Here is a 266,111-nt window from a genome sequence, read left to right as displayed (position 1 = left end):
AATAGAAATTTAGGTCAAATTTTTGCTTGAGGCAGAAAAGCCTTTTTATTCAATTACTTGTCTGAAATGAGAAGGTAACCCGTTTTAATGTCTGGCCAACAACCCAGCCCCACAGCTGACATTAATAGATTTCCTTTGGGAACCACAAGCAGGAGTGTTAGGACAGAGCCTGTATATGGCTCTTAAGCTAGGAAGCATAGATTAAAATCTAGAGTCTTTTATCTCCAAGCCCATCTGAACTGAAACATTTAAAAACTCAGAACACCAGAATTCTTTGGTTGAATTTAATAGGCAATGTGTCCTTGTGAACAGCTACACCAGATCAGAGCTCATTAGTTCTGTTACCCTGGGGTGCAGCGTCAGGGAAGGCTACACAGGGGAGAATTTATGTGATGGGAAACTTGAGGATGCCTAGGGACACCCAAGGTGGTCTTCCTACTAAGAAGAGCTGATCTAACGAATTGCTCTCATAGGCTTCTAGGTTGCTAACAATCAAACGGCCCTAATCAGCAGTAAAGGAGCACCTACTTAATCAACCCAAAGTCCCAAGGTAATGTAATCTAACAAGAAAGGTGAACTGCCTATGTCATTACCACTAAGTGACATAACTTTAACAAAACTGGCAGATTTTCATTTTCCCAGTGTTCTCCTTGGTGCATGAAACTGGGTGCTGGCTTAATAACCCTCAGCCATAAAATACTGTAACATGTTAGTTCATGCTGAGTGGCAACAGGTTTGTTTTTCATGATTATGTAATCTGAATTCTTTTTCCAAGAAAGGATTTGGAAATGAGCTATTACCTTGGATTGCCAGCAAGTGTTTGGTCTAAATGCACATGTGTAATAGCTGCAATAAACTCAGACCCTTTCTCTCAAACTGCCCCCTACCCCTAGACAAAACTGTAAACTATAAATCAAGTGTGACCCATGAGAAATGTCCAGTAGCTGGCTGAGGTTTACATAAAGCATTGAAATGCCTACTAAGGATTTTTAGGGAGGGTATTTGATCTCCCTCGGTCTTAAATAGCAACCTAATGAACCAGGCGATCCGGGTCCTCTGTACACTAGTTCCCATGTTAGATTGGCTTTAAAAACTAATATGGTGTTACAATAGTGTGTAAAGGGTGCATACTGGAGTTGGTTCAAAGACTTTAGGTGCTAGTTTGGTATTTATTGACTAGAATGCTACTTAGAAGAGAGTTCACATTGTTCTTACCTTCCAGGACAAAGCTGAAAACCACAGCAAATAACTGCTTGGGGGTTTGCATTCCATAGTCCTGGACTCACAGACAAGCTTCCTGTTCCCTCTTGGCTGGCAGACCCAACCTGAAGGCCAGACGGTGAATGGTTTGATTCTTATAGGAGAATCCGCTCTGGCTTTCAGCCCTTAGGGTTCTGGGTGCCAGACCAGGTGTTTTTGTTGTTGATGTTGTTGTTTTTAAGTTCCTCCTGGAGACTTGGATTTCACCTGAAGATACCAGGAGGAGGACAGACTGAGTTAGGCATTTGGGCAAAGGCCATATCTAATAAAGATCCACACACCCATGTAGATCCCAAAGAGGAGTGTTTCAGAATAACTAAGAACCAAACTTGGAAAACTGTAATCATTCTCTGGGATCTTCTTGGTAGGTTTCAGGAATTAAGAGGGAAAAAGAAAGAAGAGAAAAACAATACAAGATTCTTGGGGCAACATGATTTTTTTTTCTTCTGGGGGAAATGGCAGATTTTTTTTCAAATGGTATAATTCTGTGCTTTCCTATGCAACATGTATACACAGTCCAATGTTTACTATGAGCTGAAAGTCAAACGTCAAGATTTCCTCTACTGCCTTCACCAACAAGTGCAGTGCTAGTAAGTGGGCCCCAGGTCAGAACCTATGGAAACTTTGAGTGAGGGAGAGAGATTGTAACTCTGGCAGTGAGTGTGTGTGTGTGTGTGTGTGTGTGTGTAACAAAGAGAAAAGGAGAGAGAGATACAGAGGGAGAGAGAATTCCAGAACTTGTCCTTGTATGGAATAGTTATGAGTCTGCTTTGAATTTTTAGTGAAACATAAAGAGTATACTAGAACACTCATTATTCAAATAGCATGCCCAAATTAATTGCTTAGGGAAAACCGTTAACCTTTTCTTCTCTGCCCCATTACTGCAGCAATTTTAAAGGTCTTATGGCCAAAGGACAGGATCTTGAAGGGTTGGTGGTGGGGTGGAGGAGAGCTGAATTTTTAGCTCAGCTGAATTGGGGACTAATTTCCTTGGCAGTTCAAAAGCTCTTAATGAAGGCTTTCTGCCAGACAGAAGCAGTGCAGGCCACTAGGCAGTCATGCTCAGGCGTGTCCCCGACCCTCCTTCAGAGAAGAAGAGGCTGGTGTCCTATTCCTCTGAGGCAGCCCCACCCTTGGGTAAAACAAACAACCTTCCTCAACACCCCCCAACCGCTACCACTGTGCTCATTCCGACCTTTGTGCCCCCTTTCAAACTCTGCTTGGAATCCTCTCTCCCCACCTCTTTACCCCAATCTTTCACCTCCTTCCAGGTCCATCTCAAAACAGCCTTACCTATAAAGAACTTCGACCCAAGGGGTGCTCTTGTTCCTCTAAGCCATCATGAAGCTGCTGCAGTTTTCACTATTTCTGGTAGATTCTTTGAGCTAGCTAGTCAACGAGGGACAAAAGCCCTTCTCTTTCTTTCCTGGCTGCCCTTTTCTTTCTTTTCTTAAAAAAATAAATAACTTTATGATCTCCCTGCCTGACTTTTATCATTGTTTACTATATCCACAGAGGTGGAACATAACCGACTTTTCACTGCTGTTGCATCCAGGCATGATATTATTTCAGCTTAATCCACTGCAATCAACCCAAGTCCATATTTGGTTTTTGCAAAAGTTCTCTGACATTAGAATTTAAAAGCATTCTGAAAGAATGGAAGCTATTTCTCCAGCAAAGAGGAGAGGAACTGAAGAAAAAGTGAGTACGTGGAGGGTATATTATGCTACTTACATTCCTCTACTCTACTCTGGGAGGTATGCAGAGAAGTAACCTAGAGGGACTTTTCAGAGATATGGTCCAAAGATACTACAGAAAACCCTCTCTCTGTTTACAAAAATGTCTTAAAGACTTTTTTTTTTTTTTTGGCCATGCCGCACGGCATGCTGGACCTTTGTTCCTCATCAGGGATCGAACCCGTGACCCCTGCAGTGGAAGCACGGTGTCCTAACCATTGGACCGCCAGGGAAGTCCCTTAAAGACTTTTTAGGGACTTCCCTGGTGGCGCAGTGGTTAAGAATCCGCCTGCCAATGCAGGGGACACGGGACACAATCCCTGGTCCGGGAAGATCCCACATGCCGCGGAGCAACTAAGCCCGTGCGCCACAACTGCTGAAGCCTGTGCGCCTAGAACCGGTGCTCCACAACAAGAGAAGCCACCACAATGAGAAGCCCGCGTGCAGCAATGAAGACCCAACGCAGCCAAAAATTAAAAATAAAAATAAAATAAAAAGACTTTTTAGATGAAACAAAAAGTAGAAATATTTTTCTACTTAGGTCTCCCTAAGTTTTTAAATCTCCCTTAAAAGTAATAAAGGTGGATACAGGGAATAGAGATTCCATGAGAGAGAAATAATTCTTTCTCATGAGTCTAGACTTCCCTACCTAGGGAAACCTAAAGGAAATTGAGTGCAGTCAACCTGCAAGGGTGAGCAGAGATCATTGAAATGCACTGATAATTCAGCATCTCATTTCCACCTCATTAATTTCAACCTCTGTTCCCTTCTACTGGTACTTCTACAAGGTAGACTAAGTTGAAGATAATATCCTGTCCCCACTCCTGCCTTCCCCCTCCCCCAAGGTGCTGTCAGTTGGGTGGAAGATCATTATCAGGAGAAAAAGGCAAAGTAAGTGGCCTACATGATTCACAACCCAGCTAGCCTCCTCTTCATCACTTAATTGTGCAAAGATTACAGGTGAGTATCACTTTAATATTGATGAGATTTTTAATATGAAAATTATTTCTGGTCTTGATCTGTTTCCAATTTGTCAATACCCTAGATTTTGCCAAGTTTGGGAACCTTAGCATAATTATGGCTAAAGTCATTTGACTACAGTTAGTGAACTTCTGTGTTTTTACTCTCTCTCCCATTCTTTGGGAAGGGGGGAATTTTGCATTGTTTTCAATGGGACATGATTATTAATTATTGCCTATACTGGAAAGTGATTGAGGCGCTGCCTCTCCCTAATATTTTCCTCTGTCATTTTACAATGTGTACTCATCCTATTATTGTATAAGAATATGTATTGTATATACACTGTTATAAATCATCATAAGAAAAAAAAAACCCCTATCTTCTTGCAAGGAAAACTTCAGGATTTACAAATACTAGATAACAAATCTGGATGATAATCTGGGGAACATCAGACATTAAGTATTCTAGAATAATCAGGTTTAAGTACAAAAAAGAATGTTCAGAGTCATAGGAAACCACTGTAAAGAGAGAGGAGGAAATTCAAGCAGGTGTAAACAACAGGGGCTAGATGGAAAAAGGGTCAGAGAAGGTTGTTTCCTATGAGAGTCAGAGTGAGTCCTACTCAAAACTGTGCTGTAGACAAACTTAACTTTCCCCTTTCCTTTTCTTTACCAAGACCGGCTTAGAATTTCCAATAACAGGATAATTATTACTACCACTTGTAGAGTTTACATTTTGACAGTGTATGACACAAATTATCTCTAACCCGCAAAATTTTAGACTGGAAAAATATGGATGAAGGGAAATTCGTGGAAGAAATTCCCTAGCCCAGAAATTTTATTGCACATCAAGAGTGCCTTAGTCCAGCCTTGAACAGTAATGAGGAAAAAATTCTAGGCTCTGATCAAGGTACCTGGCGTGAGGAAATAAAATGTGTACGCCAACCACATAAAAATAAAGATTAAAAAGAGTCCAATACTTCTAGCAGGGTGTGCTGGTTAGCTTTATGTGTCAACGTGGCTAGGCTATAGTATCAAGTTTTTCAATCAAATACTAATCTAGATGTTGCTATAGAGGTATTCTGCAGATGGGGTTAACATCTACAATTAAGTTGACTTCATTTTTTATTTTTTCAGTTGACTTTAAATAAAGGAGATAATCCTACATAATGAGGCTGGGCCTCATCCAATCAGCTGAAAGGCCTTAAGAGCAAAACTGAGATTTCCCTGAGGAAGATAAGAAATTCTGCCCCATGACTGCAGTACCAGCTCCTGCTTGGGAGTTTCCAGCCTGCTGGGCTGACCTACAGATTTCAGATTTGCCACCCCCATGCCCCACCCCCCATAAAATATCTGTCTATTTACCTAGCTCCACCTATCTGTCTGTCCATCTATCTATCTCACTGGTTCTGTTTCTCTGGAGGACCTCGATACAGAGAGTCACCAGGAAAGAACTCAGGAGGTGATAGTAAACTAACCCTCAATGAATAAGGAACCAACTATATGAAAAGTAGAGTTTAATTATGTTCCTTTCAGAGGGAAGAGCATACCCAAAGGCCCCAAGTTAGGAAATAGCTTGGGATAAATAAGAGTGTGAAAAAGAAATCAGGATGTTTTAGCCACAGTGAGCAAAAGAGAGATGGCCCAAGATAAGGTTGGAGAGGTTTGCAGAGGTCAGATCATACAAGACTCTTAGTAAAATACTTGAACTTATTTTTCAAACTATCGTAGGAGGTCATTGAAGGTTTTTAACCTGGAGAAAGATGGCTGCCTGTGGAGAAGAGAATGGAGACCAACAAACACATAGAAGGTTACTATAGTGGTCCAGGTGGGTAATGGTAATAGCCTGGCCCGGTATGCTGGCAGAGGAGATGGGAAAATGTGGGCTGATTCAAGGTTATATGATGGAATGAATGAAGAAGGTAGGAGGTGAGGGCATCACAGATGCTCCTATGTTTCTGCCTCATGCAATTGGATGGATGGTGATGTTACTATATCTAATGGGGTAGACTGCTAGAGGAACAGGATTAAAGAATGTGAATTAAGAGTTTAGTTTTGACACTGGAGTTCAGAAGAAAGATTTCAGCATTAGATATAAATTTGGGAGGCGTCTCTTACAAATGGCATTTGAAATCACATGAATAAACATGATTAATCAAGGAGAGAAGGAGATGAGACAGGGTAGAGAAAGAGTGGCTAGAGAGGTCCAAAGGGGGGGGGGCGGGCGGGGAGAGTAAGAGTGTGCCCAGAGGTGTTGTGTTTCAGGAAAGAGGTAGTAGTAAACTCAGTGAAATACTGCCAAGAAGCCAAGCACAACTAGGACAGAAAAATGAACATAGGGCTTGATACCATGGCCTTGCTCTGTGAGTTCTGATGTCTGGTGTGCTTGCTTATTAACGCGTTCTCATTTACCACTCACCATTTATCATGGTGACCACTATCATGGCTAAGCCCAGGTGATTACTGGATCTCCTAGGTATTGGTTTTCATAATTGAATGTACATGGGGGCGTAATTTTTTGTTTGTTTGTTTCTGAAGGAGAAGGAAGGAAAGAAGTTGGTTTCTGGGAACCTGGGGATGAAGAAGGAAGAGAAAAGAGAGGGGTAAAGAAAGGAAGGATGTTCTGCATCCCCCAACCTGACCTTAGAGATAACATCTGCTTTTTATATAAGATGAATTGTTTTAGGAAATTCCCTGATGGTCCAATGGTTAGGACTCGGTGCTTTCACTGCTGTGCGTCTGGGGTTCGATCCTTGGTCAGGAACTAAGATCCCTCAAGCCGTGCAACGTGGCCAAAAAAAAAAAATAAAATGAAATAAAAGTTTTTTTAAAAAGATAAATTGTTTTGAAGATTCAAATATCCCAAGTTCTAGGTTACTCTCTCCCTTAATATTGTTTTTCACTTTTTCTTCATAGTATTTGAAGGTTAATTTTATGTGTTGACTTGACTGGGCTAAGGGATGCCCGGATAGCTGGTAAAACATTATTTCTGACTGTGTCTGTGAGGGTGTTTCTGGAAGAGATTAGCATTTAAATGAATAAACTGAGTAAAGAAGTTACTCCACTCTCACCAATGGGGGGCGGGGAAGGGGGGCATTTTCCAAACCACTGAGAGCATGAATAGAACAAAAAGGCAGAGGAAGGGGGGATTTGTTCCTTCTGCCTGAGCTGGGACATCCATTTTCTCTGCCCTTGGATGTCTGCACTCCTGGTTCTCAGGCCTTCAGATCTGACCTGGACTTCTGCCATTGGCTCCTCTATTACTGGGCCCTTGGACTTGGACTGAACTACACCCCCAGCTTTCTTGGTTCTCCAGCTTGCAAATGGCAGAGCATGAGACTTCTTGGCCTCCATAATCATGTGAATCAATCCTAGGATAAATCTCTCTCTCTCTCTCCATATATATAATATATATAACTTCTATTGGTTTTGCTTCTCTGGAGACCCCTGACTAATACACTCAGCCTGGCCTCAGAGATCACATCTGATCTATAGGAGACACCTTACATATAAGATAAATTGTTTTGAAGATTCAGGTATCCCAAATTCTAAGTTAGGAGAGTCATTCTCTCTCTCTCTGAATATTGTTTTCTTCCCTCTTCATTACATTTAGCACAATTTGTAATTACGAATATATTTGGTATAACAATTTATTTAACGTCTATACCTGCACTAGCTGTAACTTTCATGAGGCCAAAGCCTGTCTGGTTCTATCTACTTGTATCTAGTGTCCAGCACAAAGCCTGGCACATAGTAAGAGTTCAAGATATAGTTGTTGAGTTAATAAATGATGATAGTTTAGGTAGGAATAGAAAATTAAAGCCATAAGTTTATAGGCATAAATAAATTTGTGAACTAAAAATCAGTAGTCTTCTATTTCTCCATATACATTAATTTGCTACCTTTTTATACTGCTCTCCTCCACTAATAGACAAGTGGGGGCAGCCCCTGGAAATTTAAGAGACTATTTAGAGAAACACAGCAAACTGAGAAAATTTTACATATTAACTTACTTTTCCAGAGATTTTTTAAAAAGACAACCGTTATTTTACTTTACCTGTAGAAAATCTCAGTACTTATGGAGAATTCTGTACTGGTATTTGGGAATTAAAAACTTATTTTTTATTGACATGTCCAGAAAAACCCAGATGTACAGTAGCCATAGGAACCACAGGAAGTCCACTACTTGTGTAGTTCCTAGAACATTAGCCAAAACCACCACTTTTCAAAATAAGAAGTTTGGGGAAGAGGCATATAAGGGAACTATGAACTTATGCCACCGATGTAGCAGAATATTTATCTTAGAGAAATCAGAGAATCATACAATTTTAGAGTTAAAGGAGGTTTTAGGCCAGTTTTCCTTACTGTATAGTTTGGGAAACAAGGGCCTATAAGTGAATTGTAGAGTCACATGGCCAGTTGTTACAACTTGTAATAATCTCATGTCTGACCTCAAGTCCAAATACTACATCGTGTGTGTGTGTGTGTGTGTGTGTTTAATTTGTGTAAATATTGAATTCTGACATATAATCAATACTGGTGCACATAATATAAATGAGCCTATGGTTAGAGCCTTGGCTATTTACCTTGAATGAGAAACAATCCCCCAATATATTTATTTCATAAGTTTGGAATTTTTATATTAGGTTTTCTCCAAAGTGAGGCACTGCTGAACTACTCTGATGAGATCTCAATTTTAGTAGGAGTGAAAATGTCACTTTCTCCCCTTGCAAACTCTTGCGAAGACGTCGGTGAGCTCAGCAGGGGTCATCGAGTGAGGCCAGCGCCCTGTGCTCCAGTGGCCCAGGCATGGCCATCAATAGCTCTAGTGGAGGATCTCATACATGAATCACATCCCTGTCCTGCCAACTTTTTATAACTCACTTATTTCTGTGCATTTTTGAGGAAATTGATAGTTTTATATGACCATGTATTAATATTTACTTTCTTGGTTACAGAATTCGGTTAAGAAATGACTACTCCTCCACAAATATAGGGAGTTTTCTCAAATGTTTCTTCTAGAGTACTTGCTTTCTACACTAAAATGGGTACCAATGGCTTTGCTGGTTGCAAATCAATAAAAACGTGTATTCAGTCAGATATAAAACACACATAAAGATGTAACTCACTTTACAGAACAGCTATTATTTAGACTAAAATTTTTCGTTCCTTATTTTAACATTGTTTTCTTCCATTGTATGATTTTCAAACATTAGGAATTTTGAAGTCAGACTCCTTTTGTATCCTTCATTTACAGTTCTTACAGCTAACTGCTAGTTTAGCCAGGAAGGGTGTTTTTGTGCTCCTACTAAGGACTATTTTCCTAAATCTTCATGCTGTTTTCATGATTTGATGATGTCATAACATTTTTTGAAGTTTCATGTCAAGGATCATTTAATTTGAATGATTCCTTTTAAAATTAAAGAATACAGAAAAATGTGGTAATAATGTTCTTTCAAGGAAAGTAGCTATTGAACATTTTTCTCAAGTTCTATTCCTTAAAAAAAAAACTCCTTTCCTCTTTATCAAAAAGCTTGTATTCATTCATAATTCTGTATTAAGTATAGGAAGTTATCAAAAGATGACAACAAAGACCTGCTTTAGTCTAAATATAGAAGATTGTTTAAAAAGTTCCCCCCAAAACATGTCTTATTCAACTGTGTATTATGAACACTTAGCAAACAGTAAGGGCTTATTAAACACTTTTGAATGAATGTTAATATGAACTATGTACACAGAAAAGAGTAATTAACATTAGTCAATATTAATCTATATACCATCTATAATAAATAGATTAAATTTTACACAAATACAATATATAAGTGTTTATAAGGAGTTTGCAGAAAAATTGGGTAGAAAAGATGCTCTCCTTAATTGGAAAAAAAAGTCTCACAAAGAGATTACACTGGTTTTAGAGAACATATGGAGCTGGCTTGGCAGATGGATGGGAGTAGGTGGTACCTGGCATGCAGAAGGGCCCTACAAGTCCATCTTTCTGCTTCTTGTCAGAAAAGAGATAATAAGATCAATGCACACGCTAAGTGTTTCTCTCTCTGTTTTTAAATAAGGTCCATGTAGTTATGATACTTGGTCTCTATTTATATGCTTATGCTTGCTAACCTTTCTTTTCTCCTCTGTCCTGGACAGGTCTACCGTGATTAATTTATCAGCTATTTTAATAGAATATTTCTAGCTGAAACAGACAGTTTTAAAAACTGAATTGACAGGATTGACCAGTTATTTTGGTGTCCTACACACAGGTTACCTATAGACTCAGTTCTCCTGACTTCAAATCCAGATCATGGATCATGGGGTGTGTGCATGTGTGTGCATTTGAGAAGTTATGTATACATTTAATAAAATTTAAAAATCAAAATCAGTAGTGGAGTTCACAATCTAAAGAAGCCCTAAGCTATACTTAAGTTTACTTGTTTTAAGTGAAGATTCCTTCTTATCCAATCTAAAACAAATTTTTTCCCTAAGTTTGGAATTTTTATATTGTGTTTTCTCCAAAGGGAGGTACCTTTGAACTTATTCTGATACCTTCAAATCTCAAATTTACTGCAAATGAAAATGTAGTTTTCTCCTCTATATTGTTTGGTATATATAATTCCAGACTTTAAAATAGTCTTGTGTATGTCCCACCCAAAATGTAGGATGGCTGACAGCATTTTGTAGTAGCTAATGCCTCACTTCAGCTTTTTCTTGCACTTAACGTATATATCTATAAAATAAAGCATAAAGCCTTTGTCTGTATCAGTATAGAATTAAAGTGATTACCTCCAGGGAATGTTAATATGAAAATGGGAAGTGAAAACAGGCAACCCATCTTTTCATTATGTACTTCAATATTATTTGAAATGAGGACATATTGTTCTTAAAATATATTTTTCCTTTTAAACTTTTTATTATTATTAGGCTTTTAACTTTATTATTTCACACTTATACAAAATTAACCAATTAGTATAATGAACTCCCATGTATCCACCAGCCAGCTTCAGCTGTCATAAACTCCTTGCCATCCTTGCTTTATCTGTACTTCCATCCATTTCCTGGCTCCTGTCCTATTTGGAAGCAAAACCCAGATAAAACATTTCAACTATAAAAAATATATATATTTAAAAGAAGAGGACTCTATTTTTAACATAAAAACAATATCAGTTATCACATCTAGAGTATTTCATAGTAATTCCTTAATATCTAATCAGTGTTCAAAAGTCCTCGTAAATGGCATAGCTTTTTTGTTTTAGATTTTGTTTATTTGATTCTAGATACAGATAAGGCCACATGTTGTGAGAGTTGATATGTCTTTTAAGTCTCTTTTAATCTATAGATTACCCCTATTTTTCCCCCCCCCCGCCATTGAAATGTATTTGTTTTTAAAAAAATGTTTCCTTCTAGACTTTCCCACAGCCTGCATTTTGCCGATTGTTCATATGCTGATCTCTGAGGTCTGTTTGAACATATTACTCTGACTTGTATTTTTTTTTGTAAATTGGTAGCTGAATCTATCTAGAGGCCTGATCAGGTACAGGTTGTCTTTCTCAAAACAAAATAGTGACAGTCTGATGTCTGATTATCTCTTTTTTTGTGATGTTAGCAACCACTGAAGGTCTTGCCTAGATCCATTACTTTATCAGAGGTTGCAAAATGGTGATATTCTAATTTTATCATCCCTTTTACTTGTTATCTAGGATATTTCCATAATGTAAAATCCCTCCTCATCTACTGCTTGGTTACCAGTGGTGTAATTTCTTAGGAAAGGCAAGATGAACGATTTATTTCTATGCCTTCATTTATCATTTTTCAAAATAATGACTTGGTTCCAATGATGACTAATTAGTTTTTTTCCTTTGTACCATTATGAACTTATGGATTTCAATGCAGTTGAAAATGTATAACTAATTGCTTTTATCATCCTTATTGATGCTAAAATTGGTCCATCTGTAGCCACTGAGAGTCTCTTCAAGGTGGTTTCTAAGTCCTTTGGTTACAAACCTAGTGTTCTTTTGATACCTTTCTTGTACATTTCTTTCCTCAGACTTGGAGTTTGCCATTTCTCTAAGGAGCCCAGGTTCTGTTTAGTGGGAAAGATTTGGAATGAAATAATTTTTTAGTTGGATGGATAATTTGACCCAATCACCTTTCAGCAAACCCTGAGCATAGTATAGGGGTTAAAATCACAAGTGTTGGGGTCAAAAGATCAAGGTTTGAATCCCAGCTCCATCACTTACAGCTTGGTGATCTTGGGAAGCCTACAGGGCTTCTGGTTCAGGGCAAGATAGCAAAGCAACCCAAATTGAGTGTTCTCCCCTGGAGAGATGCCACAGGAGATGATGAACTTCGGAGCTGCGCTCAGCAATTAGCTGTGGAAAGAAATTCTTGGAGTGGATAGAAGTTGACTTGATCTCCTGGCAGGGAAACGGGCCAGAGGTGGGTAGGGCCTGGGGTCACAAGTAGGGACTCAGTTTGGGGGAAAATGTTTTAGTTCTGTCTTTTCCTCATCCTTGCGCTGCCCTAGGTAGATGTGCCCCTCCTTTGGGTACTGTAGAGGCAGGATTTCAGCACACAGTTCAGAAGCAGTGGGGTAACTACAAGGCAGAGCTTGGATGGGGTATGGCTATGAGCACATGGCAATGAGTGTATCTGGTCTGACCAGTCCCTGAGGAGGCCCTCTCCACACGTACATCTCCCGGCTCTTATCCTCCTGTGGGCACCCACTTATAATACAGTGACTGCCTCCAAGAAAAGATTATTCAGAAGTTCTTTGGAGACCAATTGAGCACAGTACCGTGCCTCTCCCACGAATGCACATAACAAACATACACACCAATTCATCTAGAGCAGCACAAGTTGTTATAGACATCTGCCCCCTCCACAGATGCATTTTGCTAATCAAGGCAGCTAATGACCGCAAAGGAACAAGGATGAGCTCAGAGGGCAAATACTGAGAACTGTGAGTTCGAGGAACAACAAACTGAACAACCTATACCAGAGAAAACAGAACTCATGGAAAACAGGAAAAGAATTTAAAACCAGAATAATAAATATGCTTGAAGAGGTGAGAGAAGATACTGGAAACATGAAGTGGGAATAAGCAGTTCTTACTAGAAAAGTAAAAGAATTAGAATGAATCCTGACAGAGAAAGACAGTAATGATGGTATCACTTACATGTGGAATCTAAAAAAAAAAAAATAAAGTCAAACTCATAGAAGCAGAAAGTAGAATCATGGTAGCCAGGGGCTCGAGGGTGGGGGAAATAGGGAGAGGTTAGTAAAAGGGTACAAACTTGCATTTAAAAGATGAATAATGTCTGAGGATCTAATGTGTAACTGGTGACTAGAGTTGATAACACTGTATTGTATAACTGAAATTTGCTAAGAGCGGTAGAATTTAAATGTTCTCACCCTGACCAAAAGTAAATATGTGAGATGATAGATGTGTTAACTTAACGGGGAAAGTCCTTTCACAATGTTTACATATATCAAGTCATCACGTTGTATACTTTTCTTACAATTTTATTTGTCAATTATACCTCAATAAAACTGAAAAAAAGTTAATTTTTCAAAAATATCCTGTAATAATTGAATAAATAATTCAATGGATTGCTTAAATAAAGAAGGTACCTAGTAAATATGAGCTGGAAGGTTAGGTTGAGTAGTTTCCCCAGGAGGCAAGGAAAGGGTAAGGATAAAGAATGGAAAATAGAAAAGAAACGTGACGAATCAGGTAACTGTCAAAGTGTGTGTATTAGGGACCCCAGAAGGAAAAAAAAGAAATGGAGGGAGATCAAAAGTTCAAAAATTTCCCAATGTCACAGCTAATAAGTGGCAAAGGCAGGAGGTCAGCCCAGGCAAACTAGCTGGAGTATAGACCCTTAACTATAATTAACTGCCTCAGATATACTATATCAGATGCAAATCTGGAGGAGGAGAACCAAGTTAGGAATAGGGCATAAAGGGAGAAATTATAAAATAAGCAAAGGAGAGGCAGTGTATAAACTGAGGAACGGAGTGTGTTCCGAATGGGGATAAGTCTGGATGTCTCCTCGTGACTGAGGTCCTTAAAAGCAAACCAACGTCAAAACCTCCCAAACACAGAAACCACCTAGAAATAACAACAAAAACAGACAAGTTATTTCATCTCTCTAATCCTCAATTTCTTCATCTATAAATGGGAGTGTAACCCTTACTTCATAGGGTTGTTGTTAAGATTAAATAAAATAGTATCTGTAGAATTCTGAGCACAGGAAAATAACTGCATATAATCACATAAAAATAATAAAATTTTTATTTATTCAAACATTCAAAAAATATTTGTTGGGGATCTTCTATGCACTAGGCAGTGGAATACAGTGGTGACCAACACAGACAAAAATCTCTACTTGCGATGGAGCTTCTGGAGGGGCGGGGAGGGGCAATAAACAAATAAACACAAATAGATAATATAATGTCAGGTAGTGAATGTGCTACCATGGAAACTAGAGCAGGGTAAAGGAATAGAGAATGGAGTGTGAAGAGGTTCTATTTTGATAGGATGGCTGGGAAAGATCTATCCAAGGAATGAAGTGAGGAAACTTCCAGGAAACATCTAGAGGAGTGGAGTTCTTGGCAGAGGAAACAGCACATGCAAAGGTCCTGAGGTGGGAGAGTAGTTGGAATGTATGTTCAAGGAATAGCAGAATGCATCCCGGGGGCAGTGGGAGACAGTGAAGAGTAGTTGGAAATTAGATCAGAAAGGTAGCCAGACAGTGGCCAGATCATTTGGGTCTTCCTCTATCACTAAAAATTCAGTTTCTCTTTCACCATTTAAAATTTTTGTCTTTGTGTATTCCATGACATCAAAGGTCTCCATCGTGGAGGGAAGCCCAGGATGCACCCTCCTACATTAGTAAGCTCTAGTGTCTAGGATTTAGGATGTCAGAAGGTACCTCTGCCTCCTAGTTGTAGCAGAAGATACCTCAAAATTGAGCTTCCTAGGCAATTTGCCTTTCTCCTGCTGGCCACCAGAAGTATCTCTTGATCTCAGTGGTCATTCCAAACCAGTTCTCTAATTGCCCTTGTCTAGGTCCATGGGAATTATTCAGAAATGTTTGAAGTCACAGTGCCAGTCACACTCTGAGTCACCCCTCATTCTAGAAGAGGCAGCCAGGAAGCAGCCAGGTCTTAGGGGAGGTTTTGATTTAGTGCTATTGGATTCACTTACATAGCCCTGCCCCTACTTGGGGGTAACCCTATCTCACCCCTGCAGGCTGGAGCGTCCATGTTCTTTAGAAAGCCATCCCAAACACGACCTGATCCTTCCCTCCCCCAAAGAAGGTTGTTCCTTGTTGCTAATCACAGCAGAAGATTCCTTTCATGGCCCATACCACTCAGAGGGGTGTTCTGGCTATAGCAGCTGATGTTAGAAACAACTGCACTCTTTTCTTGCTTTATTTTCCAGTCCTCTCTGAATCTGTAATCCATCTGGAAGTCCATCTAGTTTTTACTTCCATAAATCTGGTAGTACAGTTTGCATTATTATTTATTGACAATTTCACCTAGGTGTTTAAATTACATTAAAAAATAAGCTCAGAACCAAAGAGGCGAGGGGAAAACAAACTAATGAATTACCACTTACTGGGACTTTATATTTTTTAATTAATTAATTTATCTATTTATTTTTGGCTGCGTTAGGTCTTCGTTGCTGTGCGTGGGCTTTCTCTAGTTTCTGTGAGCGGGGGCTACTCTTCTTTGCGGTGCACGGGCTTCTCATTGCAGTGGCTTCTCTTGTTGGGGAGCACGGGCTCTAGGCGCGTGGGCTTCAGTAGTTGTGGCACACCGGCTCAGGAGTTGTGGCTCGCGGGCTCTAGAGCGCAGGCTCAGTAATTGTGGTGCACGGGCTTTGTTGCTCCGCGGCATGTGGGATCTTCCCAGACCGGGGCTCGAACCCGCGTCCCTTGCACTGGCAGGCAGATTCTTAACCACTATGCCACCAGGGAAGTCCCTGGGGCTTTATTTAAATGTGGCATTTAGGACACTAGAAGAAGAGTCAGTGGCCCATAAAGTTGGAATCCAGCTTTGTCAGGCTGGATATATTTTCAGAGGTTGAGGGCAGCTACAAATATTAGCAAACACAGACAATGCAGGAAGAAGGTCATATCTGGACTGGCCCCTTTATTCTGAACACCATCATTTTAAGAAGGTAAAGATAGATCCCCTGGCTCCAAATATTTTTCTTCTAAGATTGGTGGGAAAAGACTGAAAAATGTACATAATGAAGAGGGGGAATCTATTGATTTTTACTCAGAAATGTCCTGACTTGATTTTTTATAATAGTGTGCCTGGCCATCACTTTCTTTATCTCCTATGAACTGCCCCCCTCCCGTGCCGCAGCTCCGTGCAGCATGCAGGATTTTTGTGCCCCGACCAGGGATCCAACCTGCGCCCCCTGCAGTGGAAGCACAGAGTCTTAACCACTGGACTGCCAAGGAATTCCCCTATGAACAATGATTTTAAGATTCCACACAGAATTTCCCTATCCCAGTTATTTTTAGCAACCTGGCACCTATTCCCACTATCATGACACAAAATGGCAACAGGCAGATATTTTGGAGACGATTAGACAGGGATAATAACGGCTTTTATTGACCTGCCCTCATGAAGCTCCTTGGAGGTGTTGATGGCTCCTTGGCCAGCCATGGTAAATGCTATAGCTGTGTACTTTCCTAAGAGGTGGCCCAGGTAGGGATATAATCAGGATGAAGAACAGTTTAGCTCAGTTCATGGATTCATGAGAGATTCATAAGTAACTATTCTTAGAAGTAGGGTATTTCTGACCTTTTGAGTTTGATGTCATGAACAGAAATGACTCCACACTCCCAAAAACTGTGACCTCATGCCAGTCGAAGGTGACCTCCTGTGTGCTAGAAGGACCATGGACCCAAATTGCCACTTCTTGGACTTCATGCAGCTAAAAAGTGAGGACATTAACTCATGGGAATCTTGAGAGCTAATGAAATAAATAGTAGTGAGAATTAGAGTTCTTTGAAAGGATTTGCTCCCTGATCATATGGCAGCAGCTTCCCTTCCCCTTTTATACTAGGTGCACTCAGAAAAATATGGGAAAAGAAGGATTTAAGATAATTGAAAATACGTACCCTGGATATGTGTTTTCTTATTAGTAAAATTTAACATCAGCCAAGTAGAGCTGTCCTCTGATCAACTACTGTAATGGGGAATCTTGACTCTACACTTTTGATGGTTTTATTGCCCCTGTTTTTACCATACAAGCTTGGCCACCACCTAACCCTATTCCTGACATATAATGGTACTCAATAAACATTGTAGCAACAGGATGGTTTAGAAAGAACATGAACTTTGGAATTAGAGAGGTCCATATTTGAATCTTGGTTCTGCCACGTACTTAGGTACTTAAGTACTCGTCTAAATACTGGTACTTAACGTCTTGAGGTCTCATTTTATTTCTCTGTTTAGCAACAAAAACGCTAACCTCAATGTATTAGTCTACTAGGGCTGCCATAACAAAATACTACAGACTGTGTGACTTAAACAACAGAAATCAATTTTCTCACAGTTCTGGAGCATGGAAGTCCAAATTAAGGTGCTGTTGGGCTTGGTTTCTGGAGAGACCTCTCTCCTTGGCTTGCAGATGGCCTCCTTCTCGCTGTGTCCTCACATGGCCTTTCCTCTGTGCACATGTGGAGAGAGAGAGCTCTGGAATCTCTTCCTCTACTTATAAGGACACCAGTCCGATTGGATGAGGGTCCCACCCTTATGACCTCATTTAACCCTAATTATCTCCGTAAAGTCCTTATCACCAAAGGTAGCTATATTGGGGGGTCAGGACTTCAACATATGAATTTTGGAGGGACATAATTCAGTCCAAAACACGCAAACACTGTCACAAGGATTACTTCAGACTGTGTATATACAGGACCTAGCCTTGTTCCTAGAGCATGGCAAGTGCTCAATGAATATTGGTTCCCTTCCTTTCCGCCCTGTGTCACTCGCCTCCCTAGGGGGTCACTTTCTTCCCTACACATGAGAAGCCAAGTTTGGCCCTTTGCGTAGATGGTGTAGACAATTATAGAGAGTGAACAGAGGTTTTCGAGACTTGACTTTGGTAAAAAATGTCTCCCTTCCTTTGTTATTGTGCTTTCAGATGCCTCCCTGGCCACTCCTCCTTTCTGAGAACTGTCCTTCCCACCCAAAAGGCTGAGCCCAGCCACAAAAGCCTGTTCCTTATTCAAGACCCTAGACTCACAACTGAAGCCATATTCTTTCTCTTGGGAATTTGGATTTGAGATTCAAATTTGGATTTTCCTGCTGAAGGCAAGAAATCCAGTCTGCAGAGACAGAATGACGTTGATGATAATATTAATAGGTAACATACTGAGAGCTCAATGTGTACCAGGTACTCTTCTAAGGGTTTCCTATCTATTGACTCACTTACCACAATCTTACTACTACTTATTACTACAACCCCATGAGATAGATATGTTCATCATTCCCCTTTTTACAGGTGAGGAAATTCAGGTGTGAGAGCTTTAGTACTTTGTCCAGGGTCACATAGCTATCAAGCCTGGGTACAGGCAAAAGTGTAAGATAGTATCCCCCCAGCCAAAGGGAGGAAAGTAGAGTACGTTCAAGGTTCTCTGGTCCCGCCCTTCTTTCTTTCTTGTTATTCCATGACATGTTCCAGTATCCGGCCAATATCTTCCTTTTTTGCTTGAACAATAAGGAACTTGTACTAAGACAATTGGCCCTAAGTACCAGATCCGTTGCAGCCAACATTAGAGTATGCTTTTGAGTTTATCAATCACATGTAAATGACTATGAAGAGCCTTCCCTCCTTCCTTCCTCCCTTCCTCCCCCCTCCCTCCCTCACTCCCTCCTTCCTTCCTTCCTTCCTCTTTCTTTCTTTCTCTATCTTCTTTCTTTCTTTCTCTTTCTTTCTTCTCTCTTTCTTTTCTTTCTTTCTTCCCTCCCTCCTCCCTCCCTCCCTTCCTTCCTTCCTTCCTTCCTCCCTTCCTTACTTTTTTTAATGACTCTATTCCATTACGAAGTTTAAAGTGATTTAAATCGAAATGAAGAAGCCCTCCAGAAGAGATTCTGGAGGTAGTGAAAGTCTTCTTCACTGGATGGATGGTGGATGGTTTTCAGCAGTAAGGGGTGGGTACACTCCATTGGCAGCATGCCCCACAGAGGATATGGTGATGACTGGACGTGTGTGTGTGCATGACAGTGTGGGAAGTAAGCTGTGTGTTCCCATCAAGCCTGGGAAAGCTGGAAGACAAGGTTGGGGCCGAGGGCAGCAGGGAAAGCCAGCAAGCAGAGACCGGTGAGTATGACCAGGAAGCTTGTACATTTAAGATGTGATTCAAAGTGTGTTTGTGATGCAAGGTGAAATTAGTAGAGAATAACGAATACATTGAAATGGGCAAGATACTTAATAGTGCCTAGGTTTTATTTCTTTTAAATCTTGCTGGAAGTAGTGATAATGTGTGTGAATTATCCTTTCTAGAGTATACTTGATTAACATATATTGCTGTCGTATGGAATTTTTAATAAACAATTGGCTGCCTCTTGTACATTTTCCTTGGAAAAATTAGTGACCTGCCTAGAGTGAGTCTGCTTGGTGTACATGACTCTAACTGATACCATTGCCCACGTGGTCAACCGCAGTTGCCAGGGGAGCTGGCACAGTGTCCCAGAGGACAGATTTATCTTTCTCCTCCCAGCTCGAAAAAACAAAACCTAAAAATCTTTGGAATTCCTTCCAGAAGGAAGTAACAAGGCAATAATTCATCTGTGGCCTAGGTTGACAGCCATGGATCTGGGGTCCCTCATTTCTTTGACTCAGGTCAGAGGATAGTCCCTTTGGAAAGCAGGGAGCCTCTTCCTGAGAGATGGATAAAGGAAAGAGAAATGAAGTGGAGAGGTAATGTGGTGACCAGAAGGCTTGGTGGCCAGAGATGACAGTATATCAGGAATGGCAGGGTTGAGACATGAGGAAAGATGAGGAAATGGAGACAGTATGGGACATAAAAGGGTGCAGGTACGGCGGGCCTCCAAAAGAGGCTGGAGAACAAACCCAAACAGATATTTTGCACTTTCATCTTATCCATGCCTCCACAAAAGTCTCCTGTTATGTTACTAATATTTGAGAAGAGTGTGACTTCCTGCCTTTAGTCAACGTGGGGAAATCTGAGCTTTAGAAAGTCACTTTTTGGGAATTCCCTGGTGGTCAAATGGTTAGAAGACTGCACTTTCGCTGCCAAGGGCATGGGTTCAATCCCTGGTCTGGGAACTAGGATCCCACAAGCCGTGTGGTGAGCCCAAAAAAAAAAAAAAAAAAAAGTCACTTTTCTTCCCCAAACTGAAAGTCCTCAAAGATGCAACCAGGAGGGAAGGACTCAGTCTTCTGTGTCAGAAATGATTCTTCCAAAGCAGACTCCATGAAGTTATCTCTAAAACGAGAACTCCTAATATCACAGCCACCATGGTGCACAACTCCAGGGGATGCCATTCACACTAAAGACTATTTGAACTTACATAGTATTGTGCGCTGCGTGTGTGGATGTAAGCAACAGCTCTGCATAATCATGTAGCTCTTAAAAAAGTCACTAGATAGGGCTTCCCTGGTGGCGCAGCGGTTGAGAATCTGCCTGCCAATGCAGGGGACACGGGTTCGAGCCCTGGTCTGGGAAGATCCCACATGCCACGGAGCAACTGGGCCCATGAGCCACAATTACTGAGCCTGCGCATCTGGAGCCTGTGCTCCGCAACGGGAGAGGCCGCGATAGTGAGAGGCCCGCGCACCGCGATGAAGAGTGGCCCCCGCTTGCCGCAACTAGAGAAAGCCCTAGCACAGAAACGAAGACCCAACACAGCCATAAATAAATAAATAAATAAATAAATAAATAAAATTAAAAAAAAAAAAGTCACTAGATAACACAAAGTCCATATTCCAGTCAATTTCCAGTAAATTTTATTGACAAGACGCTCTGAATGTGCACTACCATTAAAACACTCTTAAAGTTGGTTGTTCTAAAATGTTCTTGTTTTTCTTTCTCTGCTACTTAATATTTTTTGTAGGTGTTAAGAATCTAGGCTTATTTTATGATTACTTTTGTTGTAAGTCAATGGTTCTGACTTGGAGGGGTCAGGCATAACAGAATTACTTGGGAAATGTTTTCAAACTATACTTGTCCAATATATCAACAGAAGAATGGATAAGCAAATTGTGACGTGGACACACATATACATACACACACATTATATAATTCTATTTATATGAAGTTTGAGAACCAGCAAAACTATGCTATGGTAGTAGAAGTTAGCCTAGAGAGGTGTTACTGACTGAACAGTCACATAAGGGAAATTTTCGTGGTGATGGAGATTTTCTTTTTTTTAATTAATTAATTATTTGCCTGTGTTGGGTCTTAGTTGCAGCACGCAGGATCTTTGTTGCGGCATTCAGGATCCCTCGTTGCGGTGAGCAGGCTTCTCTCCAGCCATGGCATGCGGGCTCCAGAGTGAGGGCTCAGCAGTTGTGGTGCGCAGGCTCTCTAGCTGTGGCGTGTGGGCTCTAGAGCACGTGGGCTCAGTGGTTGTGGCCCACGGGCCCAGCTGTCCCGCGGCATGCGGGATCCTAGTTCCCTGACCAGGGATCCAACCCTCGTCCCCCGCATTGGAAGGCGGATTCTCAACCACTGGACCACCAAGGAAGTCCTGGTGATGGACATTTTCTATATCCTGATTTGGGTGGTGGTCACATGGATGTATCCATATGAAAAAGTAAAGTTGCATGTACATTTTTATTGAGTGTGAATTATATCTCAATAAAATACTGCCTAAAAATATTATATATAGAAGCATATATATACCAACTGAAGTCTCTTACCCTAGACCAAGGGGATAAGATAAATAAGACATGGGGAGCAGGGGTTACAGAGAGGATGTGTATTTTGAAAAAGCTTCCAATTTCTCTTTCCTTCCATTACTGTACACTGCCAAATACCCTCTTAGGAACTGAAATTAGACTTAGGATAAAAACAAACAATCTCAGACTTCTCCAGTGGTCCAGTGGTTAAGACTCCACGCTCCCAATGCAGGGTGCACGGGTTGGATCCCTGGTTGAGATCCCGCATGCCACACGGCAAGACCAAAAAACAAACAATCTCTCTCTCTCTCTACTTATATATGTCTTTACATTTTGTAGAAGGCCCCTAGAGATTGTCAGAGTTTTCGTAAGAGAGCCTGCTGACTTCCAGTTTTCTTTGATTGGGGAACTTATTTTGTTTTGCTTTTCAATGGTTTTGAAGGTATAAAATTAATAAATTAATGTGAGGAACACATTGGAGGTGGGAGGAATCATGGCAGCCCATGAGATTTGGCCTGTATTTGTAGTTTAAATTGGGCTTAGAAACAGTTGAAAGATTTGGGGGGATATTTAATACTGACAAGTTCTTAAAATTACAGAGCTTTAAATGTGTAGTGATGTGTTTGGGGCCTATTCCATCAATCAATCTCCTGTTTACTCTGATGCATATTGAGAAGACTCACGTGTAATGCAGACAGGAAATGGGTTGCTTTTTTCTTTTATGAAAGAAGCCTGTGACTAGCTTTTACATATTTACCTAGAGAATGAAAGCCTTTTAAAATTTGAAGTGGGACTTCCTATTTAAAAAACAGTCTTACTTGTATTGCCTTTCTGTGATCTATTCCAAAGAAAGAGAAATGTGGCTGGTCAGACGCACTTTATGGGCTTTTAAATTAATAATGGGTTATTTTTTTATTTTAGGAGTAAAATTATTTAAAATAACAATGAATCCACAGGAGTAGTACTTAATCTTATCTGATGGTTTTCTATTTTTTTTGTTTTTTGTTGCCATTGAACACTCAGCAACATTCTCAACATTCAGTTTGATTCTGAAGGCAGTGTGAAGGCAGTGCTTTCCCCAAGACATCCTGGCTTTATCACTTAGCTTCTTCCATAGGCATGCCATCTGCCTGGAGGAGTACACATTCACCCCAGTTCAGACTGGGAAAGACCTCAGAGATGAACTCCTTCAACCAGGCTCTGATCTCCATGTCACACTCCACTTAAAAATTAAACTCTGGCCTAGAGGTGAAGTGGCTTGCTCAGGGTCACACGGCTAGTCGGAGGCAGAACCAAAACTGCGTCTGCATACAAGTTCTTTTTCGTCTACACCACGACTGTCTCAGCTTGCTGTGCTCAAGAGTTTGGTGTCACAGTGACTTTAAAGCAAAAATATACAAATGCCACTTCCTTTCCTGGAAGACCTCAAGAGGCCTCTCATCTCGCCTACCTTGAGAGCCTGTAGGTCTTTCCTTATCTTTAATCTTAACCCTGTTTTGGTTAAATTTTGAAGGGTTTATAAGTTTGCATTTTGGGGCCAGACAGACTAGGGTCCATTATCATAGTTCACTTGCTCTGTGACCCTTGGTGAGACAGGTAATTTCTTCACACTTCACTTTCCTCATCTCGGAAATGGGGATAATATACAAGAGCACATAAAGTGCTTTCCACACTTCCTGGTGAACAGTAAGGCACCCCGTAATTTTCTTTGGAAATCCAGCAAGCCCATATTGAAGCTATCCAGCTATTTCTTGAAAGTTGGAGAAACTGATCTTAATTCCCTTCGGCCTTTTCCTTCCATCCCTTTAAGTTCCCCGCTTCTTTATAATTTTGAAGATTAGCAAATGCTCAGAGAAGTCAGAGTTTTGTGACCACAAATTTGTACGTGATGGGTGCCAGAGGCTCTTCCCCAAGAGTCCAGGAATTTTTCTGAGTTGTGGGACACTGAAGGAATTTGAGACAACATCCTCAGTGGCAATGACTTCAAGGACCTTATTCAACCTAAGAAAGGTTGAAAGGACTGGGCTTGAGTATGACAACAGACTCCTAAGACATCATTTTGGCAATGCAAAGGACCACAGATAAATAGGCAAATCCTTTTAATCTTACAGCTACAGAGGTCAAGGCTTTCAGGAACTGGGACACTCACTGCAGGGCAGGTCCGAAAACCCGGGTTCCCCGGCCTGGCTCGGTGCCTGTTCCCTCTTACCAGCTGCGTCTCTTTAACTCCACCTCCGAAAATGCGAAGGAAGTTCCCTCCCAGTGCCTACCCAGGCTGGGTGGGGCGATTCTGTGGCACGGAAAGAACCGGGAAAACGACATAGTCTAACTCCCTGCGTGCACTAGCTGCTTTTGCGATTCAGGGAGGCGGCGGTGGGGTTGGGGGCTGTTAAGACGCCAGGTCCGGTACCCAGAGGTTCCAGGTGTCCTGGACAGAGAACTTTAAGATTGCCTACTTGGGGAAGCCACCTTCCTTTTCTCCTGGTCTGTTTTCCCTGTGCGGTGGCCGCATGGGGACATCCTGCTTGGAGGGTTCCCCCAAATAAGATGGACTGTCCTTGCTCCTGGTCGGGGTGGGCAAGTTCCCGCCGCTGCCCCGCCTCTGCAGGTTGCGGAGATCTAGGTGGGATTTTTCCGGCTCCCCGCTTCCGCCCCCGCCGGGAGCGGCGCTAGGCGGGGTCGCTGTGGTCTTTTTGCCTTCCCCACTCGCACGTCTCTTACTCCGGGGAGTTTCACCCCGTCCTCTCCGCTCGGCCCTCACCTTTGAAAACCTTCTCCAAAGCCACCACATTAAAAGTGCGCGACTTCCCCCGGGCCTGCAGAAGGAGCTCCTGCAGCCCGGCATTCCTCGGATTCCAGCGCTGTGACGTCCCCAAGGACGCGCGCCTGGGGCTCGGGAGCTGGGGCTCCCCTTTCCGCGCCACCCCCCGCGCCCCCGCGCGCGCCCGCCCAGCCGCATTCCTCCCCGCCCCCGGCGCGCGCCCAGCGTTCCCCCCCCCGCGCCGCCGAGCCCGGCCCGGGGGTGGGGGAGCCGCGGCCGCTGGCGCCTGCTCCGTCCCCTCCCACTCGCACGGCCCCTTCCTCCCTCCTCTCTCGGCCGCTCGCATTTCCTGCCGCTCTGGCTCTCCCGGCCCCTGAAAGTTCGTCCCAACTTTTTCTCCCCCGGGCGGGCGCGGCGGGCGCGGCGGGCGCAGTCCGGGGGCAGGTTGCTGCGCTCCTCCTCGCTCCGCCTCTGGTCCTCGGGGAGCGGTCGCCACTCAGTGGCCCCTGGCGGTCCTTCCCCTCCCACCTCGCCCATCCTCCCGGTCCCAGCCTCCCTCTGGCGGGACAGACCCGAGCCGGGGTGGTTCTCCTTTTCCCCTTCTCCGAGCGCCCCCGCGCCAACTCTCGCGCCGGGATCGCGGCGGAAACCTCCCTCCTCTTTCGCCTCCTCCGGCTCCTTCCCTCCGCCCCTCCACCGCCAGCCACTGGAATCAATTCCTTGGGGGAATTGGGGCTTCGCCGCTGCCGCCGCCGCGGAGGACAGCCTTTCCGCGCGGGACTCCGGGGCACCGACAGGGCCATGTAAGCAGGTAAGCGGCGTCTGGGGCGGGGAGTCGGGCCCGGGGTTGGGGGCCTCCTGGGCGCTTCGGGCGCCTTGCCGATGACTTGGGCAAACGCTGGCAACGCCGACTTGGGATCGGCGGCCCGGGACGCCTGGCAGGGCAGCGGGGGCGCGAGGTGGCCGGGCCGCAGGAGTTTTAAGTGGCGGTGGGAGCCGCCCGCTGCGGCGCACAGCTTGTCTGGGGAGTTAAGGTGGAAGGTGAGCGCTGTCTGGAGAGTTGGTGGTGAAATCCACACTCTCGCCCCCTCTTCCCCATTCCCTTCTCCTTTTTGGGAACCAGAGAGGGCCTAGTGAGGGCAGCTGGAGACACCCAGACGGTGCGGGCCGGAGGATGAAAGCCAAAGACGTTGCTGCCTCTCGGGCTGGAGAGGGACACTCTCCGCGACCCTCCTCTGCCCCCTAAGGAGACAGAATCTTGAGAGGGAGAGGAGTTTGCATGCCCTCCCACTAGGCCCCAGCCTAGCCACCAAACCCCAGGGCTTCTTGGCCCCACTTGGGTGGTCGGGCCGGCTCATCGGGAAAACCTGTGGCCGCATAATTTCAGAACAGGTCTCCACCTCAAACTCTCGAAGTTCTGAGTATTAACAAGTTCTGAGGGTGTTGTTAATACACCGTCTCCCCTCTCTCCTGGCATGACCGCTACATCTGGGGTTTGAATGCTTGTAAGGGATTTTCCACCTTTTGGAGGGAGCAGTGAGGTAACGCCGCCCCTGTCCCCCTTTCCTCTCCTCTTCCTCTAGTTGCCGTCACCCCCAGCTACAACTTAAGGAGATTGTGGGGTTTCGTCTTCAGTCTGTCCAGGGACTGCTGTTGCAGGCTCTTTGTGAAGGTGAGGAATCTCTAGACTGCTGGCTGCTGGTGGGTTACAGGATTTCCACCAATGTGTGAATTTCTTCAAATGGGTTGGTTCACCCATTCATTCAAGGAATCTAGTATTGCAGTTTCCCCTCTGGGCTAGGAACAGGGGATACAAAGATGCTAAAGATCTAACTGCAGCCTCCCGGAGGAAACCCGCAGGCTGATCTGGAAGTAGAGTGTAATGAGAGGGCCTGGGAAGCCTTGGTCCGGAGGTGAGGGGGCGAGGTGTGCGCTGAGCTGAGAGGATTGAGCCCTTGCTCACCTGGAGGGCCGATTAGGAAAGTGCATTTCGCGTAGAGGAAAGAGCTTGTGCAAACTAAGAGTCATCCAAAAGATGAGTACAAAAAGGTCATACCTAGTAGCTAGCTGGGGGCTGGAGGGGGATTTATGTCCAGGTTGGTTCAGTGTAGCTGGGGTAGCATTTTTTTTTTTTTAATATCAGAAATTAAATTGGAAGCATGTACGGGAACCAAGTAGCTTCCAGAGGAGCACACATCTCTCTTTTTGGACACGCCTTCATGCCTGATGCTGTTTCTACAACAAGCAGTGGTTGTGGGACCATCTAAATTTTCATTGGCACTAATTGGCCCAGGCCTGGTTTCATTAGAATGCTATTGATTCCCTGTTAAAGAGCCACCTGACAGCAACAGGTGATAATACTGTAGCTTACAGAGCCCTGTATTAAAGTTGCCTTATCTTTTGGTGATGGCCTTAAAAGCTTGTGCCTTAGAATGATAGGTTAATGAGTGGGAGCTGAATAGTATGGTGGTTTTTTGCCTAATCCGAATGGGTGGCCATGCTGTGCAGAGTAAGTTCAGGTATGTGTCACTGTGTTTGTTGTAGTATTCTCCACTTTTCCAAGTCATTACTGCCCCAGCACAGTTGGAAGGATGACTTTCCCTTCCTCTGAAACTTTATGAAAAACTGAATGTCTTCTAGGAGACTGTTGTAGCCTAATCATCCAGGATTCAGCAGATCCTGCCTAGAAAATGTTTTATAGTACGGGAGCCTCCTGTACATGGTTTGCCTCTCAAGGGTACCTCTTCTCGGGGCTGAAGTGGCGTTGTAGTATTATTCATAGTGACTGTGTCCTGGCTGAGGTGGCAGAAGTCCAGCTTTTGGTGACCTCAGGCCAGTACAACCGAGTGAGAAGAGCACATTGACTTCCTACAGTGTCGGGTGTTTACCTAAGCTCCCCACAAACACCATACCTTATCTCAAGAACAGCCCCTTGACAAGGGTTTTCCTGAAGGTATAGGACCTGCTTGAGAGAAATGGCTCAAGCGAAGCTTTTTCTTGCTAATCCCAGGTCACTGCCCAGCCTCCATCATCGGCTTAAACACATAGTTAATTTTAATGCTTTAGTTATTTAGGTTTGTGCGGACCATGTGGAACGGACAGCTGTAATGGAAAGAGCAGTTTGACTATTTTCACGTGGAGGAACCTAAAGAATTCAGAGGAAAATCAGAATTTCGGGGAGAATTCTTACTTGTCCTGAATGGAAGAGCCAGAAGTCGAGAACTATGAAAATTTTTTTTTGTTTCCCAGTGCCTTCCCTCCTTATTAAGGGTTTCCGTTTTTGGCTCCGGGGAAGCAAACATAAACCCTTTGATTGCATATTGTCCCCCACCTGGGTTCCATATTCTTATCCTTTGTCACCTGCGACCCTGCATTTGAACTTCTTAGTCACCAAATGCTGTGAATTTTTTGGAACTCATTCTAAGCCTCGGAACAGTACTGTGCACTTTGTTAGAGATAAGGCAGGGGAAGGAGATGAGATGAACTCTTTAGTCAATTCAGTTATTGCTGCTTGCGCTGATTGAAAAAGAACGAGGGAAAACAAACAAGTTTTGGTAGAGAAGAGGTTAAAATTAATGTCTAAAATAAGACTCTGTGGTCTCCTCTTATTGATTTAATTCTCTCTTCCCCTGTCTGAGAAATGGTCCAAGGGGTGTGTGTAGCAAATTTTGCAGCTTTTCCGGGCTATCGGTATGCTGGTGCCAGGGATCCAGGGTTGGGAGTTCAAGATATAGCTAGGTTTGTATTCCAGCTCGGCCATCGTTTAGCTGTGTGATGTTGGCCGAACTTCGCAGCCCTTCCAAGTCTCCATTTCTTCATCTCTTAGATGGGGCCAGTAGTATTTAACTTGCCAGGATATTTGTGGGGAATTCTGTGTAATGCTGTATGTCCCTCTGCTAACGGTGCCTCCCTCACAGAGTAGGTGTTGGGTCAAGGATGGCTATTTATATGTTCCAGGAGTTATATGTGGCCATGAATGTGCTCTTTGTGTGTGTCATTTTTTCCCCAGCAGCCTGAATTCACATGTGTGCCAACATACACATAAAGCTTTGTCTTTGACCCTTTTTTTTTTTTTTGGTCTATTGGCTCAAAGCACACGTGTTGGCTGGCAGCTGCTGGCCTCTCATATATGAGGAGGTTGAGCGTTGCAGGACCAGGCAGTAGGATAGTTGGGAGGGAAAGCCACGTAGACAAGGGCAGAGAAAAGGATCCTTTTCCCTGTATACTACTTACTGTAACAAGGGTCCAGTGCTAATACAAGGATCCCTGTGTTTCTAATGTTGAAATCCAGTTAATTAAATGATGTTAGAATAAATCCGCCTGCCTTTAGCAAGAGTGCAAAAGCTAGCTGATCGACACAAATGAGTGTCTTTGCAGCCTTGCTTTCCTTCTTTGAAGCCCAAGTATAAGGAGGCAACTGCAATGCCTCTCGTGTCCTGCCAGCTTCAGGTTGCTTGATCTTTAACGTTGCCTTTCATCCGAGAAGCCTAAAGTATTTGGCAAACATTAACTCATTGATCTTCGTATCAACCTCCCAGCAGGAGAGAATGTTAGAAGAAAGGAACAACTCCTAAAACATCAGTAACGCAGGTGTGTAGTAGCTGTTCTAGAAGCAGAATGGATTGTTATAGTCAAGAATTGGCTAGATCCTGCATACGGGATTGCAGACTGGTCCCAGGTCAGAGAGGACCCCTTTGAGTGGTCGAGGGAGAAAGTTTAAGAAAATGCAGATCAGGCTGGGATTTTTGCAGTGGAAGGGGAGAGGAAATCACATTGCTAGGACCAGCCATTGCCTTTGCCATGTATTGCATGCACACCGATTATGAAAATAAATAATCTCTGAATTATTTATAATTTTGAATGAAAGGATATGATGCAATGCTTGTGGATGAGGATTTAGAGTAGCTGAGGGTAAAAGGTAATAGTGACTAAGTACCTTTTTGTGGGATAAGGGTGGTTATGTGTCTAAGTTGGATTATAAATGGCATATTAACATTGTTTTAATTTCCTTTCCCCTTTTCCTGTTGGTTCCATATGCCTCAGCTTGGTTTTGTTTTACTCTCCAGTCAGGCTTTTGTTGGACTTGCTTTATGGTCCTTGCTACTGGAAAAAACATACTGTGGCCATGCTTAGATCAATCTTGTGTGTAAGATTTGATATGTGGGTGATTTAGCTTAGTTCCTTAGGGGACTCCATTAGGCCCAGCTCAAGGGTTTCATCCTGAATCTGGTCAATTAGCTTGACCCAGAGGCCTGTTGCATATCCAGAGATCCTGTAACCCTAGGCGACCATCCCATAAATGCTTGATGTTGCTCAACAGGGAGGTGTCTGGTGAGAAAATGAGAAAGGGTTCGCTGGTGGTGTGGCATCCTCTGAGAAGCAGAGCATCCTTTTCATGTTTGAGATTATAGTACTGAATGATATTCCTAAATTAGAAAGCTTTACGGTGAGGACCACTGACTTGCTCTCCTTTGCTTCGCTGTTGAAAATTAGCAAAAGTTCCTGATGCTTGTCTTCGTGCAGAGTGTGTCCTTTTCTAACATATAGTTTCCTCAAATCTTTGGAAATCTGTCTCCTGCGAGTTCTTTCTTTCACACTCCATTCCCCTCAAGTAATTGGGGCATTAGCTAAGGCTGTAGATCTCAACGTCTATTGAGCCTCAGAATCACCTGGAGGGCTCCTTAACCACAGATCGCTGCTATTCCCCACACCACCCCAGCTTCTGATTTTGTAAGGCCTGGGGTGGGGACTGAGAATTTGCATTCCTAAGGAACTCCCAGGTGGTGTTAATACTCCTGGTCCTTTGATCATCTGCATTTTGAGAATCGCTGAGCCAAGGAATCTCATTTTGGTCCATCCATCCCAGTCAGCCTTGGGATGGTAGTCACTTAAGTTTTTCACTGTATTGGTTTGAATGATTCTGTTTCTGGTTGCTTTAGAGCTCTGGAGAGGCTGGGAGTCACTTAGTGGCCACTTATCCCTAGCCAGACCCATGGCGAGCATGAATTAAATGCTTACATTTTAATGGATTTGCTTGGCTATCTTCTCCCATCCAGACCCCTCCACTTGGTTCCAAACAGTTTGGTTTATCTGGTACTTCTGTCCATCTGGTTATCCGATATACATGCCCAATTCTACCTGTCTCAGATTGAACTCATTAGTTTCTTGCCACAAAATCTGCTGCTTCTGTATGTCCTGTCTTAGTGACATCAACTGAGTTAGCTGCTGATGCCAGGCAATTGGAGTTCACTTCAACATGTCACTCTTTGTTAGCACCCCCCAACCCCGACCCTCAAACCCCAATAACAAACCCAGTCAGTCCCTAGATCCTTTGAGTCTGTGTCTCTAAAATATCCTTAATTTGTTCCTTTCCCTCCATCCCCACTGCCTCTTCGAATTGTTCAAGAGCTTCAAAGGCTGTCTTTCATATATTCTTCATCTGCTCTTTCAAAGAGTTTTTTAAAACACAAATCTTTTATGGTATTTAAATTCTTATTTTGCTTCTTATTACCTGTATGATAAAGCTTCTTTATTCTAAGTACCTTCCCATTCCCATCTGCTGTTCTTCCTCTCTCTCTCTCTCTCTCTCTCTCTCTCTCTCTCTCTCTCTCTGTTCTAGGGCCCTAAGATTTGGTGATGTGTAATCCCCTCTCCTTTGTTCCTTACATTCCGACCCTGAGCGACCTCTTCCCCTTTGCCACCTGCTTAGTCCCTGTGCCTTCAGCTAAAGCTTCTCCTTCCCTAACACGCCTTCCCATGACCAGTTAGGCATTCCTTTCTTTATAGCTCCAGAGCGCTTTGCACTTAGCTCTATTGGTAAGTTCTGTCTCACCATATTTTATATATGTTTACCTCCCTGTTTCCCCTACTGAGTTATAAGCTTCTCCTGGCAGGATTCACGTTTTATTTGGCTCAGAATCTCTACCCTGTATGGAGGTTGGCTAGAAATAGCCACGGCTTACCTTTACTGGTGCTGACTCTATCCCAGTGTTCTCAGCACTTTCGATGATTTTATTATGTCTTTCAACAGCCCTGTGAAGTAGGTACTATTATTGCTGTTCTGCAGAGAATGAAAGGGAGTTGACTTTTTTTTTTTTAAGTGTTTAAAGAATCAATGAATGAATGCATTTCTGAAATACTGACCTGAAGGTTTAGAGCCGAGTTTGGTGTGGAATTTATTATTTATTCTTTAATAGGAGGTGTGGTGCTCTGGGAAGACTATATCATGTTAATGACTGTAAGTGATTTTAAGTTAAACAGATATCAGTGCTATTTATGATACACATCTTATTTGTTCATCTGAGGAGATGAATCGCATCCCTGAGCTATTTTATCAAGTCACTGATACTCTGGTTCTTACTGTTGTTTTGTTTTACTTGTATACTTTCAAAAACTTGGTAATCTTCTTCCTCATTTTTCAAACCTAGCAAACCTTGCAGATCAAGGGGGTGTAAATATCACAAAAAGATTAATAAGTTGGAACACTTGGGGGTTAAGGCATAGAACAAAATTGTTTTCACAAGTTTAGATGTACTATTGACTAGAATATGCTTAATTTCCTTTCTATGCATTATTTTCTTTTGTACCTTATGTTAAAGAGGAAAAGGCAAATCACTCATTATGCAACCTCTGGGTTACTAGTTTTTAAAATGAAAAGGAAAGAGACCCTTCATGACACCGTGTCACAGTGGATACCAACCTATCCTTAACCAAGACGGCCTGTTCTGCATACAGAACCATGTAACAAGCAGCAATGATGTCACTGACGTTATCACCCAAATCACGAGATTGGCTCTGGTCATTATTTCAGTTCTCAAGTAAAAGGGACTAAGGCAGATATGGTCATGAAAGTGAGTTTGTTATGAATTACATGTCTACACTACATACACTTCAGATTGATCTTTAAGGTTCTCCACAAGTAATCCCCAAATGGTCCTCTGATTTCTGCAGATTTATGTCCCACTATTCCCCAGGGTTCTGCCAACCTGCAGCTGTTTCCTGAACAGGCCCAATAACTTGTCACCTATGGTTAGGCTCTTTCCTTGCGCAGGGATCGCGATGCTCAGCCATCCTAACCTGTCAAAAGCATCCTCAAGGTCCACCTTAAGTACTGCTCCTCTGGGCAGCCTTCCCGATCTCACCCCCTGGCCAGGCCCCTCTGCCGCTTTGTCTTGGCATTTACCTCTTTGTGCCTTGTGTCCTGGTTAACCTGCCTCATCCCTCTCATTAGCCTGCCAGCTGCCCAGTAGCTGCCACCCGCCTCACTCCTCTCCACGTCCCTCCTCATCCCCAGCACAGACTGTCCCAGCCTGTTGCTTCTCTTCTCCGGCTGGTCACCTGTAACTGTTCCTTCGGGTCTGCCTCCTGCTTGCCCCAGGAATGCACTCCGAGGCTGAGGTTGCCCCTTCCTCTCTCCATCGTGACAGTCCTTCGGCAAAGACAGTCATCTCGACATCTCTCTGTCACCTGTCCTGCCGCTGCCACTGCAGAGACCCATCCACCCCCTACACTGCAGAGTCTTGTTTTAAACACGTCTGATATTTTCAGTCTCGTGCTTGAAATCTTTCTTGCCACTTTATATTGTTTAGAGACACATATGTCTGTCGTAAAAGTACAGTTGACCCTTGAACAACATGTGGGTTAGGGGCGCCAACCCTCCACCCAGTTGAAAATTCTTATGTAACTTATAGCTGTGCTCCCTCCCCGCCCAGTATCCGTGGTTCCACATCCACAGATTCAACAAACCACGGGTCAAGTAGTTCTGTAGTTACTTACTATAAAAAAATATCCAAGTATAAGTGGACCCATATAGTTCACACCATGTTGTTCAAGGGTCAACTTGGTAAAGAAATGCCAGAAAGATAATAAACACCAAATACAGGGGATGGGGTGGTGGCAGAGGTGAGGAGAGATGTGGTATTGTTTTATTTCCTAAGCTGTGTGGCGGGAACATGTGTGTTTACTATATTCTCCTGTATGTTTAAACTATTTAATTTTAATACTACATGAAACTGCCCACAGTCAAATGCAGACGTCTTAGCGGAGCATTCAGGGCTCTGCATGCATAGCTCTTTTTCCCATCTAACCTAACTTCTAGCCTGGGCTGGCAACATTTCTCACGGTTGAAACATTGTGGATTTGACTCATGCTGTTACCTCTTCCCTTGAATTCCTTTTCCCATCTGGTCACATCATAATTTCCTCTGTTCCTTAATGTCTAGTACGGGTTTTACATCTTCTTAGATGTTTTGTCTGACATTCCCTTTTTATCATCTGGGAGAGTTCATTGTCCCCTGATCTGTCTTCCCTTGGTCCTCTCCCCATTCTTTACTGAGAAGCATCACATTGGATTATAGCTGTTTGTTCATCTATCTCCCCAAAGCTGTGAGCTCTTCGGGGACATGTTTTGTGATTTATTTATCTTTGGGTTCTTGGCACCTGCTGCAGAGTAGAAGTTCAATAAATGCTTGAAATTGTTGAGTCATAGATGTAAGATTAATGTTTTTAATTGAAGTCATTTTTTAAAAAGAGCGTGTCTGAAAAAACTTCAAATCAGGGCTTCCCTGGTGGCGCAGTGGTTAAGAATCTGCCTGCCAATGCAGGGGACACGGGTTCGAGCCCTGGTCTGGGAAGATCCCACATGCCGCGGAGCAACTAAGCCCATGAGCCACAACTACTGAGCCTGCGCGTCTGGAGCCTGTGCTCCGCAACAAGAGAGGCCGCAACAGTGAGAGGCCCGCGCACCGCGATGAGGAGTGGCCCCCGCTTGCCGCAACTGGAGAAAGCCCTCGCACAGAAACGAAGACCCAACACAGCCAAAAATAAATAAATAAATAAATAAATAAATATATAAATTTATAAAAAAAAAAAAAAAAACCTCTCTCTGCTCTGGCTGGGGGAGAGCAGGGCTTTACCCTGCAGAGGGGCAGTAAAGGCCCAGCCACCCCTGGCTGACCAGGGCATCCTCCTTAAAAAAAAAAAAAAAAAAAAACTTCAAATCAAATTGAAGGGGGAATATCTTGTGGGCTCAATATCGGAAATGTAGGCTGTAGATTGAACTGATTTACACATGGATGTCCTAACTCAAACCCATGATTAGTTTTAGAAATTATTTCTTCTGCTTTTCCCATTTACCTTATGGTGATGGGTGATGGTGTAATTGTTTTGGTTTGTTCTTACTTTTTAGTCCTTTCCCCCCGTGACCATGGAGTATGATGATGGTCCCTGTAGCAGTGTCCAAGGGATGTGTGAGTCTAGGTTTTGAAGTAGATCTGGGCTCTGAGGTGGTACCACTTGTTGTAAGGGTGACTTCTGCCATCAACGCTACTTGCTCTGGGATGGAGAAGGAACACATCCTTGTAGAGGAGAGGCAGCAAAGTTTATTTTTGTGGCAGACGTGTCCCACTGCAGAGCTATAATAACTGTAATGAAGGAGGATTATGCTGTATTAGGTTTTTGAAGGGTGTACTGGTCTGTTACCAGGGTCAGTGGTGACAGCTCAAGCCAGCAATTAGGTTTCATTAAAGACTCCAGCAGGCAATTAGCATTCGTTTCTGCCAATGAAATCCTGTGATCTATTAAACATATTCTTTTTCATTAGACATTTTGTAAACTGTGCTTTACATGACGAAGGTACACATTTTTTTTTTTAGACATACACAAGTCTCCAAATTATCATTTGAAAAATGGGGCTGACTTTTAGACCCCCTGTGTCTGAACCTGGGGGTTATACTGTCATTTTGGGTGGATTGTTCTGTTTTAAAATCTGTACGTTTTAAAAAGATCATATAAATTCTTTTATTCAAAGGCAAGGAATTTGTTATGGAATATTATATAATTATGTGATTTATGAGGGGGAAAAAAGTGTGACTGATGTGAAATGAATTAAAACTCCAAAATAATGAAGTGACACCTACCGGTTTTAATTATATTCTTTAGAAAATTATTGTTTTTCTTCAGAGGCATCTAAAAATAAAGGCTGGGAAGGATGATTTGTGCTGTGTTTCTGCTGAGCAGCTGTTTGGTTGTTTTCAAAATGAGGCTTATTTTCCAAGGGCTAGGTTTGGTACAAGTGTGTATTTCATGTCGCTTCATCCTCATGCACTTGTTTAGGCATTTAAGCTTGGCCTGTGAATATGAAGTGGTGTTTACACTTTACTACATTATTCAGATAAATTTCCTTCCTCCTCTCTTTCTCCCTACTACAGTCCTTTCTCCTTCCTTTTTTCTCCCTCCCTCACTCCCTTCCTTTATAATAAATTGCCTTCATCTGGAGGATTCTGATAGGTTAATTACTGTATATGTATCAAGGATGATAAAAGGGAGAAATGCACAGTGCACAGCCCATCGGGCCAGAAACTCAGTGCAAAGGTCTGTAAAGATGTCTATTTCCATGGGATAATTAGACTATCTCCCTGTTGTTTGATTCTCTCAATTCATTATTAATTTTTCTCATTTGTAGACTGCTAGAATGGTAATAATGGCTGAGCATAGCAGTTTGAAATCTGTGTACATGAGCGTGTTATTAAAGACTCCAAGAAGTCTTGCAATAAACGAAAATGTGTTGAAGCTGAATTTATTTTAGTTAGGACCTTTCAAAAAAAATTGATTTTATGAAACACATGTAATCTCAAGGCACATGAATATTATATGAAATACTTTCTAGAAAAAGCTCAGTTGAGAAGGTCCCTGGAATAGAGAAGACTTGTTTGTTGTCTTTAAGAAACTCAACATCTAAATTAGAGAGTAGAGCGGCTTGGATTATTAATACGAGTAAGCATTTAAAGTCTTCATTAACAGACCAGACTAACTTTATACTTTTTATTAATTGAATTTTTGGGGGGACAAGCACAGAACAAGAGCAAGTTTAAAATAAAATATCAGGAATTTATTCACAAAACCAACCTTCAGGGAAAGTTTTAGGAACAGTAAACATTTAGTCTAATTTTATGTATTTATAATATAGGGAAGAGTAATGTTCAGATTGGATTTGAGGCACTACATCCTTCAAAGAAAGATCCTATATCTTCAGTAATCCGTCTGATTGAGACCAGAAGCTGTGATTAATATATACACTACAGAAAAATCTTGATTCTCCAAATTCTGGTGATCAGCACCACCCTCCTCCCACCCCCTTACTTATCATACTGGCAAAAGAGAGCAATCAGGCTAAGGAGGTATAAACCATTGAGGGCTTTAGAAATGTCAGTGCAATTATTTTATTAATAGCCGCCACTGTGGCAGTTGTTTTGTGCAACTGGGCATTTAACAAAGACTCTATGACTATCACATGACCAGTTTTTCTCTTCCATGACCTCTTTATTATCTCTAGCTAATTATTAGCTCAGTACTTCCTTCATCAATTTTTCCCACTCTCATTTCTGACCTTTTACAAAGCAGAGCTTTCGGTATGGAAAACTCTTTTCCTCTACAGCCTTTCAACTCATAACAATCTTATGAAAGAGAGGTTATTTTTATCTATAGTTTATCCTTGAGAAATATGAGAGTTAAAGAGGTTATTTGCTAATGTCTCACAGCTATGAAGTAGAAGAAGTGGATTTGAACTCATTCTCTCTGGCCCCATAGTTCAGGTTCTTAACCACAACCTAAGGCCCAGAAGTCTCTGCAGGTTGGGGGCATCTGTTCTTCCTCCCTTCCTTCTTTCTTTCCTTCTTTCTTTCCTTCTTTCCTTTCATCCATTCATCAGTTTGTTTAATAAACGCATTTTGATGTTTTCGAAGGTGGGGATGTTTTTCTGCTGTCCTAATCTTTAAAAGACTAAGCAACTCATCAGGTAGCCACCAGGCACATGTGACCATTTGGCATTTGAAATATGACTAGTTTGAGTTGAGATGTGCTGTATCAAGTACACACCAGATGTTGCAGAATTAGTACAAAAAAAGAATGTCGAATATCTCATAATTTTTAAAATTGATTACATGTCAAAAGATTTCATATATATTGAATTGAATACAACCTATTATTAAAATTAATTTCATGTGTTCTGTTTTGCTCTTTAAATGTGACTACTGGAGATTTTTAAATTACCTATGTGGCTTGCATTTGTGGTCCACGTTATATTTCTTTAGGACAGGACTGTTACAGATGGTTATCTAACTACTCCTGGGAGCTCTATCCCCCGAGAGATGCCTGAGGACTGAGGGAACAGTGGAGAGAGATGGAAATTAGAAATCGTTTTTGGTGATGGTAAGAAGCAAGCTTGATGACACCTTAGATGACCAGCAGAGAGAGACTACTATTAGCTGGCATTTATTTACTGCTTACCATTTGCAAGTACTTGGTCAAGCACTTTAAGTGGATTATCTTTTTGATCCTTATAACAACTCTGTGAAGTAAGTGCTCTTGTTGGCTTATTTTATAGATGAGAAACCTAGGGCTTAAAAAGGCTGAGGCACAAGATGGTACATTAGTAAATGCTAGTTTACTGTGTAACACCTTTGGCATGCAAATACGAGTACATAAGTGATGGAGCTCAGTGTCAAATCTGGGCATGAATCCAGAACATGTACTTGTAACCACTCTGCATCACTGCCTTTCAAAGGCAAAAGAGAAAACATTACCTAGAACCAATCAGCAGTAGTTCTTTTGTTCATTCAGTGCCTAGGAAGGACGCACACTCTTCTCCCCAGCACTGTCAGAAATATCATCTTTGATTTAAGGAATATAGTACAATAATCGATGACCTCAAGTTATCAAGAAATGATGAAATTATGCTTAATACACTCTCTTTACTAATCCAAGCTTGCCTTAATTAGAAAGATATTTATCAGAAATTGATTTTAGAAACTTTAAGCGTACTTCACCTTGCTTTTAACTGAAAGACATTGATGTGTTGAATATTTCATAGCAAGTACAGATTTTGTAAATATAAGCATAAGATTTTTCTCTCTCCTCAATTAAAAAAAATTGGTAAAAGTTTATTTTATAAATCTATTTAAAAATTTTTTCATGTTTTTCTAGTCTTTGCTCATACGTAGACATATTTTTATAGTTTTATATACTCCCTCACATATATGCATGCTTTTTGTATTTCTTATTGTCTTAATAATTAATATTTTATATATCTACATATAATTGACATACTGTGAATTCCTTTATTTTTTTGTTGTTGAAAATACATACATTTATATTACTTGCTATTCCATAGAAGATGATTGTGAGAATCTTCACATTAACAGTTTTTTTAAATCGTTATTGAATTTATTTTAGGATAAATTTCTGTGAATTGAGTGCTTGTTGTAATGAACACTATGATTCTTGAGTCACACAAATGTAATGGAATTTCAAACAGGTCATAAAGATAAATTCAAAGGTAGCACAACTTTATTTTCAGATAGGTGATGTCTTTTCAGACCTTGCCGTTGCACAGTGTTTGATGACTAGGGAATGGATTGGATTCTCCCGGCAAGTAACTCTTGCTTTTGTCTGTTTTTTTTTTTTTTTTTTTTTGCACTTCCCTTCCTTGTAGTCTGACAAAAGAATTTGATGAACCCTGAATTCATACCTTCAAAAACTGAATAACCTTTTGCACTAATTCATTTTTAGCATAAGTGTGCACTAATCTTTACATCATTTAATGCAGAAAAAAGTGTGTTGGATAGAATTTCTTCTGTTATAAATATGATCTGTATAGAATTACTGAAAATATATTGGTATAAAAGTAGCATTTAAAAGGGAATTAAAGATTTATAAATACATACTTCATTTATAAAAATAATTATAGGGAATTCCCTGGTGGTCCAGTGGTTAGGATTCCGTGCTTCCACTGCAGGGGGCACGAGTTCAATCCCTGGTCAGGGAACTGAGATCCTGCAAGCCGTGTGGCGCAGCCAAAAAAAAAAAAATTATAAACTGTTACATCATTCTAAGTTAGTTAATTTCTGGTGCTTGTTGGCTTGCTTTATTTTATATAGATGTCTTTGGCAAATGCCTGTTAGTTTTATCTTCTACTTTATCACAAGCTTTTTTCAAATATATGTCTTCCTATATCAGCTATTCTATAACTTGCCATATTTTGATGACTGTTGTATTAGCTTTTGATATGGTCACAAAAAAGGTTCCAGCATCTCAGTGGCTTATGACAACAAACATTTATTCCTTGTCTATGTGACATGGGTGCTGCAGTGTGCTGCAGCTCTTGGTGGCTTGACCAGGCTTGGTGCCACTCAACACACATGTCTTCTCATTCAGGAACCCAGGCTAAAGGACAGCCCCTATCTGGGGCATGCTGTTCTCATGGCTGAGGCAGGAATATAGTGAGAAGCATGCAATCTCATTTAAAGCTGCTGCGTGGGGACTTCCCTGGCGGTCCAGACTCCGCGCTTCCACTGCAGGGGGCACGGGTTTGATCCCTGTCAGGGAACTAAGATCCTACATGCTGCACAGCGTGGCCAGAAAAAAAAAAAAAGGCTGCTGCATGGAGGTGGCAAATATGCTGTCTGCTCACATCCCGTTGGCCAAAGTATATCACATAGCCAAGCCAAGAAACCAATGAATTGGGTACCTATACTCACCTCACAGGATTCTCAGGCAAGTCACAGGGACATGGATGGGATATATTACAGGAGGGGAGGAGGGGAGCAAAGAGTTGGGATCAATAATCTCATCTTTTATACCATCATTGACTTAACTCTTCCCTTATGGTTTGGTATTTGGATTGTTTCCAACTTTAACAATTATAAATAGCATTGCAGTCAACATTGTTGAACAAATTACATTTATTTGCAGAGTATTTTCTTGGGATACGGTTTCCAAAGTAGGCCATCTGGGTAAGAGGGCATGAATTGCTTGTAGATCTTGTTACATATGGCCAGATTGCTCTCTACAAAGACTCTCAGTTTATAGTGCCATCATCAACATTTAAGTATACAATTTTCATCATTGCTTATAGATTAATTTTTGTAATTATTAAAGATGGTATTTTAAAACAAAAACTTTTAGAACAAATTGCATTGTTATTTTTTCTGTTAAATAAAACTAGGGCCACTTATAATTTCCTTTCCTGGTTTCTGAAAATCATTATAAAGAAATATGCATTTTTGTCATCTTTTTTTTCTTGGTCCCATGTTTTCTCAATACACTGTTTCTTAAACACATCTTTATCCTTACATTAAAACAGTAAAAAAAAGTAAAAAGAAAACATACACTTGATTTGAGGTTTTATAACTTTTATCCAAAGCAAATCATAGTAATTATTACTGTGGAACTAGGTAAAAGGCTGAACCTACTGAAATTGCTGAATTTTGCTGCATATTTCAAAGCCTTAGGAGAGGAGATTTGTTTATAGTTCTGTTGCCTAACATTGGACGGCTTTAATTCCACGGTGTTCAGATTCCTCTATGGCCTTACGGTTTATATAGCAGAAAATACCAATTGAAACTTAAGAACCAGTCTTTCCTACAGTTTCCCCCCCTCAAAGTGTAAACTAAAACTTTTTATTACCAACTGTATCCTCTCACTTGGCTTACTTTACAACAAGTGTCATGTTGCCTGCTGCTACACTTGTCTTTGGTTTCTGCTTAGAAATAGTAGTATCTAGACACGCCCATCAATGTCCTTGGTTATATTTCCTCATGTAAGGATCTGAGACCTCACAGCAAAGGCAATAAGACTTGCAGGGCAGGTAAGAGAAATCCTCAGGCCACTCAATCCAGAGTCCTTAGGCAGAATAAGCAGGCATGTGTGTATGTGTGTGTGTGTGTGTGTGTGTGTGTGTGTGTGTGTGTGAGGATGGGAAGTGGTGTGCTGGAATTTGGGAATGATAGGTTGGATTTTGCAACTACCATTGGAGTGCAAATGCCTCCCACCTCATTTAGTGGAGGAAAGTCAAAAATCCTCAGAACTGAGAAATCCATTTTAGAGGCAGCCTGGTAAAGCTTGTAAGAAATACTACAACTCAGTGGGAAACAAGTTGACGCGTGAACCAGACATCAGTGTGTGAACCAGAGTTTATTTGAACAGTAGTAGGTGCTGACTGCAGAATGTTAAAAGTGTGAGTATTTAGAGTATTAATATTGTGAATAGTAGGACTCACATGAGTGTTGAAGAAATAATGCATTTGAATAGAATTGCCATGAAAGTCTTTGGGTTTTTGTTCCTGAGATGGTTTCCTATTTCAGTTTAAGTTCATTTGGTGTAAGTCTTCTTGGAATTCATTGCAAATTTCTTTGGAAGATGAGGTGAGGACCCATTGCTTTATGAAGTTTTGATTTTGTAATTAAATCTTTTGGGAAAATTGGGATTCTGAGGCTCAAAGTAAGTGAGAATGAGGATGCTTTATGGTAATATAGAAGAAACCCAGTAATTACAGAACAGAAGCTTTTAAAAATCAGTGCAGTAAAATAGGATGCTTGTTTTATATTGAATGGTTACATATCTAGGTTGAATTTACAAGCAGAAAGTTACTACTGAACTTTTCTCAGAGGTTGTCATGCTCATTGTAAATGTTTTCTTAAGCTGCTAATAGTTTTTTTTAATATATAAATTTATTTATTTATTTTTGGCTGCATTGGGTCTTCGTTGCTGCATGCGGGCTTTCTCTGGTTGCGGCCAGTGGGGGCTGCTCTTCGTTGTGGTGCGCAGCCTTCTCATTGTGGTGGCTTCTCTTGTTGCGGAGCACGGGCTCTAGGCATGCGGGCTTCCGTAGTTGTGGCACGTGGGCTCAGTAGTTGTGGCTCGCGGGCTGTAGGGTGCAGGCTCAGTAGTTGCGGTGCACGGGCTTAGTTGCTCCGCAGCACGTGGGATCTTCCCGGACCAGGGCTCAAACTCGTGTCCCCTGCATTGGCAGGCAGATTCTTAACCACTGCGCCACCGGGGAAGTCCCAAGCTGCTAATAGTTTTAAAGACAAAAGAAGTGCTTATCTTTGCAGTGTGTTCCTCTTTACCAATTTCTGTATTTTGAGAGAGCTGAGGCTAAAGGTGTCAAATATATGTGAATATAGCTTTTAGGTCTGGGGTTGATAGTCCCACCTATGGGACCCTGTACAGCGTTGCCCCAAATTAGCTAGTGTTACCCTGTCCACTCCTCGGTACTTTTTCCTCTCTCTTCCATTTTCCTTCCCTCCTTGCCTGTGTGTTGGCCTAAAAGTAGAATGCACTTATATAGTGCTATGGTCTGCATGCGTCCCCCCAAGATTCATATGTTGAAATCCTAACCCCCAGAGGTGATGCTGTTAGGAGGTGTGGACTTTGGGACATGCTTAGGTCATGAGGGTGGAGCCCTCAGGAATGGGATTAGTGCCCTTATAAAAGAGACCCCTACAGAGTTCCCTAGCCTCTTCTGCCATGTAAGGATACAATGAGAAGTCTGAAACTTGGAAGAGAGCCCTCACCCGACCATGATGACACCCTAATCTCAGACTTCCAGCCACCAGAACTGTAAGCAATAAATTTCTGTTGTTTATAAACTACCCAGTCTGTGGTATTTTGTTCTACAGCCCGAATGGACTTAACCTGATGGATGATTGTCAGGCACAACATTGTAGTTATTTGCCTAAGAAGACCTGTGACTACTAGACAATTTTAACATACCTGAATGCAGCTGACTCTGTCTTTCACCAGCATTGAATGTTCAATACTTTTTAGATATAACACACATTTGGGGTTCTTATAACCCATTGTTTGTCATATAGTAATTAGTACATGTTTGTTGATATCCATGAGTTGCTTGAGGTTGTTCATAACGAGGGCAGCGGCGAAAACCATGTTGATTTCCCTCCTGTCTTTTGCTGCAGATCCCCAAGAAAAGCATAGGCAATACACTCTGTTACACTGGTGTGCTCAGTTGTCAAATACAAGTGCATTTGGGGAGTGGGGTAGCTACCTTGTGAGTGACCTGTCATCTTCTCTTTGCTGCTTTGAGGACCTTGGTCTCACAAGCCCATACTTTGCTTTTGATCAGGTATCCATGACATGGGATTAGGACCTACTGTCCTTGACTCCTGTGCTTGTGGGTATCACACCGAAGCCCATTTTTTAAAACAACCACACTTCAATTCTTAAAATGTCTCAAGAATCTTTACACCAATTATCCTACCACTCAAACATGGCCACTGTGTTTTTATATTCTTTCTAAACTTTCTGTTAACTATATAATTATACTCATGTCCTATATATAGAATAATATTCAAATAGAATAATATATTGAGAGAATACTTTTTATTTGGCTTTGTTCCCCACTTATCTTTTTTGGCATACTTTCCTCTGTTTCTGTACCATCTTAATGTCTGTATAAATTTAATGGGTGTGTATTTAATTCATTGAATTTCCATTCCACAGCAATTTCCATTTATTGATTATTTGGGTTATTTCCAGGGTTTTTGTTATTATAAATAAAATGCCATTAACATCTTTGTACATGTAGTGTCTTTCTTCTTTCCGATTATTCCTTTGGGTTGAATTCCCAGGAGAACAATTAATGCATCACAGAAAATAATGTATACATTTTTATATTCTTTGTTGGCAAAACCACTCCTCCAGGGATGGGCCAATTTACATGCTGCCAGATTTTATAATTTATAAGGCTCATGTTTAGTCATTGTTTTGTTATAAAGATTAATATTAAATACGTATTATTAGGATATTGTTGACTTGATGTTGTTGTTGACTTTTTTTTTTCTTTTCTTTTTTTTTTTTTGATGTGAAGGTCTTTTATTCCATCATTGGAAAAACTGAGGCGCTCAATAAATTTTGATTAATTGAGCTTTAGAAAGAAGTGCTTATCACTGTTAGCATTTGCAGTCCTGTAACCATTCATCTTTATGTGTATATTGACTTTTTAAGTGTTTTTACAGATTTTTCTGCGGGCAGGGTGGGGGAAGCAATGAAGAGAAAAAAAATTTAAAAACCACCAGACAGCTTTTGTCCCAAAGACTTCAGGCCCTGCTTAACTATGTTCCCCAACTACCTTTTAGATTTTTCTATTTGGTTGATTGTGGTTGGTTCGGTGTATCTCAGCATGCATTTCTGTGCTACTATGAAATCCAGTCCATTTTTAAACTACTTGACTATTCAGAATCTTGGATGTACCTGCTAGAAGGAAATATTGTTATGCTGATAGGAGTTTTTGGTTGATGAAAGGGAATGCTAAAAAAGAATTAAAAATGTAATTAATGTTTAAGGGACACCCTGAACAGGCAGCAGAAGTATCAATGCATGTAACAGGCTATGCTTGTTTTGTAGCAATAGGTAGAGTGATCTATTTCTCCTTATTTAGAATTTTTGAGTACTAAACTGATTTGCCCAGACATTAGTCCTTTTGGGTTGAGAGTGAGCAGAGTCCCTTTGACAATTTGGCTTCTCAGTATAATTTCTCAGTTGGCATTGGTCACTTCTGGTTGAACTCAAAATCAAGTTCCTTAACAGGCAAAGCAAAAGACCAGACCTGATATGTAGACAGAAGCCTCTGTTGGCACCCAGACAGAAATCTCAGATGTCCTGGAACATCTGGTCTGAGTCTTATGTCTTGACTAGGGCTTTACCCCCCCTTGAAGGCAGGGGGCTTTCCTGCTGCCCTCTTGGATAATAGACACCATTTTGCCTCTCCCGGCTTTTATCACCTGCTCTCTTTACCACTTCATTACTTTCTTTTCTTTCTGATTTTCTGTTCTGCCCTCCAGCTCCCTTCTTTCATTTATCATTTCTTCCACACATCCCAGGCTTAAAATAAAAACAGAAAACCAGACAAAACTCCCTAGATTTTCAAATGTCTTGCCAATCAAAATGCCTCTTCTTCTCTGCTGTGTCTGGGCCAGTCATTGCTGGGTTAAGATCTTGGGTATCTTTCATTGCTGTATTTTGTTCCTGGGAGCTGTGTTTGAAGAATTGCTTTTCTACTAAGGTTAGCTCTGTCTCTCAAATAATATGTATCTTTCTGGTGTCTGGGTACCTACCCTGAGTTGTCACTAAACAGATTCTAAAGGTAGTTTCCTTATAGTGCATATTTTACTGGTGATTGAATACATTAAAATGATATTTTTCCATAGATTACTATTTGACCTAGAAAACCAAATAGTGACTTCTTTGCGTGGTATTTGAGTTACTGTTAGTATGTGTATACTTTATCTACAGCTTGATTTTAATCACTTTGATTACACATATATCTAAAAAAGCTACTACCCATTAAAAAGGCAGCACCATTATGAAGTGACTCTAGCTTGTTACATGAGAGTCCCTTAGGCCATGTAAGACGAAACCACTCTGGGCAGATGTGTAATGGGCCAAGTCCATTTTGAATTTTGGCGAACTCTCCAGCCATCCCCCATCATCACCCATGTGGTCTAGTGGAAAGTGCACTCCTGTGGCATTTCAGAAACCTGAGTCTTACTTCTGCCACTAATTAGCTATTTTGGTTTTAGGCAAGGTACTTAGCCACTCATGACTCAGTTTCCTTGTCTTCATCATGAGTTAGTTGGCCTAGTAGAGTATGATTTCTCAGGTTCCTAGCTTTCACACTCCTTCGAAAATTCAATAGTTCTGGAAAAGTTTTTGTTTCAACTCTGTGGTTGAGTTGTGGTCAGAGCAAAGAAGGAAACCTCGGAGCTGTTACTCTCCTCAGAAGAAACTACTAATTGCCTGGTTTATTTTTGTCCAGGAAAAGATTCAACTAGCATATTTAAGTATTAAACTTTTTTTGCAGTGATAGTTAATTTTATTTGAATGAATCTGTGGCATTTACCTCTGATCCTTCCCGGGGGCTATCCTGTATGTTGTATATGTACTTATTATTGCGTTCGTTTAAATTAATACTAATTTTGTTTGGATGTATTTTCAGAGTTTCGCCCTGGTCTCTGAGGTCATTTTAGATAGTGTTAAGTGTTGCCCTGTCAAAGCTTGGAAATCACTGGGGTAAGAGAATGAGTGGAATTTAGCAGAAGTATCTTTGTATTGTGGAAAAGGATTCCAGATCTCAGAGATTTAGTGCTAGTTATTGTTACTGTGTAGGTCTTTAGAGTGTGCCTTGCTGTATGTTATTAATACATATGTGCCTCTTTGGCATCTCCTGAGCTGTGATTTGTAGCCTTTTGGGAATTGCAACATCATCTCCCAGGGTTTTAGGTTTCCTGATGCCCTCCAGGGCAGATTTCTTTATAGCATACACTTATTACATTGATTTGTTTTCAGAATTTCATCACTTATTTTGAAATACTTTAAGACACTCAGGGTGTTTCAAGTTCTAGGCTGGAAATCTCTTTTAGAAAGCAGTAGGTGATAGACAAGAGAGACAAGAGAAGATTGGGGGGGTGGGTCAGTGGTTTCCAAACAGAGAGCCAAAGCTGATGTGTAGGAGTTGCAGGATAGGGGTAGTCTGAAAAAATAGATTTCACAGTATATATGCAATCTTTATTACATAAAGATCCTATTCTATTTTGAGTCCTTTCATATTTTTAAAAGCATACCTTATGTTGCTTACTCTCCACTCTAATTACATTTTAATTTAACCAAAGTCTTCATTTATTTTTTTCATTCTAAACACACACACACACACACACACACACACACACACACACAGTTTATTCATACAAATTGTCATTCTTTCCCTTTTACTGCTTTGAAACATACATCCCGTTTCAGCTTCTGAGCCCACTTTATCAAGGATTGATTCAAAAGTTTGTTTGTAAATCAATTAGCCGGGAACCAGGAACTGATTATCCTATAGAAAGATGTTAATTGGTGCTTTAAGTTCTCAGCTACCTGGAGAAAAGCCCATTTCCTCTTATGTCGCACACTATAGAATGAAGCTGCTCTTTTAAATACTATTTCAGTGCAAAAAAGAGATTCTTGGGTCTTTGCTCAGTAACCAGAGCCAGGAGGCTCCTGGTCAGCCCCAGCAGGAGGAAGGGTTCCAGACTTTGTAGTGGTGGCCGGTGCTTCTGGGGCCAGCTGTCTGGGGAATGCTGCTTGACCCCTGGGGTCCCTTTCTTCTGGGCACCTTCATTGAAACTGCCCTCAGGTCCCCCAGTTGTCAAATCCATGAAGCCAGTTAAAGTAATTACTCTGGGTTCATTCTTGGTTAGGAAAGACTACCAATAAGGGATGTATTAGGGAAAATGGGAAGATAGGAGAGGAGAGGGGCAGCAGATGTGCTCCTATGAGAGACTATGTTGACCTTTGGATACAAGGTCCAAGGTCACTGCCTCTGTAAAGATGGGTCATGCCTGTCCCTGCAGATCCTGTGCTGTGAAAATGTCAGGATCACTCAAGGATTAATAGTGTATTAGTCTCCTATATGCTTAGATGCCTCATAAGTATGACTGAGTCAAGTCAGAATAATTTTCATTATTTTGGTACTTAATCAGCTCCTGATCACCACTGCAATTTAAAAAAAAAATCTTATATTGGTATTTCCCTGCTTCTTTTTTTTTTTTTCATTTTTAAAGATTACTTAATTAATTAATTAATTCTTGGCTGTGTTGGGTCTTTGTTGCTGCGTGGGCTTTTCTCTAGTTGTGGCCAGCGGGGGCTACTCTTCATTGCGGTGTGTGGGCTTCTCATCGCGGTGGATTCTCTTGTTGCGGAGCACAGGCTCTAGATGCACACAGGCTTCAGTAGTTGTGGCATGCAGGCTTCAGTAGTTGTGGCGTGCAGGCTTCAGTAGTTGTGGCGCATGGGCTGTAGAGTGCAGGCTCAGTAGTTGTGGCGCACGGGCTTAGTTGCTCCGCGGCATGTGAGATCTTCCCGGACTAGGGCTCGAACCCGTGCCCCCTGCATTGGCAGGCGGATTCTTAACCACTGCGCCACCAGGGAAGTCCTCCCTGCTTCTTAATAGGTCTAGTGGCTGCTTCTTTTTCCTCTGTCTTATCTTGCCAGCATTTTAAATGTAATTGATATCACTGACAATTATTAAGTATTAAACATGAAGTTGCATGTTAAATCATTAAAAACACCATGGCATTTATTTTCACAACTGGTTATCTTTTGTTTACAAGTAAAGTTTTTACAGCTTTCTTGCTATTTTTTTCTCTTCTGGTGCTCTTCATTTATGCTTTCTATGTCCTTTATTGAAAATAGCCTGGAGTTTGCTAACTGCACTTCTAGGCAGCCTTCTCCATTTCACACCATTTGGTTTAGACTCAAGGAATGTTAGCAATTTTTTTTTTTTTATGCTGGTTTAAGCCAAATGTAATTAGGAAAGTGAGTTTGTTTCAGAATCTGATATAAAGCATGCATTGCATATGCATTCTTGGTTTCATTCTAGTGGTCTGGATGGATGTTTGTATCCTGCTTGTTCCTTTTCTGAACATAGGAAATTATTGGTGTTTGTTGAAGTAGCTAACTGTTGGTCAGTCATTTTGCAAGTTATCCTTTTTGAAAAGAAGATGCTTGTTTAATCTAAAGCTTGTCTTAGCAATGATTGTATCACCTCCCCACCATTGGCCATCCCATATTAAATTACAGCTACTTTTGAATCTTTCAGTTGCTACAATACTGATATGAAATCTTGCATACTTGTGAAAAAAATGATCTAAGAAGTTTCTGATTTATGTTTTCATGCAAATTAAATATAAACAAAACAAAATGAAAATCTCATGAAACATGGTTTTAGGTGCCTTTGTCAAACAATTGGGGGATCAGTTATTGCCCATATTTTTCCCCACTGCTTATTTTGCCTCTTTTAATAAATTTCTTATTAAACTCTTTTTGCTCTTGTTTCTATTTATTTATACTGTCATCAGTTTAGTACTCATAATGTATTTTCCTCACTTGGCAGGGATCTGCTCTTTTAATTGGATTTGTTGTTTTTTTCCGAAAGTTCTTTTCTGAGTGGCTAAAAAGTCCTTGTTGCCACTAACTAAGGGATTATCAAATACTTTATGGAAACAACATACATGTGTATGCGTTTATACGAGAGGTCTTTTTATTTACACTATTAACATGCCATGTGTGCCACGGACCTTGCACTGATTCATGCCTTTTCAACGAAACTTTTTTTCTTAAAAATTGCATTTCGCTGCTTTTTTTTTTTAGACTGCCACTTGCAAAGATAAATTTTATTCTCTACTTAGGAAAACAAATGACTCTCTTTCCCTAAAATTCCTTCTGTGAAATGGTATGTGGACCTGGCAGCCATTGTGAGTCTGTTTTATTTTCCCCTTGTGTTACATAAAGCAAAGAAGGCATTTTAGCCCCTTTAAGGAGATACTAGCCTGGGGTAAATGACCATTTAGTCCAGGTGGGTAGAAAAGAATGCTTATGACATTCTTTTCATCGGCTCCATGTGTAACCTCCACTCAGGAGGTCAGGCAATAAAACATTTGAGTGAACTGGTGAAATGTTTTGTATTTATTTACAAGGCTCTTAATCACAAGACTGATCCCAATAAACTCAACAAGTCAAAGTGATGGAGGAAAGTATATGAGGCATGGAGAACAGTAAAAGTGGAGACTGGAAGGGGGCTTTAGATTGCATTTAGCCTGCTCTTCTGTTTCCACTATGGAATGACGGCCATCAGAATCTCTGGTGCAGTGGTCATGGGTGGATTTGATGAAGAATGTAATTATATCCATTCTGTTCCCATCTGCTGCTGAACTACTTGACATTTTGCTTTTAAGGTTCCAGACATCCTGAAGTATTTGAATTCGGTTTTGCTAAAAATTTGCAATTTTTTTTAACCTTCTCTGTCCCAAACCTGTCTTCCCTTGTTCCCAGGGTATTCTGTGTTTTCTGTGGTGCTGGAGTTGATGACTTGATTTCATTGCTTATTATAGTCTGGTTTAAAGCAAAAGCATTCGAATACCTTCTAAGTTTTGCCATTTTTATTGTTACCTTATTTTAAAATTTTTGTTTAGATGTAGCCTGTAGAGAATAAAATTAGGGAAGTGACAGTGCCTCTAGATAAGCAGTCCCCGAACATTTTCACATAGTAGGCTCTGGGGTCAATACACATTTCCTTCTTGTCTTTCGTGCATGATCTTGTTCATCTTATCATTGCGTCTTATCGTGACAGAGCCACCAAATGATGGGCAGGGCTGTAATGCATACCTGACAGCTCTGCTTTTTTTATACCTCAAAGATTTCATGGGGTAGGAGGGTTAAACCCTCTGTGAATATTAAAAATCCAGATTAATGTGAAAGAACGTTCATTTTATATGCTACTAAAAAAACGCTTTAGACAAGCACTTGTCTAATTTCTCTCACCCAGCAGAAATCTAGGCAGGATAGATTTAATGAGTAAATAAGAATAATTTAGTGTTAGCCTATTAGACAAATAAGAGTGCTTTAGTATTGGGAATAAGATTTTGTTATTATTTGGACATTTCTTTTTTCAAACTGACTTTGGAAAATATTAATGAATATTAGGCAGTTACTTCCGTTTATTATGGACCGGCAAACACTATTGAGAACTGACTGTATTGCGGGTATGGTACAGGGACTGTGAAAATGAATGAGGTTCTCCCAGTTGGGGCAGGGCTGGGGAACAGGCTCAGAATCAGATAATTGTACTAGAATGGTGAAAACTGGATACAGGAGTACAGTTCATGCTGCTCTAGGAACATGCTTCCCACTTGCTTCTGGAGGGAGGTTTTCTTTTGTTTCTTTGTTGTTGTTTTTTTTAATAATTAAAGGCAAAATAGTTTACAACAAACATTTCTGGAATATAAAACAGAACATAGGGCAGGCATTCTTAGGACATTTTCATCAGGTTACCATTTATTTTATTTTGTTGTTTGAATGTCGTTTAGCTTTTTAACTTTTCCTCTATTTTGTTTCAGTATAGTTGACTCTAACTTAAAATAGAGTGCATGTAGCACAGGGAGATCAGCTTGGTGCTTTGTGACCACCTAGAGGGGTGGGATAGGGAGGGTGGGAGGGAGCCGCAAGAGGGAGGAGATATGGGGATCTATGTATATGTATAGCTGATTCACTTTGTTATAAAGCAGAAACTAACACACCATTGTAAAGCAATTATACTCCAATAAAGATGTTAAAAAAAAATAGAATGCATAGCTGTGGTCTTTAGAGGTAGAGCAGATAACAGACAACTGTAATCCCTTCCTTATTTTCTCCCACTTGGACCCAGCTGACCCATGTGTCCAATGGGATTTTGGTTGGTTTAGATGGTTTCTCTTGAGTCCTTGGCTCAAGAAAAACCATGGGAATTCATTTTTGAAGCTTCATCCTCTCTGTGTGAATAAATTACTTGATCATTAGCTACTGTTTTTCATTCTCTGTAAAAGAAAGGAAAAAAGAACTGGAGGCAGGGAGAGAAGAGAGGGAAAGAAAAGAGACTTAAAATATACGTAAAGCTTATAATAAAGCCCTCTAAAGAAGGGACTTAGAATTCATCATGTATAATAATGGATAGCGGAGAATAGTGTTCTAGACAAACGAGCTTATATTTGGAACAGTTAATGTAATACAACATTTACTCCACTTCATGACTTTAAATGAACAAAGAAGTGAAATAAAATATTGTTGTCCTGGCAAATAATTTATCAACTTCTAAAGAAGATTGTCTTGAATCTGCCTGGGACGTCTTTTATTAGTCCTGGTAAATAAAGATTCCTGGCTTGGGTATGCTTGAGTCATATTGTCATTGGGTGGAAATCTCTCTGACATTTTTACATGGTGTGGTGCTTCTCCATTTCCCCCCTAAAACAATAATTTCATCCTTGGGAAAAGAAGTCCATCATGGCTGGATTTTCAGTTACAGCACCCAGGTCAATCTTTTTTTTTTTTTTTTTTAATTTATTAATTTATTTATTTATTTATGGCTGTGTTGGGTCTTAGTTTTTGTGCGAGGGCTTTCTCTAGTTGCGGCAAGCGGGGGCGACTCTTCATCGCGGTGCGCGGGCCTCTCTTGTTGCGGAGCACAGGCTCCAGACGCGCAGGCTCAGTAATTGTGGCTCACGGGCCTAGTTGCTCCGCGGCATGTGGGATCTTCCCAGACCAGGGCTTGAACCCGTGTCCCCTGCATTGGCAGGCAGATTCTCAACCAGTGCGCCACCAGGGAAGCCCCAGGTCAATCTTTTGACAAACATTTGCTGTTTACCTTGTGCTAGGTGAATAGCAGTGGTAGTTGGGGGGTTAAAGAAGATAACAAAGCATGATTCCTTCTTTAGAGGATTTTATTATAAACCTTACATGTTTTAAGTCTCTTTTCTTCCCTTCTCTCCCTGCCTCCAGTTTTTTTTTTTTTTCCTTCCCTTTTCCACTTCATCTCAGAAAGATGTGTTTCACCGTGCTGGTGTGTTCTTGCATCTTTTCATTTATGGCTCCTGGTTAGTGCTGTGGTAAGATTTTTGGATGTGGGTGGTTAAGTGACATTTCTTTCTTGAGCTGTTTTCACTGTGTTATCCTCAGGAAGTTTGGTGAGTTGACCTAGAAGCAGCATCTCAAGCGTCTTCAGATTCAGTGTATGGACTGACTTTGTCTTTAACTAGTTTTAATCTTGATGGTTGGTGTTCATTTGAGATATACTTGAGGAAGGGGCCTCCTTTTTCCACTTAGGTTTCTTAAATTCTGGTACAATAATGATTTCAGGAAGGGAAAAATATCATGCATTTCTTAATGCACGCATGAAGTTTGCTTTTTGGGGAAACTTCTACAGTGCACCTACCATGCTTTCACAGAAACAGAGGCAACAGGAAGAAGATATGCAGGGTTGACGATTGCTCTATAAATGGCATGAATAAAATACTGTGAAGCTTAGAGGTGGGACTGGTTGCATTTGCCTGGGTGACATGAGACAATCTTAGCAGAAGAAAGAGCTGGGTCTGGAAGGATGAGTAGGACATATTTATTGGGAAGACAAGAAAGAATGTCTCCAGGAAGAGAGAGATAACAAGAGCTGAGACAGTGGTGGAGTGTGGATGCCTTAGATGCAGGGCATATTCAGGAAGCCAAGAGTTGAGTATGTTTTGTTCCAAGGGTGGGTGGAGTGGGGTGGGGAATGGGAACTGCTTTCAAGCTGGGTTATGATGGTAACACAAGAATGTGTATATGACTTTTCTCTTTGGAAAGATAAGAATTTTCCTGGATGGGACACTTAGGACCTGCCTGTGTCACTGATTTTTTTTCTTGTTTCCAAGTTAATCCTGTGTTTTCAAACATAAACTGCCTTTCTATTTCCATTTGATTCTGTCTCCAGAGAAGATAAATATTTACAGTCCTGGTAGCAATGTGGATTGCCCCGGTAAGCTTTTAGTAGTAGGTAACTTCAAACACACTTTACCAAAGCACATTTTGTGTTTGCTTTGCTCTGGTGATAATCTGGCAAGAATGATGCCCAGCAGGAAAGTCAACATACCTTAATAAACCATCTGTTTTACAGGAATGCTGGGTTTCTGGCAAGTGTAATATCTGCCTGGCATGCATTGTATAGTGATGACTCTTTTAAACTTGTTCTGGTGGGGACAGCAGTGTATTTCATTGGTCACTGTCATCCTTGTAAAGAATAGTCTAGAGTGCTCTAAATTACTTTTCAATTTGTATACAGACCTCAGCCTCTTACACTGTAAGTGTAAAAACCAGAAACAAAGCAGAAAACATCATACAGAAATTAATTCTACCGCGTCAGTTCTGCGGTGTCACCTGGTAGAAGTAGGTGGTGGGAGAAACCGGAGAGGCAAACGATGTGTTCTTATTCTGTGACTGGTTTTGTCAGCTATGCGTGTGCCAATACAGGGGAGATTTTTCTTGAGAACCTGGGGTTGGGGTGAGCCCAACTCCTCTGGGGTGAGGTGGAGGTGTACTTCCTGCTTCTGTGGTTTGGCAGGAGGGGTTCAGGAGAATTATACCCAGACATTAGGAGTTTCTTTGAAAAGTTGGCTACTACCCTCTTTATCAGATATAGGACAAGGCCTAAGTGAGAGTATCAACCCAATTGCCGTTTGGCCAGAAAAGTTGTATTTTGCCAAAGGCTACTTTTCCAAGGGCAGTGATATAGCAAGACATTTCCTGAGAGAGGGAAGTAAAGAGGAAAAATCCCTTTTATGGAATTAAAAATTCAAAGAGTATGCTGAACACAGTTGCTAAGAACTCAAATAGTGTGTAAATTTTTCATTGTCTTTGAATCCCCGAGATAAGGCTTTTTCTGCTTATGGAGGGATGTTTCTGCGGAATTTTGAGGAGTTGGTTGTTCAGAAGGCATTGAAGAGATGCCATTCCCTGGGCATGTTGCCATTTTGATAAGGTTGAAGATGTATTGGGAAGAATTTCTTTTCTTGCTGTTAACTCCACTCGGTCATTGCTGTGGATGGTGGAGAGAGAGGGACGCTTGCTTATGGTTGACTGGAGGAGAGACACTGCCAGGAGACTGAACAAGGTGAAGAGGGTTTCTGCTTAGTATGTGACTTACAGGAATGCCTCTATTGCCTGTTCTGGCCCTCATGCTGAGCTTGGGTTGCTGTTACATGAGATCCTGAGGGCATACAGCATGTCTCTTTTAGAGTTTTTAATGTGTGGTCTTGTGCGCAGTACAGCAGTTGGTGAGCTGGGTGATGGGGGGGTGAAAGCTGGATCCGATGGTGGAGGAGTTGGCACCCTTTGGTATTTCATCGAAGTCCCAACTCTGCCCACCTGGGAACTCGTTAAAACTAGGTTCCTGCTGGGAGTTCCCTGGTGGCCTAGTGGTTAGGATTCCAAGCTTTCACTGCCATGGCCCGGGTTCAATCCCTGGTCAGGGAACTGAGATCCTGCAAGCCTCGTGGCACGGCCAAAAAGAAAAAAAAAAACAAACGACTAGGTTCCTGCAAGGGCCCCCGGACACGGTGAATCACACTCTCTAGTATGAGTGCCTTGGAATCTGCATAACAAATTCCTAAGGTGGTTTTCACTTGGGAAATAGCTGGTTCATACTTCCCTATCCACAACTGCCCTAAGCTCATTTTGCAATTTTGAAAAATCTTTCCCCACATGATCCAGCTATGGGGGAGAGGGTGCATGAGTGGCCCAGAGTGGTTCTTATGCACCAACAAAACTCATGTATGCAGCACATCCTAAAATCATGGTCACTTTGTGATATCTTTGCAGAGAGCTTGAGAGTCTATTTCAGGCACTGGGTTTATTGCCTTTTAAAATGTGGTGTTTTATCCTGTTTAAGGACACCTTCAGACTATTAATTTTGCTCCTCGGGGCTATATGTTGAATATGCTTGCTGCTCTGGAATCTGTAGCCTGGAAGTGGCCGGATGGTAAAAGACCACCTGGGTTTCCTAAGTCAACTCTCAAAATTATCCTGGATTTAAAAAAAAGAAAAGGAGAAAAAAGAAAAATTGTTGGGAGTGTGGGTGGTACAGGGAGGGGGTCTTTCACAACTGGATGGGTCCTGGGATTCCCTCCAATTGTTTTTCTTGCCCTAATAAGAATGGTAATGATGATGAGAGTAACAACAAAAAACCACACACAAAAATAAAAACAGCAGGTATTTAATGAGGACTTACTCTGTGCCAAGCACTGTGCTAAACCCTTTGCATACATTGTCTCATTTAATTTCTGTGACAACCCTGTGAAGTAAGTACCATTATTATCACTTCATTTTACAGATGAGGACATTGAGGCAGAGAGTTTAGCTCAAGTCACTTAGCTAGTAGTGGCAGATGTGGAATTCTAACTCTGTGAAGTCTGACTTGGAACCCCGGGTGCAAAATACAGTGCAGATTATAGATTCAGTGCCTCTAGGGCTCGGCTGGAAGAATAAATGAAGGAAGCATGCCTGTAGTCAGAAAGGGAGCGGTGGGGACCACAGCAAACGAGAGAGTATTCCCCTGGCAATGTGGTAGTCACCGCAGTCCCAGCTCCTTGTTGCCAGGCTGAAATTCAAGCCATTGCTATCAGATTTTTTTTTTTTTTCAAGAGCTAATGGAAATCTGCATTTTGGGGTGAGATGTCTTGGTTTTTAAATAAGGGAAACAAATTCAAATTTTAAAATAAAAGTATCTGGGTCAAACAAAACAACAGAATGTAAGCAGGATCTTTAGTCTGTTTGGTATTGATGCCGTATTCACAGCATCTAGAACAGTGCCTGGCATATAGTAGGTGCTCAGTAAGTGCCTGTTGAACAGATGAGTGAATGAGTGTTGGTGGACTGCATGACATTCTCAGGCTGCCAGTTTTTAACCTCTGTGCTACTGCTTTCCCCAACTACCTTTAGGTTTTTCTGCTGCTTCCTATTCCAGACTGGATTATTTTTTAGTTAAATATATAGATCAGATGTACTTCAAGGGTTAAAATCCCTTTAGTTTGGTGTTTGAACCAGCATTCCTTTTTTTTTTTTAGGGTTTTTGGTTTGTTTTTTAAATTCTTTTTCAAGATTTGTGGTAGAAAACAAAATTTACCATTTTAACCAGTTTCCAGTTTCCAGCTAAGTAGCGTCAAGTATACTCACATTGTTGTGCAGGAGATCTCCAGAACTATTTCATCTTGCAAAATGGAAACTCTATACTCACTAAACAACAACTTTTCCTCCCCCCAACCTCTGGTAAGCACCATTCTGTCTCTATGAATTTGACTGTTTTAGATACCTCATATAAGTGGAATCATACAGTATTTGTCTTTTTGTGACTGGCTTATTTCACTTAGCATAATGTCTTCCAGGTTCATCAGGTTGTAACCTTATCAGAATTTCCTTCCTTTTTAAGGCTGAATCATATTTCATTGTAATGTGTAGACCATCTTTTGTTTATCCATTCATCTGTCGATGAACACTTGGGTTGCTTACATCTCTTGGCTTTGTGAATAGTGCTACTGTGAACATGGGTGTGCAAATATTTCTTTGAGATCCTGCTTTCAGTTCTTTCGGTTATATACCCAGAAGTGGGATTGCTGAATCATATGGTAGTTCTATTTTTAATTTTGCGGGGAACCTCCATACTGTTTTCTTTAGCAGCTGTACCATTTTACATTCCAATCAACAGAGTACAAGAGTACCAATTTCTCCACATCCTTGCCAACACTTGTTATTTTCTGTTCTTTTGATAATGCTGTCCTAATGGGTATGAGGTGGTATCTCACTGTGGTTTTGGTTTTCATTTCTCCAGTGACTAGTGATGTTGAGCATCTTTTCATGTACTTATTGGTCATTGTTTTGTATTTTACTATTTAGTAGCTTTAAATCTGTGAGCTTGCCTGCCTTGGTGTAGCGTGGGGGAATTTTCTCAAGGTGATTGTGTGTTCTCTTCCGCACAGAGTTGCAAAAGTTTATTCAATCAACCTAACTCCAGGAGCCATTAAAGCATCAGAAGCTAATGCTAGGAACCCTGGCCCTGGCTTTAACTGCTTAGAAAACGTATCATTCATTCTCAGAGTACCTACGGTGTACTGGCCTAGGTTTAGAACTACCCAGAAAAAGTGCAAACAAATTGAGAGGGTCTCTAGCCATTTGCCCAATGTAGAGGGGTCATTTTTGACCCTGAATGCACTATTCCGTGGAATCTGATTAAGCTTTTTGAGGTGAGGTTGTAGGGGGCAAGGGAGGTGAAGAAGGAAGAGTTGAAGTGACTGTGAGCTTTTTTTTTATTTCCCCCAGAATGCCGAACCATCTCATAGTGGCAGAGCTTAGTGTATTTAGAAAGGATTGATAAACTAAAGTAGCCATATAAGAAATGTAAATGAATGATCGTTCCTCCTACTGTATTGCTAGTTGGTACTGAACGTAACAAAAGAAAGTTGGTGGAATCAATGTGGTGAGAATAATGGTAAAGTCTAAAACCCCCAAATCCCAGCGAAGAGTAAATTTAGCTCTGTGACAGCTAATTTGTAGTTTCAGGGTTAAAAGGTGTTATGTACATCTCTTGAGATGTTCATTCTAGAATTTAATATTCCAGGGTGAACCTCTCCTGACTCAGGATTAATTGAAAAAAGGTACGTATGTTGAGGTCTTGACTTCTGAGATGTTCTTTATTGACAGAGCATTGCTGTGGGATTAACCATATCTGCAGCCTCAGAAACAGGAGGCATTCCTGCCTTTTCACTGTCTGGTTTGCAGGCATGAGGGCTGGGAAGGATTGTTGGGGCTTTTGTTAGGCAGTAAGTTAATGGTTAACTCCTGCAACATGCCAGACATAGCACCTAATCTTTGATGAGACCTACTGATCAGAATGAATAATGGTTAACCATTCATTACCTTTGACTCAGACCATCTACCTTCCATAGTTTGTTCTCTTAAATATGTGGGACTGTGAAGGGTTTTTTCTTTCTTTCGCAAATAAAATTTACAAAGCACAGGAGTTTTATGAGTCATTACTTGCAAAGAAAACAGGTGCTATCTATGAATAGTTTGGTGTTTTTTTCGGGACTAGTAGAATGATTGCTTCTGAATTTTTGTTTAACTTGATCACAGCTGTGTAGCTAGAGATCCATCTAAAATGGTCCTTTCCTCGGTGTAAAACATGAGTGCTGTTGTGAGCAGATGTGTCTTTTTGTCTGCTGTGCTGCATGTGACAGTGAGACTTTCTTATTTATGGTGACCAGTCATCTGGACTGAAAAAGATAAAAAATAAAAGCAAACAAAGGGAGCAAAGAAAAGTTAGAGGTCTCTCTCCCCTCACAGGGGGCTGTTTTGGGCTGGGTGGGTTGCAAGGAGTCAGTCCCCTTATTCCTGGTGAGTTAGCGGTGGTCACCCAGCAGAATGCCTCCACCACGAAGAGGCAGTTTCAGATTTACCATGTCTTATGGCCAACTGAAGCTTTTGGTGCTCTTGCCTACTTAAGAACATTCTATAAACGTTAGAAAGAGCCTTTATCTTTAAAAAAAAAAAAAAGCTCTGCTGAAAATTAGTTTTTGCCAGTTCTGAGAAGTTGGTCCTTAATGGTGTTAATGGTTCTACACTCGTTATCAGGGCCCTGGTTTCCTTTCTTGGTAATCTTGGTCTTAATTTCCTTTCTGCAGAGTAATCTGTCTGTTGTCTGAGCCAAGGATGCGTGGCTGACACGGCCAGTGTCTGTCTGGCTTGGATTTACCCCTAGAGAGTTCATTGTAAATCTGTTCTGAACTGACAGTTCGGTCCAGGTTGGAATATATTTTGCTTATACAAACTCTTAACTTAAAAAAAGAGAGAGAGACTGGGCACTCTTTCCTTTGTAGCTAAGGTTTTCGAGAAAGTTCTGAGGGATAGCTGCATCTCTCATTCAGACGTTGGCTCCACGCATATGGCTGGCAGAGGGGCCAGTCATCTCCTAAAGGCTAGTGCATATTTCTCAGTTCTCATCTGATTTGACCTTCCTTTGGAATTTGACGTTGACCATGGCCGCCTCCTTGAAGCATTACCTTCTTGGGCCCCCCTGATGTTCTTCCTCCCCTGGGTGTTCCCTTTCACTGTCTTTTGAGGGTTTTCCTCCACTGCTCACCTGTTGAATGCAGGTGTGTTCTCGCATGTGACCTTCTGCTCTTCTGACACTGTTTTCCGAGCTCGTCTGTAGCTCAGACCCCTCTCTCTTCTGGGCAGCCACATTCCAGCTGCCCATTGGATTTTCCATGTGATTGACTGCAAATATCTTAAACTCAGAATGTCACACGCAGAATTCATTGGCTTTCTCCTCAAACCTCTTCCTTTTCCTCTATTCCCACTCTGGGGGACGGTGTCACCTCCTATCGAGTTAAACACGGACTTGAGTCAACCTGAATTCCCCATCTTCCTTTACCCACTATGTGCATAACACCAAACCCTTTTCCTTACTCTAAGGTAGGTATTTTTTTCCTAAATGGAGCCGATTCTACTGTCCTTCAGAGTTCAATCTGTACCTTACCTCATGCAGAAAGAGCCCCTAGAATTCTGGACCTAGCCCATTATCCTGGGGTGTAATAAATCTTGTCTACCTGTTGGTCCCCGCCTCAGTGGAACTCAGCCATGGCTGAGCAGAGTGGTGCCTTGGAACTATGCGATCCAGTGGAGGGCTGGGACATCAGTCTGTGGACTTCCTGTTTCTGAAAGCCTGTTTCTCTGGTGCCTGTCATTTGGTTGCTTTAAGTTGGATGTGACAGCTATGGGAAGGTGATAGAGGGCAGGAGGCAGTTTTGGTTCGGTGGGAAGAACACAGACTTCCAGAATGTTGCTCTCAGGATTAGGGAAGACTAATGCATCAGGAGCTCCCGACGAGGAGCTGGTTCTCAGTCATGATAGGTTTGGGGCAGCTCCCCACTGCCAGGGCTGGGCGAGGTGCTTGGATGCAGCAGTGAGGGAAAGGGTCCTTGTCTGGCTAAATGGTGATTGACTGAGGTCACAGTCCTCATGTATTTTCTCACTCCTCCAGTGAAGTGTGAAGGTCATCTCAGAGGTAGGGCTCAGGCAGAGGCAGTGGCAGTGCTTTACGTTCTGTAATGTAAGTTGGAAGACTTTAGTCTTAAGTTGACTCTCCCTCATTTCCAGAACTAGTGAGGAGGAATTGGGAAGTGGTGACATCACTGGTAGCATTCTAATCACCATTTCCTAGTTCTGCATTTGGGGGAAGGTACCTGAGCTTCCTGACTATTTCTCACACTTCCCAGGAACGAGAAAGCACTGTGTTCAAAATGCGTAGAGTCCCAGAAACCAGCTGTTGCCCTAGGCTTGTCCTTACTGGAAAAGCTCAGAGACTCAACTGTAAGCTAAGATAAACAAGTAAAAAGACATAAGGCAAACCTTATTGGAGTACATGACGTCAGGTATGTTTGCTCCTGAACAGATAGAAATATTTTATATGCAGATAAAATGAAATGACTCGTAATTATCGCTGATGTTAGTCTCTGCTCTTCCTGCAGCTAAATATATCATATGATTTTTGCTGATTGCCCCAACTGGTTGTTCATAGACAGACATTACAATAGTAGGAGCACAAGACCGTGTATTAAGGTGCTGCACTTTGCTTTGAGAGGAAAGAACGAGCCCCTGGGGAGTCGGTGGAAATGTAACAATCCTGAACCAAGATTTGAAGTGAAAATGCAATGCTGGATTTTATTTTTCTGCTCCTTAAACTCTGTTTTTAAAGTTTATCTTGTCTTGCAACTATACACCTTCACATTGGAGATAAGAATGGAAGAGGGGAAGCTGACGATAAATTTATGGCTGTGTTTAAATAAGGTTTAGTCCTCTGATTACTGAGCTGTGTCAAAGAAGCCATGCCCAGAATGTCTTCGAACGTCTTTTCCCATGCCAACCCAATACTCGATATAAGTTTAGGTCAGATTACCTCTTATGTATTGTTGGAGATTATTTTGAAGTTAGTTCTTATGAAGTACTTAGAATAGTGTCATAGTAAATACTAAATAGTAACACTAAATAGTGCTTGCTCTCTTATTGTTAATACTATTGTTTATTGTTAATACTATTGTTTATTTTTAGCAAAACTGTATTTATATTTTTCTTTAATGGTAGATTTTGCTAAATATAAACTAATATGATTATTTTTCACAGTTTGAATTTAAAACTCAGAATCCCTCTGTTAATTGGATTTTGTTGTTTTTGGTTGGAATTTTCTTTTGAGATACTTTACTTTTGTAGGGTTAGGCTATAATATATATTACCTATAAGATATATTAGTAGGTTTTAAATTTTTTTATTGAAGTATAGTTGATTTACAATTTTGTGTTAGTTGCTGGTATACAGCAAAGTGATTCAGTTATATATATATTCTTTTTCATATTTTTCATTATAGGTTATTATAAGATATTGATAATAGTTCCCTGTGCTATACAGTAGGACTTTGTTGTTTATCTATTTTATATGTAGTAGTTAGTAGGTTTTTTAAATTACAAATTTCAACAACTTCTCATTTAATATTTCTACTGTCTTGTTAAAAAACTTTGAGGGAAATCTGGTTACATCCTATGTAAATAATTGATATAAGAATGATAACACTTTGGGGCTTCCCTGGTTATGCAGTGGTTAAGAATCTGCCTGCCAATGCAGGGGACATGGGTTTGAGCCCTGGTCTGGGAAGATCCCACATGCCGCGGAGCAACTAAGCCCGTGTGCCACAACTACTGAGCCTGAGCTCTAGAGCCTGAGAGCCACAACTACTGAGCCCGTGTGCCTAGAACCCGTGCTCTGCAACAAGAGAAGACACCGCAATGAGAAGCCCACGCACCGCAACGAAGAGTAGCTCCTACTCTCCGCAACTAGAGAAAGCCCGCGCGCAGCAACGAAGACCCAACACAGCCAAAAATAAATAAATAAAATAGATAAATTAAAAAAAAAAAGAATGATAACACTTTCATTTATGTTTTCCACATATATATTTTCTGTGATATTATTTTTAACATTATTGTGCTATGTGTCATTATGGAACACTTTCACATAATCAAATAACCCTGCCTTTGTTTTTGATAATTTCTTGATAATTTTCTTTTATAATTTCTTCTAATTCCTTGACCTTCAGATGCTATATTTCTCCCAAAGTTTAGATGAAAATGCCTATCATTTTCCTTAGCTTTTAAATGATAAAAATATTTAATTAATATAACAAATATTTTTCAGTGCATATATTTTTTCTTATTTAATCCTTGCCACTCTCTGAGTTGTATTGTAGCAAGAAGAGGCTTATCTTGCCCCTGGGAAAACAGGCATGTAAAGCGTACATCATTTCCCTGGCTAGTAAGAAACAGGACTGGGTTAAACTCAGATCTCTGTCTCTAAAGCCCAGACTCTTAACCAACACAATAAAAACATTTCACAACAATTTCTCTTAGAATTGAGTACATGGCATGGAAAATGGCTTTAAGTTAATTTTTCTCTATTCTACACCTGGTGATCTCAATTCATTTCCTTAACAAGTGTTTGTTAAGCTCCTAATATGTTCCAGGCACAGTGTTAGGTAGAAATTCAACAGGGATAAACATGAATAGGGTGCCTTCTTAAAGAGTTTATAGCTACTTGTTCATAGAATTCTTAGTACGTTTTCATCGATTAAGTTTTCTCTGTTTAACCAGCTCTCTTGTGGTTTATGAGACTATAATATTATTATAGTCACACCATAATATAATTAAAATATGAAAAGAAAATTTAACATTTTTTCCCCGTTCTGCCAGATGAATCTCAACTGTTTGCCCCAATATTCCTCGAACTTTGGTGTTGACTTAAAACTGCACAGCCTGTCAGTTAAAATACTTTTTAATCTTTACTGTAGTTAGTTTTCTTCAACTACTCTTGTTGTTAGTGTTTGACATAGTTCCTCACAGTAATGAATAATTACCAAATACCAGGTGTCTTTTAATCTTTCCTCTAATGCTTGCACTCGCCCCTTGGAATGGCTCTGTGCTTTCCTCATATTCATAATGCAGGGACCCGAGGCACCGTGACATGCCCTACAGAGGTTGTTGTGCCAGGCCAGGGCAGGCCTTGATGGCTCCGTGTTTCTTTCAGACTTTCTTATGAAGACCTTAGATAGGCTGTAACAAATTATCCCCTCATCTGCTCCGCTTCTGTGGTAGCCAAGGTTCCTTATAGACGTGGAAATCTGGTGAGACCAGTGGTGAATTGATTGCTGAACTTTCATTTCTGTCTGCCCCTCGGTGGTCCTGACACCTTAGGACGCTGGACTTCCCAAGAGAGATTTATTCAGTAAGCAACGTATTCAGGAAGCCACTTGTCTTCGAGCCACTTGTATTAGGAACCAAAAAAGAGTTGTCATGTGCTGAGATGGAGGAGGATGGTATTGCTGCCAGGGAGGCTCTGATTCTGAGAAGCGTCAAGCAGAGCGTGCTCAGGAGAGGTGAAGCTGAGTCCTATGGAAGAACGTGGAAAGTTGGGGTGTTTGAACAAAATTTGAGTTGCCTTGGGGATGTTGAATAGGAGGCTGCAGATTTGCCTGGCAAGGGAGTGAGGGAGATCTATGGCCCCTTCTAATTGGGAAACTGGGACGTGACTACGCCTTTGGTCCCAGACTACTAAAAGATAGTTTTTCAGATATCTTTCATGATTGCCACAAATATACCAGCAGCATGGACACGTGTGAGTATGTGGTACTTAATTGGGAGAATATTCTGCGGAGAACTTTTATTCTTGGACACATCCTCACAGTTGTCTTAGAATTAAGTTATACTTTATAAGCCAAAATGCCATCAACAGGAATTGTGATTCGTTGCCTACAGTGAGAAAATGTCACACAGAGTTGCTGGCAGACACTCGCAGGTAGGACCGTTTGCCCTTTCCCTCCTCAAGGGGCTGGTACAGATGTGTCCCCAGGAGCAAGAGTTCCTGTAGGAAATGTATTGGCTTTTGAAGTTGAGTTTCCTGTAATATGAAGAGTGTTTTCTGTATCAGACATCAAACAAAGCTGAGTATTATTTTCTTTTTTGGAGTTGTCTCATAGGCATTTTTTGAAATTTTATACTTAAATTAGAAGTCATATAACAACTTTACAGAGAGTTTGACATGTTAACCATTTAAAAAATTACAATGACGTGAACTTTGGCAGACTTTCTGAGTTCACATAAATGGACAGTTTTACTATGTAAAGTGTTGGCTTTGAAGTTCTCTTTTGAGGGCAGAGATAAAATGTATTAAATTTAAAATTTCAATTATATGTATTTTTGTTTGTATGGGTGAAAGATGAACATAATGCAGAATTTTAAAGGTACCCTTGATCCCCAGCCTCAGGTTCCCCTCTTAGAGGCCAATTGTTAGTAGTTTTTAATGTAGTCTTCCAGAGATATTTTGTATGCATACAAACGTATATATCCCTCCCCCCACTGTTTCCACAAACCTAGTGCATCACTGCTGTTCTACCTCAGTGTTGTCTCTTACCCTAGAAGCCATTCATTTCAGCTTACATAGGGCCTCCTCATTAATTTTTCCATTTTATGTACACACCATTATTTCACCTGTCCTCTGTGATGGGGTTTTTAGGTTGTTTCCAGATTTTGCAATTACAAAGAATCTTTTCACACACATATGAGTCTTAGAATAAATTTCTAGAAGTAGAATTGCTGGGTCAAAGGGTTTGTGCATTTGTAATTTTAGTAGATATTGCCAAATTGCTTGCCATGAAAGTTACACCACCAGCAGTGTTACCGGGATACCTTGTAGACTGTTGGCCTTGAAGTCTTTCTTTTTGGGGTAGGAATTTGAGACATTAAGTATATACACTGTTAAATATATGTGTGCATATTTAGATATGTTTCAGTATATATTTCATTATTATGGAGTCATATATGAGTCTCTTTTGGGAAGCTAGGTGTTTAAGTGACAATTTTCAAACATTGAGAAGAGATGAATAGTGAGGTAGTTGGAGGGACTTTTGGGTTCATGTCCTCTTTTTCTCTGAATTCTTTAAGATTCGGCCCAATGTTGCCTTCTTCCATGATACCTTCTATAATTATTCTAGGTCTTAGTGACCTGGAACAGCATTTAGAGCCTGTAGTTAATTATATGCTTTTATTAAAATTAATCTGTATCATGGTGTGAGCCATGTCTAGAGAATCAGAGTTAAAATGGAAAGAGCAAGGAGGGCTTTGCCCTGGGTCTAGTTCTTGGGACAGAACTCTAAATACTGTTATATTCAATAGTTATTATATTATACTTGGGACAGGAAATAAATACTATTTTTTCAAGTTTTTTAAAGCTCCCACAAGCACTTCATTATAACATTTTAAGCATAACACGATATTTTTCTAAATGTAAAAGTAATAATGATCATTGTAGAAAATGTAAGAAATATAGAAAATTTTTTAAAGCAGAAAATAAATCACCCAGCATCCTACCACCCATGAATAATCACTACATCACCTCTTTTGTCCTTTTCTGTGTTGCATGTATGCATGGATATGTGTACGTGTGTGTGTGTGTTTTATTAAATTGGGAACAACATGCTGATAGTAGTTTGTTTGTATTTATCTATCTATTTATTTACTTATTTATGGCTGTGTTGGATCTTCGCTGCTGCACGCGGGCTTTCTCTAGTTGCTGCGAGCGGGGGCTATTCTTCGTTGCGGTGCACGGGCTTCTCATTGCAGTGGCTTCTCTTGTTGTGGAGCATGGGCTCTAGGTGCACGGGCTTCAGTAGTTGTGGCACACGGGCTCAGTAGTTGTGGCTCGCGGGCTCTAGAGCGCCTGCTCAGTAGTTGTGGCGCATGGACTTAGTTGCTCCGCGGCATGTGGGATCTTCCCAGACCAGGGCTCGAACCTGTGTCCCCTGCATTGGCAGGCAGATTCTTAACCACTGCGCCACCAGGGAAGTCCCTGATATAGTTTTATATTCTCCTTTATTCACCCTGCCAACAGCTGACAGTTTGGGGTATGTCCTCCCAGACCTTTTCTTATGCGTGTGCATAGACAACATGAAATGTAAAGAAAATTTTAAAAAACAAATTAGAAACTACATTGGGCTTTTGTCACACAGAGATGTGTGGTAATAGCTCCCTGTCCTGTGAGTATGTACACATCCTAGTTCTTTTAAATGTTTGCACCATGTTCCATACAAAATTTCAGTTGTATCAAGTTTTCCCTATTATAAATAATGCTAAGGCAAACGGCCTTTTACATAAATACATGTAGAATCTTGTAGGATAGATTCTTAGAAGTAGAATTACTGGGTTAAAGGTCATGCACACTTTTTAAGTTTTTACAGGTTTCCCTTAAAAAGGTCTTACCTGTGTCTGTTCCCATAACAAGCACCGTATCCTCATCGGCACTGGAAATGATCAATCTCTAATTTTTTTTCAACTTGAGAGTTAAAAAAAATGGCCCCTTATGTGTGTTTAATTTACATTTCCCTGATAATTAGTGAGTTTGAATGTCTTCATATGCTCTTTAGCCCTGTGTCTTTCAGTTATAAAGTGTCCATTTTTCTAGTTTCTTATAGATTAATAGGATTTCTTTGATACTGACTTTTTGTCTGTTGTATATGGTACAAGTATTTGCTCCCAAGCGGTTGTCTTCTAACCTGCTTTATGTTGTCTTTAGCCATGCAGGAGTTTTAGATTATGTAATAAAATCTGATATGGTTTCTGAGGTCAGGATCTTATTTAGGAAAGACCCATACCTTCACATTTGTAATGTATTTTCTTCTGGCAGTTTTATAACTTTTTTTAAAACATTTAGATTGAGCTAGATTGATTGAATTCTACTATTCTTTTTTCCCTGTTGTTTAACCATGAAAATTGGTATATCCTTGTGCAGAATTTTTATGATTTACCAAAGCAATTCTGTATAGTAAAAAACCAAGTTAAAACTGAATGATGGAAATTTACATGTTCCAGATAAATTTTTCTTGAGGGTCTTCCAATCTTTCTCTAGCTCCCATTTAGTTTGTCTTTTCAAGTTGTGTTTTCTGGTCACTTTAGGGGTCCCAGGACTTGGGGCTAGGTGTCAGACAGGGGGAGCGTCATAGAGGATATATGGGTGTCAGCAAGTCAGTTCTGCTTTCATCTGTAATGTTTTATTTGAAAATAAAGGTGTTGCTTAAAAAAAGAAACAGAAAACCTCTGATTTGCTAACCTGTTTGAAGTTGGGGGAGCGGGGCAGGTAATAGGAACCCGTTTTCCCCTGGCTGGGGTCTGGGTGGGTTTCCAGTACTTGGTGTTGGTCCTGCATTCGGTCTGTGTGCTCTGGAGCTAGAATTCCTTGCCTTGAGGACCTGGGCTGAGCTCCCCAGGCGGGGCTGGGCTAAGCCTCACTCTGTTTCCAGCCCTATCCTGTTACACTTATAAAGTAAAGTATGTTCCGTTGCTTGACCTTCTGCTCTAGAACATTTTGCACACTATTCCACATTTCCTCTCGAATACCTTTCTCATCTGTACACTGGGATATAGTTCAGCAGAAGCAGTAAATACTTCAGAGCATAAATATTTTTGTTAGGAACTGAAGTGCATTTCTAAATCTGTGAGCACAAAAGTGACGTGGAAAATTACTGAGTACATTCTAAGCTCAGGACCATGAATGCCAGGAGAGTTTTATTTTTATGTTTAGAAAAGAAACACGAAGTGTTGTTTGTCTGTGGGTGTGAAAAATATATTAGAATAGCATTTGCTAACTATGTCGTGAAACTTTCTTCCTGCCCTATCTTAATCTGATAACTTGTTTAAATATGTTTTCTCCTGGAGTAGATTGATGGCAAATCTACTTCAGATTGATGGCAAGTCTTTCTTATTTGGACTCCTTTGAGTTATTGCAGACTTTTTGACTGTTTAATTCTTATTTCTCACCTTAACGTTATTTAATTATTTTTCAGACATTATCAAATAAATTTTAGTTCTTAGAGTCACCTTTCAAATCTTTTTATTTCTTGAGTGCTAATTTTTTAACCACCTTTCCTCCAGTTGTAATAGCCCTCATTAGGGTTTATTTGTGGTCCAAATACTTGAACTGCTTTACGTGTATAGTCTCATTTAATCCTTCCAGTAACCCTGTGAAGTATAGTTACTGTTACTTTCATCTTACAGATGAGGAAACCGAGGTCCAGAGAAGTTAAAATGGTTTGCCCAAGATTTTACAGTTAGTTAAAATTCAAACTTAGTATTCAAATTCAGGACTTTCTGACTTCAAAGCCCAAGCTCTTGAGTCTTTAGATCTTTTTCACCTTAATGAGTAACTGGATGTGTCTCCATTCTTTTACGGGATGAGGCTAAGGAGAGAGAAAACATCTCACCACCAATGCTGGTCCCAGCTCTCAGACTGTTGCTGGTTGATCTAAAGCGAGTTAAGTAATCTTCAAGACCTGTTTAGTTTCATGAGTCGGACAAGAGGAATTCCAGGTCTTGCAGGCATCTCTTTCCCTTAAGTTTACTTGTGGTGAAGATGACACGTTGCTAATTATACTTCATTCCTTCCTTGCCTTGAATCTTGTCAAGGAACAGAATCACCTGCCCTCACTGCCTCTCTTTCATCCAATAGTGTAGTAGTGGCTCTTGGCCTTAGAAATGTCAGGAGAGGCCATTCTTCCTTTACACAAGTATTTTGTCAGCTTTCCTTCTCTCTGCCTCGCTGCTGTTCAGGTAAGAGCTTCCTCTATATAACCAGTTTCCTAGCATCTTCTCTTTCCACTCCTTCAGAAAAAAGAGCAGCTCTAACTTCTTAAAGTTAGATGATGGAACACAACGGAACATACTGTTTGTTGGTTAACTCAGCAGGTAAAGAGAAGTATATCCAGGGCTGGCTCCTATTTTGACCAGAAAACTTTAAAGCATAAGTTTATATGGCAGGAATCCCCAACCTCTGTAACCTTGGGGGTGCCAGACCATGCAGTAGGTTGCCAAGACCACTGATGTAATATAGGAAGAGAGAAGAAGAAAAGAGAGGAAAAGGAAGGCACTAAAGATGGGAGAGAGGACACTGGTGGAGTGTCCCAGCAATTTTATTTGGTTATCTTCACGCAAGTTGAGTGCCACTACTTTAGAAGTCGTTCTTACTTTCTTTGACACATGCCTATAAGACTATGTTCTGTAAAAGCTGCTCCCAATATAATCATTCTGCCGATATTTCAGATTTGAGCAGCTTTTCATCATATATATATGTGACCTTGTATGTGTTGCTCTTGTACATAAAATAGGTCTAACACATGGGCCAGCATATCAACTTTTAACATCTTCACTGATCTCACTGTGCCTCTGAGTAGATTAAAATTGTGTATAAAAGGCAAATTTCTTCCTTAATGTTCTGGTTTTTTAGACTAAGATCTACTGTAGTAAATAAGCCTTTTGTTGGAGGGGGGCGGTGTGTACAAGAACAATGAAGCATGGAAGGAAAAAGGTGCAAGTTTGCTCTGGCTACTACGTAGATGAGTACCACATCTCATCTGGTCTCTTTCCAAAACCAACTTTCCATGTTCTGAAGTTTTCATTGTAAGCCTAGGAGGGGATGCAGTGGTGCTTTATCAAGGCCGGTAAATAAAAGTTGGAATACTTCAGCAGCATTGGCCGTCTGCAGCCACTGTAGAGCTCTTACATCGCAGTTTTATCCATGAACTAATATGACATTACAGTGTCAAGAGAACATATAAAATGAGGCTTGATCTTAGAATTTTTCCAGGCCATTCCTAGTCCTACATAATTATTGTAATGAAATCTATGGAGTTTTAAAACCTATTAAAGAAAATGTAATTTGAAAAGCAAATTGTTCCTATGGCATTGAATATGGGGTTAGCCCATATTAAGCAAATTACATTTCTTAAAGTAGCATAAATATAACTATGAATTCTGACATCTTTCATGGTATTGTCACTTATATGTGCAAAATGGGAAACGCTCTGTGGTCTAATTTATAGCCAAGGATGTTTTGACCAATATGGTATGAGATGACTAAGCTTTTAAACTTGAACTAGTGATCAGCATGATACAATTACTAATAGTGCTCTGTCAAAGGTAATTGTTAGTGTAGCAACTGCTTTATTCTGAGCTAGGTCATCAGTTCCTAGGGAAATGCTTGTCTTGGGAGAAAAGGTTAAATTCAAGGTTATGTGTGAAACATTTTTTGCCCTCAAAGCTTTATTGAAAAACCTAAGTAATTTTTAAATGTTTAGCTCTGGAAGGGATCCGGCTTGCTTGTGGAAGTGATCTCTCCCACCCTGTAACCATGTTATAGGGGGAGTAACTCTGTATCTGCTCAGAGCCTTGAGATTGGAGGGAAGAGAGGAGCTAGGTACCAAGGGCGAAGTCCTTTACTACTGGAGAGTTGGTTTTTGACCTGTACTTTACTACTACTAATAGCTGACATTTACTGAGCACATACTATATGCCACTTACGGAGCTATGCTTCTAAATCTTAATCCTCAGAACAGCCTTTTGAGCTATATGCTACTCTTAGCCTTTGTTTTATACAGGAGATTGAAGCTTAGAAAAGTTAAGGTGGGGGAAAAGAAAAAAAAAGAAGAAAAGTTAAGTTGGTTAAGTTGGTAAGAAATCAAGTTAGGACTTGAACTTGGGTATCTCTGGCTCCAAAGAATGTTCTGGAATAAGCCCTTAGCTTCAGTTCTCTCTCCTCAATCATTTGTTCAACCAACCAGCACAGTTGATTTGATGCCTGCTTTGCATAAGCGCTCCACAAGGCTCTGGAGCTCCAAAATTGAGTATGAAATGACCCATGACCTTGAGCAGCTCAGGACTGAATGACACGTTCTCTGAGAGAGAGGGCCCATGCCCACGGGCTGGGGAAATCCAGAGAAGAGACATCAAACCTTAGAGAGGGGCAGTCTAGAAAGTTTCCTAGAAAGGTGACACCAAATGAGTTCTGAAAGACAAATAGAAGTCAACTGGGTGAGTACTGGAAAGTAGGACCTCTCAGAGGCAATAGCACTTAAAAACTTGGGGATTAGAAAAGGCATGCTGGGTTCCTGCCCCTTGCAGGTGGTTGGTGCATGTGGGGAAAGGGCAGCTAAGGGAGGGCGTGGTACACTGGGTAAACATCTGGGCTTGGCTCTGCCACTTTCTCACTTTGTGTCCTTGAGCAAAGTCTCTACCTCTTCAATCCTCAGTTTTCTCATCTGTAAACTGGGGATTAAATAATAGACCTATCCCGTAGGGCTCTCATGAGCATTAGATGACAGTGAGCTGAGACTGCTTAGCACAATGCTTGATACATAGTCAATGCTCAGTCCACTGAAGCTGCGATTATTAATCACTATCATTATTATCACCATCCTCTTCCTCCTCCTCAGTATTCAGGAAGGCACAGACCAGATATCTTAAAGGGCCTTCTTCATATCACCTTATTTAGTCTTTGGGAGCAGCCTTTAGCCACACCATAGACCAGGGAAAATTCAGATGTCTTTGAATGCCATAGTGGGAGGGGAGGGTGAATTTCGTAATTTGAGAAGTGGCAACAAGCTTGTTTTGATGAAGTACATTCCACCATAGCAGAGAGGTCAAGAGCCTGCTCTGATGTCAGAGCTTGCAGTGGGGAAATTTGTAAGGAGAAAAAGGCAATAATATTACTCTGTGTCAGTTTTGCAAAAATCTTCTTGAACAAAGCTCTCAAACCTCTTTCCAGAGAAAGCCCTTTGCCCTCTCTGATTCTTAATAATCCGTCCTCGCTAGATTATGAGCTTCCTGCGGGCAAGAACCAGACTGTACTCATCTTGGTATCGGCAGTGTCTGCAGGGTCGCTCAGTGGAAATGAGCTGGATAAGTGAAAGTTAATGGTATTCCTTAGTGTTCTGGTATTTGACATTTAAAGAAGGGCAGATGTCCTTGAGAAAAAAGATGAGACTTAACGCCAGTGCATTATTTGGTGATTTTTACGTGCTCAGCTATGATACTGCCCTGCTTGGATGCTTTAGTGATTTCAATCTTTTGAGTGCCTGTACAGACAGTTGTTTTAGAGATTAAGGTGTTTTAGGGTAGGTGGGCTTCTTGAGGACAGCACAGCCGTATCTGTTTTAAATAGTTTTATCTGTACTGTCTAGCATGGTGCCTGGCACATTGTAGGTCCTTGATAAATATTTGCAATAATGAATTTCTTTTAAAAATGTGGGTTAGGCCATTGTCCTAAAATATAACCTTAATTTAATAGAGACAACAAATTTGACTCTTATTTACTTCTCTTGGCTCATAAGTGGGAAGATGGCCTGTGGTCAGTACAAAATTCATGTTTGGATAGAAATGTTCTTCTGTTTCAAAGGTTGGCTTAAATGCTGAATGGTGTACACAGAGCCTTCACTTTCTCCCCCGTGTCACCAGTAGCATCCTCTCGTAAAGGTAAGGTCTTTGGGCTGAATGGGTTCAGTGCTTAGGGTGTGGACTTTTGGTCCCAGCCCTGCTTTGTATCCTTTTGCCCTCGTTACTCTGCCTGGACTATTGGAGGGATGTCATGGCAGAGTGGGAAAGCCATCCTGCAGTGCTTTACCCTTGCCCTCCCTCAGATGCAGCTGATTATGTGGCCTGAAGATCATACCCACAGCATCCTCTGCCTCTTCTTCCCAGGCACGTCAGAGAGAGGCCTTGCCCCGAAGCCGGCTTCTCTTTAAGTCACTGTTTAGCATGTTACGTCGCAACACGATGCTTTCCTACCTTTTTCCTATGTTATTTGCAAAGGGTAGGTTGATTTAAGGTTTTTCCCTGTTGCTTTCATAATTGGATTTCACAGTCCTTGATTCACCTTCCTTAATTCTAGTGTATTTTTTGAGACCTCTCAGTAAGTTTCCTGCTTGGTCCTTCCTTCAATTTCCTCTCCTTTCTCTAGTCATATGTGAACTACCCACGAATCGGTGACTTTAGGATATGCCTTGGCAAATAAGGCATAATTTACTTGAATTTGTTTATTTTATTTTATTAATTTATTTATTTTTTAAAGTTTATAGCAGAAAGTAACACAACACTGTAAGCCAACTATAGTACAATAAAAATTAATTTAAAAAACTCCCCTTTATGTTTATAGGTAAAAGATTGCAGTGAAAATGATACACTAGGTCTAAACATTTTCAAAAAAAACTTTCTAGCTTTTTCAATATTTGTACTGCAAAAATGTCTGGTTCTACTTTTGTTCTCTTAGTTTTCTTTAATTGGGTACCTTTTTTGTTTCCTATATGCTTTTATAGATATTTTCTCTTTTTTCTGGCAACTCGAATTATTTAATAAATGTGTCTACATAGATGTCATTTTCAGTATATTTTATTTTTTATTGAAGTATAGTTGATTTACAATGCTATGTTAGTTTCAGGTGAACAGCAAAGTGATTCAGTTATACATACATGTGTGTGTGTGTGTGTATATATATCTGTGTGTATATATATATATATTCTTTTTCAGATTCTTTTCCCTTATGGGTTATTACAAAATATCAAGTATAGTTCCCCGTGCTATACAGCAGGTCCTTGTTGGTTGAATTTGTTTTAATATTGGCATTAGCTTAAGAGGAGTGGGTGCAGTGCAATTTGTGTTCACTTCTGCATTTACCCATGAGAATATAAAAGCATATAGTTTTTTCTGGTATTATTAAAAACTTTAAAAAACTATCAGCTTTATTGGGGTATAACTGACATATAAAACTGTAAAACATTTAAAGTGAATATCGTGGTGATTTGATGTACATACATATTGTGAAAGGACGTCCCCCATCTAGTTAACTAACACATCCTCACCTCACATATTTATCTGGTATTTATTATTCTGTTGGTAGAGTGAAAAGATGCTTTGGAGAGTTTGACCAAAGTGCACAAATTAACATGAATAAGTAGAAGGTTGGTGCCTCTGGGTGACAGTGGGTTAGCTTTTCCAGATTTCCTGAGAAGTGCCAAAGCTAAAACTTGGCATATACCAGTTTGTCATGTAAACGTCTAAGAACTTTCCCACATTTTGGTTTATTTTTTCAGTCAGTCCTACGGTATCAAGATTAGCCTCTGATCATTAGTGGGAGGAATGTCAGGATCCAGGGAGTTTGTTTTTGTTTTTGAAACAGAGGAGGAACAATACTGGTAAATGCCAGGCATGTGTCTAGAGCAAACGCCAGGCCCACATGGAGTAAAGACCTGGCTTCTAGCCCTTCACTCCCTCTAATCTCGGTTCTTTCTTTTTCTCCTGACCCTGGGTCATCTAGCAACTTTGTTCCTCTTGTCCTAACCCTAGGAATTCAAAGAGTGCATTTCTCTAATGTGGTAACTAATTGTATTCAACACTGTCAGTAGGTCATGAGCTCTGAGTTATATATATTTCCACTGGTAGAGATTGATTTCCCTGTATTCCTCCAGACTCTAGAAGAGTCATAATAGAGGCTCATACTGTAAGATATTATGGAATATGGAAACCATATGGCCAAATGGAGACTGTGTGAATTCCACTGCTAGCTAGTGTGTTGTCTTAGGTAAGTTACTTAAACTTTGTAAGCTTCAGTTTACTTATCTGTATAAGATGGGTATGATGCCTAGTACAAGGTTGGTGATGTGAGTACTAGAAATAATATATGCACAGAGTTTAGTGTGGAGGAAATGCTCCATAAATGGTAACTATAACTTCTGGTAAAATTAGGAGTTTGGCTTTTGGCCCTGAACACTTAGTGACCAGAACTCACTGACCTTCACTCATTGGACCCATAAAGGTGCCAGCATCTGTACATGTCTGTGCTCTAGGAATCACCACTTACATATAAAGCCGGGATGTCTTTAGCCCTCATGGTCATCCGTCTTCATGGATTTAGGCTCAGTACAAAAGCCATCTGTATTTGCATTTAGATTAGCCTCTAGTATTTGAGTGGTGGACATCGGGAGTTGGAGGTCTCGGTCAGCTGTATTTCAGATTTCTCTTCGGGTCCACTTCTTCCAGCTCAGTGTTCATGGGCCCTTCTTTATTCATCTAGTCTCTTCCAGTGGGGCCCTGTTCCTGGCAGTTACCACAGACTTCCTGAAACTGAGAGGAATGCTCCTCTTCTTGCTGAAGGAATTCCAAAGGCTGACTTCAGGGCGTTCAAGGGGGACCTTTCCTTCCTAGAGAAACATCCCTCTTTTCTCAGTCTGGGAGGCTTCATGGTGCCTTTTGTGTGTGGCAACCTCCTGACTCCCGGGAGAGACAGGAGGCCAACTAATAAGTGCTCAGTAGTATAAAAAATAAAAAACACAGTAAGTGTTCAATAATGTTAGCTAGGATGCTGGTGGTGGTGGCAGTGAGAGGTAAGGACTTGAGCTCACTTATACTGAGTCTTCCTTGCCACCATCCTTCCAGAATGATTAGCAGCATGAATACTCTGGTTAGAATCAGTCCAGTGCTTTCTATTCAGTATAAATATGTAAGTAATGTTTGCAGCTAAGCCAAGTGTGGTGTTGAGATTGCATTTTCTTTTTTGAACGCATTTTTGTTTTTCCTTGAGTTGGTAAATGCTTCACCTTTTCCTTTGCTTGGTATTCTTTAAACATCTAAGTCTTCCCACACACCTCTAATGGCTTTATGAAACTCCTCTTACACAACTTTCCACATGATCCAATCTTGTCGGATAATTTCACACCCCTCTCCCTTCTTTCTTCCCTCCTGGAGACCTCCCTCTTGGAGCCCTCCGACTTCCTGTTCCAGCTAGACTGGGAGGAGTAACACTTCCTTAGAAAGACATTCAAACAATTCCCCTACTTCCAAATCTTCCTTACTCACACCTACACACTCGCAAAGCACAACAAAACACCTGCTACCTTGTGCCTCCCAGAGGTAGGCTAACAGAGGGCCAATTTAACCTGCTCTCCCAGGTTTTTTCCTTCTGGATTTGCATTTTTTGTTGCGGGGGTTTCTGAAATCCCCTACTTTCATCAAACATGGAGCTTTTAGCATTTGAGTCTTGTTCTCCTCCTCGGTTTGAAGTGATTTTTCAGTTGGGAAGTGATTTTTCAGTTAAACTCAGCAATCTCCTAGCTTCTAGCTCTAAATTTCTAGTTATTGACTGGATTAAAGTAACCAGACAGAGCAAGGAATTAAACCTACATATTCCAGACCTAGTTTATACTTTCTTTTTCGTTTGTCCTATTCTTCTTTATGTGATACAAATGAGAACAGGACTAGGTTGGTTGGTTGCTTTGTTTTTTGGTTTTTTCCTCTAGTGAGAGATCTTTTCCTTCAAGTGAAGATATGGGAAAACCCCACTTGTGTGCACTGTGTTTTTTGTTGAAAATGAGATAGGTTGTAAAGATAACTTGTCTTATTTCGCTTCTGCAACTAGAAGAAAATAAGAATTTAGAGTTAATAGGGAACTACAGAGATAATTAAAGGGCGATGAACCTAAAAAGAGAAGGGAAGAAAGGAAAGATGATTTAAGTTGGAGAATCTGAGGCAGTGCATGTCATACTAAGTATTAAATGTTTGAAGGTGTGATGTAGAGATGATGGTTCCCAGTTGCCCTTTTCAAGGTGAAAGACTTTAAGAGGAAATGGATAAAATTAGAATTAGAGATTTAAGTATATTTTACAAAGGAGAAATTTCAACACAGTGAAGATTGTTACTGGAATGTGTTACTGAAATATGGTCACCCTGGGTAATTTTTCTTTGATGTGTTTAGCCACCATCTAAAAGTTCTAACCTTGTATAGAAGTGACTAAGTGTCATCACATTTTTCCAAGTCAGTTCACTCTCTCTTCAGGGTGTCCAGGAGCAGGTAGTAGAATGGAATCTTCATTCTTCACTTCTTGCCTGTTTTAGCTGCTGTATTACCATTTACCGTTCTGACTTAACTGCTCTTGAGAACAAATGACTATGGTTCCAGGGTTTGGGTAAATGGAACAGTTTCAAAATATCGTATGTGATAGTAAGATCCATAGAGTGAGTATTCTAATTTTTATTCTTGTCTCGTGCTGAATGTGTTTGGACCTTCCATTTCTTCTGTCTTAACTATTGTGTTTATGTGAAATAAAATGAGCTTGGACAGAACGTTTAGCCAAAATCCTCTGCATACTTGAAGGTCTTCTTGAGCCACGAACCTTTGTCGTTTCCCTTTCTACCTTTTGTAGGTTATCCTGAAGCCTAGAAGTCTCCAGAAGGTTGGTGTGCATGTTCATCTACTCCTTCTTTCCGTCTTGCCCTTGCTCTGTCTGGGCTAATCTCCTCCCAGCTGTGCAGTGTATCTGCTGCTCTTGGTTTTATCCTTACCTGGCGTTTCCTACGACTCGGTAGGCAGAGAGGGTGTCTTTACTTGTTCTTTGGGATTTCCCACAATCAGTAGTCTGTGCTGAGTGAATAATAGTTTTTGAGGAAATGATATATAAATATAAGGAAGTACAGTCATTTGATGTTCAGGCCAAGTAATTTCCATAGTTACCACTTGATGGAGGGCAACATGTTCTATTTCTCAAAAGCTATCCTTAGAACTGCTGCTTCTGAAATCGTGGTATGTGACACAGCACTGTAGCTCCGGAGAGAAGGGATCCCATTTATTGCAGGTTGGATATTGGGAGGCTTTCTGTTGCCCAGACCTCCTGTCACATGGGGGCATTGGGGCTTTGATGTATCCCTTGTGGGTTGAAATTTTCCTTTCCTGAAGCTTTTCTGCCTTTTGGGGAGTCGTGCTGAAGACAACCCTGTAAGAGAAAAAAGCTTTAACCTGATCTTGGTTCTTTTGACTCCACGTTTGATTCCTTTCTGTTTACCTTATGCAGTTTTTAATGAAAGTATTTAAGAAAACACAGTATTTCAGTCATTTTACAGGTAAAGAATTGGAAGTCTTAGCAATTTGTCATGGCTTGTGCATTTTACAATCCTTTGGGAATCGATTTAGGAGTACGCAATGAGACTTCTAGAAACGTATAGCTTTTGACCTGATAACACTCCTTCTTAAGAATCTAACCTAAAGAAAGGATCAGAGGTCTAGGCAAATCTTTTTGAACAATGGCAAAAAATCAGAACCACCCTAACATTTCAGCAATGGAGAATGATTACATAAATGTTGATCCACCGCATAGAATATTATGTAACAGTTTAAACTTGTTTTTGAAAAATTTTTAGTAATATGGGAAAATAATAAGTAGGAATCAGAAAAAAGAAAAATCTCAGTGTTGTACAATCCCAACTATGTAAACAAATTTAAAATACACTTAATTAAAAGAATGGGATAAAATATACAAAAGTTTTAAATTGATTTCTGGATGGTGACATTATGTGTGACTTTTATTTTTTCCTTTTAGTTTTCTATGATTTCCAATTTTCTTATAATGAATTTATAATCAGAAAGTATTAAAGATTATTAAAAGTTTTAAAGTAGAAAAAGAATGACATTTTGAACTCTAATAATTCAAAAGAATGAAAACTCATGCAAGTTCCAAGATTTAAGTGGTTTTAATCAGTTCTAATTTTGAGAAGGAATGCTTGATCCCAAGCAATTTTTTTTTTCCTTTTGCTTTTAGTCAAGGGATGATTATATATGGTACTGAAAGCCATGTGGTTAATGAGACAGTATTCTAAATATTGATATTTATGAAGAGGACATATATAGCAAATGTGCATCTTACAGTATAATCTAATGATGAAAGACTGGGCTTTGAAAGACTGGGCTTTGGAGGGAGTCTCTGCCACCTGATAGCTTTGGGACTGGTTATGTAGTCTACAGGTTGTGTAGTCTCAGTTTTCTTATCTGTAAATAGGGATTTTGAGGATTAAATGATCTGAGGCCTGCAAAAGTCTTTAGCCCAATTTTGGCACATAGTAATCACTCAGATAATACTATAGCTGAAATGATACATGATAGCTGATATAATACTACTCCTGAAGGAGGACTTCTTCCAAATTGCCTTCATATAGAATTTAGGAGAGGCAGAGGCTAAGTGGTTTAAAATACCTTTTTCTGGTCTAATAAGATATTAATACTCCAAGGACTGTAAAGACAAAGTAGATGTTCTGCTGCCCCTTTCATCCTTCTGAGGATGGATGGAAATGTTCTACACCTTTCTCCAAGCTTATATAAGCATAAACATGTGCAAGATGACTGACTTTGCTTTGTTTTTCCCTTACGTATTAACTCTGCAACTTTTCCAACAAGCCAATAGTTACAGAATTTTTCATGGCTGTTGCTCTCAGTTCATAGGTTCAGATGTTACTAATTTTTTAATAACTGTATAGTACCCCAAATGATGTGGCAATTGCAGAATTTATTTGGACATTACTATGGGTTGTTCTTAGTCCCCACCCTCTACTACAGATGATGTTTACTGCAGCATCCTTATATGTAATCCTTAAGATTCATTGCTTTTATTTCCAATTAGTTTGCCCAAAGTGGCATTACTGAGTCAGAGTATGTGTTAATTATAGTGCAGAAGGATTTGGGGTTACAAAAGTTGTGTAAAACATTGTTGGTTCCTGCCCTCTTACAATCTAGTTGAAGAACAGATATGCATTTATTTTCCCAGGAATTTCTTTTTCTTTTCTTTTCTTTTCTTTTCTATTTTTTTTTTTGCTTATGTACAAAGATTTCAGTAAATGGTGTTTATTTCCAGGGAAATTTGAAATCCTTAACATTTTGAAACGTAAGTATAAATCAAGAGAGCAAAGGGGGGCCTCATGAATGAGGTTTACTCTGTATAGTCTTTGCTGCATTTATTAGATATGAATTTGTTAGAAAGTGTACATGTGTAAGTTTTTCAGTTTTTAAGAGCTAAACATCCCACTTGAGAACTGAAGCACTTGACATTTGCCCTCCTGGTCCTTACCAGGCTCACATCCCGCAGGGCACAGACGTCCCCCACGCAGGGAGAGAGACAAGATGGACAGCGTCTTGTCTCCTGAGGCCCAGACTTGCTCCGCGAGATGCAGGCGGCTGAGCAGATCTTCAGGTTTGAGGTCACTGATGGTAACAGGAATCGTAGGATGAGAACAAATTGTTTTTACAACAGTGAAGTTACTCTGCTAGAGGTAGACAGATGCCTTTTCTTTGTACTGTTACTGAGAGCTACTTAGTACAACATAAGTTTTACCAAGTACCCACTTAAGGTGTGTGTATGTGTCTACCTACCAGGTAGGGGACAAAGAGAAGAAAGGACAGTTAGGATGGGTTTGCCGTGCATGTGTGTACGTAGTCTTCTTACATGAAGGGACGTACGTGTCGCATGACCATCTATTTAGAAGCTTTGTTTTCTCCCATTAGTAATTAACATTTGGTTACATCAGTTGGGATTATGCAACTCTTTAACAACTGACACTAGTTCATACCTGTTTTCATTCTTTCTCCCCCCCGATTCAGCATCTTGGCTCTGGAGGAGTGATTGCATTATAACACTTTAGAACCCACTTGGTTGTATTCTTGACTCACTGGAGTGGTCACACATCTGAAACCCACTAGGCACCCTGTCACCGTTCCCAATCAGTGGGACCTGTAGTTGCTTTTCATTCATGGTCTGTCTCCTTATGATGAGTAGCCTTAACTTTAAACATTCTATAACTATTGGCTTGTTGGAAAGCAGTTTTTTTTCTCTTCTGGGACTTAGCAGGTACTTTGGGTTTCCTTGGGCTTCTGCAATATTTAGTGAAATAGCAACAATAATAAGGGCAGTGAGAGTAAACATACGTAGTGCCGACCACGTGCCAGGCGCTGGACCAGCACCCTATATAGTAATAACTCCTATAAGTCCTCCTACAACTCTGTGTGTTGCAGGGGGACTCTTATCACCCCCATGTTATGAATGCAGAAAGAGAGGCAGCTGAGCCATGGTGATAGAGCTTATAAATGGCTTGTGCGTGGAAATTACTCCACATCGGAGAGAGGCTCACTGGTGGGGCTGGGGAAATCCAGGAACAAGGCAATGCACCCAGGGAAGCCAGGCACTGGATGCGCAGACCCAGGGGGAGAGAATTGGCAGGGATGCTTTGGCCGCTGCTTATGTTTGGAGAGGAAGTGACACAGATGAGTCCTCCCATCCGAAAGCCCTGGACTTGTGAGGGAAGTCGAGGGAACTCAGGGCAGGAAGGAAGCAGAGGAAAGGGAGGTGTGGAAACTTGGCCGAGGGACGTCACTTGCAGCAGCCTCTCACGAAGAGCCCCTCTCTTCATGGGCTTTGTGCCTTCAGGGTGCAAATCCCAGAGGAGGGTGAAGCAAGTTGAAGGTGTGTTTACCTTCAGCCAGTTTCTTTTGTTTTGACAAGTGAGTCCTTTGACCCGGCTGGAAAACCTCTCCGGGCTGCTCTTGCGATTGTTTCTGAAATTGGTTTTTGAAGAGGTTGTGTGTGACCTGCTAGGATTACCCACACTGGGCGGCACAGACCACAGACCAGGACTGTAGCAGGAAAGCCGTCTAGGTAAGAGGCATTGGGGGTGGCGGTGGTGTGACCTGAACGGGACCCTGATTCTTCTGCCGTGCCCTCTGGATATGACATCCTAGGGCTGAAAATGGGTCACCCGCCTCAGGATCCATCGACACCGTAGCTGAGTCAAGTCCACTGTGGGTGAGCAGAGGCAGACTGCAGATGGCATGTCGCAGTCTTCCTTATAGAATGTGGTGGCTTGCTTTTGTCATTGTTATTTTTATATCACCAGGTCATGGTTTCCAACCCACTTTCCGGATATTATTAGAATGGTTCATTGAATAAGAACGTGGTGGCTCAGATAGGGTCATTAGTACCTAGCAAGTTCGTGGGCAAGTTCTTAACCTCTCCAGCCTCGATGCCCTAGTCTGTGAAATGGGGTATTAGGAACAGCCATCTCATAGGGCTTTTGGAGATAAAGCTCAGCAGGGTACCCCGGCATCGTATATCTCCTTTAAACATGGAGGTGCCCCTCGTTGCCTTCGTGGGGTTCTGACACATGCAGGAATCTCCTATTCTGGTTCCTGACTGTGATTAGCTCTGACATTCCAGGACACACATCACCTTGGGTGTAGACACTGACAGAAGAAAGAACTGGAATTAAGAGTTGCAGATTCAACGGGTCTCCCAAAGAAGGGTGGAGTCTCTTAGGACAAAGCATTCCTGGCATGAATAAACAGAGAAAGCTCATTTGAGGAGTAAGCCCGAGTCAGGTATTTTGGTACAGGTGATTATGCAAGTTGGACAGAGAAGAATCCCTTCTCTTAGGTCTGATTGATTGTTCTCTGTATTTTATCCAACTTGTCACTTTACCTACAAAAAGAACTTTTCCTGTCATCTTCTAAAAATGAAATGAAAAACTCCTACTGTCAATTTGATCTAGTTAAAAACAAGTTTTATTTTGGAAGGGCAAGAGGGGTTTAGGGTAGAGGGAAAAATCTGACCCCTTTTTTCTGTAAAACACCTCTGCAAAGTGGGCACTGTTATCTGTTATACCAGGTTACTTTACAAAGTACCATTTAAGAAATACTTCTTTATTAAAAAAACAAACAAAAAACCCCCAACCAAACCACAAAAAAAACCTGCCAGCTTTTTAATATGGAAAATTTCAAGCACACACAAAACTGTAGAGAGTGGTATGAGCCCTGACATACCTGGCTCCCACCCTCAGCAGCTGTCAACTCATGGCCAGTACTGCTTCATCTGTAACCAAACCCCCTCCACCACTGCGTGCACAGTTCCCCCACCTCGTTCCTTTTAAGCAAATCCTGACGACGTATTATTTTATTTTATATTCAAGATGTACTTTCAACGCCTTAAAGGTTTCAGTAACGTGAAAAATGGAAAATTTCACATTTTAAGGTCCTTCTTGTGGGAAGATCATGTCTCTCTAGAAACCTCAGAAAGCAGGGGGTGGGGAAATGATTTTTTTGAAACATTTACCTGGGGGGCTTTTTCAACTGCTTGTTTTCCCAGAGCTGCCTTCTGCAGGCCTCCTCCCCTCCCTCCATTCCCCTCCTCTCTCCCTTTTCTCCTCCCTCCCCTCCTCTCTCCCCCTCCCTTCCCTCTCCCCCAGTTAAAAATGGCAGTTCTTGGAACCAGTTCTTGAAACTGGTTTGCTTCTGAGTGTTAGAGCAGGAATAAAAGATAGGGAACCACTTCCTTAGGGAAAAAAGTGATTCCAGGTAATGGAAGCTTTACCTCTCAAGAACCATTTTTTTTCTTGTTATTCTTAACCACCATGAATGGGACTGTTTAAAAATATATTCATTTTCTGCCTTCTTAACCGGAGTCCGCTGGATGTTATTTAATCGTTCCCATTTACTACAGGGTGTTTTCAATACAGCTTTCCATTCTGTGGAGGGCTTATTTTTACAGTTTACCTGTCACCTCTCTCATTGCCACTTTTGTGCCCTGTCAAGGTGCTTTTCCTTTTCTAAAATCTGCTAAGGGCTAAGAAGCAAGGTATGTAAAGTTACAGTGAATGAACTATGAGGGTGTTTTTTGTTTCCCCAAGCAAAAGTGTATGTTGTTGGACTTAAGGGCTTTGTGATATATGAATGCTCAAAGGCTGTTTTGGCTCCATTTCCTGATTTTCAGTGATATTCTACATAGATGTTGCTGTGTAGCTACCTTTCGTGTAGGTGAGGTATCCCTGTGATGGGGTTCTATAGCAGGAATCTTTCTTCTCACCTTAAATACAGCTTAAGAAAGGCTTGAAAGGTCAACCACATGGATAGTGCGTGGGAATGTTGGAAAATGTGTTTTGGGACACATTTTTCTTCATCTTACCGCTGAACGTTTGAGAGTGAGTTAGTAGGAGAGAAATGAAGGGATTTTAAAAGGTGACCATTCCGTTTTTGTTGTTGTAGTTATTTAGCAACTAAAAGTTAGAGATTTGTGTTTTAGACCTTGCACAAAACTTTTACTTGGCTAAAAATAATTTGATATATGGGTATATATCAAATTTATAGTAGAAACTAATAGTCTGATTTTTCACCAGACAAAATGAACTTCCTGTCTGCTATTCTTTAAAGGGGGAATCAGAGAAGACATTTTCATCCCTTCTCACCCTGTCCTTTCTTAAAACTCTCCTTAGGAAAATGACATAGTGTTTTTCAAAACCAAGCTGTGCCTTATGCAGGTTTGTACACAGGATAGGCTAGTTACATCAATTTTTCCTTTCTCACACCCAGACCAGGGTTACATAGTTCTGTGAGGTGAGCTTGGGAGTTGTAATAATATGGAATACTGGAAAAATTCCAGAGGCTGTTGGTAAATAAAGAATGCAGCTGAACAGCAGTTAGCTTCTGCTAGTGATTTCAGAATGTACATTTAGGAGAAAAAAAAAAAAAGACAAGTATATGTAATATAGCATGGGAAATCAAGAGAAAGTGTGATGACCATCTTGAAGATTTGGGTTTTAATTTCTGTCTTTCATTTTTCTAAAGACTGTACAGGTAAATCAATAAAGAAGGTTAAGCTGTATTTGGTTGACGTTATGAAAGATCTCTCTACTTTTAACCCAGCTTATTTAAAGATTTATTATATCAGCCAAACAATTTTTTCTGTATTATGAGAAAGCTGTCTTTGCTTTGTGTTTTCAACTTACAGGGTTTTCGTTGATATGTTTAGGAAAAAGAAGAGTACAAGGTACTGGAAATTCACAGCTGATAGTCAAAGATGGATATATACCTATTAGAGGTTTGGGGAATCTGATGGGCTAGTCAGGAGAGGGTTTTAGAAGTGACTTTGAAGCTTTCTGTATGTTCTCTCTCACTGTTGCCTATTCCATAAAAGGCCTTTAAGTGTGGTGTTTACCCAGCAAATATCCCAACAAATTACTTTCGGCAGTCATGGGCACACTAGAATACTGTCCAATCGGTAGTTCCATTGTAGTTTTCGCACAGAACTTCCAGGGGATATGGCATCTCTCTAGTCTTCAAGACCACCCCCAGGACAAGGCACATTAAGGGCTGGAGAAGGGAAACTTGGGTGGTGGGAATGTTCTTTTCAAAATCTGTGTAAAATTTTTTCCCCAAAAAGCACCAGTGAGCTGAATAACTCCTCATCCCATTTCTCCACAGTTTTAAGCCTCTCTTAAGCGCCCCCAAGGCAGTCCTATCTGAGGCTTCAGATTCCTCAAGTTTCACTGGGGTCACCTGGAGGTCCCTGTCCTACCTTGGTTTCAAAATCTCAGCTATTTTTAAGATTCATTCTTTCTTTCATTGTAACAACAAATATTTATTTAGCTTTCTGCCATGTACAAAGCTCCACTTTAGGGTCACAGGAGACCACAGAGCTGAATCTGACAGAGAATCTGACACAGATCTTTCCCTTCAGGATTCTAATTGGGAACCAAGACACCTATGGGCGATTCTTCAGTGTGAGAGAGACTGGGATACGCTAGCAGCTGTAGAGACACAGCCTAGTGGATTATAGGACCAAAGGCTGTTTATTTATTTATTTATTTATTTTTAATTAATGTATTTATTTGGCTGCACTGGGTCTTAGTTGCGGCATGTGGGATCTTTAGTTGCGGCATGCGGGCTCTTAGTTCCCTGACCAGGGATTGAACCCAGGCCCCCTGCATTGGGAGCATGGAATCTTAGCCACTGGACCACCAGGGAAGTCCCCCAAAGGCAGTTTAGAATCGATCTTCTACCAAAAAAAAAAAAAAAAAACCCCAAAAAGCCAGTTGCTGACACCAGACACTATACACATGTTATTGACTGAAATAAGGGATTAAGGAGAAGGCTACAGTCTTCTAACCCACTGAGAATGGGCTCGTAATGGGATATTTCGTCGAATGACCAGTTCCTTTCTGCTCCAGATGTCAGTTGGGGGAATGACAAGGTAGCAGTTCTGGGAGAGTCAAGGGAGAGTCAATGGTTCCTTTTACACTTGGTCAAGTTTCCCTGTGGAATTGTCATTGCTTCATGTTAAACTTTATATTCTTTGTTTTGCCTTTTTTCTTTTTAAAAGGCTTTGTCCACAGTAGGTGGCAAGGTACTCAAGTCCTTTTCACATCTGCTCTGCTATCCTTTGAGCAAACCCAGCTCACTGTGAGGGGCATAGGAAGGGAACACGCCCACACTTACTGAGCACATCCTGGAAACATTTTCTCATTGACTCCTCACAAACTTGGGGTAGGGGTTATCTTTCTAGATGAGTAGACTGAGGCTGAGGTTCTCTTTCCAGATGAGTAAACAGGATTAGTAACTGGGCACTCGCTCCAGGCCTCTCTGGGTGAATCCAGTTCTCACACCAAGGTTTGTGAATGTTCTGTTCCCTGAGATTAAACTTTGGCTCTTAGAGAGAACCGCTCAGCTCAATTGCAGTTCTCCCTCCTCTCATCACGTGAGTGTCTTTTTACCCCTAGATATATCCACTGGCATCTCCTAAAGCCGTTCTCCTATGTGACCACAATTCCACTATTAAAAACAGAAGAAAATTAACCATCATATGTTCGTATCATCTCATTTCTACTCTCTATTTCAGATTTCCCTAATGGTCTCATGTGTTTGATAACTATTTTTTTCCAACCTGGGTTTGCTTAAGGCTCACACATTGCATTTTGCTTTTATAACTCTGGAATTTCTCTTACTCTAGACCAACCTGCCTCCAATCCCTTCTGTTCAGCTCTTGTTTCGCGACACTGACTTTTAGAGGGACCAGACCAGTTTTCTTACAACCTTTTTGTTGACACTTTACCTGGCAAGTGTCTTGCAAATTGAAGATTTTAAAAGTTCTTTAAACCGAAAATAGGTATTTTCTAGGAGATGTGTTGCCAGATTGTCAGATGTTGCACCTGATATATATCATTTTCTGTAGCTAATGTATTTTAGAAGAATCTTTATTTACAAAAATAAGGCAGCTGTAAAATGTGAGAACAATTCAGAAATACAGTTGGCCCTTCATATCCACAGGTTCTGCATCTGTGGATCCAACCAAACTTGGACTGAAAATATTTTTTAAAACAAAATTCCAGAAAGTTCCAAAAAGCAAAACTTGAATTTGCCAAGCTGGCCAACTATTTACATAGCATTTACATTGTATTAGGTATTATAAGTAACCTAGAGATGAATTAAAGTATACGAGATAGGTTCTTTGCAAACACTATGCCATTTTATATAAGAGACTTGAGCATCCTCGAATTTTGGTATCTGCTGGGATCCTGGAACCAATCCCCTGCGGATACAGAGGGATGACTATATATGAAATATAAAATAAGAGTTCCGTTTGATACCATCACCATGTAGCCCTGAGATAACAGTCATTTTGGTGAACTTATATTTTTTTCGCATTTATTTATTTATTATAAAAACTGATCATCTGTACACATTGTTGTGCGGTTTACTTTTTATCTCACTAACTGCGTTGTGGATTGTGTCCTGTTAAATATGTAGCTGAGATTGTGTTTAGTAGTGCCTGGGATAAAAGTGCACCAAGCCAGCCACATTCCTTCCTGGGTGTTCAAGGCGAGACACACCCAAATGTAAAGTGCCCAGCCCAGGATGAGAAATGTGACTTGTGCCCACAGAGCAAATATTTTTCTCTCTTTGAGGCTCTCTAGCTAATATAGGAGTTGAATCTTGGTGTCTTCTGCCCTGTGTTTTAGCAAGTTGATGGAATGTGGGAGTAGTAAAATCTTAAGGACTCTGTATTTAAATTCTGATACTCTTTTTTTTTTTTTTCTTTTCTGGGTGGGTCCCTCCATATTTTTTTCTGCAGATACCAGGAGATCATCAGGTTGGCCTACCTTGCAGGTAAACATGATACTCTGCCAACATAAGGTGATTTAGAAATGTTAATCTATTTTACCAAGCCCAAGTCTCTAGCATATGTATTTTAAGGCATCATAAAACACATACCTGTCACGCTAAGGAATGTGCCGAGGGCAGGCATCAAAGACTGGCCGAGGGAGTCTCAGGAGTGTATTTTACTGTGTTGTAGGGTTGTGTCCTGACAACCTCTGTGAGGCCTGGGGTACTGACAAGGAGTGATTTCTAAATGTTGAAGCCATTTTACTTATTAATGCAAGAATTCCTACAAGTAATTATTCCTGTTTGTCTATCCAAGTGTCAGGGGGTTCAGAGGTAATTCTGTGGATAAAGGGCATAAAGGCTGCCTGACTTAGGGAATCAAATTAACAGAACAATCATATGAGCAAGAGATAGTCCTTTGTGCTTCATGGAGAACAGAAAGTTGAACAGAGAGGCCGTGTGGACATTTCTGGCTTCTTTGGAAGATAAGTTTAACAAGCCTCCCAGTGAGAGAATTGCTGGCACAGGGCGGAATGGTAAAGCCGCTTCTACTGTTGTTATTTTGTTCTCGTGTTGTCCATGGCAATAATGTCATCGCTGCCATTTGGTGGGACGTCTGGGTGTCAGTAAATCTCGTTATTAGTAAGTTAAATTATCTGTAATTTGGTGATGGGCTTTTGCATCAAGAATTCTGTAAAGGAACAAAATGATTGTAGGGTGGTTCCCCACATCTGTCTAAATATCTGGTGAAAAAAGGATAGAGTTGTGATTTTAAGTGCATTAAAAAAATTCATGTATTAATTTTTTTTGAAAAAAGAAAGTTGCTGAGTAGTCATTAATTACTAATTTATAATTATAAATGCATATTCACTCCATTTTCTATCATCCAGTAATAAAGTAAATAAGAGGATAAAGTAAATAAGAAAATAAGTATAAATATTAAAATAAACGGAAATAATGTTAATGGAAGTAAAGAGGCAGTGTTGCAAAGAGTGAGGAATAAGATAAGATTTTAAGTTCAGGATCAGGGAGTTGATTAAATCATTGAACCCCACTTTTTTCATCTCTAGAATAGGGATCGTACAATCGACACCCAGAGGGTTGTTAATGAGGCTGAAATGAGATAATATATTTAGAAGTTAAAAAAAAAAGTTCAAATTCTACTCCTGCTTTCTTGAGCAGACAGGCTTGTACGATGAAAAAAAGCATGTGAATCGAAGTCGCATAGACACTGGTGTGAATTCTGGCTTTGCCGTGTGCATTCTTAGATGAGTTCTTTTAATCTCTCTGAACGTCAGTTACTCTAGCCATAAAGTGGATCTTATCATATCACCCTTGTAAGGTAAGGTCAAGTGCACGGGTTAGACCAAGGCGCTTGGGAGCAACAGAGCCTGCTGGCTCTTGAATCTGGACATTCATCTATCAGGGGCATGTGCTTGTGTGTGTGGAATATGTGCCGCCTGGAGCTTCCCTTCCAGCTGATGACCTTGCTGCTGCTTTTCTATTTGCAGCGACCCTCCAGAGCGCCACGCCGGGCATGGACGCCTTTTTCCGCACCTGGAGGAGCACGGGTGCTAGTGTCATCGCCCAGTCACAAAGCTGCTAAGGCCATCTCAGGGGCGTGGGCGTCAGGACAGGAGGGCAGCATCCGAGGGCCACAGAGCCATGCCTTTCGGCCTGAAGCTCCGCCGGACCCGGCGCTACAACGTCCTGAGCAAGAACTGCTTTGTCACCCGCATCCGCCTGTTGGACAGCAACGTTATCGAGTGCACGCTGTCTGTGGAGAGCACGGGGCAGGAGTGCCTGGAGGCGGTGGCCCAGAGGCTGGAGCTGCGAGAGGTAAGCGTGCAAGCGTGGCGGGTGGATGCGCCAGAGCTCAACCCCAGGGACCAGCCGCCTTCTCTTGGCACCTGCGAGGCTTTTCAACCTCAGCCTGGTTTCGAAGCATCCTGTCATTCTTAGCATGGCCTAGATCTTAACACCTTTCAGTGGATGCAGAGACCTGCTCTGATGTTGTGAGAAGCAGGGACACCCCCTAGAGTTTGCTCGGGGCACGGGCTAGGGGTGGCAGCTCCCCTTTGCTTTCAGCCCATGAGGAGGTTGTAATGAGACTCTCCTCCCCAAAGCCATTTACTCTCTTTAAAACAATCAAGTGGGTAGCTGGGGTTTTGGCATTCCGGCTGCATATCAAGGAGAAAACCACATAAGGGGTGGATGCAGCTGCTTTTTTGTTTGTTTGTTTGTTTCCGTATTTTCCTCTTCAAAGAGGGAAAAGAGGAAAAAAAAGAAAGAGCATTTAAAGTGAGCATGACCAGCGAGGCTTTTTTTGAGGGAGCTTGTAAAATGGGGGTTTTGTTCCTTTTAAGATTCCTCATGACCTTGTTTTCTTTGGGCTTTAAGCAAACCCAGGGTTCACCATTAAGACAGTCACGTTATCTCTCTTTAGAAGAGATTCTTAGAGCAATGTGCCCTTTGTAACCAGCAAGCCCTGCTTTTTTATTTTCAGTCTTACAGACATTTAGGACAAGGGACTTTTGAGAGAAACCTCCTCAAGCATTTGTGTCTTGAGAGCATAGCGCATGTGGCATATGGGCTGGTAGGTAAGGGGGTGTGGTTGAAAGGTTGCCAGTGCTGAAATGACGGCAGATCCCTGAGAGTCAAGCCTTCCCGAGGGCAAGGAGGAGCTCTGTGATTGTCCTGGGCCCTGTGACACCATTGCCCAGTTCTCAGGGTGATGCAGAAGAGGGGAGCGGTCCCTGTTGAAAGTGATCATGTTTGATCTCTTTGCTCACCTCTCAGGATCCACCCTCTGTCCATTTGTACAAAGGAGTCGGGGTCAAGGAAGGTCTTCCTCTCCACTTGGCATCTTCCACAGGCTGTCTCTTATCCTCTGGGGGACTGTTTCACCTGAGTAGGAAACTTCTGTTTCCTACTGGTCTTCGTGTTTATACTTTGGTTTCAGTGTTCAGGCCTTCCTTTGACATTTATCTTCCTGTGGAGGAGATTGTCCTGCCCAACAGGTATATGTAGCTCGGTAGCTGACACAATAAACATGTGAAATGTTCTGACCTTGCTGGTTGATAGTTGGCTCTTTTTTGCTTCTTGATAGCACATTAGGGTGCACATATTTAAACATATGCGTGTGTATCGGCATAAAGGAAAAACCTTAATGCTGTCGTCAGTTGGCCAAGAGGCTGGTCTAAATTCGCATAACAATTTTCATTGTAGATCATTTGAAAATATATGCAGTGGTTTTACTTTTGAATATTCCCAGTAACTTAAATGAGAATAACTAAGTATTCTTTGCATGCATTAGAAGCAGTATAGTATGTGGTTAAGTAGTTGTAAGTGCAGGCTTTGGAGTCTTGAACTTGAGTTCAAGTTATGGTTCTGTCACTTACGAGGTAACCTTGGAAAAGTTACTGAACTTCTCTGGAAATCAGTTTTCTCAGCAATAACATGGGAATAGTGATACTCACCTCACTTACCTTCCAGGGCTGTTGTAAACATTAGAAGAGATATAGTATGGCAAATGCATAGGGCTGTGTCTAATAATGTATAATTGTTCCAATTTGAGAGTTTTGAAAAAATTTTTTCATTAAAGAAAATACTGAACAACTGCAATGTTCCAGACACTCTTTTGGGACTTGGTGAAACTAAGATAAATAAGTTGTAATTTTTCCTTCGAGATATGCACAGACTAGTAGAGGAATCCAGCATGTGAAAACCAGCTAAGACTGAATGTGATCCACACTAAATGCAATGCAGGGGCTGGCCTGAAAGGCAGTGGCTCTCCTTAGAGCTGTGCAGTGCACAGCCTGCTGCACTGAACACCGCAGCCCTAGCTAGGGGAGAGGAAGCCTCAGTGAAATATGGACAGAGCCCTCGCATTTTGAACAGGGACTTGAAGGATGCCCAGGAGTTCAGCAGGTGGAAAAGAAGGCAGGTCATTCTGGGCATGGGGAACTGGATTTTTGAAGATCCGTGGATGTCCATGGATCAGGCACCATTCTGGGGGGCTGAGAAGGCATCTCTGTGAATGACCAGGTAAAGCCAGAGTGTAAGGTGCAAAGTGAGGGGTGTCTGGAGATGTGTATGATAATAATAATTAACTTTCAGCAGAGTATTGTTTCTCTCAGTGAGAGGGCAAAGGTCAACCCTGGATTATCCCACAACTGGGTCGTCACAAAGGACAAAGCAGTGAAGTCCAGATTCTACTGCCAAGTGTGTGTTGCAGGGTGTTTGATCTTCTCATGCTAAGATGGGGTTTGAGTTTAATGTTGGCTTTATTTTGACATGCTCTAAACAGGTGCATCCACGTTAGAACAAATCACTTTCTTTTTTGGTTTTATGCTTTCATTCTGTGACAGATCACATTGAAGGTACTGGCCTTTTGTGAAACAGTCCTATAGAAAATCCTCTTGAACTGAAGGATGAGATAGAGCAATGTAATACTTTGTTCTTCATTTGCCCAGACACACCTCAAGGAGGAATGCATGCTCCACCCAAGAGCAGAGGGGAGGGTGTGAACACAGGGTCTGCCACACTCACTTGACTTTGTATGTGGGTCATTTTTCAAATAGGGCTGATGGTGCTTTAGAGAAGAAAGAAAAAAATTCATCTAAAATACAATGAATTGTTTAGTCTTTATGAAGTTTTGGAAAGTAGAGTGTGGTGAATATTTGGCTTTGCCATTAGAAGTGTTCTGTAGTTTAGGTGTACCCTAAACTTGACCGCAGATTTATATTAGGAAAGGAAAATTAATTTTGATTTAATTTTTGATCTACATTAATTACAATTTGTGTTTTATTAGATAACTTAAAAATAGATTGTAGGGAATTTCCTGGCAGTCCAGTGCTTAGGACTCCATGCTTCCATTGCAGGACACAGGCTCCATCCCTGGTGGGGGAACTAAGATCCCATAAGCTGCACGGTGCGGCCAAAAAAAAAAAAAAATAGATTGTATTTTTTAAGGCAGTTTTAGGTTTATAGCAAAATTGAGTGGAAAGCACAAAGAGTCCCTTATACCTCCTGTCCCCTCCCCCACAGACTCCCCCATTGTCGACACCCCACACCAGAGTGGTCCATCTGTACAGTCAATGAACCCACATTAACACATCACATGCTCAAAGTCCATAGTGTAGGTTAGGGTTCACTCTTGGTGGTGTACATCTTGTGGATTTTGACAAACGTATAATGACGTGTGTCCATACGGTAAACTCTTTTTTTAATGTAATAAACTGATTTCTTAAACAAATATTATACTCAGACATTAATTGAAAAGTATACATGTTTCAGTGTTAAACACATATTCCTCTTCCAACAAAATGAAATGTCATCCTGAGTCACCTTGGGTCACCAAAGGTCTCAGTTGACTCTCTACTAGTATTTGACCATGTCCTGTATGACTTCATCCTCCTGTTACTGAATGCAGGTTCATGTGCTTGATGCACAGTGAGGCCAAACAAACCGAAACGTCCGAGTTTGGAGCAGAGAAAGGTTTATTGCAGGGCCAAGCAAAGGGAACCGGGGGCTCGTGCTCAGAGATCCCTGAACTGATACGCTAAACGTTTTCAGGGTCAAATTTGGTTTTGAATGCACAACTGTGCTGCCATTTCATATGGCATCCAGAGTGCCCAGGCCTGGCTTAGTCAGCAAACACAGTCATCCCCTGGGGAAGCAGAATATGACAGGGTCCCTGCTCCCAGAAACCCTGGAGTTGGGAGAATAGGAAAAACAAGAAACAAAACAAAGAGAACAGCCTGTGCCGAGGTACAGAAACAGGAAAGAACATGGAATTTTCAGGGAAGGGCAGAGTGCAGTTTGCACAGATCTCTGTGTGTGTGTGTGTGTGTGTGTGTGTGTGTGTGTGTGTGTGTAGGGGTCATGGAGGGGAGGATAGGAGTGTGGGTAGGTAGGTGGAGTTTGCTTTTGAAGGGTTTGATGTACCTGGCGAAGGAGTTTTAACTAGATCCAGTAGAACATTGTTGCTAAAATGTGTCACAAAAATAATTAAAACAATCACCACCTTTTAATGTACCACATGTTGTGCTGAGCGCCTTTCATAGATCAACTCATTTAATTCTCCTAACAAGTCTGCCAGGTGGCTACTCTTGCTGTCCCCATTTTATGGATGGGGAGACCACAGTGTAGTCACTGGGCTGGCTCAAATTCAGGTAGACTGACTCCACTGTTCTAATTCCCAGGGATGTGTAGTGGCAGAAAAAGGGGCCGTGGTAAGATGCTTTGGGAAACACTGTCATGAGTTCTGCAGTTAAAAAAATAAATGTGTTAAGCTCAGTGTTTCACAATTAATTTAGCCTTCTAGTAAATACTCTTCGAATCGTTTGGGGAATAAAACACTGCCTGGAGATGGAAAGCCATAAAAAGATTTCAAGGTGAAGCATGACATGATCACCTTGTGTTTTAAGAAAAGAACCAAATAGCCGAAAAACGATGGGGATTGGGTGGCAGGAGGAACAGAGATGCTAATTAGGTGGACATAACAATAACCTGGCAAGAGGAAATAATGTGAACCCCTTAAGAAAAAAAAATTTTTAATCATTTTGAATAAGTTCAGAAAAAAAATTAGGTATGAGTTTCTGGCTGGGAACTCTATTTAAAGGAAGAGACTCGGGAGATACAGGAGGCTCAGAAAATTAGAATTCTGATAATATAGTTACAATATGTTTGGATCAATGGATTTCCTCATCCCCAAATGAAATCTTAGGTGGGACTTCAATATGTAAAATGGAGCTGCTCTGTTTGCTGAGGGGATGGATAGGGTATCTGGAGCCCCATCTCCTTGTGCCCTTCCCACACATGCCCCAACATGGCTTGAAAAATCATTGCCCTAGATTAAGAGAGAAATAGCTAAAACAATGTTGCCTTATGACTAATTCTTATCTTTGAAAAATAAATACATGGAGAAACAGCAGAGTTTAGTGGCTAGGAATGAGAGTTCGGACCAAACTGTCCGAGTTTGAATCCTGGCTCTGCCACTGATATGCTGTGTGATCTTGAATAGTTACTTAACCACCTTGTGCCTCTGTTTTCTCATCTGTGGATGAAGATGGTAATAGTAGCAGCCTCCATAAGTTGTTGGGAGGATTAGATGAGTTAGTTTTTGCAAAGTTGCCACCGTATCTCAGTGCTGGGCACATAGGAAGCACTTAATATGGCGGTCTCCTCTGCAAAACACTACTCAGGTCAGACAGAGAAAGAGAAATATAGTATGTTATATGCGGACTCTAAAAAGAAATGATACAGGGACTTCCCTGGTGGTGCAGCGGTTAAGAATCTGCCTGCCAATGCAGGGGACACGGGTTTGAGCCCTGCTCCGGGAAGATCCCACATGCCGTGGAGCAACTAAGCCCGTGAGCCACAACTACTGAGGCTGCTCTCTAGAGCCCGTGAGCCACAACTACTGAACTTGCTCACCTAGAGCCCGTGCTCCGCAACAAGAGAAGCCACCACAATGAGAAGCCTGCGCACTGCAACGAAGAGTGGCCTCTGCTTGCTGCAACTAGAGAAAGCCCGCGCACAGCAACGAAGACCTCAACGCAGCCAAAAATTAAAAAAAAAAAAAAAATGATACAAATGAACTTGTTTACAAAACAGAAACAAACTCACAGACTTAGAGAACAGAACTTATGGTTATGGGGTTGGGGGGAAGGGTCGGGGGGAAGGGATAGTTAGGGAGTTTGGGATTGACATATACACACTGCTATATTTAAAATGGGTAACCAACAAGGACCTACTGTATAGCACAGCTCAATAATATGTAACAACCTAAATGGGAAAAGAATTTGAAAAAGAATAGATACATGTATATGTATACCTGAATCACTTTGCTGTACACCGGAAACCAACACAACATTGTTAATGAACTATACTCCAATATAAAATAAAAAGTTTAAAAAAAAAAAAGACACCACTCAGGCTGTCTAGACCCCCTACAGTCCTTCCAGAGTCTGGGTTCTCACCCTTTTGTAAGTCTGCTCATTCCATTTTTAGATGGCTTTGATCATTAGAAACTATGATCTTCCACTGAGCCAAAATCTTTCAGTTCCTTGAACAGTTATTAATTTCAGATTGCACTGCCCAGTAGGATAGCCATTGGCTACATGTGGCTATTGAGCGCTTGAAGTGTGGCTATCTTGAACTGAGATGTGCAGTAAGTATAACATACACAGCGGAGTTTGAAGACCTAGTATGAAAAAAAGTTAAAATATCTCATTAGTCATTTTTATAATAGTTACATGTTGGAAGCATAATATTTTGAATTTTATTTTTTAATTTATTTATTTTTGGCTGCATTGGGCCTTCGTTGCTGCACGCGGACTTTCTCTAGTTGTGGAGAGCGGGGGCTATTCTTCGTTGCAGTGCACAGGCTTCTCATTGCGGTGGCTTCTCTTGTTGCGGAGCACGGGCTCTAGGCATGCGGGCTTCAGTAGTTGCGGCACGTGGGCTCAGTAGTTGTGGCTCGGGAGCTCTAGGGTGCAGGCTCAGTAGTTGTGGCACGTGGGCTGAGTTGCTCTGCGGCATGTGGGATCTTCCCAGACCAGGGCTCGAACCCGTATCCCCTGCATTGGCAGGTGGATTCTTAACCACTGTGCCACCAGGGAAGTCCCTATACCATTTTAATTAAAATTTATTAAAGTTAATTTTACTTCTTTAAATAAAATTTATTAAAATTAATTTTACTTCTTTGTACTTTTTAAATGTAGCTACTAGAAAATTTTAAATTAAATATGTGGCTCAGGGACTTCCCTGGTGGTCCAGTGGGTAAGACTCCGTGTTCCCAATGCAGGGGGCCCAGGTTCAGTCCCTGGTGAGGGAACTAGATCCCGTGTGTATGTCACAGCTAAGAGTTTGCATGCCGCAGCTAAGAGTTTGCATGCCGCAACTAAGAGTCTGCAGGCCGCAACTAAGAAGCCTACATGCCGCAACTGAGTCCGCAGGCTGCAACTAAGAAGTCTGCATGCATGGCGCAGCGAAGATCCCACGTGCCACAACAAAGACCCGGCACAGTCAAAATAATAAATAAGTAAGTAAGTAAATAAATAAATAAAACAAAGTAGTGTCAGCATAATAATTTTAAAAAATTCAGGTCACATTTAAAAAAATATCTGGCTCACATTATATTTCTACTAAACACTGCTGTTCTAAGAAAAGCAGGGAGGCCATGTTAATAGTAATAAGGAATATAAAGAATTCCAATAAAATGTAAAAATATGCTAGAATTATTTCCTTTAGGGATAATCGTGACTCTACTTTTAATTAAAAAATAATAAATGGAGGAGGGATAAATAATTTAACACAGGTACGTGAGAATACTCTTCATGGCTATATTCTATTCAAGGTAGAGAACTGTTGTTTTATTAGGAAATCCAGCACTTTGGGGAAGAATAAATTCGATAACTCTTGGGCCTCTTCTAAGGCTAAACTAAGAGCCCTGGTTTTTAAAGGAGCCTAAAAAAAAATCCATAACCGTTTCATAGCGTTGGTGATTATCCTCTTAAGTTATTCCCCTTTTCTTTTGCAAATTTATATCTTCATCTTTACTGAAAGCTGATTTATCCAGAGCTATCAACTATGGTAGAAATGTCTCACATTTTGCTCTTTTCATAATGGCTAGAGCTTACAAAGATACAGAATCTTAACATGCATTTCCTTTCATCAAAATAAAGCTAACCTACATTAAGGACATTTCTATGGCTTGATTTTATGTTAATCTTTTGGGAATTGGAATTTTATCTGTGATAATGGGAGTACTCAAACACCTCCTTCCCTGGCCCTGTCAGATAATAGTGGAATTTGCTGTATTTTATAGCCAGCTTAAGCATATCTATATATGTTTGTATTTGCAGAGGACTAAAATAATCAACCATGATTAAGAACTGATTGAAGAGTACTCTGCTGGGGAAATTTCTGAATTTTGCATTGCTTTTTGTCTTTGTAAAGATTATGATGTGAAATCTTACTAGCTTAATGTCAATTGTGTAAGGTAAATTGGTGCCAGTGTCTGTTTTCTAGATACAGCGATTGTAGGTGAAGTAATCCCCTGGTCTTCATCTTTTTGTATATTCCCAGTGAGTCGTGCAGCCTCAGAAGACTGATTTTTCTTGGCTATGAGATTTGCCTCTTGGGTCTGTGTTACTCTGCAATTTCTTTTCCTGTACTTTTATGAAAAGATTGACTAGGAAAATGAAGATGGTGCAGTTGTTAATTATAGACGTGCCAGTTATAGAAATCCCAGACTATCCAGAGTAGAGGTTGATTGCATGCAAGTCATTTTTTGCAGTTATCCAACTGATGTATGGTGGTTTATTTTCCAAAGCATTTGGAATGTAATTGCGTGAAGTGCTGTTTTCAGAGTCTGTGTCTAGTCATCTCTTGAAGTATTTTCCATGCCTCAGTGAAAGTTTGAATGCTTGTATGTAATTCCTATATATTTTATGTGGAGGTGTCTCAACCTCTTTGTTTCTTAATTTACAACTGAAATATACTGGCTACCACAGGGACCCTATTACAACCTAATGGAAAGTATTTTAAACTTTTGCTTCTGGATGATTAACTCTTCAAAATGCTTGAGATAAGATCGTGGATTTAATCCCTAGTAATTGCCAAGACTGTGTCTGTAACCCTTATAAATAGTTGGCATTAAAGCTGTGCCATTGTCATAACACTAGAAAAACAAAACCCTCAAAAAAAATCTTTCCCTATTAATAGCTACCATGGGGGATAACACCATATTTACAAATAAATGAAGAAATGAATCAAAAACATCCCAAACTGTTTTTAAAGGCCTTATTTACTACAATCTTTTCATGATACCGAAAGAGGGCTCTTATTATGACACTGAAGGATTCACATGCCAATCTGCCACTGAAGAAACTAGCCTATTTTTGAGGGCTCACATACATTTATCCTCCCCTGTTAAAATGCAAAACTCCAAACCAAATAAACCAGGAAACTACTCATATGAAAATGACAATTTATGTGGCTCTTCTTACATTATTTTTTTAGTAATGCATTTTTGCAGTTTTAGCAATTGATTCAGAGATGTGGTTCCTCTCCCTGGGAACCGGTTCTTCTGTCTTTTCTTTTTTTTGTAAATTTATTTATTTATTTAGTTTTGGCTGAGTTGGGTCTTTGTTGCTGTGCGCGGGCTTTCTCTGGTTGCAGTGAGAGGTGGCTTCTCCTGTTGTGGAGTACGGGCTCTAAACACGCGGGCTTTTAGTAGCTGTGGCTCGCGGGCTCTAGAGCGCCGGCTCAGTAGTTGTGGCGCACGGGCTTAGTTGCTCTGCGGCATGTGGGATCTTCCCGGACCAGGGCTCAAACCCGAGTCCCCTGCCTTGGCAGGCAGATTCCTAACCACTGCACCGCCAGGGAAGCCCTGTTTTTTCTTATTGCAATGAACTCATTGCAGAATTCCTGGCACCAGAGCTGTTTTCTAAAGAAAACTAGAGAAATAAAATGGGATTTAGAGCTCACACAGAGGTATCCTGAGGATTAGATGGACCTGGCTTATGTTTGGTGCTTTGGAGATAAACCAAACAAGTGTCTCAGTCATTTTCTTGGGCAATACGGTGGAATCCTTTTGGTCATGGAGGAGGTGGTTTCTATTTGGAATCCACCACATTTCCTTCAACCATCTGGCAGTGTTTAGCAGTGAAGCTCAGCTTTCAGAATTCAGCTGGAGTTGAAATTGGCAAGTCGCTTATGAACAGGCCTGGTGTGGTCTCAGCTGGGCTTGATGGGAGTAATGGCCCCTTGGCTGATACACAGGAAGTTGATTGGTGCACATGTTAGTTTAAGTGAGTGGTTAGGTTCTGATTCCATTTCCTGTGATGCATTGTGTAGACACGGCTGAATAAATGTGTTGCCTTGTGAACTTGAACAGAACAGGGTAAGAACTTTGAGACAGGGTCTTTCTCCTCCATCGAATACTCCAGAACAGGGATGTGGCTAGGGGAAGAACGGGGTGGGGGATGGGGTGGGAATGGAGAAGGTTACTTGGGGCAGATCTTCACAAAACAGTGTGCGGATGGGGATCTTATAAATGAACTTTCCTTCCTCCTAAATAGCTCAATACAGCACTTCTAAAACTAGGTCGTTCTGGCCATAGTAGGTAGAAACTGTGTCCTCCAGATTACCTGCCTCTGCATCGGAACCCCATTCCTTGAATAGTTAAATAATTGTTTCATTGGATGAATGCATGGTGAGTCACCCAGAAATACCCTGTGTCCTCTGGAAAAGACTGTATTGCAGCAACAAAAATATCTTATGCCATGGATTAGGTTTTGGCATTGGAAGTGGTTTACCTTGTTATTTGGAATTCTGTACTGTTAATTATGGCTCAAGACTATTATCATACAATGATTTCTTTTGTACCTCATCATCTTCCTTTTCTGTGTGTGCACGTGTGCATGAATGTATCTTTGTGCATGCATGTATGTGTATGTGTACTCCATGGAATATTCTTTCTCAGGGTGGGTTTTTTTTTAAAATTAATTTATTTTTGTCTGCGTTGGGTCTTCGTTGCTGTGCGCGGGCTTTGTCTAGTTGCGGGGAGCGGGGGCTATTCTTCATTGCGGTGCATGGGTGTCTCATTGCGGTGGCTTCTCTTGTTGCGGAGCACGGGCTCTAGGTGTGCGGGCTTCAGTAGTTGTGGCACACAGGCTCAGTAGTTGTGGCATGCAGGTTCAGTAGCTGTGGCTCGCGGGCTCTAGAGCACAGGCTCAGTAGTTGTGGCTCACAGGCTTAGTTGCTCCGTGGCACGTGGGATCTTCCCAGACCAGGGCTCAAACCTGTGTCCCCTGCATTGGCAGGCGGATTCTTAACCACTGCGCCACGAGGGAAGTCCCTTTTTTTTTTTTTTTTGAAGTGGGGAGATCAGGTCTGGTTTAATGATTGGGTGGGAATGAGAAAAGGAAATTTAAAATACGGGCCTCCAAAGCATAGGAGAAGTAAAAGTTAAATCTTTTTTTTTTTTTTTCAAAATCAATTGTAGAATGTTTATGCAGTTATTGTGGACCCTTTATAGTTTGAATGTTACTAATTTTAGTGAATGTTACAATTTGAATGAAGTATGGACCATAAAATCATACCTCCAAATGTGAAGACTCCTTTTAGTGAAAGATAATAAATCATGGTTGGCTTGTTAAGCAATTGCATAGTTTGCCCTCCCTTTCTCCACCTATGCTTATAAAAGGGCTCTTTTTCAACTAAAATAATTATCACATAGCCTGTCACTGTTTACATATATTACCTCATTTATCATATGCAAACTCACTCCTAGCCATCCACAATATGGTGGAATACCCTCATATGTCGCTGTGCTCCATGAAGGAATTCAGTATAATGCAGAACTGCCTTGGACCCTTTTCAGACGGTTTATTAAGTACCCAGATTGCCTCATTTTAAGGTTAGCCTAAGCCCACATGATAGATCTCCTAGGAAAGCATCAGAGTGATGTTCCAGTGTCCCATAAACACCTATAATGAGACTCTAAAGAAAATCTTCGGGGAGGCACTGCTTTGTGATTTTCTTTTTTTCTTATACCTTTTAGATTTTTATGTCATTTATAGGCCTTACAGCTTCTGCTTTTGCTTGCTTTTTCTCCTTTATTTTTAGATAACTTCTGTTTTCTTTTTTTAACATCTTTATTGGAGTATAATTGCTTTACAGTGTATTGTTAGTTTCTGCTGTATAACAAAGTGAATCAGCTATATGTATACATATATCCCCATATCGCCTCCCTCTTGCGTCTCCCTCCCACCCTCCCTATCCCACCCCTGTAGGTGGTCACAAAGCACCGAGCTGATCTCCCTGTGCTATGTGGTTGCTTCCCACTAGCTATCTGTTTTACATTTGGTAGTGTATATATGTCCATGCCACTCTCTCACTTGGTCCCAGCTTACCTTTCCCCCTCCCCGTGTCCTCAAGACCATTCTCTACGTCTGCGTCTTTTAACTTCTGTTTTCTGATTCTGTGCTTCATAGAGATGCCAATAGCACTGATGACAAAGATTCTTGAGGCTTGCCTGCTTTCACTTACCGAGTATGATGATCATGGTGATAATAGTAGCAGCAACAGAAGTCACCATTTATGAAGTAGTTACTTAATGTGGGCCACGCACACGTGGACAGGTATTATCTCATTTACACCCCTAACAGCCTGTGGGTGACGGTTGTAATCACCATCCCCATTTTACAGATGAGAAAGCTCTGAGACCCTCGGAGGCTCCATCACTTGTATAAAGTTATCAAGACAGAGAGTGTAAAAGCTTGGAGATGAACTGACTTCAAAGCCTATTTTCTTTCTGTTCAGCCACATTTCATTTCCTCTACGTCATCAGTCCCATTGGAACAACTAATGGGCTCACTGGAGCTGGGAAATGAACAAGAGGGTCAGAATTCACTCAAGCAAGTTGGTCTAAGTTGATAGAAATATAACCTCAGCTCTGTTCATTGGTATTTTGTTGCTCAAGAAATGCATAGATTTCTGGTATGGACTTGCCCTTTGGAAAATCATGGAGGAAATGGTCCCATCTGAAAGTACACCCGTTTAAAAATATCCTTTAGAGTATTTTGGATCTGTAGCTTTATGTAGGGAAGGATGTGTCTGGTTTTATGGAAAAGTCAGAGTCAAAACTTGATTACAGATTTTGGTGGGGTGGTGATGGGGATTGATCTATAGTATTGTTGATGTGGCAGCCAGCTGGAGTGGGAAGGTCGGCACAAAAATGCCTTTGGAAATTAAACATTGTAATGAAATCATTCCTTTGAAGGCAGCTTTCCAGGTGTGCTGTAAACCATTCTAGGCTATAATTGAAATATAAAAGAATGCTTCAAAAGCAGTGATCTAGTTTTTAGCGACTGTTGTGCTCATCCTGAAATCCTAGCATGAATTAATGTAAAGACAGGATTGGATGCATAAAAGTACTGGTTTTAATCATTTAGCATGTTGTTCAAAACTAACCTGGCTGAGGCTTCAAGTCTAAGGGTGAAAATCTCACTCTCATCTCTCAAATCCCCCCATCATCTGCCAAGGACAGGCACCAGGGGCTCCTGTGGCAGCTGTGAAGAGGGGTTCCTTCCTCTCTCCCTGCTTAATGCGGGGGAGAGATTCGCTGCAGTTCATGTATAATGAAGTAGTCGAGGCCGATGTTTTTTTAAAAGTACTTCATTAAAGCTTAAACAGTGAATCAATTTTCTGTTCCAATCCGGTACTGTATGAAAATATCTACACTGCTGAAGCTTAAAGTTGGCAGAAGGTTTCATCTTTGGAGCTGAACAGTAAGTTACTTTGTAGCAGGTGAGAGAGCTGTGTTTGCCTCTGCTCCTGTGCTCCACTAGCACAGGGAAGTCAGCCTTGAGATCCTAGAATAAGGCCACACTGTCCCCACTCTGCATCACCCCCGCTTACCTAGCATAGGTGCATCAGTACCCACATGTACAAACAGCAGCAATGGGTAGGAATACTGCATCTGGAGACTCGGGTAGATTACAGTACTGGGTACCTGTGGTTTCTTTTCATGTGTCCCAAAGTTCAAAAGTAAAAGCTGGATCCTTGTGTACGGGCTGAGGCACCAAAGGGGAGGTAAGGTGCTGGAGTCTTATTTCCTGTGTGGTCTCAGGATGCCCCTTGTAAGCGTGAACTGATGCTGTTTTATCCTTTTATCTAGACGCACTACTTTGGCCTTTGGTTTCTCAGCAAGAGCCAGCAAGCACGATGGGTGGAGCTGGAGAAACCTCTGAAGAAACATCTGGACAAATTTGCTAATGAGCCTCTGCTTTTCTTTGGAGTCATGTTTTATGTGCCAAATGTGTCGTGGCTTCAGCAAGAGGCCACAAGGTAGGTACATTTTTTTCCTCCGCGTTCCATATAGGATGTGGATTAACTGTGAGGCTTCAGATGAAGTAGATGAGCTGGTTGATTTAGGGGGGTGTGTGTGTGTGTGTGTGTGGTGGGGAAGAGGGTGGCGTAGTAGTTGGGAATTGTTTACCAGTTGCTTTGCAGCTTTAGAATTTTTGTTTGAATCCATGTAGCTAACCCCAGCGGTTCCCTATACTGCTAGTGAGGTAGCAGTGATCCTGTAGCAGGTAGAATTTTGTGTCTAGCAGGATAGACTGTGGGTAAAATCAATATGCTAGGATTTCATAAAAAATTAACCACCTAAAACCGTTTGGTCCACTCCTTCCCTCAAAATGTCCCCAAACAAAATGCATCATCAGACTCTGGATTTGAGGATTGAGAAGGTAACTGAAGATGGGAATAGAGTTGAGGAAAGCGCTGAGAGGGTAAGGGTTTTGGTTTCGTAGGTTGAATGCGGGGAGGCAGGAAGCCAACAGCAGAGCGATCTGGGGATTAGCCCCGCCCTCCTGCTCATTGGCCGCTTTACCTGGGAGAGAAACCACGTGCCATCTTTGAAGTGATATTTTTCCCTCATCTGTAAAGTGAGGGATTTGAATGAGTCCCAAATGTTCTGATAGTCTGCGATTCTGTGAATGAAACAAGTGCGTTTTTGTTGGTGTTTGTTAAAATATGCAGGTAGGGGGGTGTCTCCTTATCATTCTGTTATTTCCGGTAATGAAGGGAATCGCATAAACCCTCTACTTTAAGCCTTTTACTTGGATCATGGCATTCAGAGTGCTTGGGAAGCAATGCCAGTGGCATCCCAGGTAGAAGGAACAGTATTCTACTTGATTATTGCATGTGTCATTTCTTAGATTTTAAATTTCTGAAATAAGGATGCAGTTGAAATTTTTATTTACATTTTAAGGTGATAGTGTCCATCTTCTTCTTTTTTTAACCCAAATCATTGTTAAATAGGTGGTATTTCTATAAACACAGGCCATGAGAGAGCCGACAGTCTGACCCAGGAAACCTATGTCAGTCTTTCAGGTGTCATTCATTTGAAGCACTTGACTGTGTACCATCGTGCACTGTTTTCAAGTGATTTCATTTATTTAAGTCCTTTCTGTCCAAGAAGTTATCTCCTCAAATCTCCTCAAGTCAAATCAAAGCAAGATGATTTCCTCCAGCTTTGAATCCTTGAGTACTTTACACAGTGTTAGGAACACAGCATTAGGGTAATAATAAATACTTGCTGATTCATGGCTCTTGGACCATTAAATGCAAGAGAATGAGTGCCAAGGATGAAACATGGACTATAAATCAATGCATATTGGGAAAAGTACAGCCCGTAAGAAAAAGAAAATGAAGTGGTGTTCCTCTAGACAGATTTATTCTGTAAGGTCTGTTTAGGAAGAGCAGTTGAAATGGTGAGGGACTCAGAAATTGTGCTTTATGAAGTTAAAGAAAAAAAGATTGTTTAAGCTTAGAAAAATGAAGACTCGCAAGGGTACAGTAGCTGCCTTTGGACTCTCATGGGGAGGGAATTCTGTGTCAGCTCCAGAGCACAAAATTAGGGCCGGTAATAATGAAGTTCAAGGAGTTGAAAGACTTTGGTTATCTGGCTCGACATAAGAACAGAGTTTCTAATAATAAAGCCATGTAAAAGTGGAGTAAGCAGACTTATAAAAGGGCAAGAGCCCCAGTCTCTGAAAATGCTGTAGCACAGAGTGGATAGCCCATGTAGTGTCTTGTAGAGGAGACCGCCATATTGGGAAGAATGTTGGAATCATCAGTGGTTCTCAAACAGACCAGGGCCTGCTAGATCATAATTACCCGAAGCATTTATTATAAATATGGATTCTAGGGCTGCACCAGAAGTCTGAACTGGAATGTCTCAGACTGGGGTTCACGAGGATGTGTTGTTTAAAATAAACAATATTCCTCAGGTAGTTCTGATGTTCATTCAGACTTGGGAATCAATAAGTTAGTTAACCTCTAAAGCTCTTGACAGTTTTAGATTTTCCAGATAAGTAAACTTAATGCTGCATTATTTGATTGTCAATATTTGCATTTATAAGCTGAAACAAAAAGTGTTTAAATCTCAAAAACTGAGGTATAGAGTAGGAACTTTTGAATTTCTTTCTGCTCAGTTAGGTTGGTTCATTTAAGAAGTTTGATAAGGAAGGAAAGAAGTGTTTTTCAACACAGGATTTTGAAGCAAACTCTGTTACTGTTGTTTGATCAGAAAAACTAACAGAAAATAATTCAAAACTTTGAAGGACGTTTTTTAGACTTAAAAATTGGAACTAACCTATGTAGATTTCAGGTATAACCTTCTCTTTATGGGAAAGGATGTTTAAAATTAGGAGCCGGTTTGCATGAGGAGTTTCTTTTGGTCCTCCCCCTCCCCCACCCAGCATTGCAGGAATTTTTGTTGTCCCAAGGGGCCCTAAAACTGGAATGTGCCAGGGGGGGTCAGAGCAAGGGAGGTGGAGAAATAATAGAGAAAAGTGTTGTAAATAAAGAAAGGAACATTGATAGAGGGAGAACGAAAAGAAAAAAGGAGGGAATTCCCTGGTGGTCCAGTGGTTAGGACTCAGCCCTCTCACTGCGGGGGACCCGGGTTCAATCCCTGGTTGGGGAACTAAAATTCTATAAGCCACACGGAGTGGCCGGGGAAAAAAAGAAAGAAAAAAGGAATACATATACTTGGGAAGGTTGAGGGACACCAACAGTGACCCAGGTGTGATTCACTGAGACTTACCCTGGGTTTTAGGCATATAGACTAGAGGGTAAAGGAGACTGGTTTGAACAGAATAACAGTTTTAAGTGCTCAAGATTTCTGGGTTTGATATTAGAGAGGAATAGAAGAGCTGAATTCAAGGTGAAGAGTGCTACCAGTAGTCATTAGGAGCCCTTGGGAATCTGAGCCTTCCTGGGAGGTTTTAGAAGCATCTGGTGTCTCAGCTGAATATTGAAACTGTCCTCCAGGCAGAGCAGCCAAGGAGAAGCAGTGGTGGGTGTGGGATTCCAGAGGAATGTTTGACGGAAGGCCCCAGCAGCATTCATGAGGAGCTGGTTAGTGGCTCACTCCCCAGTCGGCCCCTGTTACCTGAGTTACCAGGCATCTCAGGTGGAGGTGAGCTTTGGCTTCTCTGAGAGCACCTGGGATCCGCAGCATCTGACACAAAACAGTTAGTCTTTGTGATGCCCCGCTGAGTAAGATGTTTGCATAGATTAGAAATAGAAATCTGTCTTTCATTGTGGGCAACCCTTTGGAGGAGGCAACCATTCAACCATCTGTGCTTAAAAAATAAGCCTTTGTCTGGAGCCAACCACACTTGTTTTCACCCAACACATGTTTGCAATGGTTTGGATACTTCTATTTGAGAGTAAAACAGGTTCTATAGCATTAGTCGGGACCAGCCATTTCTTTTCTGATTAAGGACAAAGAGCTTGGAATTAATACTCTGTGTGTGTGTGCGTGTGTGCGCACGCGTGTGTGCATGCTTGTGTGTGAACCCATATAAAGACACACAGGGGTGAAAGAAAGATATATTTAAAAGATGTGTATTTCATTTCTCATCTTCAGACAGTCCTACCCTTGAAAACTTTCAGGTTAATACAGTATTTGGAAAAATACAACAAAAATTGGAGAAGGATGTTGATTGCAAACTGTTTAAGAAGGTGATTGACTTAAGATTATCAAGTCCAGGTTTTTTAAGTTAGAAAATCGAGAATCTTTGTTTTTTGACATTAATTTTGATATGCTTTGTCTCATCTCGTTTCCAGGATATGACTTTTGCAGAACAAATCTCTTCGTAAGTGAGGGAAAAAGGCCAAGATACTATGGGGAGTAGGGGGCGACATGGACAGTTCAGGACCTACGTTTAGGTGGTAACTGAATAGAAGACCAAAGATATCAAAAGGAGAATACACACAGAAGTACACATAAAAGGGGAAAAAAACCAAAACAAAACTCCTGATAGTCTTACAGAAGTGTGAAAAAGCCGGTGAAAAGGACACACTGATAGACAGATGGAGGATGAGTCATGAAACCATAGGAATTAAAGAGATTAGGAAGAGAGTTTGTTAGCCCTGTTCCAAACTGTAAGATGCATTACCTTGGGGCTTTAAAAATGTTAGTTTTCCTCCTTTGGTTAAAATGACTCAAGGGATGGGACCACCATATTTTTTTCCATTTTGCTTTGTTTCTCATCTCCCTTTTTGCCAGCTTGTCTGCTCAGCAAAGGGACTCTGGCTAGGAGTTCATCTTCCCCCATCCTGTCCTCCTCCTGACTCAAAGGAAAGATTTTTGTAATGTGTTTTAACGATGTGCATAGCAACAGGCTCATTATAAACACATGGTTTTCAGATTTTTTCTGGACACAGAAAGAAAAAAGATGGTTTGTGAGAGGTGGAGAAATTCTTAGTCAAACAGAAGGATCCTTAATAATAGCCAGGGGAAACCAGAAAGCTGTTGGCCAAGATCACTGCTTTTCGTTTAGGTCTGGGGTTTTTCCAAGTCTTCCTCCAGTGAGGAAGTCCCTCTTTAGTTTTTTCAACACTAAAGAGAACACTTTGAAGAGAAAAAGTAATTTTTGAAGAGTGAATTGGCTTCAAGGTTGAAGTTGCTGAGTGCATACATGGTTTCTAAAATTTTCAATTCTGGGACATTTTTCTGTTATCAGAACATGTTTGTCTTTGCATTATCCCTGTTGAATCGTCTGTTTGCATAGTGCTAAGGGGCTTCTAATTGTCCTAATGAGGGCAGATAACCTTTCCTACTTTTCCAGAACACATTTGTAGCCTGCTGTTGAGGTGTGGCCGTCCGCCTTCCTAGAGGTAAGCATCGTTTTGATGCAAAGCAGTGGAACCACTGCTGTGGCCAGCACAGTTGCTCTACCGGCCAAGGACAGTCTTGACACATTGTGGCATTCTGGTGGAAACTTCAGGTCTGTGGGACCTGTTCCAAGCTCCCTCCATTTAGTGGGTGCTGCCTCTGTGTTTTCTGCACTTCTCAGCCTCTGTGGGTCACTCTACTCTTGGGATCACCGTTCTCCTTACACGTCTCAACTTCTCTAAAGTACTAGACTATGAGGCTATATTCTAGTCTGCTCGGTAAAACTGCCTAGCAGTTATTTCCAGAAGGATTTTGAAAAACACTTAATCTCTGTATGGGCTTCTAGGGGGCATTCTACAATGTTAAATGTAGCTCCTGTCTGGGAAGAACTTACTGGACAACGTGTCATTCCACTAACTGCAAATAAATGTCCACATTGAAAGCTGCACTGTTTAGGTACCATAAAGAGGGTGAGTGCATTTTTGTTGTGACGGTGAGTGACAAGAGAGTTACGTTATTACATTGTTAGACTATGGTGGTGGAGGGGCAGTGGTAACCCCCCTTTTCTTCCAATTACATAGTTTGGGCCTCTGGCATATTATATTGATGGCAAAGCCAGATTAGGTGAAGCCTTACATCCCCATAAAGGTCAAACTGGTGTTTTTTTTTTTTTTTTTTTTAAACTAGGTTTCAAGAAGTGGTTCCAATGACCTTACAAAAGCTTTCTTCACCTTACCTTTCTAGTAAATACCTATGGTTTCCCTTTTAGTCTCTTGCCATCTGCCTTGAGTGCTATTGTAAACAAGTCAGTGTTCAACCAGTGTTTAAAATGTCTCTTTTAAAAGCTCTAATTATGGTAACGTTTCCATTTCCTTTTACAACACCATGTGTTTTGTTCCTCCAGTTCTGTGAATTCTTTTATTATTTTGAAATGTCATTTTAATGGCTATTTAAAGTTTACCCGTGGGCTGGGAAATAGGGACTCTCTTCAAATCAGACTTAAAATTCAGCATGAATTCCCTGTGGATAATATAATTTGCTGAGAATGGCAAATCCTCCTCCTGGCCAGCTCCAGCGGGTGAATGAGAACTTGTTCTCTCTCTGTTGATGATTGAGAACGGAGTTGTTTCTGCCAGATATTTTAGATATTTTAAGATGCTGTTTATACTGGTATTTAATCTCAAACATCATTCTGTGTGGCTAATGTCATGTATGATGAGATGAGAGAGGAAATGGCTGTCTGCAACAAGCAGAGCAATCTTGAAGGCGAGAATTGCTTTCCCAAAGGAGATGAGTTGATGAAAATGTTAGTTGCCATTTGCATTATTTTTCATTTCAACCTTTATTTTAAGTACCCGTTCCGTGTTAGACACTTTGCTAGTCAGTGGGCGTACAAAATGAACAGATCTCAACTGTATCTCCAAGCAGCTTTTATTTCATCTCCACATATTTGACTTATTGGAGATTGGAGTTTGTTTGTAAAGCTTACCCATGGAGCCTGGTAAGTGTCTTCCAGGACCAGGACCAGGACCAGCTTCATGGACCTGTGACCTGTGTAGTTCGTTGCACGGAGCCCCACACTCAGAAAAGCCCTGCACTTGGCTTAGTGCACTGCTGTTGTTCTTCTGAAATTCTTAATAATTTTTTTTTTTTTTTGGCCGCGCCTCGGGGCACGCAGTATCTTAGTTCCCTGACCAGAGATCGAACCCATGCCCCCTGCAGTGGAAGCACGGAGTCTTAACCACTGGACCGCCAGGGAAGTCCCTGAAATTCTTAATAATTTTTGAATAATGAACGCTGCATTTTCCTTTTTCACTAGACTCTGCAGATTTTGTAGCCAGTCCTGCCCAGGACAGCCTCCTACCTCCATCCCTGTTCATTCATCTCTGCTTGTTTTATTGTTGCCTTGTGACTTGCTCTTAGCTCTGGGTAGATCTGAGTCTTCTGTTATGGGTGTGGTCAAAGAGAAAAGGTAAACAAACAAAAACCATGGCGGGGGGTGGGGGTGGGGGAACACAAATAAAATTTTCACTATCTATGCAAATATGAAAATAAAATTGAGGTCCTGGTAACCATTTCTGCTCCTGGACTTGACTTACCGGAAAATCCTGCAGAGTTTGGGGAACTGTTATAAAATCAGTGGAATTTCCTTTAGGGAAGCTGATCAATTAGCTTATCTCAATCCTCAACTAGGATTTCCTCCTGTTTTGCTGTGAAGAAGATGACTCCACAAAGTTTATACTTTTCTTAATTAAATCAAAAGCACACCTTAGTGCCTACCTCATCATACTAAGTCTTCCAAATGCATGGAATTACTTTTTATCCTTCTCTTTCCCCTCAAGGGAAAAAGATCTAGTTTGCAAGAATATGTAGGGAGATAGCTATTTAGGCAACACACTGCCAGTAGAACAAGGAGGTATACACAAATAAAATGAAGTTAACATTTAAACACAATCTGGGTGTTTCTTTGATATTCTTTCCCTTTAGGGGAGAGAAAACAAATGGTAAAATAAATCAGTATTCTTTAATAATATCACGTGACATTATTATTTATTGTAGGTGTTCTATAATAAATGGAAAAATCGGAATTTCAAATGGAAATAGGTCCGTGGCATCATTCATATTTCAAAAGGAGCCTTCATGTAATGTTAGGTTTCTTTAATGCATCTGACGTTTGATTTTCACCCTTTATAAAGCAAGATATGCTTCTCTATGCTTCAACCATTAGTAAAGCAAAGTTTCCGCCAAATAGGTGAAGTATCAATAGTATACCTCAAAAAAAAAAAAACCTTTGCTTTTAAAGTGTTAAGATTCTCATTTTCAATCGTACGGTTAATGTGTATTTACTAGTATTTGATCTATTCTGAAATTCTCAAAAGCAAACAAAAATCATGTGCTTCTCTTGAGCTGTTTGGAAAATAACTTGATATCTTAAGCCGTGTAATACTTTTGTTCTTTGTGTATTCCTTGATTTTCAAAGGTACATTTATTCGTTTGTTTATTCACTCATTCATTGATTTCAAATGGTTCTTTATCAGAGTTACATTGCAGAAGACTGAGAAAGATCCCACATTTGACTCATGAAACAATAAAGATTTATAAGAGAGCAGGGTTAAAAATTTTAGAATATTCTTTTTTTTTTTCAAAAGCTGGTAGAACATGATGATCCCACACAGCAGTGTTTACCTTCAGCTGAGGGGTGGAGAGAGGGGAAAAATAAACAGAAGCGATGGGAAGAGGTGTTTCGTCATGTCAGAGCATGCCAGCTATGTTCTATGGATTTTTAAAAGACATCCACTTCCTTAGAAAGTATTCCTAGGATTTGTAGGGGTATCATTATAATGGGTGGGATTTGGAATGGTGTGTTAATTTCAATACTGGGGTTTTAAAAAAAACTTGCGGGGAGAGGCACAGGAAGTAGTAGATGTTTTAGAATCCTTTGCTCTACTTTTTCTGGGATCTCAGTGCAGGGACCTTAAGTCGGGGCAGAGTGGGTGGGGAAGGAGGAGGGAAGTGGCAGATGTGCTGTATTCCCACGTTAAAGAGGCCTACAGTGTCAGCAGCAGCAGCATCTAGCAAGCACAGAATCCTTTTTTGAACTTTATGGTATAGCTGTTTTCTGGCCCAGTACAAGCCTTCCAAACCTACCCAGCCTGAGAATATGATAATTCTATGAGGTTCCGTGGAAGAACGTAGTTTGTATTCCATCACCTGATAGAATTTAATAATAACAATCGTGAGAGTGGCTAGCATTTATGTACGAGGTGCTGCACTAAGTATCTTAAGTGATTACCTTTTTCGGTCCTCACTACAACCCTATGAAAGGGGCTCTATTATTATTCTCTGAAAAAGGATTGTGGGTTTTTTTCCCTAATAGAAGTTTTATTACTAATCGGAGATTTCGTCCATTAAAGTAGTTGAATCTTTTACTTTACTTTGCCAGAGAAATACTCTTGTCCACATGTCCCTCTACTCCCCAGCGATACCAGAGAAACGGGAGGTGGGGCCGTTAGTTCCTACTGAAGTGTCAGCAAAGAAATCCAGAGGGCTGAAGTACCCGTAAAGTCAGAGATCATACTCTGGCAGCACGAGAGCTGATTCTGGTCTACTGGTGGGTTTTGTTTTACCTGGACCATTTTTTTTTAAAAAATTAATTAATTAATTAATTAATTTTTGGCTGTGTTGGGTCTTAGTTTCTGTGCGAGGGCTTTCTCTAGTTGCGGCGAGCGGGGGCCACTCTTCATCGCGGTGCGCGGGCCTCTCACTATCGCGGCCTCTCTTGTTGCAGAGCACAGGCTTCAGACGCGCAGGCTCAGTACTTGTGGCTCACGGGCCCAGTTGCTCCGCGGCATGTGGGATCTTCCCAGACCAGGGCTCGAACCCGTGTCCCCTGCATTGGCAGGCGGATTCTCAACCACTGCACCACCAGGGAAGCCCTGGACCATTTTTTTAAGAATTGAATTTGGATGCCTTACAGATAGGTATAGGCTGTCTAGTTTGCCCAGTTCCCTGACTCCCTGTGGTGTTATAGTCAGCGACATGGACTCCATGTGACCTGCTGGCCCTGTAGGCATTTAGGTTGTGACTGCTGATACTTGTGCTTTCTATATAACTTGAAGTGCTTCTCGGTACTGGGATCAACCCATACCTCCACGTTGGCCCAGTTGGGTTTATGCCACTCAGAGTCCAGCTGTCGTAACACTTTAGCCACCTACCAGAAACTGAAGATGGTCCAGCTGGACGTGGGAGTATCATTTTCCTTACATCCTCGTCTGAAAAGTTTGTTTCTATGTCAGATCGCTCCAGGGTGCTAGATGACATGTTCTGTACTTTATGTAGTGGAGACTAAGTCTTTCAGATTTTTCCCCATTATTGTTTCAATATCTGCCTCATCTCTGATTACTCATAAAAGATTCCATCCGTCACAAAGGTACCAAATGTCCTGTAGGCCCAAAAAAAATCACCCAAATCTTAAGCAAACATAGCCTATTTGAGAAAGCAGTTTGCCATCTATCAAGACAGATTTACCAGAATCATAGTTTTACCAGAATCATAGTTTTATATCCAAATGTGAAACGCCACAGATTCCAGAGGCCAGTTATTTTATTATACAGGTGAAAGAAGTGAGAACTAGAGAGGTAAAGGGGCTTTGCCCATAGTCACACCGCTGCTTAGAGACAGAGAAGTCAGGCTCTTCAGCCAATACTGGAATGGTTTTAGGTGAACCAAGAATGCAGACATGGGAGAGCCTGGGGAGAGGATTTATTTAAACTTCCAAAAGCCTTGGCCCGTCCTCCCCTCCCTTGCCCTGCAATCGCTAAGACACCCTGTGGTACTGGAAGAGATGTGTTTTGTCCAAGGGAAGGAAGTAGTTTAAACAGCAGAAACAAAAGGTAAGGGAAAACAGGCACTTCTTTGAATGGGGTGAGCATTATGTCGAGATTGGAACTGAGATGGGTTTTATTTAACTTTTTTTTTTTGAATTTCTATTTATTATAAAATTTTCTTACAATTTAATTAATTAATTAATTTTTTATTGGAGTATAGTTGCTTTACAATATTGTGTTAGTTTATCCTGTACAGCAAAGTGAATTAATACAATTTTAAAAGGTTACTTTAGATTTACAGTTATTACAAAATACTGACTATATTCCCCGTGTTGTACAATACATCCTTGAGCCTATCTTACACCCAACAGTTTGTGCATCCCACCCCCCATCCCTATGTTGCCCCTCCTCCCCGCCACTGGTAACTACTAGTTTGTTCTCTATATCTGTGAGTCTGCTTCTTTTTTGTTATATTCACTAGTTTGTTGTAGACTTTAGATTCCACATATAAGTGACATCATACAGTATTTGCCTTTCTCTGTCTGACATTTATTTCACATTTTTATCAGTGATCTGCTGCCCTGGGCACAGAGTGAAAGTGCCAAGCTTTCAGATGACACTAAGCCCTTTAGAAGAGTGGAAAATTGAGACATTGGAAATAAACAGTAGAAAGGTGTCAGCTGGTGTCAAGTTCCCAGGTGTGACTGTGAAAGGATGATACTATTCTTTCTGGTGTAATTTGTGAGGCGGGGGAGGAGTCGTCATAGCAGGGGCACGTTGCAACGTGTTTCAGTTTACAGCAGCCCAGCTCTCAAGGTTAGCCCGTCAATCTTGTGCTGCAGCTGGCCAGAGTGAGTAGATGTGTCGCCAGCGTAAAAATGTTTCCTGCCAGCATAAAAAGGTGTTACCGTTATTCAGGGCAAAGCCCAGCAAATTTTACGTAAGTTTCACTGAAATGCAAGCCAGACGCATGATACTTTAACAGACAATCAGAGAGACGAAGCAATGTTAGAAACAAATGTTTTTGACCAGGACAACAAATGTTTTGAAGAAGGTCTTCAGAAGACCTGAACAGTGATTACTAAAGAGAGAAACCCATAGATTGAAGGAAAACTCGAAAAGGTCAGTAATTTGGATCCTTGAAATAAATGACCAATTGTGAAAAGATGGATACTGGTGGAAAAATATGAATGCAAGTTATGTATCTGCCAGACTGCATTGTGTGTATATTTTGAATGATTGATGGAATCAGCAAAGAACTCATATTCGGTTTAATCTTCAAGGAAAATAATAGCTGGGAATAAAATATAGTTCAAAAACAAAACTGCTGTAGTAGGAGCACAGATTTGTAGTCAGAAGACCTCGTTTGCAGGTATTTGTTTCTTGGTCAGGCTCTGTAAACCTCCCCAAACTCAGCCTTTGTGTTTATTGTCAATCAGCGATGATACCAGCATAGTTACTGTGCCGATTAATTCAGAAAGCACGTAGTGGGTTTCAGCACATAGTGGGTATTCAAATAATGTTTGTTTTTTAAATAACAAAGATATGGTGTAAGGTGAGGAGAAATTGCTGTGCGGATAGTTGTCAGTCACCTGGTAGAAGAATCAACCCGGGCCCATGGTAACAGGAAACATACAGGGAAGAGCATTCTGGGAAATGTAGTTCAGCCTAGCCAAGTTGTGACATTACGGTGCTACCAAGGGGCTAGGTATCTAATTGATGATTAGCAGAGCCCAAATTGCTATAAACCCTGCTTTAGTAGAAACTCTTATTGAGTACAAATTTGGTACTGACACATGAGTGCTAGAAATCAAAATTACCCTCCAAAGACAAAGGATTTGATGTCATTGAAGTTAAGTTCAAATTTGTCCCTTATTTCCTCTGGCACTTCCTAAAGTTAGAGTTGTAAAAACTAATTTAAGCAAAAACTGTATTGTTATCATCCTAAGTAGATTCCCCACCCTTGCCCCAGTCCCATACAAGGGAGCAGATCTTGCCCAGAGGGCCCAGGTTGGTCCTGCTTTCTGGGCTGAGGTTACAGGCGAGTGTGAGGAAACAGGATAAGGCAGGCCTGGCCTGCAGCTTCACAGATGGTCAGAGCAGCTGTTCAGGGTCATGAAGCCAGGTTGGCTACAGCAGGACGGGCCAGGATGACCTGATGCTAATCTTGCAGTACTTGTAACTTGAAGAGGGTGTAGTTTGAAGAAGATAAACAGATTCCAAATAAAGATTATTTAAGGGGATGATAGACTCTTGGTAAGTGATGATTATTTAAAAAAAAACAAAACCAAAGTAAGAAATTGGGCTGGTTGAATCTTTAAGTGTGGTCCTTAGCCTGCATGGCTCACAATCACCTGTGGCATCCTTTAAAAATGCATGTTCATATATATATAACTGAGTCACTTTGCTGTACAGGAGAAATTAACACAACATTGTAAATCAACTATACTTCAAAAAAATTAAAAAAAAATCAGTACCTTTAAAAAATGCATATTCTTGAACCCCACTCCTGACTGCCTGAATCAAAATCTTTTAATTAGTGCCACAGGTGAGTCTTACACTTTTTTTGGTTAAATGGGAGGAAACTCTATCCTGATGTTCTTTCTGCTGTAGCTGGTGTTTTATGTTAGTAAATAGATGTTAGAGACTCTCAGGATGGATTGGAGGAATTGGGAAGGAATTAAAGAGTCTCAATGTTTGTTTTAGGCTGAGGAACTTGGACAACAGATGGTGTGGTCTTACTTGTAGACTAACTGTGGGCATCTTCATGGGTTCCTGGCCTGAACACAATGGAGAACTCAAGGTTCTTCAGCAATTTTGGTCAGTTTTTATTTCGCATACTTCAGAGTCCAACATTTTAGTCGTTTAGTTAAACTTTGATAATGCGTAATAGATCATACATACTGTAATGTATGATAGAACCCTAAATAAGTCATTAAATGTTATTTATTGTGCAAGAATTTAGCATTATGTGCATCCTTAATAAAAGTGGTAATAACAACTGGCCTAAATTGTGTATACTACTCTAGGACCCTAAAACTCTGTATGAGACCTTTTCCAATGTTTACTCAGGCTTTGAAATTGTAATTTTAATTTTAATTTAAAAAAAGAATATTTCAAAACTGAGAATACTGTATATGGATTTCAGTAATTCTCTTGCCATTCTTTTTAAAAAAATATTTATTTATTTATTTTTGGCTGTGTCGGGACTTAGTTGTGGCATGTGGGATCTTTCACTGCAGTGCACGGTCTCCTCTCTAGTTGTGGCACGCGGGCTCTCTAGTTGTGGCGCATGGGCTTAGTTGCCCCACGGCATGTGAGATCTTAGTTCCCAGACCAGGGATCGAACCCATGTCCCCTGCATTGGAAGGCAGATTCTTAACCACTGGACCGCCAGGGAATTCCCCTCTCTTGCCATTCTAATTTGTCAATTTCTACTGAATTTAGGTAAAAGTAAGATGAAACAATAGGTGAATTGAGAAACGATAATAAAAACATCCAGCCAAATAAAATCCCAAAGTTGTAAAAACATCAAAGTTTTCATGATTAGTTTTTTTAAAAAGGATATTATTTTCTAGACTGGTTCATGGAGTCCTTGATTCCAACTACCAACCAGAAGCACAGTATATTTAAATAATAAAAAATTTAAAGGTAGAAATGCTCAGTTCTAGATAGGAGTTGTCTTAATTTTCTAAATCTTCTGTGACCTCCTCCTTACTATACATTGAGAGGCTTTGTGTTGCATACACACACACACACACACACACACACACACACACATGATTTTTGAAGTGCTCCCCTTTGTTATGAGTACTGAAAGTATTATTTTGAGAGCTAATCTGACAATCTTTCCCAAGAAAATTCCACTCTTATTTAAAAAAAAAATACGGCTTGGAAATGTTTTTATCCACAGGAAGTTGGAAAATACAGATAAAGGAAAGCTGTATTCTTTACATCTGGTTCATTTTCAAAAGGGTATCATGAATTATATAACCATTATACACTAAAGGAGGCATTTTTCCTTTCTGATTTAATGTGATTATTTGCTAATTTGTAACATTGCATAATTATAACTACAGTATGATTGAAAATCCATTTAGAGCTTTGAACATCTGCAGGAGGGGTATGTTGAATTACAGAGATTCTTATTCATTGCTCTGTGATACTTGCATTATAACTGAAAACATACATACATGCACACACACACCAGGACTAAAACATTTTACCTCTCTTTACCCTTGACCCAATATATAAATAATTGGATTAGAAAGCATTAAAATAAATGAGAGAGAATCAATCTAACTTTTGATCATCAGGAATGAAATACTGTGTGTGTGTGTGTGTATATCTATCTATCTATCTATCTATCTATCTATCTATATATTTAATTGTCTAGAGTAATGTTTGCTAATATTTTGAAGGACACTCATTTGGCCATTGTACAGATTCTCCTTTTATGGTTTTCATTTAAGAAACACAGAATTTTGTCATGATAAAGGACAGTACAAATCATCAAATGTGACTCTTCTTTAAAGAAACCAGCCTGATCAGATCCAGAGCAAAGAAGCCCAGGCAGGTGCCCGCTTCCGGAGTGCTGTCCTGTGCCGACATCCTTGTTTAGTATGTCCCAGCTGCTGCTTCTCTACTCCCACCCTTCACCCGGGTCCACGGACTGGGTGTTTGCTGTCTGCAAGAAGGTTGACCCTTCAACCTTTTTTCTTGATTCTCAACGCTTTCCCCAGTCTCGGTCCAGTTTCTGGTAACTTTCAAATATCTTTAATATCTGCTTCTCATGGATTCCTTGCCTTCTATTTTCAACCAGGCTTTTTTTTTTTCTATTTCAAAAATTAATCCCAAAATATTCATTTCACAGCTTTTTACTTCCTAATTACCATTTAAAATCTCTCTTACCTTCAGATGCCTGGTGTTCCTGCGTGTATTCTGTTTATTTACTTACTGCTTCCATTATTTTTTGTTCATTCATTCCTTCTTGAGCCCTTGAGAAATTATATACATCATTGATTTGGCTCACATGGGCCCCTTGAAGGTTACCAAGGGACATCCCACCTTAGAACCGGGGGCCTTTTCCACTCCTATTCTCTTTACTCCCGGTCAACACTAGACATGGCGAGTCCACTCCTGAAATTCCCTCCCTCCTGGGCTCCTGGTGCCATTCCCTTATCTGGTCCTCGCTTTGCCAGAACTCTGCCCTTCTAAATTTTTTTTTATCTATGATCTGCCATAGAGCTTAATCATCTTCAGACTTTAGAGGTAATTTCTGACAGATGTCTTAATTTTGTACCACTTACCCACATCTTATTCTTGATTTCCTGCTGACAGAGGACAGTCTAGAACACATTCATGAATATACTGAGTATCTACTGTGTGCACGGCACTGGAGTATATGCAAAATACAGCCTTTTTCTTAAGGAACCTACGTTCGTGGGAGCCCCTCTGCTTGCGTGTTATAGTCTTGCTTCAGGCTCCCTGGGGTGATGATGACAGTACCATTTGTTGATCACCTCTACCTGGGGCACTTTGCACACTCTTGCTCAACCAAATCTCGTAGGATCCAGAAAGGTAGACAGTGATGAACTGTTACCCTCCTGCTACCTCTCCTGACCTTAAATCCTTCCCTACATACCTCATTTTTCTGTAGGTAGCTCCGTGATTCTTTCCCTGTCATAAATTGGCAATTAGAGTCATCCAGGGCTCTCTTTCCTTATGTCATTTGTTATACCAGGCCCTGACCATTCCTCCACGCTCTGGTAGTTACTTCCACTTGGAGTCTCATTGTCACCTTCTTTCTCTACCAATAATCATTTTTAAGGTAAATTTTGTTAAAGGGTGACACATACAGGCAAATGCAGAAATCAAAGGGTACAGTTCAGTGAATCTTTGCAAAGTGAACACGCCCATGTAACCAGTCCTTAGATCAAAAATCGGAACATCGGGACTTCCCCGGTGGCGCAGTGGTTAAGAATCCACCTGCCAGTGCAGGGGACACGGGTTCAAGCCCTGGTCTGGGAAGATCTCACATGCCGCGGAGCAGCTAAGCCCCTGAGCCACAACTACTGAGCCCGCGAATCACAACTACTGAAGCCCGCGTGCCTAGAGCCCGTGCTCTGCAACAAGAGAAGCCACCGCAACGAGAAGCCCGTGCACTGCAACGAAGAGTAGCCCCTGCTTGCCGCAACTAGAGAAAGCCCGCGTGCAGCAACGAAGACCCAACGCAGCCAAAAAAAAAAAAAAAAAAAAAATCGGAACATCACCAGCCCCTCACATCCTTCCTCATGTTACCTCTCAGCCTCTATCCCCCCGGAGTAACCATTATCCTGACTTCTAAAAATATAGATTAGTTTTACTTTTTTTTAAAAACTTTTTTAAGTGGAATAATACAGTATGTTCTCTTTGGTGTCTTCTTTAATCACCATTTTGTGAGAGTCATCCATATAACAATATATGTATAGTTAGATCTCGGTCCTTTTCATTGCTGCCTAATATTCCAATATATGCATATGCTACAATTTACACATTCTACTGAGAGGACATTTGGATTGTTTCCAGTTTGGAGCTACTATGAACTGTGCTGCTGTTTACATTTCTAGTATGTGTATTATAGACATTCTAGTACATATCCTATGGACATTCTTGCATATGGCTTTGACAAGTGGACTCATTTCTGCTGAACATGCATATATTAGTTTTATCTAGCAGTTCTGTAAAATTTTTATTACTACCAGGAAAATAAAAAGCAAATTTTAAGGCTGAAAAAATCTTAGCCACTTGATCTTGCTTTCTCTTTGCTCCCTATATTGAGTTCATTATTTATAAAATAAATATATATTGTGTGCCTACTGTGCTTGAGGCCACTAGGGCACATCAGTAAACATAAAAGCAAGTACTCTGGCACTTGCTCAGTTGCAGATCATTACAATTACTGATCTTTCTTAATATTAACAATAATGACTATTAACATTTGTTAAATGTTTACTGTGTGCCAGGGCACAGTTCTAAGATCTTTATATGTATTAAGTCACTTAGTCCTTACAATAACTCTTAGAGTTAGTACTACTATTTTTCTAATTTTACAGAATAGGCAACTAAGGCACAGAGAAGTTGAGTAACTTGCCCCCAGATATGAATAAGTGACAGAGCTCTGATTCAAACCTATGCAGTGGGGCTTCAGAAGCTATGTTTACCCCTATGCTATGCCACTTTCCATTTAAATCCATTCCAGCTTACTTTGTCCCTGCTTTATGTTTTCTTACCTCTGGCCTGAGATACAGTGAAGTGGTGAGGAGCACTGGCTTTTGAGTTGGACAGACTTGGAGTTGAATTCTAGCTCTGCTACTTGCCTTCTGTATGCCCTCGGGTGAGTTGTTTATCCTTTCTATGATTTAGTTTCTTCACGAACAGATCTCATGAGGATTAATCTGGTTAGTAAATGGAAAAGTATGCTTTATAGTACCTGACACTCTTATCATAATTATTATTTGGCCTCCTAACTTGTATCTTTCCCACCCATCTTGTGGTACATACCACTTACACACCAACTCTAAGCATTTTTCTTAAGGGTGGTTGTTTTCATCATTTTCCTTTTATCAAAATAAACCTTTTTGATTTGAGGGCTTACCATTGCCTCAAAGATAAAGACAAACATACACCGGCATTTGAAGCATTGCAAGGCTGTATCTTCCTTATTGCCTTCTACTTCCTTCCGTTCACCTTTTATACTTGTTTGGCCGGTCTATTCAATGTTTCTTGACACCTGAGCTGCTCAGTTCTTTCTGTTCTTTGCCAGTACTGGAAGTATCTCCCTCTTCCTTTTTCCTTCCTGCTTTGGAAGCCTCCTCTGCCTTCCAGACTCATCTCTGGACATTCATTCAGCACATTTATTAGTCCCTAAGTGTAAGACGCTCTAAAATGTAGAGTGGCACGAGATGGCGCTCCTGTTCTCTATGGGTTTTTCAGTCTATTAGGGAAGATTAGATGGTCACATAAAAATATCTGAAGGTATCACTAGTATACGGTGATGCCAACTGGCGGTACCTTTCCTAGGTGGAATGGTAAGAGGAAACTTTGGGAATGTGTATTAGGGTTCTCTAGAGAAACAGAGCTAACAGGATCTGTAGCAATGGAGGGAGATTTCTTTTAAGGAATTGGCTCACAGGACTATGGGGGCTGGCAAATCCAAAATCATCAGAGTAGGCCTGCAGAATGGACACCTAGGGAGGAGTTGCAGTTTGTGTCCAAAGGTGGGCGGCTGGCAGAATCCCCCCCTTCCCTGGGCAAAGTCAGTCTCTTTCTTAAGGTTTTCAACAGATTGGATGAGGCCCCCCCCCCTGCATTATGGAGGATAATCTGCTTTACTCAAAGTCTGCTGACTTAAATGTTCATCTTATCAAAAAATCAGCTTCACAGAAACCTGTAGAATAGTGTTTGACCACACATCTGGATATGGTGGCCTAGTCAAGTTGACAATAAAGGTAACTGTCGCAGGAAGTGTCAGTTGAATTGGACTTTGAAGAAGATGTTGGATTTTGATAGGTGAATCAGGACCGCTGGAAGGGAAGACAAGGTGGTAGGCTGTCTTCTCCTGCACATACCTAAAGGGTAAGGTAACTCCCATAAGTAGCAGGGGCTCACTGATGGGTGAAGGTGGAGAGTCTGAAGGGAGAACATTCCTAGGAAATTATATGAGAGGAGAAGAAAATTGCAGTGTAAATTCCTCAAGGGTGTTCTAAAATGTGGTAGGAAGCAGCTACATTGTAGCAGAAAGAGCCCTGAATTTGTATTTTGGCTTCACCCCTTTACTCCTTGTAAATCGTGAAGGTGACTACCCTCTCAGAGCCAGTTTCCACATCCCTAAGATAGAGATGATGAAGTTCATTTCTCCCTTCTGCCAACAAAGACATATCCACTTGTTGAATCCTATTAAATCAATGTGGTTTCAGCCAGAAATAGAGAAGACCAGGAGTCAGCAGTTCTGCGTTGCTTTTGGTGCCCCTGTTAACTTGCTGTGTGACCTCGGGGAAACCAGTTAGTCTCTCTTGTTATTTTCTTAATCTGTTAAATACTATCTCCTATACCACAGGAGAGGTTAAAAATTTCTATCTTATAGAAATAATTGACCCAAGCTGCTTCTTTTTGAATCAGCTTTTTGATTTCTTGGAAAAAAGAATTTTTTGAAGTTCAAGATTTTCCTGTTACTATTGGGTCACAGATTCCTGGTATGAAATCTCTCTGTATATACTGGAACTAAGTTATGCTGTTTCTTCTTTAGAGTTTTAATTTGGTAGTCATTGAGGAAAAATATTATCTTTAAGTCTAGAGTACTCAGTATTTTCGTTATAAAGAGACCACTTTTACTTTTTCTTCTCATCATAAAACCCTATGTTTTGAAAAAAATTATCCACCTTTAGTACTTCCCCAAAATATTTTATTATTAAATACCACAAATTTACCCTTAGCATGGAATAACTAGTATAACAACACAATTTTTTATAGTTTATATTTGAGTTAGCTTAGACAACCATTTTGGGCAATATACCAGTCACTTAGGTTTTTCATTCACTCATTCATGTGTGTGTGTTTACATTCAGTAAGTATATCCTGAGCATCTGTTGTGTGCTAGGAATCTTCTAGTAACTGGAGAAACAGCAGTGAACAAAATAGCCAAAGTCCCTGCCTTCCCTCATGAAGGTCACATTTTTGAAATATTTATAGCTGTTTATGAATGTCACCTTCCCTTTTATAAAATTCAGGGAGTTATAAGAGCATATGGTACCTAGTTAGCTGCATGATTAAAATCAGATATCAAATTCTCTAAAAAAATTGTGAAACAATGTTGTGCAGTTCCCCCAAAATGGTTTCTTTTCACATAATAATTATTACAGGTCCCTCCACAGAGATGATAAGCATATAGAAGGTATTTATATAAATATATATGTAATAAACTATAGAAGGGTCCACTATGTTTGTTCTTCTTTAAATAAGTTTTTAGTCAAATTCTTCTTTAGATTTGACTTAAATCTATGGTTATGACTTTGATGAGGAAATGTCTGTCTATAACCCAGTCATTCCTTTATGTAAGAATTGATGGAAATTATACAGAACGTACTCACTTGAGAAGGTGGAGAAATGCTTGGGACTTAGGTCTATGTGGAATGTGTACAGGACTTAGTGGCCAGTGTAAAGAGGATAGTGGCTCTAGATGAGTTTTCATAAAGGTAAAATTTAAGTAACAGAAAATGCATAGATTAGTAACTAGTAATTACACAGTAATTACACTTGGTTTTTCTTTCTCCCTAATCTTTTCAGTGCATGTTTTTTCATCAGGTTATACTGAAGATTTTTTTTACTGTTATTATTCTTTAATTTGATGATGAGGATGTTGTTTTTAAAGTATGGCGGTTTTACAGTGGAGATCAAGTGGGAAGTGCCCATGATTTGGGCTTCGCAGGGTTTTGCAGATGCTGGATGAGAGTAGTATTTCATTTCCCATTTCCCACCACTGTCCTTTTGCCCACTCCACGTTTGCTACATGGGCCTCCTTGCTGTTGTTGATCAGGACTCAAAATTCAGATCATAGAAAACAGGTAGAAATATCTAAGAACTTCATTCTGCTTTTACAGAAATACAAAGCAGAAGATTTGGGGGTGGGGGGACAAGGGAGAGGAAGGAGAAGAAAAAGAATGATGAAAAAAAGAGTGAATCCATTACTATATCAAAGACACCCCCCTCCAAACTTAAAATAGATTAAATCAAATGTTTGAAGTATTTTGATGAACTTGTAATAGTAAAACATAATCTGGTTATAATTTTTTTTTAAACCAACAGTTAAATCCATTTCCCCCAAATCTATTTGTTAAAAAGTAGTTGTCCAAAAAGGAGAGGCCTTTATCTAAAGATTTTAGTTTAGTTCCTTAGGTCAAAAATGTTGCAGTCATCCTTGAATTCTCTCTTTCTCATACACCCGGTAGCCAACCTTCAGAATATGTCCAGCATCTGGCTACTTCCTGCCATGTCCATGGCTCTTGCTCTACCTCAGTCCACGGTCATTTCTACTGACGGGTGTCCCTACTTCCACCCTTGCCCCTTATAGTCCGAGGTCTATACAGCAGCCAGTACCATCCTATTAAACGTATGTCAGTTTACGTAGCTTCTTTGCACAGCTCCTTCCACTGATTTGCCATCTTAGAATAGTCAATATCCTGACCTTTTGCGCTAGAAGCCTTTTACGATCTGTACCACTCCCCGTCTTTCATCCGCCTTTCCCTGCCGTTTGACCTCTTGCTCACTCTTTGCTACACTGGCCGCCTTGCCGTTCTTGAACACATCACCACACGTTTTCTTGCAAGCCTTTGTATTTGCTGTTTATCCGCTTGGAAGGAGAGCATCCTCCACACTCCCCACCCCCCGCCCCCCCCAATGGCTAGCTCCTCATTTCTTTCAGATCTCGGCTCAAAGTTCATCTTATCAGAGAGACCTTTCTTGACCACCTGCACTTTGTTACTCTCTATACCTCTTACCTGATTTTATCTCAGCGAACTTATTTATTAATTAATTATTACTTGTCGTTCCCCACCAGAATGTAACCTACATGAACGAGAGCAGGGATGGGGACTTTTTAGCCACTCCTCTATCCCAAGTGCCGAGAACCACTCTTGGCATGTAGTAGGTGCTCGTTAAGTTTTATTGAATGGATGAATACATAATTGAATATATTTATTTGTACATTTCTAATATTTTACCAGTAAATTGGGTCTATGTTGGCTTTACTTTTGAATAAAAGTGTCATAAGAGGTTCAGAAATCATTGTAGTAATAGAATTTGACCGTTTTTACTATGATTACTAACCAATGGATTTTGTAGTGATTTCATGAACATATTAACAAAATATAGCAGGCCATATATTTTCTGCAGTCGTAATTTTTTAGGAGAAGCCCGCTGAGCTTTTTGTTTAAGGGGGAGTTTGTACTTTTCTGTAGGAATCCTGTCTTTTGAACATGGCCTCAGGCCCCGTGCAGCTCCTGACTCTCCAGAACTGGCACCTTCTTGGTTTTGTGTACCTAGGTTTTTGGTTCCTAAAGAAACATTTGATGTGTTTTTACTCTGGTTTCTAATGAGAAAATTTTCAATTCTTAAACAGAGTGAAAAAGAGAAATGTGTTTCTAGCAGCCTTCTGCATAAAATGGAAGAAATGAGGAATGAGGAATTTTCTTTGATGTGGGAATTACAGTCCTCTGCTTGACAGCCCCCCTTCCCTGCCCCCATACCTAAACAAAGGGCTTCTTTCCACCTGTGTATAGTTGATTGTCACTTTGGGTCATCATTTTCTTTGCTAGGAAATTAAAAGTTCCTACCTTAAAGTTTACTAAGTATTGGGGGTTGCGTAGAGACTGGGGCAGTTAGTAAACTGCAACTCTAACGGAAGGAAGGACATCTAAAATTATCGTAAAATTGCATTCAACACATGGAGTATCTAGTCCTTTGATCCTAGAGCCCCAGAAGGGGTTTGAAAGGAAGAATTGTAGAGAGACATTTTCGTGCCTGAAAATATCAAGGACAATTTTGGCAGAAAGCACAGCATAGGAAGATGCTAGATTCTTGGGCAGTGAGATGTTTGCTGGTTTGGTATTTTATCTTTGGCAGTTGTTGCCACATTTGATCTTCTTAGCTGCTTTTGAAGATTCTGCAAAAGAAAAGTAGTATTCATTTCCAGCAGTAAAAATCCAGTAAGTGGTCAGTGGATTCATGTTGTAATGTGTTTACAGTCTTCTGTACTTTTTTTCTTCCTTCCAATTTTTCCTTTGAGGTTTATGCTCCACACTTACAGAAACTACAGACTGTGCAGGTTTACTACGCAGGCGCAATGTTGTCATGAAAGAGCACTTGACTGTAAGGTCAGAAGTCTTGGCAAGTCACCTTGCCTCTGTGAGCCTCCCCTTCCTCACGGGTAAAAGGGAAATTGTAGTGACTGTCTTCAAAGGTGGCTGTGAATATGAAGTGACGTGTCGTATTACACATGAAAACACTTGAAAGACAACTCTACGAATGGAAAGCACTGTTATTGTTAAGGATTATTTGAATCTTCTGATTTCTTAACATCTAGAGAAATTGATGAAAATTTCAATCGTGGAGAATTCAAGTCTTCCATAGGTTTTGATGCACATGTGGTATGTTTTTATTATTTCTTTCAGACAACCCTAGGAACAATGTAAAGTTTCTTTCAGCTAGTCTGTAATTAACTGGCTTTTAAGTAAGGCCACATCATGTACGACTGGCATGATGTCTTGTTCTAATGTAGAGGTACAGTGAAGACCTACTTTATGCTAGATGTTGAGGTGAAGTACAAAGATGTACAAAATAAGCTCATACAGTAGCCCAGGTGGCAGAAAGAAATCCCCATAATTAAACACATTGCCTTGATTAGGCATGTTAGAGTTACCAAATGCTGTGGGAACACGGAGGATGGAATGAATTACTCCAGTTTGGTGGCTGGGAAAGGCTTTATTATGCATTACCTGGAGAATAGGTGATTTGGGGGTTTCGCTTTGCTGCTGAGTCTAGTATTCTTCTGTGCCAACTATTTGGGTGGCTGACTTCTAAAAAAGCATTCTATTTTACCCACTGGGCTTCTCTGAGTCAGTAAATGATCATAGTGTTTTACTGTGCAGTTATCATGTCCGGGATCATCTATTGGGTCTGTGAATCACTGAACGAAGACTGGTGTGTTCCTGCCCTCAGAGTGCTTATGGCTTGATAGAGATGATGAACCTGTCATCATTTGAAATAGATGAAGTCTGTGGTTTTGAAGTGCTGTGACTGGGGAGAAGTTGAACATGAATCTCATTGGCCAAATAGAAAGTGAGGTGAGGGTGCTCACAATAAGCCCACACAATGGAAATTTCGATCATCCATCAGGATTGGTATCTCCTATATTTCTGACCTCTGAGCAGAAATAGCAGCTGTTTTGCTATTTCTGATGAACAACCCATCTAGCTTATGTGGTTTTTTTTTTCTATCAGTGTTTTAAAATATACTTTTAATATGGGTCACTCTGTTAGGTCTCAGGCATTTTTAAGCTGTGAATATGAGGAAACGTGCATCAAGCGACTAAGAGAGCATGGGGTAAGTGGGCACCTGCAGAGTTTAAGCACTAAAGCCTGAAGCCTAGTGATGAAAAATACTTAAAACGTAATTGGTCAATAAGTAAAAACAGCAGCCAGAGTGTAAAATTAGATTTGGCTAGTCTTAGGGACAAAACTGGGTCCCTAACTAAGAGCTAGCACAATGGATTTCATCATGATTTCGATGACAGAGATGCTGGGAGGAAGGACGTACTTGGTGCTGATCACACAGAGTACTGAGGTGTCAGAGCCCAGGGACAGGGCTGGCGGAAGACAGCTAAAGGCAGGAAGGATTCTCAGCCCATCACTGTGAACAGAAAAAAACCCCACAGTCAATGACAGATTATTCCCTTCCAACACTTATTTTAGACTAGAGGTTCCCACAGCTGGAGGGTGTTCCCTTGGCTTGGCTTGTCATTTGCCTTGTGGCCAATATAGAATCTTCAGTTGTTTTCTGAGTCCAGTGGGTGTGTGAGAGTTGGGTAGACCAGCACATTTCATTTATAAGAACTGAAGAAGGCCTCCATTTCGTGCTGTCCTGCTCTGATAGCAGGAAACTGGCTTGAAGAAGATAGCATCCTAGTACCCAGTGGTCTCCCATTCACCTCTATCCATACTGAGTTTCCTGGTCACCAGTAATAATCAGATACCCTGTGGGTCTAGCCATGTGACTTAATATAGGCTGGGAACTTCTATTTTTATCATAGTCTCTCTGGATTTATAATTAATTAATTACTTTCATTCCATCATTCATTCATCAAACATTTATTAAGCCCTTAGTATTTTCTCCTCATTTCTGGGACATTACCTCATCGACAGAAGAACTGGCTTGGTTTGGCAGTTGCTGAGTTGTGGGAATGTAGGAGATACCTTTAATTAGGGATTATATCTCTATCTTATCTATCCTCCCCCCCTGCAACCGCTGATCTTTTTACCATCTCCATAGTTTTGCGTTTTTAAGAATGTCATATAGTTGGGATCATACAGTGTGTACCCTTTTCAGACTGGCTTCTCTCATTGAGTGATAGGCATTTAAGGTTCCTCCATGTCTTTTCATGGCTTGACAGCCACAGAGAAGATCCTCTTGCCTCCTCTTCATTGATTTTTATTTATTTTCTTCTTCAGATCAGGCATATCGCTAACAACAGTACTTCTCTTCCCTGTGCTAGCTCACCAAAATTTTAAGAATATCATGCAAACTTTTTAGCCACAAACCTGGCTCTTTACCAGGAAGGCAGACCTTGGGCAGTTGACTCACCCAGCTTCCAAGTGTAATTAAGTGTTCTTTTCCCACACTGGAGTTGTAGGTAATGTTATGAACACCTGAGTTTGGGGGCAGGCAGGTGGGTAGTTGGAGCTGATGAGCCACGACGTTTATCCCTGGTGTAAGGGGGCTACAACTCCTATTTTACAGCGGCAGTGTAGAGGAGTCGTTTGAACGTGTAGAGTGCTAATTCGAATGAGCTTTGTTCCTCCTTGATTTGTGCTGCTTTTGCCACCACGAGGGTTTGCTTCATGCTGTTGTCGGTCATAGACTGCAGTTTATCCCCAGGCGCCTTCTTTGCTGCGTGGTAGCTCAGAAAGCAATGTAAGTAATTTACAAGTAAGCAAATGGTTCACATGCTAAAGGAGTAGTTTTGTTGTTGTTAAGAGTCTTTTTTTTTTTTCTTTAGTACTTTTAGGTTTATAACAAAATTGAGGGAGAGGTACTGAGACTTCCCATATACCCTCATACCAGCACACACACAGGCTCCCACATTATCAGTATCACTCACCAGAATTTTTCCACAGGAGACCTACATTGATACATCGTATTCACCCCAAATCCATAGTTTACCTTAGGGTTCACTTCTGATGTTGTGCATTCTGTGGGTTTGGGCAAATGTATAATGACATGTATCTATCATTATATGATCAGATAGAGTATTTTCACTGCCCTAAGAATCTGTGTGCTTTGCCTATTCATCCTCCCCCGGCAACCACTGACTTTTTACTGTCTCCATCGTTTTGCCTTTTCCAGAATGTCATATAATTGGGATCGTTACCATATGTAGCCTTTTCAGATTGCCTTCTTTCACTTAGTGATACGCATTTAAGTTTCCTCCATGTGTTTTTATGGCTTGATAGCGCATTTCTTTTTAGTGTTGAAGAATATTCTAGTATCTGGATGTATCACAGTTTATTTATTCATTCACCTACTGAAGGACATCTTGGTTTCTTCCAAATTTTGGAAATTATGAATAAAGCTGCTATAAACATCTGTGTGCAGGCTTTTGTGTGGACATACGTTTTCAGCTCCTTTGGGTAGATACCAAGGAGCACTATTGCTGGATTGTATGGTAAGGGTATGTTTAGTTTTGTAAGAAACCACCAAACTGTCTTCCAAGGTGGCTGTACCATTTTGCATTCCCACCAGCAATGAATGAAGAGTGCCTGTTGCTCCACATCCTTGCCAGCATTTGGTGTTGTCAGTGTTGTGGATTTTGGCCATTCTGATAGGTAATGCAGTAGTATCTCATTGTTGTTTTAATTTACATTTCTCTGATGACTTATGATGTGGAGCATCTTTTCATGTGTTTATTTGCCATCTGTATATCTTCTTTGATGAGGTGTCTGTTAAGGTCTTTGGCCTGTTTTGTTTTGTTTTGTTTTTTTAAATAAATTTATTTATTTATTTATTTATTTATTTTTGGCTGCTTTGGATCTTCGTTGCTGCGCGCGGGCTTCTACTCTTCGTTGCGGTGTGCGGGCTTCTCGTTGCGGTGGCTTCTCTTGTTGCGCAGCATGGGCTCTAAGCACGCGGGCTTCAGTACTTGTGGCACGTGGGCTTCAGTAGTTGTGGCTCGCGAGCTTTAGAGCGCAGGCTCAGTAGTTGTGGCGCACGGGCTTAGTTGCTCTGCGGCATGTGGGATCTTCCCGGACCAGGGCTCGAACCCGTGTCCCCTGCATTGGTAGGTGGATTCTTAACCACTGCGCCACCAGGGAAATCCTGGCTTGTTTTTTTTTTTTTTTTTTTTAAATACACTAACATTTTAAATTTTATTTATTTTTTTAAATTTATTTATTTAATTTTGGCTGTGTTGGGTCTTCGTTTCTGTGCGAGGGCTTTCTCTAGTTGTGGCGAGCGGGGGCCACTCTTCATCGCGGTGCGCAGGCCTCTCACTGTCGTGGGCCTCTCTTGTTGCGGAGCACAAGCTCCAGACACGCAGGCTCAGTAGTTGTGGCTCATGGGCCTAGTTGCTCCGCGGCATGTGGGATCTTCCCAGACCAGGGCTCGAACCCGTGTCCCCTGCATTGGCAGGTGGATTCTTAACCACTGCGCCACCAGGGAAATCCTGGCTTGTTTTTTAATTGGGTTATTTGTTTTCTTATTATTGAGTTTTAAGAGTTCTTTATATGTTTTGGATCAGACCTCTATCAGATGTGTCTTTTGTAAATATTTTCTCCCAGTCTCTGGTTTGTCTTGTAATTCTCTTGATATTGTCTTTTACAGAGCAGAGGTTTTTAAATTTAATGAAGTCCAGTTTATTAATTATTTCTTTCATGAATTTGTGTCTTTGTTGTTGTATCAAAAAAGCCATTGCCATGCCCGAGGTCATTAAGATTTTCTCCTGTGTTATCTTCTAGGATTTTTATAGTTTTGCATTTTGCATTTAGGTCCGTCATTCATTTTGAGTTAATTTTTGTGAAAGGTGTAAGGTTTGTGTCTAGATTCATTCTTTTGCATGTAGATTCACAGTTGTTCCAGCACCATTTGATGAAGAAGCTATGTTTGTTCCATAGTATTGCCTTTGTTCCTTTGTCAAAGATTAGTTGACTGTATTTATGTGGGTCTGTATCTGGGCCCTTTATCCTGTCCCATTGATCTATTTGTCTATTCTTTTGCCAATACCGCACTGTCTTGATTACTGTAACTTTATTGTAAGTCTTGAAGTCGGGCAGTGTCATTCCTCCAACGTGATTCTTCTCCTTTAACATTGTGTTGACTATTCTAGGTCTTTGAAGGAATATTGTTTCCCTTTGCCAAAAAACAGATATGTGATGGGTTACATTTCTGAAACTTTCAGGTGCCTCTTTCATACCATAGAAATAACATCTAATAATCTTCCTATGAGGTGACTAGTCTCGCTTCCTCCCTCCGTCTTTGTTTCTCTGTCAGTATTTCATCTACTCAGAAACATTTATCGAGTGTCTAGTTGGCACCAGGTACTGACAGTAAATGGTAAGACCCAGTCCCCAGTCTGTGTGGAGCGGGAGAGGTGCTGACAACAGTGCAGGGTACCACCTGGGTGACGTGCTTTCAGAGCTGGGAGAGGGGTTCACTAACTGGTTGAGAGGATTTGGGAAGCTTTTACAAAAGGACATACATTTCAACAGGGCTCTGAAGGATGAGTAGATGATTGTCCAAATGGAGAAGGATGGGCAAGGGCATTCAGACAGAGGAAACAGGAAGGGGGTGGTATTGGGAAGCACAGTAAACTTATTACAACTCAAGTATATGCTGTGTGGTGAGACATGAAATTAAAAAGAAAGTAGTTTTGAGTGGATCATGAAGAGTCTGGTGTACTGTATCAGGAGTTTGAAGTTTTCCTGATTAGGGTTATTGGATATTTTGTTTTGTTGAGATAAAATTCACATAACATGGTATTCACTATTTTAACCATGTTAAAGTATACAATTCAGTTGTTTTTACTATGTATGCAAAGTTGTGCAACTGTTACCACTATCTTATTTCATAACATTAGCAGTCTTTCCCCCTCCCCTTGTCACCCAGCCTCTGGCAACCACTAATCTACTTTCTGTCTCTATGGATTTGCCTGTTCTTGGACATTTCATATGAATAGAATCATACAGTATGTGGCCTTTTGTGTCTTGAGTTACTTCACTTAGCATAATATTTTCAGAGTTCATCCGTGTTGTCGCAATGTATCAATACCTTGTTCCTTTTTATGGCTAAATAATATTCCATTGTATGGATATACCACATTTTGTTTATCCATTCATAAGTTGATGGACGTTTGGACTGTTTCCTCTGTTTTGGTTATTAGGAATGATGCTGCTCTTCGTGTACAAGTTTCCTTGTGAACACATAGTCTCAGTTCTCTTGGGTATATACCTAGGAGTGGAATTGCTGGGTCAGATGATAACTCCATATTTAACTTTTGAGGAACTGCTGAACTCTTCCAAGTCATTGGAGATTTTTAAGCCGGAGCAAAACAGACTCAGGTTCTGTTTTAACATCACACACTTGAGGACAGTGTTTTCTTTTGAGCCTGCGTATTTCTATTTCTGTTGCCTTGTCTTCCTAGTTCAAGGCGTCACAGTCCACAGCAGTGAAACCTATTTGGCTCTTTAAGATTCCATTGGTGTGATTGCTATAGAGGAATCTGTACCCAATAGCGTAGAATGGGACAGAAAGAAGTGCTGTCAGGGTATTCATGCTCTCTCTCTAGGGTGTATTGTAGAGAATGAGTTTTTCTATTTTAAAGAGAACTCCTGATTAAATTATAGGCTATTATTAGGGAGTTTATCATACATATAAACTGTACTTCAATGCCCTGTAATTTGTTGTAATGAATGCAGGAGTTCAGGAGCAGAAAGCAAGGATCAGGCTGTGGCATGCTTTTCTCTTTTGCAACACCTGGCTATTATTGGCCTTTTTTCACTCGCATTAAGGCCTGTGTGTGTTTGTGTGCATTTAAACAAGCATTATCCTTTTTAGGAAAGAATTGCAATCCTTTGACTCACTGAAACTTAAGGAGTCTCAGTAAGAAGTTAGGTGTCTCTGGCAAAATAGGATATTGATCAGTGAATGTTGAAAACCTCTGGAACTGAAGTTCTGCCAGGACAATCTTGTCTGTATGTGTTTGAGTGTGTGCGCGTGTTTGTATTTTCACGTACGCACGTGTGTTGGCTTGTGGTGTAAAAAAGGCAAAAAGAAAAACTTTTCCTTTTAAGGTTCTCTTTGTCGAGTTATGGTTTTAGCCCTTTCCTTTCTTTTCTTCCTCCCTGTTGGTTTATTTCAATTTTGCATAGCTGCGGGAACGTTGACTTTGTCAGCTGCTTGATGATGCAGAGTTTTAATTGACTGTCAACTTGAACATTCATTACATAGAAAAGATTTTAGATAGTGTATGGCTCAGGAACCAAACACATTATTATACCTGAATAATCACAAACTGAAGTGTTCTCGGGGGCTTTGAGGACAGAGGGGCCGAGGGAGGCAAGCCTTCCCGTTTGTCTGGTTCCATGCCCGCGTATGTACTGTTTATCTGGTCCTGGCAGGTGGAGAGCAGGGTGGGCCACCCTGTACCTTATCTGGATTTACAGCTGTGAACACTCTTGGAAATGGCTGGGATGTGCTGTTTCTCTCGCGTTGGTGCCTCTGTCCATCTAAGAGTTAAAATTATCCTCTTTGCCATCCTGTGTCCCAGAATTCTAGGACAGCTTGTCCCCAGCATCCCCCCACCTCCCACGTTTTGTCTTTTATGGTAGAAAGCTTGTACATTTATTTCTCATTTGCCCAATATAATGCCGACCAGAAAGCAATGCGAGCATTTTGGTACCTACTGCACTGTCCTGGGAGAACTGGGTTTCCAGTACGTTCTAGCAAGACTCTTCTGATATTGCTGATTGTAAAGGGAGTTTTCTAGTGAGGAAAAGACATTTTAAGTCTTACCCTTTTCTTAATAATAACCATGACAAAACAATCTGGTTTCTCTCTCTGGTCCTCCCACCCCAGTAGTTTTATGGAAAAGCTTCACAGACTGAGGAGTTTAAGGATGGTCCTCATGTGCTCCCCCTCTCTAAACTGTCACATCCCTGCTGACCATGCACATGGGAAGAGATAAGAGGGTTTGACTGACCTTGAACTGTAGAGGAGGGAAAGGCAGATGTAGCTGTCTGACAGCAGCAGTGACACTGCAGGTCCATAGTTAGAGCGTACAGAGTGCTTCCACTGACCTGTTTTTTTTTTTTTTTTAAACTTTGGGTTTATTTATTTATTTATTTATTTAATTTTATGGCTGTGTTGGGTCTTCGTTTCTGTGCGAGGGCTTTCTCCAGTTGCGGCAAGCGGGGGCCACTCTTCATCGCGGTGCGCGGGCCTCTCGCTATCGCGGCCTCTCTTGTTGCAGAGCACAGGCTCCAGACGCGCAGGCTCAGTAGCTGTGGCTCACGGGCCCAGCTGCTCCGCGGCATGTGGGATCTTCCCAGACCAGGGCTCGAACCCGTGTCCCCTGCATTGGCAGGCGGATTCTCAACCACTGCACCACCAGGGAAGCCCCACTGACCTGTTTTTAACTACGAAAGAGCGTTTTCTTTCTGTCTCAGATATCCTTGGGCAGTGGGGGTAAAAGAGATCGATGCATGGGTGGTATGCGCCGATCAGACAGCTTCAAGTGTTATTAATACCTTAGTAGAGTGAAGTCCGGGTAACTTCACTAACAGAGTGAAGTCTGGGTAACTTTTAATGATCCATAATATAGAAGTATCTTTACTCAAAGCAAGGCAGTAAAGACTGTGTGTGATACTGATGATGAACTGCTGTTTACTTTGTAAGAAATGTTGCATTTGGAAACATTTACGTTTAAGGGCCCAGTTTGCACCTGCTTCTGCGTACAGCCTCTCCTTCCAGGTAGGAGCCTATTAATTGGAGACCCCGATCTCTAGATTTTACTTTTATCCCTCTATGCATCTTATGAAGTTGTCAGTGAGTCGTTAGAATGCATAACTCAGTCTCCTTTCCCTTCCTTCTACCTCAGGGAGGAAAGTGAAATATCCCAGAGGCTGCTGCTGGGAGAAAAAACAGATCTGAATAATCCAAGGGCCAAAGTATGAAACATGTCATGTAATATGTTTTTACAGAAAAGCTTCTATGTCAATGCTTGTCTCATATGCTGTGGCACAGACGAGGGAGGGGAGGGCAGCTTGGTTGTTGAAGCCCTTCCTTAGAAGCATTGGGATCATGAAAATCACCCAGGAGTGGTGTTTGTATTTTCATTTCTATTTTTAGACTTCAGTGAAATTGATGACTTGCCAACAATGGCTGGGAATCCCATCCCACTCTCCTCACCTCTGAGGTTGCCATGCAGAAAAGGAGCTCCAGGCTCTGGTCTGTGTGGTCCTGCCTTCAAGGAGCAGTGTTACCTTGGGCAAGTCATTCTCCTTCCTCAACAGAGTTTTCTTCTCTAGAAACAAAAGAGCTGGGCGTGAGTTTTTGAAATCCTTCCCTTATTAAGTAGCTTAGGCTAAGTCATGCTGCAATAGTATATGACCTCCACCTCTCTGTGGCTTTCAGAGCCAAAGGCTCATTTCTTGCTACCTTACATGTGTGCTGTGTCCACTGCCTTCTTTCCCTGGGGCTCAGGCTAACCAGGAGGCAGTGCTACCTGGACACTGCAGGTCTCAGGGCAGAGGGAAGCGGAGCTGGGAACCAGGCACGGGCTTGGAATGCTTCTGCTTGGGATTGGCATGTGTCACTCCCTCCTCCATTTCACTGATCCCAAAGCTAGTCGCAGAGTTAATCCAGCTATGACCCTCTGGGAGGGGAGGCCCCATGGAGAGTGGCAGCATTCAGAACAGTGATAGTGGCCTACCATCCTCCTGTCTCCACCATCCTGTGATTTAGGCTGAGTTATGTTGAGCCCTTGGGTAGAAGCATAACCAAAATCACATCTTAAAGTTTTCAGATTTTCATGGCTATTCCCTATTTGAGGCATTTCTGCTGAACTGGACTTGGAATGAATATTTCACGTGTGAGAGGGGTGGGAGGAATATTTTAAAAGCTGCACGTACTCGGCTTCTGGGTTCTCTTGCCTTATTTGTGGTTCTGTGGCAGTACAGTCCATGCTTTCCAGAATACCGTGTGGAATTTCTCAATCTGAGAAGTATTAACAGACCTGCATGTGAAATATACTTGCATAAGTGCTTAGATAAAGTCCTCGTATATAAATTAAAATAAGAGATGAAAGATCTTAGCAGTACATCTGTAAACATTGAGGATAATGTTATGGGGAGTAATTTTGAAAGAGTCCTTTGATACCACTGGCAGAAGTACTGAATGCATGCTTTACTGATTTAACTCAGTGTGGCATTTTTTTAAACTTTCTTTTCAGAATCTTAGGGGGAGGAAAGGACATGGAGAAGTCACACATTTCTTGAGTTTGGATAGAAGTATTCCAGATAGATGAGACGTCTAGGGATGGGTTTATAATGTCTGTCAGTTTCCAGGTGTGATGTTTAATAGCACCAATTATCAGGAAGCCTTTACTGCTTCACCCAGAGAAACTTGCATTCAATCCACAAATTAATCTGTGGAGATTCAAAACAAAACAAAAACCTGAAAATAGAAATGTTACCCTTATTCAATAAGCATAATTATGTTCACCAATTCTTAGAGGGAGAGCAAAATCTTCACCTAAAACCATTCATTGGACCTCAGCAGTCAGACGGACTATTTCCAGGTCTTTGAATATAAAAAATATTTAAAAGCTTTCCTTGTGGGTTTGGGTTTTCAAAGAGGATCCCTTTGGAAAGTTGGCAAATACTTACTTTCCTGGCACAAGGATTGGTTTTTTTTCTTTTCCCCTCCACCCAAAGCTATGACAGGGTGGAGTGGAGTATACTTCCATGAAATTACATGTTTCCAAAATAGGATTCAGTGTTATATTTTACTGCTGTTAGAATTGAATCTCTAATCAAAAATAAGCAAAAACCAAACATTCTAGAAATAGAATTTCAGCTCATATTCTCTAATTTGGTCTTCATATAGGATAGAATTATTATATCTTATAAAAGTACCTTTTGAGCAGAAATGTAGCAAACAATCAATTAGCAAAGTGGTTCAGATTCCATTCCTGTTTCTGTGATCTCATGTAGTAATATCCACAATCTCAAATGGCAATCACACCATATCATTAACGCTGTTCAGATTCTCTCGTAGTCTGGATGGCTTGCAGGAAGGGGCATTGCATTCTTCAGCTCCTTGGTTTTGCTTCCCAGCACAAGCCTACATTTAACCTAAATGACCGGGAACAATCCTGGTGTTCCTTGCTAGTGGATTGGGATTCGCTGTTGCCTAGCGTGGGATGGATCTATAATAGATGGAACCTGCTTATACATTTTATAGAAGTGATAATTGTGGATGAAAGTTGGGATCAACAGGGTAAGAAAACTATAACTATTGTTTTGCTGGGTGCTGTGGATTATATTTCCCAAGGTCTCAGCTGATCATTTTTGCCTCCAAGGTGACGTGTAAAAGGCCCTAGCTATGGCAGATAATGCTAGGATAACACCTTTTAAGATGCTTTTCGCGTTGGTTCTTAAACATTGAACCCTTAAATAGTGCACTGGAGAGAGAAACGTGACAGCAGTGGCCCGAGAGATGGTGAGCATCCCTGCAGGGCAGACTGTCTTAGACTTCTCCAGGATGTCCTCGGCATCTAGCCGACTTAGACGTACAGGAAGTGCTTAATGAATATTCGTTACTATCCATGTTGTCTCCTGGGCTTGGAGAGCAGAAAATGAGTCGAAACAACTCCAGATACGGAGGAGTGAATGCATGTAGAAGAGTTTCAAACACTGTTTGAATAGGACGGACGTGTAGACAAACGTTACCATGCTTTCCCACCTTGAAATTGTGTCTTCTGGTTTGTTTGGGTTTTTGGGTTTTGTGCGTGTTGTTCTTGCTGTTGTTTTTAGAATCCCGTTGTACCTTTCTTTAATAAACACTAACATTCCTTCCTATCGTGAGATTTTGTTTTTTAGTTCTTTGGTTGTTTTTTTTTTGTTTTTATTAACAAAAAAATTAAATATCCTTTAATTTTTCTGAAGAAAGACACAGCGGGCTCCTCTGGCCATAGGATGATGGTAACACTTTTCGTCATCCCTCTTTTCTTCTTATTCCCCCAGTTTTGAAAGTATGGTCTTCAGATTCTAAGTGGCTCTTCTTCAAAGATCTATCTGCTTTCACAGTGAACTCTTGGCACTTAAAAGGTCTTTGATGACTAAGGACCCCCTTGCTTGCCTGGGTTTCTACAGGAAGGTGTTCTCCTTTTTGAGAACTGGCTAGGTTATAAACATAAAAGATCTTCCATGAATGGCTCCCAGGCAATTCCTAAAGTCTCTTGAAGGAAAAGTTTCCTCACATGAATGAGTGGACCTTTTACTGTTTCCCGGAGAACTGGCCCAGAGGCACAAGACAGGTGCCAGAGGAAAACCGAGAACCAGGCTGGGGACAGGGAAAGAGCATGGCAGCGGGTGCTGAGGAAAAACCATGAAGGAAGATGGAGGGCGCAACAGAAAACATGTGCTGTAGCTTCGCGTGAGAAGAAAGCTTCTGAAGCCTGTGTTTCCCTCTCAGTTCAGGTTTTACTGAGCTTTCTCCTAGGAGATGAACTAATAGTGTGCATCATTAGATTATGTTTTTAGGCATAAATCTGTTATTTAAGTAAGGTTATAAAAGCCCTGAGCTTTGCTTGGATTCGATAGGGTGCACACTCCTTGAAGCAAAGGCGCTAGTGTAAAGCATTTTTGTTGGAGCTCTTGGTTTGCTGAATGAAACCATGGAACCTGCGATCCTTGGCACTTGCCATGTGCAGGCTGGCTGTCTCTTTCCCCTTGAAATGGGAGACATGCAGGCACACAGCAGGCACGTGGATCATGGGAATGTATGGGACCACCCTTCCGTGATGGTAACTCACCTTGTGTGAAACATTTGAAAAATATGCCAGAGCTTGGGGACTTGATCTTAGTGAACAGGGGAAAAAAGGAAGCCAGAAGGTAACATGGCATATTTTAACTGCAGCAATTCAGGTTTCTTTAGTCTTCAATACTTTGATTCACTCTCACGCTGTTTCTTTTAATTCGTTTACAATTATTGCTTCGAAATGTTTTCATTTACTGTGATTCTCTCCTATGAAGAATGAAGAGGCGGGTCATGACTTCCCCTTTTCCCTCTATCATATATTATTGCCAGAAACTCCCTCAACAAAGAAAAAATACACACACACACACACACACACACACACACACGGTGGTGCCTTCAACTTCACAGGATTTTTCAAAGTATCCTATCTAGTGTTAGCTCCAAATCGTGCACATGCAGAAACAGCAGACCTGCCACTTCATGACCAACAAAAGATTTTTAATCACAAGTTCTTATATGAAACCTCTGTTCCTATTTGTTGGGATTTAGAATCCATGATGCCTCTAACCAGCTAAGGATATAATGACTAGGTGAGGGCAGGGCAGTGTCCACTGAGCTCAGAGCGGTGAGTGGACACAAAGGTTTTCTACAGGTACCAGGGACTTGTCTCTGAAAAGCAGTCAAGGTACTTGTTATGTACATTTATTGATTTAGTCAACTGATATTGACAAGAAGTCAAATTATTGATTCGATACTGGGCCCAGTAAAATGATTTTGAATATTTTAGGTGAAAGATAGAATGGTAGTAGGAAAAATAGGTTGTTTTTCTATTAGACATTAAGTTTGACTAAAAAAAAACTTTAGATAACTCCGAGTGTTGGTCCTTCTAATTTGAGTGTAGGTTTTCCCACCAGAGACAGACATGGTTGTCTTTACCCTGTCCCGTAAACCCAAGAGGAGAGAAGTAGAGACTATTTTGTCGAGCCTGATTCTTCTGCTGAAATAGGTGTTGGATTGATATGTTATGATGTCCATGATATCAAGGTAGAGGCAGCAATAATTAGCTCTCAGGGCTGATTGCCTCTCTGCAAGAGAGCTGGACTTTGGGTCACTCCTGTGTTCCCTTGATTGACATGCCAAAATTTTGAAGAAGTACAGAGTTATGGTTACCAGGAGCAAAAAGGTTGTTAGCATTTGCCAAGAATTAATGCCTAAAAAGCGTGACTGTTCTAGAGGTAGCTGTGTTCTAGGAGTATGGTCAAAGGAAGTGGAGTCCTGGGATGTAAAGGTTTGGGGTAAGGAGATTTCTAAGTGCTTAGGTAATTCTAAGTGCGATTTTACTGGCGAGGAAACAATAACACTGTATTAGTTTCTAGAACAGTGGTCTAGTCTGAGGTTGATGTTGTGTATGGGCGCATTCTGTCCGTCTGAACTTTGCTGCTTGGAGGACGTACTTTGGGTTGGAAGGCTCCGTATCACATTTGATTAGATTTTTTGTGAGTCACAGACGTGGAGGGTGAGCCTGGCTCTGAAAAGCTTTATCCTGTGCATTAGCAGAATTCTCAATGATTTGGCCTATTTGTCTTCTACTCTCCCAAGCCTTGGGGTTTAAGAAATGGTGTGTTTCCAGAAGTTTTTCAAGAGTGCACACACTGTTGAATATGGCTTTGGCAGCTGCGCTGTTGTGGTCGTCGAGGTGTGGAAGAGCGTTTTCGTTCTCGGTCTCTTGTTGTGAAGAGCTGGTCCTTATCAGTAGTTCATCCTGCCGGCCCACAGTGAAATGATGTGATGAGAACACTCTCGAACTCAGAGTGAACGGGACGTGGCACCTGCCACATCAAACAAAGATAAACACAGGCAGAGGTCACTTTCCATCTTTTATAGACCTGACCTTTATCGACATCACCTGTGTATCCTGCTGTGTACACAAGGTTTCACATCCAGAGGCATCGATGTCGTGGGAATGTATTCCAAGTATGTGTTTTTAAGGTTATTTGTTATTCTGTTTCCATGAACAGATATCAGTATTACCTGCAAGTCAAAAAAGACGTGCTTGAAGGGCGGTTGCGATGTACACTGGAACAGGTGATCCGGCTGGCGGGCTTAGCTGTGCAAGGTAAGAGAGTGGGGACCGGTGTGTGACAGTCCATCTTCTGTTGGATGCTGGTGTTGCTGGCCTCTCAGAGGGAAAAGTTAAATTTACTTTAATGATCCCTTAGTAACTCTCACTTTTAATTTCAAGGTATCTTACATTAAAAATGCAGAGGTAGTGATTTTTGGAGACAGGATGTTGGATTTCTCAAAGCTGTTTGCAAATTGCTCATGCTTGTATAATTTTAGTTTTATTTGAAGAAACAGCAGCTTTCATCCCGCCTCTAAGTAAAGCTACATTGCAGGGTTGGTGGAACATTTTCTTAGAATTTTTTCACTGCCCAACGTGGTCATATTTTGTGGCTTGACCCTATGACTGTGTGACTTTCACATCAGTTTCAAGTGTGAGAGCCTAAAACATTATAGTGTAATTTATTCCGACACAGTTAAAGAGAGAAATTTAAAATGCAAGATTGTAATGTGGAACAACAAATGTGTGTTAGAGTACATTTATCTTTCAACTTGTCCTACTTAGCTTGATCAGACACCTATGTTTTTATCTTCTCTAAATTGTTACACATATTTACGTAACACACCATGTAATTTTTTACATATATTTATACATTACTCTTTATTGAGTGGTAGCTTCATTGTCTTTAGTCATGTTGAAAACAAGATAAAAGTATAATTTTTAAAGAGAGACAAGTTTCCCTTGTAGTCATGATTTTCTTTAAAATCAGGTACTGTCCAAACGCAAGCCTGCCAGCCGCCAAGTCCTTGCTGTGTGGATTGTTGTTGTAGAAGCTGAGAACTGAACTTCCCATCTGTAACTGCACTGAAGTTAAACCTTTTGGGTTTGAAATGTCTAAAGAGGCAGCCTTTCCTTGATATCTTTCATTTTTGGGATATTAGCGGGTTAGCGATTTTTGTTGGACGTATGATTCCTAGTAGTTAGCTTCTCCTGTTACCCTGTGGATTGGAAGTACGCAAAATATGTTGTATCTCATCTGTTCACCTAAAGGCTGGAAGGGGAAGGAGCAATGCCCAGAACGATATAACAAAACCATCCGTGGTTATAACTGAAAAATCATTAAAACAGTGGAGAAGACACCCTTAATGGGGAGAAGAGAGAGAAAATCCAATGGGTCCCTCGTCTTCAAATTGGGTCTTTCTCCTTTAAAATGCTTCCTTTTCACTTACTCTCTTTTTTTCCCTCTCACTCTAATCATTGGGCTCATTACAGGCATCCTGGATATTGGAGGACCCTAGTGATAGTTTCAGGCTGAAGGAGGTTGGTGAACTTACTCTGGGTTCCCTTTTCCTTGGGTCCTTGAAGCTCGCTGTTCAGTCTGATGAAACCTCCTCTAGCTATAATATTTGTAAAATAATTTTTCTGAGAACTCTTATTGGGCAGTTAGAAAGCCACGTCAACAGAGATAAAAGTTGTGATGAAATATGACAACAGATAACTGACCTTGGAATCAGGCAGAGCTCACGATCTTTGGTGTTCCTGAGTACCTCACCTTGTAATTAGTTATGTGCTGAGCTTGTAGGTGCATCTTTGCCTTCTTGGTAACGTCTTTACACTGACCTTCTGTGTGGATCCCCTCACTCTCTAGCTCTTGTTACCTAAAAGATACCTGAATCCATTTCTACCTGATGCTAAACATTTTCATGAAATTAAAATTTCATGCTGTTATGAGTTTTTTTTTTTTTTTTGAGAGCAAGTAGGATTAGAAGCAAGACACTTATAGATTTATGATAGAGGCTCACTGTATTCATTTTACATGTGCTCAAACTTACAACTGTGAGATGAAAATAGGACAAAACAGAATTTTGGGCATCTTATAACATGTGGAGTTGTTTAGAAGGTGTAAAAATTTGCAAGGATGCTTGCCAAGGGTGATTTACAGTGGGAATTTCCAGCTGCAAATATATGAAGAGATGCAGATGGGTTTGGCTCTTCAGTTCTCTAAATTAACCTTGAGTTAAAAAGTCCCCTTGGCAGATATTATTAAGATATGTGTTGGTGAATATTTAATAAAAAGATAAATATAGATTTGTTTTAACTTTTTAAAATAGCTTAGGAATCACTTTCAAATTTCCCCATTCTTTCTAGAAAATTATGTAGCAGTGCTCGCGTGCTGATATTTACATTATTGCTACGTAAAAGTGGTAGTAGCATCAAACCCATCTTGGCACTGTTTTTATTTAATAATAGTACAGAAGTAGGATAAAGTGGCGAGAGTAAATGTGGTGATAAGTTTACCCTATTTTATTCCATCTTTAATGTCATATAATAAAGACTCCTTCCCCTTCTTTTCTTTTCAGCTGATTTTGGAGACTATAATCAGTTTGATTCTCAGGATTTCCTCAGAGAATATGTGCTATTTCCAATGGTAAGTGTAATTTCCTTTTTCTTAATTAATTTTCTACCTTCTTTGGGTATTTAATTCTTTCCTTTGAAAATCTCAGAGGAATTTACGCACATATTCCCTAGGGAGAATGTCCCTGCATTTATAAAGTAGGGACAAGTTTTGTAAGACACTGAGAAAGGTAAAGATGCCTCTTCTTACCTCCTCAAGACACGTCCCTGCCTCCAGCCCCATCACACTAGCCTCCACTACTATGTTCTGTCTTCCTTTCTGAGCACACCCAGCTTGGTCCCATCCCAGAGCCTTTGTACTGTGCCTCCTCTGCCTGGAATGCTCGACCCCAGGTCTTCTTATGACTTGTCATTCAGGTCTTTATTCAAATACCACCTCCTCAGGGAAGCCTTCCTTTTCCTTGACCATCTGTATTATACACTCCAACCATCCGGCACTTCCTGCCCTTTTATGCGTGTACTTCAGAGCTCTTTCAGTATCTGAACGTGTTCATTCTTTCTTTCATTTTTATTGTCAACTGGAATGTCAGCTCTATGGTCCTTAAGCAGGGACCCTATCTATCTCATCCACTGTTGTCTGGCACATAATTTGCATGCATAAAAGTCTGTTGAATGCATCCATGGAGTAAAATGTTTATTCCTGGGTTAAATTAGGGATGAGGCTAGGTTTTTATCCCTGGAGTATTTTTGTTTGTTTTTTGGTAGCTTTGGAGTAATTGAGAAGAGCTTTCAGGAGGAAAGTTAAAACATTTGAAAACCCATTTTAGGGAAAGGCTATACCCACTCCAACATTCCGGCTCTGATTTTAGAAATCACGAGCATTTACCACTTTTTTTTCCCCTGAGGGCTAAAGTTATATAAGAAACGGTGCTTGTTCTCAGGGCGACGACAAAGTGGCTGAGTCAATAGGAAGTTTGCAAAATCCTAATGCAAATCCAAGTGTAACAAAGTATGATAGGGATTTTATGTGGGGAGAGGTTACCTGTTTTGGGAACTGAGGGTAGGTTGAAAGACTAATGGTGTGTGAGCTGCACCTTAAAGAATGAGCAACATTGCAGCAGGCAGAGACGGAAGGAGCAAGGGATGCTCTAGACGGAGGAGGAGCAGAGGCGAGGCGGCCTGCGTAACTGGGTGGGAGTCAGCTGGCCAGTCTGACGGCCGCTCAGGGGTGCGGAGGGGAGCGGTGGCAGAGAAGCCTGAAACATCTGAGGAGTTAGAACATGTGGGCTCCGTCCAGGGGTTCGCGGACCCCATACTTTGAGGACCACTGGATTAGAGTAATGAGACCGTTTGCGGAAGGACATCAGATAAGAATCTGTTGTGGTGTTCTCGGCAAGACACAGGAATTAGGTGTTGGCAGTGAAGATAAAAACAAAAAAGCAATGCAAAAGACATTTTGGAAGTACAGTGGGCAGAGCTTGGCATCTAAACTACTGTGGCATATGGGAGAAAGTAGAGGGTCTGGCAACAAAGGTTTTAAGTTTTGAGAGACTAGGGTAAGTAAGGTGGCAGTTATTTCCTGTGTCAGTGATGAGATGAATCTAATTGGTCCAAAACTTAAAAAAAATTTTTTTTTAATTTTTATACAATTCTTAAAGGTTACTTTCCATTTACAGTTATTACAAAATGTTGGCCGTATTCCCCATATTGTACAGTACATCCTTTAGCCTCTCTTATATCCAGTAATTTGTACCTCCCATTCCTTCCTCCCCTACTCGTAACCACTAGTTTGTTCTCTATATCTGTGAGTCTGCTTCTTTTTGTTATATTCACTAGTTTGTTGTATTTTTTTAGATTCTACATATAAGCGATATCGTACAATATTTGTCTTTCTCTGTCTGACTTATTTCACTTAGCATAATGCCCTCCAAGTCCATCCATGTTGTTGCCGATGGCAAAATTTCACTCTTTTTTAATGGCTGAGTAGTATTCCACTGTGTGTGTATCCATACACGTACACACACATGCACACACCGCATCTTCTTTATCCATTCATATGTTGATGGACACTTAAGTTGTTTCCATAGCTTGTCGGTTGTAAATATTGCTGCTACGAACATTGGGGTGCATGTATCTTTTAGAATTAGTGTTTTCTTTTTTTTCCAGATATACACCCAGGAGTGGGATTGCTGAGTCATATAGTAGTTCTATTTTTAGTTTTTGAGGAACCTCTCTATTGTTTTCCACAGTGGCTGCACCAGTTTACATTCCCACCAACAGTGTACGAGGGTTACCTTTTCTCTAAAGTGGTCGAAAACTTAACCTTATTCTTCTAGGTTAGGGAAATACTGCAAAATCTCTAACTTTTTATGAATAGCTCTCTCCTTATTCTTCTTCCCACCAAGATAATAGCAGTATTATCTGCTGGCCCTGCTGTTTTTTATGCCTTATTAATTCCACCGATTAAATCAACCTCCATTCAAAGAGATTAGCATATTACTTAGCAGAGAAGTTCTTCATAGGACTTGGTGTCAATATCTGTAACATCTCAGAAGCTCACTCAAAAGTCAGGATGTTTTCTGGTGTGCTCGGCGGGAGGAAAGTGAAAGTGATACCTTAGAATTTTAGAGAACGTGTATGTTTGTGTCAAATGGAGACAATGAATTGGGTTGATAATTTTTCACAATTTTTTTTTTTTTTTACCTTTCTCTCATTAAAGGTCTTTATCACATAACCTTTAGGCAGGGATCAGGAGAATTTTCAAAGGTGATTTCGAGCATGAGATGTATGAGTTTGTAGGTGGTAAAATGCTTTGGCAGGTTAAAGTTCTGTAAAGCAGCAAAGGAGTTATTTTGTGTATCATACCTTTTTCAGAATAAGACCATGTCTCCGCTGGGCTCTAAGCAAATCAGATATTAAAACAGCAAAGACCTCATTCAGTCTCACTATGCCAGACAAATATTGATGTTGTTGTCCTTGGATCTAAAACTTCCCTCTTTGGTATAGTAGCTGCTAGTGACAGGTGGCTATTTACATTCAAATTGAAATTAATTAGCATTAAATAAAATTAAAAATTTAGTTCCTCAGTTGCATTAGCTACATTTAAAAAAATGTTCAATAGCCACATGTGGCTCATGGCTACTGTACTGGAAAGCTTGGATATAGACCATTTCCATCATTCCAGAAAGTCCTATTGGACAGCCCTCAGGATGACGTGGCAGAAGCTGATATCAGCATGCATATCTGAATCGTGAATATTCCTGGGCTTCTGCCATCAGTCATGTATCCTCTCCTCCGCCCCACGACCCTGACCCCTGTTGTATCCTCGATACCCTGTGGCCTGTGGTCAGGAGGTTTAGAGTATAGGGGTCAAGTGTTCTGTGCCCATATCCTGGCTATGCCACTTACTGGCTGTACAAACTTGGGCAAGTTATTTAACCAAAGCCTCCCTTTTCTCATCTAAAAATGAGGATAACAAGCCTAATCTGACTGTGAGGCTAAAAGGAGAGAATGCATGTGAAGGACTTAATCGGGCACATGGTAAATTCTCAGTAAGTGTTTATTTAGTTGTCATCATAGTCATCGTTGTCCTCACATTATTATTGTCCTCAGCATTATTCTTCTGTCTCTGCTAGGCAAGCACAGGATGCTGAAGACTGTGCTTTCCAGGCAACAATACTCTATGCACTTTGAAATGTGAGCAGGCAGAGGACAAGCAGAGTGCATAGATTATCATTCAGCGGCTTCGCGTAACTTGAACTCTACTCAATACCCTGTAATGGCCTATATGGGAAAAGAGTCTAAAAAAGAGTCGATGTGTGTATCTGTATAACTGATTCACTTTGCTGTACAGCAGAAACTAACACAACATTGTAAATCAACTATACACCAATAAAAATTAAAACAAAACAAAACCAAAAAACCCTCGCTTGACAATATGAAACTGACACGTTGCATGTTGAGCTCAGCTCAGCTCAGCTCAATCCATGTTTATTGATCGTCTACTGTATGTTGAGAGTTTATAAGCTGGCATTGTTCAAAGCCCTGAGATGGGCCCTGGAGGCAATGTGGAGGCTTGCTGCTTGCTGACCTTAGGTGCCTGTCATCTAGTAGAGGGAGGGAGACAAGGATAAAGGGTAAGATGAGTATCCAAATAACTATGTAAGAAAGACAATAGGTAGACTATGGTAAGAACTCTAAGAGAGACACACGGGGCGGAAGAGGTAGGTCCAGAGGGGGAAAGGCTTCTGTCCCACGCGAGAGAATATGGAAGCCCTGTCCAGGGAGTGGTAGGTGTGTCAAGACCTGAAAGATGGAGTGAGACGTGAAAGCAGTTTGTGTTAGGAAGAGTCGGCCTGAGGTCTGGAACCCTTGAGAGAAGAGGTCTGAAGGGACGGCTGAGTCACACTGAAGAATGGTCTGAATGCCAGGCCCAGGTGTTGACCTAATTGAGTAGGCAGTGGGGAGCCATGGAAGGTTGCAAACTTTCTGCTTGGTTCCACTAGAGCTTTCAAAGGGAAGAATGCATTCCTTTGGTGGGGGAGGGAAGATGGGATGAATGGCTGTGTTTGATCTTATAAAGTAACCGAATTTGTCAAATGGCATTTCTGCAGCCGAGCAAAGAACAAAGTTAAGTACACAGGGCGCTCCCCAGGTGTGCAGCTGTGTGCAGGCTCTCTCTCTGCCATTTTTCATCCGAGTGCAGCCACTCTCGCCTGGCCCTGTGGTGGGACCACATACCTCAGGGAGACCCCAGACACAGATGGAGGCGGTGGGGTTGAGTACAATAGCAGAGAGGTCCCTTCGGACTTTTTCTTCTTTCAGAGTAGGAGACAGCAGTTATTGGAGCACTTTTTGATCTTCAGTTATCTTTATTTTATTCTATTGCCACATGCCTTTTATTAGCTTTTCAAAATTAATATTGAGTTATTCCTAATACTCGGTACCTAGATGCACAGACATAGCTGGATTCCTAAGCCACGTGGCATCTTTGTGATTCCACAGCATAAAACTGAAAACATCGAGCTTGTTTCCTATCATGGACTTGAGTTGTTTCAGTGGATGGCTAAACAGAAAACAGCAAATTAATCAGTAACACATGAAAAATGAGAGCTGCCAGCAATTCCCTCCGTCTTCTCTAAGGTTTCTCAGGACCATCTGCAGAGCTATAGAATTTCCAATATATAGTTATGTTCGCATGTTCCAGCTTTAAGAAATATTGATTTTCTCCAGTTGCATCGTTTGAGATGGGATGTTTCTTGCAGTTTTGAGGTGTACCTTTTTGGGGGTAGTGTTTTATGAAAAGCTGTTAAATTGGACGTAATCTTTATATAAATGATAGTTTAGAACCAAGGGAATGAGGCATTCTGGATGTTTTCTGTGAAAACATCAGTCCCCCCTTCAAGTGTCTTTGATGAGCCTTGGAAGGCTCACGGGGACACACAGCTCGGACCCCCTTCTAACGCCCCCTCTGGAGCTCAGAGGAAGACGGAGTACATCTGTGCCCTCCTTGGTGCTCACCAGCCTAGGGGGCGTGGAAGTTGCACCTGGGAAGGGCAGAGGCATCTGGGCTGGAGCCACCAAAAGGGATGGGATGAGCTATAGAATCTCCATGCCTGTCAATGTCTCAGGAACTGATTGGTCTCCCCATCTTGGATGTATTCCTCCAGACTCCATCTCATTTTCCTGCTAAATGTTTAACAAGCCCTTTAAATACTCCCGCCGTCATTGAAGGGGAGTTGGGAAGCAATGTGTCCAGTTGACTCTAATCCCATGGGAGCCAGCACAGCACTGGTCCAGGGGCCTGGGATTCAGTTGGTCGAGACACCAGCTGGTCAGCTCCCCACCTGTTACCTTCTGGAGCTCCGCTGAGGCGGTTGAGTGGTCGTGGCCTCTTTTGCTCCCAAGGCCCCATCAACTAGCCTCTGAATGAGCCAGCTCTGACTTCAGGTGGCTCTGAATTAGTTTGCTGGGATTGTGCTGGTGGATAAAAAGGCCAGGCACAGTCCCTTCTTGGGCTCAGCTTTGGAAGGGATGGTGACCTGGAAACTCATTTGCCTGTATATCCTCATTGTTAAAAACGTGTAAGTGCTTACAAAGCATTTTTTTAAACTTTTAATTTTATATTGGAGTATAGTCGATTACCAATGTTGTGTTAGTTTCAGGCGTACCACAAAGTGATTCAATACGTGTACGTGTATTTATTCTTTTTCAAGTTCTTTTCCCATTTAGGCTGTTACATAATATTGACCAGAGTTTCCCTGTGCTATACAGTAGGTCCTTGTTGGTTATATCCATTTTAAATATAGCAGTGTGTACACGTCAATCTCAAACTCCCTAACTATCCCTTCCCCCCCACCCCACCCCCTGGTAACCATAAGTTGGTTCTCTAAGTCTGTGAGTCTGTTTCTGTTTCTTGCAAAGCATTTTTAATAAAAGTCCAAGAGGCAGGCAGATAGGGAAGAAGAAGGTAAATGAAAAAAGAGCTATTCCCAGATCCTCCAGAATTTAGATGGCAACCCCAAATATGCCTTGAAATAGCCTGTTATAGTGGAGAGCCCTGTTACAAAAGTAAAAATGAACCTCTGTCCTAAAAATGACAACCTTTAATTCAAAGGCGTAAAGGGAGACTGAGGAAGTGAAGCTAATCAGGAACAACTTCTAGAAAAAAGAGAGCTTTTAAGGTTTGCAAGCAAAATAGCAAGTGACCTGAACTGCTTTCCATTTTGATAGGATTTGGCCCTGGAAGAAGCTGTTCTGGAGGAGCTGACACAGAAGGTGGCCCAAGAACACAAAGCCCACAGGTAAGGCGGGGGGCTGCCTGGCCCAGCACGTGGCCACCGTCCTGTCCGAGGCAGGAGACATTCGGCCCCTCCCCGCAAGCCCAGGCTTGAGTCAACACAGTCCTGTTTCTTGTAGCAAGTGATTCAGCTCTGTTCTGAGAGTGCATGTAGATTTGAAAACTGTGCTACCACTCCCCTTTCTTTTTTTCTCTCTCTCCCTTTTGTTTTTTCCTCCCTCCCTCCCTTTCGTTTTTTTTTTCTTTTTTCCTTTTTTTCTTTCACACCAGTTGGCCCACACAGATGTGGAGTTGTTGGCCAGAGGAATTCCTCTCTGTGACCTTCCTAAAACTGTTGCCAGACCTGGGAAGCCTGGGACTGCTTTTGCTGAGTGCAGACCTCAAGAGCTGCTTTGGGTGGGAAAGTCAAGGTCAGGAGGGAAAAGAGTGAGATTGGAGGCATCCCTGAGAGCTTGATCAGGGCCACGTGGAGCTCTTTGGGACATGTGCAGTGGTCCTAGACTCTTCTCTTATCTTGGTTACTTGGCTCCCAAAATGTCATCCTCATAAACTTTTGCCTTTCTTCCTTTTTTCCTTCTTTCTTTTTTAGCAGTGGAGATTTTTTTCCCAGGTGGGAGAAAAATACATTTTTTTTTTTTTTTTTAAAGCAGGCAGCATTACTCACCAGGATGTCTGGAATAATTATTTAGTGTTTATAGGGCTGTGGCTCTTAATTATATACTTTACCTTCCTCTTATTATTCCCTGTTGAGTAAAAGGCTACTGAGGAATATATTAATGCATTACTTAGTAATGCACCATGCACAGTTGGTTGGGTGACAATGGCTTTTCCCAGAACTAAAACCACAGTTCTGGAATTTGCCACCAGGAGGGTAGGATCTTCCACTGACTTTATTGCTCTTAACCATTTCCTCCTTTGATGCTCTTTTGATTTTAGTGGCATCCTGCCAGCAGAAGCTGAGCTTATGTACATCAATGAGGTGGAACGTTTGGATGGCTTTGGACAGGAAATCTTCCCTGTGAAGGTAGCATACCCTCTCCTTGCTTCAGCCGTCTCAGAACAGCACAGGCATTTGGAAAACCAGTGTTGATTGAGAGCAGAGAGCCAGAAGGCTTGGCTTTCTTACTGCTATGTGGCATTAGCTGGCAAGTCCAGTTTACTTTAGGTAAAGCAAACCCTTTTTCGTAACGGAGAGGGTTTGAAGCTTTCCATGGTCTTCAGCAGAATATCTCATTTGTAAGACAACCTTCTGAGTGAGTACCAAACACCAGCCCATTTGGTGCCAAGAATTTATCGAGGCCACATCCAGCCTTCCAATGGGACAAGGAGCAAACATCATGCGTGCCTTAATACAGACCCTCCCCAGCAGTTTTCTTGCCTGTGCTTCTTTTCTTTTCTCTTCTTTGGGCTGATGCAGTGATAATTGTTTGTGAGGAAGAATGAAACATTTCCTGTATGCAATCATACTTTATTTCTCCAGCTCTACAGAGCCTCTGTTGTGGGTTCCCAGCCCCTTTGGTGTTGTCTGGAAACTATGCCTAGGAAATGGTTACAGCACATCCCATCCTTTGCAACAAATCCACCTCCTGAAGTGGGTGTGGTTGGGGGGTCATGGTGCAAAGTCATTTACAGAGCTGAGCCCATCATCCAAACTCATTTTCCTCTCTCTGCTGACCCACTTTACAAAAGATGGAGTTTTATCAGAAACCTAAAGCAACTGGCACATCTCGGCAATTTGGGAGACGCCTGCAATTTCAGCATAAACATTTCACTCCAGACTGGCTCCGCTGGCTGTTGTATCAGTGTTCTGTTCCCCCTCTGTTGCACGCTTGCAATTTGCCTTAATGAGAACTGCCCATGTGTATCAAGTAGAAGCGAGCAGGGTGGCCGCAGCTTGCAAAAAAGGCTAAATGGCTCTTTTTTAGATTTGTTTAATTTTCTTTTGCTTCTCTAATGGCTGCCCTTCATAGGGTTGTAATCCATTTTCCTTGCAATAATACCTTATGAAACCATCTGCATCCCACTTCCATTTCACCCGCCCATATATAGTCATGACATTTTGGAAAATCACAGTAAACTTTTCTCCACTTCTAGAAAACTGACTTCTCAGGCCCTGGAAGTTGGAGGTTTTGTCATGGTGGTCATTTGCTTGTGTTGTCTTTAGTAATTCTGAACTGTGGGAAATAGAGGCAGTGGAGACAGTGTTGAAATCCACCGTGCTTGGTTCTGATGTGTTTTCTAGTCTGTCCTTTAGTGGGAAAAGTACAAGGGAGATACCAGAGCTTAGTCCGAGTGGGCAGATAGGCATGGCTGACTCACTGCCAGTGGGTGTAACTCAGCTGGGCTGCTGCTTTTTTTCTTCCTCCACCACATATCTGTTCATGACTCAGGTGACCACCTACAGACCACATGATTCCTGGCGACCCAAGGACGATGGGTGGGGCAGCAGTAGCCGTGTAGGCAGTGATGGGGTCAGCTCTGAGTGAAGAAGCCACCAGGAAAGTATGCAGGGGCAGCCTGCACATGGGGATGGGGTCCCTTTGGGTTAGTACAGGTCCTTCTTGACCAAGTAAGGTTTAAAAAGTGTGTTATGGATATGTCCCAGGGAAGAACATTTATGTTTAGTGTGGGTTTTTCCATGAGTGGTTTCTTAAAAATTTTCAAGGTTCAGGGCTGGAGTCCCTTCCATTTCCTGACAGGTCTGCCCCTCCCCCTCCACAAACACAGGGGTGACCGCAGCCTCCATCCTCCTGTATTGTCGGAGCACGTGGGCGTGGAGGGACGGAGCTTCTGGAATGGGTCATACAGAGTCTGGAGCCTCAATCCTTGGCTAAGTTGTTCTAACGGGTGTCCGTTATGTGTTTTTTCCGTTGTCTCACCCTGGTGGCCTGCCCCTCCCATGTCCCCATCCACTCCCACCAGACCCCTGCACCCACCTACTGGCAACGTGCCCAGAAAAGTCTTTCTGCGGAATTTTCCTGTTTCTTCCCGTCTCTACTTCACCTATCTTCTTTTCCCTCACAGATTTTTCTGTAATACAGCTTACCTTTGAACTTCTCATAATTACCGAGGCTCTCTTTTTAAATTTTTTATTTATTTATTTGTTTGTTTGTTTGTTTATTTATTTATTTATTTTGCTGTGTTGGGTCCTCGTTGCTATGCGTGGGCTTTTCTCTAGTTACGATGAGCGGGAGATTCTCTTGTTTCGGAGCACGGGCTCTGGTCGCGCAGGATTCAGTAGTTGTGGCTCACGGGTTCTAGAGCGCAGTCTCAGTAGTTGTGGCTCGCGGGCTCTAGAGCGTAGGCTCAGTAGTTGTGGCGCACGGGCTTAGTTGCTCCGTGGCATGTGGGATCTTCCCAGACCAGGGCTCAAACCCACGTCCGCTGCATTGGCAGGTGGATTCTTAACCACTGCGCCACCAGGGAAGTCCCCGAGGCCCTTTTTTCCTCCCCAGTTCTTTCTGTCTCGGCTTTTGCCATCAGCAGTTGTCTTTCCCTTTCTCTCTCTCTGTTAGAAGACGCCTACTTGAATGGAAGCTTTGGGAGGTGGGTTGAGAAGAGGTCCCTGAGAAGGGACACTGTCATCTTTGTGTCTTAAGTGGGATCAAGTATTCTGAGGCAGGTAGGGGTTTATCTTTTCCATCTTAGGTCTAGTTGGGCGTGGCCCTCCACTTACTCCACAAAGAGTATGTCCCCCGAGAGAAAGCAGGAGGCTGGGTGACAGTTTACTCACTGGATGCTGAGCCTTGCTCCCATTCTGCTCTCAAGAACACTGGCAGCCGGGTTATACTCTTCCAGGCGGGAGGCTGGAGGCACCTGACTGGACCAAGAGACCAGACCGAAGACCTCTGGGTTCCCCCAGATAGGGCCCAGCAGGTTGCCCGGCAGTGAAGCCTGTCGTCCACGTGCCCTTCCTGTGCTCACAAAGGTCCCAACCAGCATTTAGCATCCCACCCTGGAACGTGAATAGACAGCCGAGCATCATCACCCCCCACGATGCCCTAATAGGAACAACAGACGTCAACCCAATGAGAATGAAGCAGTGTGAAAGAGGCAGAGAGTCTGCAGGGTGAAGGGCCCCCTGCCCAAAATACCATCCTATGAGTCTCAAGGATAAAAAATACAAATATGTTACCTCCTTGAAGGAATAGAGTGCTCTTAAAAGGGAACATTTGGCAAATAAAAAAGAACTCTCAGAAATTTAAAATATGATATCAGAAATGGAAAACTTAATAGATAGGTTAGAAGATTAAATTAAGAGAAATCTCACCCCAAAAAACCCAAAGTAATGGAACGTGGAAGGCAGGAGATAAAATTGGAGGGCCAGCCCAGATGTCCAACATCTGAACAGTGGGAGTTCTAAAAGGAGTGAAAAGGGGAAACAGAAGGTAGTAATTTGAGAAAATATCCCAGAACTGAGGAACATGAGCTTCTAAATTGGAAGGCCAAGCATGGTGGATGCAAATAGACACACTCTAGTGGTGGAAGTGGATGCCTTTAAGGGAGAGGAAATGGTGGTCCAAGGCTGCTTTTAAATAAGATCTGAAGAGGATTCAGTTCTTCAAACTGTGTGCGTAAATAATTGCACGTATGCAGTATGCAGATATAATCAAACTATGTGCATGTATAATTTTGATTTAAAAAACCGAAAACTAGGGTTAGAAAAGATATTAATAGATATTCATGAAAGAGAAAATCTTAACTGCCAACAAATCTGAGAAAATCCTAAAATTCTTTCTTAAACAGGATATGTATTGTGACAAACTGAGATAAAAGAAAAAAAGGTATCTGTGTAGTCTATTAGGATGTGCATTGGGATGCGTCCCTTCGGACCTAGTGGCTTTTCTGCCCCCATTCCGTTCTATGATTCATTCCACGTATGGGCGAGAAACGGGGTGTGGTCCCCATGGGTAGGTTGCCAGACCGCTGGGGATCTGTTTCATCACAACGATCTTTTGTTGATCTTATGCAGGACAATCATGGAAACAGTGTGCACCTGGGCATTTTCTTTATGGGGATTTTCGTGAGAAACAGAATTGGAAGACAAGCAGTAATATACAGGTAGTCTGATTTGTCTTTCTCCTTTTTCCCCTTGAGGCGCTCTAGCAAACCCCATGGAGTATGAAAGTTATACAGATGAGTTACGAGGCAGACCATGGATCAGAGCTGAGCTTTTCTCAACTCTGATAAGATCCGCCCCCTCTGCAGGATTTCACTGGTTATGGAGAAATTCATCTCACTTTCCCCGGGGGTTTGTTTGGGGATGGGGGATGTTCTTTCTTTCCACCTGACCCCAAGAAATGCGTAGTTGAACCTCCACTGAGCCAAAGAGTGGAACAAAACTCGATGAGTCTGGTTGGAGATGGGCTCTTCCATGAGTCAGGCCCCCATGGGATTACCTTTGCCTGGATTACCCATGACCAGTCATTAAATCCACACTGGCTTCTTGCCATTGCCCTGCACCCTCTACCTAACCACATGTGCTAGAAAAGTGCAAACTAATTTTTCTGTTAACGAAAGAGGTCTATTTGTGAAAGTGTGTTTTGAAAAAGCAATCAATTTGTTATCATAACTGAAAGGACTTGGGTACTTTTTATTATTTTGACCCTTCAACCTTCTTTTCCATTTAACATGAGTAGAAACAGCATAGGGAAGTGGCAGGGTGTCCCCTGCATTACATGTCAATGAGCTTGCTTTGTATGGGTGCCCACAGATCCCATCGTAGTATCAACAAGCTGAAAAACTGCATGCTTGCTTTCACTTATGAGGGCAGTATGGCCTATTATTTACCGGAAAGACAGCTTTCCTGTGTGTGCATCTGATAGGCAGAGCTGTGCTTCCAGGGCAGATGATCAAAGACAGATCTTAGAGGCAAAGCACAGTCCACTTTCTGGAAGTGAATTCTTGGCCAGCCGTGTACTCTCTGGATCAGCGCTTACTGCAGGTCATTTTGAGAAAGTTTTCCCACTAAAAGCTTCCTAATTGGCTTTTATTTTCCTAGGTCCCCACCCTGCCATTATTTTTGTCCATTTATTTTCTCTTGCTCTTTGAATAGAGACATTATTGAAACAGGAGTGGGGAGAGAGCTCTTTGGAGCTACAGAATAAACTTTTTGACTCTTGGACGTATTCAGTCAACTCATATACTTACAACAAATTAAATAAAATATATAAATACGTGCAGAGTTGTAACTATACACTTTTATGCGCATGTAAAGCTATCCAGGCATTTTGTCCCACACAGTTCTCTGTAGCTAAATCAGTGCTTGAGTCTGGAGAAGAGAAGCAGACACATCTTGGATTCTGGCTATCTAGATGAAATAGAAAATAGCAATTTGAAAGTTTGCTGATCATAAGTGCCTCACAGCTTTTGTTCAGTTTCCTTAGGAACTGCTTCCTTTAGCCCTTGCCTTGAAACCCTTACAAGATGGGAATTTACTTCTACTACAGTGTCATGTTAATTGTGCCACTAAGGTGAAGTCATATGGTGGAATGAGGAGTGGACCCAGAATTTTGGCAGTGGATTTGAGGGAATGGAGCTAGAGGAGACCACATATCTCTTATCTCTTGAGACCTTCACTAAGGAGCACATAGCTGTGAGTCCACATAGATGTGATCTAATGGAATTGTAAGTCAGCAGACAGCTGTGCAGAGCACCTGTAGATGTACGTAAAAACAGGTGGTACTGGTGTAATGGAAAGCTGATCGGAGGAAAACCTGGAAGGTTTTGGCCTGAATTGCCTCATCTCCAAAGTGGAACGTAAATAGCCGCCTTGTCTACCCAAGAGAGTTGATTAAAGAACTGTACTCTATACAGATGTGAGACACCATCATTACTTTTCATTATTTCAGCAAACATCTATTGTATGCTGTGTGCCAGGTGTACTTGGTGCTTGGAATACAGAGATGAAGAAAGCAGAATCTCTGCCCGGGGCATGAGGGCCTACGATCGAGTTTGGTTTAGTTAGGGATCTGGTCATAGACATGAACAATTGTGATACAATGTGGTGACTGATAGAGGACTACACTAGGCTCTTTCCTGGCATGTGGGTGCTTGGGGATGAGGAAGGGCTTCCTGGAGAAGGTGACTTCTTCTGAGTCTTAAAGGAATCGTGCAGGCAGAGGTAGAGGTGTAACGAGCAAAAGCAGGATGGTGGGAAAAGGCGGTGGGCAGGGAATTATAGGTCGGGGAACAGAGTGAAGGGTAGGTAGTGTAAGAGATGCTTAGAAACTGGCTCCAAGTAGAATGGGAAGCAGGAGCTTACCTTCCCTTGTCTGGTGGTTCTTTCTGTGTATCTCATTTTAGATAAGATCTCCATGAGGAAAGGGAAGGAAATGTGTGTGTGTGTTTAGATCACAAAAATGTAGGCACGTTAAACACTCCCTAGGCATTTTTTCCAAGTGGTATAATCAAATCTGTAGTGTACATCGCGACACAGAACCTCTGTGGATTCTTCAGCCTAGATTCCTGGAAACACGTGATTTTTTTTTTTTTTTTTTTTTGCCCACGCTGCGTAGCTTGTGGCATCTTAGTTCCCCGACCAGGGATTGAACCCAGGCCCTCCGCAGTGAAAGCGCAGAGTCCCAACCACTGGACAGCCAGGGAATTCCACACATGACTTTTAAATGACATCCCCCTCCAGCATTGAAAATGGGGATCACGGGAAATGCTCTGTCCATTTGGAAGTGTGAAAACCAAGGCAGTGGAAGTCTCTGGCATATTTTCCTCCTAGGTCGTAAAGGAAAGTGTACTTTATTAACAGCGATATCTAGACGTCGTTTACATAGGATTTTTAGCTATTTAAATAGATGCGTGTTGACGTCGTTTACATAGGATTTTTAGCTATTTAAATAGATGCGTGTTGCATTTTATTTCCTTTTCTGCTTTGAGAGGAGGGACGTTTAGCTTTTAAAAATATGGTTAAATCATAATTTGTAAAATGAGACTCAGTAATAACAGATGACACTCCTATGCTGTCATAAATGCCTAGAACGTCTTTGGGCAAACGCTGTTGGCTTTCTTCTGTGCAGGTGGAATGACATGGGAAATATCACTCACAACAAGTCAACTATCCTGGTGGAGCTCATCAGCAAAGAGGAGACTGCCCTCTTTCACACGGTAAGCAAAACGGACAGATGAAGGCAGGGTCCCACAGGCAGCTTGCTGTTTGTCTTCTCAACTTGTAATATCTTTTCCTCGCTCTCCATGTCAGAGAATAAATGTTCTGTTGAACCCATAACTTTCCAATACTTGCCCAGTGCTGTCATCACTCATTTCTGGAAGGTGGTGGGGACTTCATGCTCACAATGCTGGGGTTTCAAGCTGAGTTTTGACTCTAGGGTTTGGGTTCCTCCACCAGCCTTATTTGTGGTGGATCACATTGTCTGGCATGCCCTTGACTAGTCACCCCTGATGATATTGCATGGTATTTTCTTTTACTGGCTGGTTTGGATTTTCTTTGCCATCATAGTCCAAGCCTGATCTGAAGCAAACTGGGTGATTGCCTTTCTGTTGAGTGCCTATTTGAGAGCCAAGGCACTCCCTGCACCTCCCTGCCTCCCACTTGATGATGCATGGCGTTCGTGCCACGCTCTGCCTTGATTCATTTACTGATTTTTAAAGCACTTGGTTTAGCATTATGTAAAGACACGCCAGATCATCAGTGTTAACCCCAGTGCGTTGGGCATAAAGGATTCTTTAGCAGACAGTATTGTCTGCCATCCTTGGGTGGGCTTCATAGACATGATCGCCACTGAATTTCAACACACTGGTTTCTGGCTCAGGGGGTTATTTTGTGCTTGACATGAAGGGAGGAAGGGACGTGTCCCCTCTCAGGGGAATCCTAGTGAAATGCATATATTTGGATTGGCCAAAAAGTTCCTTCGGGTTTGTATGGCAAAACCCGAACGAACTTTTTGGCCAGCCCAATACGATCAAACAAATGTTTATTTTTCCCCTGTTTCTTCTTCTCCAAGGATGATATCGAAAATGCCAAGTATATATCTCGATTGTTTGCTACACGGCACAAGTTTTACAAACAAAACAAAATCTGCACTGAGTAAGTAAACATTTCGTCCACCCTCTCCCTGGATCAGCTTAAATTCTTGTGCTTTAGGGATGGTGTAGATCGCTTTTTATACTGACTCTTTTTCCTCATTCCTTGTAGAAGCTAAAGGGGCAAGTTAAAGCCGGGTGGGAGGGAAAGGGCTTTAATGATGAAGACTGTCTTGTGTAGTCTATATGCCTAGGGAGAAAATGATTTGCAAATTGACTGTGAATGCTTGACTTCCTGAACGGATTGGCCGACATCAGTGCCTTTCCAACCTCTGCCATGAGTTTGGAGGAACCGAGCGGTTCCCAGTTTGCCGGGGCGGCCCTTCGCGTCAGATGTGGAGTGTGTTCAGAAGCAGGTAGCAGAGTGACGAGCCAACTTGAAAGAGAAGAAGCTGCTGTCATCCTCAGCCCTGTGTTGCTCACACAGTTGGCTAACCCTGCATGTGCCTCTGGGTCATGTCACCCGCCTGTAAATGAGAGGCCAGGGTAATTAGAGGAAGACTTGGAAGACGCTAATAGATGTCACAAATCCATGTGTGTGTTTTTCAATTTAATTTGGAAGTAAAGATGATAAAGGGAGTCTGATGAGGGAACTTAACTGTGACCTGACCTTGGATATAGCGTGCCGGGCTCACACTATCATAGCCTTTCCTTTGGTTGCCTTCAAAAGACGTTCCTCAGCAGAGTACATCAGCAGTTGGGGCGCCCAAGGTGCTTAATTTTGTTTCAAAGAACTTGGGGATGTAAACGCAGGAGAAGAACGGCTCTCCCACGTCCCCAGTGGACACATGCCAGAGTGTGAAAATGCTGTCCTAGAGCAGTTCCTGCTGAAGAAGCTGCTGCTTTAGAACTGGAGCATCAGGTCCCGGCAGACTTTTTTCTCTACGTGATGGAGGCTCTTTCAAACCAGTCGTTGCCATTGGTCACTGTCAGAGTCTGAAAGTATATTTGATAGTACAGTCGGCCCTCTGTATCTGTGGGTTTCATATCCGCGAATTCAACCAACCATGGATCAAAGTATATTAAAAAAAATTCCAGAAAGTTCCAAAAAAGCAAAACTTGAATTCACTATGAACCGGCAGCTCTTTACATTGTGTTAGGTATTATAAGTAATCTAGAGATGATTTGAAGTATGTGGGAGGATGTGCATGGGTTATATGCAAATGCTATGCCAGATGATATAAAGTACTTGAGCATACATGGATTTTGGTATCCGAGGTGGGTCCTGGAACCAATCCTCCTTGGATACCAAGAGATGACTATATAGAATTAGGTCTGCCAGCAAAGTTTGCAAATGTAAATCAGAAGAGCACTAATTAGAGAGCAGCAATTTAAGCCACCATATCTGTTATGGGTACACACGTGCATACACATGCATGCGCGCATAGACACACACACCGTTCTTTTGAACAGATTCCCTATAGGTCACATCTTTGCAGTTCTCTGCTGTTGCTTTTGATTTGTTGGGGTGTCTTTGACATCAACAAGAATTCTATAGTTGACTTCTGTAGGGTGAATTTAAAAACAAAACCATTTTGAGAAGTGTAGTCTTCACTGTAGTCTTCTGGTTTGATCATTTCTTAGCAAGTGGCTTTAACATAAAATGTTCTGAGTATTTGTATTTCTTTGGTGGCCTTTTCTTCTTACATGAGTGAGCATCACATATATGAGTGAGCATCATATATTAGACTGAAAATTAAGGAAATTCTGTTTTCCTTTCTACTTCTGTAATAATCATTCCTTTCTTCTTCATAACCATGTATGGGAGGTTCCTAACTTCTTATCTGATAAAAACTGGGACTCTCTAAAAAGCATACTCCCTACCCCACATAGACAGTAAATTCTGTATATGTTGATAGTTTCAGAGCCTCAGCATGGGCTACATGAAGGCTTGGCATAGCCCTCTGGAGTTTTATGAAATCAGCATCATCTGAACAGCATCCTTCTCCAGAGGTCTCCACTCTCTAACCTCTAAAAGACTGTTGTTCATTTTTATTTCCCTTATAATTTGTCTTTAGAAATAAGCCTCATTCTTCTAATATTACTTTGTAAAACATATTATAAAAGTATCATATGTTCCAAACATTTTGACAATAAAAAAAGAACAAAAAAGAAATTGAAATTGTTCTTAGCTTCAGCACCCAGAAATAGAAAATGTTTATGTTTTGCTGTAATTCTTTTTTATTTATTTATTTATTTATTTGCTGTAATTCTTAACTCATCTTTTCTCCTTTCCCCTCTTCACCCTCTCTTGTCTATCTGGTCTTCTTGTACATGGTAAATAATAATAACCATCCTCATTTTTTTCAACTTTTCATGTAGACAATCAAATTCTCCACCCCCTATCAGACGCCAGCCCACCTGGAGCCGGTCCTCCCTGGTATGTATGAAATCTTCAGTTATCAAGTCCTCTGACTGTCAGGGTGTGAGTGTCCTTTTTTTGTTAACTTGAGGAGAGGGATGACTAGGGCATCATGACTAGGTCATGACCTCATGACCAGGCGAGATATTGTGAGAACACAGAAGGGCATCAGTCTGCTATGCAGGTGTGATGCACACCCATTTTGTCCCTCTTGTGCCCGCCCATGTCCGTCACTTTTCTAAGTGTGACTCAGGGTTCACCCCCATGAATTTTAGTCTGGGCCGATGAGACCATGTTCCTTGAGCACGCAACCTACTGTGTGTTTTTTTCCACTTGCTTTATCTATCTTTATCTATCTATCTTTATCCACTATTTCTGATTTTTGCATATAGACATGTCTTCAGTTATAATCTCCACAAATTCTTTTATATTCACTGCCATAGACAGAGTTTAATAAACTAGTCAGAAAATGTCTACTTTAAATGAGCAAAAATTGAAGGAGTCTAGTTGATGGTCTTAGGTAGAGTATTCAGTGGGGAAGAAAATTAAAATTAATTAATTTTCTAATTTTAAGGCCAACAGAATTTGAGTTGATTCACTTTTCTACCTACCATTAGCCTTTCTTTAAAAACTGCTCTACTAATCATATGAATAAGGAAACACAACTCATTTCAATGCATGTGTTCTGTCTTAGACTGTGTTTTATTTTGAGAATTACTTAAGGATGATACCATAGCAAGACGTGGGAGAGTTAGTTTCCTTTAAAATATCTACTTGTTTTACGTCATAATTCTTTTATTTTAGATTATGATTTATTTTACACAAAATCAAAATAAACATGTGACCTTTAAATGTTTGTAGGTTGAACAGTTCCTTTGAGTTGATGGGAGAATAAAATTGAATTTTTCTTTATACACAATATATATCCTATAGCACATCTTTAACTTGTCTTTTAAAAGGAACTGTTTGAGGAATTTTTTTTTTTTTTCTTCTGGAAAATGCATTGACATGAACTCTTAGAATTCTAGAGTTTGGTCATCATATCACATAATATTGATAATTCCTGCAAACCCATGTGAATATTATTAATCTCTGTGTTAATGTGCAACATCTCACGAGAGGTCTTTGCCTTGGAGATGTAGAGGGCTGCTTTGGGCTTCTCCCCTGAAGTACCAATAGATTTGTTCACGGCACTGGTTTCCTTATTCTTCTCCTTTGTTGATATTATTTTCCTTTTCCCTTCCTTAGAGTCCACATGTCTTTACTAGTGAGATAAATGTTCACTTGTGTCCATGAAACACCAGGGGAAGCAAAGTGTTTTAGGGCTATCTTGTGATTTGATCTCATCCTAATTATCTAGAGAAGATACAGAGGCTTTCCTGTTTTGTTTGGATGAAGATAATCTACAGGAAGCCAGATTCCTGGCTTCTCCCTTTCCTCTGCCCCTTAGGATTAAACCATTTCAGCAAGAGTTCCTTGGGATGAGTGAGAGTAAAACCAGAGAACATTGTCTCCTTTGGGCTTCCTGGCTGATAACAAGGGCTCCTGATTGTTGGTTTTCTCTTGCCCTTCTGGCTCCTGTATTGTGGCATCTAATTTGTTTTTGTGTTGACAGATCTGGAGAGAAACAGAATAGTATATTGGAATATATAAAGAGACAGAATAAATAATCCTGAAATGGTATTTGGAGGATTAGCTATTACTATTTCTCACTTGTATTGCTTACACACTTATGCCAGTTCATAAACAGTCACCTACTTATAAGATTTTTCTTTTTTTTTTTTTTTAAATAAGAGCAAGAGAAGGCAGAGGTGAGCCAACTTTGCCTTGCTGTAGATTTCTGTTCCCTTGTATGAATCCCTCCCTACTGTTTTGTTCTGTTTTGTTTTTTGAAACCTAAAAACTGGCTGTCCAATCATGGAAAAATTGAGTTGAATTAGGTATTACCAAAAAGAGGAAAAATATTTTTAAATTGCTACTCAAAAACCAGCCAAGAGAGATTTGGGAATATTTAGAAGAGCTGATACTCTGAACTACTTTCTTAGATTAATTTCAATTCTTTATTTCTTCTACCCTGATTCTCTTTAATTTTTGGATTTCTTGCCTTCATTACCTTCTTTATTTGCCCTTTTAATGCTAAAACATTATTTGTAGCAAAGGAAATAGTAGATGAGTTATTTGCCCAGCCTTGGACTCTGCGTAGTGCTCTTCTTCTGTTGAGGAATACTGAGAAAGTGTGACCCCTGCTGGCTTTGTGGGGTTTTTTTTTTTTACTTGATCTCAGCTTCTGTCCCAAAGCAGTAACATTTAAACTAATATCTATAAGATTAATTTAAAAATAATCAAATAGAACTATAAAAGATCATCCTGTTTGGTGGTTTACAAGCTTAAAGTTTATTTTTTAGTATCAAAACTCTTCCTTCAAACACATTTTTACCTGGAACCCTAATACATGAATAAAATGGATAATGTTGGAGGGAGGAGACTGATTTGAGTGACAGGAAGCTGAGACCTACTGAGGTTAAATGACTTGCTCTAGACCGTATTAGCCATTAATCATACATCCTTTCTCGGCTCCCCAGTTAGTGAAGCTCTCTAAGCATTTTGGTGTTTTCTCTAAAAGTTTTACCCTCCTCTGCAGCACGGAGTTATTCAGGTTGGGTCTAAATGTCCATCTTTAAGAGTCTTATGGCAAAGAGTCCTCACTGAAGGGCTAGATGGTTGAACTGGATCCTCTGCAATGGGAGGGTCAATAAGTGGTCCTGGGAACTGCATGCTCATTGTTAGGGATCACATTTCAGATTTTATATAAATTTGCAAGTGGGCCCATCTTAACACTCCCCTGTCCCTATTTGAGGCTGATGTGGCACTGTGAACTAGGGCCATAGGTACAACTATGCTGATGGGTACGAACCTGTGGCTTCAGGAGGGACCCAATTTTGAATAGAAGGAAACAGGCTTCCCCCTTACTCTCATTATGTTTTAGGTGGAACATAATAAAATACATCTTCTGAGTTATTTCTTTAAAAAAGGCATTGGGAGCTTTGCAGGTGTGTTAGAAAATATGTTCTAAATAGGTGCCTTCATGTTGATTACAGCCTCTTTCTCACCTTGATCCAGCCTCCCCATTCCCCCCTTCTTGTTTCTCCAGTCCTAAGCTTGGTGATGAGATGGGGGGGTGCAGATGCTTAGGGAAGGGTTGGGTTGAGTGTGGAGGGCAGAGCGTCTGCAGCGTGCCTCCCTGCAGGCGGGGTGAGCGATGGGGACCATCGTGTGCTGGCGCTGGTGCTCGTGAGTGTTACGGCCATTTGTGCCAAGGCCTCCCACCTGTGCTGTGTTCTCTGTTTCAGCCCCGGCAACAACCGTACATCTTGCCTCCCATGCATGTCCAGTGTGGCGAACACTACTCGGAAACACACACTTCTCAAGGTAACTGGCTTGCCGCTGTCCCTTCTTAAGACGCAAAGTTGAGAACTGGTGATCGGTACTGAGACTTTTTTGGGGGGGTGACCGTGATACTTTCATTTTAACTTTGTCTGAATGGCAGCAGGCAACAGCTTGGATTTGTGAAAGGCATAGAATATTATTTACCCCTGAGAGGAAAATTTCCCCAGAATTGACTGCAGAGGGACTTGGGGGAAGGCAGTGAGCAAGTTCCTTTCTCCTCCTCCTTCTTGTAAGTGGGATAGAGAGGAGAGTGACAGCTAAGCCCCACAGAATACTCTTCACCCTCCTTGTCAGTGTCAGAGAGCTTGTAACAGTCAAGCAGGTTTTCAAGGTGACAGAGAACACAGGCATCCAGAATAATTGAAAGAAATACACACAAAATCTCAGCCCCTCATTGTAACTCTCCTTTCCGATCTCTCCCACTGGCCCCTTTCTCAGTGCACTTGTTAAACTGTTTTATTCCTCTTTTTCTCCCTAAACACTCCCATGCAAAGTGTGTAAAAAAACCCATTCCAATAATAATTATTCTTAGAGTGAGCATTTATAGAGCAATTCCTCTCCTTAAGCACTTGTTCTGAGCACTTGCACTGTATTGTCTCATTTAATCCTCAAAATAAACCTAGGAGATACGTACTGTTATTATTTCCATTTGACAGATACAGAAACTGGGGTACAGAAAGGGTACTGGGGAGCTTGGATACGAAAATTGGTGTCTTGACTCTTGAGCCAGGCTCTGTAATCATTACACTAACTGTATCTCAAAAAAGGAATGGGATTAAACATTGGATGTTGACAGTGTGGTAAATGGATAATTTGTTTCTGGGTTATCATATGCTAGCTGTTTTGAATCTTTCTGCACTGTCTAAATGTGAGCATGGAGACTAAGATAATCAAGATGATGTAATTTAATAAAACACTACTTTTTATAAGCAGACTAGCAAAGTTACCCTGCTTCTATGGGAGGGCACCAAACCCCATTAAGGTGGATAAAGGCAACATGTTCTCCTAGTTTTTCTTGCCTATATCATCTCATCTGGTCTATGTGCCCACCCCTCCTCTTCAGGCAGCCAAGTGTTTTCAGTCACCTTTTCTGTTTTTTAATCTTTTCTGCCTTTGCTTTCTTCTACTCTGCTCATGCTTGAATCTATAGTGTAAAAAATGAATATACTTTGCCCACAGAAAAGTGTGTTGGCAAGAGGTTGCCTGCCTAGGGGTGTCTGTGTATGTGTGTGTTAAAGGAACACTGGACACCCAGAATGGGCCTTACTTTAGAAATCTGCCTTTTATCTCTTTAGGTACCTCTTTAAAGTATTATTAATTTTAATGTGAAACTGACCTCAGTGATGAAACCAACTCTAGAGGAGGGTTTTAGACAGTGGCTAGAAAAACCTCCTGATTCTTATTTTGCCCTCCGTTGGTTGCTGATCAGAATGAAGCAGCCACGCATGCTGACATCCTGACTGTGTTATTTGCCTTGTGCCTTGACGGATGCTCAGCAGTCCCTCGGATACAGGGAGTTTTCCCACTGCAGTCAGGAAGGTCAGCTCCCAGTACTCAATAACTTCAAATCTATTGGCCTATTAAAGTTCTTGACTTCCTGGCCCAAACATCCAGTTCTGTCGCTGAGCCCTGAACAAGAGGACAGGTCTCCCAATGTGAGGGCCATTGTTGGTGCCTGATTTAAAAGCTCATGGCCAAATCAAGAACTTAACCCAGGTGATAACGCTTCCGTATGTGCATAGCTTTCTTTGTTTAGATTCACTTTTCCTCTTTAGTGTGCTTTAAAATGTTCCTTCCATATGTTGGCATCTTGCCCAAGAAATTACCAGTGTTTCCATGGAATATGTGGGTGGAGACCGTGGGATTTCCCTTTTTATGACTTCTGTAAGTGTGAGGATGAACTTGATTGAAGCAGGATGGTGTGGACGTTCATGTGCCTCTGTGTGACTTCTTGCAGACAGCATCTTCCATGGGAATGAAGAAGCCTTGTATTGCAACTCGCACAACAGCCTGGACTTAAGTTATATAAATGGCACCGTCACCAATGGCAGTGTGTGTAGCATTCACAGCGTCAACTCCCTCAGTTGCTCCCAAAGCTTCATCCAGGCTTCTCCCGTGTCCTCCAACCTCAGCATCCCTGGGAGTGACATCATGCGGGCTGACTACATCCCGAGCCACCGGCACAGCGCCATCATCGTGCCATCCTACCGGCCGACCCCCGATTATGAGACAGTCATGCGGCAGATGAAGAGGGGGGTCGTGCACACGGACAGCCAGAGCCAGTCCCTGCGAAACCTCAATATCATCAACACCCACGCCTACAACCAGCCAGAGGATCTGGTGTACAGCCAGCCCGAGATGCGGGAGAGGCACCCCTACACTGTCCCTTATGGGCCCCAGGGGGGCTACGGTAACAAACTGGTCAGTCCATCGGACCAGATCAACCCAAAGAATACCACGGTGCCAAGCAAGCCCGGGGCAAGCGCCATCTCACACACGGTGAGCACCCCGGAGTTGGCCAACATGCAGCTCCAGGGCACCTATAACTACAACACGGCCCACATGCTCAAAAACTATCTCTTCCGGCCACCACCCCCCTACCCACGGCCCCGCCCCGCCACCAGCACCCCGGACCTCGCCAGCCACCGCCACAAGTACGTCAGCGGCAGTAGCCCCGACTTGGTGACTCGCAAAGTGCAGCTGTCTGTGAAGACCTTCCAGGAGGACAGCTCCCCGGTGGTGCATCAGTCTCTCCAGGAGGTGAGCGAGCCCCTCACGGCCACCAAGCACCACGGCACGGTGCACAAGCGCCACAGCCTGGAGGTCATGAGCAGCATGGTGCGAGGCATGGAAGCCATGACCTTGAAGTCGCTCAACATCCCCATGGCCCGCCGCAACACTCTGCGAGACCCGGGGCCGCCCGAGGAGGTGCCGGGGAGCCACGAGGTCCCCCAGCTTCCCGAGTATCACCACAAGAAGACTTTCTCAGATGCCACAATGCTGATCCACAGCAGTGAGAGCGAGGAGGAGGAGGAGGAAGCTCTGGAACCGGTGCCCCAGATCCCTGTGGTCCGGGAGAAGATGGAGTACAGCGCCCAGCTACAGGCCGCCTTAGCCCGGATTCCAAACAAGCCCCCACCCGAGTACCCCGGACCCAGGAAAAGTGTGAGCAACGGGGCGCTGGGGCAAGACCAGGTGTGCCTTCCTCCCGCCATCGCCAGGGCCAGGGTCCTGAGGCAGGGGCCAGCCAAGGCCATCAGTATCTCCCGGGCTGACCAGACGGCCATCAACGGGTCCTCTCTTGGTCCATCCATCTCAGAGCCCGACCTGACAAGTGTGAAGGAGCGGGTCAAGAAAGAGCCTGTGAAGGAGAGACCTGTGTCTGAAATGTTCTCCCTGGAGGACAGCATTATAGAAAGAGAGATGATGATCCGGGTAAGTGGCTTCCTCTCCCAGGGCATCTTTCGAGGGACAGTTAAACGGGCTGATTTCCACCCTTGCCCGCAGCCGCCTCCGCTCCTTTTCCATGATTTAGACGTACATCCTCTGGGCACTGAAGAAAGCGCAAGGCTTATTCAGGGAATGTGGTAGGGATTTAAAAATCACTTGGCATATAAACAGGTAGTGTTTCATTTCACAAAACTTTGTTTTTCACATAAACCTTCCATTCTCATTCATGGCTTCTCATAGGTGTGCTTGGTGCAAAGTGCTGTGATAGAGTCAGGATCTTACAGCTTGGTGGTGTTGAGATTGGTGTCTGGGCCAGCATTTGCTGTTTATTCAGGGTCAGACTTCCCATCGCATGAGCTGCCAGGAGCTCACCTTCCTCCATCTTCTGGTACTTTGGTTTTTCCAGGGGAAAGCCTTTTTTTTTCCCCCCCAATTAGATATTAAAAGAGCAACATCCCTTCAGAGCACAGCTTTCTGTGTAGATCTAGATGTCAGGATCGTTCATCAATATTGTCCATGATGTATCCAGCTTTATTTTCAAATCTTCTTTCGAGAGATGTTTAACACAAATCCAAGAAAATTACAATAAACCCAGAAGCTTACCGTTGAGCTTCCATTAACCATTCTTATTCTATCGAGAATTCACACGTGCATATTTATACACACACCACACTTGTCCTGGAAGTATTCACTCCCTTAAAAAATCCTCTCATTATAACCATTCAAACCTAGAATGACTTCTCCTCTGCATGTACCACAGCTGAACTATAAGGTAGCCAAGGCTAATTTTAGGAACTCCAGAGCAGTTGTAACTTAAAATGGGCTTTGATGGAGTTCATTAGACTTTCTTCATTTATAAGTCTCCCAATTTAACACAACTCGGTATCAAGAACCCATCAGTCTAAGCATTCAGCTGCTGCCTGCATGGTGCCCTAGCCTCACTTAGGCTGTATTCATTCTCTCCTCTTGTTACCTGTATTAAACAAAAGCCTGTAGCCAAATTCATGGCACTGGTTCCCTACATAGTGCTTCAGGCATTATCACAAAGGAGCAAGGGCCTTTTCCACTGTTTCCACGTGTCTTCCCATCCCATCCATTGCGTAAGAGCGAATAGCCAATTTTACCCCTTAACTAGTTCAGGAACATCATTACCCCAGCCCTATGTCATTTTCCCTGATTTTTTTTTTTTTTTTAAATGTGTACCACCTTCTTCTTTCTTTTTTTTAATTTTAAAAAATGTTTATTTCTTGGCTATGCCACGAGGCATCTTAGTTCCTCGACCAGCAGCTAAGATCCTGGTCCCATGCATTGGAAGCACGGAGTCTTAACCACTGGACCGCCAGGGAAGTCCCTTCCCTGATTTTTTCCCAAATCCTACACACTTGTGAGCTCAAGGGCTGCCGCCCTTGGCTGGTGTCCCAACCTCAGAGTAGGACTTGGAGGGTCTTCAGTGAGCCAGGCAAGATGGTGACCACGCCACTGGCACTGATGCTTGGGATGGGTCTCTATTGTCTTTATGAAGCAACTCACCCCAATGACCTCCCCACATCTCAGATGGCTGTCTGTCCCCCCCCCCCCCCCACCACCACCATGGGTAGCTTTTGCCTGGCTTGTTAGGCATGGCTAAGAAGAGAAGGCTGTCAGGGCCTCCCTAGGATAAGAAAATGAGAAAATGTAACCAAATAGGAGCTGGAGGGAGACAGCTATGGTGAGAATTTGCCCTGCAGGCAACTTTCTCCCTCCAATTCTGGAGCTGCGGGTCCATTTGATGGATAGTTCAGGCCTGTTGTCTTGATAGCTTCTCCTGGCTCCTCCTGCTGCCTGGAAGACGTTTCACTGTCTGTAGTCACCTAACCCAAAATCAGGTACTGGGAAGAGAAAAGGCCAAATCAGATCTTTGAATTAATTATTTTTGATCTCTGGTAATAAGCTGATAGGATAAGTGAGGAGGAGCTAAGAGAAATAGGTTATCACTGGGGTTTCAATTTTCATTAGGTAAGTAGTAATCCTTTCCCAAGAAAGACAAATAGGTTTCTTTTCGCTTTGGGCCCAGTTGGGGTTACCTTATGGTGCAGGTGGGAAGGAAGCAGAAGGGCTGTCGGGAAGACCTCAGGACCATTTACAAAAAAAAATTTTGCTCTCTTAAAACTTTGCAGAGGAGTAAAATATTCTCAACTAAAAGAGATAATGGGGGGGACATTCTCCCTCACAAAAACAAACTAATAAGCAAGTAAACTAACACCTCCCCCCCCGCCCCCCCCCCCCACCCACCACCACCACCACCACATTTAAATCCAAAAATTTCAAAATCTGTCTGGGGTTGAGAAACCAGGGCCATTCTTAAGAATATTATACCTTTGGGACCTTTCTCACAGTTAATCTTCCTCTGAGATGCTCCTTTTGTTTGTCTGATGGGTCAGCCCTGTCACTGGACCAAGCATCTTATTGACAGAATCACTCATAAAGACCAGGGCTCCATTCTTTTTTTTTTAACTTTATTGAAGTATAGTTGATTTACAATGTTGTGCTTAATTTCTGCTGTACAGCAAAGTGACTCGGATATATTTATACACATATATATTCTTTTTCATATTCTTTTCCATTATGGTATATCCCAGGATATTGGATATAGTTCCCAAGGCTCCATTCTGACTGTAGGTGGCATTGAAGGGATGCATGTAGGGGTGTAATGCCATCCCCTACACCCACAATTAGAATAATCTGTACTGTGGCTCCATCAAGATACTTCTCTGGGGAGTAAATTTCTAAATGACAGACTAAGAAAAAAAATACCTAAAAGTTTGAAAAAAGAAAACAGGAATAAGATGACTCCTTCATCTGTGGCAACCAAAGGAACCTGCAAATTGGTTTCACTTTTGTGTGGATCAAAATCATAAACTCTGTAAAACTCATCTGTTTCTATGCTTTATGAAGTCTCTCTGTTCTTTTGTCTTCTAAGACAAAATTATTTGGTGGAAAATGCTCCCATTGTCTTGCCTGAAATGAGTAAATGGAGGTTTGTTGGTACCTCAATCAGTTTAGAGGGCATGAGGAAGCACAGCCATAGAGCAAATAACAGGAGCCCCAACTGATCCAGTTTCAGAGTGTCTGTGCAGCTGAGGATAGAGAGGAGTTGAAAACCCACAAACAAGGGCCAGGTGTTAACAACCAAACCTTCCCCTAAGTGCTCTGCTCGGCCCCGAGATCCATATTCTCCCATGGCTTAGTCACATCCAGTGGTGCTTCACCATGGTCACTGGGAGCCATGGTGTCCATTCCTGTGGGTCTTCCGGATGAAGCATGAAGGGTGCTGCTGGGTAGGTCATCTCCGGTGGCCCCAGGCTGTGGTATTAGTGACTTTGCTAAACCACAGCAGCTCTCATTTTGGGGATGATATCCCGGGGACCAGAGAGAGTCAATACAGGATTAACACCCTCAGTCTTAGCCCCTCTGAATGGAAACTTGGGAAGGTTTTTGTCTATTTATGCATGTATCCAACCTCTTAAGAATGCAACCAACAGTTTTTATAAGGTTTTTTACTGTTTAATCTGTATAAAAGGTCCATCATTGTGATTAAGTTTGATTATTCATGAATCTCTGTGTCTCTTTTCCTTGTCCTGTCTTCCTTCAGCCCTTATCTTCCTAAAGTGTCTCGTGTACACTGTTTTCTTGTGAGCCCCGTGGCAGGGTGTATTTGTATGGAGTCTTTGCTCTTGTTTGTTTGTTTGTTCGTTCGTTCGTTCATTCCTCTATTTTAAATAAAAGCTGAGGAGGCCTGGACGAGCCGGCTTCCTCCGGCACAGTGGGAATAATGGGAAGACTGTGTTTGAATTTGCCCTGCTAATGGTGATTGTCTGCATTCCTTGGCTGGGGAGTTACAGATTTGGGGAGATTAAAACACATTCCAGCATTCTCCTGGTATTACAAACAATGAGAACATGCCTTTTCTTGCCGCAAGAATCTAGAGAAGCAGAAGATGGCAGGCCTGGAGGCACAGAAGAGGCCACTGATGTTGGCAGCCTTGAACGGACTCTCGGTTGCTCGGGGCTCGGGGCGGGAAGAAAGTCGAGTTGATGCCACCCGAGTTCCCATGGACGAGAGGGTAAGCGCTGGGCTTGTCAAACATGTGACTCATTCTCTGTGGTCTTAGGATTCCAACGCTCTCTCCTCGCCCAGACATGCCAGCATGAAGGCGTGTTTGACGAATTCATTCTTCAATTTGAAGCTTAGCAAGACCTGGTCTGTGCTGTATTAAATTGATCCTTTTCAACATCTCATGTTTCTTTGTCAGGTTGGTGCCATGATGACCCCTAAAGACACCAGCCCCTACCTAGCTGTGTGGCCTTGGTGAAGTCATTCAATTTCTCTGGGCCTGTGTCTTTATTTTTTTGCAAAATGAAGAAGTTAAGCAGTTGCTGTAGCTCTCAATTTCTGTGATTTTTGTGAACAAATACCCTTTATTAGGGAGTGATTCTTTTACCCACGCATTTATAGAATTCTTTAATACGCTGGCCCCTTGTTTGGCTATAACATATGGCTGATTTATAATTGTTAGGGTAATGCATCGTGGGAACTTTGGTTTTGAAAAGTAACCAGAAGTTGCGTGGTAGTGTTTCAGAGGTGAAGAAACATGTTCTTTTAGTTCCTGAAATTGCTGTCAGGATAAGAAACAGGTCATATAAATGTAATAGAGTGCATTACAATAAGATTAGGGTTTTAGGTTTTTGCCAGCATGTATGAAGTATTAGCATGCTCTTAGAGCCAGAAGGGTCTTTAGAGGGATCATTTCATCTAATTAATACCATATTTTGTTATTAGTAGCTTGACCGTGGGAAAAATAAAAGATGGGGCGTCTAATCCTCACAACTAGAGGACTGTGGACCAGTATCATCTTAAAATTTAGCTAAGAACAGCTGTGTAAGTGGAGGGAAGGACGTTTGGGTAATTAAGATTAACAATCTCCTTATCACTAGAACTTTAAACAGGTGATAATAACAAAAATACTAATTTTGAATTTCAACTCTTGCCTGGTCTGGCAGATTTGTTCTGTTTAAGGTATGAGTGAGAAGGAAATTGGTTATTGGAAAAGAGACACTAGCAATATGGTCAGTAATGAGACCAAATAATCAAACATTAGTTGTCCATCTTGAAACTACTTATTAACACTGTCACTGTAAATATTTTAAGAAATCTGGTGGTTTGGTTGGAGTGTTTGGATAAGATAATTCAGAGAGCTGGAGATCAATTTCTGTTGCAGTTCAGAACCCTGAAGAAGAAGCTCGAAGAGGGAATGGTGTTCACAGAATATGAGCAGATTCCAAAGAAAAAGGCAAATGGCATTTTCAGCACAGCGGCTCTGCCAGAAAATGCTGAGCGCAGCCGTATCCGGGAGGTTGTCCCCTATGAGGAGAACCGCGTAGAGCTCATACCGACCAAAGAAAATAACACAGGCTACATTAACGCCTCCCACATCAAGGTAAGAAGTGGGGGGTGGAGAGTGGCGTGTTGGGAAGGCTGGTTGAAGATTGCTGGGTTAACAGCAAAAGGGCAGGGAGGAGAAAACATACGGGCTGCCACTGTGCATCTTGGCTTGTCCCCAAACCCCAAGGGAGTGTTTTTGAACTCCTGTGCTTTTCTTAGTCAACTGGAAGGCCATGCCTATCACTGCACAGAGAGAAGGAAGCCCAGCGGCCTCAGGGAAAAAACCTCAGGTCAGCTATTTCTGAAGCTTGCTCATTACAGAGGATTTAACTTTTTCTTCTCTCTGTGCGTTGTAACTCTCCCGAAAACTCACAGATAAAGCTGAGGATTAGCCCTTTCAGTTTGTCATTTGCAGGTGATGGAGAATTTGGAAATCACGGGCATTATATTTCTGTCACTGGAGTTATGATGTTCAAGACAACAGAAACTTACTGTTTCTCCCTTGTAATACTACTGGTTAGGCATTTTAGAGCTGAAGTCCCAGAGCTGAAGTCCCAAATTTGCATGCTATTTAGAAGAGTGGGCTAATTTAAACATAAGCCGTAACGGTGTGGTTGATAATGAATCTTGCAAAATGTGCCACATTATTCAATGCATTTGGGTCATTAAATTTTTGTTACTATTTCAAATACTCCAAATCTTCATATCTCAGTATTTCATAGACTTTAAAATTGGTCAGCTTAGCTTTACTTCAGTTAGAATTTAGAGTTACGGATACATGTGTGCATGCAGTGAAGTGTTTCCTAAATAGCTTACCTTCCTCAGGGCTCCTAATGACAGAACATATTTGTTTAGAATGTCACCATTTGCTCTGACCTCTGAAGTAGGGGAATTATCTGTGTACTAATGTGAATTGTATTAGTATAATTGTTACAGTTGTTACAGGATGCTTTTCAACAATACAAGGTTCAGATTCGTAGCCTGCTGTGATCAATAACCTTAGAAAACCTGTATCTGGCATTATTTCCTTTCTTCATTGGACTTTTCAACTGTAGCCTGATTATAGGTAGGTTCCTTTGAGCCTTTAAAATACAGCCAGATGTCTGGCCCATGTATCAGTTCTAACGGTTTTGATACAGAATATGGGAAGTGTACCATGGTTGGGTGTAGTGTTTTTGTTCACCGAGCATAGATAACCACATATATTTTGTAAGTGTCAGAAAGTCCTGTCCAAAGAAATAGGATGGCGTAACTCTCATGGATCATATTGTGTATTCTACTCTTATTTTTCAGAGTGAGAACTCTCAAAACAATGAAACAGTAAAAACTGAGCCCCAGGAAACTCTGAAGGAAACTGACGGTGGTGAATTTCATGGGCTTAGTTTAGATAACGAAACAATGACCAAAATAATGCATGCAAAGATGCAGATCACACAGCTGCATCTTGCTAGACTGTCTGAGAAAATCTTCCACAGCTGTAATATACTATGTTCTTCGTTTGGCCAGATCGCCTCCCCCATTTTCCATATGCTCTCTGGAAAAAGCTGTCAGTCTGCATGCACCGTGACCAGTGGGTGTTGTTAACGTCCCTTCCACCCCTTCCTCCATATTCTCTGAGGCCCACATTTCATCTTGTGGATCCGGGTTAGACATGGGTGTGTTTAATAGACCCAGAGAGCTTGCAAGAACTTGTCCTTGTGTTTTTGGAATAGAGTTGTACGTCTTGCCAATGTTTTCTCCCTGGGTTCCAAGCAGCCGTTAACACAGAACAGAGATTTATTTGCTCCAGACGTGGAATCACATCTGTGAAATCTACCTCAGTAGCTTTGGTGGTTGTGTTTTTAATGCAGTTTTTAATACCCTCCTGTCAATACTTGGGAATATGCTGAAAGGCCCCAGGCAGCAGCATACTCTGGAAGTATTTATGGCTCCTATATGTTGGGTGCCAGAGAGGCTAATGTTTAAAATCACAATTCCACAGATAAGCCAAACTCCTAGCCAGCCAGCCAGCAGATGTATGAGTGTTATCTCCCACCAGTACTTGGAAAATGGATTTTGCTTGCCAGCTTTGACCTAAACATGCCTTGTGTAACGAGACAATAACTGACATTGTTTTTGTTTGAATCAAGTTAGTATATAGCTTCATAAAATAAATGAGAGAGAAAGTTTCAAAAAGTGATCATTGCATTGCCCCTAGCACCATCTTGAGATCCCCACTGGTGAATGTGTAAGGGAGCCTGACTTGGCAATATCAAGGCACAGGAATGGAGGCAAACCCAGAAAGAATCCCTCCAAAGGCCGCCATTTCACCCTGATAGCATGAGCTTCCACACTTGAGGCATGATTTTTTATTGATGCGTCTCTGCTGCTAATATTTACAGCTGCAGAATTATCCTCCCAAGATCACCCTGAGCTGTGTGGGGTAATGATTTTATTATCCGAAATCATCTCGTGACTCCAAAGTTCAGTTGGATGCTGTGGTATTGTACGAGGGGAAGGTGATGATAAAATATCATGTACTGTTGGCTTAAGTACATTCATGATACCTCTAGTGTATGTGGTACAGAGTAGCGGGTACAACAGAGGTTTAGGACACACTTCATACCAGGGCAGTGGTAGAAAGACATTGCTCCCAAAGGGGTGTTATTCCATGGTAGACTTTTCTATTATTTAAAAGGATGCCATGGAGTACTGTTTCTCAGACTGTGGACCACAATATGGTAGTGGTATATGAAATCAATTTAGTAGTCGGGAGCAGTTTGGGGTTTTTTTGTTTTGTTTTCTTTTGTTTTTTAATGGAATAGACTAGAAAAAGGAGAAAAGAATGGCAATTATCAGTACATTGCACATTGGAAACATAACTATTATTTCTGTGACAAATCATTAGGTTATATACATATATTCATGTAATATTGTATATGTGGGTATATATATGTATATATATGTTTTTAATATGCACTGGTTTGTACATAATTACTGTGGGTTGTAGACCAAAATTGATGAGGTATATTTTAATAAGCTTGAGTGGCAAAAAGTATTTTCATGTGAGCATGTGTCACTAGCCATCCATGGTGTCAGGGCTTTTGATGATAGCACTAACACGTTTGGCCTAAAAATATTATTCAGGGTTTTCAGGTGGCTACAAAAGGACCCGTGGTCAGCATGTAATTCTGTCCTGGATTTGGGGTTTATTCACTAATGCTTGCCTTGGTTTCCAGGTGGTGGTTGGTGGGGCAGAATGGCACTACATCGCCACTCAGGGGCCTCTGCCACACACATGCCATGACTTCTGGCAGATGGTGTGGGAGCAGGGAGCGAATGTGATCGCCATGGTCACCGCAGAGGAGGTAAGGGGGAATGGCCGTACGGCCATCTGTCCCGGCGGGGGTGGGGGCAGAAGATGGGCTTTGTGTCGATGACTTTGCTGCCTCATTCTCCTTCCGGCAGCACCATTTCTCCGCAAATCCTTTTCTCGCTGACGTGCATCTCTTTTCTCTCCTTACTTCCATATAGGTTTGTTTTGTTTTCCAAAGATAATTTATTGTTATGTCCCGTTTTTATCCAGCTCTTAACTCTTTTCCTTGGACCACCATGAACTAAAATTAAACAAACAAACAAACAAAAAAGAACCAAACTTCAGTTCAGCCAGCTCACTTCTGTGTGCCAAACAAAGCAATGATCTTTCCACTGGAGTTTGAGAACTTTGGGGCTGCTCTGGGTAAATCGGCATATATTCCCAAGCCCGGGCGTGGCCAGCTCACATGCCCTCCTGCTTATCAGCTGAAAAGAGACCAGAGCTGTTGTTCCTGTGGAGGCCTCTTTCTTTGGGGAGAGAAAAAAAAAAAATCTTTTTCTTCCATTGCCAAGTCAAACATAGTTTTTCCCTTGTAACTAGAGAAGTCTACGTGGTGTTCCAAAAACTGGCATATACCCCCATTCCGTCTAGCAGTTCGCTTGGAGCTTGCTGTCTTTGGGGGGAGATATTTTGGGTTTCTTCTCTTGTCACAGTCTCGATTTTTTAAAAATTTTATTTTAACCACTTCCTTTTGTTCCTTTCATTAAATTTTAACTTATGTTTTGAAGTCATTTAAGGAAAAAGGGTTTTTTGTTTGTTTGTTTGTTTGTTTTTTACCATATGTATGGTATTGCATATCCCTTTCCTAACAACTTTAAAAGGATGGGGAACAGAAAGAACCGGAAACAAAAAAAGTCATGTTCCCTTCATTAACTCTTCTGAGCAGATGCTTTCCAGAACAGCCCATTAGAAGGTAGTGATGAAAGACTTTGGGCTCTTTCAGGCCAGTTGTACTTCTCTAGGCTGACCTTCTGTCCCACCTTCCCACAAAGAGTAAATGTTCCTGAAAATCTCTAGTTTTATCACTTTATCGAATTACATCCTTGGAAGGGATTCATTCAACTTAAAACAGTGTGTACTTACCATCTGTGCTGACCCCAGGGTAAACACAACAGACATGATCCTTGTCCCCAGGGAGCTTACATCCCAGTGGGATTTACAGTAAAAAGTGAACAAAGTCAGCTCAGATAGTGGTAAGTGCCATGGAAAAAAATGAAACCAGTAATGGGATGGAGGGTGGCCGTGGGGCTACTTTAGACTAGACTGCAGCCCAGGGCCCTCTGAGGAGGTTGCATTTGAGCTGAAACCTGAGTGACAAGAAGGGACCAGTCTTAGGAACAAAATCCAGTGATCTGTGAGGCAGCCAGAGACTTACAGTCTTTTGAAATCTGTAATTGATGTAGGTACTCAGCAGTTATATAAATTAAAGGCCTCAGACAAACCTGCTTTCACAGGATGGTTAAATAAAAGAGGCAGGTGTGCTTCAAATTTAAGAAGACTCAATTCAACCAAAAGAATCAGGGCAAGATTACTTGTGTCACCCAAAGATGTATTGCTTTGTGAGCAGGCCAGCCTTCACCTGCCACTCATTCCCCCAGCTCCGTACGCTGGGCATTTCTCCTCTCGCTCCACCCACTTCCGCTGGGTCCCCTTCTAAGCTGCCATCTCATCCACCCCCGCTCCCACTCCTATGATATCAAAACCGTGCAAAACTTTAAAATAGACCCCATTTTGTAAATGGTTGAGAATGCATACCCCCAGAAAAGATTATAAAATTAAGGGAGAGAGAAGAGGGGTAAAACCAGTTTTCCTCTGCTTCAGTTGTCAATGGAACTAAAACAAATGGGTCAGGCTGAAAAAAACATGAGATTGACACTAGATGATAAAGACAGTGTCAGTGGCTGGTGGGGTGTAACAGAGAGAGCCCAGGGCCGAGCATCTGACATGAGAAGCATGACCTAGAACAATTACTGGGATCTGTCACTCCTCTGCTTAAGGTCACTTCATCACCTTTGGATGGCTTCCCACTGACCGTGGGGTGAAATCCAAACTCCCTACCGTGGACCAGGAGGCCTTCTAACCTCTTCTCTGCCATCCACACTGAAGGCCTTTCTGTTTCTTGAACACACCTAGCTTGTTCCCGCCTCTGGTCTTCACCCTGGCTCTTCTCTCTAACATTCAACTGCAGCCCAGTTGTGAATCTTTAAATTTTTCCATTGCTATAACTGCGTGGTAAATCTTATTATTGGTGTTAGCTAAAATGTATGGGTATCTACTCTGGGATAGACACTGCATGATGCTACTGAGTCAGTGACTTAGAAGCCATTCAAGTTTTCCGCTGTCCTTAAGATTTTAAGATTAAGAGGATAAGAGCTTCCCCTGACTCATGTCCAATTTTGCTTCTGTGTCTGATTCAGGAAGGCGGACGAACCAAGAGCCACCGATACTGGCCCAAACTGGGTTCCAAGCACAGCTCAGCCACCTATGGCAAGTTCAAGGTCACCACAAAGTTCCGAACAGATTCCGGTTGCTATGCAACCACAGGCTTGAAGGTCAAGCACCTTTTGTCCGGGCAGGAAAGGACAGTGTGGCATTTGCAATATACTGATTGGCCAGATCACGGCTGCCCAGAGGATGTCCAAGGATTTTTGTGTAAGTCTTTTCTTCCCTGTCGGGGTTTTACCAACAGTAATAATGGTCTTATCAGTTGGAGGTGAAATGGAAAGAGAGTCTACTTTCTCTTAAGTGGCAAAAGTATTACAACATTCAGTATATAATACTTCAGTGGTATGTGTAGAACAGAGAAGACTAATCCATGGCATTTATTATATTCTTTTTACCATTTATGCAGATGAGCTAATATGGTAAACTAATTGGTTCTACCTTGATTTAGACCTTTAGTATTCTGATACATGTCACGTGTCTGAACCTTGAAAACATTATGCTAAAGAAAATAAACCAGACACAAAAGGACAAATGTTGTGTGATTCCACTTACATGAGTTACCCAAAATAGGCAACTTCATAGAAAGTGTAATAGAGGTTACCAGGGGCAAGGGGGAAGGGGAATAGGAAGTTACTGTTTGATGGATAGAGAGTTTCTGTTTGGGACCATGAAAAATTTCTGGAAGTGGATAGTGGTGATGCTCGCACAACATTGTGAATATACGTAATGCCACTGTACACTTAATGTAATGTACACTAAAATGATTAAAATGGTTAATTTTATGTTATGTATGTTTTACCACAACCAAAAAAAAAAAAAAACCACACAAAGCAATAAAATAAAGAAAAAACAGCTTTAAAAATTTCTCATGAAAATTTATATCTCGGAAGCCCTGTATTTCCTACAGCAGTCAATCCCAATTAGTAGTTTCTCATACCTACGATTAAAGATACTAAGAATTATTGAAATCAACTTGTAGTATTTGAAACTATCATTTTTGGATTCATTAATTTATGTGTAGTTTTCAAGCTATGGTTATCTTAGAAACTGATTCATCCAGATTGTATGCAGTACTTTATTTGTAAGGCCAAAAACTGGGTGTGTGTGCGCCATGTGCCAGGCACTGAATCGGGCTCTTAGAACGCAGAAATGAAGCAGTCTTTATTTTAAAGGCTCTTGCGGTCTCATGACGAAGACAGGCCGGTGATCACAGTTCAGAGGTGAGATCTGATGCTTTTGGGGATGGCTGCAGCAGCCTCCTTCCCTTCCACAGACTTGCCTAAACATCCTGCACTTGCGGGAAACCCCACTCCTTCCTTACCCAGCTAGGAAGGAGGCCTGAGGGTGCCCTGCAGATTTACTACACCTGCTATGTTGTTGACTCACCAGCTGGCAGAAGACCTGTGGCCACAACAGAGGGAGGTTGGAGAATGTCAAAACCTTGATTTTTATTTTGATATTCATTTAGAGTAGGAGGGGTGGGGGAGAGAAGAGAGAATAGGTTTTCAAGTACCTAAAAGTACCATTTCACAAGTTCCAACAGAAAGATTCTGATGCACACTTATTTATCAATGCGGCTATTTCATTTTTCGTTAAAGTGATGATGGTTCTTAAGGAGTCGGACACTGAGAGTAAGAACGATGATTGGAATCAAAGGATCTAGAACGAGATCTAGAGCAGGTTGGTGGTTGGCCTGAGGTCAAACAGTTACCTGCAGCTGAAAATATTAATGAGCACAGTGACCTTTGCAGAACTTTCTTTCCTCATAACAGTGTTCTTTTTATTCCTTTCTGGTACTGTTTTGCTAATTGCTTTACTAGAAGCAAGACTCAGAAAATGGAAACAATAAAAGTAGATCCGTTTGATGACTGGCTAACAGATCTGATAAAAGGTTGAGTTTATAAGAAGGTTAAAATTATAATCAAATCTTTTAAATCAGAACCAATTTAAGGAAAGCCAATCTAAATTACTGAAAAATATAGAGAATATTTTTAAACAGTATTTATTAATTTACCTTTCTAAGAAACTCAGGACAAGTGTGCTGAGCAGGGTCTTAGAAATGTTGGCTCTTTAGGTTTTTAAGAATTTTAGGAGATTTTTGTTTGTGTTTAAATGAGATTACTTGGATGCAGAGGAACTGGGTCAAACTGTCTTCCAGAGGTCTTCACTGAGTTACACCTTAAGGAACTTTATTAATATGATTGCTGGAGAAAGAATCTGCTTAAATCTAATTTCTCTGTGTTTCATGAAATTCCCCTTGATGGTGGCATCTGCTTTATTGATCAATATTCCTTTTACTTCTCTCCTTAAATTTAGCACAAGAAAAACCTTGTCTCTTGTATGTGAACATTGCCTGCCGTCAGAAAATGTTATTGCCTAGTATCTTTTCCCCTTTGGAAAAAAAAAATTGTGAAGGGAATTCCATGCTCATTATTTAGCTCATGTTGGTACCAATAGCAGCTGCCTTATCTAGTCACCTCAGATTGCCTTCCCTCTTTTGTTTTGTTCTATCTCATTTTACTTTATTAGTGGTGGTGGTAGTAAACGTTTATTTGGGTAAACTATTTCAGATTACTAATTAAATGAGGTTATAAAGGAAATTGGAGTTCTTAGTCATTGTGTGTAAACAGGTGCTTTTAAATTACAAGAATGGGGACTTCCCTGGTGGCGCAGTGGTTAAGAATCTGCCTGCCAATGCAGGGGACCTTGGTTCGAGCCCTGGTCCGGGAAGATCCCACATGCCTCAGAGCAACTAAGCCCACGAGCCACAACTACTGAGCTTGCGCTCTAGAGCCCGCGAGCCGCAACTACTGAACCCGCACGCCTAGAGCCCGCGCACCGCAACAAAGAGTAGCCCCCTCTCGCGGCAACTAGAGAAAGCCCGCGCACAGCAACGAAGACCCAACACAGCCAAACATAAATAAATAAATGAATGAATTAATTAATTTTTAAAAATTACGAGAATGGTTTGAATGCTGTTTTCTCTTCAGCTGTTTGAGTTTTTCTCCTCATTTGGTTTTACACTGCTGCACTGGGATGAGATTTTCTGAGTATCAGGAACCTTCAAATCTGCTTCTCCCCTGAACTAGCTACTATAAAATCTCAGTTACTAATTGACTTTTTCCGGTTCTTGGATTGTTTGAGGATTACCTTTACATACTTTTCCTTTTTTTCATGACCATTAAAAAAAATAGTCTTTAAGGCTTGGGTTGAGCAATTTTCCGTTTGTGCCCAGTTGGAGTAGTGAACAGTCTCCTGCACAGCCCTGCGGGGCTAAGCGGTTGTTGACAGGGCACGTGGCACACACCCCACCCACATGTTGCCTCCAGGAAAGGGGGGTTATCTTGAGCTACTCCCATAACCACATGGCATCCAAGCTGAAAGCCAGGCTCCCCAAAGTCTATTTTATAATCTAAAAATGGAGTCAAGCCTCAGCTGACATTCACTCATTCAGTGAGGGGAAGGAAGAAAGGGCAGATGGACGCTCTTCCCACCAGAAATTGGCTCTGACAGGCGGGCATTTCAAGGGGACCTAGCTGGTGTCTGATCCCAGTCTGTTAATGGTAGGAATTGCTGTAAGTAATGTCGAGAATCATCTGCTTGGGGGACTTTGGGATTTGCAGAGGGGAAGACAGAATTTAATTTTTAAAAAAGAACTATTTAATTTAAAGAACAAATTCTCCCATGGACTAATTGACTCCCAGCTGGTCCTTTCTGGATCCAGGACTGTAGAGTGGGTACCAGCCAAATAATTAGTGTCTTGTAAGTACTGTAAATTATTGTCACTTGAAAAAAAAATTCACAGTCAGTTTTTTTTCCCCCTCGCTTGTATGCAAAGCGATGCAGGACATCAGTGACAAGATCTGCATTTTGTCTTGCAGCCTACTTGGAGGAGATCCAGTCAGTCCGTCGCCATACCAACAGCATGCTGGAAAGCACCAAGAACCAGCACCCCCCGATCGTGGTCCACTGCAGTGCTGGGGTGGGAAGGACCGGCGTGGTCATCCTTTCTGAGCTGATGATCTACTGCCTGGAGCATAATGAAGTAAGTCATTCTGGGCTTCTGAATCCTCCACTTTGGGGACCAATCTACACCATGGCCAAACCTTCACCTGTGCCCTTCTATTTCCACTGTTTAATTTCCTCTCTCCTGACGAGAGTTTTCCAGACCCATGATTCCTAGTTGGACTCTGACATTTACAACCTTCCTGATCTTTTGCCTTTCACTGCTCTGTGTAGAGACCCAGATAATATAGAAAAAGAGTTGAAACTGTGAGAAAGGCAACATTTAGAAAATCTGATCTGCGCTGGCATCAACTTCCAGATGTCTGCAGTGTTTCGTAGAAGGTCTGGTTTTATTGTGGGTAATTTTCCACAGCGGGTTATTGGGTCGCATATAGTATAGATGCGTCTTGCATTTCTGGGATGTGTTTTGGCCTAACTCCTACGTGAAAATGTGTGTACTTTAAAAACATTTTTCATTCTTTAGTGGGGAGTTTTATTGAGGGGGCTCTTTGCTCTTGTCTAGACTGGCAGTGGTGTGTAGCAGAGCCGGGTAGATAATCCGAGGGCACAGACGTGGCCTGCCTTTGCTGAGGCTGGAGGCCCAGCTTTTCTCCCATAGACGCAGGCTGCGGCTGAATTTTTGCCCACACGGTGTGTGGCATTCCCTTCTTGCTGTAGGTCAGGGAGTTACACCGAGGGGCTTTAGATTTTGTAGAGATGAGACAAATAGCAATCAAAGGCTAAAGAACAATTCTTCTGCCTTCTATTCTCACAGGGGGCTTTAGGGGTTTTAGATGGCTTTCACTTTTTTTTTCTTAGGCTCTTTAATCACCACTAGCAGCACATGTCCCGTTCCGGTTTTACAGATGAGGATGCTGAGGTCCAGAAACAATCTAGTGGCTTGTCCAGTGCCAGGTGGCTCTTAAGCAGTGGTGCCAAGGTTTGAAGTGAGGTCTTTCACCTCCTGGCCCTGAATTATTTCCTGTCTTCACTCTGCCTCCAAATGCCAAGTGTCATTTGATTCTTGTTCAATTTCCAAATTGTACAGCTTGGAGAATCAAAGGAAACTTTTGAAGCGGTTTGATAGTTTTAAAATCAGGAAATGTTATAATGCATGTTCTGTGAGGGAATTTATATAACAATATATGTATTTACTCAATGGTTTGAAGATCAGATTAAATATTGCCCCGTGGAGTTTGTTATATTCAAACTTCTCAGAAAACAATAAATGCCAAGTTTAAATATGTTCAAAGGATTTTTAGGTTCCCTGCCTATAAAAAGTTAATTTTGGAAACTTTCAGTCTGTACATATGAATGTTTGTGCTGCTAAAAAGTAGAAGAGGAGTTATATCACATGTGGCCTATTGTTCAAACAAACAAACAAACATTCTATTGGGGAACAAAATGCCCATCATGGAATCACTTGAGTCTACGTAACAGAAATCTCGTCATCTTCTATGAGTTTTTATCATTTTGTCTCACATGAGATTTCTTGATTGTTTGCTTCTCTGTCACTACTAGAAGTCTCTAGGAGTTTCTAGTAGAGTGAATAGCTCGGCACGAAGTCCCAGATCCGCTCACTGCTGGGAAGATGGACTAAGATGCAGTGGAATCTGGGCACATGTGGCTCAAGCATATCCGAGCTCCGCTGGCAGCACCCGTGGGTTCCTGGGGAGGAAGAAGGGCCTCATCATCCCCTCTCCACTTAGAGATCTTTTCCTCATGTCACTTTCTTCGCCAAATTCCCCTTCTTTTCTGCATTCCCCGTGCACTCTTCCTCTGTTCCCCCTTCCTCCTTTTCAACTTGAGAAGCTGTTTTGTCAGTCTGGTGTCTGACATGAAGGATCGCTGTGTTCTGAGAGCTCTTTGGAGACCCATCAAGGCTGAGCCTCAGTAATACGATGACATGAAGGCTCATCGATCACCAGATGTTACTGGCCCAGTGGAACACAACAGATGTCAGAGCCAGCGTGGTACAGAGTAAGGGGTTCAGCCACTAGGGCCTTGAGTGGACTTGGTGAGGGCTCAGGGTGATTAAATTCTCTAGGGTGTATCCAGACATAGCAGATTTCCTCAATGCCCAGTTGTATGCCAGAACATTTACTGGAATGTGGTCAGTCCAAAAAGGACTTCTGTTCCCATTGATATTCAAAGATAGCAAGATGACTCATATTTTTCACTTCCCTTCCCCTAGCACATGTAGCCAGCCTTATCTGTCCCATTTCCCATAATTGCTGTTGGTAGACGGCTAGGGAGAAAAAAAGTCTCTACTTGTTCTGCTTCAGACCTGGCTAGTAAAATTCAAACCCTTATTTTAGAAGAAGCGTGGAACCATGTTTCTTTGTTTTTTAAACAAAAGATTTTGCTAAATCAATATAAAATTGGTTGTCCCATTTTTCTCCTGTCTAAACTTTCCCGTCTTCTTTCCATGGCTTCTGGATTTAGGATACTTTATGTTTTGGTCTATAATCCATAGAGTTTTAGTTTTGTCAGTGAAATGCCTTTTCTTTTTCCTGGAGCAAAGATGCTTACCGTAAAGTCGGGGAGCTGCGAGGGGATTCTCCTGGGCTGCCCTGAGAAGCTTCTTTGTGCCCTGTTGTTTTTGGTCACTGAATGTTAGCTATAACATTTTAATGCCCATACATGTGTTTTCAGAATGCACCAGTTTCATGGTCTGTGATACTCTCTCTTGGCCACCTGTCCCAGATTAGCTAAATTACAAAAGGTCAGGTTCTCACTAGCCAGAGAGCAAGATGTCTTGATCTTGCTGCTTTTCTGAATTGGTTATCCCTCCTTCGTAGAGTAGGGGAGTGGGGGGGATGTCTTCTAAGCAAGATGGAGCAAGCATCAGCTGCCTCCGGATTCCTTGGGTTAGGGACAGTGGGAAGCAGAGCCTGTGGAAGTGCATCTTCAAGGCAAGCTGAAGGATTCTTTCATTGAGGACCAGGGGAAACTTTGTCTTGTCTCCAAACTGCCCTATATCAGCTAGTATACTGTCCTTGAGTCAGCCTGAGGGGCTGAGTCTTACAGGCTATTGACATGGTAATGACCATGATGATAGTGGTGGTGGCAGAGATGGAAGTGGAGGAGAGGGTAGAGGTAAAGGAGATGGTGGTGGGAGAGGAGGTGGTGGTGGTTGTGATGATGACGAGAATGAAATTATAATAACCACAGCTAACGTGTATGTAGTGTTTACCATGTGCCGACACTATTTCAAGAGCCTTACAGCTCGTAGCCTTCACAATGACCCTACAAGAGAGGTTCTGTTAGTACCCTCATCTAACAAAGAGAAACTGAGGCACAGGGAGATGAGCTCTTAGCTTCTGTGTGACCCTGCCTCTCTTGTCAAAGCCTTTTATGGGTATGAGGTAGGAGGAGCCTTATTCTATCCTTATATTCAGTGCCCAACACAGAGTAATGCTTATCATGCATTACGTTCAGTTCATTATTAGGTGCTCTGTGTTGTGTATCATGATGTCAGTCACTTTGGAGTAGAGTTTAGGCACAGACCCACTAGTTACCATCAGAAGCTTATGGTCTAGGCTCTGTATTTTGACTAATAGTTTAAGGATTCACATGCCTTTTTCTCTTTGCTTATTACCAGGGACTTGTCCCTTTTAAATCTGTGGTATTACTTAACTAGTTTTGGAGAAGAGCGACTAAACAGGATGGCATGTATGGTATTGTAGCTACACAAAGTTTGGAAATAGCTGAAATGACTTTTGAAAGTAAAGTAAGAAAAGACATACAGCTGAGTTTTTATTATTTTATTTCTGATGCTTGCTCAGTCCTTGGTGACTTCGTGGGTGTGGTCGTTTGCCGGGATTAAGGGCTCCCAGAGCAGGGGGAAGTATACCAAGGCTATGATGGCACATTGACTCCATGGTGCTTCTGCCTTGGCTGGTCCAGGAGGATGAAAGTGACACAAGTGAGGGGACACCATGGCACCAATGATCCGTTGTATTAATTCCTTTCCATTGGAGATCTTCAAAGAATTTACACATTGGCAATCTCATGTAATACTCAAGATATCGTTAGTTAAAGACTTTCACTCCAAACATGCATGACTGGTGTCCAGAGATTGTGCTTTGATGTTTTAAAGGTTTCCACGTAATTTATCTCACTTGGTTATGCCTGCGATCCTGCGGGGTAGCAGGATGGGCATGAGTGTTCTTATTTCCTTAATATTAATGAGACAGTGAGTAGTCTTTATTAAGAGCCTACTATGTGCCAGACACTGTGTTAAATGCTTTACATGCATTTCTTCATTTGATCCTCTGAGGAGGGTACTGTTTATCACCCCGTGTTATTGCCGAGGAAATGTCACTAACTTGGCCAAGGCCACACTGCCATTGGAGGAAAGCATCATTATCCTTATTTTACAGATGAAGAAACGAAGACCCAGAAAGGGCTTAAATCCTACCATTGGGCCATGGTAGCGTTAAGAGTACCAATCGGGTTTAAGTCCAGCCTCTCTGTTTTCTCTAGTGAACTGGTCTGTAGTTAAAATATCACACCAGTGGAACACGACGACCAGCTTCTCCAGTTGCAGTTGGGGTCTTTGATTGGGATAACCCAGAGGGGGCTGTCTTTGGCTTTCTCCTGTACCTGCACAGGGGCAGCGAGTGAGTGCTTCCTGGATGAAGGAATGAGGAAGGAGGCAAGGGAAGCCCCCCCCATCTCAGGATCTTCTTCTCTTTTCTTGCAGAAGGTGGAAGTGCCCATGATGCTGAGGCTCCTCAGGGAGCAAAGGATGTTCATGATCCAGACCATCGCTCAGTACAAGTTTGTCTACCAGGTCCTCATCCAGTTCCTCCAAAACTCCAGACTCATTTAACCCCCCGCTTCAGCTCCCGGAAGAGGCACCCAGCTCCATCTTACAGATGGGGAAGCACCTCCAGACAACATCTGCTCCCCCAGCAGGGCGCGGATGGCCGGAGCAGGCAGGCCACGGGCTCCCTGAAGACAGGAGCCACGATCATTCACAAACATCATGTATTATTTTATATGAGATAATTTATTTTTTTCCCCTCTTTGGAATAACCTTTGTGAATCATCGTAATGCAGTTTTCACAATAATATAGTACTTTTCATCTGAACCACATTTTGACCGATCTGCATTGTAATAGGTCAGTAGGGAGGGTTGCCTGGTGGATTATTTGGGGGACAGAGGCATAAGGGAACACATCTCTAGTGAAGTTGCAGCCAGATTTGTCACCAGCCCTGAAATTTGTCAGCCTAATTGCTCACGTCCAAATCAAAGATGGCAAGAAAATGAGTTCATCCTAAAATATAAAGATAAGGGCTAAGACCCTTTCCTGAAGGAGAAGAACAACACTCTTTTCTTATATTTGGGGGCTCCTGCGGCTTGATGGGCAGTTCCTTCCCTTTCCCCTTTTTGCCCTCTCCCTCAGTAGTCTCTTTTTCCCTCCCACGCTTGAGTTAAAGACAGGAACAGCTAGAGGAAATGCTCCCTTTCCAATGCAGTGATTGCCATTGCCCGGGATGAATGAGGACTCTGTGTTATCTTTCTCAACCACTCCTTATTCTGGGCTCCGGAGCCTGTTCCCCTGCTGGAGACTGCACCCTTGATATTTGCTGCTTCTCCCTGTTGGCTCAGTGGACCCTAGTCTGGTGGCCTTCGAGGCCCTGGGCCAGGCTGTCTGTGCAGCTAGGCTTCTTGCCTGACTGAGAGAAGATAATAGACCAGTGTGGAACAGAGAGGAGACAGGCAGGCCCTTGATATTGTTTCTTATTTAAATATTAAGTGTGTGCTCATGGGGATCTGAAGGTCAAGGTGCTGGGTGCCATGGAAAGGTTATAAAGGAAACGGTTGGGAAAGCTGATGCATGGGGGCTCTTTGGCACTCAGGTGGCAGGGGCCCTGCCAGGAGCCACCCCAAGTGTTATCTCCACTGTGCTGCTAGCATCTCCAGCCTTTGGCCTGCAGGAGCAGAATTAAGCCCGCCCAGGACCTTGCAGTCCAAATCTTGGCCCACCTGCTAAAAGATGGTGAGACTTGTGCTGCTTTCCTTTTCTCCATACAGCCCACTCTGGTCAGCTGTGGTATTAACCCTGCCCTCAGTTTGAAGCTCAGTCCTTAGTTCGTCTCCTTCTGTGCCTTCATTGGTCACCGTCCTTCTGAATTTTGTAGGTTAGTACATAATAAATCATGTGCTGCACATTTTCCCTCTTGCTGACTTCTGGCGAATTCTTCCCTCTACTGTCTAGTTTTTCTTGATGCAACTTTTAATTGTGGCTTTGTTCTTAAAATCGACTTTTGCGGGTGTTCCATGATGCCTTCTTCCACTGCTACCTTTTTTTTTTTTCCTCCTGAGCTGCCAATGCAAAGAAAGAATGGCATCCAATCGACCAGAAAGAGTGCGCCTTTGTGGCTTCCGGTCACCACAACAGGCGGGTGTGGAAGCAGATTCCTGATGAACTACTTTGGAGTATGAATCAACTTGGTTTCACATCTGGCCAGGTGTTATGGTGGTGGTTCTCTGTATTTGGACTCAGTATCTGGCGATGGAGGGCCTCCTACCTTCTCTTCCAAGGTCTAAAGAATCAGTCAAGGAGTAGAACTTCAGCTGAGTGCCATAGATTCTGGAATTTTGCTGTGTGATCTGAAAAAGAAAACCACTAGTATGACGTGTACTTTCAGTGGATCAGAGCTCGTAATCCTCACTAGGAGACGCTCAGAAATTGGATCATCAGCAAGCAAAGAGGTATTGTTTCCTTTTCCTTAGGGACTTTCCATCCTTGGGATATTCTGCTGTTAGGGATGTTTTAACGGTTGGTCTGCCGTTACTGGTTTATTGTTTGAGGAACCACTTCAGTATTTCTCTTTTCGTCTCTCAGGCCCCAATGTGGGCAGTGTTAAAGTGTCTCGTGTGGGCAGCGTGTAGATCTGCTGACTCTTTGAGCTTATCACTCACGGCCCTCCTTTCAACTCATCCACTGTTGCCACTTGGTGCTCTGGGAATATTCATGAACGCACAAAATGAAAAGAAGTAGGTTCAGTATCCAATTTCCTAGCCAAAGTTTGTATTGAAACTCAAAGGAAAACATTTAAAAGTGATTCCGCATATTTTGTTTTTAAAAACAAATGCTTTCGGCCCTTGAGCCCATTTTGCCTTCCTTTTCACATCTCCAGTAAATGCCAACCTACCTCCTGTTAAATTAGCAGCAGCCATTTAAAGTCCTTTCAGCGGCATCTGCATAATAATTGCCCAGAGATGCTTTATATCTGGGAAGCAAGCCAAGGAATAAACCTTGAAGCAAAGTGTATTAAATTAGTTATCTAGTTAGAGCTTTTGGAGTGAGTTCCTGACGATGTATCAAGTCTGAAGCTGGAGCTATCGGGGTCTGTCGCTGCAGTTTCGACTTGAAGGGAGAAAATCAAAAATGGAGGGGAAAAAAAAAAAGATACCATCTCACAACAAAGCCATCCAACACTTTCAGGCCTCTGGTTTTGAAGTTTTTCCAGTTGAAATGTTTTGTTTCTTTCATCCACTCCCATTTGGATATATTGACCCAGTGTTCATCCTTGTTTACTGTGGTCCCTGAACCAGGGGCGCTGAGTTTGACGTCTTCATCCTTGAGCTGAGCTGAGCCTGCTTGCAAAGCCGAACCGTGTCCTGTTGTGCTTTACTGGATTCCTTGGGCTTTAAGGGGACACCACCTTTTGGTCTCATTTACATTTAGACACCACTTTCCCTGGATAGGAAGTAAAGGAGGATTTGGCAGCTTTAGGCAGGGATGTCAAACGTGGAATATTCTGAGTAATAGACTTCCGAGAACCCTAAATAGAGAGAATTTTACTTCTACAACCTTTGTGGTCCTAGATTGAGAAGAGGAACTATTTTTGGACTGTAATTAGTCAGTTATTGTTTGCCTCCGAGTCACGTGGCCATCTCTGGCCCCTTCCCCCATTGGCGTGGAGAGAGGGTCTCTGTGGGCTCCGCTGGGTGACATCCTGTGGGACTTGCCCACTGGCTTGCCCAGGACTCACTTAACCTTTATCCTGCCTACACTCAGCTTTTGTGGTTCTGTTATAAACACCAGTGGGTACAGTAAGTCAGCACTTTTATCCAACTGCCTACCTTTCTTATCTTTTCCAGCTTAATATAGGTTGACCCATATGAAATTTCCAATATTTGGACCATATTTTACTTACAATAACAGAAAATTCACATGGATCAACCTAACACGTACAGTTTGTTTCTCCTCCCCGATTAGTATGGCTCCCAACGCACCATATGTCATTTCTCAAGTGCTAATGAACACGAAAGCATGTACAGTGGGCGGCTTGGCTCTTTTTGTGAACTCACTGCCTTGCTACGGCAACCCTTGCCTCACTTGAGTGGGCCATCTCCTGGGGCTTGGAGTCACTCTTTGCAGAGATGTTAGTGCACTTTGGATTCTCATAGGCAGGGTTGGCCATCAGGCACATGACTATGGGGTTTTCAGCTGCCATCCTTTCTTGATGTACAGTCTGTATTAGCTGACCTCAGCCCAGTGGTTATGGAACACAATATGTGGGCCCGAGGTGTCCAGAGTCACAAAGCAGAATGTGCTTTTGAATCTCTCTTCCCCACTTCCAGTGGTGCGTGGGATGGAGAAAGTGGGTATAGTTATTGATTTTCTTTGGGGGGTAGATCTGTCAATCCCTTGAGGTCAGGAGGTGGGCAAATGCAGGGACCTTCTAAGATGTGTGCCAGGGAGCTTAGACTCAAGGGTTGGGGATTGAGTCAGAGCCATGTTAGTGTGAATCTACCCTTCATTCCTCCTTCGTGTCGGAAGTAACTGTCAGGATCCCAGAGTAAGAAATTTCTAGAAGCACCAAGTAATTACTGTTGGGCTCTTAAGGTGGCTCTTTGTGGGAATACAGTTTCCTCTTGTTTTACCAAAGATACTTCTGCAACTGTGTTTTATTTTATTGCCTATGGATTTTATCAGACATTCATCATGCTCTTACTTAGTGATTTCTTTTTGTGAGCAAAGTAACAACTCAGCTAGCACTGATTCCAAATGGAGAAATTTGGGGTTTTTATGGAGACTGCAAAAATTTTCCATTGGTCTAGAGCTTTACGGGTGACAAATTAGTTGGTCCTATAGGGTTGAAATAATCCTACTTGGCCCTATAGGGTGGAAATCTCTAGGATGTTAAATTATGTTTGACACTTCCCGTGAATGCTGAGCAAGCAAGCACAATGGTTCTTGTCTTTGCCTCAGCTTCTAAGACATCTGGGGCAAAAGACCTTACTGATGCATCTATTGAAAGTAACAGCAACATGCCTGGGAGAAATGGGCAGGTATATCCAATCAAATTCTGCCAACTCATATGTGTTGCCCCGAAAATCGCTGTTCTTCATGGGGTCCTGAGGAACTCGATGGCCTGCTTGCCCAACACTCAACCTTTATCTTGCCTGCTCCCAGCTTTTGCATTTCCGTTAGAAACTCAGATGCGTGAGTGTTTTTATCCAGCTTGCTACCTTATTTTTTTCCAGCTTAAAATAGCTGTGTCTTCTTCCTCAAGGCCAAACTAAAAGGTTCTCTATTAAAATGTCCATGAGCCTGGCATTGAATATCTGGAATCAATCGATTTCACAGGACTGCATAATTTATTGCTGCTTGGTGCAGTAAAAAGGAGGATGTGCATCAGTTCCTACTGTTTGGAGCTTTGATCAGCCCTCTCATTTTAAAAATAAATTCAAGGATGTTTCGTTTTAAGACAGGAGGGCAAAAGCTGATGGGCAGCCTGAACATGAGAACGCATCTATCTAGAAAGTCACTGTTCCTTCTGCCACGCTTTGGGCCATCAAGATCATTCTTTCCAAAAAATGCCATAAGCTTGCCCAGAGAAGAGCTATAAATGGGAAGAGAAAGAGGAAGGCTTTTCAGACCAGCCTTGAAGTTTCTATCAAAAAGTTCTTGATTCACAAACAATTTTCTGAACTCAGGGATGTCTCTCCTACTCCCTATAAGGCCAGAGGGACGGAGATGAGGTGGTGCTCTTGGGAAAGACCGTGCTGCAGTGGGGAGATCTGTTTCACCCTCACACATAGTTTTTTCTTTAATTTTATACTTGGCTGTGTTGGGTCTTCGTTGCTGCGTGCGGGCTTTCTGTAGTTGCGGCGAGCTGGGGCTACTGTTCGATGCGTGCACAGGTTTCTCATTGCGGTGGCTTCTCTTGCTGCGGAGCACGGACTCTAGGCGCACAGGCTTCAGTAGTTGTGGCATGCGGTCTCAGTAGTTGTGGCTCACGGGCTCTAGAGCGCAGGCTCAGTAGTAGTGGCACATGGGCTTAGTTGCTCCACGGCATGTGGGATCTTCCCGGACCAGGGCTCAAACCCGTGTCCCCTGCATTGGCAGGCGGATTCTCAAATCACTGCGCCACCAGCGAAGTCTGCACCCTCGCTCGTAGTTTTAAACCGTGTCCTCACTGTTGCCGTGGAGCTTGACGAATGTTCTGGATTCTGATGCCTGCCTAGATTCGCTGCTCAGAAAGGCCACCTCCCCTCGCTTGCTGGTGGCCCTCCCTTTCCTTGCAACCTTATTAGCAGATTTGCTCAACCACACGGCTCTGGAGTTAGCTATCACAGCTCCTGTGCATCTTGATTGCGCCTCTCCTCCGGCCCGGTGGGGCTGCAGAGCGGATCCCCCTTCCCAGCACATCGTGTTTCTAATCAGGGCATAAAACCCAGGAAGACGTCAATATATCAGCAGTAACGGCAGTTCGTTGTCTCACTTGAGGGCACAGGTGGGACTCCTTTGTGGTGTCACCCTCTTCCAAGAGCACCCCATTCACTTAGGGCTACGCCGGCCTTTCCTTGTTTTTCATTTGCTTTATGGATCAGCTCTCGACAGCACACCTTTTCTTTCCTTTCCCTACCCTTTTAGCAACCCCTACAAAGCAGCTGAATCTAGTCATAGGGAATCACTCTCTTAAATCTCTCCAAATTATGTAATTCGGAAATCTAATTTTAATCCTGAAAAGCCTACATAGTTTCAAAAAATAAAATTTGGCATCTATGTAGTTTCAAAGAATGAAATCTGGCAAAGGGAAAGAACCATAATGAAAATAGCTAGGTGCTGTCGGCAACCGCGAAGCTGTCTTTACCACCTTTCTCCCCTTGGCGACGGGCACTGTCAGTCAGTACTAGGAGTGGAAGACAAGCTGGATCGATGGTCAGTCCTGTTTAGGACAAAGATTGCACCACTCCCTCAGGCTTCTTTTCAGGCGAACTGACATGGAGCCACAGCGGCTGCATTTGGCATCATGACACGTGTAGTCGGATTAATTAGTTTCTAGCCTCCTCCTGCTGACTCTGTTCCCTTCACTGTCACGTCTACGCAGCCTGGCCAATCTGGTGAAATGGGTGAAGCTCTGGGCTCCGCAGGGACATTTATATGTTGCCTTGCGATCCGTTCTCCGCTGTCTAGGGAGGGGCAGGACACGCTATTCATCCAGTCTGCAATGTGTCCTATTTTTTCTTCCTAACCTCCTCCTTCAGGGAAACAAACACAGAGGCTGCCTCACCTGACAGAGGTTATGGGGAAAAGCTGAAAACGTTAGATTGGGGTCTTTTTGTGCCTTAGGGTGGAACTAGTTCGCTAACATCTCAGGAACCCTGCTCTGTATTGAGCTCAGCTGGCTCTCTGAGCAGAGGTGCTTGGCGTTCTCAGCATTTCTCAGGGGCCTCCCACCTCCCTGAACTGTATGTAGTGTTAGCTAATAAATACCTTCAGCTTAGAACTGAGAGCTGTCATTCAGAGCCATTTTTCCCCCCAACTTGGAATACCGTAAAATGTTATTGCAACTTCCTTTGACTGAACTTTCTTGCCAGTTTGAAATCTTAAAAATCTATTAACCTTATCCTTTCAAAAGTAAGGTTGCTCTTCATCAGAGATGCTTTCCTGTGTATGTCCTTTGTTCCTTCAATAGTCAGCTAACTTGCTTGAGGATATGTAAATGGGGAAAAAAAGGTTTACATATGCAGATGACTATTAGATAACCTTAGGTAATTTGTGTTACATCAAGTAACATGCTGATCTATTTTGTTTCACTGGACTATTGTTGTGAGACTTAATTCAGTATTTTGATGCTTTCCTTGGTCTGTGTTTTATAAAACGTTGTGAATTGTTTTATCATTCAAACCAACTGACATTTAATAGGTCTCATTTCGAAAGTACAGACAAGTCCCTAATGTAGAAAGCAGTTTGTTCTTAAGGGTCTTAGGTCAGCCCACAGAAGCCTTCTGACGTCCAACACGGCTGAATAGCAGGGCAGTGTCAGCCAGATCTGGCTGGCATGGGCTGACCTGGACATTTAACCACCTATATCATATTGTTGCTGTGAGAAATGCATTCCAGATAGGGGCTTGGGATCCTGAGAACACATTCTTCTCCCCGTGGTGGGCACTTGCTACCTTGCAAGATGGAGGTCCAGTCTCTTCACTACAAACTAATTGTAAGGGGAGAGAGGGAGTGAGACATTTATAGGATGTTCCCTAAGTTGGGGAGTGATTGATTAATATTCACATGTCAACTTTACTTTGGTATAGACTCCCTCTCAATTTAATAATATTAAAAGCCTTAAATAAAATTATGCATGCTATTCTATGTGCTCTTTTATATCAGTAAATAAGCTTATGCTTGCCAGTTTTATACACAATTGAGAGGTGTATGAAACTGACTTTTGACAGTATTTTTGCACTGTTTCCTATCTGTTTTTATAAAGTCTTTAGCTATTGGTCCTAGTTGTGTATTGTTTATGTTCTCACTGCCCTTGTTATTGCTGTAAAATGTTTCATATGTGCCTTTACAAATGTGAGATCTTTATTCTAACCTTTTTTGTAAAAGATATCTATTGACTTCCAAATGCAATAAACTTTTTTTTTTTTTTCCAGAGAAAACAGCTGAATCTTTTCTGTCCTATGTATGTTTGCATTAATTGAAAGCATCTTCTCTCTCAGGATTATTTTCATAGGCAAACATATCTGGGAAAATCTGCCTTTTCACTTCTTTAAAGCCCATTTATGTCTACCCACTTTTCATTCCTGTATAATTGGATCACACTGAAGAATCAGTTTGAAATTTCCAAAAGTCATCATTGTTTGTTAGGAAAAATCTGAAAGGGGTGATTGTTTGTTAGGTAAATGGAGCGAAGAACCTAGAAGTGGAGCTTACTCACAGCTGCAGTGACAACCCTTATTAAATGCCAAGTCCCCCCCCCGCCGCAGCTGTCATTTATTCAGAGCCCAAACTGCTGGCCCAGAAAAGCCAAGCAGCAGGCTGCTATAGAAGACCCAAATCGTTGCTTTTGTCTTTCAACTTTATCAACAGCACAATTCATCTCTAGGTTTAAAGGTGGCTGCCCTGCCCCATATTTTCAGCCACTCAACTGCCACAGACACACATGGTGAACCCCGGGTGATGAGGGTGGCTACTTTATGTCCCTTTGATGAGTAGCAGGGCACTATAACCACTTCAGCGAGGAGCCCACTTTCAGCCCTATCACTGTGCAAGGAGTCATTCACCTACAGAGGTCCCGGCTTGTTTCACATCATGAAAATGAGGCTACTGTAAACCACACTGGGGTGAAAGGAGATGGCAAGCAAATTTCACTAAACACATAGATTGTGCTGTACATAAGTTGACTGTGGCAACAAAACAATGATGATAGTTTTTAAAAGAAAAACTACATTAAGTTTGGAAAAAACAGATGATAGGAGAGCCCAGCAAGATGGCGGAGTAGAAAGACTCTGAGCTTACCTCCTCTCATGAGCACACCAAAATCACAAGTATCTGCAGAACAATCATTGATGAACAAGATCAGAACATACCAGAAAAGATCTTCTACAACTAAAGACATAAATAAGGAACCACAATGTGAAGGGTAGGAGGGGCAGACTCGCGATATAATCGAGTCTGATACCCGCCCCAGGTGGGGTGACCCACAAATTGGAGAATAATTATACTGCAGAGATTCTCCCACAGGAGTGAGGGGTCTGAGCCCCACATCAGGCTCCCCAGCCCAGGGGCCGTGCATTGGGAAGATGAGCCCCCAGAGCATTTGGCTTTGAAGGGCAGTGGGGCTTAATTTCTGGAAGCCCACAGGACTGGGGGAAATAGACTTCACTTTTAAAGTGCACACACAAAATCTCTCGCACATTGGGACCCAGGGCAAAAGCAGTAATTTGATAGGAGCCTGGGCCAAACCTACCTGCTGGTCTTGGAGAGTCTCCTGGAGAGGCAGGGGTGGCTGTGGCTCACCCTTGGGACATTGACACTGGTGGCAGCCATAGCGAGGTGTATTCTACTGTGTGGACACTGGGGCTTGTACCATCATGGTATCCTACATCTAGCTCATTAGTGCCAAAACCTGGCCCCAGCCAACAGCCTGTAGGTGCCAGTGCTGGGATGCCTCAGACCAAACAACTGGGCAGGGACACAGCCCCATCCATCAGTAGAGGCTGCCTAAAAGCTTCCTGAGGCCACAGCTACCTCTAGACATGCCTTTAGACAGGGCCCTGCCCACCAGAGGGGAAGGACCCAGCTCCACCCACCAGTGGACAGGCACCAGACATAAGGAAACCACAATCCTGCAGCCTGCAGACCAAGCCTGCCCAAAAGAGGCCAGACCCTACCCTGGGACCAGCTGGGCCCTGGCACTGCCCACTAGCAGGGCAACACAAGCTTTGGGATACCCCAGACCCCATACCTAACTGTGTCAGTAACTGGTCTCCACCTCTGCCCCACCCACCCCAAACAGCAATCTGACACCAGCTCTAGGATCCCTGGGCCCTGCAGCCAAACTCCAGGATCCAGCCCTGCCTGCCAGTAGTCCAGCACTAAATCCGGGACATGGCTTCACCCACCAGTGGGCAAGCAACAGCCCCGGAGTCTTCTGGACGCTGACTCGGCCCACCAGTGTACCAGCACTAGCCTGGGCTTGCTAAGGTTCTGCAGCCAGCTGCCTCGCAACCAAGCCCCGCTAACCAGCAGCCAGCAGCATCCACACAAGGCACGGCTTGGCAACCAACCGGGCTAGGGACCAACCAAATCTACCAGACCACCCACATAGCCAGCCCACCCCAACAGAAGGACCCACACAGCCCTCTTAGGGGGAACCCCTAGAGTATATAGCTTGGGTGACAAGAGGGGAGTGTGCTGCTGGGACACACAGGATATCTGCTACAGAGGGCCACTTCTCCAAGGTCGAGAAACATAACTAATCTACCACATACGTAAAAATACACATAGCAACTTAGACAAAATGAGCTGGGAGACAAACATGTTCTAGACAAAAGAACAAGATAAAAATGCCAGAAGAAGAACTAAGTGAAATGGAGATAGGCAATCTACCAGAGAAAGAGGTCACAGTAATGATCATAAAGATGATCAAAGAACTCAGGAGAAGAATGGATGCACAGAGCAAGTAGTTACAGGTTTTTAACAAAGAATTAGAAAATATGAAGAATAACCAAACAGAGATGAAGAATACAATAACTGAAATGAAAAATACACTAGAAGAAATCAATAGTAGACTACATGATACAGAGGAACAAATCAGTGAGTTGGAAGACAGAGTAGTGGACATCACTGCCGCTGAACAGAAAAAAAAATAATGAAGAGAAATGACATTTTAAGAGACCTCTGAGACAACATCAAGCACACTAATGTTCACATTATAGGGGGGTCCCAGAAGAAGAGAGAAAGGGCCCAAGAAAATATTTGAAGAGATAACAGCTGGAAACTTCCCTAACCTGGTAAAGGAAACAGTCACCCAAGTCCAGGAAGTGCAACGAGTCCCATACAGGATTAACCCAAAGAGGAACACACACACCAAGACACACTATAATCAAAATGACAAAAATTAAAGATAAAGACAGAATATTAAAAGCAGCAAGGGAAATAACAAATAACACAGAAGGGAATCTCCATAAGGCTATCAGCTGATTTTTCAGCAGAAACTCTGCAGGCCAGAAGGGAGTGGCACAAGATATTTTAAATGATGAAAGGGAAAAACCTTCAACCAAGAATACTCTATGCAGCAAGGCTCTCCTTCAGATCTGATGGAAAGATCAAAAGCTTTATAGACAAGAAAAAGCTAAGAGAGTTCAGCACCACCAAATCACTTTTACAAGAAATGTTAAAGGAACTTCTCTAGGTTAAAAAGGAAAGGCCACAACTAGAAACAAGAAAATTACAAAATGAAAAAGCTCACTGGTAAAGGCAAACATACAGTAAAAGTAGGAAATCACCCACACAGAAAGCTAGTAGGGAAGTTAAAAGACAAAAGTAGTAAAATCACCTAGGTCCACAATAAGCAGTTAAGGGATACACAAACAATTAGATAAAAAATATGATATCAAAAACAGTAATCGTGAGGGGAGGAGAGTATATATGTGTGTGTGTGTGTGTGTGTGTGTGTGTGTATATATATATATATATATATATATATATATAGACTGCTAGATAAAAACCTGATTGTAACCACAAACCAAAATTCTATAATAGATACACACAAAAATGAATACAAACATAACACTAAAGACAGTCATCAAATCACAAGAAGAGAATAAAAGAAGAAAAAAAAAGACCTGCAAAAACAAATTCAAAACAATTAACAAAATGGCCAATAAGAACATACATATTGATAATTACCTTAAATGTAAACAGACTAAATGCTCCAACCAAAAGACACAGAGTGGCTGAATGGATACAAAAACAAGATCCATATATTAGTATATGCTGCCTACAAGAGACTCACTTCAAATCTAGAGATACACACAGACTAAAAGTGAGGGGATAGAAAAAGGTATTCCATGCAAAAGAAATCGAAAGAGAGCCGGAGTAGCAAACTTATTATCAGACACAACAGACTTTAAAATAAAGACTGTTAAAAGAGACAAAGGAGGACACTACATAATGATCAAGGGATCAATCCAAGAAGTAGATATAACAATTGTAAGTATATTGGGTTGGCCAAAATGTTCCATTGGGTTTTTCTGTAACATCTTACGGAAAAACCCAAATGAACATTTTGGCCAACCCAATATATGCACGCAACACAGGAGCACCTAAAATATAGAAGGCAAATATGAATGGACATAAAACGAGAAATCGACAGTAACACAATAATAGTAAGGGATTTTTAACACCCCACTTATATCAATGGACAGATCATCCAGACAGAAAATCAACAAGGAAACACAGACCTTAAATAACACATTAGACCAAATGGATTAACTGGTATGTATAGAGCACTCCATTCAAAAGCAGTAGAATACACATTCTTTTCAAGTGCACATGGAACACTCCCCAGGACAGATCACATGCTAGGCCACAAAACAAGCCTCGGTATATTTAAGAAAACTGAAATCATATCAAGCATCTTTTCTGACCCCAATGCTATGAGACTAGAAATCAACTACAAGAAAAAAATTGAAAATACACAAACACATGGAGGCTGAACAATATGCTACTTAAGAACTATTGGATCACTGAAGAAATAAAAAAGGATAACAAAAAATACCTAGAGACAAATGAAAATGAAAACACGATGATCCAAAACCTATGGGACGCAGCAAAAGCAAAAAGCAAAAGGGAAGTTTATAGTGATACAAGTTTACCTCAGGAAACAAGAAAAATCTCAAACAACCTAACTTGATGCCTAAAGCAACTAGAGACAGAAGAACAAACAAAACCCAAAATTAGTAAAAGAAAAAAAAATCATAAAGATCAAAGCAGAAATAAATTAAATACAAATGTAAAAAATAGAAAAAAATCAATGAAACAAAAAGCTGGTTCTTTGAAAATATAAATGAAAGTGATAAACCTTTAGCCAGACTCATCAAGAAAAAAGAGAAGGCCCAAATCAATGAAATCAGAAATGAAAAAGGAGAAGTTATAATCAACACCACAGAAATACAAAGGATCATAAGAGACTACTATGAGCAACTACATGGCAATAAGATGGACAACCTAGAAGAAATGGACAAATTCTTAGAAAGGTACAACACCACAAGACTGAACTAGGAAGAAATGGAAAATATGAACAGACCAATTACCAGTAATGAAATTGAATCAGTAGTTTTAAAACTCCCAACAAACAGAAGTCCAGGACCAGATGGCTTCACAGGTGAATTATACCAAACATTTAGAGAAGAATTAACACCTATCCTTCTGAAACTATTCCAAAAAACTGCAGAGGAAGGAACACTTCCAAACTCATTCTATGAGGCCAGCATCACCCAGATACCAAAACCAAAGATATCACAAAAAAGAAAATTACAGGCCAATATCACTGATGAACATAGATGCAAAAATCCTCAACAATATATTAGCACACTGAATACAACACATTAAAAAGATCATACACCATGATCAAGTGGTATTTATTGATATCTCAGGGATGCAAGGATTTTTCAATATCCATAAGTCAATCAATGTGATACACCACATTAACAAAGTGAATAAAAACCATATGATCATCTCAGTAGATGCAGAAAAAGCTTTTGATAAAATTCAACATCCATTTATGATCCATTTTTTTCTCCAGAAAGTGAGCACAGAGGGAACCTACCTCAACATAATAAAGGCTATAAATGACAAACCCATAGCTAATATCATACTCAATGGTGAAAAACTGAAAGCATTTCCTCTAACATCAAGAACAAGACAAAGGTGCCCACTCTTGCCACTTTTATTCAACATAGTTTTGAAGTCCTAGCCACAGCAATCAGAGAAGGAAAACAAATCAAAGGAATTCAAATTGGAAAAGAAGAAGTAAAACTGTCACTGTCTGCAGATGACATGATACTATACATAGAAAATCCTAAAGACACCACCAGAAAATTACTAGAGCTCATCAATGAATTTGGGAAAGTAGCAGGATACAAAATTAATATACAGAAATCTGTTGCATTTCTATACACTAACAATGAACTAGCAAAAACAGAATTAAGGAAACAATCCCATTTGCCATCATATCAAAAATAATAAAATACCTAGGAATAAACCTACTTAAGGAGGCAAAAGACCTGTACTCTGAAAAGTATGAGATGCGGATGAATGAAATTGAAGACAACAGAAACAGATGGAAAGATATACCATGTTCCTGGATTGGAAAAATCAATATTGTTAAAATGACCATACTACCCAAGGCAATCTACAGATTCAATGCAATCCCTATCAAATTACCAATGGCATTTTTCACAGAACTAGAACAAATAATTTTAAAATTTGTATAGAAACAAAAAAGACCCCAGATTGCCAAAACAATCTTAAGAAGAACAGAGCTGGAGGAATCATGCTCCCTGACTTCAGACTATACTACAAAGCTACAGTAATCAAAACAGTATGGTACTGGCACAAAAACATATAGAGATCAATGGTACATGATAGAAAGCCCAGAAATAAACCCACACACTTTTGGTCAATTAAGAGGCAAGAATATGCAATGGAGAAAGACAGTCTCTTCAATAAGTGGTGCTTGGAAAACTGGACAGTTACATGTAAGAGATGAAACTAGGACATTCTTTAACACCATATACAAAAATAAACTCAAAATGGATTAAAGACCTAAATGTAAGGCCAGATACTATAAAAATCCTAGAGGAAAACACAGGCAGAACGCTCTTTTACATAAATCACAGCAATATTTTTTTGGATCATCTCCTAAAGGAAATAAAAGCAAAAATAAACAAATGGGACCTAATTAAACTTAGAAGCTTTTTATACAGTAAAGGCAACCACTGATAAAACGAAATGACAACCTACTGAATGGAAGAAAACATTTGCAAATGTTATGACCAATAAGGGATTAATATCCAACATATATAAGCAGCTCATACAACTCAATGTCAAAAAAAAACCCTATTAAAAAATGGGCAGAAGAGCTGGCTTTTTTCCCAAAGGAAATGCGGACGGCCAACAGGCACATGAAAAGATGCTCAACATCGCTAATCATCAGGGAAATGCAAATCAAAACTACACTGAGATATCGCCTCACACCTGTCAGAATGGCTATTATCAAAAATAACACAAATAACAAATGCTGGCGAGGAAGTGGAGAAAAAGGAACCCTCGTGCACTGTTGGTAGGAATGTAAATTGCTGCATCCACTGTGGAAAACAGTATGGAGGTTTCTTAAAAAACTAAAAATAGAACTACATTCCACTCCTGGGTATATATCTGAAGAAAACAAAAACTCTAATTCGAAAAGATACATGCACCCCAACATTCATAGCAGCATTATTTACAACTGCCAAGATATGGAAGCAACCTAAGTGTCCACCAACAGATGAATGGATAAAGAACATGTGGTACATATATACAATGGAATACTACTCAGGCATAAAAAAGAACAAAATTTTGCCATTTTCAGCAACATGGATGGACTTGGAGGGCATTAAGCTTGGTGAAATAAGTCAGACAAAAACAAATACCGTGTGAAATTACTTATATGTGGAATTTAAAAAATACAACAAACTAATGAATATAACAACAACAACAACAAAAAGCAGACTCAGAGATATAGAGAACCAACTAGTGGTTACCAGTGTGGAGAGGGAATGGGGAGGGCAATATAGGGGTAGGGGATTAAGAGGTACAAACTATTAGGTATAAAATAAGCTACAAGCATATATTGTAAAACAGGGGAAATATAGCCAACATTTTGTAATAACTATAAATTGAGTAAAACCTATAAAAACTGTGAATCACTGTATTGTATACCTATAACTTATATCATATTGTACAGCATCTACTTTAATAGAAAAAAAAGATGATACTAGACAAAATACCAATGAACATGGAGAGAAGTCAAGTAGAATGGCAAGAGAATAGGTACATACACTAATTTGTTTTGTCATTCATGGAATGAGTAAATGGACTCAGTTTCTTTGGCTGATGAACAGAAAAAGTAGTCTTACCCTATAGTTTAGACATAAAACTAACCATGAGTAGACAGCCCTGTTTATTTCCAAATACTCTATTAGCAGGAAGCAAATTAAAAAAGAGAGAAAAGAAAACTCAAAAGAGCAAAAGATAAATATAAGAAAAACACAAATATGCAATAAAATGACAAAAACAGGATCAAACACATCAATTTCATGTGATTTTACTTTTTACTATCTTTAACAACAAATAGGGAAAACTTGTCAGACTTAACAGTTAAGAAATATATAGAAGAAAAGAGCTCTTTCCTAATAGCTATAGAAAACATAAAATCTAGGAATTAAGAAGAATGTGCAGGACCTGTATAAACATAACTAAACTACTTCAGAGGCAAAATGTAGACAAATTGATAAACTCATAACATTCTTGGACAGAAAGACTCATGAAGAGGTCAGTTCTCTGAGTACCAATGAGTTCAATGCAATTCTAATAAATATTCCAGGAGTACTTTTGCTGGGGGAGTAGGGAAAGGCCATGAGAGGACTTGGCCAAGTGATTCTAAAGTACTTTGTAGGGTTAAACATGGGAGAATGGTCAGAAAAACTCCAGAGAACGCAAAAGGATTAGCCCTAGTAGATACTAAAAGTTCTGCAGTGCAACAATAATTAAAAGTACTTTACTTCTATAGTAGATGGATCAATGGAATGAAACACTGCAAAAATAAACCTAAGTCTTAGGGAAATGATAATGGTATCATTTCAAATCAGCAGGGGAAAAGAAATCATTCCATAAACAATGCTGGCATAAGTAGCTAGCAATTTTGAACATTAAAAAGTTTAGAGTACTATTAGATCCCTTAACCATTAAACAATGTATTAAATAAAACGATTCCAGACAGATCAAAGTTGTATTTCTTTTCTTCATTTAAAAATGAAAAAAAAATTTGCCTTAGTACAAGTGTCATGAAAAATAAAGTTAATGGACAGCCAGGGGAAAATATTTTCAACACATGACAAAGAGCTAATATCCCAATATACATTGAGATCTTAGAAATTATTATGAACAGCATAAACAGCAAAATAGGCAATGACTGTGAATATCAACTCACAGAAGAAACACAATAATTCCTAAGTATATGAAAAAGTGCCCAACTTCATTAATAAATGCATGTAAACAAAATAGTTCACACATTATATTGGCAAAACAATTTTAAACAATACAGTGTTATGAGGGTAGAGGAAAACAAATACTATAAATATTATATTCTATTGGTACCTGATGCAGTTTTTTAAAAAGGAAATGTGGCCATACTTATTCAAATTAAAAAAAAAAGTTTCGGGGGCTTCCCTGGTGGCGCAGTGATTGAGAATCTGCCTGCCAATGCAGGGGACACGGGTTCGAGCCCTGGTCTGGGAAGATCCCACATGCCGCGGAGCAACTAGGCCCGTAAGCCACAACTACTGAGCCTGCGCGTCTGGAGCCTGTGCTCCGCAACAAGAGAGGCCGCGACAGTGAGAGGCCCGCGCACCGCGATGAAGAGTGGCCCCCGCTTGCCGCAACTAGAGAAAGCCCTCGCACAGAAACGAAGACCCAACACAGCTAAAAAATAAATTAATTAATTAAAAAAAAAAAAGAACAACATTTCTGAACACTATAGTAAACCCACATTGTTCCCTCACACACACACACAGACTGGAAAATTAAGGACTACAGTTTCTAAAGTATTTAAAAAAAAAAAAAAAAGTTTCCACTATTTGATCCTGAAATTCCACTTCTAGGAATCTGTCTCCAAAAATGGTACCCCATGTCAGCAAAGTTATATGTCTAAGACTGTTCACTGTGGTGTCGTTTATAATAGCAGCAAAGTGGAAAACCCACATGTCCATAAATAAAAGAACGGCTGAGTAGATTATGACATACACATTCCATGCAACGTTCTGCCTCTAAAAAGAATGAAGCAAATCTGTAATGCTGAAATGAAAAGGGTCCCTATTGTTAGGTCAGAGAAGCAGACTACAAAATACGTTAGTACCATTCTGCCTTTGTTTTTCTAAATCTATTTATACAGATATGCTATACGGGCGTGGAAAACACTGGGGCCACATAAGCAAACTATCACAGTGGTTACCTCTGGGTGGTAGGACTGCTGAGAAAGAAGGAACAGCTCACTTTTTCATATAATTTAAATTTACTGAGAAAGTATTATTACTTTTACAAATCTTATAAAACCTAGACAGATGTTGGGCTAAGCTTATTTTAGGCCTAGCTGCAGAGTAAATTTGCATTCTTAAAACACTAAGCTCCCCAGAGCCAGGACTATGCCTTCTTCATCTCTATACACTTGGAGCATGTTTTGCATATAGTAGGTGTTCAGTAAACATCTTAATGCACTTCACTGAACAAGAGAAGGCGTTCTACCTGCTGAATCCGCTGTGTGCAGTTAACTGCGAGTGAGAGATGTGTGTGGGTGTCTGTAGATGAGGAAGGAAGGATAACAGACCAGATTCACAGCTGTTTCCAAGCTGTTTGCAGACCATGAATCTGAAAGAAAGCTGAGTGTAAACTCCATCAGGCTTTAATTATTACCTAATGGGGAGGTTCCTCTCTTTGGATCAGAAGAAACTTCATCCAAGAAACATCCCTGCGCTGCGGTGCTCAGGGCTGTGCCCCTCTCTGCAGCAGCTGCTGAGAAATTCGCAGGTTGCTGTGGTCCAAGCTGTGGCGAAGTTGGATTCCTGCCGGCCGTGCAGGGAGAGATCAGCGTTTGCTGAACAACATGGAGTCGGTAAGGAAAAAATGTTTTTCCTGCTCAGGCTTACCCTGGAGTATTTCCAAACAAGGAGAGTACTGCACAGAATCATTATGCACTGAAGGGATACCGGACACTGGACAGAAAAACTGAAACTGATGCATTCTCCTGCCAGGGAGGGGCACCCATATCGCTCAACTGCTCCCAGCTACTGATACGTTTCTTCCCTCTTGCACCTTCTCAGTCCTGGGTCTTGCCGTCCTCCATGGGCACTGTATAGGGAAAGCAGCTGCAGGCTAAGGAGGCCGCAGAGCCCACTCCTGGGGGTGGGCGTGCCGGGGCTCCCTGCCTGATGCAGAACAGGTGCAACATCCATGCCAAGACCCGGCTCCATCACCACTTCGACATCCCCCCCCCCACGACCGACAGAGGAAAACACAAACTTCATATACTATTATCTTTTTTAATTCTCTTTCATAATTCATGTATGTTTAGAACATTACAGTAGGCACGAAGGGAAAAATAACTGCATTTTTAAATGCAATCTGTCCAAAGTATATTATAATATATGAAACCATGCCATTATCTTTTAGGGAAAAAAAGCATTCAAAAATTAATTTGATATTAAGGTTAAAGATTAAGACCAACATCCAAGTAAGCCATTTGTAAGGTTAAGTGCAAGTCGTGTTTTCATTCCAATGAGTTTACAGAGATGCTGGCATGACGTGTATGATTTGAAACAGTCAAATCCTCGAAGGTTTCTGCACTTGGATTTAAATAAAAACTAAAATGTCAGCATAGTTTCAGTGGCTTTCAATTTCCTGTTTGATCTCAGAAATGTATGGATGGTCTTTGCCATGAGCTACTTCCATGATGGCAATGGCCTAGGAGAGAGAGAACAGGGGTTGAGAGCCTGAAGCCAGTCCCCTTGCCCCTCCCCCGGGGTTAACTTTAATTCAGGCTGGACCTCTCTGCTTGAAGGCACAGGATGCAAACTGGCTTTCAGAGCCTGTGTTAGCCTCCAGAGTCTGGCTTTTTTTTTAAAAAAGAAAGAAGGACAAGATTCTCTCACATCCAACTAGTCACCCAGTCTCGACTGCTGAGGAAAACATTCTTCAGTAGCTGAAGAAATGATAGAGAAATTGATTTAGGGACAAACCTTTTTGATTTTTGTTCATATTACTAATGTGTAAGACATGACTAAAAAGTTTTTCCCTTTCAAAAAGTGCATGCTTACATCTTTATACATATTCTTTAAAAACTCAAAAATAGGCACAAGTTTCATGTGAGGAATCCAGAGAGCACATATTTAATAAGGTTTCTTTAAGTGCAAGAGTTTCCAGTGGCTCCATTACTTTCTAGCTGTGTGACCTTGGGCAATTTACTTAACTACTCTGTGCCTCACTTTCCTCATCTGTAAAACAGGAATAATACATACCTCTCAGAGTTGTTGATACACATAAAGTGTTTAGAATAGTGCCTGGCATATAGGAATTACATATCTAATGTAATCCATAATAATTTATTTTGCTCTTTTGTATTCAACTGTATTCTTCACAGATCGAAAAACTTAAATTATTCCCACGTCCCCCAAACAGGGAATTTTTGATGGCCTGTGACTCTGACGGGCCTTCCTTTCTATTCTACCATTCTCTTCCTAAATCTCAAACCAACAGGAGTGCAAGCCTTCAGGAATCGCCTGGTTTAAATGTCTCTCCTTGCCCTCTGCATTCGCGTCAGGACTCGTGTTCCTTCCTCAGATCTACTCTATCCTTCAGTGATCAGCAATTAGTTACTTAACAGCACTCTGCTGTTGAGACCTAACTGGTTAATTTTTTTCCAACCTCACCAAGGCAATAAATGTCATCTTAGAAGACAAATTCCACAGTTTAAAAACAGAAAATTTTATTCTTAACTCCCACTTCTAGGCTGGCTCAGCCCTGGCCCTTCCATTTGGGATGTCAGACCTTACTCCATCTTTCCGTATACTGTATTGGGAAGATTTGGGGAATCTGGAGAATTAGGCATCCAGGCCTAGTCCACGGCCCCAACTTTCACAAAGATTCTCTTAACAGGTATAAACACACTGTCCCAAAGGTTATATTTTATCAACTTTTGTCTTCTACATAAATAATAACTGTCCCAAAGATTGTATTTTATCAACTGTTGATTCCTATATAAACAGCAATGAGAACCAATACTCGGGATGCTGGCTGTGCTTCTGTAAGCGGCAGGGCCTGGCCCCTGGCCCACTGGCAGGTCCTGGCACATAACCATACTCAATGAACGCTGACAATGATTATTAAGCCTATTTTAGAAACTGCAAATGGATAAACCTCATGCTGAGGGCCTCTCCAGACCCAACTGCCTTGATTTCACCACAAGCAGGCATCACAAATCTGTAAATCCTAAAGGGCAGAAATTTGGAGAATTCCCTCACTACGGTCTCCTGACCTATCCATGGCCTCTTTTTTATTTTTTCTATCTTTTTATCGGTAATAGTGGACCAGAAAAGACATTTTAATAATGCCAGCCTCATATCATGATCACATACTTATAGCACTTCCATGGCTTCCCAGGGGACAAAGGGCAGTACCCCCTTCCCCACAGCCGTGAACCTGTAACCACAATGTGGACACCCCTTTCCCGACAGAAGGGTCAGGATGCAAACTTGCCAAAGGCTCAGCTACTTACCACCCTGCTGCCTGCCGAATCCACCCCCTCCCACTCCTATGGCCGGAGGGTGGCCAAGGGCTAGTCTTTCTCCAGGACCCCGTCAGTCACCCGAGTCCTGCAGGAAGGGAAGTGTGAGGAGTCCGTCAGGCACTGGGCGTCCTAACCTCACATCACACACATACCTTCTTCAGAGCTCTCTCCCCAGCAGCTTTGTTCTCCAGGCCCATGTACAATCTTCCCAGCTTCAGCCACATGGAGGCCACATTGAGGGAGTACAGAGGATAGTGCTTACTGGAAGAAGAGAAGAGACAACAGGCCACCTTGTCAACAGCTGCCGGGAGCCCACAGGCCAGGTGCAGTGAGCTGTGGTCACCCAACTGACGGCCACTCTCTCCACAGCAGGCAGGCTCCTCCAGACCCCGGCAGGTGCTGGGTGGAGGGCATGGATGGTTCAACCCTGTCTACCCATCATGGATGCACTTCATTTTATGCAGTTTGTGTGTTTCTGAAAAACCACATAAAAACTACAGGGGAGATCCTATGGAGAAACATGTATAAACACAACATTCGGTCCCAGCCCCAGATTTTTGTCTTTTAGGTGCACGTATCGCAGGGCATTGGGAAAATTCCCTCTTTATGAGGACAACAGGCCTATCCCCTCATATTAAAAAGACAGTATACTTAGAGATACAAACATACCAATGTCTCAAGACCTCGGCTTTCTGTCACACTCTATGATATCAGTTGGTTTGGCAAAATTATAAGCTCTCTGAAGTCAGGTACACACCTCCTACTTCTTCTAGATATTCCTTCTCTACTGCCCAGGAGAAGGCTTTGTAGACAGCAGGTGTTCTCTCTGGTTTTAACTGAAGGCTGACTGATGGGGCCTGCCTAGGAAGGAGCCATCTCCCTAGGAACAGAAACCAGGAGGCAGCTGGTGTGTGTGTGTGTGTGTGTGTGTGTGTGTGTGTGTGTGTGTGTGTGTGTGTGTGTGTGTGTGTGTGTGTGTGTGTGTTCGAGGTGTTTATTTACAGGCTGGTCTGTTCTACCTGCTCTATCCTCAAAGTCCATCCAAAACAGACACATTCTAGGTGTATTCCTAGGCAGCGGGCAGCTCGCTGCCCAGAGGGATCCCTAGAGCCAGCAACCAAGAGAAGGCCAGGGCTGGGCCCCCCAGAAGAGCTCCCTAAGCTAACAGAGGGTCCAGCACAGCAAGCCCTGCTGGGAGAGCAACCACAAGGCCAACATTCACTCTCATTCTCTGTCTCTCTCCCTACAGATCTACAGAGGGAAGTGTACATGGCCCGATCTACAGAGGGAAGTGTACATGGCCCAGAGGACTTCCTCACCCACCTCAGGAAGAAGAATAGGCTTTGAGATTATCCCTAAAGTATCAAATTCTGTTTCCAGGAGCAGATTTTAGGAGCTGGCTTCCCCCATGGGCTCCCCCTGCTGGCTAATCAGGGCACTGTGAGGTAAGTGGAGGGCCGACTGGGCAGCGGAAATTGAGACTGGACGTAAACTTTACAGTCCCCAATCTTAGAACTTGAAGAAGTACTGAGGGCTTCTCAAAAGCCCTCAGGGTGCTTCTGGAACACAGAGATTTCAAGTCCAATACCCAGAGATTCTGATCCACTTGGTCCTGGAGAGGACCCTGTAAATGCATAATGTCAATGTGTTTAACAGACGCCCCAGTGATCTGATCTAGGCCAGCCAGGCCCTGAAGTGGCTACTCAGAGCCTCCTTCTGTCACCCACTTTAAGGTTTACTAACCCTCTCAACATGGAAACTTCCCCATGGTTAACATTCATTATTACTACAAGTTAAAATCCAACTTATTTTATTCAAATCTAGGGGAGGATATTAAATAACCACAGACAACACACCAGTCCCAGAGTTTCCCCATTTGCAAAACTGATGCTGCACCCTGAAAAAAGCAAAAGAAGGGGATAGAAAAGCAGGGTTTCTGAGACCACCACTAATGGATTACTAAGTGCCATTTAACTTGGAAGGCATGGGAGGGAAACGAAACAAACCGGTGGCTTTTTAATGCTGGTCTGAATTAACTACTGTGGACGGAGCACCCTGGATGGGTCCTGGGAGGGATCCTGCCCCAGCACCCCCTGCGGCACCTCAACCTGCCTCCCCGGGTGCCTCTTCTGGGTGGTGGAGGGTACAGGCCGGGCCCAGTGGAAGCACCCTGCGCCTGCACCTCCAGATGTGTACAGAGGAGAGAAAGCTGCTCCTGGCATGCTCCAACATGATAGCGTCAAGACAGAACAGCCAAGGGACCATTCTAAATCACCCACTTCCATTCTGTGCTAAGATGATGGGAAGAGCCACTGCGATCACCTGTAGGGCTGGATGATTTTCCGTCCGTACCGCAGGGCTCCCTCCCAGTCCTGCATGTACAAGCAGACGCCCATGGCCTGGTACATCATGTGCAGCATGTACACATTACTGTCCTCAAACACGCAGCTCATCTTCTCCTGGCTGAGCTCGCAGATTTCCAGCAGCTCACTAGGGGGTGCTCTGGAGTCAAGGAAAGGACAGGCCTGGCAGATCAGCTAGGAGGCTTCCCAAGGCCCCAGGGGCAAGGAGTTAACTATTTTGTTCACTCCACCCCTAGCTTCACCCTCCGAAAAAGTAAATTACAGAAAGCCGGGCAAAGGTGAAAGGAGTCATATTTTTCTGGAGGAAAAAAACTAGGAAAAACTGGAGACCTCAGCTGTTAAACACAAAGAATTTTAGCCACAGGGAACAGAGCCTCCTTTCAGCTGTAAACAATGTTGATTAGAATCAAAAATCTTCAATTTTCTAGTTAAATTTAAATCCTCACCCAAGCTGAGAACTTTTGCTAAAGTTCTTAAGGAAAAAGTCCCCACCATGGGAACGTTCTTTTTTACACTCAGAAAAAAATGTGCCTTTCTCCAATTTCCTGTCACTGGTTTTCTTTCTTTCTTCAGTACGAATCTAATGCCTTTTCAACACCCAAGAAAACGCTATATACCATTAGCGGTTAAGAATATGGATTGTGCTAGCAAACCTGGGGCAAAACCTGGCTCTGCCCTGGTGAACTGTGTCCCTTGGGCAAATTACTTGCTATCTATGAGCCTGTTTCCATCTGTTACACAGCAAAGCCCTTGGTGAGGTGCCTTGCCCAAAGGAAGATACCCAGTCAGCGAGGGTCTTCAAGGAACTGTTCTGCAGTTTTAGACAATAAAAGTCTTCCACAAGGATGCGCTCCTGAGCAAACTAGTCAAACGAGGAGAAATAGATAAGGTCAACATCATGAAATGCTGATGTAGTTGACTCCAGGTGATGGATGGCGAGTAAGTCTTTAAACATTTACCAGGAAACATCCTTCCTCCAATACTGAGAATCTGAAACCCATTCTTCTCCTGTTCCCCGTGCCCAACTCCCCAACACCCCCTGTAAGGGAGGGATGGTTGTAAAGGATATATTTGTAGTGCTTGGCCCGCCGGAACTCCTCAATGACATTGCGTGCGTATCTGACCATGTCACGGATGGCTTCTGCCTTTGGGGGGTCACTGAGCTTCCGGATTTCCACCTTGGCCTTATCCTGAGGGAAATGTCCACAGGTTACTTCCCATGGAAACCATACTGATGCGGAAACCTCTCAAATAGCACGTTTTCCCATGCAGAGGTAGAGGCCTAGCCATTCTAAAGTTACAAAAGAATGAAAGGGAATCAGGCAGGGAATCTAAGAGAAGTTCAATACTCATTACTTTTTTACAAAAAAACAAAAATATTAATTTTCTAGACCCTCCTTATCTAGGCAAGACACCGAGAATATGTTTGCTGTGGGCAGATATGTGTGTTCAGACATCTGTGAAATCAAGAGAATAGAATAAGGAGGGGTGGCATTGACAAAATAATTTGCACAATGCCAGAGAAAATTCTTCAGATTCTGGTGAATAGGTGGGAAAGCTTGAACATGTTTCTCATGTGCTTTTTCCCTTCCCTCTCTTTTGAGCAGCCATTTCTTTTCAAGACATAGCAATTTGGCAAATCCTTCTCTTACTTGAACAATGTGATGGAAATGTTTTTAATCAGCTGCGAGAATCAGGTTTGAACAAAGATCTGGTCTAACTGGATTCCCCCGGGGCTATGCTAGTAAGGCGGGTTTAAAGCCTCAAAAATACGACAGGAGGAGACGCCCCAAGTCAGACAGGGGCGCTTGCTTGGCACAGAGGCCCTGAGAGAGAGAGCACAGTCGGCACTTGTGCTGGGTTGGGGAGTTTACCTTGTCTTTGGTGGTGCACTCCTGGCACTCACAGGTGAAGAAATAAGAATCTCTTAACCGGTCATTTCTATCTTCTGTTGGGTACAGGAGGTCAATGTAGCTGGTAAAAACCTAAAGGGGTCCAAAAAGTTGATGCTGCAGATTGCTACAGGCCAACTCACGCCTTACCCTGCCTGTCGCTCTGCAAACATTCCTGATGGTGACCGTGCAGGGACAGGAGGGCCAGAGCTCAGGATACAGTCTTTACCTTAACACACTGAATTCCTTAAACTGAGCATCCGCTAGTGTTGTTCACCTCCTTGTGGTGGAGAGAAAGGGCTTCTCTACCCATCTCCTACAGAATCAAGGAATCCCTAAAACGGTAATTTGGAAGGTTGAAAGCATCCCGCTTCCTTCCTCCCCAGAGAGCAAGCTGTGACTCTGGCCCAGCAGTAGATGCCCTTGTCTTGCGCAAAGAAGCAAAGGCCACAATGGGCAAAGAGCTTACTCATCCTTGGGATTGGCCCTGCACTCTCTCTTCCTGGTCTTTGTTTAGCCTCTTTGATCTCACAACCTGGGACGGCCTAGATGCACTGCTGGGTGGGTGCAGGGGGAACATGAACACACACACGGTATGTTTCCCTTTATCCTGCCATCAGCTGGCAATGGAGCAGGAAGCTCGGCTCAGCAGGCCGGGACAGGCCAGCACAGGGAGGATGCAGCTCCTGGGCCACCAGCAAGCTGCTGCCTTACCCAGCCGGACCAGAGAACTTGGAAAAGTCATACCTTTGGGCTCATCAAGTTCTCCCGTCCTTGCTTTTTTCTAACGGGCTCTATAACTGAGACTTGGAGCGTATGGAGGAGGCCGGCATTTAACTGTCCATTATCTGCTCACTGGGATGGCACTCGCTGCTCATCCCACACCATCAGGCAAACGTCTGACTGAACAGATGGATGTCCCAAAGCCGTCACTGTGCCAGTAACCTCGGGCGCTGGCAGGCAGGCGAGGGTGGGGGACCCACACAGGCTAGGTGCTTGCAGGTGCCCTGAGCTCTCCCCAGTGCAACAGGCAGTAACAGAGACCCTGAGGCTCATCTGACACCCCAGGGAGTGGCTTTTTCCCCTTTGTAGGGCAGGTAACCCCCAAAACAGTGACTTCCCCAAAAGGAGGAGATTGCATTTCTGATTTGTGACAGCAGGAGGGCAAAAAAACAGGAGCAAGCCTTGCCCTGCCCCAGTGGCCAGAGCCTGCCTCATCTCTTTGAAATGACTGATGGGCACATGGTGCAACAGACAGAAGGGCCCAGAAGATGGCGACAAAGGCCGCTCGTGGCCCAGACACAGCCAGTCCAGGTGACAGACTGCTCCAGGTAGCCCCAAGCATGGGTCCTGGTGACTTAGGTTCCTACTGACTGCAATCGGCTATTTTAACAAAAGAGGCACTGGGCAGCCTCCACAAGACATTGGGAAACCAAGATACCCTGACTCAAAACAAGATGCCTTCCTCAGGACGAATTCCACAAAGGGTGGAAAGTCTGATCTGTACCTGGGGCGTGGGGCTCCCAGTTTAGCTGTGGGTTAGTTAACAACATCCAGAGAAACCGAGGCCCGTATCATTTCACACACTAATCATGATATTTAAACAATTCTAAATATCCAGACATGCAACTTAAAAAATAGCATTAGAGATTATTTAAACTGAAATGTACCTAAAGTGGGTGATTACATTCCCTAAAAATTCATGTGTCTTGCTAGGGATATTAGGATTTACTTTAAGAAAGTATAGCATACATCTGGCAAGGCCTGGCCAGAGTTCTCAAGGCACCTGACATGGTAGTCATGGACCCACAGCACAGGAAAGGAGAAGGGAATTGCTGACCAGATTCGCTCCATATCCCTAAGTTAGGGAGGGAAGCTAATGGTGGCCCTTGGCCACAGACTGCCTCTCTGTCCCATCAGTGTGTACACCTGGCCATCAGCATTCCATTCCTAGAAAGTGAACCCTCCCAAGTTCAGATGTGGAACTGATACGACGTGAACCGTTGATGTCATTTGGAGTTGTAACTCGTTAGCTACTGCCGGGTTGCTTTTCTCTTTGCGGGCCAGGGGGAAACAGGCCAAAATTCATGAATCAGAAACAAACTCAAACCCAATTATTTGGAAATGGGAATACACAGACTCTAAGATTGCATTTTGGTCATTTTGGCAGTCTCATTTTTCTATAAATCTTTGTGAGGAAACTTACTCGAATTTATTCTTCCCTGGTTTCTTTTTCTTGGCCACAGATGGACATGGCGAGCGCCAAATGGAAGCCAAAAGTTTGGATCATGCCACAGGTCTGATCCTGAACCCTGGAGAGACTGAGGATGGTACCCACCACCACAGCTGCCCTCGGCCATGCACTCACCTCCTCTCCTGGGTGGATTTCCTGTACAGCTCTGACTTCTGCCAGGGTCCCCTTGTAGGTCACAATGACATTGGGGCAACAACTATGATTCATCAGTGCAACACTGTCAATCAGAAGAGAAAACCCAATGTTCTCAGGAAGGCAGACGGACTGTTAGGTAACTCCTTGGCCACTTACTTGCCCAGTTACAGAAACTGGATCTTTGTAGGACATTTAAAAAAAAAAAAAAAATCTAACAGGTGGCCATCAGAGTCTAAGAGGTTGTTGTGCATGCAATTATGACAATATCTAACATCTTAAATTTGAACAATACTGAAAAGTGAAATCTGCAATCCAAAACGGTGATATCTAAGCCAAAAACAAAACAACCCCCCCCCATACACACACAACGATAAAAACAGCAACAACAACAAATTCCTTCCTGTTAGATGCAGGACTCAAAACTCAACACCTACAGTGAACTGCCTCTCCACTGGACACCGTACAAGGCAAATGGGCTGCCACTGCCAGGCAGCTTTTTATATCAGAGGATGATTTCTAACATGCTGTCTTCAGATGCTGAGAAATCGCCACCGCGGGAGATGCCGGCTTCCTGAGTGAGGGTGTGTGATCCCCTGAGAGACCTGGAGGAGCCCGTCTGAGTCTCTGCACCTCAATTTCCTCATCTGGAAAATTGGGACATTGCTGCTCCTGCTGCTTGCGGCCTGCTTTACAGGGACGGCGAGGACAGAGAGAGTCGCCTATGTGAGGGCTTTGAGCTTTCTGATTATATCAAGGTCAAAGTTCTGAGAACAGAAATTTCTCAACTACAGGGGAAAAGTGCTTGATCTCTGAAAATGCTGCCTTGGAAATCACAATGCTGATATGATTTCTGCCAAAGGGATTTTTTTCCCTCCAATTAAAACTGCCTGGATCCAAACTGGGGCTCAGATGGGCACTCACATCCCTGTGCATCATGGCTCTGGTGGCCGGTGTGACTCGCCTGACCCTTAATGACCAAAACCCCTTCTCCTGTTTGCTCCATGATCACAAAAAAGCAAGGGGGTTGGAGAGCCTGATGCAGAGGAGCTGCCCCCAGATTGTCGTGTACCAGGGGAGCGGCTACTAGAGGTCTGGGTGAAGGGGGTGGCTGCCATGGGCAGGGCCATGCGGCGGCTTCCCTGTCTTGTCCGTGGGGAGGGTCACCTCCACCCTGCTTCCCGGCAAGTCATGCACAGGGAATCAGGCCCTAGGAAATCTGATAAAGAAAGGTACCAGAGGTTGTTCTTAGTGGAAGAGCAGGTTTCTAGAACCATTTTGCAAAAGTATTAAGTAACTCATTTCAAGACAGACTCCTGGAGATCTTTCTCATGAAGGCGAGGGAGCTGCCCGAAGGCAGGGCACCTATCACAACTCATGCTCTTGGTACCGCCGTTCTCTTGGCAACTGCCGGACAGGGTGAAACCTCAAGCACCACCACTCTTAGGCTTGCTTTCGATCTTTCACATACCAAGAGCAGACATTCCAGAGCTCATTTCAGGGCTGAAGATGTCAAGATGAGCCTTCTAAAGAGGGTCTAATCACCTTTCTCTTTTTCTCCTTCCTTTTCCCAAGGGCAAAGGTCCCAAAGAACCTATCTATCCCCAAACCACTTCTTTCCTCACCATCCAGAATTCAAACTGCAGATGATACCATTTTGGCCACAGAAACAGTAATACTACGGGAATAAACTTTTTGTTTCTCTGGTTCAAGAAAGCCTGTGACAGCTGATCAGGGGACATGGACCTGAACAGATTCTTCTCTGTCTTTCAGACCCGTACGATGCACAGAGCTGGGCAGCAACAGACAGACATGTAGGGCTCACGTGCCATCCACGGCCAAAGCATGGGTGTTAAGGGTTTCCTGCAATTGCTTCAACCTAGAGGCAGAGGCTCCTGTGGTTTATATTAAGCAACATCCCTTTAGATGAAACTAATCTACAATGTGGAGGAACTCAAGACAGGGGATGCAGGAAGGGCTCCTTTGTTCCATCTGTGAAGCCAGGGCTTGATGTCAGGGGACTGACGCATTTGGAGACTATCCTGTCCACCAAACAGGTAACGGCAAAGCCATGCTTGGCAGTCCATTACAATCAGAGCTATAATGATCTCTGTTGCTCAACTGGCTGGCCTTTCTTGAATTACTTGAGTATTCCTAACATAAAGAAAAATCCTATAGTTCTTTGAAATTTTTCCCTAGTTCACTACTTTAGCATACTCTCCCTCCAAAATGTGCTGTTTCTATACTGGTATTTTTCAAAAAGGACAGATGGGCAAGAAGCTTACATAGTCTCTACGTAAGTCTACAGCCAATTCTTGGCAATTAATGTTTTCCTTTGAGTGGAAGAAACCCAAAGATTCCCAGAACCACAGATATGCAAAAAGCAAATTTCTCAGCAGGGCCTGGGCTGTTCCTTCTATGCACACTCTAAAATATTCTTTAATAACAACTCTCTACCTACCAGGACTTAACAAGCAACTGTTGTCTTAACTACTACCTTCAGATACTTAAATGCAGGGGAAATATTTTGAAATCTGGCATAATTAAAAAGGGGACTTAATTCACTTGGAGTTTCATGTCTGCCACATGCAGTTAGGGAGGTTATTTAAAAATCAAAAAAAATTCAAATTAGTGATAAATAAGTAAAAAGAAAAGAAATGAAGTCACACTCAGCCTACTCCGGAAATATTGCTGATCCCAAATGAGAAAGTTCTTCATCTTCAATTGTGAAGCCGTTACAGTTAACCTGCAGTGAGAAAGGAGGGTGAGAGAGAAAGAAAAAAAAAAAATGAGCTAAAGCTTCCCTCTGGATAGAAATCATTTCTTTAATTTTGACCTTTAACAAATTAACTAGGAAGATGTTTGGTTTAGTGATTTGAAAACCTTTCTTCTGGCCAAGGTATCTTATGTTCAAACACAGCTTACAGATCAGTCTCATGTGTAAACAAATATAAGCAGAACTGTCAGGGCTGAAGCACCCTTAGTCTAGCCCACCTGCCCACCTGCCCATGGTAGCCCAAGAGCACAACAAACCACTGAGGCTCCAAGGACTGAAGTCTGCAGATCTGCATGGGAGTCAGGACATCTGCACTCTAATCCTAGTTATGCCACAGACCTGGTGTGGGATCTTAAGCCCATCACCATGTCCGTCTGCCCTCGGTTTTCCTCCATTAAAAAAAGGAGTCACTTAACCTGGTACCTAGCTCCTAAGGTGAGGCGGCAAATATGAAGGCTTTACATAGCTAATCCAACTGCTGTCCATCCCCTTGAGAAGCAGGGGGACCAAGGCCCTGAAGCTACTTGGGACTGAGAATGCTCCTTCATGCCTCAGCCACATCAACTACTGGCCACTTGTTCATCTTTGAAAAGAAATATTACATTGAAAATCACCAAGGGCAGCTCTCAACATCCTGGAAGTCTAATTTAGAGCTCATAGGCTGAAAATAAGGACTATACTTCCCCAATTTCAGGCTGTTTCATAAACTCACTCTTTCCACAGACATCCACCGAGGAACCCTTATATGTTGGGCACTGTGCAGAGAAGGAAGAACAGGTCAAAATCTGTGCTCTCCAGGAACACCCAGGCTCCTGGGAGACAGTTAATTCGGTGGGTGTTTTTCATTTGGATCTAAAACTTCACAACTGGAAGGGGACTTGGTCGCTTTACTTTTCAGATGATGAAAATAAGGTCAGAGAGGGGCAGTGACTCACCCAAAGCCAGTGGCAAAGGCTGAGAGCCCTGCTCTCCCCCACTGCTATGAGGTTGTCTGTGAAGACTGCATGCTGAATGATTTCACCCCGTGAGCTGCAGTCAGGCTCCTTCCTACCAGACACACCACATTGGTGCATTTCAGGCCAAAGGATGGGCTTTTTAAAACTAGCACCCACCGAGCACTTACTCTGGGCTAGGCACTGGGCTGGGTGCTGCATATTTACCCTCTCATAAATCCATAATACTACTCTGGCATAACCCATTTTACAGATGGGGAAACTGAGGTTCAGGGAAGTCAATGATTAAGTGACTTGTTCAAGGCCACAGGAGTAGCAAGTGGCAGAACAGGAGTCAAAATTCAAACTAGACATTCTGATAGCAAAGCCGTCAGAAACACAAGTATTTCTTTTCACTGTACGATGCTTCTTCTAAAATTGTTCTGATCTCTGATTCTTAATGTTGCAATTTTACTTAAAATTGAAGGGCCAGTGTCAAAAGGCTTGGAAATCTTGGTACACAGAGAAGTAAAGGCTCTGATGGGTTTGACTTTGTTTTTACAATTCAACACTTTTACAATCAGTATTTACAATTTTCAACATAAAAAGAGATGACTGTAGGTTAGTAGAACAATATACAGTTTTTGAAATCCTGAGGTGTTGGGCATTTTTATGTAGAAGACTTAGCATACTATTTTTTGTGCCAGCTTCAGGTACTCTAACCTATTCTGTCATCAGGACATTAACCAACTATCATTAATCAGTGACCATCAACCAACATTATTGTTAAGAGGAAATCAGCACCTTCATTCATTCAACAAAATTTACTGGAGCATGAACTACGCGTCCTGCACCATACTAGGAACTGAATGATCTATACCCAGTCTCAGACTGGATACTAACATGCCTCAGCAGTGGCTGGTACCCACAGGATGACAACAAACGTCTGCAAAGTGGAAGAATGAATGAGAGAATTTAGCAATTTTACAACTCATCTAGGGACCGACAGCTCCTGACTAGCTTTGGGGGGTCGGGGTAGGAGACTTGCCCCTTTGCTTCGTAATCTCTTTCTCTTCGAGGTTCTCAGCTGGACTGTCTATGACTCCAAATGCTTTCAGGCTTCAATGTTGCACGACCACTGGTCGGCTTTATTCCCTCTGCCGCCCTCCTCTCACCGTGGAGGAGAGAGTGTGTTTCTTCATTGCAAAGAACGGCTCCTGTGAGCAAAAGTGTCATCACTGTTCCTTTCCTGGAGGTGGGTGGTAATGGTGTTTAAGCCAACTTGCATAGCAATTTGCCTGCTAGCTTTCCCTCCCTTCTGAAATATCCCTAGGGAAGAAAAGTGAACTTGCCTGTTAAGAAAGATGCATGGGCCATCGTCCTTTTTTTCCAAGTCAAATCAGGCCTAAGTGCCTTACTGAAGCTATTCTCATAATCAGCATTTAGACTAGATGTAGGCTGCACACCAAAAATACATTTCCCAACCATGCATATGTTCCCGGTGATTAAAATGCACCTCAGCGCTGCCGGAAGAGTGCAGTCACCTTCTGCTGCCAGCTGCTGCTGGGCCACGAGTTAACCCACAACACCCTCCCACGAACCAGAGAGAGGAAAGGGCTCAGAGGCTGGAACAGCAGACAGGCAGCTGAGGGCTGAAAGGCAGGACCAGAAGGTGGCATGGGGCTGGAACAGCACTTTTCAGTTTTGCTTTAGAGTTGTCTTTGAGGGTACTGAATGTCCCTTTTCAAATTTATATATAGAAAAAAGATATGTATGTGTGTGTGTATGTGCACCTATGTGTACACACACAATCTCAGAGTGGATATTATGATTTGATAAGTATAAAGCCTTTCAAGGAATTAATTACCTATAGTTATATATGTGTGTGTGTGTGCATGTGTGTATATATATATATCTGTATCTATCTCCTGGATTTTCTGAGTCAGTCCAAATTTCAAGGACTCTGAGTCATTTTCAGCACAAATATATTTCTGCTTGTGACACCAAGTGCCTTGATTTTTGGTAACTATGGTCCCGTATCTACTATGTCAACATTGAGAAGTCCCATCAGCATGCATTACTGTGTTGGAAAAAAGTTATTTTTTCCATAGCTAGCAGTGAAAAGATACCTATATTTATCTCATCTCTCTTGCTTTCTCACAGAACCATGCCTCATCTAATCCAGAAAAGAAGTCATGTATCTAGCTTTTTAAAAAATGGAAGAGAAGTCAATTCCTCAACTTTGTACTGTCACCCAAATCCACTGTCTTAGGATGCTTAGGGAAATATGCTGCAATAATCCCAGGATCATATAATGAAATCAGGAAGGTTTTTCATTATGTCTGTTAACACTCATAACTTGAACCCATTTTTTCTTTTACCGAGAACAGCATTTTTTTCTGATTATGACAGTCACACAACAGAAATATAGCCATATAAACATAAAGTCTATCAAGGAACTCATCAAACTGTTCACAGTGTTTCTCACGGAGGGGTTGAAGTAGGTGAATGAAGTGGTGATGACTCACTTCTTTCTTGATATGCGCAATTTTTAAAGTGGGAGAACTATGGGTGCTTTTCATCTTTTCTTCTTTTTAGTATTTTCTTAAGTTATCCATGCTCATTGTAGAAAATCCAGAAAAATCATCCAACAAAAAAGCGAAGATTTTCCACAACTCAGGAGATAACCAACAGTGAACTTCCATTTCAACTTTTTTTTTTACGTAAGTAAATTTTCATATTACACATTCCCCTGCTCTTACACTTAATGTTATATCGTCAACGTTTTTCACATCTTCAGATATTCTTTGAAATGTAATTTATAAAGGCTACATAACCTTCCATCGTAAGGCTAAGCCAAAATTTATTTACCAAACTCCTACTGCTGACCATTTATAATATGTACTTCCTTTTCTTTTTCTTTTTTTACTTTTCTTTTTTTTTTTTTGGTTTTAAAAAGAACCACGCAATAAACAATTTGCATGTCAATTTCTGTCCATAATCTCTGACTACTTCCTTAGGCTAGATCCCTAAAAATGGAATTAGTGGGTCAAGGGGTATATAGGCGATGCTTACTCTGTTCTGAGATGAAAATGTGTAAGTTATCTACCCAAGCTCTTTTATCCATCGAGGCATTGAAGGCTCTGGCAGGGGAATGTTAACTACTTATGCCCACAGAGCAGTACCCCAGTATCTCTCTTTCTGGGAAGGTCACCTTCAACTACACGTTCAGCTTGGAGGGGAAAACGCAAGGGTACGTTAGGGAGAGAAATCTGATCTGGTAAGTCATGCCAGAAGAGCCACCCTCACAGTAACAGGAAGACTGATGCAGCCAGACTGTGTTCAGCCAAAGGGTGCCGGCCGCACTGTCTTCTCATGTCCTAGCCATGCCCAGTGGAGCCTCGGCCTTTCCAAATGGCTGGTTGTCAGTTCCTTAGCGCCTTTAAGTTGCTCTTGTCTAGAAGCCTCTTTAATTTTTTTTTTTTTATCATATCTGATTTTGGTAAACCTAGGCTCCTCTAAATAGGATTTCTTCGCAACCATCAGGAAAGACTTCCTGTACGTAGACCCACTTGGGCTCCTCTCCGTGGCGACTATCCTTCCTGGGGCTGTCTGTGTTTGCCTCTATTTATCAATACAGTGTTGGTAGGAATAAAAAAAAAAACAAAACAAAAACAAACAACCAAAAACAGCCCACTACTGTCAGAAGGGAAGAACGTTTAAGAGAAGAGTAAAATTTAATGTAGGAACCTCAAATGGTCTTTTCTATTCAAAGAGTTTCCAGTATGCCATGGTACTGGCGCACTGGCAACTCCTCTGTTTTCATAAATCCTTCCTGCAGCAAGAGGCAGAGGTAGGGCGAATTTCCTATGTGCCACCATCAGTGAGGGCCAGCACAGACAGGACCCTGATCTGCTCAAGGTCACCTAGCAAGGTTATGCAAAACAGGGCCCAATAGGTCAAGAACCATGTTGCCAAGTAGATGCCATCATTCTACTTCCGTTCATCTTCACCGACCACATGCTGGGGAGAGGGACTCAGGCAGGGAAAGGTTAGACTAAGTGTCACTTGATGCTCCCATTCTTACCTGTGCGAAGAGAACTACCAGGCTATGGTTGTCAGGGAACTCAAGGTGCTTGGAGTAAAAGTGATGGAGAGCAGCAATGTCACTCTGAATCAAATTCTTCTTCTCATTGTCTAATTTATCCAGATCTGTGGATAAACCATTATTCAGCTGGTAGAAAACTCTGGATTTCTAGCTATATCCTTTTGGTACTGTAAATGGCATGAAGCGGGAGAAGAAAATACGTGGAGCCCCCAGGAAATATTCCTCCTCCTCATTTGGTCTAATTGATAAACCCTAGGGCAAGAAAAGCATGCCATTTCTTTCTTCTCTTTCTCTGACATCTGGAAGTCACTCAGGATGGGGAATTTCAACTGACCATTAGCAACAAGGTCAGGAATGAGTGGAGATGACTGATAACTAGCTTGGTCAAGTCAAGGGCCCCCCGATTGACCCTGGAGTCTATGTCATGATCAAGAAAGTGGACAGCCCCTGATTTAATGCCTTTCAGTAAGGACGTCAGCTGTTTACAGGACTGCAATTCAGCAAAGATCCAAAAAATACTCAGCATGCCAGGAGGGCCAGCAGGAGATAGCATGGGATGTAATAATTCATCCTGTAAGTTCCTACTTCCCCTAAATTATTTCCTAGCAGTCCTAGCAACTCAGAAAAAAAAAGTTATATTCATTTTTCAAAACAGCACACAAGTCAAAATAAAAACTGGTAATTGTAAAATCCCCACCACCACTAAGAATCCAGCTATCTCTTCCTTTCCTCAATCCTGTCTAATTCACAGATAATATGTGGGTAAGATAACTCCTCAGCCAGTCACAGGGAGACTTACGTGATTCAAACTCCTTCACGGCTAACAATTTCTCTGAAGGTGTTCTCTCTGGGTGGATTTTCTAGTAATTAGGGAAGAAATCACACAGACACAGATTTCAACACCTAGTGCAAAAAAACAGTGCTTTCACTTGTACATCAACATGAAGAAAAAGGCAATAGTTCTGAATGAAGTAAAGAGAGCTAGCCAAGGAGTCTGCCATTTGGGCTCTGAGAGCGTTTGCCTAACATCCAAATCCAAAGGACTCTTTTGAAAAGCTTTTAAAAGCATCTGCCACGTTCCTAACACCCTGATAATGTTATGCACACAGTAGGCTCAAAAATGCTTGTTATGGGAAAGAACGGTGGCTGGAAAACAACTTTTTAGGTCCCTGACTTAAAAGGACCGAGTCTACAGATGAACCATCCCATTTATTATTTCTCCTTCTAAAAAGGAACAAAATCAAACCCCCCATCCATTTTACACTTTCTTTAAGCATAGGCTAAAATGATCTCAAATTCCATGTTTTAAAAAGAACACTTTCGGTTGTATCCGTGAGCCCAGATTCACTTGAAACGTGTTGCCGGCTTTGTTCTAGACACCCCAAGAGGAGCTGACAATAGTAAACCCGCCAGGCTTTGAGAACATGAATAAACTTGGTGTTGACAAGAGTTCAAACGCGGAGCTCAAGAGCTGGCCCAAGGCCGTGTCTTTGTAATCGGGCTATTCAACTTGGGTATACAGGTGGTCCAGCCGGGCGCTCTCACCTCCCTAGTTAACATGCTACGCTTCCCCTTGGTAGTTGGGTAGCCTGTCTCCCCGAATCCTTTGCAAGTGACTAGAATACAAATGGTCTGGTTTTTTAATCATCAAGTCCTATAGGGATGAAAAGATGGCCAGGTAACTTTTCATTTAATAGACTATTAGTCATAGTAGTAATTATAATAAAAGTTGAATGAAACTGGTATAAACTCATCATAGCTTTCAGACTACCCTCCTGGTGCCAAAACATTTCAATAGTTCTTTTTTAGAGTGGAAATCTTCCCATTCACAGGATCCATTTCTATAAGATTAGTAAGTCATTTTGCCTGGGAAAACTTTTCATTCAGAAAGGGCACCGGCTCCTTCTGAATTCTTAACCACCACACTGTCAATAACGTCAGGAGGTGGGGCTGGGGGGGAACCAGCAGACTGGTCACCCAATCCTCCCAAGATGCTTATGGATCAAATCGGATGGCTTACTTACCCTGACACCTCACCCAGTCACACCATTTTCTCCTACCCTTTCCTTCCGACCAAGTACTTGGCATATATTTAAAGACGACACTTAGTAAGGACCCAAAAGTTAACCTCCTCCAGCAAAAAAGCATTCTGATTTTTCGGTCTCACTCTACAGGCCAGCCCTGATGCCTGCGGTTACCCTGAGCCAGCAAAGGGGCATGTCTGCAAGCACCTGACCCAGGCTGAACATAACAGAAGCATGACCTCAGAGGTGAAAAATGTTCTTCTTCTGTTTACGATGCCGAGGAGCCTAACTTGGTCTGGGGACAGATATGAGCTGGTCATGATCACATCTGGTTTCGATGAAGGAAAAAACGAAGTTTTAAACGGAGGGAGGTGGGGTGGGGGAAGACTGAAAGAAGAGGCAGATGAAATTTCAGCTTTAAAAGAGTTACAGTACAGAGGCCCTGCCCGCAGCTTATCGCTAGCAAGCAGGTCCGTGGACATACACCTTCTAAGCTCCGTGCGGCCTATTTCATCGTGTCACAAGGACAAGTCCTATGGCATTTTCCGCCCCTCCTTTTAGTTTGGTCCTGTCAAGATCAGGCGTCTTATTATCATGCAATCAATAAGGCCTGAGCAAACAAGGGGTCAGGACAGCCAGCCCCGGCTTCCTCTTTGGAGGAAACTGTTGATGGCTGTCGTCATCCCCACCCTCCTCCCCTCTCTCCCCTTGCCTCGATTCCTACTTTTCCGCTCCTTCTCGTTCTCCTCTCCTTGCACATGCCATGCTGGCTGTTCTACCCCATTCCCTGCCTGCCAAGGCAGGGCGAATAACGAGACGGGGAGGAGCAGGACCCAGCCCAGGACAGGAGAGGAGGGAGGGGGGAGCAGTGTGCACTCTGTGTCTGGGGAAAGACGGGAACAGTGCAAAGCTTCGAAGGCCAGTCTGGTTCCCTAGGACGCTCCAATTATTGTCAGTCAGGTTTTCACGCCCTGAAAGGCTGTATTTTTCTATGTAAACCTGTCTCATAAAAAGCTCAGAATTTAGTAACTGTGGCTACGTTCCTGGCCTGGGGTAAGTGACATCCTAGCTGCACAGGTCAAACCAACCAGCTCACACCTGCAGCATTGTTCCCAACCCCATCCATATGGATGGGACCAGAAATGGGGTCCCAGGACACTTAACGAGAGATGATCACCATGGGTCACTCACTCATCTTTCTGACCTTTAAGAAAAATAAAAATAAAACACACTGGAACATGATCCCAATTCCTCACCTGTTTGGCCAGAAGCCTTGCAGTCAGCCTCACAGTCTCTGAGGGATTCCAGTTTTCCCCCAAAACAACCATGGGAGAACATTCCAGCTTGTGCATGGGCCAATCTTCTCTCTGGGAAAGTTAAAAAAAAATTATTACACACACACACACACACACACACACACACATACATACTGCAATAAAGTTCGAGAAGAGAGGATGCAGTAAGTCCTACTAAGGTCAAGTGAAATATGTTTCCTTTTGGAAAACACGATGATGCTCACAAAAGCTAGAGATGAAAACATCCTTTAAGATAGTTGTGGCTGTATAACCTTGACTCAGGCCTGGCCAAGGTTGTTGGCAAGAGAAAATTTGCTTTGTGTTGTTTCATCAAGCATCTCGTGCCCCTCATCATTCCAAACAACACACACACCTTTCCATTATCTGTGGTCGCTGTCAAGTCACAGGGGTGAGTGACTTGGGCATTAGCCATTGGTTTGGCTCTGCTCCCTACGGCTCTGTCCTGGCTCTGTTCTCACTTCAGGGCAAATAACCGAGATGTGACATACACAGCACCTAGTCTGTGTGTGTCTATACAGACACAGCACAGCACCCTTTTACAGGTGATAGAAACAAAACACAAATGAGGGCCTTGTCAAGGGCCCTCTAAGAGTCTGGCCAGGGCAACTCTTGGGAATATTTAGGAACACAGACTTCCTGAAGAGTCATTTGATAGAAGAGGAAAACTGTACTCCTTTCGATCACTTGTCTTGAAGCTTTCTGCCCCAGGTTGGGGGGTAAAGGGCGTGTGCTCACTCCTGGAAGGGTGGAGATGCCCCCCTTCGAGACGGGAAGGCTGAGGAAGTAGGAGGACGCGGGTGCCGTGGAGGAAGGCACTCAGCACTGGGCATAAAGAATGATGCCGGTGCCAGCGACAGGGTTACTGTGGGGTGACTGGGAACTGCCTGGACCACAGGGGCTCCAATAAAAGCCCACCGCGGTGGCGTGATGGGGCTGAGAGGCTGTGGGAGAGGACTCCGTGGGAGTCTGCAGACACTCTTCGCCGCAACGGAACTGGGTACCGTCGTGTTCTCCCCTCCGCCTTTCCTGCCTCAGAAAATGGCAAGTCTGATGGTTTAGGTGCTCAGGCCAGAACCCTGGAGTCCTCCTGGCTGCCTCTCTTCTCTCCCTCCCACTCCACATTCATCTCCCTGGCAGATCCATCCTGTCTGCCTGCAGAATACACCTAGCCTCTCATTACTTCTTGCCTCACCCCCCCCACCTTTCTACTGGGTGTGCAGACCTGACACCCCACCCCGTGGCTGCTCGCCTTCTACCTGGACACCTGCTTCTGCCCCCACCCGACTCTGCTCCAGAGAGCAGCCAGAGTAATTGATTCTGCAAAACACAACTCAGATCCTGCCATTTCTCAGCTCAGCACCTTCTAATGACTTCTCACCTCAGAGCGAAAGGCCAAGACTTAAAGATGACCCGTGAGGCTACACGTGGTAGGAGCCACCCCCCTTCCACTGCTCTGAGCTCATCACCACCACCATGCTCCCTCACCTCACTCCACGCTGGCCACCACGTCTCCTTGCTGCTCCCTGAACAGACCATGCTTGCTCCTGCCAGGAGATCTTTGGCACTTGCGGTATTTCCTGGCTAGACGCCTCTTCCCTTAGACATCCACCTAGCTCCCTCCCTCCTCCATGTCTCTGCTCGGATGCCCCTTTCCAAGGTACCTGCCATGAATACCCTATCAAAACCAGCACTCTCCCCAACACTCTCCCTTTCCTTGCTTTTATGTTTCTTCTTACGACTTCTCACCACCTGACATATTACACATTGATTAGTTGTTTGGTTTACTATGTCTCCCTCCTGCTCCCACTAAAATAAAGGACCTTATTAGTCTGTTTTGTGTACGCCTGTTACCCCAGAACCTAGAACAGTGCCTGGTATTTACTAGGCACTCAATAAAGTTGTTGAATGAATGAAGATGTCTCTCTGCCCTCCCCCGTGCCAAGAAGGAAAGACACGATGTCACAATGATTTAAGGCAGCCCGTGGCACAGACCCTTGGCTCAAGTTCTGTGCCAAGATGTTCTGCAGTGTTAAATAACACCATGCCAAATATAACTAAGAACAGGAGGAGAAAGAAATGACAAGATATGCACAAGGAAGAAGAGGGTCTGTTTTTAGCCAAAGCCTAAAAGGAGAGCACGGTGATGAGGCAATGTGGTAGGGGCAGGTGGGTCTAGCTCCCAGCCGACAAACCAGCTCCCTCCCCAGATGCAAGGCAGAAAGGGAAAGTCAAAGAGGGCTTCAAGCCTGGCCTTGGGATATCCAAGGGAAGTGAGGACCACCAGCTGGGGACAGATGGATAACTGACAACTAGGAACACACACGTGTCCACTATGACCCCAGGAACGCTAATACAAGGTCTCTGCAGGGCCTTGAAGATGCTAGTTTTCTGAATTGTAGGTGGTGTCTTTTGGTGTTTAACAATGAGCTCCTGGGAGAAATAAGTTTAATACTAACATTTCTTAATATGACTTACATATTATTAATAGAATTAATGTCAAATTAATGTGAATAAAAAGAAACATACAATGTAGACATTTATTGACGTTAATGTCCTCAAAGAGAAGGGAACTGAACTACAGGGCACGGTCTGGGGGCGAGCAGAGTGCTGTGAAGTAAGAGGACACTGGTTTGGGGCTTGGGGAGACCTGCATTCTCACCCCCGCTCTACAGCGAAGCAGCTATGTGACACCAGGCAGGCCTCTTAATCCCTCTGCATCCATATCCTTGGCTGTGAATAACATGATCCCTAAGTTATTTAGCAGGTCCAGAATTCTTGAGTCTATGATTTTATGCCTTCCAACAGTGATAATCAGACACAAAAGCTTGAAGACTACCAACAAATATAGGACCTTCAAATGGGATAATTAGGCATTCATGCAACCAACCACAAAGGGTCATTGTGGGTATCCAGCAAATAAGCTAACCCACAAGAAGCATTCAGACCAGCGCCTGGCACACACTGCGCTCTCAACAAATGCTGGTAACTGTTCATTTACTGGTTCTTTCATTCATCCAGTAAGCTCTCGACTGACCGTAGAGGCAGAGGTGGGAGATGCAGTCTTTGACTTCAAGAAGCTTATGACTATATCGGAACACTAGGTAAAAGTAAGAGCACCTAGAATGTGATACAGCCCCACACAGAGCAGTTAAATCAGAGAGCTGGGTAAATTCAAGGACGTGCAGAATCATATAAGTTTCATCAAGGGAAATTTACTAGGTAATAAGAAGTTTTCACTTCCTGTCAGAAGGTGGAAATGACAGAGATGTGCCACAATGGTACTACTCGGTTTTAATTCTTAAAAACAAACAAACAAACAAAAAAACCAGCGGGGGGCGGGGGGAAGAACATCTGGTAGAAATGTCAGATAGGTTCTGAGCATACCCTGATATAATCTGCCCCAATTTTGCCCATAAGAAATTATAAACAATCAGATTGGACAAAATTGAAACAAAAAATTAAGCTAACCTGATGGATAGGAATAAGTCTTATCAATTAACAGTGCTTTATTTGTGTTTTGTTTTGTTTTTTAGTACTGGCAGTTTCATTGTACACAGAATGATTTTGCAACCCTTTATGCTTTTAAAAATATTTTTGCCCGTTTTTCCAAAACTTTCTCTACTAGTTTTCTTCAAAATTCAAGCTGTTACTCCTTGCCTGATTGCAATCTTTATAAAATCTTATGTAAACTCAAATGGATCCCATTTCCCAGGAAAGTAATATACAAATAAATGCACAGGAAGGATTCAGAAAGACACATGCCAAAGTGTTACTAGTGATTTTCTCTGGAAGGATAAAATTATGAAGTATGGCTACTCTTTCTGTTCTTCTTTCAGTCTTTACTTTCTGATTTTTCTATATTGAGCGCAGATTATTCGTGCAATACATTTGAACACTTAAATCTATTGTAAAAGTAAGATAGGGAATTTTTTGGTACACTTTTTAAACGTCTAGTTCATTTTCAGCCAATGTAATAACAGCTCTGCATGACTTTCCTTTTTGTGCATGGACAAAAATGCTTAAAGATGCGTAAAGAGAGTTGCAAAATTGTTTCATGGTACATCGGCACTTCCAACACTGGAAGAAAAGAGTGATTGCTATGTCATCCAGTTTTCTGCTGAGCAAACGATATATTGCCTCCCTGCATAAGGAGACCGGATTTTTATTGTGACGTCCCCTTTTCTAACTCTCGCATTTGGTGTTTCTCTTGTTCTAATGGGGCTTTCAATCTACACCATGTCTACTTGTACACACGCATAGGTGATGTCCTGAAATGTGGAGCAGCCTGCGGAGGTGATTTCTTAAAATGTGGAATAGTTAAGAAAATGTCAGGCTTGCTGCTCTCTACTACCATCCTCTGCGAGAGGAAGAATGAAGAGGGAATCAGGGGCTTAGTGACCATCTCACACCAGGATGACAGACACTGCTGAGCCCCCATCACAAGAACATCTGCTTTGTTTTCTCTTCCCATAAAAGAGTGATTGGGATGCATTCATTCATTCCTACATGTTTTTTCCTACTGGTGATATTAACCATTTAGAAAAAAGAGTGGCTCTGTTGAAGATGGTTCCTGTGTCTGGGTTAAGAGGACAAAGCGAATTTCACCAGGACTAAACCTATGACTCTGGCCCCGTTCACTAATCACCCAAACAACGACAGGGTCATGGGAGCATTTCTTGGACACTTTCTACACTTCAGTTACTTTTTAATCGATGATAAGAGTCAAGAATGTTCTCGAATCTTTGATCACAAGCTCCTCACACATGTTTTTTAAAATCTCCATTGGGATATGCCCCTTCCTGCTTTCAAAAGCACACTCATAATCCTATCACCTCTATCTACAAAACACAAATCGTTTTCTTCTATTTGTTAATGTTAAGAAATAATACCCTAGAAAGTTCTACTCCACAATTCCTCTATGTAATAACTTTCTAAAACTATTCTCTTCAACGTGTCATAGTACGATTTAATGAAAAAGTCTTAAGTGAGTGAATAATACACTTAGCTTTCCAGGCGTATTTATAAAAATAAATACAGTTCATTAAAACACACAGGTTACAAACCAAGCCTAACTAAAAAGGAATTCCTATTTCTTTTATATTTCCTCCCATTACCCTTTCATGCATCGTCAATTAAAATCTTTCCTCTGGCAGGATCACACTGAGCCAAGTGAATGAAGAGGAAAGGAAATGGGACAAGACAGAGCCAAGCTGTATACAACAAAGGACGGTCCTAAAGCCCTGCAATTAGAGAGGAGGGCCCGGGGAGAGTAAACACAGTGCTGAGGGTCTCCTAAGATGCTGCGTTTGTGGAAGGATGTGTGCCTTACACTCCTGGAGAGGTTTCTGGAAAGACAACACCACTGGAAGGGGTCTTCCCTTTCACCTCAATGAAAGGCCACTTCTCAGTCTTTGACACATTCCCACAGTGCCTCTTCTCCTGGAGGGTCCTCAGCATCCCCAAGCACAGTGTTGGAAAGCAGTGAAAGCCCTCCCCAGGCAGTCTGCACAGTCTGGTCTCGGTGCTGCTGTTGTGTCCCCTTGGGTGGGTCACCCAATCAATGTGGACACTGTTTTCTTATCTACTGATAACCTCCTTTCCAACCCCATCATCTGATGTGTGGTACCGACCCCCTGGTGACTCCAGGTGGGTGGGGTCTGCCTTTGAAGAAGGCCCAGTGAATGACTAGCAGCTGAGGGCCATGCTTTCTTAGGCGGAGAATCACTCATTTACCTTCTTCATTGCTGCTCTTGTTCTGTGCCACTTGCAGCAGAGTCTCCACTTTGATCCTATCCAAGCAGTCCCTTGGGCAGAACCCTGAATACATTTTTATCTGGAGCAAATGCCCCAGATTCCTCCCTAATGATTTTATGGATGAAGCCCTTATACAGCCATTTATTTCTAGGCACTTACTTTGATTAAAACTTTATGACCATTCTATCTCATTGTAATACAGTGTCCTGCACTTATTCAGTTCTTCAGTACCGTAGGATAGAACACCTTAATGACTATTAGCCTCTTCCTTCCACAACAGGAGAGAGATGAAACAAAAATGAAACTTACAGGTCAAATCCAGCCTCACCTCTAGAAAACGAGTGGCTCTGGGAGCTGTGTTATCACTTGTCCTCTAGGAGGCTACTTCTGTCACGAGAGATACTTCACAGAGCATAGGAAAACTGAATTGCAGAAGTGCTCTCCAGGACTGAGGGTGTCCTAGCACAGAAACTGGGCGAGACGCAGGGAAGACTACACATCACGAGGCTGGACACAGCAAGCTGTCTTGGCCCAGACCTTCAACGTGACTTACAGTCACAGCACTGTATCCCCCATCCTGGGATTCCTTGCTACAAGCAATCGCATTATGCTTTAACCTGTACAATTTGTCTATAAGAGGAGAATGTACAGACTTCAAGCTGCTTACTGTAAAGTAATAAAGAGGCATTCTGGGGGGCTTCCCTGGCGGTCCAGTGGTTAAGACTCCTCGCTTCCACTGCAGGGGTCATGCGTTCGATCCCCGCTGGGGGAACCAAGATCATGCATGCCGCGCTTCACGGCCAAAAAATTAAAAAAAGAAAAGAAAACCTTCTTTAAAAAAAAAAAGAAGAAGAAAAGAAAAAAGAGGTATTCTGGTTAACATGGGTTGATGAACTCGATCATTGTGAACCTCCCAAGGCAGGGCACCTATTACTGTGAGTGTGCAAATCTGGGAGACTAGGTCCTAAAGGCAGGGGGACCACAATGGCCACCTCAAGACCCCAACCTGGACCACGATGATTCATCAAAATAATACCACCTGGTGAGGCCTAATGGAAGACAGCTCAGCAGCACGCTCAGGAGACCCAGAGGTAGCTCAGCATCTCACAGATTCTCATATTTTATATTCATGCGGAGTTTACAGTTCATCACGGAAGTTAACAAGCATTTTGTAACAAGCATTACTCATACAATGTACACCATTACGGATCTCAAGTTCTTAGAAACCATCCATTCTCTCAGGTGAAAAAAAACAAGCCCCTCGGGTGGGGGGAAGGGACAGTCAGGGAGTTTGGGATCGACATGTACACACTGCTATATTTAAGATGGATAACCAACAAGGACCTGCTGTATAGCACAGAGAACTCTGATCAATGTTATGTTGCAGCCTGGATGGGAGGGCAGTTTGGGGAAGATTGGATACATGTATATATATGGCTGAGTCGCTCTGCTGTGCACCTGAAACTATCACAACATTGTTCATCGGCTATATTCCAAGATAAAATAAAAAGTTAAAAAAGAAAAAAACAAGCCCCTTACATCTAACATATGCTGTATACTTTATTCTCTGCATAGAGCTAAGCTTCAGTCCAGCCTGAATTACTGTAATATTACTATTTATAAGCCCTCACGCCTGTACACATCATTACAGTTTACATAGAACTTTCATATCTATCAAATCATTTGGTCCTTATAATTCATCAAGATAGGGGCCACTGTCCTCATTTACATTTAAAGAAACGGAGACTCGGAGATGTCCTTTGAATTGCCTATGTCCTGTGAAGTTCCTAGAGCTAGTCATTTGCAGAGCTGGGACCATGTCCTCCTAGTCTTCTGTGTTTCAACAGTCTGAACTGTCTGTGAGTTACCAGCTTGCTTCTTTAAAGAACCAGAACGTCATGAGTTATTTCTTCTAGGAGTATTTAACTTAAATATAGGAACAGCTAACTTATCAGGCCTGGAACCAAATCATGTCATTCCAGGGCTCACTGATCTCTCCAATGTCGCAGCAATCTAACCACAGAGTTCTCTGTCTATGATTAGTAGGAGCAAAGTATGATCTCTCCTCTTCAAAAGAAGCCACACTCCCTAAAAACTCAACGACAAACCCATCTATATTCTCACTGCCCCACAGGCTGACAGTCTCCGGAAGCCCACAGGGAGAGGGACCATGTACGTGGCCTTCAGAACCAAGGCTGACCTTCCCAAGCCAGTGGCTCAGCCTGTGTTTCATTCTCACCAGGGCCCCTGTGACAGGAGCTCTATGGTTAGATGACACTGACATGCTAGACACTGGAGCTTAGCAACCTCTCCCACTGCCAAATAACGCTCTTTGGAGACTTTCAGAGACCAGCTGCATAGGAAGAAGAGAGAGAGAAAAAAATGAAATCGTGGGTAATAAGGCAGACCAGGAAGGGGGGAGGGGACAGAGGGGAATGACACCAAGTATGGGAAGAACAACAACAAAAAGAGGTACAGATATGTTGAAAATCCTCCCTGTCATATAGAGTCATTGTTTAACGGCATCAGCATTTCCCAAGGAGTATCAGCAGGTTTCCATTAAAAAAACAGACTGGGGAGGGTATACTGAAGTCGAAGATCATATTCTCCCCAAATTCAAATTGCTGGAACGTGGAACACTTTTTCTGTAAAATATCTATGAACATTTTGTGTAACTATATAGTATCAAGTAGAAAAGTCTGGAAAACACCACTCCTCGTGCCTCAAAGAACCAAGAGCTCCTCCAAACTCCCCCTTGAGCTTCCCAGTCCCGTGTTACGAGACTCCCTTGAGACGTATCCATCAAGCCAGATGGCCCATGGTCTACATGCAACCCGCCTCCTGAACCCACTCAGCCCCGACTGCTGCCGAGGCACCATCCCCAAGTCTCCAGGTCCAAGTTCAGAGCAGCTCGCCTCTGGCTGTACAAAGGCTGTGCCAGGGGCTCACCTAAGTCTAGCTGGAATCAGGCTGGGTTAGACCAGCCCAAGGGCAACGTGTGGCCTGCTAGAGGGACATATACAAATACAGACCTGTGATAGTAAAGATTAAACAATTTTAAAGATAGCATTTTAACATTTTTCATTGGTCATCTTTGCATGTTCTGTCTGTTGCTGGTAGTCTTGGGGGGCAGACTGTCGACCTTAGTGATACACATGCCTGTATCCAACATGGCTCCCCTATTTTTGATCTTCTGTGTGGCCCCAAAATGCTACTGCCCTTCACTGGCTGCCCGTCAGCCCCGGGCCAGCACACAGGGGGACCCAGCCACTTCCTATGCCACAAGGAGGCTTTGTAGCTCTGGCTGCAGGAGGGCTCTGGGATGCCGTGACAAGGACGAGAAGGATGTTGGGTCCCGATCTTCCGAGGAAACAAGGCCCTCCCTGCCAGCTGGCCCAACACCTACCTGACACTCCACATTGCAGTAAAATGCCTGCTTGCATCTTCCACATTTGGACAATCCTTCTTTCCTTAAAAAACAGAAAGGGCACTGTAGTATCGAGAGGCAGGGAAACGTGAAGCTGCACATATTATCATGCAGTAGCAACAGCCATCTGGTCCGAAAGCAGAGCCAAGAGTCACCTTACCTTGCTCTCCCACTGATAGGTGGCAATTTCCCAAAGGAGAGTTTGACCAGATTCAGCCCTTGAGTAGGAGTGAGTTAGTCAAAGAGGACACGCACCGACATTTACCGACCCCGACAGCATGAAAGGCACTTTCCAAAGAGGCGAATGACACACCCTTTGACTCATGAGCCTGGCCTGGGACACCACAGCTGTTACCATCACCTGCACTATCATTCAATAGTTTGGGGCAAGTCAAAGGCTCTTATGTCCTGATTTTCTCACCTGCTAGACAGGGACAGAAATAAACAAAGCCATCTTGGAAGTTTGAGTCTGTACAGATGGAGGATTGGGGTCCACCCACACTGGTGAAAATGCACTGTGAGTGGCAACTTTTAGTATTTAGAGACGCAAGTGATGCAGAAGATAGGATGGAGGATGTCAGTAACTCAAACGTTGTCCGGGAAGCTAAGTTTAAAAACAGTGCAACCCAGCAAGTGGGAACATATTCCTGAATAAAATATTCCCAGATCTGATTGGTACACACATCCACCTTGTCGATATCCTACTGAGCGATTCTTCTGCCTCATCATAATTAGGTCAGTCCTCCCTGTTCATTGCCATATTGTTTATCTTCCTGCGTCCCACACAGGACAGGGATATTGCTGTTTCCCAACTGTTAGGTGCTGGTGTGTTTGCTGCGTTAGACAAGCCACAGTTTTTTCAAAAACTGTGAAGCCACTAAGTTAAACCACATACGATAGAACTCTTAGAAATTTTTTTGAGGTGGGGAACCACCACATGGTTAAATCAGAGCACTATCTGTAAAGCCCGCTGTCTGATTCTCATCCACCACACTGAAGCCAGCTTTCTGACTTACAGAAATGCTGATGCCGCGAAGAGCACTCTTGCTACCGTCAGGGGTGCCCCCTGCCCTGCAGCGGAGCCCCCTCACCCCCACCCCTTCTGCAGCTTCCCGGGAGAGCTGATATTTCATAATATACATATAATCACGCTGCAGAGTCCTCCTCTGCGTCTCGTCAGCAAGTGGTAGTCACCACACTACTCCCACGGAATCGGGAAAGTGTTCCAAAAATGCTACTGTTGGAATGAAACAGACTGCCTTGCAGTTTTCATGACAGCGCTTGGGTTCCAAGAAGCAGACTGAAGAATGTGTGGGAGAAAAATGCATCTTGTGGTTGAGGTATAAATAAATGTTCCAAGTTTGCACATCTCAGTGGTTCAAAAAGGAACCCACTGATTTGGCTGAGTGTATTCTCCGGCCTGAAATACCCTCCGAGGAGATGCATCTGGACGAGATGCACAGTCCCTGCTCTCCTGCATTTTATGCCAAGAGGAAAAGGACAGATGATGCGTGTGAAGACAGCCGTGAAGTGAGTTGTGAGCAAGTGCTAAGTGACATGGACCGTGAAGGAATGCCAAAGGGATGGCAAGTACAGACGGGCAAAGCCACGGAGGGAACTTCGAAAATTCTTTCCAAAAAGAAGTGTGTTTGGAAATGGACAATGGAAGGGTAGGTGCCACCCATAACAATGTCCATCTGAAACAACCATTAGTTAAGGTTTGGTTTTGCACGGGGGGAGGTCACGAAAAATCTCTCTGAGAATCTGAAGCTATTAACTCTCCCCAACAACCCACCTTCTCCCCAACCCCCAAAAAACAACAGAAAATTTTATGAAATTTCAAGGGCTCACAAGTCACCTAAAGTCTATACATGGACTAGTGAAGAGTCTCTGAAACTAGAGTTAAGACCCCTTGATAAAAAAGATTAGGAAATTATAACAATAATGTCTTTATTAGCTCTACACCATACAAAAAAACAAGAATTATATATAGAGATCTTCCTGCACAGATGCCAGCAGTAAAGCTAACATGAAACCAAGGTTTGTCTTCAGTTTCAAGGTAACATCCCAGAGAGAAAAAAAGCAATTGGGCTCTGGTGAGCTCGGGAAGAACTCTAGTGGGATTACATCAACATGATAAATCTCCCAAAGGCTGGGTTTCATTCAGCCCAGCCAGTCACCAAGTCCACGGCCACAAACAATGAAGATCAGGGAGAAAGAGTTAACTTGTCAGGATTGGCGAGAGGTTACATAATTCCTACTGTCCACCCCACTGGTTCCCAAGATGTGGTCTGTAGACTACTGGGGGCCCGGAGACCCTTTCAAGGAGTCCGTGAGGTGAAAACTATTTCCAGAATACTACTACTGCCTTTTCTGTCTTGACATCTGCGCTCTAGAAGGTGTAAGATGCCTGGAGGGTGAAACCTGCGATGCTTTAGTACAAGTCAAAGTAGCGGCACCAAACTGTCCGAGTGGTCATTGTATTCCTCACTTCCACACACTACAGCAAGGGGGGGAAAGCCAGTATCACTTAAGAATGTCCCTAATGAAATCGAAAATATGACACAAATGAACTTACTTATGAAACAGACTCACAGACATAGAAAACAGACTTGTGGTTGCCAACAGGGGCGGAGGGGTGGGAGAGAAATGGATTGGGAGTTTGGGATGAATAGATGCAAATTATTATATATAGAACGGATAAACAACAAGGTCCTACTGTATAGTACAGAGAACTATATTCAATATCCTGTGATAAACCATAACGGAAAAGAATATGAAAAAGAATGTATATATATATATATATATATATATATATATCTCGGAATTACTGTTATACAGCAGAAATTAACACAACACTGTAAATCAACTATACTTGAATAAATTTTTTTAAAAAAGAATGTCCCTAATGAAGCAGTAACAAATATTAACGTCACTAAACCTCAACTCTTTGGTATGTGTTTCTTTTGACATCCTGAGATGAAATGGGAAGAAGGCAGGAAGCATTTCTGCTCCTACTGAAGGATGAGGGCTGTCTCAAGGAAGAGCTCTTGGCCAATCCTGGAGCCGTAAGCTGAACTAGCCACTGTTTTCTTGAAATACCCCTTTTACCTGAAAGAACAACTTTAGACAAACTGGTTATTCAGACTTGTGTATCTGGCAGCTATATTATGGAAATGAATGAAGTGAGCCCATCACATCAACGAAAATAACTAGCAATATTTGTTGCCAATGATAAAATTTGGGCTTTTGAGCAAAAATTAAAATTTCGGAACATACATCTGCCACCCTAGGCTTGACAGTCTCTTGTCTGATGAGACTGGTGGTGGTTTTCATAATTATGATTTTTTGATATGGTTCAATGAAATAAAGTTTTAGAAGGTCTACATAATTTAGTGAACCAATGTTTTCCAAATGACCAGTGTATGATGTTTTAAAAATTACACATGGGTAAAAAAGTCATTCAAAGTACAAGACAGACTAAGGGATTTTACGTATCAGAGTACATGAAATTCACAGATGGCTTCAGATTGCACATTACAACTAGTCTTTAAGACAAAATCACTTACTGAGTGCTATCTAGTGTTGAATCAAAGAATATCCGCAATTAACTGAAAAGGCTATTAAAATACTCCTTCCCTTCCAATTACATATTTATTTGAGGCCAGATTTCCTTCGCATACTTCAACCAAAACTACATAATTCTCCAGACTGAATTCAGAAGCATATCTGAGAATCCACTTGTTTTCTGGAAATCCAGACATTAAAGAGATTTGCACAACTGTAAAACACCACTATTCTCATTAATTCTTTTGTTTTGGAAAACAGTCCTCATAAAAAAAAAAGTTACATTAACAGTAATGGTTGCTGTCATTTTAAAATAAATCAATGCTTTATAATATTCTTTATTTTTAATTATTAATACAAATATGGTATTGATAAATACCAAGGTAAATTTAAAAAGCTCTTTGGAGTTCTCAATTTCTAAGGGTAGCAAGGGCTCTTAAGACCTCCGTTATACATATATACAATGGAATATTACTCAGCCATAAAAAGGAACGAAATTGGGTCATTTGTAGAGACATGGATGGACATAGAGACTATCATACAGAGTGAAGTAAGTCAGAAAGAGAAAAACAAATATTGTATATTAACGCATGTATGTGGAATCTGAAATTGGTACAGACGATCTTATTTACAAAGCAGAAATAGAGACACAGACTTAGAGAACAAACATATGGATACCAAGGGGGAAGGGCGGGGGTGGGATGAATTGGGAGACTGGGATTGACATACATACACTATTAAGACTATGTATAAAATAGATAACTAATGAGAACCTACTGTATAGCACAGGGATCTTTATTCAGTGCTCTGTGGTGACCTAAATGAGAAGGAAATCCAAAAAAGAGGGGATATATGTATACGTATAGCTGATTCACTTTGCTGTACAGTATAAACTAACAGAATATTGTGAAGCAACTATACTCCAATAAAAAAAAGACCAAAATGTTTGAAAACTGATCTCTTGCAATAATTCCATCAGCTGTGAAGAAGTTATTATTCCCGCTTTTCAAATGAAGATATTGAGGATCCTAGAGGTGAAATATCTAACCCAACATGGTCATTCAGAAGGTAGGTAGCAAAATCAGAATTCACACATCAAGGTACATACTATGTCTCCTTCATGCAAAAATATCCTTCTTTGAGTACTGTGACATGAAACAAAAATAATCTATGTGTCTGGATAACAGTAATAACAAAGTGTAAATAGAGGCATTCTTTACTCTGGTCTGCATAATGTCCCAGCTCCAATAGTATCCCATTAATGCTACTTGGCTTCAAAGATGCAATGGGGAGAATCCAGGATCATTTCTGAAAATGAGATCTGGGGAGGGAGCATCCCCACAGAGGGTCTCTCAATCAACTATTCCAGAGGAATCAATATCACCTGAAGCAGACTGGAATAAAATAAGGATTAATTTTGTATTCAGTCTGTGCAAAGAAGGTCCCTCTGTCTCATTCAGTGTGCTAAATCCAGGTGTTTCTCAGACACTGGGCCAGTCCAAGCAGGCCTGTGTCCTCTGGGAACTGGGTGATAGAACACTGCAGCTCTCACAACAGAAAAGTCTTGCCTGACTCAGAGGCAGATTTTACTGTATATATATGCTTATGGAGTCATCTACCTGGCTACATGTGAATTTTCTTAGCAAAGATTCTCCTGAGCCAAACTGCCTTCACAATAGAAAAGGAGAGAAGCTAAGCCAGTTACGGAGAGTGAATAGCATAAGAATCTACTTTGATCTATTTGGTAATAGCAGTTCTCGATGAAATGGGGTGGGGATGGGAGCTCTGTTTCAATTATCCTGATACGTGCTTCAGTTTTTCCCATAGCTTTTCATAGGGAGAGATGCACACGTTTCATAAGTCTAACGGTTGAAACCCAAACTAAAATTTGCTGAACCGGCACGTGCACTGTGTATGTGTTTGAGAGAGAAAGAGAGAGCTCCTGTGAGAGTGTGACTATTGCTGACTGCAAAGTTTAGCCAGAGAGAAACTTCACATGGGAGATCCATTTTCACTGTAGGAATATACAGGCTTTTAGAATACACTCTTGTTCCTGCAGAAGACATAGCTGTAAATCTTTCATTTGCAATGTAACCTGATCTGAATTGTCCAGGAGGTTTGGGGAAAGACTGCAAAAACCAAGAAAAGAAAACTGCCCTCAAAGAAAAGATTAATAAAGGTCATTTGGAGGAATGAAGTGAAATAACTGAAAAGGAAGGGAACTAAAGGAAAGTTACTGGTGAATCACTCATAACCTCTTGGAGTGGCTCTCAACCTCGGCTGCATGTGCCCGTCTGGGGGTGGGGTTGTGTCTAGCAATTCTCATCAGACTGACGTGTGTTGGGAGTTTGAGAGAACCACGCGGATCTAACGTGCTTCCACAATGCAGACCCACTGGCCTAGGCCTATGGTCATCCATTTGGGTTGAGTGTTTCTGAGTGCTGAATTTGCCCAAGAAGAGTGCTGAAGCATTCTTCTCTGCAATGCAGACTTTACAATGTAACTCTTCTTAAGAATGACTGGCACACACACGATTTATTAGGTTGTTTAGCTACCTTGATGATGGTCAGAATAAAGTGGCAGACACCGTATTTTCTAACTATGACAAGCAAATATTCTAGAAGCCAGGTGCAAATTTTAAAAAAGAAAGGCTCAGCTTTCTTTCCGCCTCCTCCTGATTCCCGCTTCACAATGTTGGATGAAAATGATGAGTTACTTTTCCTTCTTCCCTATCTCAAGTCCTTTTTTCTTTCTGGTGCTTGAGGTGCTGTGTGATCTTGGGCAAATTATTAATCCTTTCTGAACCTGTTTCCTCCACTGTAAAGATACAGTTTCTACCTCATAGGTTTGTTATGCAAATTCAATGAGAAAATAACCCGTGAAGCCTGCGACTACTAGGCTTTTAATTAGCCTTCATTCTTTTGTGTGTGTTTTTTTTAAGTGACGTCAACTCCTGAAATATCTTCAGTACAATGTCACTCAGACTCATAGAGGATTTATGCTTCTAAAGCCTTTGTTTTACAGGCAAACATCTACCCTGCTGTGAATGGAAGGGCTCTTTGAACTTAAGAAATGGTTCTATCCACAAAGGGAGGAAAGAAATGTTACAGGAAAATGCAACTATCTGATTATTAGTGACTGGGACAGAACTTAGAAGACACGCTCCTGTCATTTTCTACTGGAGGAGACACACGTGATTAATTTTCTTGCTTTTAAAATTCGGAAGCCAGGAAGATCAACAAGTTAGGGTTGTAATTAACAACCCCTGCTAGTTAATGTGTTGCCACAGGCGCTGTTGGTGGAGATCAAAAGGATTTGATCCTGCAAGCTCCCTCCTTTCTGCTACTGAAATGAATGCTTCGTGGGTTTTCCCAATGAAAGAGAATGATACTGGCATGGAGTGGGTTTGCAATAACAATTACTTTTAACTAATGGTGACAGAAGAAATGACAAGTAGGCTCTGTTGAACAGAGGCAGTCCCAGCCAAATGAAAAAGAGAAAAGGAAAAAAGCCCCAGTGGCGCAATGTAACTTCTCCACAGGTTGAAATAAGACAATCAGAAACAAAGTTAGCCTCCCACCCAGAGAGAGTGGTTACACTAGCAAATTTCTATTTGAGAGAAATAAAAGTTGGAGAAATTGTGGCAGAACCCTATTATAACCCTGGTCAGGGGACAAGCATAATATTCAGGGTACTGGTTTTTGTGTAACAGTGAAAGATGCTCCACATAGCACTTTAATCCACAATGTAACAGTGAAAATGGGACCACTTGCTGTGGGAGCGTCTTCCCAGAGCAGGGCTGAACCTTCCCCTGGGCATCGGGCTTTGTTCTGAGGCTTGTTAAAAGTTAGAGCCCAGGGCCGCCCGGGGAGGCGGGAAATATTTAGGGCAGTAAGGCAGCAACTAATAGGTTTTCCCCAATATTGGAATAGGAGCTGTGATTTACAAGGAGAAAGCTGGGCTTGGTGGTCAGCACTGAATGGTTGACCTTGTTATAAAACGATGACCCTGGGGGAAATGGGGTGACGCAGGTCAAAGGGTATAGTTTCGGTTGTAGGAAGAATAAGGTCTGAGGATCTACGGTACGGCACAGTCACTACAGTTAATAATACAGCAACTAGGCCCGTGAGCCACAACTACTGAGCCTGCGCGTCTGGAGCCTGTGCTCCGCAACAAGAGAGGCCACGATAGTGAGAGGCCCGCGCACCGCGATGAAGAGTGGCCCCCGCTTGCCGCAGCTAGAGAAAGCCCTCGCACAGAAACGAAGACCCAACACAGCCAAAAATAAATTAAATAAATTAATTAATTAAAAAAAATAATAATACAGTATTGTATGCTTGAAAGTTGCTAAGAGTTGAGCTTAAGCATTCTTGCCACACAAAAGGAAGTTACCTAGGTGAGGTGATGGACTTGTTGATTATCTTGATCTTAGTAATCATTCTACAACCTCTATGTATATCAGATCATCACACTGTACACTTTAAATACAATCATATTTGTCAATTATTCCTCAATAAATCTAAAGAAATACAGTAGACATGACTCTCCACATCACTGGTTCATGAAAAGTCAGGCTCAGCAATGAAAAAACGGTGAGGATGCTGATTTAGGATTTGTTTTAATGCAGGCTCTAGTTGAGATGAAATTTACCTTTGCCTTAGAAAGAAAAAAATTCATGAGGCTTATGGACAGAGCAGAGAACTACTGACCCTACAGAACAATGAACATTGTATTACTCTTTTCAGCCACTGGACAATACCTACAACCAAGCCTCATCTTGCAGGCCCTGTAAAATCCCTAACAGTTGAAGCCTGCCAGAAGAACAGACGTCTGCGCTTTTGAATTTAACATTCTCCTCTGAAACTCTTTATATCAACTTTTGTGGGAGATGAGAATGACACTTCCTTGCAATTTGCCTTTGACTTCTCTGATGCCTACCGATTGGGAAGTCAAAAGGAAAGAAACAGGGGCCACGGGGCACGTGACCGAGCCAACTCCCGGGCACTTGACCGAGGTGACGGCGGCGTCTTTGAACAGCTGCGAAGGGCTGGAGAGACCTAAACTCAGAAGCTCGCGGGCTGCCGCCCGTCTCGGCCTCCGCACACGGCCGTGGGCAAGTCGAGTTCGAACACGTGCTGAATAAAGAGCCCGCCTAAAACGTGATCTGGCCCTCAGTTTCCTCGCCTGTGACATGGGTACAGTGTTGCCGGGGGAACAGGGTTGCCTCAGGCCTAGGTGAGGCAGGGTGCATGGAATGCCCTGCCAATTAAGAAGCGGGGCGAAGGCCTGGCGGGACGCAGCGGCCCGGGGAAGCGGGCACCCCGTTCATCTGCCCAGAGAGCTGGCCGTGGATCACGTGCCGAGCAGAGCAGCGCCCCTCTCCTCGGCTGACTTCAGGGACCAGCCCTAGAGACTGGGTATGCGGCGGGCCTGCACCCTCTGGGTGCGAACCACTTGACTTTTGCTGTCTTACTAGATCTTTCCAACAGCCGTGTGGGGTCAGTGTCGTAGACGGGGAGACTTTGCTGAGGCCGCACAGCCTGGAGTGAAGGAGCCGGGGTTGGACCCAGGCGTCAATCTGCTCAACCCGCAGGCCTTCCAGCAGGTGGCTCCTGCACCCCAAGGGGGCCTGTGCCGCGCCTCCAGAAGGGACTCAGCCCTCGTCCATGAGACCCACCCGTCACTCGTGTCCCCTCTGTTTCCACCATCAGCCCCAGTGTCTGGAAAACCTTAACAGGCCCGTGGTGTTCTGGGAGCATACTTAGGATGCTGGAACCACGGGCCCAGAGTTGTGAGTTTCACCGTACAGGGCGGAGCCTGCCCCTGGGCAGTCTAGGCATGGCCACGTCGGGATCCTTTTCCCCAGAACCTAAGCCACCCACTGCCCGTTAGGATGTCTGGCCCTCAAGAGGAGGGGCTCTCTGACACACGAGATCATCACAACAGACCTGCCTCACTTTCTTTGTTAATAGACTATATTACGAAAAAAAACAAAAACAAAAACACAGTTTTAGGGACTTCCCTGGCAGTCCAGTGATTAAGACTCCGAGCTTCCACTGCAGGGGGCACGGGTTCCATCCCTGGTGGGGAACGAAGATCCCGCACGCCCTGCAACGTGGCAATCAATCAGTTTCAGATTTACTGAAAAGTTAAGAGTACGGAGTGCCCTCATTACAGCCCCCCACATACACACATACACCCGTGCACACACACAATTTCCTTTATTGTTAACATCTTACATTAGTTGTACATTTGCTACAATTGAGGAAATGATATTGATACATTATTAACTAGAGTCCATAGTTTGTTCAGAGTTTCTTAGTTTTTCCCCCATGTGTTTCTTCTGTGTCAGGATCCCATCAAGGATACTACATCACATGTAACTGTCCACCTCACTTTTTCATTCTGAAGGTGCAGTATTGAGAGAGGAGATTAAAGAAGTACATAATTGCTTAACTTGTTCTCGGCTTTAAGTCTGAGAAAATGCTAGGGTGGAGGCTCTGCTGGGGGCTGCGTTTTGGTGTTGCGTCTGGCGGGTGCCAGCCGAGTGGGGCACCGGGTCCTGGGGAAAGGCAGGGCCCTGAGGAGGGGCTTCCCTCCAGAGCGACCCTTCTCAGAGCGGCCCCTCGGGTTGGGGTGATGGGAAGTTATGTTTAGAGGATAGAAAATTTCTGTCTGGGGTGATGAAAACATTCTGGACATGGATAGTGGTGATGGTTACACAAATTTACTTAATACCACTGATGGTAAAGCATTAAAAATGCTTAAGTTTTATGTATATTTTAAAGCTTTTTTTAAAGCTGAAAAAATAAATATGCAATTTAAACAAGAAAAAAAAAAAAAGGAAAGAAACAATGAATGAGTTCTCTCATATAGGAACTGACAATAAGTAACAGCCACCATTTCTTCCAATGGTACAATAAATGACAGATGTTAGCAACAGTACTTTGTAACGAACACAATACTAGATTCTCCTATGACTGCTGTTGCCCTAAGTTCTACAACACCTAGGTGATTAAATATCAAGGAAAAGGACAAAATCAAAGTCATACAAATGTAACTATTTAAAAGCTTAAAATGCTCCTAACAATACCCCTCACTTCAACATTCTGGCCACAGAGTAGATAGAAATAGACCATGTAAAACTACCTTTATAACCTAATGATAAACCTAAGTTCCAGAATATGGTCAGGCCCTCTGCAGCCAAACATGAGTATTAACTCCTGGCCCAAGAAACATGTGACCTGCTCTAAATCTTGCAAGAAAGTGCACCTTAACTGGTTACAGAAGAATTTTAAGAGGTGACACTCCCATCCTCTTCATTTCATTTTCCCACAGTCAAACAATAAAAAATCGAATTGTCAATTTACTTAGGTGAATTACCACAATTTTGGACTGGACCCTGATAACTCAAACTTATATATCGTTTGAACAGATATAAATAAACTCTAAATAGTAAATAGTAAACTCCTGTCAAATAAATATAAAGTACTAACTAAATAAAATGAAGAGATTGTGGGCTGAAGTGTTGAAGAGGAAGCTTCATAAAAAGAGATGCAATGTGGGGAGTTCCCTGTGGTCCAGTGGTTACGACTTGGCGTTTTCACTGCTGTGGCCCAGGTTCAATCCCTGGTCAGAGAACTAAGACCCCCCCGCAAGCCTCATGGTGCGGCCAGAAAGAGAAAAAAAAGAGATGCAATTTGAGCTGGGTCTCTGTTCAGGATGAACAGACTTACAGTAGGAGGCCTTACCAGGGAAGAAGGCAGAGAGTAAGTAGGGGAAAAATGCACAGAGGAGCACTCCTGGTTCAAGAGGACATTGGGAAGAGTGAGGAATGACACAGCACCTTTGTGGGGTACTGGAAAGACCACTCAGACTTTGTTTAGGGTTTAAATGAAAAAGTAGCGAGGGATAACGCTAGACAGTGTGGGAAGAGCACTGAATACGGAGGACCTGAGCAGTCAAGATTTTGTCCTGAAGAAAAGAGGGATCAATGAAGGGTTCTGCGGTTATTTATAAGGATTCATTTCCAAGAACAAGCAGAGCTGTATATATATTGGTACGTGATGTACATATATAGACAGGTGAGGAGGCCTGTCCAAAGAACTGCTAGTAAAATAAGTTGCAGAAATGAGACTATTCATTTAATAAATATTTACTGAGGTTATGGGGTGCCAGGCCTCAGGCTAAGTGCTAGGCTACAAAGTTGAGTAAGATCTGGTTCCTGCAGTCAAGGAGCGAGTGTGATGAAGGAAGTATGCACAAGGTGCTATGGGTGCAAAGACACGCGAGTGTGCGTGTGTGTGTGTATGTACCATTATAAGCAGTTTGGAGCTGCTGGAATGAAACTAACACTGCAGAGCAAGCTGGACCCAAACATCACCCCAGATGCCCAGCCCTGGGAGCATGCCAGCAGCCGGCGCTGACCCTACAGTGGAGTTCTACCAGGGCCACTCTCTGAAGACGCACAGAAAGAGAAGGTGGCAGTGGGCTGCTCCCCACCTCTGTGCCTAGAAAATATTTAGCAGCTAGGTGTCTTGAAAGGCCCGAACACGTGCCAAAATCAATTAAATATTGAGTGAAATAAGTAGACTGTTTCTAAATCTCTACTACTTTGTGAGCCTGAAAGTTTTTAAGGTGAAAAAACCCTAAAGGTTTTTTTTTAAGTAGTATTTAGAAATATTTATTCAGGTGTATGAGTAGACTAAATTTCATCAACTTCTAAAAAATGTCTACCCAAAGTGCTGCTATTTTAACACAATGCAGGGATGCCACAATTTTATTAGACCAAACTATTATCTGATCAAAGCCCTCCCTTAGTTTGCATAAGTCATGAACCAGCGTGTGTGGTTAAACTTCTGTGTTAAGAGTTTTCTTTATGACATACATTATCAGTGTTCCATAAAAGAAAAAGAAAACACTCAACCCAAAACCTTACTGCCTTTAACAAAAAATCTGCTAAAATGACAAAGTTCAATGCACTACAGTGTCAACTAAAAACTGTCACTTGCCATCTGCCTCTACAAGGATGAAGTCACTAGCCACTGCAGTCGTTGACCTTCGACACCCCCGAAAGGAGTTCAGGCTGGAGATCAGGAACGAGGCACTCTGTGCTCTGGAAAGAACTGGCAGAACAGGCCTTCGGATAGTTAGAAATGTTCAGAAGATTTTATGAGCCCAATTTCTGACACCTTCTCATATCCAGAAAAGCACTGAAACGATTAACAGAAACATGTGCTCGTCGTGACTCGCAGCAACCTTTCTGAGACTGGCAGGAACCTTCTGCCAAAATGTGTGCTTGACTGCATGTCCGCCCCTTCACCAAAATCGCATATACACTGACCTTCTCACACCCCACCTCCCAAGAGCAGTTCCTCAGAGCTCTCTGAGAGGCTGTCTCCCGGGCTACAGTCCTCATTTTGCCTTAACTTAAAACTTAAATAAATAAAATAAAACTTAAACTCACAACTCTCATGTTGTGCTTTTTTTCAGTCGACAACGGGTTTATAAAGATGAATAAAACCTACTGGAATATAAGCTCTGTGGAGGGGAGGGTGTTGCTTTTCTTCACAGTTGTTTCCTAGGGATTCAGAACTCAGCGAGGGCTCCATAAATATAAATATTTGCTGAATACATTAAAAACAGAATCCCTGCTCTCAGGGAGTTTACCATCTGCTCATAATTAAATGTCTCTTACTGTTGAGGTTTTAAGAACCTGTGAAGCTATCACTGTGAACAGCAATCATCACTCTGCTACAGATTTGTGCAACTGACAGATAAGAGATTTTTCAGATTGCACAAGGGTGCTTCCTATACAAACATTGCTGTGGTGAGGAAAATCAACAAGATGTGAGCCCAGGGCCCACATCCCTTGAAGAGCGTTTCCTGGTCCTCACAGACTGAAGAGAAAAAGCTCCTCCTGTCCAAGATCTTTTCATTCTGCCACAGATGGCAACATAACTCCTTTCAAGTGCCTGGATATAAAATCCTTGAGATTTTACTTGACTCAGATGAAAAACTGCATCTTGTTGGTCAGCCAGTTTCTTTCCACCTCTCCCCCCAGGATATATGCCTATGTCTTCAGGCCTCAGTGTGAAATTCGCCTCTTGGTAAGCGAGTCGCCCTTGTTTTTCCTCTCCCCCACGGTGACTGCAGATGCCCGGGGCTCTGAGACGCCTAGTTCGTCATAGTGCACTTGCTGACACACGCCGGTGTCTCAGCTATCACAGCTATCACAGCATTTATTTTGGTTTCTAGGGACTATAAACTTGCCAAAGATAAGCACTTATGGATTCTCCTTCTTTAAAAAGCAAACCCAATCCATGTTAATCACGTACATGCCATATTTCCACTCAGTCATCTGAAACCTTCCACTTTGTCCCTAGATTTTACGTTAATAAATTGGCACAGGGAGTTCCATGGTATTTTTAAATTTTTGATTGAAGAAAAATCTGAGACACACAGCTGGATTCTCAGCAAGTGCATGGACTAGAAAGGTAAGTTGTTTTTTCCTGAACCCTCAAGACGTTTTGGTATTATTTTCCTGCTAAATTGCATATTTCTGGCCTTCAGAGAAGTCTAGAAGAGATCTGGTTTCCTTCTGTTCTATTGTGTTGGTGTGAACGCCTTTGCAATTGAAAAGGAGGCCTCCGAGGGTGGTAGGAACAGAGTCAGCAGAAGTTACACAAAGTGAGGTGTGTGGCTTTGTGGCTGGTTAGAGCGCCTGTGCTAATGAGGCCAAGGTCATGGGTTCAGCCCCTGAAAAGGCAGTTACTTCAGTCAATTCCCCGCTGGAGGGCTGCACCCCTAAACTACCACAGATTTGCTAGAAATCCAGAGATGCAAGGGTTGGGGATGTGAGCGGGAGAGTGATGGTGGTGTACAGAGGCTGATATTGTGAATCCCTTGAGAGGGGACAGAGAGACCTCTAGTGCCAGAGCTGGCCCCTCTCCAGGGCAAGAGGACCGCTCCAGAAACCACCTCGCCGCCAGGCTGACCAAAGGACGGCTCAAAGTCTGCATCTGGTCAAGTACAATCAGGGTGGCCTGTTCCAGGTCTGTCTAGCTCCCTGGAGGTGATCAGGACATATATACTCACAGGTGCAAAGACAAGTAGGCAAACCCAGAGAGGGGCTGTCTGTGAGAGAACAGGAAATGGGAATGCAGAATCAATAACAGAGGAGAAATTCGTTTCAGTCAAATTGTCCTAATGCGGATCAGATGAAAGCATGCCTTGAACTGAGAAATGTGATTACTCCACATCTGACGTTCAGAAAACAAGGTGTGTGTATGGTGGGAGTGACCTTAGTTATTATTGATGATTCCAATTACATAAGGGATATTTGTAATTATTGATTGCCTCCTTGGGAAGCAGAAATAAAGTGGCTTAAAATTGTAATTATTTCATATTTTCTTTATATTGGCAAGAAAAAGAAAGGGGATAATAACCTCAGGCAAAAGAGGTACGTCTCAAACACCAAAATCAAGTAGAAACTTTCTTTGCATTTTTCTATTTCAAGTTCTATAACAGACAACTTCACTGTCCCAGGTTCTCACCCGTTCTGAGTTCTCCTGAAGACCAGCTGCTGCCAAACTACAGCCCTGAGCCCTGGATCTTCCCAAAGAAATTTAAGACATTTCTGAGGAACTTTTAAAGAATCTTCTGACAGATAGTGTGCCATATGCTTGTCCTACAGGAATACCATCCTGGGGCCTCTTAGCACAGCTGCACCATGAATTCTGTTTCCAAACCATGCCCATTTAACCTTGCACAGAGTAGAGTTCTGAAGACTGGGTATGTTTAAGGAAAAAAAAGGACAGGGGGTTTATACTCTCATGCTGCCCTACCAGAGGGCACAGAAACAAACTCTTCATACGTAGCTATAAAGACTAAGATGCTAAACTCGTCTTAAATAACTCAAGCATATTGAAAAATGTCCCAAACCCACAAAAGGACCAAAGCCTTGTATTTCTTTTTACATTTTATCAGGTAATAGTGGATAATACAGAAGAATATATGTAGCTCTTATGCAAATTCCAAAGCATTGGAATAAAAAACCTCTGAACCCAAAGCAGCACAAGAGACAAGACAGCTGGATCAATTTATTTGTTGAACTTTCAGAAACAATGCATTAATCTGTTGACTTATCTCTTGGGGGAAGGGGAAGCAAAAGAAAAGAGGTGATAAAAATTGCATTCACTTGAGGAGAAATCCGAAGTGAATTAAGTCCTGGTGTCCAGGTGTGAACCACACGGTAGATTCAGGTCAAAAGGGGCAGGGAAGGAAAACAACACTCAGAATAGGAAGACATGGTTCCCTCCATGAAGGACACAGAGGCTGGCCCTAGGACGCGCTCAATAAATATCTGACCCCAAAAATGTGAAATTCAAGGAAACAACCTTTCCAGCACTCAGTTACTTCCTACATAAAATGGGATAAGGTCTTCTCTACACAAGCCATCCTTGGGAGGATCAAAATAAGAATGTATCTGGAAATGCTTTATGAGCTGCTAAGAGCAACACGATTTAAAGGAACGTCATTTTATATGGGATCTTCAAATTTTTGTGAGAGGATTTTGTGCAATTGCTTTTGGGAGGGAAAGGTGTTAGATGGTGGTTTTAACTCACCAGGGTTTGAATTTCACTTCAGGATATCCTGCTGCCGTTCTCTTTCATCTCAAATCGTTTCCAAATGTGCAGCTTGGTCACTGAGCCCTGATAAGCTATAACAGAAATTATGCTCCCGCGTATGAAAAATGTGCGTGTTCTGGCACTCGGCACATCTGAAGTCTTGCAGGACAGCTCCTTGCCACAGCTGAAAGAATCATGCTGGAAGCAAAGAGCAGAGAGGAGCCATGGTATCCTTGCTAGGTGGAAAATTCTGTTTTCCTCCATTTCTCTTTTCAAACATTTGTTTAATCCCACGGTAAAAGAGTATTAAAGTATCTAAGCACTTTGGAGCTACAAGAGGCTCATTTTCCTCAAAAAGCTTTATCTGTGTAGGCTAATCGTATCAGTTCTGTCAGGTTTCAAAAAATACTGAAAATTGATCCCAGACACCCATTATTATGCTGGGGGACCCGAGGTTGAGAACTGCCACTTTTAACTCTGGGTCAACATGCCATCTGAATGATGACTCCACTGGCCAACAAGGTACAGTATCTCCTTCCCAGTTTTCCCCACCCCAATGCCACCACCATAAAAAAATGCCCCTGAAGTGAGACTATGTTATCACACTATTTAACATTTAGCCAAGAGAGCTTATCAAACACGTCCATACAAGCGAGACACGGGGCCAATTCTGACAGCTCCCGAAGTGTCCGGGCCGTGCTAGGCACTTGACTTCACTGTCTCAGGGCCAGCTCAGTAGGTGGGTGTTAACGTGCACAGTCTACAGATAAAGGAACCCGGGAGTTCAGAGAGCTTAAATAATTTGCCTCAAGACAAACCATCGGGAAGGGATGAAGCCAGAATTCAAACCCAGTCAATCTGGCCCCAAAGCCCCTCCTTTGTAGTCTCTAAATACACAAAAAACTTGAAATACTGAAATGTTGAAAATGGCAACCCAATACCTCGTTATCTACTATACAGATGGCTTAACTTTATATTCTTTAATGTAACTTTTTAGAGGAAATCTGTTGTCTGTGTATTTTAATCTTCCTACCCATTTCTTAAAAATACATGTAAAAAGATGGAGGGAATCCTTTATTGGAGCACGTGTGTCCAATTTTTCATTCACAGAACAAGATAATTTGAGAACAATCTGAAGCCATTTCTCTCCTCAGAGACTCTCCAAGTCTCAGAGAATGTTCTTGGAATAAGCAGCATCACAGCAGCCCTGGGGATGACACGACCTTCTGAGAGCAGCTTCAGGCCCAGGGCTCTTTCAGAGAACCTTAAGAACAGGATCAAGGGTTCACATCTCTTAATACTGATTAAGATCAACTAAAGATGACTTCAGTTTGGTAAAACAGTGGGGAAGAGATGAATGCTGCTACAGAAAAAAAATCGGGGGGACATTACACCTGTATAACTGCTGAAATAGGCCATCTCAATCACAGTATTTTGATCGCGCAAACATTTTAATATTTAAGTCAACTGCTCTGACTGAGCCAGACAGAATATAAATTTCCTGAAACCAGGTTCGAACAGCTCTAGTCCAAGGAGGTGAAGTGGGCCTTCCTACTTTGCCCCGATACTCTGAACAAACAGACAAAAAAGACAATATTCCTGCCTTTAAATGACCCATGAGCCAAGAGAACGAAAGATCAAGAGGGATACATCCGCCCTCCTGAGGAACTGCACACACAATGAATGTTCAGATGGAACCCAGGGTTACAGATTTTTCCCTGAGACAAATACTAGCAAGTGTTAAAATATGTCAAATACCAAGTGAAATATAATGTAAAAAATGTGCCGCAAAATGTTGGCCAGGCCAACGTGTGTGTGTGTGTGTGTGTGTGTGTGTGTGTGTGTGTGTGTGTATGTGCACATAAAACGCCTCTGAGAGGTCTGATGAAGACAGCTCCCAACTGGAAGACATTTATATTTTTAGGGGCTGCCTTCTAGCAGCTGAGGCAAGATACACATCTTCCCAAGTGTCACCCTGAGAAAATGTGATACAAATACAAACTTTTGTCTGTATTGCCCTGACAGTAAGAATCCCACTCCACTGTGACTTGAGAGAATTCCCATTATTTTTCAATTTATAGAACATACTTATTCCTGAAAAAAATCACTTACTTTCCTTCAAATTAAGTCAAACCCTGATACAATTAATATGATAGGGGAGATCTGTAGTGGCTCATTTGTCTTAAGCAACATTATTTACCTTCAACTTCTGGCACAAGAAACGATAAGGTGTAGTTTTCTTTTTATGGGAGGGGAGGGGAAGTCGTGGATTTTGCCCTGTATGCTTCAGTATGTGAGAATTCTGCTCCTACCCCCTGGGGGAACCGTGGGGACATATATGCGTTCCTCTAGTACAGCTGGACAGAATAATCTGTCCTCGGTCTATACAGACAGTTGACAGAGGAAATGGTGCTAAATCTATGAGAATGATCTAGCCACTAATGCCAAACTAATCGCATTTAATGGAAACCAGAGAGTGAAGTACAAATATATTTCTAATTTCACAGGTATCATGATGTCATCATTTCTTGTGTGTTATTTTAGTTGATTTCAAATGAGTCCTTGGGGAAAGAGAGGAAAGGAGCTGTGGATGTTGACAGAAGTTCACCTAAGCCAGAGAAAAGCGGGGGGAGGTGCAGCAGTCCCACCCCAATGCAGGGGGTAGCCCTGGTGAGGGATCTAAGGCAACAGCGACACTGATGAATGTCATTCAGAAAAAGGGAAAACAAAGGCAAACACTGTCCCATGCGGCAGGGTGATTTGCCAAGTTGCACCTGACTCTACCTTCCTGTTCTAAGATCGGGGGTGTGTGTAGTAGATAGAGTTTGGAGGCTCACAGCAAAAGAGAAGAATCTCTCAGCTCTGCTTCTCCACTGAGAACCCAGCTGGATTTGATCTTTAATTCACTAGAGGAGTGGTCAGGTAACTACCATCTGAGCACCTACTATGTGCCTGGTACCGCAGTCTTCTCTCCCACGATGGACCCCAGGAATCACCAGGATCCCTGATGGAGGGAGGCCCCTTCTGTGCTGGGTGACCTTGCTTTGCTCCTGCCACTCCAGACACCCACACTGCTTCAGACTCTGAGCCACAGCAAGGCTCAGAAGATCAAGGGACCAGACACAGCAGCCTTTTTAACTTTGGGAAAACCCAATGCTCACTTCACTCAAACGTCGCAAAGTGGTGCCATGACCCTTTAGCTCTTGGCTCACCAATTCAAAGAGCCACATCACATACAGCCCTTAAGCTGCCCACGGCATGATTCTGTGTCTAGTTCCTTTCCAGGTCCCCCCAAGCGGAAGACAGCTCTGGCAGGGAGTCTGGACAAGACTACTATAGTATTTAGCTTTTGTCCCTTCTTTTGCTCTGTCTTACCGTGGAATGAGAGGAACACGTCTCGGAGATTGAGTACTTCAGCGTGTGTTGGACTTGAGACCTGTATTCCAAAGGTACCCGCAGGACCTCAGGTGGGCTTAATCTAGCCCAGGAATCTCCACTTCAAAGATGAAGAAACTGAGGTTCAAAGAAAGTAAAGCAGGGTCCTGGAAGGCCCTGTACAAACTTAACTCCAATGCCATGCTTGCTGCCTCAGTAATTTTATTGAGCACTTAACTAGGTAGGAAACGGGCAGAACTGAAGACACCAGACTTCATTTTCTTAACTATAGGTGTGACTATACATACACAGTGACACTTCCTCTCTGGGCATTAGTTTTCTCCCCTGTAAAATGGAAAGAGTGTTGCATTCATGATTTCTAACGTGACTTTCAGGTCTGAAACTATCATAAGGCTTGAAGATATAATTATGTGTTGGTGTATGTGAAGATATACACATATACACACATACATGATATGCTACAATTAAATACCAATTCCAGCCATACGTTTTGCCTCATCCCCCCAGCAGCCATGTTTTCCCAATCCCAAACCAGGGCTAGATACGTCCCACCAGTGCAGCCCCTCTGAACCACGGGTGTGTGGTCAGTACTCCTCTGGCTTCTCTCCAAATACCAAGTGCAAAGGGTGACAAGAAAGAATAGGGGCCATGTACTTTACATGAAATATTAAATGTCATTAAGTTCCTTGGAAGAAACACGGCAAGTCTGCGGCAGAAGAGACTGTGGGGCACAGAACACATCGCAGGAAGCACAAGTTAAAGGTGACAGGCTGTGGCTGCGCGAACCTGGGGCCCCGCTGGCAACGCACCGAGTGGGCAGTGCGTGCCAGCGCTGGGAGCAAGCCTGGCTCCAAGCCCACGTGTGAGCGCAGGACCCTGCCCCTCGCCAGTTTGCACATCCCGCGGGAGCGAGTCGGAAAACATGCCGTGCAGGACGTGCGGCGGGAACTTGGCTGGTCCTTCCTAACGCACGTGGCACAGCCGGCCCGGGGTTCAAGGGAGCAGCCCGCCCCCTCCCCCGCGAGCCGCCGGCGCTAGGACCCCGCGGGCCGCACGCACTTCCTCCCCCCGCTCCCGCCCGCCGCCGCCGCCGCCGCCGCCCGCGCGCACCACCCTACCTGGCGAAGCAAAACTCGCAGTGGTTGCCCCGCTCGTTGACCGTGAGCACGTAGGCGTAGGCCGGGCAGGAGAAGAGCAAGTCCCCCACCTGGAAGGACTGCAGGGCCCGCAGCCCCCGGCCCTTGCCGGGGCTGCAGAAGCGCTCAAGACCGCTGTCGCCCTCGGCCCTCATGCCGGCGGCCGGGCTAGCGCGGAGGGGCCCTGGCGCCGGCGGAGCCCCCAGCTACGGCTCCCCGCGAGCTGTTATTGGAGAAGCGTCACCCAGAGCCGCGGGGGGGCGGGGTGGGAAGCTGCCCGGCGGACGCGGCGGCGGCCACCGCTCCCCGGAAGGGACGGCGGCCCCGCCCGGTCCTCGCGCGCCCCCGGGAGGCGGGGGACCTGCCCGGCGGCCCCGCCCCGCGTGCGGGACCCTCGGCTGCCGCCCCGCACGCGCCCGGGGCCGCTTCCGGTGTGGCAGCCGCGGGGAGCTGCATCCCAGGCGGCTCCTGGAAGGAGGGCGGGAGGCGTCTGCGCCTCCGCGGCGTCTCCACGGAGAGCGCTGGACGCTGCCGGCTTTCCGGTGGGCGGGATGGGGTCGCCCGGGGGTCAGATATCCAACGCCTCCCGGAGAATCCCGTAGCGTGACCCGCGCTTGGTTAATTGAAGGGGGGGGCCCAAGATGTTTCTCAACCTTAAGTTCAGTTCCTCTGTCCTTGTCAAGGACCCTAGAAGGAGTCCTCGGGGGACACCGAAGAGAAACCGCAGTAGCAAAGTTTGATGTGCTGAGGGTTAAAGGGTGCTTCCCCAAGGTTAAAGGTGTTTAAACCCTGTGAGACTTCAAACCTTCCAGAGAGTCTCTCAAGTATTCATTGTAAACCTACTCTGCCTCTGCCCCTCTGGTGGAAGTTACTTACGTAGACGGAAAAGGAAATGCACTGGTCAGGCTTGCTCACTCAGTCTCTGCATAGAGGCAGCGATGCGGAGAAGGAAGGAGATAACCTTGCAGTCAAGGAACTTAGACTTGTTGGGGCGATGCCATGCTGTGGCCAGAACACACGGCTAGAATTTGCGGTGATTCTAATCGGTTTGACCACGCACTGTCATCTTAGAAAAGTCAATTAGGTTATAAGTCTCATAGAGGAGTTAAGACACGCAAAGCTCATAGAACAGGGCTGAGCACGTAAGTCCTATACATTTGCATGCGATATGAGAAAGAAGGATATAATCTGTTTCACCGAGGAGTGTGTAAAGGCTGAAATTGATGTGCATGCAGTAAGGACTCAATGTATGAAGAGAGAATTTAGCAAAAAACACTAATACTTAAAACTCAAGTTTGATCTCATGTTGCATGTGTAAGTTAAGGACTGGTTTAGCAAAGGGAAAGATAAATGTGATTTGGAGTATGTCATAAGGTTAGTAGAATTTTTGACACGTCAGTAAAATTCCTAAAATGAATAAGCCTCTGGCCTACCTGAAAAAAAAAAAAAAAATCATGGATACTTTCCCATTTAGGCACTTCAAGAGGCATTCACTGAGCATCCACTATGGCCAATCACTGGGATACAAAGATGGGCAAAACGTAGGCCTGGTTCTTTGCATTTGACATGTTCGCAATCCAACAACAATTACCCTTAGTTATTGAACATTATGGGCCAGGCATTGTGCTAAGTGCCTTAAACACATTATCCCATTTAATCTGTAATTCCAACTGCCCAATGAGTTAGGTGTTATATATCTCCCATTTCCAAAACTAGGAAACTAAAACTCAGAATAATTTCCAAGGCCACACAACTAGGTTGCAGAATTTGGTTTCAACCTCCAGGCAGTCTGAATTTGAGGCCCATGCACTTAACCCAAATGTCCCTCTGCAAACAAAGACAGCTCTCTAAGTGTTATTATGGTGGATTGTACAAAGTGTTCTGTGGGAATACAGGCAGGGAGTGACAAATTCTGCCTGGAGAATGAGGGTTTGGTCAAGGCGGGGGCCACATTCCAGTAACGTTTGAGCTGAGTCTAAAAGATAGATGGGACTTTGTAAGTGCAGGAGAGGAGGAGAGTTTTCCAGGCTGAGAGAATTGCATGGGAAACAGGTGTCTAGTTGCAGCCCCCAGAGGAGTTCTGAGTGGAGCATGAGTTCTCAAGGAGAGGGCAGGAGGTGAAGCAGGAGCAGTGGAAGGGCATCTTCTCAAGGGGTGAGTTTTGTCCCAGGTGGTGTTGAAGTCACTGAAAGTGTTTAAGCAGAGGGGCGCCACGATCAGTCCAGTGTTACAGACAGTTCTGCTGGCAGCTTTGCAGATAGACTGGAAGAGGAGAGGACCAAACACAGGACCACCAGTAAAGAGAGCAGTTGCAGTATTTTAAATGAGAGTGGAAGAAAGCTGGAATCAGGGCGGTGGCATTAGGGAAGAAGGCAAAGGTGTCGAGGGTAATTTTAATTTCTAGCTTGGCATATGGCTTCTCCACGGCAGGCAGATAACAGTGCTGGCTTTCTAGCCTAGTAAATCTTGTAGGCTCAAAACAGGAACCATATATCCTAGAGTTTGGGGAATGTAACAGGCATTTTCTTACTAATGAGGAAAGTGAGGCCCTGTGAAGTTAAATAAGTTGCCTAATAACCCAGTGGCAGAGCTAGTGTGAGATTCCATGACATATTCGTTCAACATTTAAATATTTATGATATGCTTACTGTGTTCCAGCAACAGTGATAAAGGCTGGCGATATAACGGTAACAACAACAACGAAAAAAAACTGACTTATTCCCTGTCCTCACGGAGCTTTGTACAGTCTGGCAGAGGAAGCAGACATTAATCAGACAATCACATAAACAAATACAGACTGTCAACAGTCTCAAGTGCTAGGGCAGTGCTTAGAGGATATGACCTAATCTAGGAATGCTTTTCAGAGAGAGTAATGACTGAACTAAGATCTGAAGGATGAATAGAACTTAATCAAGAGAAGAGGAGGAGGGACAAGCATTGTAAGCAGAGAGAACAGCATGTGTAATCGACAGGACCCTATGGGGCCTTCTCAGAACAGACCCCACCCCCACAGGGTCCCCTACCTGCCTCTTGTCTGTAGAAAAACTTTAGCCTCCTAGGCCTTCCCCCAGTAAATTTAATCAGAGAAGCGAGAAAATGCAGAAAGAAAGGAAAACAGTCAAGCAAGACAAAATAATAATAGTTTAGCCATTAAACAAAGTCAAGGATCTTTAGTTCTTTCTCAAGGAACATAGATAATATTCTGAGCCATATCCTCTGGGCTGCTTTGCAGATACAGAAATCCCTACCAGGTAGAAGAAGTTAATTAACTTCATGCTCACCACAAGCACATGGACTCCAGACTGGTTGGAACCAGGAAGTTGATGATGTTGACTCCCGATTACCTCACCACCAACCAATCAGAAGAATGTCCACTAGCATGCATCCCCACAACCCCAAGGCCCCCACCTTTAAAAACCTTTCCCTGAAAGCCACTGGGGAGTTCAGGCCTTTTGAGCACTAGCTACCCAGACTCCTCGCTTGGCACCCTGCAATAAATGCTGCACTTTCCTCCACCACAACCCAGTGTCAGTAGATTGGCTTTACGGTGCATGGGCAAGCAGATCCAAGTTTGGTTTAGAAACACATGTCCGAAGTTTCATTGATTGCAAGAAGTATGACCTCCATGAAAGGGTGACTAGAGCAGGGCTAGAGGGAGAGTGTTGTTCTAGATGATTTTAGGAGGTAAGTAGGTCCTGTTGGACAACCTACAAGGAGTCCACTCTGATGAAAAAAGCCTCTGGCAGATGCCAGACTACGTTAGATGAGCTTTATGCCAGTTGCCGTCACCTAAATCGATTTGGACAATTGTGTTTTATTACAGATGGATGTTGTATGTTAATGAAAGAATTTTCTCAAGCCTCAGAAGTTTCCAAATACACACCTCCCTGGGCAAATCTTGGATAAATTTGGGGACTCTATGGTTTTTTTAACTTTCTGATTTCTGGAAGCTCTAACCAGCACAAAGATGAAAAGACCGACATAGAAGTAAACAAACAATTATAATGCAGTAAACAATTGACTGTTTCAAGGATTACTTGTGCAAAGTAATCTGCTTGTTTACTTTATTGCAAGTCATTTTTTCCTCTTTCACTGAGAAAGATTTCCAACAGCTGAGCAAAACAATCGTGTAACCCCCGAGTTGTCTTTCCAAGTGAGTGGTGGCTGGAACAGACTTATTCTTATGGTGAAGGTGGCTATGATTTTAAGAACACTGGAAAAGAAACAGCCTCATTTCAGAAAAATGCCTGTACTGAACTCAAATGACTCGAGATGGAGAAATGGTCAGTTAAGTAATAGCCATGAATTTAGGAGCTTAGCTTATGAAGAATACTGTATTTAAAATAAACTGCCAAGGAATGGCAACTCACCAGCCCCGTAGACCGATGACAGAATTCTTAATGCAGCTCATGCTTGTCAGACAGCTACGCCACATTCTCACATTCTGGGAAAGTCGCCGTTCAGCTGCCAGGGCCCCTCCACATTTTCCACTACCTCCCACCCCACGGCTTGGAAGGAATGGAGTTTGAATGGAGTTTTTTGGTTACTTTGCCTCACCATAGCTCAGAAGAAGCCATGAGAGCATGAAGGCCCCCTTCACTTAATCTCTCTAACCTATAAGTTGATCTGATTCATGAGTAAAATATCCTTCCAACCACAGATTAGCACATAAAAGATATAACTCTGGCCTGGGGAAATAAAGCCTTAGCAAAGCAGGAATACCAATGACCACTGATAGTGGACCCCTAGCCTATACCACTATACCTCTGCGTGTATTTCATTTATTGACTACACATGATGTGCTTACACTGTGAGAGACCCTTATTATACAAAGGTGAAAAGACCAACACACATGCAAGCAGTTCTGTAGTAGCTGAATAATGGCATCCAAAGATATTAGGCCCAAATCCCTGGAACCTGTAAATGTTACCTTCTATGGTTTAATAGGGTCTCGCAGATGTGTTAAATTGAGGATCTTGAGTGGCGTGATTGTCTTGGATTTTCCAGGTGGGCCCTCAATGCAATCACGAGAGTCTTCACGAGGGACTTCCCTGGTGGCGCAGTGGTTAAGAATCAAGTATACTTCAATAAAATAAATTAGAAAAAAAAAAAAAAGGCAGCAAAGACCCAAGAAAAGGCCCATTAGTGACATAGTTGGTCCTGATCTAGACTAGTAAACTTTTTTCTTGGTTAAGAATCAAGTATACTTCAATAATATAAATTAGAAAAAAAAAAAAAAGGCAGCAAAGACCCAAGAAAAGGCCCATTAGTGACATAGTTGGTCCTGATCTAGACTAGTAAACTTTTTTCTTTATCTCTTGCTACCTTTTTTTCCCCATTTAAAAAAAGTACTGTAGCAAAGTTTAGAGGTTTTGCATACTTCCGTCTTACTGAGAACTGTTAACAACTTCCTTATTTTGGGTGAAGCAGTGTCTCTAACTGGCTGGAGGAGGGGTGCTGGGTACAGAATTTGACTTGTTACCAAAGGCCCATGACCTTGAGCAACTCCCCTGGAGCCAGATTTTCAGGGTTTTGCGCTACGTGTAAAATCCCCACCGATTTATGTGAGGGCAGAAGAGTTCCACCAAAAAAAGAGATGAGATATGATATTTAAAGCCTTAAAGCCTGAGTCTACCCCTCTTATAGGTTTAATCTTTACACAGAATTTGAATATATCAGTATAGTTTATTTCTTTTATAAGAGGGGAGAAAAATACAGGAGGAAAAAGTCGATAGCTGTGAATTGAATTCTTGAAGAAGAATCCGTGCAAAAATGACTGTCATCATCTCAACTGCGAGCTATGGCAACACTTTGAAAAAAAATCTTTGGTTTAGTTTTCTTTCCTATTAAGCATTAAAAATTAGTAAGGTTAAATGTTTATTAAATCATGAAAATTTAAGGTAAATACAATATATTTTCTTAAGCTGGAAAAAGAGGATTTGTGACTTTACTTGATACAAAATGAATGTATGCAACAGTGTTTTTAAATACAGCAAAGTTAAGACCCCAATAATTTTTTGAATGATTTTGGAAAGTATACACAGGTCAAAACATTTTCTTATCTGAATATATTTTAAAGGCTACTTTTTATGAAAATTTAAACATTCAGGCATTTATTTCACTGACACATTTCTGAATTATAGCACTTTGAATGCAACAGATGAAATGTGCATTTTTGCTCCATCATTTGCTAGCTTTCCTCCACCACAAGCCTTCTCTCTGTTTTTTCTCATCTTCAGCATTTTGTAAATTGAAATCAGAAAAATTGAAAACTGAAAAAAGAATAGATTAAGTGGAAAAAAGGGAAAATGATTAATAAGTGTGGTTCTCAGGGTCAAAGTGTCAAACAGACCAAAGAGCTATGCATCCTTTCCCTAGTCAATTATTTACTGATATAACAGTGCAAAGCGCTCCCTTGGGTGCTATGGAGGAGTCAAAGTTAAATTAGACCCAGATCTTGTTCTCTAGGGACTTAGAATCTAGATGCGGAAACATGACATATACTTAGAAAGCAACAAAAATCTACTACAGTGTAAGCCTCATGAGGGCAAGGAATGTTGTCCCTTCTGCCCACTGCTTTACTCAGGCAGTGCCAGATACAAGTTGGGCACCCAAGAAATATTTGTTGGATGAATGGATAATACCAGGTAGAGAGTGCTGAGCCATTTAAGAACCATAAAAAAATTGAAATTGATAATAGGAGAGTTAGGTCAACTTGCAGTATCTTTAAAATTATACACGTATCTTACAGACAATTAAGCTGACAGGCCATGAAGAGATTCTGTGCATTGCTATTGTTTTTCAAGTCCATCAACTGCTCTGCCATCCTCTTCAAGTAAGATCATGAACACATAAGTAAAAAGCACACTATTTAACATGCTGCTCCTCAGTGAAATGAGGAAGTTAGACTAGGTGAGTGTTTGTGGAGACAAATATGCAAGATCCTTTAGATGGCAGAACGGTTAAATGTGTACACTTGCCCATCAGATCTCTGGTTTCATAGGTATTATTGCCTAGGAGAGAGGCTGAAAGGAAAAATAATTAATAAA

General features: G+C 42.2%; 2 protein-coding genes across 3 annotated transcripts; one reads left to right on the top strand and one right to left on the bottom strand.

Moving 5' to 3' along the window:
- Positions 1–24,832: 24,832 nt before the first annotated feature.
- Positions 24,833–197,846, top strand: PTPN14 (protein tyrosine phosphatase non-receptor type 14). Of its 2 annotated transcripts, XM_061187518.1 has the most exons (20): positions 24,833–25,414; positions 26,187–26,275; positions 89,930–90,257; positions 104,113–104,282; positions 142,256–142,353; positions 144,660–144,727; positions 151,387–151,457; positions 152,390–152,477; positions 156,426–156,514; positions 159,484–159,571; positions 160,429–160,511; positions 162,830–162,887; positions 166,220–166,298; positions 168,274–169,751; positions 173,725–173,868; positions 175,024–175,242; positions 178,406–178,534; positions 180,960–181,194; positions 184,869–185,032; positions 189,701–197,846. In XM_061187518.1, the coding sequence occupies exons 3-20, from the start codon at positions 90,084–90,086 to the stop codon at positions 189,827–189,829; spliced, it is 3,564 nt and encodes a 1,187-aa protein (XP_061043501.1). In that variant the 5' UTR covers positions 24,833–25,414; positions 26,187–26,275; positions 89,930–90,083; the 3' UTR covers positions 189,830–197,846. The 2 variants fall into 2 exon arrangements, with proteins under 2 accessions (XP_061043501.1, XP_061043502.1); XM_061187519.1 differs by lacking the exon at positions 26,187–26,275.
- Positions 197,847–209,099: 11,253 nt separating this feature from the next.
- Positions 209,100–259,543, bottom strand: SMYD2 (SET and MYND domain containing 2). The gene is made up of 12 exons (XM_061185604.1): positions 259,045–259,543; positions 238,314–238,377; positions 229,094–229,204; positions 226,613–226,673; positions 225,793–225,917; positions 220,676–220,743; positions 217,980–218,082; positions 215,594–215,704; positions 214,789–214,909; positions 213,679–213,853; positions 211,509–211,617; positions 209,100–209,534 (listed from the first exon to the last, which is right to left on the bottom strand). The coding sequence occupies exons 1-12, from the start codon at positions 259,215–259,217 to the stop codon at positions 209,454–209,456; spliced, it is 1,302 nt and encodes a 433-aa protein (XP_061041587.1). The 5' UTR covers positions 259,218–259,543; the 3' UTR covers positions 209,100–209,453.
- Between the last annotated feature and the right edge of the window lie 6,568 nt (positions 259,544–266,111).

The sequence above is a fragment of the Eubalaena glacialis genome, chromosome 3, assembly GCF_028564815.1.
Source record: "Eubalaena glacialis isolate mEubGla1 chromosome 3, mEubGla1.1.hap2.+ XY, whole genome shotgun sequence".
In the NCBI taxonomy this organism is placed as follows: Eukaryota; Metazoa; Chordata; class Mammalia; order Artiodactyla; family Balaenidae; genus Eubalaena; species Eubalaena glacialis.
Note: the sequence above shows the minus strand (reverse complement) of the source record. Positions and strands in the feature narration are given on the sequence as shown.

What these genes read in the sequence shown, in the direction of transcription:
- PTPN14 (XM_061187519.1), top strand. Translation starts at nt 90,084, where the DNA reads ATGCCTTTCGGCCTGAAGCTCCGCCGGACCCGGCGCTACAACGTCCTG. An exon ending in AGGAAATCTTCCCTGTGAAG is followed by an intron (nt 152,478 to 156,425) that starts GTAGCATACCCT and finishes GATCTTATGCAG; the next exon opens with GACAATCATGGAAACAGTGT. An exon ending in GGAAACACACACTTCTCAAG is followed by an intron (nt 166,299 to 168,273) that starts GTAACTGGCTTG and finishes GACTTCTTGCAG; the next exon opens with ACAGCATCTTCCATGGGAAT.
- SMYD2 (XM_061185604.1), bottom strand. Translation starts at nt 259,217, where the DNA reads ATGAGGGCCGAGGGCGACAGCGGTCTTGAGCGCTTCTGCAGCCCCGGC. An exon ending in TGGTAGTTCTCTTCGCACAG is followed by an intron (nt 220,744 to 225,792) that starts GTAAGAATGGGA and finishes TTCTCACTGCAG; the next exon opens with GTTAACTGTAACGGCTTCAC. An exon ending in GCGGGCCAAGCACTACAAAT is followed by an intron (nt 213,854 to 214,788) that starts ATATCCTTTACA and finishes ACTCCAGAGCAC; the next exon opens with CCCCTAGTGAGCTGCTGGAA.